At 35.9% G+C, this 278,699-nt stretch overlaps 2 long non-coding RNA genes and 1 pseudogene across 3 annotated transcripts; 2 read left to right on the forward strand and 1 right to left on the reverse strand.

Moving 5' to 3' along the window:
• Window positions 1-36,455: 36,455 nt before the first annotated feature.
• On the reverse strand, window positions 36,456-194,858 carry LOC141498795 (uncharacterized). 2 transcript variants are annotated; one of them, XR_012471702.1, is made up of 5 exons: window positions 194,688-194,858; window positions 106,858-106,955; window positions 39,470-39,559; window positions 39,027-39,089; window positions 36,456-38,659 (listed from the first exon to the last, which is right to left on the reverse strand). It is a non-coding gene; the product is annotated as an uncharacterized LOC141498795 (long non-coding RNA). The 2 variants fall into 2 exon arrangements; XR_012471703.1 differs by lacking the exon at window positions 106,858-106,955.
• LOC141503304 (intraflagellar transport-associated protein-like) lies at window positions 125,427-169,827 on the forward strand (annotated as a pseudogene).
• Window positions 194,859-209,991: 15,133 nt separating the features above from the next.
• Window positions 209,992-221,157, forward strand: LOC141500574 (uncharacterized). Its single transcript, XR_012471975.1, has 3 exons — window positions 209,992-210,346; window positions 215,916-216,071; window positions 219,738-221,157. It is a non-coding gene; the product is annotated as an uncharacterized LOC141500574 (long non-coding RNA).
• Window positions 221,158-278,699: the final 57,542 nt, after the last annotated feature.

Below are 278,699 nucleotides of genomic sequence, written 5' to 3' on the forward strand. Positions count from 1 at the left end.
CATGACCCTTGGAAAAGATAATTGCCAAAGTAATAGCCATTTCTTTCTCCAGTTCATTTTATAGCCAAGGAAACTGAGGTTTAAATGACTTGCCCAAGGTCACATAGCTAGTAAATGTCTGAAGTCAGATTTAGATTCAGGAAGTTGAGTCTTCCTTATTCCAGGCCAGATACTCAATCTACTGGACCACTTAGCTGCCTCAGGTTCTATATTATAATATGGTTTCTAGAATAATAAATTTAGAGCTGAAGGAGACTTCAGAGGCCATTGTGTCCTATCCTCTCATAGGACACCAAATCTCAAATGACTTACCCAAAACCATCTAACTAGTACATTAGTGTATATATACAAATTACTTGAGGTAAATAACAAGTTTTACTTTACAAGGTTTACTTTACAAATTTTACAAAGTTTCATTTTGTTACAACAATGTTTATGAATGAGTGTAACTTAAGGACTGGCTCACAGCCACATGATTTGAATCACATAAGATGATATTGAATTAGTTTCTCCATCTGCAGTTAGTTCTCAGTTGATCAAATCATAAATTCTATGGCTAGATTTTATCCCATAAATACATTTTACATCCCTCTCTCTTGTTGTGTTTTTATTCCTGTTTTTAATAGCTATTATTTCAAGAAAAGGTATGAAAATTTGTAGCTCTTGAGGAACACACTTCAATAACTATTAGAAATATTTTATAAGCTTTTGGTGTGGGGAAGTCAAACATTTCTAACATTATTTAAGCCCACAATGAAATAATCAATACACAAAATACAAAAGAATTGTGTTTATTGATTGATTAAAAAACAAAAAGAAAACTGAGGACTAGCAAAATAATATTGCAGGACAACCTAATTAATACTCAGAAAACCAGCAAAAATCATTAGAAGGACCTGACAGCATTTGGTATTCTTACTGATTTTTCTACAATTCAACATAGGCTTCTTGAAGTTGGAAGAATAGTTTAAAAAAATATAATCAGATGGTAAACATTGTTATGAAGGGAGGAAAAAACCTATTTAACATGGGCAAGACAATACAAAGACTGGAATATCAAAGATTAGATAAAATAATTTTTATGGATCGAACTCACTTTTTTCATCCACAGCTATATTAAAACACATTGTTAGTGTAAAAAGGCATATCTGAGTATCTTCACACCTAAAATTATTTGTTTCTTTTATAAATACAACTGAGCCTGGAAGTCATGTCCCCATTTAGGTAATGATGATCTTTGAAAACTATACTGATATACTATGAGGTAGCCTTGTTCCAAACATAGAAATTTCCAAATGGGGATGGAATTCTGTAACATTACCTTGTATTATGCTACATTTTCATTATGAAAAGATATACAATATATGGATATAAAAGTGCTTCTGAGGTCTAGGAACTGACAATATCAAATCCATCGAAAGTCTTTGGATAATAGTCAAAACTAGTTAAAGATAAGTTTAATAACCAATATGAAAAAAAATTTGGTTTCAGAATGAAACTGCATATAAAACTGCATATCAAAATCTGTGGAATTAAATGAAAAAATCATATAAAAGAAGTAATTATAGCAAAAACACATTTAAAGTCATAAAAACTATAAGGTTTATTATATGTTAATAAATAAATAATTTTACCTTCTAGTTAGAGTGGACAATACTATACTTGAAGTAAGATTCATATTCAGATATTTTGATTCCAGGTCTGTCATTTTATCTACTACATCAATTGGCCAATGAGTTATTTACTATATATTTTGTATTCATCACTAGATTATAGAGAAGGAAGAAGTAACTCCTCATAATTATGTCTTTTTTAATTCCCTGATCATACCTTACACATAGTAGGATAATTTGAAAATGTCTTGTTCATGAAATGAACAGATAAATGTACTAATTTCTTCCCACAAATGGTACCCTGCCCTGATGACTAAAGGGGTACCCTTAGAGTGTGAGATTAATATTAATACTCCTACTTAATTTGATCAATATTTACTCAATTCATTGTGTTTTACTAAGTATTGAAACAAAAGCTGCCTAGTGGTTGGCTTTAATAAAAAACAAACAGTTAGTGCAATATTCACATATTTATTATTCACTAAGCCTGCAATCAATCATGCATGAATGGGAGTTCAGTATAACTGAGCTCAAAGAAGGCTTTTTGGGAGAGCAAATTTATACATCCACACAGTCAGCAGGTGGGGTCTTCAGGAATTGTGATTTTCAGTGCTTGCCCATCAAGAGTTTCCAGATGTGTTTTGAGTCACATCCAGAAAGGATGGAAGGATCATTATCAATCATTTCTTTAACTTCAGAAAAGCCCCCTCTTTCCTCCTGACCTTGGGGTTGATCAATTATGCTAAAAGATCTTCAGAAAACTTGGTTTTATCTTAATGAGGTTTAGGGATACAGGTTGGTTGGTTCCCTTCTTCAATTGCTAAATTGATGTGTTTATCAGGGGACCTTCTTTATGTAAAAAATGACCTTTTATCCACCTTGTTCTTAGAGACAAATAAATATGTATATTTTTAAAGGACAAAATTCATTGATTTACACTGTAAACTTTGCAATATCATTGATTATTTTAGTTAATTAAATAGGATAGAGTTGAGTTTGAGTTAACATTTTTAGGACAGGAGTTTTAACTCACAATGTATTGATGATTATATTGTTTTTAAATGATTTATTAGATAGATTGACACTATAGAAGTTGGTCCTGTTATAAAGATTTATATTAATCTGTATATTAATCTTGCCCTATTCCATTCCTGTTCTGAGAACTGTGTTTTAAAAAACAGTTTCCCCATTTACTCTCTTCTTTCACATCATAGTATTCATGCCTGCCTATAGAAAGTCCCAGAACTTTGGTGACCAAACACTGGTGATTGATGGATTTTTTTCCCTTGGTCAATTATAATGGTTCCCTCTCCTCTGGAATTGACCAATGATGAATTTGTGATGTCCGTTTGAGCAGAGGGGTCATTGAATGAAGAGGATAATCTTGGTTCCTAATTGTTTAGGGACTACTAGTCTACCTATTAAAATTGAACACATGCTTAGAGGCTTGCCTCAGTTGCCTTTTGTTGCAGATTGGAATTCTATGGTCCCATAAGTCTATAAATCCACATTTCAATTCCTGACTCTGACAGGAGGCATGAACAAATGAATTGATTTCTGAATTCCTCAGGGCTCAGGTAATTCTCCAAGACATTAACTTAGAAATATGCTGCCTATCTGTTTCCATAGAGGGAATTTCCACCCTAAGAACTTCCTAAATCAAATTACAAACCTAGATCAAAAAAGCCCCAACACAACTGTAAGTCATACTGTATGTAAATTTACTTTTTTTCCTTATGCATTCTGTCATTTATTTATCTAGATGGGTGTTTTTCAGTCTTGTCTTTCCCTCCTCCCCTCTCTACCCTGCCATAAACACTTTTGAAAAATTCCTTGAAGACTGAGAGCACAGTGAATCAAATGTATCTTTTAGCTAGCATCGCCTTTGGGTATTTAACAAATGCATGATAATAAAGATAATGATACTGATGATCATTTTAAGGACATCTCCTTGGGATTCAGTCATCTTTTTAATTATTCCTTATCCCCCCCTCCTTCAGGAGACCCTAAACTTGTGTTTATGTTAATCGTGATATATTCTGATTCCAAAGGAAAAGATTGTTAATGCCTAGCCTTTTGCCTAGAGCTCTAGATTTTTCAACAAAAAGTCTTTGAAGTACTTAGAGCAAGTATTAAATTTATATGAGAGGCTTCATTTTTTCACTTGCTGGATTCTCAAACTATTTACTGGGGGAAAGAAACACTTTGTGCACTGAACCATTCAATCCATTTTAGTCAGATGTATGATATTTTCATTTCTATCAAAAATGTCTGTAAATCCCTCTGGAGAGTCTCTGCTTTATCTTTAATGCAAATTACCCCCCATGGGTGGACTGCTAGTTAAAAGTTCAGCCAATTGGGAGATTTTATATTATCCTTCCAGTCTCTCAGAGGATGGTTATTCCAACCCAGTGAAAGAAAGAGAAGCAGCTAACTGTAAATCAGATTTCTATGGTTTAAAAAAACGGAGCTGATTCACAATGAAAACCGTGAAACTCCACGGGGATTATAGGCAGCCCTGCTGTTGGTTGTGGGAAGGGTTGGTGTTGGTGCATAGTTGCCACCAGCTTGGTGAGCAAGGGCCCTGGGTTTCCTGCTGGTACAGGCAATCCATGAACAACAGGGTGAAAAAAGGCTGAAGAAAACTTTAGGTTCCAAATCACTCCATCCTGAAGATTAGAAAGGGAAGGAAGAAGAAAAGCCCTCTCTATCTGCCTGGAGTTTTAAAATGTAACAATGGTTCATTTGGTGACTGATAAAGCAAGATACTAGATTTAAAAAAAAGAAGGCAAGATTATAAGGTTTATATAAGCTTGTTGGGAAACTAATCCAATATAGAGATCATTTGAGCACTCAAAATGTGCTCTAGAGACTCAGCTAGAGACACAGTAAACGTTTGTACAGGCTCATAGAAGTGTTTAGAAATTTATGTTGGTCTGAACACTGATAATACTAATTTCTCTTTCAAAAGATATGCTTGATCTCTAATACTGGCTATACAATTATGGAAGAGTCACATCAGTTTTGAATGCCCTAGGCAACTCTCTAAAACTCTAAGTTACCAAGGTGTTGCTGGCCCTGGTAATAGCAAAAGTGGATTTTTCTTTATGAGTTCCCCAAATCAATGAAATTACAAGTCTGGGCCAAGACAACAACAAAAAATTCCCCAAATAAATGTATATAACACTGAATGAAAATTCACTTGTTAATGTATTCTGTGTCAATTTGTTCAAATTATTTTTTTAGATCAGTATTTGTCAATCTAATCCCTCCCCCCACTAAATGACAAACTGCTTGAAGACTCAGAGTGCATTTCTAAAACTCTCATCTCTCTGGAAAAATTGACTTTAAAAGATATCCTTTTGTCAAAGCTAATGAAAGCAGTGGAGACACTGGAGAGTCTTGTGAACTGAACTGTAGTGTTTATGAGAAATATTGGAGGGAGAGGAGAGGGGAGGGGGGAGACAGGAAAGGGAAAGAGATGCCTATAGGTAAGGTCAGGGTGAGGGAAGAATTCACAGAATTTCAGAGTCAGAAGGGACCTCTCTGGCCCAGTTAGTTCATCCTATCTTTGACAAATAATTCACCTTATAACATAAATGACAAGTGGTCATTCAGACTTTGCTTAAAGGCATCTAATAAAGAGGACCCTTTAACCTATAGTCAGCTCATTCCAATTTTGAAAGATTCTAATTTTTGGTAGAAATTTTTCCCTCTTGACATCTAAGTTTCCTGCTCTATAACTTCTACCTGTGCCCCTAAGTTCTGCCTTCTTGAGTCAGAAGAAAGATGTCTAATTTCTCAATGGTACAGCTCCTGAAATACTTTGAAAAGCTGCCAAGTCCTCCACCCCCATCTCCCAAATCTTTTCTTTTAAGAGAGGCATCAGAAGAATCTATCTGAAAAGGAGGTGAGATGACTGAGAGGAAGAAAAGGAAAGTGAACAAAAATATCAATTGTTTCTCCCAAACACAACTAAGGAACTATGCTATATTCTGCTTTCTTCCAAGTCTCAGGGTAAGCAGCTACCAAGGACTAATTTGGTAATCCAAAGGATCATAGCTGACCATGAAGATAATTATTAAATGAATGAAAACATTTCAGTAATTACTAGAGAATCTAATAAGATTTTCATCATACCATGAGCTCTAAAAGAACAAAATGCTATCTAAAGACTGAGTTATGGAACCCTTAGTTCTAAGGTGTCAACTTTATTTGTAAAGCAGAGGGATTTGCTAATTATTTTTTTTAAAAAAGGTTATTTATTTAGGTTGATTGACCATACAGGATGAAGAACTTGGAAGGAAAGGAAAGGAAGGAAAGAAAAAGGGAAGGAAGGAAGAAAGGAAGGAAGGAAGGGAGGGAGGGAGGAGGGAGGGAGGAAGGAAGGAAGGAAGGAAGGAAGGAAGGAAGGAAGGAAGGAAGGAAGGAAGGAAGGAAGGAAGGAAGGAAGGAAGGAAGGAAGGGAGGGAGGGAGGGAGGGAGGGATGGAGAATGAAGAAAGGATGGAAAAGGGGAAAGAGGGAAGGAGGGAGGAATGAAGGAAACAAACATTTATTAAGCAGTTACTATGTGTAGGGGGAAAAAAATTCAAGCAAAAGGAAAGAAGATCCTACCTTAAGGAGCTTACTTTCATTTTTAAAAATTTTGAGTTACAAATTCTCTGCCTTCTTCCCACTCCATTTCCTTTTATTGAGAAAGCAAATTATTTGATATAGGTTAAAGATTTATAGTCATGCAAAACACTTCCATGAAAATAAACATAGCCCCCCCACACACACACACACATACACCCAAAGAGAAACCTCAAGAAAAATAAAGGAAAAAAGTTTGCTTCAATCTGTATTCAGATACCATTAAACTCTGTCTTTGGGGATGGATAACTTTCTTTAATATAAGTACTTCAGAGTTGTCTTGGATCATAACACTACTGAGAAAAACTGTCATTCAAAGATGATGACCCTACAATATTACTATTGCTTTGTAAACAGTACATTTCCCATTGCATCTACCAGTGTAGGTCTATCCAGGTTTTACTGACCAGCTCAACTTTTTTTATAGCAGAATAGCATCCCATCACACTTACATACCACAACCTGTTCACCATTCTCCAACTGAAGGGCATCCCCTCAATTTCCAATTTCTTGCCACCAGAAAAGAGATGTCATAAATATCTTTATTCAAATAAGTCCTTTCCATCCCATTTTTCACCTTTTCTTGAATACAGACCTGGTAGTGGCATTGCTAGGTCAAAGAGTAGGTTTTATAGCCCTATGGGATTAGTTCTAACTTGCTCTACAGAATTGTTGAATCTTTCACAACTCCTCCAACAATGGATTAATGTTTTGTTTTCCCTAATTCCCTCCAACATTTGTCATTTTTTTCTTTCAGTCCTTTTAGTCAGTACAGTAGGTATAAGACAGTACCTAAGTTGCATTTCTCCAATTAATAGTATATGGACATTTTTTAAATAATATGGCCATAGATAAGATTGATAACCTCATCTGAATACTGTTCATATTGTTTTGACCATTTATCAATTGGACAATGGCTCTTTTTTCTATAAATTTGACACCGTTTTCTATGTTTAAGAAATGAGATCTTTATCAGAGAAACTTGTTTTAATATTTTTCCATAGTTATTAATGCTAGTTGTGTTTCTCTCCATCTTATTCCTCCCATCCCCATTTATTCTATTCTCCCTCTCTCTCCACCCTGTCCCTTCTCAAAAGGGTTTTGCAGCTGACTACCTTGTCCCACAATTTTCCCTCCCTTCTTTCACTCCCCCCCCACACTTTCTTCCATCCCTTTTCCTTCCCACTTTCTTCTAGGGTAAGAGAGATTTCTATACCCAATTGAGTATATATGTTATTTCTTCTCTGAACCAATTTCAATGAGAATAAATCTCACTCACTCACCTTCACCTCCCCCCTCTTCAACTCCACTGCAAAAACGTTTTCTTAACTTTTTTTATGTGAAAAAGCTTATCCCATTCTACCTCCCCCCTTTCCTTTTTTCCCCTGGTACATTCCTCTATCACCCTTTAACTCCATCTTTTTAATATATGATCCTTTCAAATTCAACATCTGCCTTTAACTTGTTTAAATATATTCCTTCTAACTGCCCTAATAAATAAGAGAGTTCATATGAGTTTATCAGCATCATCTTTCCATGCAGGAATATAAGCAGTTCAGCATCATTAAGTCCCTCATGATTTGCCTTTCTTATTTAACTTTTTATGCTCCACTTGAATCTCATATATAAAGATGAAATTTTTGATTCAGTTCTGGTCAGAAAAGTTTGAAAGTCCCCTATTTCATTGAATGCTTATCTTTTCCCCTGGGAGAGTATGTTCATTTTTGCTAGGTAGTTGATTCTTGCTTGTAAACCAAGATCTTTGTCTTTCAAAATATCATTTTCCCAAATCCTTCAATCCCTTAATGCAGAAGTTGCTAAATCTTGCGTTACCCTGACTGTGACTCCACATAATTCTGGATGTTTGCAATATTTTCTCCTCGACCTGGGAGCTCTGAATTTTTATGGTGATTCTTGACAGTTTTCATTTGGGGATCTCTTTCAGAAGGTGATCAATGAATTCTTTCAATTTCTACTTTTTAACCTTTGCTTTTAGAATAGTAGGTAAATTTTTTGAGAGATGTTGTTAGGTGTTTTTTAAGCTTGGCTTTCTGGCAGTCCAATACTTTTTTTTTTGCAAGGCAATGGGGTTAAGTGGTTTGCCCAAGGCCACTTAGGCATCTAAGGTCAAATTTGAACTCAAGTCCTCCTGACGCCAGGGCTGGTGCTCTATCCACTGTGCTACCTAGCTGCCCCCATCCAATAATTTTTAAATTATTTTTCCTGAATCTATATTCCAGATCAGTTATTTTTTCCAATGAGTTATTTCAAATTTTCTTCTATTTCTCATTTGTTTTATTATTTCTTGATTTCTCACAAATTCATCAGATTCTTTTTGCTCAATTCTATATTTTAAGAAATTATTTTCATCAGTGAGTTTTGAGTTTTTCTATCTCCATTTTCATTTGGCCAATTCTGCTTTTTTAAAGTATTCTTCTCCTGTCTGGGGACAGGGATTTATCAATTCTTGCCCAGATGAGGCAAAGTATTTCACTAAAAGTTTATTGACCTCATCTCATAACTTGGACAATGTGAGTGGGGTGGGGGTGGGGGGTAAGGGAGTCCAGTGTTAATGTAAAGTATATAGTTAGTACAGAAGGAGCAGATTAATTATAGAACATATTTTTTTTTCTGTCCAATGTTTCCCCTATTTCATTCTAAATGTGCATTTTGTTCTTCCTTCTCACCACAGAAACTGTCTATGGTCAGATTTTTTTTCTTCTGTTGTTTGCTCATTTGCTCCATGACTTGATTTTTGTTAAGGCAGGGCTCTGCTTCCAGGGTAGAGTGCTCACTGTACCAAGCTTTTGGAGTTTTTTGGCAGCTATTTTCAGTAGAGGGAAAATGGGGTATCATTCACTATATCACTAAGAGTCAGCATGGTGTCATCAAAGATGTGTCAAGTCAGACTAGCCTCATTTCCCTTTTTAATAATATTACTAAATTACTAGATCAAGTTTATACATAATATGCCTGAATTTAAGCCAAGTTCTTTGACTATAATAATATCTCATTTTAAGTTTGGAAAAATGCTTTTCTTCTTATCTCATTTGATCTTCACAATAATACTATTAATAATAAGATGCTATGCTCATTTTACAGATGAGGAAACGGGTTTAAAGAGAATAAGAGACTGACATATGATCACATAGAAACAGTAATAACAATAAGTAACTTTTTGTATTATTTTAAGTTTAAGATATTTATTATATCATTTGATCTTCACAACAACCCTGTGAAATAGGGATTATTGATGTTCTAATTTTTCAGATGAGGAAACTGGGGTTGACAGAAGTTAAGTGACTTGCTCCAGGTTATACAGCAAATAAGTTACAGAAGCCAAATTAGAATTTAAATCTTCTTAACTATATATACAACACTGTACCTTTCAGTTGCCCAAGTGTTGAAGGCATAATCCTAGTAGGTAGATAATAAGATACTATCATTCTCATTTTATAGATACATTTGACTGACTCAATTAGGTTCAGTATCAGAGAAGAGTTTAAAAGGTGGTGCATTGATTAGAGTGCTGGGCAGAAGTCTGGATTCAAATCCAGCCTCAGGTAATTGAAAGCTGTGTAATCCAGTGCAAATCACTTAACCTCTTTCTACCTGTTTTTTTTTTTTTGTGGCAGATAGATTGAGTTCGATACTGCCTGTGAGGAATCATGATTCAGACCTGGGAATGCAGGTGGGGAAAGAAAATTAAGTTTTATTAAAAGAAGTTACAACATATAAGAAAGTGATAGGTAAAAAGAGATAGAAATAAAAGAACAGTGAAGCAAAGTTGATTGGGCCAGAGAGTCAGAGCCAACTGTCCCCTAATAGAGGTCCAACCCAGCTTTTTATGGTCTTTCCCCTTATCCAGAAGGCAAAAGGTGAATTCCCTTCCTGACAGGAAAAGGATAAAATTTTACATTAAACAATGAAACAATGGTAGTCAATTTACATCTCAAGAGTGGAGACCTTCACCCAATTCAATAAGATTTAACAGCCTTTAAGATTACAGATTTTGTTTCTGCTGCTTTCAAAATTCTCTACTTCTAGTCAATTTACATCTCAAGAGTGGGGACCTTCACCCAATTCAATAAGATTTAACAGCCTTTAAGATTACAGATTTTGTGTCTGCTACTTTCAAAATTCTCTACTTCTAGTCAATTTACATCTCAAGAGCAGGAAACATCTACCTCATTTTTAATTTGTTTTTATTTATTTAAGGAAATGGAGTTAAGTGACTTGCTCAAGGTCACACAGCTAGGTAATTAAGTGTCTGAGGTCAAATTTGAACTCAATTCCTCCTGACTCCAGGGCTGGTGCTCTATCCACTGCACTACCTAGCTGTCCCTAACTCCACCCATTTTACAAGATTTAACAGATGGATTTTGTTTCTGCTACATTCATAATTCTCTACATCTTTTCCCTGTATCATTTCCTCATTTGTAAAAGGTGGATAATAATAGCATCTACTTCACAGACTTGTTGAGCGAATAAAATGAGGCAAAATTTGTTAAAAGTGCTTAACACAGTTCCTGATATAGAAAATAAATAAATTCACTTCCATTAAACCCAACTTTTCCTAACTACAAGTTCAACCCTATAACCAATATTCTATACCGCCTCTCTGATAAAGGTAATTAAACTTCTGTATAAGATGGAGAGATGTGAACTAGCCATCATACAGTTAGGTGGATTTGGAACCAGTTAAATGACTAGATCTATATGAAAATTTTTGTTAACTTTTTGTTGACTTGGAAGGAGATCTCTAGCTGTTTATACCACTAGAGTTTGTGTTTTTACAGGGTTGTGTCCAATATTTTAATAAGTGGATGGCATACTTGCCAGTCAAAGAGGACGTGAAACTGGGGAGTAAGAACTAGCCCTGTATATAGAAAACTCAGAATACAAAAAAGATAGACAAACCACAACAACGGGACCAGAATAATGTATATAATCCTGCACTTGGGGTCATAAACTCAACTTCATAAGAAAAATTGAGGGTAGGTATGACTAACCAGCAGTCTGTATGTGGGAGGGGGTGCAGAGATAGAAAATCTAAAACTTTTAGTATACTAATACTCCATATGAGTCAACAACATGGTGGTCAAAAAAAGCTAATATACTCTAAGGCTACATTCATTTAGAGAGACAAAATATCTAAGTGGAAAAATGACCTCTGTAATCTGTTCTGGTCAGACCACATCTGAATTGTGATATTCAATTCTGTGCAAATTAAGCTGTCCTAAGGTACCAACAAGACAGTGAAGGTTCTAGATATCAGGCCATGAAGAATCTAGAGATGTTTAACCTGGAAAAGAGAAGGAATATGAAACCCTGGAATGTAGGAGACCTTAAAGGCCATTTAGTCCACGGGTTCTTATAGATGCAATTTTTAAAATATTTTGATGACTTTATTTCATTTCTAATTTATATGTATTTTAAGGTTTTGTGAGACTACCAAAATGATCAAAACACATTTTAAAAAAGGCTTAAGACCTCCTGATCTAGTCCAACTCTATCACTTTAGTTATAAAGAAACTGAGGCCCAGAAATATTGAATGACTTGCCCAAAGTCCCACAAGTATTAACTTATAGAGCCATAATAGCTATCTTTAATGGTGAGAATAAAACTTGTTTTAATTAATTCCAAGGGACAGAGTAAAAATCAATGACCAGAAGTTTCAAAAAGATAGATTTAGATTTAATTATGAGGGAAAACTTCCTGGTGGTTAGAGCTATATAAAAGTGAAATGAACTGCCTCTAGAAAATAGTTGGTTTCTTCCACTAGAGGCTTTTCAGTGAAAGTTGAGTGACTACATCTTGGGGGTGAAATAGGGATAATTTCTTTTCAGATACAGATTGGATTTGTTGGCCTCTAAGGTGTCATCCAACTGAAATTCTGTTATTCATTAAAACTGATCAAATTTCTACCCTAAAGAACCTTATTTTGTCAAGGAAACAATCATGAAAATTCAGAATTCTATTACTTTTTCCACATTTTAAAAAAAGTGGGGGGAAAAAAAGGATCCATTGTTGTCCTAAAAGGTTCCGGGAGCAAAATGTGAAAATGAGGACAAATCCCCTTTCCCCTACATTTTTCCCTCTGTGGAGGCTTTCTATTGCCATTTGGGTAAAATTTGGCACTCAGTGTGTGGGGATGTGGCCTGAAGCCTGCCAACTCATTTCATTTAGGTCACTGAACACCTCTTAGGAGGTAATGTAACCTGACAAATTGATGGACTCTAATAAAGCCACACTCTTGGAGTAAAACTGATTTAATTACCAGCCAAATGTGCAAGATTAAAATGACCCATGTTCAGGTTTTGCTATAAGATTATATCACAACATTGGAATTCAAGCCTCTCACTGGGAAGTACTGCTGATTCATGTTATGTTCTCTTACCCAGATGTGCATATAATCTGTCTTTCCTGTCTCCCCCTCTCTGAAAGCTTCATAGGTATATTGTTTCAAGGGTCCAGGCTTCCCTCCTTGCTTTAGAAAAAGCTCTTTGCAACATTGGTGGATGGGCATCTGGAGTAAATGTTAATTGGTTAGTATGCACTCATAAGCTTAGAATTTCATTGTATACTTAATATATAACTATGCAGACTTTTCTGCTTTTTGTTTGTAAAAGACTACTCAAATTTGACTGGGTTTTTTTTTTCCTTCCCTGCTGCTTGGACTCAGAGTATTTGCATGGAGGTATTTTGACAGCAGACCCTCTGCAGACCAATGGTCTTTTGTTGCTCCTCCGGTTGAAGCCTTTTGGTGGGGTTTTTTTTTTTGGTCTGAGTTATCTTGAGGAGAGAGTTGGGGTCCTGCTGCATGGGTGAATAATGTGACTTGGAAATTCCAAGTTGAATTCCTGGTCTCAGGGTCAGACAGTAGAGAAAAGAAAAGAGTGAGATCACAGTCAAAACATGAGAGCCATGTTGGCAAAGATCATGGGGTTCCAAAATGATAGGATAGTTCTGTCCAGGTCAGGTATTTTTTTTTTAATTTTTTTATTTATTTAAGGCAATGGGGTTAAGTGACTTGCCCAAGGTCACACAGCTAGGCAATTATTAAGTGTCTGAGGTTGGATTTGAACTCAGGTACGCCTGACTCCAAGGCCAGTACTCTATTCACTGCACCACCTAGCTGCCACCTAGCTGCCCCCTAGGTCAGGTATTTAAAGCCGCTGCCTAGAACTGTGGGGAAGGCAAAAAGAATCCTGTATTCACACCCTCATTTTCTCACTAACCAGTCTTATGACCTTGGAGATCAGAGGGGAACAATCTGGGACCTTGGTTCCTCCAGCTACTAAATAGATGACTATCTTTAAGTACCTTTCAGACCTAACATGAGGATCTTTCTCTGGAATCCTTAATAGTAATTCTGGGAAGTCCATCAGTTTCTGGGCAGCATATGTGAATTGCAGGAGAACCAAGTCTGCCATCTCTTGAGACAGTCCCATTTACCTAAAACTAACTCTTTCGGGCTTACACAGCATTGACCCCTCTTTCCATACATATTTTCTCAAGCCAGGAAACATTTACTAAAGGAGAGCCTCCTCCCCTTCTTTTGGAGCTCAAAGATGGACTTTTCATTTCTGGCTCTCATCCCTAGATCTTTTTTAGCATCTGGCCTCCTTAGCATGTGGACATTTGCCATCTGCCACTGCACTGTTTCTCATTTTGTGCCTGAGTACAATACCTTGTGAATAAATTTTTTTTTAAATGGTGTGTAACCAATTTCTCTCTATATAAGTGCCACTGAAACAAGAAAACCCCAGGTGCGACTTTTTACTTTATGCAAAATCAAGTCACATTTTATGTATGTCATGAGTAAAATCTGGGCTCTTGGGTGCTGATTCCATCCCCCCACTCCCAATCCCTGTTCTGCACTTCAAGTCACTTTGGTTTATTCGGCATCATTACAATGTTCAATGTTTATCCTATACTGGTCAACTTTCCAATTGGCATGAAATTTGGATATACCATGTTCTTTGTCATTAAAGAAGTTCTCATTTGGTTTTCTAGAGACATATTATATTTTGTTTTCCAGATTTCTAAAACAGCTCAACTCCAACCAGAAGTTGAAAGGTGGGATTGCTGTTTATGGTACCAACTAGTAAGCTGTAACTCTATTTAAGTTCTTTCTATGAAGCAGAATAAGAAATATTTCTATATTTCATAACCCATATTTGACTTAAGGTTCACATTCCTAAACTTTCTAAAGCATGGCAGACATGGAGAGGTCCTCTTGTACTAGCATCTGTAGAAAACAAACCCCCAAATTCCTAGACATCCTACAAGCAAATCACTCCTCCTTTCATATCACCGCCTAATAACCAGATCCTGATCCTCCTTGTACTAGAAAACTCAGAATTAGTCATATGCAAAACTGTATCTTGTATAGAGTGAATATTTAGGCTGCTAATTCCTGGAGCTCTTTTCTAACTCTAATTTGGTGACTGTAAACTAGGAAATCTGGCCTGCTGGGAACATTCAATCACATTTTTTTCCTTTTGCAATCAACATCAAATATTAATTTATTAATTTTTAGTATTCTTAGTATTTTTATTTTTCCCCAGTTACATGTAAAAATAATTTTTAAAATTCGTTTCAAAACTTCAAGTTCCAAATTCTCTCCCTTCCTCCCTTTCCCCCTCCCACTGAGAAGTCAGGTAACAACTGGGTTATACATATATATCTTCAACCTCTTTCTTAGTATCTCTATCCCTCTTCTCACAAAAACTTAACTTGAGACAAGAGGAGAGTTCCTGGTATAACAAAAGTAACACTGATTATAATAAAACACTCACAGCAAGGGAAATGAGAAATATAATGAAGTGGAAGTCAGCAATGATCCAATAGTGTCCCCTTAAGTTACCCTCATTGCCACATTAACCTTCCTGAGATACTTCCTTCCTCAAAAGTTTTCAAAAGTGTCCCATTCCCACCAAATAAAATGCATACTCTTAACTTAGGATTTGAAGATTCCTCCAGTATTACTTTCCAGCTACACCCCACTCTACTCCTTTACAAATACCATGTACTTCATTCTAACTGTACTGCTTTCTGCTCCTCCAACATAGCCTGAAGCTTCCCACTTCTCGGTCCTTTACTTATGCTGGTCCCTCCACATGAAATACCTCCCCCTTTTTATCACCAATCAAAATCCTACCTATTCTTCAATAACAACTCAAATGCTACTTCTCCATAAAGACTTTTATGATCCTTTCCATTGAATTTCTTCCTCCTCTGAACTCCACATACTATTATGGCACTTATGTCATACTGCCTTGTACTATAGCTGTGTAGGTTCTAGTGTCTGAAAAATGAATTGGCAAACCACTCTAATATCTTTGCCAAGAAAACCTCAGATGCGATCACAAAGGGTTGGACACAACTGAAATGACTGAACAGCAACAACTGCTCTCTCAATTGCCACACACTATCTTTGAAGGGCCTTAAAGCCAGGAATGTCATATTTTCTCTCTTTATAGAACTTAATACAGTTCCTAGCACAGAGTAAATGCTTGGTAAATGGCTTTTGAGTCAATTAGCTTATAGGATAACAGATTTTGACCTGAAAAACTTTAGGGGCAATCTTCTTCAGTCCATTTATCTTGTAGATGAAGAAACTGAAGCCTGGAAGAGTAGCTTAGATAATAACCATCAGAGGTAGGAGTTCAGTAAGTCTTCTAATTCCATGGTCAATGGTATACCATGCTCACTGAATGATACTTTTCCAAAGGGTAGAATCTGCAAGTGCAAATTACTAAATATGGCCAAGCAATCCTATTTACATTGTTCTTGTTATTGTGTAACTTTCCTACCTCCCTTCATATTTTCAGGGATGTTGTTTATTCAGGACAGGATGGCAGGGCTAAAGAACAAGAGGGATACTATTAGTATCATAAAGGCAAAACTCTAATAGATCAGAGTTATTGACTTAACCAGTACTACATTATGTATGGGGCTGGAGAATGTATTTCATCTTTCTTTGTTTCCTGAACTTAGCATAGTGCCTGGAACATAATAGGCAGTTAATTGACACACTGATTAGAAGAGTGGGGACTAAGATATACTATATCATTCCAATCCCCTCTACCATACTGAAAGATAATATTATTAGTAAGGAATAGCAAGAGAAATTAAGTAAAACTGAACAGAGAGGGTGGCAGCAAATGTGATCTGTGAATTTCTGTGAGAGACACGAATAAGAGACCGTATGTATTTTATATACATACTTACATACCTATATACATACATATATAAACACACACATAATACATATATGTGTGTTCAGTAAATACTAGTACCTATGGTGTGAAAGCTTGCCAATCTCTTTTCAAGGTTGCTCATCAACCTTTGGTGTCCACCAGTAACCCAGCTCTCCTCTGTAACTCCAAAAAGCTGTAGCATGAGCAGCAGCTGCACCATAGTAAAACTACTTCAGCAAAACTGGTTGAGGGTAACTGAGGAGTCTCAAATCTTTCCATGAGTTTGGGAGTATGTCTATCACAAGTATGTGAAGATTTCCCCAGGCAAAATGAGTGGTTCCATTTTAATCTTAACAGCCATGAAGGTTGTATATAGCTCCATGCTTTAAGTGTACAAGTTTTGAGTGTACAAGCTTGGTTAGACATCAAGACACCAAGATCATTCACTATAATTCAGGCCATTTCCAATCATCTGAACTTTTGTCTTGCCACTGAATTATGATGACTTTGGAAGAGTGTATCTGATGACTATGTACAACTCTGCCTCACTTATATTCAATTCATGGGAAAACAAAGGACGAGCAATAATATGTGTATATTACATTGCATAAAATATGCAAATATATGTATTTTAACTTATTTTTGACTTAAGATACTTAAATTTTGCTGATGAAACTATTATCTTCTTAGATTTTCTGATTATTATTAAACCAAGATGATAATATACAATAGTCACTATATTTTGACCAGGAAACAACATGTAGTCAAATTTTATCTTAGTTATTTTTTTAAATTTGCCTATTTGAGTAGCCAAAGCATTAACTACTTCTTTATTTCAGACTCCAGTCTACTCTCCTGTGACTCTAGTAGCCAGTTTGTCATTTTTGCCTTTATGATACTAGTAGTATCTCTCTTGTCCTTTGTTCCTGCCATCCTTTCCTGCAACAAATAAAATCCCTGAAAATACAAAGCTAGTTAAGAAAACTATACAATGACAAGAACAATGTAGTATTTCCCCCTGTCCTTTCCTTGAAGAATGTCCTAGGACCTCATGACTGTTGACCACAGGGCTGTCAGAGGACCTGTTTACTTCTCATCTTTTCCAGGTAATCTCAGTTACTTATTTTCCACATGAGGCAATGAGGTATTTGCTTCCAAAAGCAATGAATAATACCTAAAGAACAATAATCTCCTTTGCTACCAAGTTTATAAAAAAAAATCACAAAATCTAGTGTATATTTCCTTCTCTGCCTTCCTGCAAATTTTCTTAATAACTGGAATATACTTCTTCTTCCCCACCTCAAAGATCCCCTAACATTCTATAAATTCTAACTTAACAAGACTTTTACCTGATTCACTAGGTAAAAGTTCCCTCTCTTTTGTTGAAACTACTTAACTGTGTTTATGTATATTCTCCATAGTAGGATGTAAGATCCTTGAAGTCAAGGACAGCTTTGTTTTTGTCTTTTTATCACTTGGGTGAATAACAGTGCCTTGTACCTAGAAACATACTGATGTTATGTTGAAGTGATCTGAATTGAGTTGAGTTAGAGTTTTATGTTAACACTTTATTTCAGGGGTCCATAATATAAATTAATTGTATTTACAATTGTTTCCATAAACTTGAATCGTAAAGGCATGCACTGTACTCTTCCAGAAACAAATGTTGCAATATCTTTCCTGCACGTGGAGAGATTGTGAAGCCAAATTGATTCTTTTCCCATATGACTTAGCAACAAACTGATAACACAGCACAGGGCTGAGCATACAAAAGCCAGATGTTGTCGGGGTTTTTATACATAGTTCTTCAACTGCATCTCAGTCCCCAAGGTCCCAAACCCTTACTATTGCCATACTTTGTCTTTATATTTGTTAGTGCTTCTAAAGAAAAAAATTCATGTAACACTGAAAGAAAGTTGGTAGAACCATGAATGCTTCAAATTGCTCTGGAAAAATCACAAAATACATTTTTAAATACATAAAGAAAAATGAAGCAAAATTACTATCTTCTATTAAGGATTCCACAGAAAATACTTCCTGTATCTCAACTCATAAGGAAGCCTGCAACAGGTAGCTTGTCTAGGGGTTCCTATTGCTTTCTTGCTGATTACTTGCAGAACACTGTCAGTTAACACAGATAAAACTAGCCTACATATCATCTTGTCACAATTGAACTATTTTTCTGGTATATTTTGTTTCTGACATTTCCACTTCTAAAATTAAATAGGTGATTAGAAATTAAGGATAGGAACAAATTGATGTGATTAAATGAGCCTCAATCAATAATTTGTATGGTACACTCATCCAAATATTTAAACAGTTTTTCTTGTATGTATGATTTGCAATTATGCAAGTATATAATGTGTACATATGTATGTATATATTTGCTTATTTGCATTTATTTTAATTAGATGGTCAGGTTTTGGTTTTTTTGTTTTTTTGAGGAGGGGCCTTCCTAGTCAATTCAATGTAAAGTGCAGTGGACATAAATAGCACCAATCCCAATATTGATCAGCATAGACACTTTCATCAATTCTACATTTCCAACTGGGGTCAATTCAACCCTCCTAAAGCAATCTAGGAGTCCTCTGCTCCTGGGTCTCAGCAGTTCAGACTTAGTGCAGATATCTATTCAGTTTTAACCTTACTACAATTCAGAATTCCCATATTCAAGCAATCCACCTGCTTAGACTACTTTGAGCAGAAGGGACTGCTATATAAGATTCTTTATTTTTCCCTCTAAAATAATTTTATCCTGTTTTTCCAAACTGTTTTTGAAATTTTTTTGCTTTTTTCTGAAAATATTTACATATATGTGCATGTACATATATAATATGCATGTGTGTATGATGAGAGTTATCCCCCACATGGGTATATGTATAGTGCAAAAAGGCATAATAGATATTTTTGATCTCTCCTCTATGTGCTAAGCATAATGCTTGAAACATGCACTTAATAAATGCTTATTGATTGACTGATTGATTCTCCCTTAGGGGGAGACTTTAAATCCTGCCAAGAGGGGAAGTAAGAGGTAGAAGTCAGACACTGGTCATTCTGCTTTCCTCATAGAGAGAGGTTACAAGGCTTAAGTTATGTCTCTTTGCTCTCTTAAATATTAATTCTGTAGGGGATTTGTTTTTCAGATTCAAATTAACTTTTTATCATTGTTTCATTAAGGGAAAAGCATAACCCCAAACCTTATCTTTAAGGTTTGATCTATTCTCACCAAATACTAATTCCACAATGAACAGATATAGAATATCAAGTCATCATCAAAGGAACCAATTTGCAGAAAGTTATTAAAGAAAGTTATGCATAGGGGCGGCTAGGTGGAGTAGTGGATAAAGCACCGGCCCTGGAGTCAGGAGTACCTGGGTTCAAATCCGGGCTCAGACACTTAATGATTACCTAGCTGTGTGGCCTTGGGCAAGCCACTTAACCCCATTTGCCTTGCAAAACCTAAAACAAAATGAAATTAAAAAAAAAGAAAGTTATGCATAGGAGAACATATACCAGACAATACAGTGAGAAGAAGCTCTTCTATTGGAAGGTAACAATTCAGTTAAAAAGAAGAGAAAAAGAGATAGAGAGACAGAGTCAGAGAGAGACTAAGAGGGACAGAGAGAGTCAGAGAGAGTAGACCTACGAATATATATATATATATATATATATATATATATATATATATATATATAATATATATATTATATATATGTATGTATAATGCATATATGCATACTCAAATACATATTATTTTAATTCTACAGATACTTCCCAATAATCAATAAGAATTTACTAAGGACTTGTCACAGTATGTGCTAGACACAGTTTCTGAATAAATAATAGAGAAGGAGCTATAATTTTTTTCAGTGGAAAAAAATCCTTCATTGACTTAATAAGTTTACTTTGAAAGTTGTTTGGGGTACATAAATAATTCACCAAATTATTCTGACAGTAATAGATGTAAGAGGTGGGATTTGACCCCTAGTCTTTCTGAATCAGAGTTTTGAGCTCTGTTTACTATACTACACTGTCTTTAGAATTTAGAAAAATAAAACATATTCCCCTCCCACAAAAGAAAAGAACAAGTTAGATCATAAATTATTAGTGGAAAAGAACAGTAGATTCTTTAATTTTGACAGAGTGATAATAGATTTGACCATTCTAATTGACCAGAGATTTATGACCTACCTATGCTTGTTTTATTTGCTGCTTTGTTTTAGTCATTTTTGTGGCTTGTTCTTTTCATTCTGCATTCTTTATTCTGCTCCACTTCATATAAATATTGCTATGGTTCTCTGAATTCTAATTCAGCACTCCTTATGACTTAATACTATTCCATTATGTGTGTATATATATATATATATATATATATATGTGTGTGTGTGTGTGTGTGTGTGTGTGTGTGTGTGTGTGTGTATGCCATCACTATTTCAGTCATTCTTAATTATTGGACACTTAGGTTCAAGCCATTTTGCATATTCTAGTCCTGATAATAATGAAATGCAAAAATAGCTATGGCAATTCTATTATGGGACAAGGAAAATACAGTGCTTGGGGGTTGCCATGCAGATTTGTTGCTCTGGAATGGAGAGATCTTGCTCTGTGTAACTTTGAGCATGCCATTGAGGCTTTTGGCCTCTGTTGCCAAGGCTAACTGCCTACTAGCAATATATTTTGAGCTCTTAGTCAAAAGGGTGGTGCAAAAAAATCCCAAAATATTCATTTTGGCACTGGGAGAATATAGACTTCAGTCCCTATCTTGCACTTTTAGTAGGGATATCTATGATTATGCTATGACATGGCATGTGAGAAACCAAAGGGTAACAAATACTGCCTGCTATATCAATGAGTATCATTTTATAAGGTGATCTAATGGAAAGAACACTAAATTCAGAGTCAGAAGACTTAGATTCCAAGACAGAATCTGCCATTAACTAGTAGTATGAGATTGGGTAAGTCACTTTTCTGAACCTCAGTTTCTTCATCTATACATAAAAAGCCACATGATGTTCTTTTTCCTTTTTCCCACAGTGGAGCAGAGCTCAGCACAAACTTGAGGCCTCAAATGAGAAATGAATGGGAGGTGCTTAGGGAAACAATAGGACAAATGTGCCAAATGAATTATACTGAATCACAGCAGCAAAGAGTGCAGGTGTGTCTGTGTGTGTGTGTGTGTGTGTGTGTGTGTGTGTGTCTGTGTCTGTGTATGTGTGTCTTCAGGGACACAGAGAAAGTGGAAAGATGATCAGCAGGAGCAATTATTGTGGGAGGGGAGGGGGATAGGTTTGGAGGGGTTTAGCAGCTTTCATAAAATAAAGTGATATGTCATAACTCCAAAAAAAATTGGACAATCATTAGACTGCTAGAATGTTATTTTAAAAGTAGCAATATGACCTTATCACAAAATAAGTTGGTATTTTTGATATGATATTTTAGTAAAGAACCAAGCGGAGACTGCCCTCCACAAGGCAAAGGAAGAAGAGGGGGCCTCTGTGATTTAAATAGGCTTCTGGTTATCCACTCCTTTACTGACTAGAATCTTAACCAAGAGAAGTTGAAGCCAGAAGTCTTGGGTGGAGCCACTCCAGGCGGGCGAAAATTCCAATTTGCATGGGCTAGGCTAACAGTGGTTGAAACTAGACTTCTGGTTTTGATTTGATCTCCAAATCCCAGCCAAGCTGTAAGACAATCACTGGAAAATGAAAACCTCAAGGAACTGTTTTATACTTAAAGAGCTTGGAGTCCAATGGGGGACACTCACTGCTTAAGGTCATATTTCCTCTCAGAAGAGGTAGGTCTGTTTCCCTGTAGATCCCAAATGGCCATACAGCACGCATTAGGGAATGGTCAGCCATTTTGATTCCCTTCAATAGCTTTTCGGACCTAGGCTTTAACTGTATCTTTACCAGAGCCTAGGATGAGGCCTCCTTATTTCCATTCCAGTTTTATAAAATTAGTTGAATTGTGCAGCTTCCAAGGATGAAGTCCTAATTCCTGGCTCCTGTGGTGTGTGGTGTTGACAGAATTACGGCCTCTTTGCTCATAGTTTCTGAAAATCTCTACTGGGAAGCAAACAGCTTAGACAGGCAAGACATACAGATGTGATATCTTATTAGTATCTGCTTCTCCTTGCACTGGCTCCAGAGTGCCTCCCTGAAATGTGAAATTCAGGCAGCAAATGTGTCCAATATGGATTTTCCAGTCTCACGAGGAAACATGTAAACTGTTACTGGAAAACAAACACATGTAGTACTAAGCTATAGGATGACCTGACTTGGCCAATAGCACTAACATTGTTGATGTCTTCTTATAATAAAGGATTTTAATGGATCCTTCAGCAAATACAGTTCATACTAAGGACTTCCTCATTCCCCAATAGTATCAACACCAGCATGCTTTCTGATTTTGTGTTTCAGTTTAGAAAATACATTTTTTCATATCAAACCAAGCATTTATTAACACTAATATGCAAAGTGCTGTACAAAGGACTCAGAAAAGCAAAACAGTCTCTAGTCTCAAGGAGCTCACATTTTAATTGGGGAGAAAACACACAATGAAAAAATTTAGCAGCAAAGCAAATGGGTTTTTTAGAGTTCAGTGGCAAAACCCATTACCTCTTTAACATCATGTCCACAGATGAAATCATATCAGATTCTGATACTGAATCATTTGACAGTGCCAAGGACTTTAGGGTGATAAAAAAATTTCTTTCTGAGATCTTCAATAGACATGGCTATGAATTTCCACCAGCAGGAGTGAATATAGAAATAAGTATATGAACTACAGTCTGCAACATTAATAGTGTAAAAGAGTCATTTAGTACTGACTCAATTCTACTAAGGCCAATTAATTGACAATTCATCTGTCTCAGCTTCCTTGCATCTCTCCCATGGCTTGCATTCGCTGAACACTCATATAACTACCAGGCCAAACATGCAGGTATCCAGGTAGTCATCCAGATCAATGTTGTCACAAAGAGAGAACCATCTAAATATTCAACCAAATGTCACTCTCTCTATCCAGATAACTTGCTTTAGGGTAGAATCTATTCATGAAGGAGGACTCTAGTTCATTGATTAAAGAAGTTTTGAATATTCAATTACTGATTATCTTTGCCTATTTCTAAAATTTAGATATTCAAGTCAAGGTTCCTAAAAAATCATCTTTGGTGTTTTCTCAGTCTGGGGAAGGATGGGAAGAAAACTGTGTTTCACTCTGCATCATATATAATTTCATTGATATTAAACTACTTTCATCATTTCATTGTTTTGAAACCTATTTACTTATAAATAATTTTTTCTTAATTGTTTATCAAACTTTCTTTAAATTTTATGTATAATGGTGCATAAATATTAATCATATCAATAGTGAAAATACAATTCCTGAGGTAACCTTTTATGTTGGGTCCCTAGAAAAACAAAGTGGCCCAACTTTGAGGTCCTCTAATGAGTCATTAAATGGTAAATGAAAAATTCCCCTGAACCCCCCCCCCCCAGCACATTGGTCATATTCTTTAATTGGTTATCATAAAATAGTTAGGAAAGGTTATATTTATATTTATATTTATATTTGTGTTTGTATTTATATTTATATTTATATATACATATATGAGAACACAGGGAGATTATAAATAGAACATGAATGGACAAGGAACATGTTTGAGTGACAGACATAAAGCAAATGCTTAATAAATGTGTACTGATTTGATTTTACTTAACACACATCTTTGTTCATGCACATATGTGTATATACTTATTTACCTACATACTGTATATGTATAATATTTATCTGATTATATATATATATATATATATATATATATATATATATATATATATATATATATATATACTCATATATGTGAGTCCATAAAACCTGTTCCAGGGTAAGTAGTGTGATGCAAAAGAAAGAGTACTGAATTTGTAGTCATGGAATCCAAGTTCAAACCCTTTATTGTGTCACTATCTGTGTGACCCCGGACAAGGCAGTTTCTGTTCCCTCAGTTTCTTCATCTATAAAATGATGCAGTGTGACATGGATCATCTCCAAGGTCCCTTCAGCTCTAGATCTATGATCCTTTGATCTTAAGGAGGAATTCCCATTTGCCAAAGCATTTTAGAATTCATTAGTAATGGATAATTTAGAGAGCACATTCTTCAGATGTGAAAGATGTATGTTCTTATAGCCCATCTTAGTGACTTGGGACTGGTGGAGGAATGTGGATCACTCTGTTACGTGGCTTAGTCTCTTAATCACCCAATCAGTTCCAAATTCTTCCTGCTTTGATCTTTTCCCCTATCCCCTCTCTTAGGAAAAAAAAAATATATGTATACATATATATATATATATATATATATATATACATATATATAGATACATACACATATGTGTGTGTGATTATTATGTGATTTAGGCACATAAGTCCTAAGAATCATTGTTGTCAAGATTCTGGGCTGTCCTATTTTTCTTGAACTTTTCCTCCATCCATCTTATTCCATGTTGAATAGTCCTATATCTTTATTCCCCTTCTTTCTTTTCTTTTCTTTTTTTTTCCTTTGGCTCTGTGCTCTCTGAAATGCCCCTAGGTGTCCTTCAAAAAATTATTTTTTCAATAATTTCCTATTGAAATTGGTTGGCTCATTAAATAGCTTATTGCATTTTCTCTCTGGGGGATGTTCAATTCAAGTTTTATGCCCTTTCACATCTTGTTTTCCATCTGGATATTATTTTTGGAATATCTCCACCCAAGTTCCCAATCTCATCTGCTTGCTAAATAGATCTATCCTTTCCATTTAGAGAGAAAGGCATACAAACTCTTCATTAGACAGGTCCCAGAGAACAAAAAAAAAAACCCAACTCATTAAGATACTCACACTTTGCTTCTTGGAAGATACCATTCTATCACTTTTTTTTCCTTCCTTAGTCTGACTATGATAGTCTATATTGGGAACACTTAATATACAAACTCCTTCTTACTAATTCATACAAACAACTTTTTTTGATAGAGAATTTGCTAGGAAACTAAGAGATAAATGACTTACCCATATATTTAAGCCAAGTCATATCAGAAAGTATTATTAAGTCCCTACCCATACACACAACAAGTATGGGTTCAAGCAGAACTTGAAGTCAAATCTTCCTGACTCCTAGACTGAAGAACACATCAAATATGCCAAGCTGATTCTCTGCCTGGGATTTTACCTAGTATAATTTAATATTCTCCTGGGAACTAAGAAATAACAATATAGAAGGAAAAAAAAATAACCCTGGGACATAAAATAACAATAAACCACCTTGCATTTCTAAAACAAAGTGAGGTTTATAATAATGTTCCTATATCCAGAGTTTAAACAAAGACCAAAGGTTATTATCTTCAATTTTTTTAAAAAAATTGTCTTAGGTACTACACAATTTTGCTATCTCTAACATTTTATTTCTTCCTCAAGGGTATTTTTTTTTCTCTCAACACATTCAGTTTTGATTAATGAATATCATGGAAGCAATGTAAAGATTATCAGATTGTCTTATGATGGGGAGAGGGGGGGAAATTGTAAAATTAAAAACCTTACAAAAATGATTGGTAGAAACTACTATTGTACATAATTGGAAAACAGATAAATATTTATATAATAAAAATAAATAAACAAAAAAACAAATAAATAAACAAATAAACAAATAAATAGTGCTCTTCACATTGACTTAAACAAGAGTCTGCAGCTAGATTGACTCTGGAGTCAATTGTTAAATTTTCAATATTCAGGATGTTCAATACATCCTAAAATCAGTAATCACTAGAAATCAAGGTTTGATGTATTTTTTTATTGATTGTCTTCTAGACTTAAGAATGTGATGGAGAAAATAAAGTAGATTAAACTTAAAACTATGTCCTACCTGCTTTTTTTCTCTTCTGGAGAGCTTAAACAGCTACTAATATACTCCTGAGCAAAAGTGAAGTAATTTATAATGCTACCAGTTGTCAGAGAAGGAAAATTAGGCACAAAGGTTAAAGGAGTTACCCATGGTTACTCAAGAGAGAAAATTACAAATTCATCTCAATGAAGCAGTTGGCAAACAAAGACTCTTTTCTCTGTGTTTAAAGTTTGGGAGGAAAAGACCCTTCAGGCATCAACATCTTGAAAATTTATTCTTCCTAGAAATACCCTAATGTCTAAGGATTATCTCAATTAAATATTGATTATTTGTTGACTTGCTAGTCAAAAGCATTTTTAAGCATCTGCCATATGCAGGACACTGGACTGAATGATTCTGAAGAAGAGAAATAGAAGGCAAATAAAAACCACCTGTGAGAAGCCTAAATAGCCAGTCAAAATTTCATGCCAATAGATTGTGAAGACAAAACATCAGGATAGAAAACTCAATGCTTTGATGCAATGCTGTCAGTCTTTTTAAAAGGTTTTATATTGTGAAAAAGATACAACCTCTCTCTTCAAGAAACATTATTCCTACTTTGTAATGAATACAGATTGGCCTGTGGTTGTATTGCTATAGGGAATGCCCAGATGAGAAAATGACTTCTATTCCTGAAGGTTGGTATCTTCTCAGACAGTGGAAGTTTTAGAGTTACCTAGAACACTGAGAGATTAAATCTCTTATGTCACACAGAAATAATGGGTTTGGGGAAGAACTTGAACTTAGGTCTTCCTAGCTCCAAAGATGGTTCTCTATCTACTAAATGATTGTCTTTCTTGCTATGTAAAGGGTAAAAAAAAAAAAACCAAATCAATTCAATGAATGGTTATTAAACCTTCTATTTTGTTCAAGGAATTCTGCTAGCACTGTGAATACAAAGACAACAATGAAAATGTCTCCAATAAGTATAATGCATGAGTATGATTAAACAAATGTAAGCTTCTTCTATACATACTTCTATATTGTTTACTATATACAATGTTCTCCTGATTCTACTCATTTTGTTCTTCATTATTTTTATGCAGGTTTTTTATGGGGGTTTTTCTAAAAACCATTGAGCAAACTACTGTGGTATAAGAAATGATTTTAGAAAAACAAAATAGATAAAATGCCCATATCTTAAAGAATATACTTTTTATCCATATATGTAGTCCACCTCTCTGCCAAGAAGAGGTATTCCTATTTCATGGCCATAAGCTTTTAAAAAAAACCCAACTCTAGTCTACATTATATACCACTACTTGGTCTATTTCCAAAAATCATTAGGGAAAAAGAAATATGACCTTTATGTTCTAAAATGTTTATAGGAAATCTCTTTGTGGTGGCAAAGAACTGGAAATTGTGGGGATGTCCATCAATTTGTACCAAATGGTGGGGCTAGGGTTAGGGAAAAAATAAAAAGAAATTTACATGACTATTTTGTTATATATTTGAAAGGCAGAGCAAATTGTACACAGTAGATTTGCAGTTTTATATGTAATTATCTTTTGTTATTATCCTATGTTATAGAAATGTTTGTCTTAGTCTATGGAAATGTCTTTTCTATTCTTATTCTATAAATTAAAAATAAAATAAAATTTAAAAAGTATAAAATAAGAGACTAAGATATTTCAGAATCAATCTTAGATTTTACTTCCTGGCTTGTATTCTTTCCCCTTGATTTCTTCTATTTCTAAGATATGTAGCCAAAACAGTAAGCTAGCTTCAACAAACTTGGTAACTTAGGTCTATTGGGGCACGGTCTGTTAGAATACAAATAAAATGGGCAGATGATACGAAGCAATCAAAGACAAGAATGGCAATGAACCAGGTTAATATCTCCCCAATGGGGAAAGAAAACTCCTATATGGGTCATTCGATTGCTTAATTTTCTGTAAACTTGAGTTGAACCTAGGAGGCTTTTTAATTCATCCCCATTCCTGCCCCAGGATCCCTAACTTCTCCTCTCAACGCACAAACACCCTTTACTCCTATTCTGGAAAATAGACATGACCACATTTATCTGACCCTTGGGCCTCAAACATTTTGTACAGATGCCTTTTGTGTTATGTTATTCAGTCGCCTGGTTTCAGGAGAGTGTGGTCATTCTGGGAGTGGCTGTATATGGGACTATTTCTGGTCTACAGGGTAAAGGACAAGCCCAAGGGTTTTCTCAGCTATACAAGAAAACAACAGGGTGAACTAGTGGTAATGCCAGGTGTTATGGAGAAACCTGCTCCCAAAGAAAGCATCAGCTCATTTCTGAAAGATTTTTCAAAAACAAAAATCATTTCACTCTAACCAAGGCATTAATTTTGAGATTGCTTGGAGCTAATGGTAACTTTGGGGAAAAGCTTTGGAAGATTATAGTGCCAAACAGCTGGAATAAATTACCTGTTTGATAGAAACAGGCTTTAGCATTGTTCAGGTTACAGACATCTTTAATCCCTGATTTTAAGAAGCAGTATCTATGGGAACTGTAATTAACACTCTTCCGGGTGGTCATCTGCCAATTCTTGTAACAGATGAGTCTGCATTATAATGCTTGCTCTCAAGACAAGCAACTCCATCAGACCAGTTGACATTCTCATAGGTGATCCAGAATGAACTTGATGGGAGGCCTCTGATTGCTTTAGAGAGGTCCCATCTTCCATCAAGTATATGCCCCAAATGCAAGAAGGGCAATGAGGTCAAATTAGCACCACCCATAGAGCTGTTGAGTTTGTAAAGACATTTTTCTTTCAGTTATAACATAGCCAAATTGTATTTGACTTTTCCTGTAGGGAACTACATCCAGAAATGGAATGAATAAATGAATAAGTCAGCAGACCTTATTCTGTGTCTTAGATTTTCCACTAACCAGCTGAGTGACCTTGGATATCCCAGGCATGAGCAAAAGTAGTGCAAGATTCATCTAGAAAATAGCATGTGTCTGGTTAACCTATGTTGAACTATGTATGGTGGAGAAGAAATGAGTGAAAGAAAGATAGATAAGAACTGTGAATGTCAGGATGAAATATTTGGACCTTATTGGATGCAATGGGAAGCTATTAAAGGTTTTTAGATGGAATGTTATGTATTGCAAAAGATTTACCAGATAAAACATAATCATGATGATGATGTTTGTCCCTTGTTGATGATGCCATGATAGGCATGTTAATTGGATTTGAGCGAGGGACTGCTGAACTATGTCAGCAGTCTTATTTTCTCCTCCAGAGCCATCTGGGTCCAGTTGGTAGATATGAATCAGGATGACTGGAGATGACCCTGAATGTGAGGCACTGAGGATCAAAGTCATACAGCTAGTAAATGTCTGATAAAACATAAGATGGTTTCAAAGGAGGATGATCAGAGCAGGGGAAGGTAATCAACATTTTGTATGAGAAAAATATACCTTCAATCCATCAACAAACATTAAGTACTTAATAAATATCAGGTAGCCGTGATAGAGCACCAGGGCTAGTATCAGGAAGACACATCTTCCTGAGTTCAAATCTATCCTCAAATATTTACTTGCTCTGTGACCCTGAGAAAATCATTTATCTCTGCCTCAGTTTCCTCATCTATAAAATGATCTGAAAAAGGAAATAGTGAACCATTCCAGTATCTTTGCTAAGAAAACCTCCAAAAAGGGATAACTGTATATGAAATTTTTTGTGAAGATAGGGTAGCAATGGGGAAGTAGAAGGAAAGAATATGAATTCTGTTTCTCCAAACTTTTCTTATACAGCCTAGTCTCCAGTTCCTTCATCATTCAATTTGTCAGTGGTTTTCCCACAATACTATTATTGTTATTATTATCCTGTGATCCTTTGAACAGGACACTATATTTTAAAATACCAAAACACTCCTAAATGTTCTTCATGTGACATAAAATCATGTCTAGAAGTTAAAATAATATTTTTAATGTACTCTGACCAAGATTTTATAGAATGGACCTATCACCACCCCTGTTTTGAACATTTTTGTTCCCTTGATGATTGAGTTGTTTTTGTTTGTTTTTTGACCTTTCTTTGATTGTTAACTCATTGAACTTAAAATTCATTAAAACCCCCATATCTTCATGTGAATTTATTCCTCTCCTGCCCTGTATTTGGGAACTTTATTATCTAAACCAAAACAAAGTATTTTACATCATACATTCTCTCTTATATACACACCCTCAACAAACACACACACACACATACACACACACACATACACACACACACACACAAAAACACTCTTGTAAACTGTGACTAACCAAGGACACAGCAATTGGTACACTTCATGCTCTAAATAACTGGCAAGCTTTATGCACCACTCACTGGACAACTTATAGTGGGACAGCATCAGTACACATCACAGACTCAGCTTGTCTCTGTTCCTCCTTGCAGGGACTTTGGTAATATTGAACAGCAGCTCTAGACATGTACAGATTCTCCCTTAGCATCTCTCCTTCCTCTCCCTCCCTCCTTTTTGGTAACAATTTTTGGAAGATTCACTTTCTACATAAGGTCAGTTCTTTGACAAAAAATATATTTTCTGCTACCCAGTGAAGTAGAGCTATAATTCTTAAGATGAAACTGCTCTATAATACCTTTTCCCTTTCCAGTTTTCTTTTATTTGTTGTCTTCCCCCATTAGATTGCAAACTCCTCGAGGGCAAAGATTGTCATTTTTTGTGTGTTTGTATCCCCAACATTTAGTGCAGTGTTTGACACATGGTTGACACTTAACAAATATTTTTTGCCTATTGACTACATAAACAAATAGCAAGACAAATGATATATATCCAGCTAATTTATCTCCTCTTGTTAGACCTATTAAAGACCCCTGAACTTCACTCTCCCCCAGTCTCTCAGGGTTCATGATCCTATTCTAATTTCTTTTTTTTATATTTGAATTATAAACATGAACATATATAAAGATTTACATATACAAAGAAAAGGGTAGAAAAGATGATATATATGAAATAATAAATCTTTTTAACATTGCTTTTTTTTCCTATTATAATTTTTTGTTGGGTTTTTTTTTTTTTGGCAAGGCAATGGGGTTAAGTGAATTGCCCAAAGTCACATAGCTAGGTAATTTTTAAGTGTCTGAAGCTGAATTTTAACTCAGGTCCTACTGACTCCAGAGCCAGTGCTCTATCCACTGCACCACCTAGCTGCCCCACTAATATAATTTCAAAAAAAATGTGCCTAAGTGGCTATAGGGTTATAGGACAAGGATTAAATCTTTTGTTTCACTGGTATTGGGAAAGTCCAGGCATTTTTCTTTACCAATTCAGACCAGTACCTTCTTAGCACTTTTCATGCTTAAAGAACTGCCTAGAAAACTGAATGGCTAAATGAGTATGAACACATAATCAGCCTCTATTAAAGGCAGAACTTGAACCCAGGTGTTGATCATTTCAAATCCTACCCTTTAAACTACTCTGTCATGTTGCTCCTTCATATTTCTCTCATAATTTTCTTGGATTTTGATTTGTATCATATTTATTTGGATATATGTTTTGTTATCCTTATTTGGAGAAGCTGAAAGAAAACTGAGAACTGAGATAGTCTTTTATATAATGAATCTATCATTACTATAAGTTCTTTGGGAGCAAAGTGTCAACCTTCATGAGTTTGGCCTTTAATAAAGAATTAAACTAACATGTGTTCACCTCCAGAGTTTGTCCTAATAAGGAACAAACAGAATTAGGCTAACTGTATTAGCCTCCAAAGTTTGGTCTTAAGAAAGAACAAACAGAATTAGATTAACATATGCATTTATTAGATCCTCTAAGCTTACAGGTTATGCATGCATGGAGCCTAGTTAGAAAACCAGTCCCCCAGAGCTATTTTTGGGAAGTATACAATTGTACTATCAGAAAGTATGACCTGGCAAAACTACTTCTGGGTTTATCTATCTAGTCATCAAGGCTTGTCCCCCAACTCAACTTCATGTTATGTTTGAGTTCACTATCAGAAATTCTGCTAGGTTAGAAGGAGTGCCCCCTCCCAACTCAGTACATTTTTGCCTTGTCAGTTATGGTAAAGATTCCCACCAAGCATGGAAATCTTCCTTCTCTAGGTTGTCAGCTCCATCTTATAACTATTGATACAATGGGAAGATTCATATTTATTATTAGCAAGAAAAAAAGCAGGCAAAATTTATGTTTTTAAATGGCATCATCAAGAATGATGATGTATTTCTCTACCAAATTAATAGGACATATTGATCATATTATTAAGTGATAAATGATGGAATGGATCATGAATGAATGAATAAAACAATACATGAATGATATGACTTCCAACAATAATTTAGCAGAAGTACAAATCATGTGAACTTCCTTTCGCTTCCCAAGGGAAACTCAGATACCATTAGAAATTTCACTTTTTTGTTTCAGCATACATTTCTCTTTACCAACAAATGTATCTTCAAACTGAGCAAGACTCTGCATTTCTTGTATTTTTAGACCTTATTAATCCTAAGCAAGTCAAATATTTGATTAAGTTAAACTTTATCTAGATTTCTTAATTAAGTTGAGAGCTAGACAAATTTTAATGTACCACAACATAATGTCCAAAGAGAATATTTTTGGGGAAAAAAAAATCCCTCCCCTGAAGCTAATAATAAAACTCTAGAATATGGCAGATTTCCAAAAGAAATGAACTATAGAACATTAGAAGTTTAGAGCTGAAGAGCCCCTTAAAGGTCATTATTGACAGGGTTTGGGGATTTTTGTTATTGTTGTTTTTCCAAATAATATTTTTCATTATCAGTGCAAATCTGAGAAAAACCATCTTTCTATTTTTCCTTCCTGAGTTGACCCACCTGCTTTTCCTGAGCATATATTGACAGAATGATATCTTTTAAACCACTTCTAACCCATAAATCAAAATTTGGCAATATGTTTCAACTTAATTATGCCCACAGTCATTTTGTGATTTTGTGATTTTTGACTTATGGAATCACAAAACCTAAGAGTTGGAAGGCTTCTCATTGGTGATCTAGTCCAATCTATATTGTTTGTAGTTTGAAGTGTTCCATAATTCCCAAGTGTGTCTCAGTTGGACCCAAGTTATTTCTTACTTTTACTTCTCAGTTTTCTACTTACTTGAAACCGTCTTTTCACCGATCACTTTTCCACCTTGGATGTACCTGCCCACAACTCCTTTTCCTTTCTTTGTCCACTTAAACAATCCCCAATTTTTCAGTTCAATGTTCATAATTAGAAATAGAATCAATACCACCATTGTAACCACTCCATTTATCTCTTTAAATTTATCGATCAAAAGATCCCTGCTTTAACATCATTCCTTTATGAGTTGTCTCCCCATTGTAATGTAAATTCTATTAGTTAAAGTAATTGTCTTCACTCTTTTATCTCCCTAGGATTTAACATAGTATTTGAAACAGTGCTTCAAAGTTTTTTCTTCATTAATTCATTTAGATAGATGAGAGATTCTCAACTCTGGGTTTTAAAACTCTGGATCTGAAAATTTGCTTGTTTTAATTTTTTGATAACTATATAAATATAAGTAGTTTCCTTCATAATCCAATGTAATTTATTTTGTGCACCTGAAAGCAAGTTCTTAAGCTTTCAAACTTTCCTATTGAAACAATCAGAGCTGAACAGAAAGTTTGATCTCTAAATACAGACCTTGCAGGAACCATAGAGGGAGTGGACGAGAAGGACTAATTATGAGGAACTGAATGATGTTGAACTGCTTGTATTCCTGCATAGGAAGAAGATACTGATAACTTCTGAACTTTCTCATATATATGATCAGTTAGAAGGAGCATATATAGACAAGACATAGGAAGGAGCTGAATATAATGGTATAATATAATTAAAAAAGATGGAGTCAATGGATGATAAAGGAAAGTACTGGAAGGAAGAAAACGGAGAGGAAGAAGGAGTTAAGATATTTCACATAAGAATCAAGAAAAAGCTTTTTCAATGGAGTGGAACAGGGGAAAGTGAGGGGGAATGAGTGAGCCTTCATTCTCATCAGGAATGGCTCAGAGAGGAAATAACATATACCCTTAATAGGGTATAGAAATCTATCTTACCCTAGAGAAAAATGAGAAGAAAGGGATGTGATAAGGGGGAATGGGGGGGGAGGGGAGGGAAGGGGGAAATAGGTGATAGAAGAGAGGGAAGATCATGGGAGAGGGTACTCAGATACAACATACTTTTGAGCAGGGACAGGGTGAAAGGAGAGAGAATAGAATAAATGAGAGAAGCAAGGAATAGAGTGGTGGGAAATACAGCTAGTAATAGCAACTGTGGGAAAAAATTTGAAGCAACTTCTCTGGTGGCTATGATGGGGAAGACAACTCATCCCAGAGACAAAGTCATTGGAATATGAACACAGACTGAAGTACACTTTTTATTTCTCTCACTATTCTTGAGGTTTCTCATTTTTCTGAGGGGTGGGAGGTTTATGATTACTCTCACAACAAGATTATTTAATAACATAAAATAGACAAAAAAGTCCACCATAAAAATAATTATAGTTTATGTACCAAGGTGCATTGCAAGAAATGATAATGTGGAAAAATTCTAGGAAGGTCTCTTAATAAAAGCTTCCAAATTAAATCAATGAACACTAAGATACTCTATGATTTGATTGTAGAGGTGGGAATAGGTGAAAATAATGAAAAACATTATTGGAAAATATGGGTCATAAGAAAGGAATGAGAGATGATAAAAACTTGTAGAATATATTGAAACTATGTGTATGCATATATATAATATATGTATACATATTTGTATAAAATGTTTTTCTCTACAGAGATAAATGTTTAAATAAAAATATATATAGTGTATACACATTCTAGATAGATAGATAGATAGATAGATAGATAGATAGATAGATAGATAGATAGATGGAGAATATCTTCTTCAAGAAAAGAATCAGAAGATACTGGGTATGGTAAAGTCTAAATAACAATGCACAGACACAAATAAAATTACCAATAAGTAAATGACTCTTCACTAAAATTGGAACCATTCCTGAGGCATCTTTCTGTATATTATCAACTGATTTCTTAGAGAAAGATTTAAATTTGTATGAAGTCAGAAGAAAGAAGTGAGGAAAAATATATCATGCAGCCTATTCATCACTAATTTCAACAAGTTATTAGTAATAGATGGGAAAAAAGAACAAAGACACAGACTACAATTCTCATCAAAAGATTAACCAATGTAGATCAACTACCATAGCAATAAAAACCAAAAGAGAATATAAAAAGCAACTTGGTCAGCAATGATTTCACTAACTTGCCAAAAGAAGAGAGATAGCAACCAAAGGCAACAATGTTTTAGATAAAACCATTTGTAAAATATTATGGAGAAGAATGATAGAAGATTATGGATAATATTGCCTCATAAAACAGAGAGAAGCAATGGAGGGTAAAATCAGTTTAAAGAAAATTTGGCAAGAGACCTAAGTAAGCAAAGGCATCCCCAGGGCATTTAAGGATGAAAAATGGGAAGAGGGCAAGCAAAAGAAGAAAACTGGAAATACTGTAAAGAGTTTTCTAACAATATTTTTACACCATCAAGAATTATAGAGTCACCATTCTGGAATGCTAATTTCACATTCCTAAATGTGCTTATAGAGAAATTAGACAGGATGCAAAAAAGAAAAACATAAAGAAATGAGTCAGATTAGGACAAGTATAGGTAGAAGAAATTTATGCTGGAGGTGATAATTTTGAGGGCATTGTAGGCCTGGTTCACAGGGTATCTGTAGGAGAGAAAGACACTTTGGAATCAAAATGCTTTGTACTGGATTGTTAGATATTCTGGAATTACTCATCTGAGTAATTTTGCAAATACAAAATAACCTCCTAGCCCAAATCTCTTTCCATTTAAACAGTGATAGCAGCTCAGTGGTAGAATGAAAATCATCTACATGTGCAATAATCTTTAATTAGAATATTAGTAGGAAACAGGCATGTTTTTAATATAAATACTCTTCAAAAGACTACAGCTTTAATTAATCACAATTGATTGAATGATATAGAAAATATAAGGTCATCATATCATTATTGATTTTTTATTTTTTTAAAGAACATTTGATTTTATAGAGCAAAATGGTGCCTTAGAAATTTCCTTCCAGATAAATGTGTACCATCATACATTAAATTTAGTCAAGATTTCTTGAAAAAAAAATGTAACAATAGATATAATCTTGTTAAATGAGCCTATACTTATAAACATGAAGGATTATATGAAGTAGGGAAATGTTCACTGTCACCAAAGGTGTTCAACATTAAGGATGAGAACTATTGATTGTCAATTAAAGGGGGCATCCCTCTGAATGCTAAAATTCACGATATCATGTTAGCTAACATAAGCCCAAGAGTCTTGCAAAGCCTCCTAAAGGTCTCAATAACCACTTAAAGGAATTTGGTCTAAGACTAACCAGAATTAAGCAGAGAGAATGAAGTGAATTGTCTTTGAACAATTGCAATGTTGCTTTATCTCAAACTTCTGGAAAAAAAATGACCATCTCTAACAATACTCTATCAGTCTTATTGAATTGTATGTATCAGAATCTATAGTCTCTGAGTAGTTAAAAATGAGTTTCACCCAGCAGTTATGCATGTGATAAGTGTGAACAGGGTATAACAATAAATTAAGAATGTTAAAGGAGAAATAGAGTAAAAGAATGGTATTCATACAATACATGATTGGAAAAGAAGGTAAGCTAGACATTAGATAAGATCAAAGAATAAGAGGTGAACAGCCTGAATAAAATCTTTGCAATGTGAGGAAAAATCAAAGAGGGCTCCCAGAATCTTGAGTTTACATCCTATGGCAAACCCATATGAAGGAACAACTAACAAGATGGGCTAGCTGAAGTAGGTCACAATCTGAATCACTGGAGAGGACAAATGATGTTTGCTTCTCTAAGACTGGAGGGAACATTCGAACAGATGAAGCCACTCATCCATTTTAGGGTTTGTGTATTTCCCAAAAGCATCTCAAAGTCAGAGATTGTTTTCATTTTTTGCCTTCTATCACAATATCTATCTAGCATATCATTAGTTTTTTTGTCTACATTACTGCAGTGGCACATGTATTAGGGAGAAGAGAAGTCAACAACATTGTGAAGAATATGCTAATCTTGGAATTAGTAAGACCTGAGTTCAAATCAGACACTTACTAGCTGTGTGACCCTGAGCAAATCACTTAATCTCTGTTTCAATTCTTTCAGCTGTAAAAATGAGGATCATAATAGGACCTTCTTTGCAGAGCTGTTGTGAGATTCAAATAAGCAAATATTTGTAAAACCATTAGGACAATGTCTAAAGCACAGTAGGCACTTAGGAAATGCTTGCTGACTCCTCCCTAATAAATAATGTTGAACTGAATTGATTTGTAAGCAAAATTATAAAAGAGAAAAATGCAGATGCATTAGCAATTTGCAGGATTTCCTCCCATTTAATGTCAGAGAAATGTTCATACCCTATAAAATCGGGTAGTATAGAATGTAATAGATATACCCATTACAGCAACTATAATAAGCTTTTACTTTTATACCTTAACTACCATTAACTGTGGTATAAATCTACACAAAGTCTGAACTATAAGGGTCGCAGAACACCAGAACAGTTTTGTCTTTGATCATAAGAACATACTGGAAGGCATGAAAGGGATAATATTTGTTGCACTAATTTTTACTCATGGTAATAATAATAATAATGTCCAATTTATTCCCCAATGTCCCCCAATCTGGCCTCAGAAAATGTTGTATGACCTTGGACAAATCATATAATATAATTTGCCTCTGTTTCCTCATCTTTAAAATGAAATGGGAAAGGAAATGGTAAACCATGCTAGTACCTTTGCCAATAGAACCCAAAATAGGTCAAAAAGAGTTAGACATAATTGAAATAATTGAACAACAATAGAAGCAACAGAATTTCATGCTAACATTTTGTTATGTAATGTGGATACCTAACAGCATTCCCTTCTCACCTCTGGCCTGAAATCCAGTCATCTCTTTCAAAAGGGGTGCCTTGGTTTGAGAAATATCTGTTTATGATTCATGCTAAGGAGCAAGAATGGTCTGATACAGAAACAAGCTGTTTTGCCTCACTGACTATGCTCAGAAGGAGAACATTTCCCATTCAGTTTTATCTTGGATCATTAGAGGCCAACCAGAATGGGCAGGCTGTTGGACCATGGAATTGGTGTATCACTCCTCCTTGGGGATCTCTAAGTAGTTTACACATGTTAATGGAGCTTCAACACATTCTCAGGAGATGTAGCATAGTCCCCATTTCACAGGTGAAGGAGCTGAAACAAAGAGATATGAAGTGATTAATTTGTCTGAATTCAGTGGTGAAATTGTAATTCAATATGGAAGAGAGTAAAGTTTTAGGCATCCAAGGTTTTTGTGGTTTTAAAAAAAGAGAGAAATAATACTTTCCCTCCCCCTTTGGAGCTACTAAGACTATATTTCCTATTCTTGGACCTTTCAGAGTCAATCCTTAGAAAAACTTGTTGACATTTTGCAAATTAGCTGTGTCCAACCCTTCATGATCCCATTTAAGATTCTATTGGAAAAAATACTGAAGTGATTTGCCATTTCCTTCTCTAGTTTATTTTACAGATGAGGAAATTGAGACAAATAGAGTTAAGTGACTTGTCCAAGGTTACATACCTAGTAAGTGTCTAAGATCAGATGGAAAGTGAGATCCTGCTGACTCTGTGGCACCAAACTACCCTTAGGAAAAAAATAGGAAGTTAGTAAGATTTGATTCTGATGGTTCTCTATAACATAACATTCTTTTATAATCTCTCTTTTATCTAATTCAGTTCTTCTCTTTAGACAGCATTCCCAGTGTTTGTCCTATGCCTAAAGAGTTTTGCTCATTTTTTGTTAGAAAACAATTTTATTCGATTATCATTCAATAGACATTTACTCTGTGCCTATTATGAGAAACAGCTAATTATAATAGAGAGAGAGTTGATTTCAAAGCCAGGAAAACCTGGATTCAAATATTGTCTCTGCCACATAATGGCAGTGTAACCCTTAAGCAAATTACCTCCCCTCAGTTCACTGGACTATTTTCCAAGACTATGAATTGCAGGGAAGTTACCTACCTGCATTGAAAGAGGGAGATTTCTCAGCTAGGTCTTCCCTATAACAAGGATATCACATAGGCCCAGGCCCGATCTCCTCTATGTCAAACACTATAAATACAAAAACAAGATGGTCCTTACCTTCAAGGACTTTACATTCCATGGAAAGGATATAATAAGTAAATAAATTAAATGTATTCAATGGAATTGAGGCAAGAGTACTGTAAACTATCTACAATCATACAAAATAATTGCTCCCAGTCATTAAGAATATAAGAGCAAATCAAAACAAAATTGGGATTTCATTTCATGCCCAGAAAATAGGCAAAAATAACAATAATGTAGGAATAATCAGTGTCGGAAGGATCTTGGAAATGCATTGTTGGTAGATCTGTGAATTGGTACAACAAATTGCTATAAAGCAATTGGGAATTATACATATAAAATGACCAACATGTTTAAATACTTTGAGTCAATTATTCCACTTCTAGGCTTATACCATAGGGAGATTAGTGATAAAAGAAAAAATTCAAATATATCAAAATATTGCAGCACTCTTTGTAGTGGCAAAGAACTAGAAATAACTGTCCAAAGAATGGAAAATGACAAAACAAATTGAGGTGGGTGAGTGCAATGGAATATGATTATGGTATAAGAAATGATGAACAAATACAGAGACATGGGAAAACTGATATGAATTCATGCAAAGTGAAGTAAGTAGATCTAGTAAAACAATATTCCCAACTGCAATATATTTGAAAAGAACAACAGCAAAACAATCCAATTGAATGTTTCCAAATTATAATGAAAAAGCTTAGCCCCAAAGAAGACATGTGAAAAGACACTTTACCTGTTCCTTTTCAGAAATGGGGATCCAGAGGTGTGGAATATTGCTTATGATGTCATAAGCAATATTGTTTTTAAGTCTATTGGTTTTGCTGAATATTTTTTCTCCTCTTTTTTTTCTTTGGGAACTCTTTTTTCATTTTTTTCATTTTTAAAAAAATTTTCTTTAATTTATTTACACATTATTAAAATATTCTTGTTGTAAAAGTAAACATAATCCCCCTTCCACACACAAAAATATAAAACTTCATGAGAAATAAATAGAAAGAAAGAGGAAAAAAGGTGTTTCAGTCTGTTTTCTGATACCATCAGTTCTGTCTCAGGTGGATCACATTCCTTATTATATAAGCCCATCACAGAAATTACTTCCAGATTTTTCCACAGTTACTGTTGCTGATTGTAACTCCCTCCATCCATTCCTCCCCACTATCATCTTTTATATTTTCTCTCTCTCCTTTCACTGTGTCCCTCTTCAAAAATGTGCTGTGGGGCAGCAGAGTGGGGCAGTGGCCCTGAGGCCAAGAGGCCCAAAGCCTACATCCCACCCCAGAGACCCAGTAAACACCAGACCCCATGGTCCCACCCAATCCCACCACTGTGCAAAAAGTGAAAAAGAAAATGTGTTATCTATCTTCTCCTATGACCTACCCTCTCTTTTATAACCCACATTCCCCCTCCCCTCCCTCTGTCCCCCTTCTCTCCTTTTTCTTCTGGATTTCTATACCCCATGTATGCTGTTTCCTCTCTGAGCCATTTCCAATGAGAATGAAGGAAGGCTCCCTCATTTCCCCTAAAAGATATTTCTTGACTCTTTTACATCAAATATCTTAGCCTAATCTACATCTCCATTCTCTTTCTCCCAATACATTTCCTTTTCACCCATTGACTCCATTTTTACAATATATTATACCTTCAAATTTGGCTCTCTCCTGTGCTTCATCTATAAAGACTCTTTCTACCTGCTCTATTAAATTAGAAGGTTCATATGAGTTTTATCTGTATCATCTTCCCATGCAGGAATTCATGCAGTTCATCATCATCATTAAGTCCCTCATAATTTACCCTTTTTGTCCACCCTCTCTATGCTTTACCTGAGTCCTGTCCTTGAAAATCAAATTTTCTGTTCGGCTCAGGTCATTTCAACAGTAACATTTGAAATTCCCATCTTTCACTGAAAGTTCATCTTGTACACCCTAACAGCAACATGGGGGTGATGTTCAACTTTGAAGGACTTGCTCATTCCATCACTGCAACAATTGTGGACAACTTTGAGCTGTCTGCAATGGAGAGTGCCATCTGTATCCAAATAAAGAGCCATGGAGTTTGAACAAAGTTCAAGGACTATTCCCTTTAATTTAGAAAAAAACAGATATCTTATTGTCTGATCTTGTTATCTCAGACTTTTTGTCTCTTCCTTAAAGATATGATTTCTCTCTCATCACACTCAATTTGGATCAATGTACAACATGGAAACAAAGTAAAGACTGACCGATTGCTTTCCATAGGGTGGGGAGAGAAGTAAGATTGGGGAAAATATTGTAAAACTCAAATAATATCTTTAATAAAAAATAAATAAGAAAGAAAGAAAGAAAGTTCATCTTTTCCCTTGAAAGAGGATGTTCAGTTTTTCTGTAGTTGATTCTCGGTTGCATTCTAAGTTCTTGCCTTCTGGAATATTATATTCCAAGCGCTACAATCCTGTAATGTAGTAGCTGCTAAGTCCTGTGTCATCCTGACTGTAACTCCTCAATATTCGAATTGTGTCCTTCTGGTTACTTGTAATATTTTCTCTCTGACTTAAGAGTTCTACAGCTTGGCTATAATATTCCTGGGGGTTAGTTTTGGGTTTTTTTTTTAATATCTTTCCAGGGGAGATCAAATCTTCAGGGGAGATTTTGGATTCTCTCAAATTCTATTTTTACCCTCTGTTTCTTGAATATCGGGGCAATTTTCCTGTAGAAATTCTTTAAAAATGATCATTTCCTGATCATGACTTTCAGGTAGCCCAATAATTTTTAAATTGTCTCTTTTGGATCTGTTTTCCAGATCAGTTTTTTTTTTCAATAAGATAGTTCGCATTTTATTTAATTTTTCATTCTTTTGGTATTGAATTATTGTGTCTTGAATCCTCACAAAGTTATCAGCTTCCTTTAGCTCCACTCTACATTTGAAGGATTTGTTTTCCTCAGAGAGCTTTCTTATCTCCTTTTCCATCTAGACAATTCTGCTTTTTAAAGCATTTTTCTTCTCCTCATTAACTTTTTAACTGTTTTATCCATTTGACCTAAACTGGTTTGTAGTGTGATATTTTTTTCAGCTTTTTTTTTTGGATCTCCTTGACTAAGCTGCTGTCTTGGTTTTTATGTTTATCCTGCAACTCTCTCATTTCTCTTCCCAATTTTTCTTCTACCTCCCTTAATTGATTTTCAAGATCTTTTGGATCTTTGCCATAGCCTGAGCCCAACTTCTAAATTTCTTTGAGTCTTTAGATGCAGAAGCTTGGACTTTCTCATCTTCAGATTGAGTGTTTTGGTCCTCCATGGGACCAAAGAATTGTCTAGTGTCAGGGTCCTTTTTTTTCCTTTTTACTCATTTCCCCAGCCTGTGCCTGGTTTGGGGGTGCTTCCTGAGCTTTTGAGTATTATTGGGTCACCCCCACAAGGACCTCAATACCTTCAAGGTCTTATGAGAGGCTCTGCCTGCTCTCCTGGTCTGTTAAATGACCACAAGTTCACTCCTCTGTCCTGGGGCTGTGAGGAAGGTCCCTGTTCTATGGAGGCCCAGACTGTGACCAGGATCTGAATATGGCCCCAGAGTCTTGTCCTAGAGACAGAGGACAGACCTCAGCAGTCTCCCTCCACCCCCTTACTTTCTATGGGCTGAGTACTCAGGGAGCAGCTGCCAGGTGGCTCCCTGCTAGGCAGCTCCACAGGCCTACTTCCATTTGCTGGGATTTGGGCTGCACTGAGGGCCAAGATTGTGCTGAGGAGGGTCTGAGCCTTGTGCTTGCTCTGGCAGAGATCTTCCTGCTAATCTTCCAAGTTGTGCTTGATGCTCCCTGGGGTGCAGGTCAGGAAACTGCTTCTGCTGCTAGGAACTGAAACTCCCAGGGACCCAGACGCTCTGCAGGCTGTTCTCAGAAGGCTGAAGCTCCTTCATTCCACCCCCTCCAACCCATGGAACAGATCCTTCCCACTATTTTCCAGGTTACGTTGGGCTGGAGAATTGCCTCACTGAATCTTTCTGTGGGTTCTATCTCTCAAAAATTTAGTTAGACTCATAATGTTAAGGTTTTTGAAATATTTTGGAGAGAGATCCTAAGAAAGGTTGTTCTCCTCCCACTATCTTGGCTCCACCTCCTCTCCTCTTTTTAAAAAAAATCTTAATTTTAAAAAAGTTCTCTGGGAAAAGGCAGTGAGAAGGAAGAAATGTAAGTGAACACAACAAAAGACAAAAAAAAGATCTATTTTTAAAGTGATTGAGTAGAAACAGACACAGGAATGGCTTCTTAAAGGAAGTAGTACTCAAGTTAAGCTTTGATTCCCAATGGCAGAGATGAGGAAGACTTCTATTCCAAGTGTGAAGGACAACATTTCTAAAGACACGGAGGGACTCCTAAATTTATAATACCTGATCATTAGATGCCTGAAGTAGTTGTGTTTAAAAGTGTGAGGAATTATACAGAAATGAGAAAAAATTTGCTTACCACTTTTCCAAGGCCTTCCCTGATCTCACACTATTCATAATGCCAGACTTTTGGTAACTCAACACATTAGCATGGTGATAGATACTGAACCTAGAGATCAAGATGATTGGGATTCAAATCCTATCTCTGACAATTTTTAGTTATTCTCCAAACTATGGTTTCTTCATTTGGGAGATATTAATCCCTCGTAATTATCTGCCTTGAGATAGTGTGGTATAAGGGATAGAGAACTAGTTTTGAAGCTTAGAATTTTAAACTCCAGCAACTCTGGAAGAGAGAGAGATGTTGATGACTTTGCATCACTCCTTACTTTAATCTAATTCACATGCAAGTCAAGAAATCACTTTGTGATTTTATTGGTCCTCTTCAAAAATAAACAATAACCAGGGATCAAGTCCTGGTTCTGACACATCAGCTGAATTACCCCTGGGTAACTACCTTAGTCTTTCAGTGCTCTAGACAACTCTCTAAGATTCCAGGTATACTTTATGTTAGAGTTCTCTATTCCAATGGAATAAAAGCTACAGTCCCTATGCCCATCTTATCTACATCCTGAGACTGTTTTGAAGCTTTACTAGGATAATTTTTGCAAGGTGCTTTGCAAACCTCAATACTATATAAATGTTAATGTTATTATCAACTATGAGATCATAAGAGATTTTAAGATCCATCTAAATTTTGCCCTCCTGGGCTTCTTACTCTCTTACTTTCTAAGCAACAATTGAGGCTATTTATGAGAAGTCCCAAAAGAAGGAGAAAGAAGAAGAGGAGAATAACAGCAAATAACAACAATAATAACTAAACCCAATGACAACTGATTCACTCAATTTGAAGTGTAACATAAGAAGAAACTCCAAGAATCTAGTCTTCACTTGCCTTACTAAGAAAATGAATTAGATTAGATTATCTCTGAAGTTCCTATTAGTTCTAAATACAATGATTTCAAATTCTTGAAATTTAAATTAATTTGAATTTTTGTAAAATCAAAATGAATACTGGATGCTAACAAGTTAATTAAACTAGTCAACAGGATTGTTTTTACTCTTCAGATCTGATGCTGAATGATTGCCTGAATATTGATTACCAAGACAGTATTAAATCAGTCTATTAGATCTGTAAAGACCTAAACTCTGTAAAGAAAAAAAAGCTCTCAGCTAGATAATGCTTTAAGGTTTGCAGACTCTCTATATGCATTATCTCATTTGAGTTCTAATATAGGGGAAAGGATACTGGATTTGGAGTTCAAATGCCTGGTTCAAATTCTAGCTCTATTATTTACTATCTCTTGTCTTGGGCAAAACCCTTGATCTTTTCAATCCTCTGTTTCTTCATCTGTAAAATGAAAAGGTTGGATTAGATGACATCTAAGATGCCTATCAATGTTAAATATAAGTTACTATGATTCTATTAATTATAAGATACTACACCCTAATAAAAGCATGGGGGTGATGATCAACCTTGATGGACTCACTCATTCCATCAGTGTGACAATCAGGGACAATTTGGGGTTGTCTGCAATGGAGAATACCATTTAATTTAGAAAAAAACAGATACCTTATTGTCTGATCTTGCTATCTCTTATATTTTATGTTTCTTCCTTGGATCAATGTATACCATGGAAACAATGTAAAGACTGGCAAATTGCCTCCTGTGGGGGGTGGGGGGAGGGAAGTAAGATTATGGGAAAAATTGTAAAACTCAAAATAAATTAAATCTTTATAATTCAAAATAATTATAAGATACTATCATTAAAATACTTACTTTACAGATGGGGAAAGGAGGATCAGAGAGATTAAGTGATTTTCCCAGGGTGACACAACAGTATTACAACACAAATGGCACTTAGGTTGTTTTCAGTATTCTGCAATCATTTCAATAGTTAGATCAGAAGACAAGAGCTTGGTGAGGTGGAAAACAATACTGAATTTCATGTCAGGGAACAAGGATTCAAATCCTTCTTGTCACTACACTTCAGTTATTTCTATGCCATCATATCTGACTCTTTGTGAACCCATTCAGTGCAGAATGATTTGCCATTTCCTTCTTCAGCTCACTTTACAGATGAGGAAACTGAGGCAAACAGGGTTAAGTGAATTGCCCAGGGTATCACAGCTAGTGAGTGTCTGAAGGCAGATTTGAACTCAAGAAGATTAGTCTTACAGATTCTAGGAGTTCTATCCACTATGGTCCCATCACTACATTAGTCATGGGCAAATCATTTAACTTCCTTGGTCTTCACTTTTATTTGTAAAATGAGATATTTGAATTAGATAATCTTTAAAGATTTCTTATCCTGGCTTCTACAGGAAGCCTTTGACAACTTCCCTTACTTCTAATATCTTTTCTCTGAGCTATCTCCAATTTATCATCCTGTGTCTTGTTTATCCAGCTGTTTGTAGGTTGTCTCCTTCATCATGACCTCCTTGAGGGCAGGAATTATTCTTGCCTTCCTTTATATCCTCCATTCTTAGCACAGTGCCTGTATTATAATAGGTATTTAATAAATTCTCATTGAACTCTGGCTTTCAATTTGATCTTGTTTTTTTTATTTGTAAAATTAGTGTGACACAAAGAGGTTTAGGAAAGAATCACTCTCAACTTCAAATAATGAAAATTCCAATCCACAAGAAAATTCCTTTCTATTCAGGGGAAGGCCAGACAATTGAAACTTTGGGTTCTGGTTTGATCTAGTTGCCTAGTGTAGACATTTAGTGTAGACACCTACTAAGGAAACCCAGAAACTTTCTTCTGATGAATGTGCTGAAATACCTCCAACAGAAATGCATTCCTACAAGAAACTTAAAAAAATAAAGGTACACTGCTTTTAAAAAGAAAGACAGAGCTTGCTAAATTTGGTTTTGCTTAGCTCTACTATTTCCTGATTGGGTCTGGCTATGCAGAAACATTCTGATTTACATGGTTGACTTCAATCCATCTTCAGAGTTAAATAACATGTCCTGAGCCCACTATCACATTTTCCTTCCAAAATCAACACAATAAGCCTCCTCATTCCTTGTTGCTTTATTTACTTTTTTAAAAACAGCTCCTGCATGGAAGGAAGTGATTGGCAGGTGGTTTTCTTTGGTGTTTTCTTTTTATAAAAGGGTAGAAAGCAGCAAGAATAGTTGATTTGGCTGTGAATTGAAGCCAAGTAATGTCTGAGGATAAATACACAAGTGTACATTTTTTTTACAAAGAAAAAAGCCTGTTTGATTCTGCCAATGAGCATAAAAATGGAACTTTTTTTTAGCTTCCAGATAGCACCAGATATAAAATAAGTGGGAGAGAGATTGCAAGTTATGAGTTTTTTAATATAAGAAGTTTAGGAACTGTCAAGGAGGGGAGGGAATGGCTTGGATCTCAAGGACTTGTATTGGAGCATTGATTCATTTTGCTCTTAGGATGCCTTTCATCTCAGTGCCAATCCAAGCAGTGTGACTGAAAGTGCCCATTTAGGTGGTGGCAGGTAGAACTTCAAATTCTGAAGCTGCCAAATTCAACAGAATAAGTTTGAAACTAAAACTGGGTCTATATAACCATGGAGAGACAGACTAGGTTCAATTGGTCCATCCTGTCATGCCCTGTCTGCAGTCATATAAAACAAAGACTAGTCCTGGAAAGACTAGGACATCTTAAACTTTCATAAATATTTTTGAACTGAATGAATGAACCAACCAAATATACAAATCTAGTTGAAAAGAAAATAGGCATAATTTGGAGACATGACAAGAAGGGAGAATCATTACCCTCCCCAACTCCTACCATGGTCCATTGTGGGAACTTGATATAACCTGTTTGCTCTAATGTGAGGAATTGCCTGAAATTGTTTTAAAAGATAATTATTTTTGGGTGGCTAGGTGGCGCAGTGGATAGAGCACCGGCCCTGGAGTCAGGAGTACCTGAGTTCAAATCTGTCCTCAAACACTTAATAAATTACCTAGCTCTGTGTGGCCTTTGGGAAGCCACTTAACCCCATTGCCTTGCAAAAACTAAAAAAAAAAAAAAAAAAAAAAAAAAAAAAAAAAAAAAAAAAAAAAGCTAATTATTTCTTAAGAAGACTGCTTTTCTTGAAGAAAAGGGTCAATATGATTTTCTTACACTTTCAGTATATACAACTTGCCAAAGAACAAAATCTATTTTCAAATAGGCACACTCTCAAGTTCAAGATGCTACTAAGTAATTTATAATAACAGCTAGTATTTATAAAGCAGTTTACAAACATTTGAAAAGTAATTTGCAAAGCACTTTACACATGATAATTTGTTGTTTTTTGATGGAGTCCAATTTTTTATGAACGCATTTGGAGCTTTCTTGGCAGATACTGGAGTGATTTGACTTCTACAATTCATTTTACAGATGAGGAAAATGAGGCAAATGGGTGAAATGACTTGCCATGGGTCACATAACTAGTATGTGACTGAAGCCAGATTTAGACAAATCTCCATTATTGACAGTTGAGCATTCTATTTAAAGGCTTAGTTTGAGTTGGATAACTTGGGTTCAAATTCTCAACTCACAATCTGAGTGATCCTGGCATTAATTTTTCTATACCTTAGTCTTCTCATTTGCAAAATGAGTTGATTGCACTATCGATGGCACAATAAACATTTATTAAGCACTTCTAGTTGCCAGAGACTGTCCTAGGTCTCAGAGGATAGACAGACAAAAAGGAAATAGTCCTTGCTTTCAGGGAGTTTTAGGTATGAGATGACCTTGAAGGTTCCTTCCATCTCTAAATTGTCAAGCTTATTAAAATTCAAAATCAGTCAAAAGTCAGACTCCTAAAGACAACACATAGTTCATGTCAAAGTGACTTTCAATAATGTTGCTTCTTAGTACCAGGAGTTCCTCTCTTGCTGAAGATCAGAAAAAAGAATTAAGTCAAAAAATGGAATTTTTCAAAAAGAAATACCAGAACAGTTTAGATTTACTAACTACATCCTTTTTACTTTATTTTTAATTTTACTATATTTTTTCATGGATTTTTTTCTTTTGGTCTGTTTCTTCTTTTGAAACATGACTAATATGAAAATATGTTTTACATGATTGCACATAATAAACCTATATCAAGTTACTTACTGAGGGAGGAGAAGGGAGAAAATTTAGAAGCCAAATTTTTTTTAAATGAATGTTAAAATTTGTCTTTGCATATAATTAGAAAAAATACTATTTTTAAAAATGCACATCTTTTTAGCTCTCTTATTCCTACTAATCATATAGAGGTCATACCACAAGGGGCAATTGAGGACATTGCTGTAATTCAAGTTTCCTTAGTCCAGATAGAAGTTCTCCTTCTAACCAAACTCATCACTTTCATATGTATGTGCCTCATACCTATTTCTAGAATTCCTTAGTAAAAAGTCCCTGCAGAAATCTCTAAATCAGACCCTTCATGAATTGACCATGCTTTTTTTTTTAATTTTGAGCATCATTCATGGTTTTTATAGTGGGTACTAATAGAGCTACATCCCAAGAATGAGGCTGACCTTGTCTACAATCAGCAGGGGCACAACACCCAGAAGAATTATTCAAGTTACCAGTTCAATGTTGTTTGAGCTTCAAGGTCACATCATCCGCACTAATGAAAGTCCCACTGAAAATTCAGCTATTGCATCACTTCAAGAAATAGGAGGAATAACTGAGAAAAATGAGCGAGATTTAGCTACAGTCTGCTGTATGTGAGGGGGATTTTATTTCCTTTCTACTACTAAAATTAAACATGAAAGGAAAATATGTTTTTTGAGCTTTTTATAACTTTTTTCCCTCTTTACTCTGTCATTTTTAAGGTTCAGTAGATAAAATATTGGACTAGAAATCACGAAGACCTGAGTTCAAATTTAACCTTAGGTACTTAATAGATGTGTGATCCTGGGCAAGTCACTTAACCTCTGTCTCAGTTTCCTTATCTACAAAAGAGGGTTTGCAAAGGCTCCAGGATTCTTATGAGAGACAAATGAGGTTTGTAAATGCTTTATAGCCTTAAACCACCATATAAATGCTAGTTATTATTAATATTACATTATATTCTCTGTATTTTGCATTAGAAATGTCTCATGTGTGTACAAAAGCATAGGTATAGGCGAATTAGCAAATATAAGAGATTGAAAAAGAATATCTGCAAATACAAAGCTGATCATTTTTCCTAACAGCTGGCACATTTATGTGAGACTATCATTTTCTACTGTTTTTCATGACTACATTATTCCAGTTCCAAAGATACTGCTACTTCTTTATATAAGCCTTTAGTTTCTATCTCTCTAAAAATCTTTTGATTTGTTGTCATTCAGCATCCAAATAAAAAGTCAGCCCCCACAGGAGTGCTAATTGAACATATGAGACCCAATACTAAAAGATTTTAATAAATGTACTTAGTCTTCTATTCATGAACTCTAGAAGTTTGGCCCAAGGACCTTGGTACAATAAATGAAACTGAATTTTGCTTTGAAATGGTAACTCAAGGCAACAGGTGAGGTTGTCTTTCTTTCACTTCAAAATATTCCTAGTCCTTATTGCTGTCACTGTGTAAGGGATGAGATGCTAGGGAGGAGAGAATACAGAGGTTTGTGGTTTGCAAAATAATAATAGGCAACAAATTGAAGTCTAGCTCCAGGAAGAAGGTTTCTCATCAAGACCTGGCTGAAGCTTCTGTGAAGAATCCAATGCCAAAGGCAGCTTGCCTAGCATAATAGCTTTGCTTCTTTTCTCTAAAGCTAGAGTTATTCAGGAGGGATAGAGGTTGAGGGAGAGAGTGGTATATTTACATAAGGTTTCAGTTTGGAATTGCTTTGAGCTGATGAGAAAATCTAATTGGGATATAGGTAAAGGCAAAAGAACATGATTCTGGTCCTCTAAGAGTTTATAGTCTAATGTGAGATGATGATGTTTTGTCCATTTCATCAGGGAGATGATGCCATGATAAGCACCTGAATTGGATTTGAGTGAGGAGGTGCTATGTTAAGTCATTGGTCTCACTTTTTTTCCCCAGAGCCATCAGGGTTCAGTGAACAGATATGAATCAAGATGACTGGAGATGATTTTGGATGTGAAACAATCTGGATTAAGCAATTTACCCAAGGTCACACAGCTAGTAGTTTCAAATTCCTGAGGTCAGATTTGAACTTAGGCCTTCCTATCTCCAAGGCTGGTTCTCTATATTCTGCACCACATAACTGTCCTCTCTAAGGTGAGAGAGATAACATTTAAATAATTATGTTGATACAGGATATAAATGGTGGAAATATTAGGCAAGTTCTGAGGGAAAGCACTAGATGGAGGAATAAATTTCTCTTCCAGAAGATGGGATTTGAGCTGAGTCTTGAAAGAGTCAAAGGAAGTCAGAAGGGAGGGAGAACATTTCAGGTATGGAGAACATATAGTAATACTCAAAACTCAAATAAAGTGAATACAAATAATTTTGAGGGTTGTTTCCTTTTGGAAAATTCTTCACTAAATAAAATTGACTTTTCCATACACATTGTAGATGAACAGAGGATTATATATGAAGCTGCACATCTCTGTTATGGAAATCTTGCTTTTCTTTTTAAGGTATATAATAAAATCTAGCTAAGTAGTACAGTGGATAAAGTACTGAACCTAAAAATGGAAAGATATCTTCAAATATGGTCAAAGACTAAGTCCTTTAACCTTCTTTTCTTCTGTTTCCTTATCTTAAAATGTGCTGGAGAAAGAAATGGCAAACCATTCCAGTATTTCTGTCAAATTTCAAATGGTGTCACAGAGAGACAGACTTAACTGAAAAATGATTTAACAATAAATAAAAATCAACATACATTTTCTTTTCCCCTTTTAAAAAAATATTTACTGTTATTTTTAACATTCACTTTTTTATTTTGAGTTCTAAATTTTCTCCTTCCCTTTATGCCCATCTCTACCCATTGAGAAGACAAAGAATATAATAACTGTTATACATGTAAAATAGTACAAAACATATTTCTATATTAGCCAAAACATGTAACTTTCCAAATTGTTATACATGTTTATCATTCTTCCTGGCCTTTTCTTGTTCTCTTCCCATTTGGGGGAAAAATCTAATTTCAATGCCTCTCTCTCTCTCTCTTTCAACTCCCCCCTCTTCATTAAAATAAAATGAAATTAAAAACTCTTACAAGATAACTTTAAAGGGGAAGAGACTAACAGCTGGAGGACTTATGCAGAAAGAGTGTTAAATTGAGTAGAATTTCAAAAGATGGAAGTGAGGATGGAGAATGAGCTAGCACAGTAAGCATCCAGGGCAACCTCATAGTGAGAAAATATCAAACATGTTACATGTTAGAAATAGCAAATGGTTTAGAATGACTGGTCTATAGTGTGAGTGGAAGGGTGCAAGGTGTAAGAAGACCAGAAAGATTATATTCAGTCATATTCTGAAGAATTTGAAATGTCAAACAAAGGAGTTTCTAACTAATCCCAGAGGTAATACTGAAGTGCATTTAGGTGTGTGTTGAAGGGAATAAAGGAAGAGTGATATAGAGAAACTCTAAGAAAATCACTTTGGCAGTTTGGTAGCAGATGGATTATAAAAAGAGAAATTTAAGGTAGAAAGTCCAATTAGGAGACCATTGGAATAGTCCAGGAGAAAGTTGATGATAAAACATAAAAAGTTGATGAGGGTCTGAAGCAGTAGCTATGTGTATGTGGAGATAAGGAGGTAGAAGCACATCATGCTGTGGAGGTAGAAATCAAATCTTATAAAAGTGTAAATATTCTTCACTGGATCAGGCTTATCAGGTGATGTCTCTGCCTGTCCAGGATTTGGATTAAAATAATCCATTTGCCATCTGCTATTAGATTAAGGATGGATGGAGCTAGATAATGGTTTGGATGATCTGTGTTCATCCTTCTCTTTTCTGCAGAAACAATAATGAGTCTTCACATGATCTTCATAAAATCACAGAATTGGAGTTAAATGGAATCTCAGTGGTCATTTATTCTAACTCATATCTGAAAACAAATAAATAAATAAATCTCTCTGATACATTCCCCATGACATTCTAAGTCATTGCGTGCTGACCTCCAGTGAGAGGAAACCACCCTGAGCTGGAAAGGAATGTCACTTTGGGACAGTTCTAGTTGTTAGGACAATTCCAAATCTCATTTGCTATCTTTTTAACTGCTAATAATTGTCCTTATTTCTCTCTTTTGGAAATTAGCAGAACATATCCAATGCTACAATGTGACAATTGTTCAAATGCTCAAAGAGAGTTGCCATTCTGTCTCCTTATCTTCTCTTGCCAATCAAATAATTGCAGTTTCTTCTACCATTTGCCATTTAGATGAATATAAGCCGTTTAGATGAATATAAGCCTCTTTATCGTTATCTTTGAAGCTTCTCTAGGCACTCTCTAGGGCCTATTAATGTCTTTCCTAAAACTTGATACACCAAATAGAACAAAATATCCTAGATGTGATCTGATCAGGGTAAAATACAGCAGGACTCTTACCTTCTTTGTTTATCCTGGATTCAGTTCATCCTGATAATCACTTAGATCAAAAGGAAAATTTTTTTAATATCTATAAATTAAAAGAAAAGAAAAGAAAAGAAGGAAAGAGTCTAAAAAAGAATATAAAGCAAGAAGTTTCAAGGGGTTGGAAGATTCAAATCAGTAAAAATGTATTTAATGCTACCTAACCTCTAGTACTAGGATAAACAAACAGCAACAACAATGGTTCATTTGTTAAACAACTTCTTTATACCACATACTCTGTAGGAATACAAATAAAGATAAAAGGTAGTTCATTTTCACAAGAAATTAGAGAAGCAATACATACAAATAATGCATAGGCAGTACAAATTGAAGATAATCTCAGAGGGAAGGTACTAAAATTAAGAAAGATAAGAATAGGGAAGCTAGGTAGGGTAGTGGATAGACACTGGCCCTATAGTTAGGAGTACCTCAGTTCATATCTGGCCTCAGACAGTTAATAATTATACAACTGTGTGGCCTTGGTCAAGTCACTTAACCCCACTGTCTTGAAAAAGAAAGAAAGATAGAAAGAAAGAAAGAAAGAAAGAAAGAAAGAAAGAAAGAAAGAAAGAAAGAAAGAAAGAAAGAAAGAAAGAAAGAAAGAAAGAAAGAAAAGGGCTTCTTGTAGATGCTGGGACTTGAACTGAGACTTTGAAGGAATTCAAGAAATCCAGGAGGTGAGGATAAAGGACAAGAGAACTTCAAGCATAGGACACAACCAATAAAAATACCTGTGGTAGAAATAGTAACAAAAAAATAACAAGGTTACTGGACTGGGGAGAGTATGTGGAGGGGAGTAAATAGTGAGACTGGAAAGGTAGAAAGAGATTAGGCTATGAAGATCTCTAAAAGCCAAATAGTGGATTTTATATTTGATTGTGTATATAATATGGAGTCACTGGAGTATACTGAATAAGGGCTAACAATGGAAGTTGAAGTTCTATTTCAATCATTTTCCTCCTTCAATGTGCCTACTACTTTTGCTTTGAAGTGCTTATTCTACTTTTGAATTTTTCATCAAGATCTTTAATTTCATTCTTGAGCTCTTCTTTCAGTTGTTATAGTGGATAGAGAACTGGCCATGGAGTCAGGAGAACCAGAGTTCAAATCTCACCTCAGACAACTGACAGTAACTAGCTGTGTGACCCTGGGCAAGTCATTTAATCCTGATTGCCTCACATCTCAGTTATCATGATTAATATTAGGCCACTGAATCTAGACTCTGGAGGAGAAACCGAGGCACTCAAATCCAATTCATGTGCTTGTCTTGGCATCATCTCCCTGATGTCATGATCTTCTTCGAGAAGGAAGGATAATCATTACTATTAAGGATCTTCAACCACTCTCAATGTTCTCATGTTCTATCCATTTGCTATTCTCTTCTGGAATTCTCCATTATGCTTCAATAAGGTTTTCATTCCTGAAACCATACTTCATCAATATCCTTTGTCCTGGGCTTCTTCCTTCCTCTGATTACAGAGAAGAAAGTGCCTCTCAGAACCTCCCTTTATGGATACCTGCCATCTCTTCACTTCCAACCTAGTTGCTCTTCTTTTTTTCTGAAAAGGAATCAGTTAGTATTGATTACTTTGATTTATTTTGATTTAGTTTGTAAAATAAAGCACCCTTCTTGAGGAAAGGCTAATCCTAACAACTAAATCAAAGTAATATAGATATTCTCTTAAGTCTAGGTTACATGTAGATTTAATTAATAGATTGATAAAATTTGACAATTTAGTAGAATGTAATTTAGAGTAAGATATTTATCTTTGTAGAAATAAAATAATCATAGAATTATAAGACTCTCTTTAGAGGCTAAGTTCCTCCTTTCCAGGAGCTGGAGAAAAAGGGTTGCCTATTGGCTGTTTTCCTTTGGAGTCTTAGTGGATATGCTCCCTTTTTATCTTGAGTTAGAGGTTAAGTTACCAAGTTGCAATCTTGGAAACCGGAAGATGGAGATAAGGAGGGTTGATTGTAAGCTACAAGTTTGCCTTTAAAGAGAGCTTTCTGGTTACACAAAAAGCATCACCAGTAGGGGAAGGACTTCTGGGGAATCTCATTTTGACTGCTTCTTGTTGCCAACAATACAAATTTGGGTTAAAAAAGCTTGGGAGAGGAAACTAGTAAGATGACTTGTCTTGTCCGATTAAATTATGTTCAAAATAAATTTCTGATTTTTTAAAATTCTTCTTTTCTGTTATGAAAACAAAGTTCTATAAATTACTCATTTGTCAGTAATTACTGAGGAATTAGTTGATCTTACTTAACGATAACTGGTCAATCATTACTATTCTATCATTATTTATTTGCTTGGTAACTTTGTACCCCTGAATTATTTTCTATTTCAGGTAATTTTAACAGTATTTCTCCATCATGACCCTGTCTGCTGGTACCTTTCCACAACTCCCTTCTTTTCAGCACTCTTTTGAATCAACTACCATGAGATTATAAGCTTCTTGAGGGAGGAGCTGTCTTTTGCCTTTTTTTTTCCTTCCCTAGTGTTGAGCATAGAACCTGGAACATAAAAGGCACTTAATAGATGTTTATTGACTGACTAAGTAGTCTGGATTTCTCTTTGTGATTAATATGATATTTTTCTTTTTTCTGTTGTACTTGTTTTTATATAATCCTAGGATTCCTTTTGCCCCAAGTTTTTGTATATTCCATAAGAAGTTTTCCTTTACATATTCTTTTCCCCAGTCTCTACTATCCCTCTTGGTTGGTTGGGGGTTCTGAACATTTCATTATTGAAAATTTAATGACTCTGATGAATCAATAATCATTTAAACCTACATGATTTTTAATTCCAAATATTTCTCATTTATGAAATTTTTGAAGCCTTTAGTGAGGAAATTCAGGGTCAGAGTGGCAATTAAGGTGTAATCATAAGCTTCCCAGATCCTGATAAAAAAAAAACCCAAACCTTACAGTTCAGAACTTGGACATTAGAATAGGGACTATAAAAGGTATAATGAGCCCAGATTTATTTGCAGATCCTCAGAACCCTTTACCTTCATCTTGGAACCACAGCACAGAGCCTACAACACTTGATATGAGACCAAGAAAACAAAATGTCAAGCAGAAAAGCAATAACATTCAATCAAATGGAGACTTGAAACTTCAGACTATGGTACATAGCAAGGAGCCCTCAGCCCTGAGAACTAGGCCTATAATGTGTATTCCAATTGTAGAGCTAATAGCTTTCATTCCTTGTGCTCAACTTTCTCTTAGCTTTTATCTTAATTATCTTGCAGGAATCTCTTTTCATTATCCTCTTCAATTTATCTTTTGCTTCATTTGTGGCAATTCCATGTTTGCTGCAACAAGTTTTGAGGTAATAGTAAAGGAGGATGTTTGTTCAGATATAAATATTCATTTTGCCATCTGACCAGAAGTCTTATAAACCTACCTCCTTTTGCATTGATCTGTGCCCTTAGGGGTGTCTTTTTCAATTTTTAGATTAAAACAATATGTTGAATTTTTGATGCGCCTTTATAGCTAAGAACTCAAACCATTTTACACACAAGATCAAGACACATACATTTGCTGTATGCTTGTACATGCATGTATAAATGCATATATATACATGTGCATGTGTATATATACATGTATATATACATATATGCATGTGTGTATATATGCAAATTGTATATATGTAATACTGTAAATATAACCATATTAATATATGTAATAGTTTCCAATAAGTAGTAGGAAGGAGCACTGTGGAATGAACCCTTGGGCTCTATGCCTTAATCTCAAGAGGAAACTGATAAACTCATCAGACAGTGAGGAAATAGGTTTCACATCCTACCTTTATCCCATAGACAACATCAGGTATGTCCACCATCATTCTTCATTGGTCCCCTATTGTACCCTTTCACAAAGGCTTTCTTTGACTGTAGTGATATAGACCCCTTAAAGTATTTGTATTCTAACTTGACTGGGGAACCTGAAATAGGTACAAAGGCAAATTCCCACCCCCAGGCTCCAACATTCCCATACCCTGTTCCTTAGATTGTTTCAATATCAGGTTCTTGGCAGTGTCCAGTAAGTAAAATTCCTCTTCTCTCTCATTCCCAACTCCCACTCACATACACTTTTGGGCAGAATAGTATGATCAGACACATCTGGATTGCAATTATATTACCTTCTCCCTAAGACCTATCTCTTTTCTGAAACTATTTATACAGAGGAAACCACAATCCTTCCAGTCTCTCCTGTTCTTATACGGTTCATTATTTTTGATTCCTCTCTCAGTTGAAAATGTTGTCTTCAAAGTATCAGTGACCTCCAAATTGCCAAATCTCATAGGTTTTTTTTCCCAATCTTCATCCTTCGTGACTTCTCTGAAACTATTGACCACTCCCCACCTTCCTAAATCATTTTTTCTCTCTTGTCTCTGGATTGTCAAGACATTCCTCTGTCTGTCTGTCTCTGTCCCTCTCTGTCTCTCTCTATCTGTCTCTGTCTCTATCTCTCTCTCTTCCTCTCTGTCTTTGTGTCTGTCTGTCTTTGTGTCTGTCTGTCTTTCTCTTTCCTCCTAGCTTAGAAATTTATCACTTGACTTTTTTCAATAGCCTTCTAATTGGTATCCCTTCCTCACATCTCTCTTCTTTCCAATTCATCCTCCAGAGAGCTGTCAAAGTGATTTTCCTAAAGTGTAGTTATGATCATGTCATAGCTCAAACTCAACAAAATCCAATGGCTCTTTATTAACTCTAAAATCAAACATCATCTCTTAGATTTATCTCATCCTTTTAAAATCCTATTGTGGCATAAGTTTTATAATGAATACAATTATATACATATATATATATATATATACTATAGGTCATGAATATAACTTGTAAACAAGTAAATATATATATATATATTGGGGAATATCCATTTTGGTTTCTTTTACTTATGGGGTACATGATCAAAATTTGGAGGTTGCTGCCTTAGAGTATGCAGATTTCTTTATATCCATGGAATGAAGATCTCTTTGCCCATCAGAGAAAATAAGCAAGCCCAAAAGACTAATGAAAGGGTCTAAGAATAACCAAAGGAGACCTTCACTCCAATCTTATAGCATAATGCCAAACTAAGATTTGTGCATTTAGCGCCAGCAAGTCTAAGTGCTGATTTCTAAGTGTATAGTAATACATAGGAAAGCACTAAGGGTTAAGGTGATTATTCAAAATCTATAACTATTGTTCTGTTCTACTCTGGTGCTGGCCCATGATTTTTAGGCACTGACAATGGCTAGCCTATTAAGATGTTGTCATGTGCAGATAACTCATCCTTTTCTGCCTCAGGTTACTGAATGGCAATGAACAAGGTGTTTTTCAGTTTTCTGACTTTATGATTTGTTAGGTCATAGGAAATGGTAATGACTTCCTTGCTTGTAATTGGAGCCCTGAATCACTTAAGTTGCTATCTATTAAATCTATCATCAGACATCATTCATGCTCAAATCAGAGGGAAATATATTATTTCCTTCTATCCCAGGTAACTACACCCCTATCAGATACAAAAATGTGCACAATGAAATAGATAAAAAATGTGTTTTAATCCTATTTAATGTTGTTGTTCAGTCATTTTTCAGTTTTATCACACTATTCATGATTCTGTTTATATTTTCTTGGCAGCAATCCTGGCTTAGCTTTCCATTTCCTTCTCCAGTTCATTTTACAGATGAGGAAACTGAGACAAATAGGATTAAGTGACTTGCCCTGGTTCACCCAGTTAATAAGTGTCTGAGGTCAGATTTGAACTCAGTAAGATGAGTCATCCTGACTCCAGGACTGGCATTCTAGCCACTAAACTATTTAGCTCTCTTATAGTAAACTTTGAATCATTTAAAGAAATGAAAGTGGCAGGGGGGAAGGAAACAGGAGTACTATAAATTAAGTAATCCAAAATAATTTTCTTTAGACATTGTCATGGGAATCAAGTTTACTTTCTATGTCTGAAATACTCCATTTTTTAATATACATACAAATACATACATTTAATATCTCTAGCACTACCCAACTATTTATAATTAAAACTAGAAAGGACCTTAGAAGGTCATTGAGTCCAGCCTCCTAATTCTACAGATATAAAACTGCAATTCAGAGGGACCAGGGTAACTTGTCCAATGTCATATAGATCATTAATGACAAAACCAGGATTCAGTTTCAGGGTCTCTGACCTCAAATTCTGCATACTTCCTACTTTACTACATTGCTTCCTGAGGTCACTGATGTCAAAAACAATAATGATAGAGCCCAATGAAGCCTTCCCCAAAACAAACTTAGAAATAGCCGCAAACTCCAAAATGGATATTAAAAACTTGGTCATTATCAACTGGTATCCTAACAATTTGGTGTTAAGCTCCCATGAGGACCAGCCAGACCATTTCTATTACCTCAATTTTATACTTCCTTTGAAGAGAAACATAATGAACCATTTTCCAAGTGGAAAGATATATCAACCTTTATTAAAGAAAAGAAAAGGGACTTTCTATGGCAATTTTATAGTTACAATAACATGCTTCAATATTTTCATTACTTTGAGATTACAGTGGAAAGGAAAAGGGCAAGTGAATTCTTGGGTCATTAAAGGCATCCGAGAGTTTAATGAATGCCCCCGAGATGTGTGTAATTGTCTCTGGTAATGTGCACCTTGTCATGTTTTGTTGCCAGGGCTATTAGGGATTCTCCACCGTAGCTTATCAGCCTATGACTTGCTGAGAAAAAGTTAAGCCTGTTTTCTGCATTGACATTTGCTACAAAATCATTAGCTGCCAAAGATCTGACAATGGAGAGGTCTTGAGCTTTTAGGCAAACTACATTAGAGGGTAAATCCAAGGAAAGTTGATAAATTGTTCATGGTGAGTAGGCCAAAAGTAGACAAGACAGTCCCGGGGGGGGGGGGGGGCACAAAATTAACCAGGGACAAAAGGTCCAAAGAAAAAGAAAGCTCATGAGGGGAAGTACATATAAGGGAAATCTATTTACCACAAAGGCTTACAGAGATTGTGCTATAGTCTTGAAAAAGATAAAGCAATGGGGGGTGACCTTGGAGAAGAAGATAAAATAACCTCCTGAGATAAAATAGTGTCCCTCCCTTCCTTCCTTATGGTGGTACCTGGAACAAAACTCCATTTGCCCAGTTTAATGGAAAACACATTTTCTGAAGGTGTCCCCAACCCACTCACTACAGTGGGGTAAGAAATGTCTAAAAGGGCCTACAGTCTTTTGATCTAGGCTATTTGTCCCTCTGACAAACAAATGTCCCATGATGATCCATTGCTAGAAGTAAAACACATTAGAACAGCTCAGTATATTTATTATGCCTTGAGTATGCATCCAACATATTTTGTGTTAAACCTAGGTACCAAACCAGATGCAGACCTGGCTTGAGTGCTGTAAGACTTTCTGCAGGAAGGCCATCCTTAAACCACTCCATGGCCATACTCCTTAGTGTGAATGAAATGTATAGTGTTCCCTGGAAATCATCAGTGTTGCTAGGAAGTTTGGTTTGTTTCCACATCCTCAGGCTGGGAATCTAGCTCACCAGATTGGGAAGACTTAAGAACTTATTTTCTTGTTCCTTCCCTAGCCCATAAGTCACACATTACTAAACCTTAGTTCTTCCATCCCAAAGATAACTTTCTTCACTCCTCCTTCTTATGTGGTAATAGTACTCAGGGAAATGGGAATACAAGATAAGAAACATTATTGCTATCATTTATTTATATAAAACTCTTCACAGATACTCTCACTTGGGCTTTTTATCAACCCTGAGAAAAAGGTGCTATAATTATTTTGATTTTACAAGAGAATGAAGAAACCAAGGAAGGATTTGAGTTCTAATACCAATACTCTATCCACTACTACACCACAATCAGGAAGACCTGGGAGAAAATCCTGCCTAGGTCATCTCCCATCTTTATCACTAAGTACCAATCCCTTATTCTTTCTGACCCTCAGATACCCCAATAAATTTTCTGAATTTCTGTAAAATAGGAATAATAATACCTGTCCCACCTGTCTTGGGGGACTGCTATGGGACTTAAATAAGATAATGTATGTGAGGTGTTTTGCAAACCTTTTAAGCATATTATATAAGTGCCAGTTATTATGTTCTTAAGATGTAAAAAACAATTCTTGTATTAAAATTTGCTGGAAATCCAAAGTACTTGTTATATTTTTTTCAAGAGAGGAAAAATATTCAACATGGTTAGAATCTTATACAGTTAAAGCATAAGAATTCAGAATAAATGTATGAAGTAAATGTAATGAATGAGTGAAAAATAATTAGTGTGCTATAGTAAATAGCACAAAGGCAGGAAGACAAGGAGATAAATTCCACCTAGGTTGTGTGTCCCTTAACAAGTCACTATTCTCTCAGTAATGTTAGAAACTCTTTAAGTTGTAGAGACTGATGATATTTGTCCTTCATCCTCAAACAAGATCACATAGATCTTCTAATGAGTTCTGTTAGTATGAGTTTCTTCATTAGTAGGGAATTTCCCTACTATTTAAAATCATAGGTACAATCTCTATCTTTGTCCTCATTTAAATATAGTTGGTCAAAAGGAAATGAAATGAAAAGAACCAAGAGAACACAGGCCACAACAACATTGTCTGATGATCAACTATGAAAGACTTAGTGATTATCAGCAAAACAATGATCTAAGACGATTCCAAAGGTTTCATAATGACAAATGTTATCTGTCCCCAGAGAAAGAACTGATAGAGTCTGAATGGCAGAATGAAGCATACATTTTTTACTTTATTTTCCTTGGGGCTTTTTGGTTGGTGTTTTCTTTTCTTTTCTTTTCTTTTAGATTTTTGCAAGGCAAACGGGGTTAAGTGGCTTGCCCAAAGCCACACACCTAGGTAATTACTAAGTGTCTGATACTGCATTTGAACCCAGGTACTCCTGACTCCATAGCGGGTGCTTTATCCACTACACCACCTAGCCGCCCCAGTTGGTGTTTTCTTTTGCAACATGGTAAATATGGAAATGATTTACATGACCACACAAGTATAATCTATATCAAATTGCTTGCTTTCTCAAAACAGGAAGCAAATATGGAACTCAAAATTTTTAAATGTTAAAAAGTTTTGATTTTATATGTAAAATTAAGAAAAAATAAATTAAAAAACTAAATGTCAAAAATGAAGCATGAAAAGACTTTACATTAAGTGAAAGAAAAGAATTTGCAGTTATATAAATGTATTTATATATGTACACATACATACTTGCAACTTCCTTAAATGACCTGAGATTAATGGTGCCTATGTAAGAGGGTAAAGTTATCAGTTGGTTCTTGTTTTCTGATAACCTCAATGAATAGAACTTACCTATTACTGAAACTAGGTTTCTTTCTATCAGTGAGATTCAATCTTTGGTCAGTTCTTTTTCTATGTCTGAAGTTTAGGGTCTTGTTTTCATGCCAGAATAAATTCTTACATGACCATCACTTCCAACAATGAAGGTCAGAGTTCATTCCTCTAACCAACCTTCCAAAATCCTTCTCTTCCTTCAAAAGCTCAGCAAAGATGCTCTCCTCTGTGATGGTTTTCCTTGCTGAAAGAATTGTCTATTCTATCAAATATACAAAGACTACTTTATTGGGAACATTCTTTGGCCACCACTACTCCCTACCTTGCTTTATATTTATTAAGTATATGGAATCTATCTCTGTGCTTCAACAGAATGTGAGCTCTTTGAGACTGGAATCTGTTTTAGCACTGCCTTTAACATTTTTAGCACAGTGAGAGCTTAATTTAAAATCCTTTGACATTTAAAAATCTTCAACACTGGGACAGCTAGGTGTGCAGTGGATAGAGCACCAGCCCTAGAGTAAGGAGGACCTGAGTTGAAATGTGACCTCAGACATTTGATAATCACCTAACTGCGTGACCTTGGGCAAGTAAGTTAAACCTCTTGCCTTGCCAAAAAAAAATTGTACTTTCTCTACTTGCTATTGCTTGCTCACAATGATTCATTTCCCATCAATGTGCCTTTGTATTTCCTGTTCCCCCATGTCTGAAATGCTCTCTCTCTCTTCTCAACTCCACCCTTTAGAATTCCTGTTTTCCTTCAAACTCAGTTCAAATGCGGCCACCCAACTGTAAACCTTTCCAGGTTCCCAGACACGTCACTGACTTCCCTTCCAATGTTGTTGCTATTCATTCATTTTGGTTGTATCTAATTCTTCATGACCCCAGTTGAATTTTATTGGCGGAGATACTGGAGTGGTTTGGCATTTCCTTCTCCAGCTCATTTTACAGATGAAGAAACTAAAGCAAATAGGGTTAAATGACTTACCCAAAGTCACACAGCTAATAAGAATCCTGAGACCATGTTTGAATTTGTCTTCCTGACTCCAAGTCCAGCACTATATATCCACTTCACTGCCTCCCTTCACCCAAATACCACCTTCTATCTACTTTGTTTGAATCTAGTCTATAGGAGTTATTTATAAACATGTCACCCCCCTCATGAGACTGTGAGTTTCTTGAAGGTCAGGACAATTTTTGCTTGTATTGCCAATACTTAACAAAATGCCTTGTACTTATTAAATGCTTTTTGACTAATTGATTACGATAACAATAATGATAGAAATATTAGCTAGCATTTATGTAGAACATTGAAGCTTGCAAAATGCTTGCAAAATGCTGCAAAAATTGAAGCTTGCAAAATGCTGCAATATCCTTGCAGCAAGTCTGAGAGATCAATGATATTATTTTCCATCTTATACAAATGAAGAAAACACTCAGAGAGGTTATATAATATTCTAAGGGTTACAAAGATAGTAAGCATCTGAGGAAGAATTTGAACTCAGGGCTACCTGATGCCATGACCAGCTTGCCTATTTACTGACTATTTACTATTATATTTTTGGAAGAGAATAATGAAGATTCTCCCAATGGTGCCTGCATAGAGACCACAGGGAACACATTCCACAGTTGACCCTTCTCTCACCTCAAAGTAGACAAAAAAGCACAGTGAGCCCCACAGACCACACAACAAATTCCTGCCTGCCTTCTGAGGTAAACCAATGCTGCCTGGGTTTTCCCTCATTTCCAATTCACAAACTCCTTTCCTTCCAGACTCTTCCACAGCAAGGCTTGTTTTTCTTTCTTACCATATTTATCTTATTTTACTTTGGCATTAGATGCTATACGGGGATCTCAGGTGTCTTATTTGGATGAAAAAGCAGCTAAAGTCTGAGTTGCCTTTTTCAGACAACATACTAAGTGTTTGTTTTTAAGAGTAGGGTTCTTTATGGAAAGCTAGGATTTCCAGACACTGAAAAGAAACCAAAATCTTAACATGACCTAAGAAATGAAAAACAACTAGGCAGTTCTATCTAAAGTTTAGTTGTTCAGGGACTCAGAGGGTTCCTTGCTGATTCTATTACCTTGGATAAGTCACTAACTAATTACTTAATTAGGAGTTGACCTGTTTATTGCACAGTACCCTATGCTAAGAGGTTCTAATTGCTTCTAGAGACTGGAACAGGGTAAGAAGAGGTACTAGACAAAGAATTATTTGGCCTGGAGAGTCTCAGGTTATTTACATATCCTCTGTCCTTATTCTTGGACTAACTAGGTAGTCCAATGAATAGAGTATCAGGTCTGGAGTCAGGAAGATTCATGTTCATAAGTTCAATTCAAGACTCAGATATTTTCTAGCTATGTGACCCTAGGCCAGTCCCTTAACCTTGCTAGCTTCAGTTTCCTCATCTGCAAAATGACCTGGAAGAGAAAATAGCTACCAACTCCAGTATCTCTGTTAAGAAATCCCCACGGGGTACAACCAAGATGGCAGCATGAAGGCAGGAATTCCCAGAAACTTGTTCCTCAAAAAACTCCAAAAGCCACCAAATTAGGACTTTAGCCATAATTTAGAGGGGCAGAACTCATAGAAAGACTAAGTGATACAATTTCCTAGTCCAAGACAACTTAGAAGTTCTACAGGAAAGGTCTATTTCACTGGGACCAGGGTTTGGAAAAAGCTGTTGCAAGTCAGCTTGGGTGCCTAGAACCCTGGGGGGTACCTGGGTCTGTGTCAGAGGGGGCAATTTCCAGACCTCCTGGTCCAGGGATCACCAGGAACAGCTTGAAGGTGTGGCGAGAGAACTCTGTCACACCAGAGTGAATGCAGAGCTAGCATCAGTGTTAGAGCAGCCCTGTGGTGAGAGCCTACAGCGAGGATCAGGAAAACCAGCCTGCACCTCCAGAGCACAGACCACAGCACAGGAATGGGGTTGGGGGGTAGAGACTGCAAAGGTCTCTCTGTTCTCCCTGGGACAGGACTCAGCTGTTTGTCCACACTCAGAGCCAGGTTACAGGCTGGGCCCCCATAGCTGAGAAGGGATCCTCCTCACAGCTCCAGGGCAGAGGGGAGGGCCTGTGGTCATCCACATACCAAAGCATAGGCAAGAGAGCAGTCAGAGCCTTGCATAAGATCTTGGATGAATTAAGGTACCTGTGGGTGTCTCAAAACCCCCCAAAACCTTGGAAGTGTAGTAAATTAGTCATAGGCTGAGTAAGTGAGCAAACAAAAGAAAAAGAAAAATCTGACCATAGAAAATTACTTTGGTCCCATGGAAGATTCAGAACATGACAAAATCAAAGCTTCTGTATTGAAATCCTCCAAGAGAAATAGAAAATGGACTCAGGCTATGGATGAGCTCAAAATAGACTTTGAAAAGCAATTAAGGGAGGCAGAGGAGAAATAAGAGCAATGCAGATAAATCATGAAAACCAAATCAGCAGCTTGATGAAATAAATACAAAAAAATACTGAAAAAATAATATATTAAAAAACAGGTTAGGCTAAATGGAAAAAGCAACACAAAAAGGCAAATGAGGAGAATACCTTAACAAGCAGAATTGGCCAGCTAGAAAAGGAGATAGAAATGCTCTCTGAAGAAAACAACTCTGCAGAATAGAACCAAAGGAAGCCTATGACTTTAGGAGAAATCAGGAAGAAATAAAACTATTTCAAAAAAACAACAAAAATTAGAAGAAAATGTGAAATATCTCATTGAAAAAACAAGCAACTTCAAAAACAGATCCAGAAAAGATAATTTAAAAATTATTTGGCTACTTGAAATTCACAACCAGGAAAAGATCCTAGACTTCATTTTTCAAGAAATAATACAGCAAAATTGCCCTGCGATCCTAGAAACAGAGGATAAAATAGACATTGAGGGAATTCACCAATCACCTCCTAAAAGAGATCCCAATAGAAAAACTTCCAGAATATTATGGCCAAATTCCAAAATTCCCAAGTCAAAGAGAAAATACTAAAAGCTGCCAGAAACAAACAATTCAACTACTGTGGCTCTATAGTCAGGATTACACAGGATCTAGCAGCATCTACATTAAGGGCTCGTAGGGCTTGGAATATGATATTCAAGAAGGCAAAAGATCTTGGTTCACAACTGAGAATCAACTGCCCAGAAAAACTGAACATCCTCTTTCAGGGAAAAGATGGACTTTCAATGAAACAGGGAACTTTCAAACTTCCCTATTGAAACAACCAGAGCTGAACAGAAAGTTTGATCTCCAAATACAGGACTCAAGTGAACCAAAGAGAGGGCTGTCAAGAAGGACTAACTATGAGGAACTTAATGATGTTGAAGTGCTTGTATTCCTGCAGGGGAAGAAGATTCTGATAATTCATATGAACTTTCTCATTCATAAGAGCAGTTCGAAGGAACATATATAGACAAGGCATAAGAAGGAGCTGAATATAATGGTATAATATAATAAAATGATGGAGTCAATGGGTGATAAAACAAAGTACTTGGAGGAAGAGAAAGGAGAGGAAGAAAGGGCTAAGATAGTTCACATAAGAGTCAAGCAAAAGCTTTTTCAATGGAGTGGAACAGGGGAAGGTGAGGGGGAATGAGTGAGCCTTCATTCTCATCAGAAATGGACAGAGAGGAAAGAACATATACCTTTAATAGGGCATAGAAATCTATCTTACCCTAGAGAAAAATGAGAAGAAAGGGATGTGATAAGGGGGGGGATGAGGAGGGAAGGGGGAAATAGGTGATAGAAGAGATAGAACATCATGGGAGAGGGAACTCAGATACAACACATTTTTGAGCAGGGACAGGGTGAAAGGAGAGAGAGAATAGAATAAATGAGAGTATCAAGGAATAAAGTGGTGTGAAATACAGCTAGTAATAGCAACTGTGGGGAAAATATTAAAGCAACTTCTTTTATGGACTTATGATAAAGAAGGCAATTCATCCCAGAGCCAAAGCCATTGGAATCTGAACACAGACTGAATTACATTTTTTCTTTCTCACTGTTCTTGAGGTTTCTCATCTTTTGGGGGAGGGGTGTTTACTCTCACAATAAGATTATTGTAATAATATAAAATAAACCAAAATAAGAGAAAAAATCTGAAAAAAAAAAAGAAATCCCCAAGTATGGTCACAAAAAGTCAAACCCAACTGGAAAATTACTGTACAACAACAACATCCATCTTCATGGTGTGTGTGTGGGGGGAGGGGTCATCCCAGGACTTTCAAAGACTGAACCTTTGTTTGGAGGCCATAATCTCATTCTTTCCCTTCCCACTGTCCCCAAGGACATGAATGATCTGAAGCACATTAATCTTAGCATCTGAACTTAATATTATACATTTAGAACTGGAAGGGACCTCAGAGGCCATCTATTATCAACCATCTTATTTTTCAGATATGTACCCTGAGACCTGGAAAGATTATGTGTCTTCTCCAAGATTATATAAGTATAAAATTTCACTTCTTTATTCTTTCTCAGATTCCCCCTTGAGACTCTCAACAAATTAGAGTTTTGTTCTCCGGGGTCTCTTCCTTTAAAAGATGTTCTCAGAATCCATATGCAGAGAAAAAGTATGGAGTATGAATATAGAACAAAACATATTATGTTCACTTTTTAAAGTTTTTTTTAGTATTTTTTCTTTCTTTCTCATGTTTTTTCCCCTTAGTTCTAATTATGCTTTCACAACATGACTAAAACAGAAATATGCTAAACCTGGACAAATTTTTACCAGATTGTTCACTACCATGGGGAAGAGAGAGGGAAGGGTGGTTGATTAATTAAAAATGTGGAACTCCTAAACTTGCAAGTGGATGAATGGATACTACCTTTACATGTAACTGAAAAACAAAATTAAATGAGAATTGTAGAAAAAAAGTTACTCTCAGGCTTAGCTCTGGAGGGGTCATTTTATGGTTAAATTTAAGTCAGTAATTGCTTCTCCACATGTTAATTTGCATTATGAACTTTATGAAATGAAAGCTGTTTCCTCTTCCTCTTTCCTCTTCCATCCTTTGATCCCTGGATGTAGAGAAAGCATAGTCTGAGGGGGTTGACATAACCTCTTTCAAAATATCATAGAATCTGAAGACAGATCTGAAAGGGCCCAAGGATCTGTAGGTAACACAGCAAAAAAGGAAAGAATCCTGAATCTGGACTCAAGAAAAGCTGCATTTGAATTCCACTTCAGACACTTAATAGCTTAAACAAGTCTCAATTCCCTTATCTGAAAAATGGAGATAATATAACACCCACCCTAGAGGCATAGATTAAGGATCAAATAAAACAATATCTTTGAAGTATTAATTGGCTATCATTATTATTATTATTATTATTATTATTGAAAGACAGATTCAAGAAGTTCCTAGAGCCTTCAAGCACTGTAGGTCTACTATGGGATTTTGTAGGGGATGTATTACCAGTGAGAGAAGTCTTTGCTTTGTTTAGGGTATATTCCTAGTCAGATTCCAGTCAGATTCCAGAAGCTCAGAGCATTTCTCAACTAGTCAGCTTCCTGGGACTCTGAGGGACAAGCCAATCACTTGGATAGAAGGTCACACTTGAAATAAGGATAGTCCCTTTTGAAATTCCTTTACAGATGAAATAATTAGTTTACTGACTGAGGTACTGAATGTGCTTTGGGGAAGAAGGAGAGTAGAGAAGAAGGATCAGGAGAAGAAGAAATCAGTTCTACCTACAGAATGGGTCTAAAGACCTCTGCCTGTAAAAGGGATCAACTCAAGTCAACAGATATTTCTATTAAGTACCTACTGTGAACCAGGAACTATCCCAAGCTCTAGGAACACAAGAAATATACTAAAAAGAAAGTCTATGTTCCTATGTCATCTGTAGTCTAATGGGGAGACAATGTACAAAAATCTATTTACAAACATGATATATTTAGGGTAAATTGGAAATAAGAAATGAACACTCAAAGAGATTGGAAAAGTTTCTTACAGAAGATGGGCTATTATCTGGGAGCTGAAGAAAATTAGAGATGCCAGGAGAGAGATGAGGAGGGAAAGAATTTCAGGTATGGGTGGTGGAGGGGAAGGAACACTAGTGAAAATGTCTGGAGAGTAGAGATTCAGTGTCATATGTGAGGCACAACCCAGAGACCAGTGTTGTTGTATCACAGAATATATGTAGGGTTATAAGAAAAATAGATGAGAAGTTATAAGAATGCAAGAATAGAAAGGGGACAGGTTACAAAGGGCTTTAGAAATCAAATAGGATTTTACAATGGATCCTAGACATGATTGGGAGTCACTGAGATTATTAAATAAGGTAGTGACTTAAAGGTCTTTCCCCTACCCACCTTTTCCACATACCGAAACAGGTCAGGAGGGCTTTGCTTGTAGCTAAAATATTGTATTTAGAAATTTTGTAAAATGTGAAGCTAGAGGGCAAAGAACTGGAAAGAGCATTCTAATGCTATAGGTCTATTTTCCAACCATATAATCAAAAACCTCAGGTCTCTTGGCCCAAGGTGTCATTATACCATCCTTTTCTCTGACTTCAAGACTCCTATTTCCTAATGAGCCATTCTAATCCAAACACCAGAGTAGGAAATTATTGCTATAGTGTCAAATAGAGCAGGGGTCTTTTGCAGACAGGCTGTCAATAAGTCACCCAATAACACCAATCAGCAGGGCCCTCGGGGCCCTATTTAAGTACACCATATTGTACTGTACAGCCAAGAAGCAGAAATGAAATACTTTCATTGTAAAGCAATGGAATGTGAAGCAGCTAAACCAACAATTTTACTAAGTTTTTTTTCTCTCCCTCAGTGCGATCTCAAGATGGAATGCAATCCAACAAGTTAAAAATGGAACAATTTGAGGACGCTTCGTTCTAAAACCTGAAACATGTAAAATTATAGTCTTTGGAATGTCGAGTCAGCCTGGTAATGTGATTCACTAGCCATTCTTGAGTACTTTATAATGGGCCACTATTACAGGAACTCAGTTTGGCTGTACAAAGTCCTATTAAAATGAACAGAATATTTGCTTTGTTACCTTTCCTAGCAAGGCAATGGTCCCAAAATAGTACAGAACTATATTACACAATGTTATGTCTAAATAAACAGTTTATTGAAAAAGAAACAGTTGTTGATGTGCGTCTGGGAGTGATAAAAAGCTTCGTTCCATAAGTAACTGGGGCCAGAGGAAAATGAGACATTATTTTTAGTGCTACATAAAGTTAAAATAAATTGTGTGTCTCTGCTTCTGGTTATGATAATATTTTTTATAGTAAAATTGTCACACAGGAAGAAAGCATATTCTGAATTCTGGAAGGACCTTAATCCTCTTCCCCAAATGCAAAGACATCTTTTAGTAATATTTTTCTAATTGGATAAAGCCACATCACCAAAGGGGGAAAGGATACAACTAGGTCTCAGTCATTAAGTGCCAAGTGTGATAGTATTTAAATGAAGCAGATGAAAGAAAGGGGTCAATCATTGTCTTCAGAAAGGCAAGCTTCTGGATTTGGTATATTGACCTTCTACTAGGCTTTTATCATTCCCTCAATGATCTGAGATGCCAACTGAATCCTCTGTCACCTCCTTCACATGAGAGTAGATTGATGAAGAGTATGAGTTTTATAAGAATAGGCGAATAAGATGGGTCTGATTTGTTATCCATCTCTGATGGACAGGAAGATGTGGGGGACATGCTAGTGAACCCCATTGAATCTCACTTCACTCCTATAAGCATGAGTCATAGAAAGTTCTGACATAGAATATTCCAGCAAAGGACAGAGAGGTTGAGAGGGAATATTATAAGAAAGTCCCATAAATCCCAAAGAGTATTCCTTTCCCACCCCCCCAAAAAGAGGTTGGTTATTTGTTTAGTCTACCATAGACATTTACTTCAGTTTTCAAGGATCTGTTATTTGATAAGTGAGTACTACTTCTACAAATTGCCTCACTATCTACCTACCCTTTAGAAGATGCTGGTGAAGCCAAAAGAAAAAATATTGTCATTTAGTGATAGACTTTCTGGTAATGAACCTTTCTGATCTTAGGTAGATAAGTCCTCTGATGACAGATGTGAAGCTCACAAGTATACAATGTATAGTTAGTCATTTGACAAGCATTTATTAAGTAAATACTGTGTATCTAGCACAGTGCTAATGGCTGGGGATTCCAAAAAAAAGGCAAAAGCAGTTCTCACCTTCAAAGCGCTAACATTCTAACATGGGAGAAACATATAAATAACTAGGTACAGATAAGGTATAGCCATAGTAGATGGAAGGTAATCCCAGTGGTAAAAGGAAGAAAGGAGAAAGGAAGGAAGGAAAGAAAGAAAGAGAAAGAAGGAAAGAGGGAAGGAAGGGAAGAAAGAGGGAAGGAGGGAAGGAAGGAAGAAGGAAGGAAGAAGGAAGGAAGGAAGGAAGGAAGGAAGGAAGGAAGGAAGGAAGGAAGGAAGGAAGGAAGGAAGGAAGCATTGTATGTGCCAGGCATTGTGCTTAGATCTTTTCAAATATTACAAATATTGTAGCATGTAGAGATATATGTACTTTGATCTTGATTCTTATCTTCCTAAATTTTAGCTGTCTTTGCTAACTTTCTGTTATTTGATAAGCACATCATTCTAGGTTCTTATCCAAATCATTGATTTAAAAATGTGAAAAAGTCCAAGACCATCTACAAATTCCTTTGATACTCAAGTCAAGTCAAGGCAATAAATATTTTTAAGCATCTTATATGAGCCAAGCATTGTATCCTAATGTACTGGAATTCAAAGGTAGGCAGGAAAAACAAAACAAGACCTAATATTAAGAAGTTCACTGGGGCAGCTAGGTGGTGTAATGGATAAAGCACCGGCCCTGGAGTCAGGAGTACCTGGGTTCAAATCTAGTCTCAGACACTTAATAATTACCTAGCTGTGTGGCCTTGGACAAGCCACTTAACCCCATCTGCCTTGCAAAAACCTAAAAAAAAAGTTCACAATCTAGTGTGAGATCATATGCAAACAAGGGAAGATAGATACAGGAAATGTTGGAAATAATCTCAAGGCAAAGCAGTAAGATTAAAAAAGATGGGAAAAATTCTCACAGGACATAGAACTTTAGCTGAATCTAGAGGAAGTCAGAGCATCTTAGAAGTAGGGATTAGATAGGAAAGTATTCCAAGCATGGAGGAGAGCCAGTGAAAATGTCCAAAGTCAAGCATCGAATATCTTGGGATAAACTGCAAGAAAACTAAAAAGGTAGGAAGGTGACAGGTTACAAAGAAATTTAAAAGCCAAACAAAGGATTTTAAATCTGGTCCTGAAGATGATAGGATGTCACTACAGTTTATTGAATGGGAAAAGATGAGTTGATCTGGTAAGTCATGAACTCTTAGAAGATTAATTTGATAGCACTGAAGTGTAGAGAGACTATTGGGGTAGGGAGACCAAACAAATAGTTGAGATTTGAAGTGATGTAGATCTTTTCCAGGTTGGTAGAAGTTGGTAACAATGTGATAGAAAAGTAAGAAGCTTATAAGAAATGTTATGGAGATAGAAATGTAGAAATGACAGGACTTAGCAACTAATTAGATCTAGGGGCAGAGGGAGTTGAAATAGAGTAATGAGTCTATAGCTAACTTGTGAGCCTGGATAACTAGGAGATTGATGGTGAACTCAATAGTAATGGGAAGTTAAGAAAAAGGAGGAGTTTGGGAGTAAAGATAATTTGTTTTTTATATGTTGAATTCAATGTTTATAATAAACAGTTGAGAATGCAAGACTGGAAGACAGGAGAAAGGTTAAGGTTGGTCAAATATATCTGAGAATCACTTACCTAGAGATGATAATTGAATCCATAGTTACCAATGAAAACACCAAACGTAAAAGTATAAAGGGAGAAGAGATGAAGTTCTAGGAAAGAGCTTTCAGGGGCGGCTAGGTGGCGCAGTAGATAAAGCACCAGCCCTGGAATCAGGAGTACCTGGGTTCAAATCCAGTTTCAGACACTTAATAATTACCTAGCTGTGTGGCCTTGGGCAAGCCACTTAACCCCATTGCCTTACCCAAAAAAAAGAGCTTTCATGAATATTGATGGTTAACAAGTATCACTTGAGTGAAGGTCCACTAAAGAAGGAGGCACAAAGAGGTAAGAGGAGAACTAGGAGAAGAGGCAGCTTGAAACTCTAGAGAGGAGAGGATGAACAAAAGACAAAGAACAAAGAACAAAAGATCAACAGTATCTGAGACAATAAATAGAGAGGTCAAGAAGAATGAGGATTGAGAAAAGATCTTTAGACATGCTAGCTAAAAGATCATTGGTAATTTTGATGGGGACAATTTCTGGCACATGATGAGGTTGGAAACCATCCTGAAGAGAGTTAAGAAGGGAATGGTCTCCACAACTTTTCAATTTTTTATTGAAATCTTTCTTGATGTCCTATCATTTAGAACATCCTTCCAATAATCCAGCATTGACTTACATCTCCCATCCTTGTCTAAAAGAATAGAATGGGAGACTTTATAAAAGGTTTGCCTAAAAATAGAAGTAAATTATATTCATATTATTCTGATCTATCAATTTAACAACTTGTCAAAAAAGAAATTTGAATGATGTGACCAGTTCTTGATGGAGTCATTTGGTTCTTTGTAATCACCATTCCATTTTCTATATTCACTAACTGTCTCTAATAATTTATTCCAAGATTTTGCCAGTAATCAAAGTCAAACTTAGCAGCAAATAATAGATGAAAAATGAGAGATGAGTCTTGTCTAGTCTCCATCATCTGTTATCATCATCCGCCATCCATCCCTTCTTGTTGCTGATGAATTGTTTCAGTCTTATCTGATTCTTTGTGAACCCATTTTTGGAGTTTTCATGATAAAGATATTGTAGTGATTTGCCATTTCCTTCTCCAACTCACTTTATAGATAAGTAACTGAGGCAAACAGGGTCAAGTTACTTGCCCAGAGTCACACAACTGGTAAGTCTCTAAGAATACATTTGAACTCATGAAGATAAGTCTTCAAAAAGTTCAGTGCTCTGTCTTTTGTACCACCTCACTGTCTTCTTTGGAATCTTCTTTTCCCTAAACAACACAAAAAGGAATTAGAAAATTGTTTGTAGCCTTAGTTTTTCTAACCAACTTCCCTTCTCTCATTCAAATGTTATTCTTATAAGATCATGTTTAAATGCATATTCAATTACCTCCCTATACTTCTATCTTCCATATATGACTAATGACTCAGTGGTTTAACAAGTTCCCTATGTAGTTTCCTTGGCCTCTTTAAATAACTTTCCATTTTTTCATCATGGAAGCAACTTAGAAAGTGTCCTAGATTTGCAATCAGAATACTTGGTTTCAAATCTTGCCTTCTGCTCTTACTATCTGACTTTAAATAGTCAACTTGTCTCTTCTAAAATTAGTTCTATTTTCTATAAAATTACCTATTCTTTCTCTAAACCTTTTCAAATACATTATTCTAAAGACCAAATTATATTCCTAGTCAGGTCCATTTTTTTCTTTTCTTTTTCTATGTCAAAATGTAAGATGGAATAGCCACTCCCATAAAATTTTCCATCTTCTCTACTTCAAGAATCTAGTTGATATGAATCAGGTCCAGAATAGTATTTCTTCTCATTGCTTCCTCTACCATTTGAAGGATGAATTTATCATTAAAGAAGGAGAAATTACTAGCTTTCTTTATATGAAGGGAGGGAGGAACAGAGAGAGAAAGAGAGAGAGAGAGAGAGAGAGAGAGAGAGAGAGAGAGAGAGAGAATTCTCCATCAGATTTCAGATAATTGAAAGCTGTTCTGTCTTGTGCTGTTTCTTAAATTCCTCATCTATTTCCTTCTTTTTAGGTGGACAATTAAATGACACAGTAAAGAAAGTACTGAGACTGTTACTGAGTTCAAATCAAGCCTCAGATACTAACCAGCTGTGTGACTCTGGGTAAATCATGACCCTGTTTGCTTCAGTTCCTCATCTGCAAAATGAGTTGGGGGAAAAAAATGACAAACTGCAAGAAAACCCAAATGGGGTCACAAAGAGTCACATATAACCAAAACAACTAAATAATAGCAATGAAAAGCAAGCTTCAATGACAATATCACTTGTATTTCTACCACATTAATGGCTTATTCCATCCATCAACAAAGGAGGCTTGAAGGTTATTGAAACTCAAAAAAAATTTTAAAGAATTAAAAACCTGGCAGATTTTCCTTCCCTTCAGCATGTGTCTTTTGTAATTCAAGTCATTAAGTACATAAAATTCAGGCACTTAATAAATTCAGCCCTGAAGAGGACCTTCCATTGTACATTGGTAACAGTGGCAATAGTGATTGAACCAAGAAGCTTCTGCTCTAAAATGTGAATCAGGGTTAGGAACCCCTCCTAGAATTGTCCAAGCCTTCATCACCTGTGGTCACAGGTTTCATTCTACTAAGTTTCAAAGATAACTCTATGAGTTCAAATTTGCCTTCTTTCATGAAGATATCTAGTGCATCTTGAATATACTTATCTTTGTACATTTGTTTTAAGACTTCTGAAGCCATGGATTTTTTTATTGGATCCTTTCTTGGATTTTCTTGGCTGTGAATTTGTGGGCATCTTTATTGCTGTTATAACATTATAGCTACTCTCTATGCTATATCTAGCTTGCTGATTTACAGAAGCAAATTTTCTCCCTCCTTCCTTTTCATTTTAAAGGCCTTTGATTAGGTTTGCAATACCCCCCCAAAATAAATTTCACCAGCCCTTATTAGGTACATTCCATCCCTACCCTGTTATTTTTAGATTTAAAGACATGATGCAGAAACATAAATCCTTTTTTCAGACACCATCTTCTCAACCAACTATTCACATCCTGAGTCTTCACTTTTACTTTTACCAAATTAATTCTCTATTTTACTCCCCACAGTGGTTATTCCAAATTCTCCTTTTTCTCAAAGCTTCCACATCACTATTTCCCTCCACCCTCTCAACTAAGAACCTATCCTTATATATTATTGAGAAAATAGAGTTCTGCTTTCATAAACTTCCTCTTTTCCCTTTCTTTACATTTCAAAACTCCTTGACATCATTCTCCATTCTTTCCAACTTTATTCCAATCTCTGATAAAAAGTAATATTATTTCTTGCCAAGATCAAGCTAGCATCCCCTTAAACTGTCATCATAAAACTCTAACCCCTCTCCCAAAGAATGAGGATTGTCTATACTCCTTGCTGTCACTTCATTTCATTTTAGCAATCTGCTCTCTTTAAAGTTGACAGTGATCTCCCATTTGTCAATTATGATGGCTTTGGGTATCCCTCCCCCTCTTGATATCTTTGTATCATCTGACATTTCTAACCACTCTCTCCTGCTAGATACTCTCTTCTTGATGGGTGTGTGTGTGTGTGTGTGTGTGTGTGTGTGTGTGTGTGTGTGTGTGTGTGTGTGTGTGTGTAACTCCTTTTACTGATTTAACCATTCCCTCCCAGTCTTCCTTGCTGGTTCATTATACATACCATAGCACCTCTGCTCCTATTTCTATGGGATTATTATTCTATGGGCTCATAGCTTCAATGGATTTAATTATTTTCAATATGCAAATGACTCCCAGATAACTAAGTTTAACCTTAAGCCTTTCTCCTGGACTTTAGTTCCATATCACCACATACTGAATATTTCAAAGTGAGAAATACCATCTCAACCTTAATGTGACAAAAATTTCAATAAAAGCAAATAAATTTGAAGTTTTTAAAGTTTTAAAAAATTTTTGTTAAAGTCTCAGGAGGAATTTAGTGAAGCTCTCATGGGCTCTCTTCAGTTCTTAGTGATAGAAGAGAAAAACAGTTAGGTAGCACAATAGAGTTCAAACTAATGTACCTGAGTTTAAATCTGACCTCAAATACTGTGTGACCTTGGGCAAGTCAATTAAACTTGGGCAAGTAAGTCTCCTCATTTGTAAAATGAACTGAAGAAGACAATAGCAGACTACTCCAGCATCTCAGTCAAGAAAATCCAATGAGCGATATTGGCATGTTATGGTCCATGAGTACATGAAGAGTTGAACACAACTGAATGACCAAACAACAAACTAGATGTATGAACTTCCCTCAGTCCTTTAAGTTTCAGTACAACCTGTTCAGAACACCTGTACTCCTTTCATTATGATGAATAAGGTTTTCATCCATCTGGTTCCAATTGACCTTCAAGTGTTATCTTATTTCCATCCATATACTCTACATTCCAGTTACATTGTATTAAATTAGTGGTCAACAAACTATGGCTAGTGAGCTAAATCCAGCTCTTAGCCTAGTTTTATACAGCCAAGAATGACTTTATATTTTTAAATAAAATATGACTTTACTCAAAACTATAAAATCTTTCCTAAGTCATGAAGCTGAACAAAACCATACAGTAGTATTTGGTCCTCAGGTCAAAGCTTACTAACTCCTACTTATGAAATGCTCCCCTGACTTCATAATTCAGTCCTTCCCTCTGCATTTATAATGGCTTCTCCATATGTACAATACAATCATTCCTTAATTATGTCTCTCAGAATCCTCATAGTTTTTCAAAATTGTGTGTCCTCCATGAAACCTTTTCTAATTCCCTCAATTTTTTCCTCTTTAAACTATCATATTTATTTTTATGTACAATGTTGTATTTCCCCAGTATACAGACTTCTTAATGTTTTTTGTGTCATAGTCTCATTCAGTAGTCTGGTGAAGCCTATGAATCTCCTTCCAGAATAATGTATATGAATTCATAATATAAAATATATAAAATTTCAATGAAACCTGGACAAAATACTAAAATGAAGTTATTAAAAAAAATTAAGCTGTGGGCTTCCAGTTGAGAATGCCTGTCCCAGTAGATTAAAAGTGCCTTGAATGGGGCGGCTAGGTGGCGTGGATAAAGCACTGGCCCTGGAGTCAGGAATACCTGGGTTCAAATCCGGTCTCAGACACTTAATAAATGCCATTTGCCTTGCAAAAAAAGTGCCTTGAGGGCAGAAACTGTTTCTCTCTTTTTATCACTAACATCAAGTGCAGTGGAGTGAACATAGTATGCATTTATCAAATATATTTTAACTGAATTGAGTTGATTAGAATCTAAATTGGCATAAATTGAATCCTCTTTAAAAGAAGCAAAATTATATTTTAGAGGGGGAAAAAAAACATGAAAATGTCTAATTTCTTTAAAAATCCAAAGGAATTGCAATCATATTACTAACTGCTTTTCTCTAAAGTATTACTTCTGAAAGAGTAATATATTTTTCTCAGTTTCCTTTTTTCTCTGGGGTGTGTTATTACATTTTTAGCTAGTGTTTGTAGGTGTTTAATTCTTTTAAATTTTATAAAATGACACTATATTCATAGTGTACTTCTCACCTAATGACAGAGGGCAGATACTCTGAGCAGTACATAGTGTTCCAGACTGAATCCCTAAGGTCCTTCCAGGTCAGTATTTCTTATACAGACTTTTCTCTGCTCCTCCATCTTTCCTTCTACTCACCCCCCAGCAATAGTTACCAATAGACTATCAAACTAGTGTGTTTATTGCCCACATAATGAGTCCCCCAAAAATATGCAATAAAATCTTATAACAGGAACATATTCCAGAAAGAAAATATAAGTGTGTGTATTTCATCTCACCCAAGAACATGGAGTGACTCATAAAAATATAGTCATTAAAAGGCAAGGATAGAAAACAGCATCTCTTGACCTCTGTTCTCCAAGTACTAGAGGGCATTTCATAACTTATTGGATGGTAATAATCTCAAGAAAATAAATGTAGTTCAGATGGTGAAACCATCCTTCTGGATATGGGTCTACTAATAGATTAGGGTATGGTGCTGGCTCATCCCTATATTATTCTTTTTTATTCCTTCTCTGGAAAAGAAGAGTCTCTTATATCATCTCAGTAAAAGAGAAGGCAAATGACTCCTCCTTTTCAGAAAGATAAGAATTCTTAGAGATGAGGCAAGGAACAGAGTTTTCAAAAGCCTCAAGGAACCTGATTGAAGATTATAATAATCCACCTTTTTTTCCACACCTCTTTTACTTCCCCACCACCACATCTAAGGACTAAGAGGATGTGAGTTAGAGGAAAGGGAAAATATGGGAACAGGCAGGTTATTAAGAAGATAGAAAAATGAATTCCATATGAGAAGATATTAAATGACTTGTCCAAAGGAAGACTCATCTTCCTGCATTCAAATCTGACCTCAGACACTTATTAGCTATGTGACCCTGAGCAAGTGACTTAATCCTGTTGACCTCATTTTCTTCATCTGTAAAATGAGCTGGAGAAATAAATGGCAAACCACCAGGGCACCTTGGTCAAGAAAACCCCAAATAGGACCATAAAGAGTCACACTGAAAAACAACCCAGCAACGACAACAAAAGTCATACAAGCAGTGAATGGCAGTCAGTATCTGGACTGATATTTTTTTTTTACTTCAAATTCAGTGTTTTTTCTTCTTCATCACGCAAAGTAATTTCTTTAGAGATGGAAAGGACTTTAGAAGTCAATGAGTAGACTCCTTCATTTGACAGATAAAAAATAGATTAAGGGACTTATCCATAAAGCTTGTAGATGCCTAAGGCAGGATTTTAAATCAGGTATTCTTGTCTCTAAATTTAGTACTCTACCTACTGTTCCATCTACACAGTAGACTTTTTTAATTAAGATCTAGTAAGTTCAAGATGAAATGCTGTCTGCTCTAGGATTGAATACAATCCAAAGTAAGAGAAACACTCCTCTTTTCCCTCTTAATCACCCCCTCCCTTGCCCCAGGTTTCTCCTACTGGAAAGAAGACATAGAGATTCCAACTCAATTCATCTCAACATCTGTCTACCATTATGGACAAGTGCTATAACATGAGTATAAGGAACTAAAGTGAATTCCTTGAAAGTCAAATAAGATATCAAAAATCATTAAGAATGGCACAGTGTCCAAAATGACAAAGGTTCAGTTATACATTTGTCCTGGATAGATATCATCTGGAGTATTATATCCTATGTGAATAGGATATAATAGAGCACATTGACAAACTGGTGTCAGGTTCCTGTTGAATAGAATTGCCTCTGTGGTCCCTTCTGGATCTAAAGTTCTAAGATTCTATAACTTAAATTCACTTTTTCATTAAAAGCAATTAGCTTGATTCTTTCTTTGGAGTATCTCTTGCATCTATCCGATCTCACACTACTACCACCCTAATGCAGATTCTCATTGCTTCTCACTTAGATTATTGAAATAGCCTTCTAATTGATTTCCTTGCATCTGCCATCTCACTTTATCAAGTCCTTCACTCTGGTACTAAATTGATAGGCCTAAAATGCAGATCTCATCATGTCAACCCCTGTTTCAGTGGCTCTATAGTGCCTCTAAGATAAAATATATTTATATCCTAAATGACTCTAGCAGACACTTAAAAATCTGACTCATCTTTTTAGGCTGGTTACAATTAATTATTCCACTTCACAGATTTTATATGGATAAAAGTCCCTATTTGCTGATTCCTGTGTGTGAAGTTCCATTTTATGTCTTTCTGCTTTTTCTCAATATATACTACTCAATGTCCAGAATGCTCTTCATCTTTATTTCTATATCTTGGAGCTACACATTCCTTTTAAAGCACAATTCAAGAGATTTCAACTATAAAAGACCTTTCCTGTTTTCCCCAGGTGTTCCTATCCCTCAAATTATATTTATCTTGTACATATTAAATATTTACCACTTTGTAAAAAAAATAGTTTCATAATCAATTGTGATTTTCTCTTTTTCATCCTTCATTCCTTGATAGTGGATCACTCAACAGTTACCTGGTAGCTAAGTGGCACAGTGGATAAAAAATGGGACTTGGAATCAAGAAGACCTGAGTAGGAATCCTGTCTTAGGATTCTCCCTAGTTGTATGATGTCAGGCAAATCATTTAACCTCCTTATGCCTTACTTTATTCATTCAGTAAAATAGTCACAGCACTTACATCAAGGTTATTGTAAGGATCAAATATGATAATATTTGCAATATGCTTTGCAAACCTTAAAGCACCATATTAAACTAGCTATTACTAGAACAGAGGTTTTCCAATTCCATGGAACTCTTGTCCCTACTTAATAAAACTAAAACCACATTCATGTAGACCACAATACATTTCAATTGTCATTTGGAGAACATAATCTTGATCTCTTCTTGCACACACTCTACATACATCTCCACATAAATATGCATACTTTCTCAGGTGGGAGGAAGCAGATGAAAAGTAATTTTTTAAATGTGCTAAGTCAGAGTTTGCAGTTTTTCAAAATAGTTCCTTGAATGAATTGTAATATAGTGGGGAAAGCACTGGATTTAGAGATGGAAAAGACCAGAGTTCAAATACCATTTTCTATACTTACAAACTAGATGATTATGAATAAATCACTCACTCCTATGACTCATCTGCAAAACTGAGATAATATTGCTTACACTGAGAAGCACTGTAGTACAAGAGATAAAGGATCCATCTTTCACTCATTTGTTCATTCTTTTAACAAACATCTAATTGCCTACTATGTGCAGTGTAGATACAATGATCAAAATAAAAATGTCTGCCCTCAAGGAACTCATATTTTTGAGAAAGGTGTATATTGTTTTTGCTTTTGTGGGTTTTTTAAGGGGGGGATGTAGATGAGAGGAAGTAATATCTATATTGTAAGTAAAAAAAATAAGTACAAAGTAATATGGAAGGGGGGGTGTTTGTATGAAAAGGACCTATCAACTGGAGGCTAAGGATGGGCTTTATATGAGGGTTAGCACTTAAGCTGAGCCTTGAAAGAAGCAAGGTAGTCTAACTAATGAAGGTGAGATGGAAGGATGGTTTATATAAAGACCCAAAGAAAGGAAGTATCATATATATGTGTGTGTGTGTGTGTGTGTGTGTGTGTGTGTGTATTTATATATATATATATATATATGTATATATATATATATTATATATTCACATTTATATGTGCAAATAGATCAATTGAATTGCAATACAGTGTACCTGGAGCTTAGTAAATAGACTGGAAGCAAACTATGAAGAACTTTTCATCCCAGACAGAAGAATGTGTATTTTATGCTAGAAGCAATAAGAAACTTCTGAAACTTTATATAATATTCTCCTGTACAGGGCAGCTAGGTGGCATAGTGGATAAAGCACCATCCCTGGAGTCAGGAGTACCTGGGTTCAAATCTGGTCTCAGACACTTAATAGTTGCCTAGCTGTGTGGTCTTGGGCAAGCCACTTTACCCCGTTTGCCTTACAAAAGCCTAAAAGAAAAAAATATATATTCTCCTGCACAATGCAAAACCAATCAGCAGCTGCAAGCTGGTATTCCTCCTCACACTGGGACTAACTGTGACCCAGTTCCAAGAACAGGTTATGCCACAGAACCTTTGGTTCTGAATCCTTGGTGCCTGAAAATCTCCTTCTAACCAATCTCCTTCTTACTTTGTTATCTCTGACCTGAGCAATCTGGAAACCTGCTCTGCCACTGATTCAGTCATTCCAAGTTTGGTTCCTAGTGGCTAGAGTCTGGTTTGTGCTGGCACAGTCTGACTTCCCTCCTCAACAGATCTTTCCTGCCTACCTTCTAAGTTGTCTTGAGCTGGAAAATTGTTTCACTTCATCTTTTTCTCTTCTCTAGAATTTGTTTAGAGACATTATTCAAGTGTATTTAGAGAGGTTTGAAGAAGAGCCCAAGCAGGTCCTTGCCTTTAACTCCATCATATTGGTTCTACTTCTTCCAAACTATTAGAATTTATTGATGGATGAAGTACCATAATTATTCCTATGTTTAAGGAACATTTATCATGTAAAGCAGAAGTATCACACACATATAGCCATAACTATATCATGTGTAACCCAAACTAAATTTTAATATAATTGAGAAATATTTAACATAATAAAGAAAAATACACTAAAACAGATAATGTTATCTAAGCCAACATATGAATCTTAGACAGCCTTATGAATGATTCAGTAGCCCTACTTTATGAATTTGACATCACTTCAAGAATGGATTGAAGAGGAAAGAGAGCAAAAGTACATAAAGATTTGCAGCAGCTCTTTTGTGGTATTAAGGAATTCAAAGTTAAGGGGATATCCATCAATTGGGGAATGAATAAGTTGTTACATATTATTGTGATTAAATACTATTGTACTTTAAGACATGATGGGGGGGGCAGCTAGGTGGCACAGTGGATAGGGCACCGGCCCTGGAGTCAGGAGTATCTGAGTTCAAATCCAGCCTCAGACACTTAATAATTAACTAGCTGTGTGGCCTTGAGCAAGCCACTTAACCCTATTGCCTTGAAAAAAAAAAGAAACGATGAGCAAGAGTGGAGTAGAACCAAGAGAACACTGAACACATTAACTACAACATTGCGAGATGATTAAGTGTGATGGATGCATCCCCTCTCAGCAGGTCAGTGATCAATGATACTTCTGAGAAACTTATTATGGAAATGCCATCCACATCTAAAGAAAGCACTGTGGAGTCATTGCAGAGCAAAGCATACTATGTTCAATTTTTTTTAACTTTTTTATGTGTTTTTTCTTTCTTTCTCATGGTCCTCCTCACCTTTCACAATATGCCCAATATGAAAATAAGTTAAGAATGATTGGACATGTATAACTTTTATCAGATTGTTCAATGATATAAGGGGAGGGGAGCAGAAAAATTGTAAAACTCATAAAATTGCAAATGGATGAAAACTACCTTCATGTAATTAGAAAAATAAAATGAAACAAAAAGAAATGATGAGAGAGATGCTCTCAAAAAAACATGGAAAGACTTACAAGAACCAATGTAAAGTAAAATAAGCAGAACCAGAATACCATCGAGAGATAAAACAAAGAGATAAAGGAAAAAGAAGTCAGAAATGACTGCGGGGTGGGAGATCAAGAAATCATTTAAGGGAGAGAAAAAGTATTGCCTTGCAGTAGTGAGTGCCTTTGTGATAACAAAAATTTGTGACAAATCCAATCAACATGGTTATGTGGCTTCTAATCACTGCAACAAAAAGTTGTATGAAAAAGGAAATAGAGAGCCAGTCTCAAAATCAGAAAAAATCTGGGTTTCAAATTCTACCTCCAACATAAATTAATCTTATGACCTCTCAGCACCTCCCAAGATCATTACAGATGAGTTGGCAAATTGCTTTACTGGAAAGAATTTTCACACCAGGAGTTTTCTGCACATTGATGACATCACAGGCTGTGGCACCCATCACCCCAAAAAAGAAATTTCTAGAATATCTACTTCTCAGGCTTGCTGTGAAGCTTAAATAAAAATAACATATAGTTCAATGTGCTACAAATATCAACTCTTTGTTTTCCTCCCTAGAATGCTATACTTTTCCTTTACCTCTTAGAATCCTTAACACCCTTTAAACATCTGCTCATGTTTTCTCCTTTAAGTCTTCTCCTAATCCCCTACTCTATATATCCCAGATTTTTTGTTTTCTTTTGTTTGTCCCAGGAGATTATAAACTTCTTGAAGGCAAAGAATCTTCTTTTTTTTTAGGTTTTTGCAAGGCAATGGGGTTAAGTAATTTGCCCAAGGTCACACAGCTAGGTAATTAGTAAGTGTCTGAGGTCGGATTTGAATTTAGCTCCTCCTGACTTTAGGGCGGGTGCTTTATTCACTGTGCCACCTAGCTGCCCCAAAGGTAAAGATTCTCTCCCTTTTCTGCTATTCTTCTCAGTGCTTGGCTAGTTACCATATAGAAGTTTAATAAAGCTTGGTGAATTGAATTAATAAAATCCTTCTTCTCCTGCCCTAAATGCACCCTTGTAGTTAGGCAGTTAGGTGACACAGGTAATCCCATAATAATGGTATTATGGGATCAAAGGTATGCAATTTTATTGTCTTTTGGTCATCGTTACAAATTGCACTCCAGAATGATTAGAACAATTCACAACTTCACCACAATGTATTAATGTCTCAAGACATTAGAGTCCAAGGACCTGGAGTCATGAAGATTTTTTTTTTTAGTTCAAATATGGCCTTAGACACCTACTAGCTGAGCAAGTAACTTATCCCTGGACAAGTCACTTATCCCTGTTTACCTTAGCTCCTTATGTGAAAAATAAGTTAAAGAAGGAAAGGGCAAATCATTTCAGTATCTTTTGCCATGAAAATATCTAATGAGGTCAAGATGAGTTGGTTATAACTGAAATGATTTAATGATTCCCCAAACTTGCTAAAATCTGTTTCTTAAAACTTCTTCAAATACAATTGTGAGAGAAGTAGGGCTTCCAACATATCAAGAACTGATTTCCCCCAATCTTCTAATATCACCTGATGAGACACTCTGACTGTCTATGGCTAATTCTCCAGGACTCTCTAATTCCTCCTCTAAGCTGTTCTGAGAGTCCTGGGTTGCTTGATCTCACTAAAAAAAGACAGACTTTCGAAAGCCTAATCCAAGCTGCTATAGCCTTTTCTGGGAATTGAAGCAGTATTTTAGGATGCCCAAAGCTCCTCTGACCATTCTGCTTTTGTTCTTCTCAGTCTAGTAAGTATTTCTGATTATTAAAGATGCAGTGCTTCAGACTGAAGGAGTTTTGACTTCAAAGCCTACATGGGACTTGGAGTTTTTCCCTACCCGTTTGTTTCCATAGGCAATTTAAAATAGGTAAATACACAGACTGTGTATAATAGAAAAATACATAGACTCCTGATATTTTTGAATCTTGGAAGACTTGAAGGAGGGGTGGATAAAGTAGAGAGGATTGAAAAGAGAGATTCATTTTTTTCTGCATGGCTTCACTGCAATGGTGTAGAATCAGCATGGATTCAATTGGTATTCTTATTCACAATCCCTAATGTTTAAACTCAGATTGTTAAGAGAAATCCCTTTCATTCATACAGTTCGATAAAACTCTAGTGTAATGATTGATAAACCTGAGACAGGATTCAGAAATTATTTCAGCCTCCTTTATATCCTGAAAGAATCATATTTTCTTTCCAGGTTTTTCTGAAATTTGCCTGTTCATCATTTTTTTTAGGTTTTTGCAAGGCAAATGGGGTTAAGTGGCTTGTCCAAGACCACACAGTTAGGTAATTATTAAGTGTCTGAGGCCAGATTTGAACTCAGGTACTCTTGACTGCAGGGCCAGTGCTCTACCCACTGCCACCTAGCTGCCCCCTGCTCATCATTTCTTACAAAGCAATAGTGTTCCATTATATTCATATACCACAACTCATTTAGTCATTCCCCCTTTGATGGGCATCTCTTTAATTCAAAAAGAGCTGCTATGAATATTCTTGTGCATTTGGTTCTTTCCCCCTTTTTTGTGATCTCTTTAGGATACAAACCTAATAATGGAATTACAGGATCAAAGGGTATGCACAGTTTTATTGTCTTTTGGTCATGGTTCCAAATTGCTCTCCAGAATGATTGGATTGATTTACAACTGCATCACAATGTATTAATGTCTCAAGTTTTCACATATTCCCCCCAATATTTACCATTTACCATTTCTGTCATATTAACCAATCTGATAGATGAGACATTCAGAGTTGTTTTAATTTATATTACTCTAATTAATATTGACAGAGTATTTTAATATGACTATAGATAGTTTTAATTTCTTCATCTGAAAACTGCCTGTTCATATTCATTCTTTGATCATTTATCAATTGAGAATGATTTTTTCTTATAAATTTGACTCATTTCTCCATATATTTTAGAAATGAAGGCTTTATCAGAAAGCTGATTTTATAAAACTGTTTCCCAGCCTTCTGCTTTCCTTCTATTTTTTTGATAATTTATTTTTATTTATTTATTGACACATTACTAAAATAGACTTTTTTGTAAGAGTAAACATAATCCCCCTTTCCCCCACAAAAAAAAAGGAAACCTGATGAAAAAGAAAATGAGAGAAAAAGAAAAATAAATGTATCTCAATCTGTGTTTGGAATTCTATCAGCTCTATCTCTGAGATGGATTGCATTCTTTATCACAAGTCCATCAAGGAAGTTGCTTCCAAATCTTTACCCACAGCTGCTATTGCTAATTGTATTTCCCTTCATCCACTCCTCCCCGTTCCCATTTAAATTATTCTCTCTCCTTTTCACTTTGTCTCTCCTCAAAAAGTGTATTATAGGGCAGACAAGTGCACTGACCCTGAGGCCAGGAATTCCTGCCCCAGACACCCACCAACACCCAGTTGCATGGCCTAGGGAAAGACACCCAACCCCACCAGCTTACAAAAAAATGTGTGTTGTATCTGACTACTCTCTCCCAAGATCTTCCCTTTCCTCTTTCACCTATATTCCTCCTCCCCTCCTGACTGCAGCACCATGATATTTGAATTGTTTCTTTCTGGCTGTTTGTAATTTTTTCTCTTTGACTTGGGAGTTCTGGAATTTGGCTACAATATTCTTGGAAGTTATTTTTTTTTGGAATCTCTTTCAGGATGGATTCCCTCAACTTCTAGGATATCACGGAAATTTTCCTGTAGAAACCTCTTTAAAAATCAAGGCTCTTTTCCCAGTCATGGCTTTCAGGTACCTAATAATTTTTAAATTGAATTTCCTGGATCTGTTTTCCAGGCCAGTTGTTTTTCCAATGTGATATTTTACATTTTCTTCTATCTTTTTTATTCTTTTGGTTGTGTTTTATTTTTCTTGACTCCTCACAAAGTCATCAACTTCCCTTAGCTCCATTCTACATTTGAAGGCATTGTTTCTTCAAAAAGCTTTCTTATCTCTTTTTGCATCTTGTCAATTCTGCTTTTGAAAGTATTCTTCTCCTCCTAAACTTTTTTGGACTACTTTTTCCATTTTACCTGAACTGGTTTTTAATATGGTATTTTCTTTGGTAATTTTTTTGTATCTCCTTGACCAAGCTGATGACATGATTTTCCTGCATTACTCTCATTTCTCTTCCCAATTTTTCCTCTATCTCCCTTACTTGATTTTGCAAATCTTTTTTGAATTCTTCCATAGCCTGAGACCAATTCTTATTTTTCTTGGAAGCTTTAGATACAGAAGCTTGGACTTTGTCATCTTCTGAGTATGTGTTTTGATCATCCATGGGACCAAAGTAATTATCTATGGTTAGATTCATTTTTTCTGTTTACTCATTTCCCCAACCTGAGACCTGGTTTTAATGTACTTCTCAAGCTTTTGAGTGTTTGGGGGCTACCCCCTACCCCACCAGGGACTTCAATTCCTTCAGGGTCTTATGAGAGGCTCTGACTGCTCTCCTGGTCTGTGCTGTAGTCTGTGGATGGGCACAAGCACTGCCCTCTGCCCTGGAATTATGAGGAGAGTCCTTACTCTATAGCAACAGGGGGTCCCAGCCTGGGACCAAGGTCTGAATGTGGACAAACCACCAGAGTCCTGTCCCAGGGATAGCGGAGAGCTCGACAGTCTCCCCCAGGCTCCTTACCCTCCTTGGGCTGAGTGCTTTGGAAGCAGCTGCCAGGTGGCTCCCTGCTAGATGACTTCACAGACCTGCTGCACTGAACTGGGTTCTACGCTCACTCTGGCAGAGTCTTCCCACTGATCTTCCAAGTTGTGCTTGGTGATCCCTGGGTTGGGAGGTCTAGATACCACATCTGCTGCCACAAGCTCTGGCACTCCACATGCTGTTCCTGGAACACTGGAGCTTGTTAGCTACTGGCATAGCATTATCCTGGCTTCACTGCCACCCCCTCCAACCCTGGTGGAACAGAGTCTTCCCATGGATCTTCCAAGTTACCTTAGACTGGAGAATTGCCTCACTGGGTCTTTCTGTAGGTTCTGCCTCCCCCAAAGTTAGTATCATAATTTTAAGGTCCTTGGCATTTCTTGGAAGTGAACTTCTGGGAAATCCTGTCTTCACTCTGCCATCTTTGTATTGTTTTTGCTTGTGCAAAAACCTTTCAATTTAATATAATGAAAATTATCCATTTTGCATTTCATAATGTTCTCTATGTCTTGTTTATAAAGGGAATCATTTTTCTTGGAGCCTTTAATGACAGTGTAGGCTCAGTTGCCATTTTGTAGCTTGGGGATTTTTATTTGAATGGAACCATGGAGATGGAGACATTTATTGGTATAAAAATAAGTGCAGATGTCTCAAAAATATGGAAAAGATGTGAAAGGGTCTTAATAAGACACAGTGAGACAATGTGCCTATCCTTCATAAAAGGGTTTCAGGACAGACTCCTGCTTTTTTGGTCACTTCTCTGAAGTTTTTAAATGGGCAAGTCTAGTTCTATAGTTAGTTCCAGTCCCAAAGCAGGATCGTGGTATTAGCCTGATGACAACCAAAAATGATGTGTTTTCTGCATGCTTTTTATTGTGGGAATAGACATAAAGCTATCATGAATTCAGTAATACTTTTAAATTAATTTATATTGTGTAAATCATAGTAGAAGAGAGACAGTGTGGTGACATCAGAATCATTGTTGGATTAATACAAATCTGTTTCCACTTCTCATAACTACAATGGTTTCCTGAACATGCATGTCCTAAGAAATAATATTTTAGATTATAAACTACAATGAAATGAGCTTATTCACTACAATTTTCACTAGCAAGCATTCTATATACATATAATTACCACTTAGGGATGAATATGAGTAAATAAATTTGTATTATTTCCAGAAACAATAGCTGTGTCTAGTCCTCTCTCATTTAACATGCAGTGAAAATGAGTATTATGACCTCTAAAGTCCCCTCTAAAATACATTCCTTTCACTGTTTACTCCATACTATTTCCTGGTTAAAAGTGGTCATGCTGTTAGTGCTGTCTATCCAAATACTGAGACTGAAACAGGAAACTTCATGCCTTCTTAAAGTGACTGTAATATCTACCTAAACTTTGGTACGTACCTGAGCAAATATGCTACCATGTTGTAGAATGATGTGACTAACAACAACAACAGCAATTGTTCAATTTTGAAGAGGGCCACACAAATAAATTAATGGTGATATGACTTAAGCATTATGTTTATTATAGTGAAGGGTCTGTTGTGCAAAGATGTTCTTCTCATTTGTCTTTTCCAAAATTATTTCACCCTAATGGGAATAGTGTAGCTTGGATGCATTGGGATCCAGTGGATCCTAATGTGTGGGTCTTGGATTCTTGGAGAGCTGAAATATTTTTACAAGGGACCTACAAATTCACACAGGCATTAAGTATTGCTATTTGAATCTATATTTAACACCGAAAAAATATGCAGCATGAGTCACTATAATAAATAAACTTATTGTCTGTAGGCTGAATAAATAGCACTAACTATTTGGCAAATAGTTGTAAAGGAGATGTATCCTTGGTTTTGGCATCTAAAGCAATGATTACGTCAGTTTAGAAAATACAGGCTAAAGGAGCAACTTGTTTTAGAAAGTTGCCTAGAGCCACAGAGAAATTAACTGACTTGTCCATGCTCACACAGCTAACCTATATCAGAGATTGAACTTGAACTCAAGTTTCCTATTTCCAATGTTATAATTAACCTGCACCACACTGATTCTGTTTTTGTGATTTATTTTAAAATATTATTGAATTTATGATAACTTCATATTCAACAACAAAATGTAGAAACCACTGTATATGAAGAACACTAGGAATAAAAAGAAAAACAAAAATTAACTATTTTTTACAGAATTTAAAACATACTAAGAGAGGAAAAGAGGTCTACAGAGAAGAAAATGAGCAATAATTTGAGAAATTAACCATTAGGAAAGGTTTCCCAAAAGAGGATGTATATGAGCAGGATCTTGATGAAAGCTAAAGATTCTAAAGTAGAGTGAAGAGGAAGACAGTTCTTAGACAGGGAAGTGGAAGACCGTGCCAAATTTGAGGGATAGCACTTCAACTGAAATATTAACTATATAAAGAGGAAGTAATACTTAAATAGTCTAGAAAGGTAGGCTGGAGTCAAATTGTGAAGGATGTTTAAATATAAATCTGAATTTCTTTAGCAGAAGAATGACCGGGTCAAATTTGTACTTTAGAATTGTTATTTTGCCACCTTTTCAAATGATAAATTGGATAGAAGGTAGACTAGAAACTGAGACTTCATAAAATACTAGTACAATAGCCCCAGTAAATGGAAATAGGGGTTGATAAAGATAGTAGCTATGTGAAAGGAGAGGAGGGGATTGATGTGAGGGAGGGGGAGGAGAATCAGCAAAACTTGACATATCATTGGATATAAAGGATAATAAATAACAAAGAGTAGAAGATGTCTTTAATATCATGTCTAGAAAGACAACCAATAGTCCTACTTCTAAAAACCAACTCAGTTGATCAGCATATAGGAATCCCATCACTATGACCAAAAATACTGAGTTCAGAGGATTCCTGTGGCCTGACAAATGGGGCAAATGAGTTGCTATTTTGCCTGTATGATCATGTTTTATTTAAGGATATGTATGAATTTCTGTCACCTGTGCCTTTGGAATTCATTCCCCATTTCTGGAATATATTCTTTCCTCTTCTCTGTACATAGAAAAATCTATTTTCTTGTGTAAACTCAAGAATCACCTGCCCTAAAATTTTTGGGACATTTTATATTCAATGTTTTGTGGACACTTTATATTCAATGTTCAGCTCAATTTTGAAGGTAGTTAAAATGACTACTTCTTATACTGGAATGAGGGCATTGCCATCAAAGATGATGATGATAATGATGATGACAGTGATGATTTTATCAATAGAATTCAAATGCCTAGAGAAGTAAAGAAATGAAGAAATCTGGGTTGATAACTTATTTGAGTTTCCCCATAAAGAAGACAAGGCATAGGGAGAGGAAAAAAGATTGACTATTGACAAAAATTAGCACTAAATGTGTATAGATAGCATTTGGAAGTTTACAAAGCAAATTCCTTATAACAATCAGCTAGAGTCATGAAAAACAGATGGACAAGTCAAGCACTAAAATGGGACTCATGGAACAATTTTTAAAAATACTCAAAGTAAAAAAAGAAAAGAAAAATACTCTTGGGTGGATCCTCTATAGAGCAAGAGTAACAGAGGATGAGAGACTTTGAATAGGTCACAATTCCCACTGCTTGTGGAAGCAATTATTTTTGATGAGATCACAGATTGACTGAAACATTGAAGCATTATTTACCACAACCCTGTAAGGTGAGGAAATTTAGAGACAAGAAAAATGAGTTCAGAATAGTTAAATTGTTCAAAGTCATACAATTAGGAAATGGAAGAACCAAGGCTTAGAACTTGGGTCTCCAGACTCTCAGTCTAGCATTCTTTCCACTATACAACATTGTCTCTAAGAGGCAATTTGAACATTCAGAGTTAATAAGCTGATCTGAGAACATCAAAATCTTCAGTAAAACTACAACCCCTTGGTGAACAAATCCCCATTTCCTCTAACCTGCAAGCTATCTAACCCCCTTTGCCTATCTCCTGTCTGATTTGCATGAGTATCCTTTATAAAATTTAATGACAACAAATCCTTTTGTGTTGATGTGAAATTGAATGTATTTGGCCTTTTATTATTTGTGAGGGTTTTTCAGCTGCAGGATCTTTTAATATGATACAACTCATTTAAAATAGATGGGAATGTTCTATCACCCACTAGAAATGCCTTTGGGAAAGAAGAGTAATGGTTTTGTAATTGCAAAGTGCACAGTGAATAACAAAGAACTCCATAGAGAATTTGCAGGATGAGCGCTCCTCTGGATGCATTTTTTTGCTAGTTAAGGAACATATGTGTCCAAACATGTCATTTCCCTGGTCAGCAAGCTTCAATGGCTCCCTATCACTATTAATGATAAAAGAGAAACTTCTCCTTTGAACAGTTAAAGCTCTTCACAACCTATCTTTCTAAATGATCTTTTCTCCCACACTCAACATTCAGTCAAAATGGCCAATTTGAAACAGCTAGGCGATGAAATATTCACTGGACTTGGAGTCAAGAAAGACCTGATTTCAAATTCTACCTCAGTCATCTCTAAGTTGAGTGACCATGGACACCCTTTTAGCCTGTTTCTTCATCTCTGTAATGGAAACGATAAGAGCACTTCCCTCCCAGGACTGTTATAAGGATCAGATGAGATAATATAGAGCTCTGTGTAACTTTTAAAGGGCTTTATATTGTTAGTTACTAAAATTAATGCTATTGTAACTTGCTGTTCCCCTAAATGTGGCATTTAAGCTCATATTTCTATGTCTTTGAACTGGCTATTTTCTATTTCTGATATGCTTTTCCTCCTCATTTCTACCTCTTAGCATTCCTAATTCCCTTCAAGGTTCAGCTCAAATGCAACCTCCTACAAGAGTCATTTTCTGATTCCTCCATTGTTAGCGATACTCCTTCCCCAATTTATACATGCACATATGTATATATATATATATATATATATATATATATATATATATATATACACATGTATCTATATACACATGTATCTATATACACATATATAGATATAAACATATATGTGTGTATGTGTGTGTGTGACTAGGTGGTACAGTGAATAGAGTTCCTTCCCTGGAATCAGAAAGACCTGAGTTCAAATTTAGACTCAGACACTCATTTGCTGTAAAACCTTGGGCAAGTCACAACCCTGTTTGCCTCAGTTTTCTCATGTGTAAAAGGGACTAGAAAAGTAAATGGCAAACTATTCCAGTATATAGGTCAAGAAAATCCCCAAATGGAGTCACAAAAAATCAGACACAAATAATTAACCAACAATATCAATATAGATAAGCTTTTATTTACTTTTCTGCTTTTCCCTAGTAGGATATAAACTCTTTGAGGGGGAAGATTGTTACAGGTTTTGTGCTATGTTGAGACTGAGTTGAACAGAACTGAACTGAGATGAATGGAAAGGAAAGGAACTGAATCACAGGTAATCAAATCCCAGTAGGTTTTTATAATCCAGGGTGTTACAAATGCAACCAGGGCCTCCCTGGTATGGTGAGCCTTATAGTCATTTTATTTCAGGACCTCCTTGCTGCATCAAGCTACTGTAATGAAATCTATTCTCTGGGATTAGTTGTTGCTGTAGCAAGAATCATGTTAAAAAAAAAAAAAAACAACTGCATCAAGGTTCACTAGATGCTGAGAGTCTGCATCTGTTACCTAGAATAACAAGCAGAATTCCAAGGACTTATACTACTTTCCAGTTCCTACAGATTTGTATCCATCAGGATTTGTGACCTTACTGGTCCCTAACTGTGTCTGATTTTCAACTAGCTGCCCTACTCTGAACTACAGTAGATGCTTTTATGCATCTCAGCTCCAAAATGCTCATCTTTCAGTCTCTGAGTCTGCCTTTATCACTGACTCTAATACCTACACCCTATTCTACATTCCCAAACATAGTTTACCTCTAGACTTCTAGCATCTACCTTTTACATTATTCCTAAAGAAAATATGGAGAAATATGACCCACCCATATGATATACAATTAGGATTCAGAACAAGTTGAATAGCCAAGATGCAGGAGTAGTTATTATTGGTTCCACTTCAATATAGATTGAAGTTTTAAGATGCCTGTCATTCTGTTTGACTTTGTGGGGGGGGCGGTTATTTTAATCAATAGTTTAGATTAAAAAAATTGAAATCCTAAACAAATATTCAGATGACACAAATCAAAGGGGGAGAGACAATCAAAACACTAGATGACAGTAGTCAAGATTCATAAAAAGTTATTGAGAAGCTAAAACATTAGATTAGATCTTAGATCTTATCTAAGAAGATGAAATTCAATGGAAATGGTTTAAAAGTCTTACACTAGGTTTCAAAGTATCATCTTCACAAGACTAAGATGAAGAAGAAAGTAGATTAGCCTATCTGAACTGCAACCTTAATGTGAGTCAACAGTGAGGTCCAAAAGACTAGAAAGCATATAATCTTTGACTGCATTGAGAGACATATATTTAGGAATAACAAGTGATTCTCACTGTATTCTGCCCTGATCTGACCGCATGTGATGATGATGATGATGATGATAAATTATATAATACTTACTTTACTCCAGAAATGGTACTAATCAGCTTTACAATCATAATCCCATTTGATGCTCACTATATCCTGGGATCACTGATCCTGGGAAGTACTTTATTATTATTATTATTATTATTATTATTATTATTATTATTATCATTATTATTATTATTCCCATTTTACAGATGAAGAAACTGAAGCATCTGGGGAAATGATATTCCATTCTGAGCATCATATTTAGAAAAGACATAAGACAGAAAATGTGCAGAGAGAGGCAACTAGGTTAGTGGTGGGTCTTGAATTTATGAGATACAATTTATTAGATATAATACAAATTGCAGGGATTGGGAGTGTGTAGCCTGGGAAAGAGAAGACATGATAGGGAGTTGACTTGGTAGTTGAAGGGCTATCATAAGGTAAAGAAATTAAATTTGTTCTTTCTGGTTCCAGAGGGCATAAATAGATAGAAACTGCAGAAGCAAATTTAGTTTTGATATAAGGAAAAACTCCCTAACAATTATAGTATTTAAAAGCAGAATGGCCTGCCTTGGGAGACAATGGATTTCCTCTCATTGGTGGTTTTTAATCAAAGACTAGAGGATCCCTTGGTATATTGTAGAGGGGAGCACTTTACAGATATGGATTTGAACAGATGTTCACAGAGATCTCTTTGTTGAATCTTAGGATCCTGAATTTACACTAGAAAGGACTTCAAAGACCAGTGAGTCAAATCCCCACTTTATGTAGATGAGAAAACAGAAGCCAAGAGAGAGGAAGTGATTTCACCAGGGTCAAACAAATACTTTTTTTTAGATTTTTGCAAGTCAGTGGGGTTAAGTGTCTTGCCCAAGGCCACACAGCTAGGCAATTAAGTGTCTGAGGTCAGATTTGAATTCAGGTCCTCCTGACTCCAGGGCCAGTGCTCTATCCACTGCACCACCTAGCTGCCCCCTCAAACAAATATTTAATGGTATAATTTGAGTTGAGGTTCATCATACTTCCTTTTGTACCACATTACCTTCCATCTCTGGAAAAAGCAATCATAAAATTGACCCTTGGAAAAAGTCAGAAAGAATGTGGTAAGGGGAACAAACTTTAATAAAAGTTAAAGTCTAAGTCATCTTACAAGTTCAGTCTTGACCTTGTGGCTATTTTTTAGTGTTTTTTGATGTAGCAAATTTTAACAGCAACCAGTGGATAGTGGGAAAAATCAGAGGACCTCAATTTGAATCCTTGTTCTGGCCTAAAGTTTATATATTTTTTTAAATTCTGGTCCTGGTTCTATATTATCCAAAGACTAGGTGACATTTCTCCTCTTCTGCCCAACCTTCGACTTCCTTCTTTCTCCCTTTCCCTCTTCCCTCTGTTCCCTTCTTTCTTCCCCTTCTCTCCCATCTCCTCTCCTCTTCTCTCCCTTCCTTTTGTCCACATAAGATATCATACCCTTACCTGTGTGTTCCCTACCCAAAGTAATGTAAATTTTGACATTGAAACATGGCAAGATAATTTGGAATTTACAAACCTCACATCACTCTGGTTCTCAGAGACTGTCCAACAATCGTTACCAGACCAAGCCTCACTTGGTCATTGTTTGGGCTCTGATTGACTCAGAGAATTTAAATAGCAATTTTTTTTTGCTTTGGTCAGAAATCCTGATAATCTTCACCTCTCAGATTGATTTTTTAAACAGATTAAAGAGACCATTTTTTGCTTCATTTCTTTCTTAACTAAACTTAGCCTTAAACACTGAATGAGCATTGTCTCAGTCAAACTGATACCTAATAAAGACCCTAACCTAAAAAGACCATCCAGGGTCATCTCTAGTTGTCCTGAACAATATCTGGCCACTGGACCCAAAAGGCTCCTGATGAAAAAGTGAGACTGGTGGCTTTGCATAGCCCTCCTTCACTTAGATACAAATCATTTGCATGCCATGGCATCATATCTCTGATATCCCCTTTGAGAACAAAAGAAAAACAGCAACATTATTCCATTGTATGACCAGTACTCTCTATTTCCTTTCTGACTCTAAATCTACTTGGCTAGGATTCATGACTTAGCCTACCAACTTTAAGAATGCATCAGGGGGCGGCTAGGTGGCGTAGGGGCGGCTAGGTGGCACAGTGGATAAAGCACCAGCCCTGGAGTCAGGAGTACCTGGGTTCAAATCCGGTCTCAGACACTTAAGAATTACCTAGCTGTGTGGCCTTCAGCAAGCCACTTAACCCCATTGCCTAGCAAAAACCTAAAAAAAAAAAAAAAAGATTAAAAGAAAAAAAGAAAGGGAAAAAGAATGCATCAGAAAAGTCAGAAATGTACTGGTCTGATAGGCCAGAGTTATTGCTTAAAGAAAGATGGGATTAATCCAAGTATGAGCCTTCATGAAGTTATTACTGAATTTCCTTGAAGTCAAGTATGGAGGAGGAAAATCTGGCTCATTCCAAACTCCATTTTTATACAGAGAGAGAAAAAATGAGTTAAGAAGCTTTCTTTTCTTCTGGCCATGATGTAGAATAATGGATGGCTAGGGTTAGAACAGAAAGAGAATCAAATTCAGACCAGAACAATTTTACATGAAGTCTATTTGCCCAATAAATAATTGTGAGAGATGAGCAGGAAATATTTCTGATTTTTCTATACTGTATAGAGCTATCGCTCTCTCACTCTCACTCTTTTTTCATGTGCATGTATGTATATATAACATATAGAGTATATAAATATAACATAAACATTAAATCATTAAAGATGTAATATGTAATATATAAATACATATACATGCTTTACAAGAGACATGTGAATGGATGAAATGAATATGTCTATGTATATATATGTATATATATGTTTGGATGAATGTGCATTTATATAGATAAATATATATGCAATATTTAGGCAACACATTTGGGGGAAAGATAGATAAGGGTAAATTTATTAAAACATTTTTGTGACTTGCACATTTTTTGGAACTTATGTAAAAGAGCATAAAAGCAAAAGAAAAGCAGTTTCTAGAGAATAACATAATGTTCTGAAAAATTACATATACTAACCTTGGAAGCTATCAGTCATCCATTTGTCTGTACCAGGAAGATAGTAAAGAATACCTAATTTGCCTTACTACCTAGGTAGTCAAGCAGGTTATTGAGCTGATAAAACTTATAGTGAGGCAATAATAAGAGAAATGAAAATCAAAACAACCCTGAAGTTTCACCTCATATCCAGTAAATTGGCCAGGATGACAAAAAATAGGAGTAGTTTAATGACATCAGGGACTAAGGGAAGATAGGCACATAAATAGTCTGTTGGTGGAACTGTGAAGTGGTCTAACCATTCTGGAAAGTAATTTGGAATTAAGATGGTGATTAAAATATCCTTCTTTGACCTCATGCCCAGGACCCACTCCTAGGAAACTATCCTAACAGAAGTCAAAGGTAGAAAAGTTCCTACAGGCACCAAAATATTTATAGCAGTATTTTTTTTAGCGGTAGCAAAGGGCTGGAAATAAAGACGATGCACATCATTTGGAGAATGGCTAAACAAATCACAGACTATGAATATAATGGAATATTACCATGCCCTAAGAAATGATGAACATGAAGAATACAAAGAAGCATGGGAATACTTATACTAGCTATGCCAAAGTGAAGTAAGCAGAAACAGCAAAACAATAAACAAAATGATTATAACAATACAAAGGGAAGGAACTACAAAAAGCAAAACTGAATACTGTGTAATTGTAATGACCAAATTTGGCCGCAGAGAAAAATTGAAAAAATGCATTACCCTTCTTCTTTTGCGGAGGTGAGGAGCTATGGGTATATAACATTGCATATGGTTATGCTGTCAGAGTATTGATTAGTTTTACTAAACTGCTTCTTTTATCTCTTTTTTTATTCTTCTCTGCAAATAATAATTCTCTAAGTAAGGAGAGGAGAGAAATGTGGTGGTTGGAAATAAAGAAAATGGGAAAAAAACAAGAGATTAGTAAAATGTATATACTCTGTATGCATTATGTGGAGCAGCTAGGTGGCTCAGTGGATAGACCGCTGGACCTAGAGTCAGGAAGATATGAATTCAAATCTAGCCTCAACTACTTAGTCTGTAGCATTGGATTGGGCACTTGACTCAGTTTGTCTCAGTTTCCTCATCTATAAAATGAGCTGAAGAAGAAATTGGCAAACCCTTGTATTACCTTTGCCAACAAAATCCCAAATGGGGTTATGAAGAGTCAGATACAACTGAACAACAATAATAAATGGATTTATTATGCATATATTTGTGTTTGTCCCTGGTTGCAAATGTATAGAGTGAGGCAAATTTCCTATAATTACAATAAGTCTTCATTTTATCTTTTATCAGTAAGCAGATCATTATTGGGAAGGCTTAGTTATTCCAGTCAAACTTTATGACTCATGGAAGAACTTTGGAAAGGAAATGTTTTATTTTGTATTCTTCACCCCTTCTATTTATTTAACTCTTTTGTTGATATAACATCATTGATTTACCCTGAATCTCAATATTTATAGTCAAGCAAGAAGCTGGAAGGAAGACAGTTTGAGGTATAATGCTTCTGATTATTCCACATTTAGTTGGTAGAAAAGGATCATTAAGCCAAAATATTTAATTACTACCCTACAGCCAACCAGTAGAAGCAGAGAGAGTTGGTGGACTGATAGGGGAAAGAAGAAAGATAGCTCAACTCAGGCTTATCCTTTGTTTTATCATGAAGGGTGATGTCATTAATCCTGGGGTAGTAATTTACCATAGTGGTAAAGACTTCCTGGATTGAAGAATTAAGCTTCTAGATTCTAGTCCTTGCTGATTCTTCTACTTCAGTTCCAGAGAGACCTTTGACAAATCCATCCTCAGTTGTAAAATAAGGGAGCTGAATAGGTTATCTGATGTACCTTTACATAGCTAAATTTTTTTGTTCCTTTTTTATTTGGAGGGTTAAGTGACTTACCCAGGAATACACACACAGCTAGTAAGTGTCTGGGGTCAAATTTGAATACAGGTCTTCCTGACCTGAGGGTCAGTGCTCTATTCATTGTGCTCTTATTCATCGAACAACCCACCGCTATTGCTAAAATTTTATGATCTAAAAATCATGTAATGAAGAGATCCAGATCTAAGGATCTGGAAAGACCTGATCTCAAAAAAAAAAATTTAGGAGTGCCATGGAAAGGCTAAATTGTTAGAAATCTACCTTTGCTACTTGGATGAATCTCATTTACCTAATAGATAAAATAAGGGGTCAGATTAGATGATTTTGAGGCACCTTCTCAATGTATGATCATATATAACCTTGATTGTTCAATTCTTTCCAAGGGATTTGATATATCAGAAGTCACATTTAATAGGCAAACACCCCTAAGGAAAAATAAACCCAGAAAATAGATCCTATTTGAATAAATGTTTCCATTTGTGATCATTTGTTTCTAAACACAAAATATATTAAAGGAATTGGTGTGTAAAAATACATCAAAAATATAGAAAAGATAGGATTTGAACTTTTCTTCCTGATGACTATCCACTAGTCCACATTGCTTTTCTAACTTTCTAACATTAACTTGTCCCTTTTTAGAGAGTTCCTGTGTTCTAATATCTTTCCATTTTAGCACTATCTCTGGACTCATTCTCTCCAATTACCATTACCATTAGTGGGCTAGGGAAGTAGATTTCTCCTTAGCTAACTACTCATTGAAGAGAATAAGCTTTTATAAAGTTCTGCTGTGCTAAGTGCTTTATAAATATTATCTCATTTTATCCTCACAACAACACTCCAGTAAGAGATACAAAATTTTCTATCTGGTATTCAAAGTCCTTCATAACTTATTCCCAGGGGTAGCTAGGTGACCCAGTAGACAGAGCACTGGCCTTGGAGTCAGGAGGACAGGAGTTTGAATCCAGCCTCAGACACTTGCCACTTACCAGTTGTGTGACCTTGGGCAATTCACTTAAACCTGATTGCCTCACATCCAGGGCCATCTCTAGTTGTCCTGATTCATATCTGACTACTGGACCCAGATGGTTCTAGAGGAGAAAGTGAGGTTGGTGACTTAGCACATCTCCCCCTCACTCAAATTCAGTTCACATGCTTGTTATGGCATCACCTCTCTGATGTCATGGTCTTCTTCAAATATGAAGGACAAGAATTAACCTCTCCTATCTTTCTAGTCTTCTTACATTTACTTCCCAAGATGTGATCTTTGATCCAGTGACATTGATCTCATGATGGTTCCAAGAACAAGACCCTCCATCTCTCAGTTCTAGCATTCTCTCTGGTTGTTCCTCATGCCTGGAAGGTTACCCCTTCTCCGTTCCAACTACTAACCTCCTTGGCTTCTTTTAAGGCTTAATTAAAAACCCTACCTTCTGTAGAAAACCTTCCAAATTCTAGTGCTTTCCCTCTTTTAATTATTTTCTAATTATCCTGCGTATAGTTTGCTTTGTATATATTTGTTTGTATGTATTCTCACCATTAGATCATAAGCTTGTATCCTCAGTTCTAAACACTGCACCTGAGCATAGTTAAATGCTTAATAAACATTTAATGATTCATTTTATTATCTCTGTTTTACAGATGAGCAAACTGAGGCAAACAGAGGTTAAATGATTTGTCCAAGTCATACAACTAGAAATATATGAAGTCATATTTGAACTCTGGTCTTTCTGACTCCAAGGCAGCTTAATATCTACCACACCTTGAAGGAATCAAAGTCCCTTCCTTCTTCTTCCTCCTTTGCCACTACTCACTGAAATCCTAGATTTGAATGGTAGCATAGAAACATCTTGCAAGTCAAGGCATCACTCTTCTGATGTCATTGATTCACTTTAGAATGAAGGGTGAACAAAACCCATATCAGGAATCATATCCCTTACATGTGGGTGCTCTGTCCAAAACCATATAAATTTTGATTGTTTAAACCTCACAAGATAATTTGAGGTTTGAGGACTAGATTTTTTTCTCTCTTCCCTATTAATTTATTTTGTCCTTTAAAAAAAACCGGGACAATTAAATCTTCTGTTCCATATAGCTTCATTTATGGTTTCTTGAAACAGAACACCAGAAAGTGAGGCATGAATAAAGTCCATTGGGATTCAAAAGGAGTTACTTCACTGTGACTTAAACCCAAATCACTCTGGCTCTCACTAATTCGCCAATAATAGGTCCCAGTACAACCTTCACTTGGTCATAACTTAGGTTTTGATAGTTCACAATGGGTAAAAAATTAGCATTGTCTCTGTTCTAGTTAGAAATCATGAGGGTTTTCCCCTTACATATTTTTTGAATAGGCAAAATAGTCTATATTTTGCCTCATTTCTTACCTAGCCTTAAATCACTGATTGGGCATTACTCAGACAAACTGAGACCTAGGAAAGGCCAAAGTCTCACACTTTATCTGGAGCTACCTCCAGCTGTCCTGACCTATGTCTTGACACTAGAATCTGTCGACTTTGAAGGAGACAGTGGCCTTGCTTCACTTAAATTCAATTCACTTGGCAGTCAGGATATCACCCTCTTGATGTCATTGATCCTCTTCAAGAATAAAGGACATAAATAAAAGCATAGCAGCATCCATATCAATACTCATTTTTTACAGCAAACATGTAAAAGTATTCTACCAAGAAAAATATATAAGGATACAACTTATCTCCAGCTATCTGCTTTTTGAGATCATCTGAATCATTCCTTTGCCAAAGGGTAATTATCACCTTAATTGTAAGTACATATGCAAACTTTCAACAAAATCAAACATTTGATATAGATATAGAAAGATCAAATCATGCAAATATGTAAAGATGCCAATGAAACATAATTTTAAGAGAATATAAGTTTTTATGCTCTGAACTTTCCTTTTTCTGTAAATCTATTGAAGAAAGACTAAAATTTGTATAAATAGCTAATTATTCCTTGTTAAACTTCACTCTTACATTAACAAATGAATTTGAATTCTTTAAAGAGCAGAGGAAAATGAAGTCTCTGCCATGATCTTAACAGCAATATTTCCTTTATGTATGAACTCAAGTTCAGAAAATCCAAGGTCACAGTATCAAAAGCAAAATTGGAATCCATACCCTTCCCCTCCAGATTAAATACTTTTTCCAAAATTCCAGAATTTCTCTGACATCCCATTTTCAGGATTAAAGACTAAAGAGATACTCTATTTCTTAGGAAGAGCTGAGGTTTCTTCCCTTTAGAAGATTATTTAAATAAATATCATTATTTATATAATATAATATATTGAGAATACTGTTGATTGATATTGAATATGTATTCATCAAAATACTGAAACTATTGATAATAAAATAATATATATAATATATAATTGTCATTATTTAAGAGCTGTCAGAAGTTCTTAATGCCTGAAGCAATGGGTTGTTCCCAAATCAGTGGTCATAGGTTCAAATTCCTACTCTGACATTATTTGATCTAACTTAAGTGAACTTTTGTTTCCCCATTTAAAAGATGAAGAGGATAGACTAGAAACTAGATGACCTCTGAATGGTTTTTGACTCTAGACCTCTGACTCTACAATTAATAATTATTTAAAGAGAGTATAAACATGTGATTGGGGTGGTGGTGGAAATGGAATTCTAAATAAACAATTTTTAAAATAGAGTATTGGAGAAAATAAGGGAGTTATATTGAATTTCGAACTCAATAGGAGATAATATGACTGCACAAATACCAAAAGAAGCTAATTTGTTCTTTTAGCTCTGTTCATTTGTTTCTCAGTTATGTCTGACTCTTCGTGACCCTATTTGGGGCTTTTTTGGCAAAGACACTGGAGTGGCTTTCCATTTTCTTCTCCGGCTCATTTTATAGATGAGGGAACTGACATAAACAAAGTTAGTTGACCTACCCAGGGTCACACTGCTAATAAGAGCCTGAGATCAGATTTGAACTAAGAAAGATAAGTATTCCTGATTCCAAACCCAGTTCTCTTTCCATTGCACCATTTAGTTGATTTATCATTTGTTCTTAAGGATATTTAATTTCATCAATATTGGCTTATCCTCTACTGATATAGATTGGGACCCTCTACTGATATAGATTGCAACCCTCTGTAATTTAGCAAGCGGTCCTTGAAAATTGCTGTAAACAAAATATTCGTTACCCTGTGGCCTCCCAGGTGATGAATGAGCATCTCTGACCTTAATGAAACTTATCAGTGGACAGTAGATTTAGACAATCCATCAATGGATGTGATCTTGAAGTCTTTCCAATTTAGTAATACCTTACCTTGTTTACCTTCCACCGATAACCTTCAAGAACCCAGGATCACCTTCATCACAGTGAGGCATTCAAATAAAACTTTTTTGGAGGACTACATTAGTAGAAATCTGCTGCCTAGAATAAATGAAATGATAGCATCCTTGTATTCTTCTATGGTTGATAGGATTTTATGTAGGCTCTCTCTTCTATCATAGCTTAGTTGATTCTACTTAGGGTGGGTCTCCTCTCAGCCCATAAGATTGTTGATGCAATGAAAACAATGATTCAGACTTGAAAGGAACCTGATGCTGTCCTTTACTATCTGTAATTTAGGGTCAGACTTTTCATTCCCCTGGGCCTCGGTTTCTTCATTTGTAAAATGAAATTAATTAGAACAGAATTCCTCCTTCCAGTTTTACATCTACAATCCTGACCTCTAAGCAGGTATGTGACCCTAGGACACCAAAATTATAATTTTTGGTCCTGTCAAAAGTTTGTCCCACATAATTAAATTCTTTCCTAGTCCTCATCTGACACGGTTTTTTATTCCCAGGTTTATACCAAACCTAATAAACAGTTATCCCTATTGGGATAGAGGCCAGAAGATATGAGATGAATGCCAGTAGTCTTTATACATTATCTTTAATACCATTTTTCAATTTTCTAACTGTCAACAGGATTTCTTAATTTCATTTTATCTTCTTTGAAATGAAAGGGGGTATATGTGAACAGCAATTTTTAATATTTTCTTTATTTTTTCCAATTACATGCAAAGATAGTTTTCTACATTCATCCTTTCACAAGCTTTTTTTCCCCCACATTTTTCTGCCTTCCTCCCTCACCCTTCCCTATGGCAGCAAACAATCCTATATAAGTTGTACATAAAAATCATGTGTAGCATCTTTCCATATTAGTCATGTGGTAAAAAGGAATTAGAACTAAGGGGGGAAAGAAACAATGACAAAGAAAAGAAAAAAAATAAAAGAAATTTTAAAAAAGTGAACATAATATGCTTTGCTCTGCATTCAGACACCATAGTATTTTTCCTGGATGTGGACAGCATTTTCCTTAACAGATCTCTCAGGATTGTCCTTGATCACTGAACCGATGAGAGAAACTACGACCATCATAGTTGATCATCTTACAATGTGGTTGTGAACAGCACTTTTTGTAGTAGCAAAGAACTAGAAACAAAGCAGATGTCCATTGATTGAAGGAATGGTTAAATCAGTTATAGCCAATGAATTTTATAGGTTATTACTGCTCCAGAAGAAATGATTTTGAAGAATACAGAGAAGCATGAGAAGAAATATGAATTAAAACAAAATAGGCAGGGTCAAATATACTCCCACATATAAATAAAATGAACACTCTATGTTAATGGAAAGGAAGCAACAATAAAATCACCAGATACTGCATAATTATAACACCCACACAGAGATAAAAGAATGTTGAGAAGGTGGAAGAATGTGCTTTCAGAATATTACATATACTTTCATATTCAGTTGATGTGTTGTTTAGTTTTCCTGAACTATTAATTCTTATTCTCTCTCCCTCTTCCTCTCCCTCTTTCTCCTTCTCCCTCCCTTTCTCTCTCTCTCTTCTTTCTCCCTCCCTCCCTTTCTTTCCTTCTCTCTCCCTCCCTCCTCCCTCTCTCTCTACATCTTTGTCTTTCTCTCTCCCTCCTTCTCTGTCTCTGACTCTGTCACTCTGCCAGAGAGAAAGAGAGAGAGAAAGAGAGAGAGGATGGCTCTCTTAAAAGGAAAAAAGAAAGGAGACTCGCATTGTTAAGTGTGTACTCTATCAGTAATTGTGTACCTACTATTGTTCCAGTCACACTTTGTAAATTATTATAAATATTAACTTATTTTATCCTCACAATGACACTGTAATTATTATTCCAATTTTACAGCTGAGGAAACTGATGCAGACAGAGGTTAAATGACTTACCTAGGGTCTCACAGCTAGTAAATGTCTGAGGATGAATTTGAGCTCAGGTCTTCCTGACTCCAGGTTCTGGGCTCTGTCCATTAGTCCACTTACTGCCTCTAGGTAGGTAGAGTTATATGGAAATAAAAGTCATGTAAAAACAAAAGATCTCCAAAATTTTAAAGTAAAAAAGAAATAGAAGTAGAGAGAGAATCCTTGTACCTATCAACCTTTAAGAAACATTATAAAAGAGTTCTTGTTTATGAACAGGAAAAGCAGCAAGAACCCTGAAAAATTTTCAATTTTTAAAACATCACAGTATGGCCGATTAAACAGATCAAAACTCCCTGTAAGTCAAAACAAAATAAGAATGACCAAACAGTTGTTATGTATTTGCACAATGTTCCTTCATCACCTAGAGTTCGATATAAATAGGGAATGTGATGCTCAAGCTCTAATTTGAGTTCCATTTGCTGACTGGATTAAATATATTAATTATTCTAGATCACCCAGTTTTCCCTCCTTTTATCAAAGGAGTGGGAGTTAGGCTAATAAAGCAACAGAATAGAGGTCCCTCCTTCCTCTCCACCATAGTAGGTCTGAATGTGTTTACTAATTACTTAACATCATTCTCTTTGAAAACCGTATGACAATTGAGATCCTGGATATATTGCCGTCAACAAAATGGTAAAGGAGGAAATAGATAAGTTTAAATTAAGACATTTCTGAGATTTCATCTCACACTCAGAATATTGGTCAAAATGATAAAAGATAAGAATAGTTAACTTTGCAGCAGTGATGGAAAAGTCACAATAATACATTATTGGTGGAATTGTAAATTTCATCCTACTTCAGAAAACAATATAAATTATGTAAGAAAAGTTGCTTAGACTAGGCATATTCTTGATCCATCCATCCTATGCCTGGGCACATATTCTAAGAAAGTCATTGAGAGAGAGAAAAAATCCCTACATGACAAAATATGTATACAATCACTTTTTTTATAAATTCTAAACCTGGAAAAAAAGGGAATGCCCATCAATTGACATGTGACTATAATGGAATATTATTGTACCATAAGAAATTTAAAATATAAGGTATTCAGAGAAACCAAGGGAAATTTGTAGAATGTATATTATGAAATAAGCAGAATTTAGAGAACATACACAAAACCTTCAACAATAATATAAAGGAAAAGAATACTAAAATACATCAGACTCCAAATGCATGGACTCCAGAGGACTGACTTACCTCACTCCTCTTGGGAGAGAAGTGGTAGAATACAGATGCAGATCAAGACATACTCTGTCAAACATTATCAGTCTATTAGTTTGTTTTGCTTTGTTGCAAGGAAAAAGAGTATTATTGGGAAGTTAGCAGTTGAGTTCAAATCTGGCCTCAGACACTTAATAATTGCCTAGCTGTGTGACCTTGGGCAAGTCACTAAATCCCATTGCCTTAAATAAATAAAGTAAAAAACAGCAATGCAAAAATAATGATAGCAATAATAATGATAATAATAAGTTTTTAATTGTAATGGAGTTAAATTTGTCTTCTCTCCCAGCTCCCTTTTTTCTACTTTTCCCCTTCCACACTTGTCTTAGTCCACCCAAATATCTAGTGTTTTAAGGTTTCTGCTTGCTTCTTCATATTAAGCTAGTAGGAGTTTCCTAGATACTCCCTAAGCAAATTTACTCTCAGTCAGCTAAGAAATTGGAGACAACTTTATAAACTAATTTATACTTGTATATTCTTGACTAACAAGGAAGAATGCTTTCTCATCAGGAAGTAGTAATGCCATAACCACCTTACTTAACAGAAATGAACAAAGCCATTGGTGTAAATTCAAGCATCAAACCTAGGGAAAGGGAGGGATATTTTTCACCACTGGTTGTCCCCTACTTAGGACTAGCTCTTACTGGGTATGTTTTGATTTAAGATATAATGTTTACAGAAAGGACCTAAGGCAAAAAGGAAAAGTTTTCTGAGCTGCAAAGGTCTTAGGCCAGATAGAGAGAGACCATATATTCAAGGCATCAGTCATAATTTTAGAAATTTTCTTGACAAAAGAGAAAATTTCTAGAAATCAGTCTAACCCTGTCCTTTAGAAATATCCCCCCAGGAAAACCAGAGATTCAGAATAAAGAAAGATCTACTATACATTCCACCTCTGATAATGATTAGTTTCATGACTGTGACAAGTCATATTAACCTATCTGAGCAGCTGGGTCCTTATTTATAAAATAACTATAATATTACCAATAGTAGTCTTTTTAAAGTATTGTTGTGAAGATCAAAAAATGCAAAGTATGTAAATCACTTTGTAATTTTAGAACACTAAATAAATATCACCATAGTTAATAGCATTACTTTAAAGATCAAATTGTATAATAGAGAATTGGCTTCTGAGTTAGGTAGAACTGGGTTCAAGTCCCATCTCTGACATATATTGTCTGTGTGACCACTTATTTTCTCAGTAGTCCCAGGTAATTTTCTACAACTACAAACTACAGTATCCTATCTACAAATGAAATAACAGATTCAGACTACATGTGTATATATACAAATACACACACATCCACACACGCCTCATTACTGACAGCTCAGTTCTGTGATTATGGACTCACACATTAAATAGAAGGAATTAGAAAGGAGATTAGAAAGAAAAATCAAAAACCATGGTTTATAAGAAACTTACTTAAAACACAAGATAAACATGAAGTCAAACTAGAGAAAAGGCAACAAAAACAAATAGACTTTATTAAAAGAGATAAGGGGCGGCTAGGTGGCGCAGTGGATAAAGCACCGGCACTGGAGTCAGGAGTACCTGGGTTCAAATCCGGTCTCAGACACTTAAAAAATACCTAGCTGTGTGGCCTTGGGTAAGCCACTTAACCCCACTGCCTTGCAAAAAACAAAAAAAAAAAAAAAACAACTAAGAATTGGAGGATCATACAATAAACCATAGAAATAATAAATTACAACATGGATATGATGAAATACTACTGTGTTATAAGAATTGATAAAGAATGCTCAGTGACACAGTGGATAGAACACTATCCCTGGAGTCAGGATGGATCTGAGTTTAAATCCACCCTTGGACACCTAATAATTGCCTAACTACATGACCTTGGGCAAGTCACTTAACCCCATTGCCTTAAACAAATATTTTTTTTTAATTTTTAAAAAAGAATTGATAAAGAAGCTGGTTTCAGAAAAATCTGTGAAGATTTTTATGAAGTGATGCAAAATGAAGTAAGCAAAGTCAGGAGAATAATTTATATAATAGCAATATTATGCCACCATACTATCTTAGACAAGTTTCTTAGGCTCTTTGAGGCTCTGCATCAGGGAAATAAGAACGGTTTTCATTTCTCATAAAAAATCCAGGTTTCTTATTTCCCTGTTGCAGAATCTCAATAAGCCTAAGAAACTTGTCTAAAATGGTATGGTGGCAGAGTCAGAATCCTAATCAAAGTTCCATTATTCCAAATTGGGATCTGTTTCAATTTTATCCTGCTGCTATCTATTTCTCTGACTTAGAGGCCCCATTGGTATCTGATGCAATTGCCAATACTCCATTATGCATGACTCTTGGATAGTAAGTGATTGATTAAGGCTGGAGGCTTCATCTATTTTATTCAACCTCATATCCCGGCCCATTTCTCCCTTCCTCTCGCCCCACCCCCACCCCTAATACAAAAAGTATGTGAATCCAAGCAACTAGACTGGTACAGTTCATCCAATCCAATAAAAAAAAAATCCAATGTCCTTCTTTTAAAAGTTAAGTTCAAGCAATTCATACTTGGAAAATATGATTATTTTTAGAAAATTTTACTGTGTTCATAAAATCAGAGTCATGTGGGAAGTCTCATATGAACTGCCAAAGAGTGAAATAAGGAGAACCAGGAGAATAATACACACCATGACCAAAGTAATGTAGGCAAAAACAGCACTGTAAGGCAACTAGACTCAGATTGATTGCAGTGACTAATTTCAATCCTGGATGAAACAAACCTCTCTAAAAAGTGGAGGACAGTTACAGGTAGGAAATAATGCATAAGTGATCAGATTCTGTTACTGTACCAGTTTTGTTAACCATTTTTCTTTGTTTAATAGAGGTGAGGACATATAAATAATGACAATGAATAAAAACAAAACTCATCAAAAATCTCTTTTTTAAGAAAAAATCTGAATGATTTGAAAATGCTTAAATATAAAAAAGAATAAAACCTGAAGCCATTCATTCTATTTTCCACTTACTCCCATCATATCGCAAATCCCCTCCTTTGCCACAAAGTTGATTGATTTTTTATTTGTGAGCAGGCAAACTTCTCATTTCTAGCAACCATTATTATTTATAGTATAATGATTATTCATAAAAATCACAGCTTATTTGTGTAGCAGGATTTTTTCTCCCAATTACTGTACAATGCATTTAATGAGGGCATAGCAAATAAATTCAGCGCGACAGTGTAATTTTCAGTCTAATAGAATAAAGTATATTAAAAACACAATGGCATTTTCATGCAAGAAACACAAGAAAGAACTTCAGGAGAAATCAATAAGGCAAGGGTGCAAAGCTCCTGTCTTGTTCTACAGATATTTTTCCCAACAGAATCCAGGGAGAATACACTATAACTTAAAGACAAGCAGTGAGTGACAACAGAAGCATGCACTTCCTGCCCTCTTCTCTTGCTCTGACAGATAGACCATTCAGTAATTTCTCCTTGTTACAAAAGAAACATATTCCAACAACAAAAAAACAAATTAAAGTTTAGAGCCAAAAAATATCAAATAAGTAAGTAAGTGATGATGCAAAAGACAATAACCATCTTTCTTCCCCATCAGACAAAATGATCTGTTGTGATGTTTTCACTCTGCACCTGATACTCTTGCCAGATTTCCACTCCAAGGAACTAATGCTCCTCCCAGGGTAAGATCATCACCTATAATCTCATCTTTTTTCTTCATTTCTATCTGTCTCTTAGATCCTTCATTATTTCTCCATAAAGGTATTGAAATGGCTTGTTTTTTTCAGATTTGGAAACTGAGGCAAACAGAAGTAAATGACTTTTTCAGGGTCATACTACTAATAGTGTCTGAAGCCAGATCTGAACTCATGAAGATGAGTTTTCTTGATTAGATACTGCACTCTATCCACTGCAACACCTGGCTGTTTACTATACTGCTAACTCAAACTCTGATTCACACCACGTCAGTCAGTCTCCTCTCCCCTTTGATTGGAGAACTATGAACCTCTCCCTATGCCTTCCTTTATAGAGGCAGAAACTCTTTGGAACACTCCACTCTGCACCTGCTGCTCTTTCTAGTTTCAACAGAACTGTGCTCCCAAACTGACAGCCCCCTGGTCTTCCCCATCCCACTTTCTTGCCTCCTTTTGTGCACTCTTTCCCTTCCCCTCCCCCCATTACATTGTGAGGTCCTTGGAAGGTCCTCGCCTTTCCTTTTAGTTAACAATAAATGATTAGCACTTAATGAATATTTATTGAATTGGAATCATCCCTCTACATATAGTTATGTCAGGAAAGAGCATTGATTCTAGAATCCAAGAACCTCTGCTCAAACCTTTCCTCTGACAGTGCCTATCTGTGGCAATTTGGGTAAGTAACCTTATTCCCTGGATTTCAGTTTCTCCTACAATAGGAGTCTCTTTTAGTTTCCCAACTACAACTCTATAATCTTATATTTAGGGAACATTGTTGTGAAACAGCTATAATTTTTTTAATTGTTTATTTTTAACTTTTTTAAATTTCAATTCAGATTGTCCCCCCTTTCCAGTTTCTCCTTCATTCATAAAGGAGTCATGCAAGATATGTTTCCATATGAATAGTCAAGATTTATTAAGTGCCTACTGTGTACCAAGCATTTTGCTAGGCACTATGGACACATACAAAAAATAAAATAATTTCCCCTTTCAAAGAGCTTATAACCTAAAAAGAAGACAAAAAGTACAAGAGTATATAGAATAAATACAAAAATAATGGACAAGGTGATTAAATATGATCTAGGGAAGGAAGGCACTAGAGGTTGAGGTTATCAAGAAAGGTTTTGTGGGAGCAGTTGGGTGGAACAATGGATAGAGCACCAGCCCTGGAGTCAGGAGGACTTGAGTTCAAATTCAGATGCAGACACTTAATAATTGCCTAGCTGTGTGACCTTGGGCAAGTTACTAACCCCATTGCCTTAAATAAATAAATCTTTTTTTTAAAAAAAAAGAAAGGTTGGAGAACATCATTAAAAACAAACTAGATAATTTTGATTACATTAAATTAAAAAGCTTTTGCACAAACAAAACTACTGTAATCAAGATCAAAAGAAATGTAGCAAATTGGAAACAATTTTACCACTAGTATTTATGACAAAAGACTCATTTCTAAAATATATAGAGATATGAGTCAAATATGAGTCAAAAAAAAAAACCAAGCCATTCCCCAATTGACAAATGATAAAAGGATATGTGGAGGCAATTTACTGATGAGGAAGTCAAAGCGATCCATATTCATTATGCTCTAAATCATTATTGATTAGAGAAATGTAAATTAAAACAACTCTGTGGTACCACCTCACAGCTCTCAGACTGGTCAATATGACCAGAAAAAAACAAAGATCAGTGCTGGAAGGGGTGTGGGAAATCTGGGACACTAATGCATTGCTTGTGGAGCTATGAATTCATCCAACCTTTCTGGAGAACAATCTGGAATTACACCCAAAGGGCAATAAAAATACACATACACTTTGATCCAGCAGTACCACTATTGGGTCTATACCCTGAAGAGATCATGAAAAACAGTAAAAACATCACTTGTACAAAAATATTCATAGCAGCCCTGTTTATGGTGGCAAAGAATTAGCAATTGAGTGAATGTCCATCAGTTGGGAAATAGTTCAACAAACTGATATGTATATTATAGAACACGATTGTTCTATAGAAACCAGGAGGAATGGGAAATCAGAGAAGCCTGGAAGAGTTTGCTTGAACTGATGCTGAGTGAGATGAGCAGAACCAGAAGAATGTTGTACATCCTAACAGCAACATAAAGTTGATGATCAACCTTAATGGACTTGCTCATTTCATCAGGGACAATTTTGGGGTATCTGCAATGGAGAATACCATCTGTATCCAAAGAGGGAATTGTGGAATTTGAACAAAGACTATTAACTTTATTTTTTTAAAAAGGTATCATATTATGTAATCTTTCTATCTCTTATATTTCATTTTTTTCCTTGAGGATATGATTTCTTTCTCAATACATTCAATTTTGATCAATGTATAAGCATGGAAACAATGTAAAGACTAACAGAGTGCCTTCTCTGGGGGGTGAGGGGAGGGAAGCAAGATGTAAAAATCAAAGGACAATAAAAAAAGAATAAAACAAAAAAAAGAGAAAGATTCTGTGTAGAAGGTGTTGCTTGAGCTGCATCTTAAAGGAAAAGAGAGATTCCTGGGACAGAAGTGAAGAGGGACCACATTCTAGTGATGGGAATTGTCTAGTGCAAGAGTACAGAGATGGAAGATTGAGGGTTGGTATGTGAGGAACAGAAAGCTGTGGTTGGATAAAAAGGTCCAGAGAAAGGGAATAAAGTCAAAGTCAGGGGCTAGGTTGTATAGAACTTTAAAGGCTAAAACAGGGGGTTTAAATTACTTGGGATCAATAATCTTTTTTTCCAGTTTTATGAAAAGGAGAAAGAAAATAAAAGGCAGAAGGAGAAAATGTGTGTGTGTGTGTGTGTGTGTGTGTGTGCAGATTTTTGCTGAGTATGTTATACATGGCTCTTTTATATTATATGAACTGATGAAAAATGAAGTGAGAAGAACCAGGAGAAAAAAGTATACATTAATGACCAATTATAGGCCTTCTGAGTTATATGATCAACAGCAAGGAGTTTTAAACATTCTCTGATTCCCCAAGACTTCTCAACTTTCTCCAAAACAGAAATTATGTGCCAAAGATAAAATAACATCATATGCCTCCATAGTGTAGGACACACAGAATTCCCCCAGAATTTTATTTAAGAAAACTATCCATGAACTGATGACTACTCTGAGCTCCCAATGCACCCTGTGTAAGAATGGCATGCAAATTTATGAAGTGTTTCACATTTTTGAATGTCACCCATGTCTTGACAGAGATAACAGACTAATATGCAAAATTAGACAGATATTTGGAGGCATGGACCATATGGGACTTTTGTTTGACAATTGTTACCAACAATTTTATTTCCCCAATTTTACTAGAGGCAGGGAGGATATGTAAGAAAAGATCAAGGATTATGGCATCCTAAATCTCAGCATCCTATTAAGACCATGATGATAAATATAGCAGAAGCTAAAGCTGTCATTATCCTGTAGAGAATTTCTTCAGGAAAAACTTTTAAATTTCTAACTCTTCAGACTATTAGTACAAAATTACCATGCCCCCTCTTTATCCTAGGGAATTAAAGAGATTAAAGCAGAATTATAATTAACCTGGAGATTTTCATCTCTTTGTGTATAGATTCAGAGCATGTTTCATTCCTTGATTTACTTCCTCTCTTGTTTCATGTCCTAATTAAATTATTTTACTATTAAATTTATATGTCTCTTATATATAATGATGATGACACTTCTTGTGAGGACTTGAGTCATAGTGTGAATCATTATCATTCCTAAAGCAATTATCCTAAACCTGGGAGAAGCTGAACACAGGGCTCAGGAAGCTGTTGCATCCTGAGGATAAAAAAAAAAGGGATTTAAAAAACCTGGGCACAGTTTTTCAGATTTTCTCTTGTAGAATGCTACAAATACTCAATAAAGCTCAGAAAGTTAGAAAGTCTAAATAAACACTAAGCCTATCCTACAATATGATAAGTAAGTGTGTAGTCAAAATGGAACAGAATTTGACTTATCAACTTAGAAAATTTTAAAAGAAGATCAAAAGGACTTACAGTATAAAAATATTTATAGCAGCTCTTTATGTAATGGCTGGAAATTTCTGGCATACCCATCAATTGTGTTGAATAAGTTGTGGTATATGATTGTGATGGCATGCAGATTGCTCTCAGAAACACCTGGAAAGACTTAACATGAACTGATGCAAAGTGGGTAAAACCGGCAGATCATCATACAATATTGTGTAATGATCAACTGTGAATGACATGTCAGCAGACAATTCCAAAAGATTTATAATATAAAATATTATTTTTCAGGGAATGAATTGGTAGAGTCTGAATACAGATCAAAACATACTTTTTAAAGTTTTCTACATTTTTCTTGTTTGTTTGTTTTTTGGTTTGTGTTTTCTTTCATAACATAACTAATATGCATGACAGCACACACACACACACATACACACACACACACACACACACACACACACACACACACACATATATATATATGTGTGTGTGTGTGTGTGTGGATTATATCAGATTACCTGCCTTAACAGGAAACAAGAAGACTCAGGAGAGAAGGGGAAAATTTGAAACTAAAAATTTTTTTAATTAATATTAAAAGTTGTTTTTACATGTACCTGGGGGGAAAACAGATAAAAGACCACCTATGGGAAAAAACATTCCCTAACCTAAAGAATTGGGATCAGTTTTCTAGATAAATACAAAGGTGCTTGAGAATAGGAAAGGAAAAATATCTCATATCAGGGCTACAAGAAGTAGGTTAGTGTGAGAGAAAGAGAGGGAAAAAAATCTCAAAGCCTAAAGAAGGCAAACTTTATTTTTAGTAACTATCTTTCCCTTTATGGTTCTTTCTGAATTTTCTTCTTTCTCTAGTTTTTATTTTAAGCTAAGTTGTGATAAGAGGGACTGATATACAATCATGTTAAAGCAATGTGATTCTCTGAATATTGGCTGAATAAAATTTCAGTTATTTGAGATAAATTAACATTTTATTTCCCACACCAACTTTGAGTGCTGTCTCTTTAATACAATGTGTAAATTTAAGCATCTTCAAAATCACTGGAGGAAAAAAAATGGTTGCCTTGAAATGAAGAGAATTGAGCTGGGAGAGGAGGTCTTTATAGGTAAGGCAAATAACTTACATATATTTCTCATGCTGTCAGAAAGTAGACTTAGCTGTGTGATTTCTTTTCTCCAAGAAGTTTGGGGGCAGTTTTATGTAGTTTGAATTGCATTCAAAAATTGTCATTTGGAAAAGATATTAAAATGCTGATTCTCTTCATCCCTGGGGATTGAACCTGCCTGGGTAACTGAAGTGAGACACTGAAAGCCAGAATTTCACTTACTTTCATATTTCAAGACCAATGAATCTGTGAACTCTTGGATGTATGTACTATATTCTCTTCAACAAGAAAGAGTGAGACCCTTCCAATTCCTTCCCAGTCATTCATGATCACCCATCTTATTTAAAATTTTCATTCATTCTGTAAATTCTCTACATTCAATGTCTAAGGGCCTTCCTTTAGTTCTACTGATATTATATGGATCCTAATGAAGTAGTTATACCTCACTCTCAGTATGCAAAAAGTTTCTCTCTCTCTCTCTCTCTCTCTCTCTCTCTCTCTCTCTCTCTCTCTCTCTCTCTCTCTCTGTTTTTCTTGTTCATTTCTTCTTTAAGAGAAAAATTAGTATAGAAATTAATTTCTAAGGAACTATTCCATTAAAAAGAGAAATTATCCTATAGTATAAGAGGAAGGTGAATCTTGGAGTCAGGAGACTTTCCTGAGTTCAAAATCCAACTAAAATTATTGTGCAAGAATGACATGCAAACTCACGAAGCAGTCCATATTTGTTAATGCTATCCATCTCCTAAAAGATAGGTGATGGACTAATAGGTAGAATTAAACAGACATTTGGAGACATGGAAAGATGAGAATTTGTTTTGTTTGGCCATGTTTTTTATGAAAAGCTTTGCTCCCCATTCTCTGAATAGGGAGGAGAAGATAAAAAGGAAAAAAAAAAAAATATATATATATATATATATATATTTGATCATTGAAAAAATAAAACAATTTTGAAAAACTTTGTGCTATAAAAATTTGAGCTACTGTTGTTTTTAATTAATAATGGAGAGACTTAAAAGAAAACAAAATAAATTGTCCTGTGCTAATAAAGTCAAAGACTTTTGTCAGACCTGGGAGGTATTAAGTTAGATACACATATAAGTATATGATTTGCTTGAGTTACTCTGCAGTTGCACCAATTAGGTGCCCCCAAGAGCCACCAGCTGTGATTTCCCTGTCTTCCTGAACTCCTAGCCTCCCACCACTTCTATTATTACTACTAACCCCCACCCCCATCCAGGTACAGAAAGATGGATGAGGTCTATAGCATGGAGATCCCAAAGTCGCAGAAGGTATGGTACCATCAAAGAGCACTCTAGCAACATATAGAACTTTGTATTTTTCAAAGCAGTTTCATATCCTTTTAATTCATCATATTCTCACAATAGCCCTGAGAGGGAAGGTCAGGTATTATGGTCTTCTTGTTGTTTGATTATTTTTCAGTCATGTCCAACTCTTCATGACCTTATTTGGGGTTTTCTTAGCAAAGATACTGGAATGATTTAACATTTCCTTCTCTAGATCATTTTACAGATTAGGAACTGAGGTATAAGGACTTGCCCAAGGGTCTCACATCTAGTAAGTGTTTGAGGCCAGATTGGAACCCAAGAAATTAAGTCCTCTCGATTACAAGCCCTCTATCCTTATACCACCTTGACACCTATTCTCACCTTACAGAAAAGGAATTTGAAACATTGAGATATATAGTGACTTGTCCTCCATCACCTAGGTGAAACTTTAATTTATTTCTCCTAATTCTCAACCTTAGCAGACTTGTTCTCTATTTCTCCAAAACAAATTCATTAAAATCAGGACAGAAACAAGTTTTCTCCATCATCTTATAAATAATAATTGATAAGAATAGAAAGTAAAAGAGATTCAGGCATTCAGTCTGGATGTTGGTACTGATGCTGGTATTTACAAGTTCAGCACCTGCTAAAATGTTGCTATGTCATCCTGTAGAATCAAAATTGGGCAAGGTGGAGAACTGATCCCAACAAATAATACACAAATGAGGTTTTAATGGTAAACTTAAAAATTAGAGTTGTACATATTTCACTCTAGCCAAGTACCTTTCATATATCATTTTATCTAAGCCCACCTAAATAAATAGAAACTTGTCATGTATATTTATAAATGGAAATACAGGCAAATTCTTAACATTTTAATACCATTTTATTTTATTTATCCTAACTATATATGTAACTTAGATAAATAAGCAAATGAATGAATATACCCAAGTTGAGATTCTCTGGGCTCCTTCACCCCAATTTAAACTATATAAACATTGGTAATGATTTCAGACACCTTGGGTTTTCTATAGGTCCTCTCTTCCCAGGTGGTCAAAACATTTCACCTATGCTACTATTTATCCCTGTTGGGTAGATAAGACAAAAAATATGATCTGGTGGCTTGCTGACTCGCCCCCTCTTACTAGACACTCACTGACTTGGATTTCTCTTCTCCTGACATCACATGCAATCTTTCCATCTGCTGTGATCCTCATTTAAATGTAAGTTAAAATGAAGACACTTCTGAATTGGAAATAGTCGGCTTTTTGTATGACTTTGCTCCAACTGTGGTGATGTTTAAGCCATTCTCTACAATTCAGTGGGCTCAAAAACAGTCATACGTGTATATATATAAATGGAAATACTGGCAAGTCATTAACATTTTAATACCATTTTATTTTATTTTTATTAGTTGCTGTGGTGCTTCAGACTCAAGAGTTTATGACATACAGGAACATTGTGAAAAATTCTCTATGCCTTGCCCTGAAAATTTAACTGCATTTATTTAACTGTTAAGATTTTGAAAAGCTCTAGCAAGACTTGATGTTCTCCCCCTTACTTGAATGGATGACCCAAGAGCTTCTCATTTTAAAGTCCTGTGAAAAGACATAGAAATGGATTTCTTTTCCTTTTTTAAGTGAGTTTTCAAGATTATTAACTTTGCCTAGTAAATGTTTATACTGCCAGGGTTTCTTAACCAAACAGTGGCAGAGAGACAAGTTCTCCAGTCCCTTGCAGTAGATGAAGATTTACCATTCCCTAGTTAAACAAAAAGATAATGTGACTTACTGGGTATCTATATTTTAAAAAGAAACATATTTAAGCCCTGTTGACATAAGGAAGCTTGCTTCCTTTTTGATGGCTAGGTTTGAGAATGCTTTTAGTGTACATTAGGAATTAATGATTCCAATTATCCTGAAAGGGGGAATGAAGGATAACAGAGGCAGAGAAAAGGCTTCTAAGAGCATATGTGCTATCCTTGCATGACCTTGTGCAAACACCTCTGTCCACCATAGTCTGCCTGGGCAGGGGCAGAGACACTATTAGCCGAGATACAAGTCTAAAACAAGAATACATCAGGCACCTGTAAGGTCAGAGGGGGCAGTTGTCTTATATTTGAGTTGCTATCCAGTGCTCCTCCTGTCATTGTCTCCTTTGTTTTTCAAGCTATAAGAAATTGAGTTTTGTCAAGAGCATAAAAATATAAAGTTCTTTGAGAAGTCAAAGCTGATTGCAGAAAGTGTTTAAGAGCAAGGGTTAGTTAGGAGCTTCAGATGAGCTACAGATGAGTTCTAGCTGGGAGAGCTAGGTCAGTAACCTCCAAATTTTTTCAATTATGAACTATAAGTAAAAAATAAATTTCACATTTTCCCCCTGAGATCTTCAGACCTCACTTTTGAAACTCAAAAAGAGCAATCCTCTTTATCCAGCTCTCCATTGGATCTTTATCTTCTTAAATTGGCTATACCAAAGATGCAAATCATATCACAATCATGCCTACCACATACTGTACAATTCCTTTCCTCAACTCTCCAGGACCACTTCTAAAGAGAGCCTATCCAAATTCTAAGGTTCTCCTGATATTATGTGGATACTAGTAGAGTTTGTGGGTATGCCTCAGTTATCCCTCACTCAGTATTCGACCTCTTCATTCCCAACTCCCCCTGCCAACAACACACATTTCTCTGATGATATTCTTTGTACTGTTTCATCAATGGATCTATCTCTATGAAATCTATAGAGAATATATTGCCACTGCTGTTATAGTGGGGCCACCATCTACTTTGGTGAGCCTCAGAATACCCTTGGGAAACATGATTGGACTTCTTTTTATTCCCAGAAGAGCATGTTACTATTAGTCTGCCAAGCTTTAAAGCAGAGAATTGGCTTGAAAAATCTTCTAGGGGAGTCCCAATGTTGTAGGGATTGCAACCAAATGAACTATGAAATCTTAGCCTTAGATTTAGAAGGAAACACAGAAATTACCTGGTCCCCAAATAAGGAAACCACCATCTAGGAAGGTTAAATATCTTGTCCAAGTTAATATACATATTAAAAGATAAAACTGGAATTTAAATAAAGGTCATATAACACCAAATTTTCTGATCTTTTCCCTGAATCATTCCTTGATGTTTGTGAGTAACAAATTTCATCCAAAAAAGTGTTATATGTTCTCTTTGTTTTTAAAATAAATTGAAATAAAATTTTGTTTTTAATAATAGGTTTTATTTGCACAATTTAAATTCACTAATTTAGAACACTTTATATGTCGTATCTCAAGGGTATCCAACAAGGGAATATGAGAAGCTTGTCAAGGGAAAATTTTTGGCAAAGTATTATAGTACCCAATTGACATTAATTAATCTCTTTTATTTCTTACATACTTATGTGTTATAAATTCTAGAATTTATTTCCTTTCAGACTGAATAGAAATTAATGGGAAAGTTTCATGAAAACCAGGGTAAAAAGGTTGGAAACTCATGTTTTATTGAATCTTCAAAATAATATTATTAAGGAGATAATTTACAGATGAAGAAACTGAGGCTTAAGTAGATTCAATGACACAGCTAATATGTAGAAGAGTCAAGATTTAAGCCTTGGTCTTCAGATTTCAAACCCAGAGTTAGAAAAGGTACTAAATTTGGAGAAATTTTGGGTTTGACACCCAACTGAGCTATTAATTAGCTATATGACTTTAGAAAAATCATTTCTCTTCTTTAATCTGTAGTTTAAATGGGAGGAATATTGATGGGACTAGATGATTTCTTTCCCCTCTAAATCCAGTCTCTGAATCACTAACAACATGTTGGTGACATCACTATAAATGATTAGGGATTAGAGCCATTAGTAAGGCAGAGTAACCTAGGCTTTGAAGAGATACCACTTCTTTAAGGGATGGGAATAAGGTGTTGCTTTTTTTCCTCTGTAGGTCTCTGTTCCTGCAGGGAAGGTAAAGACAAGTCTAGTAAAGAATACTGAACTGTGGGTGCTAGGGGAGAGGGGGAAGGAATATTTCTATAATTGTTATTATTTGAATATTGAGGTAAAAAAATTGACAGCCTCTTGTGAGGATAGGTTCCACCCAAATCAATGCCAGTATCCAAGATTATCTCAGTTACTCTCTCACATCAAGATGGGCTACCACAGCTCAGAGTCCAGCTACCATGATGTCCCTCTGTTGTGGCTTTCTTACCCTCTAGATGTGACTCCTACTGAGTTTACACCACTATAGAGTATTTTGGGGGATTTTCCAAAGCAATGGAGTTAAATGTCTTGCCCAAGATCACACAGCTGAGTAAGTATTAAGTGTCTGAGACCAGATTTGAGTCCTCCTGACTCCAGGCCATACCCTATCCACTGTGCCACTTAGCTGCTCCCACTATTGAATATTTAACCCCAACCTCCCTCAGTTTCTCTGCTCTTCTTTGCCTTACATTTTCATAGCTCTTTCTAAAATATTTTGTTATGCTACAGTGGATAGATTTAAAGTTAGAAGACTCTAGTTCAAATTCTAGCTCTGCCACTATTTGTGTGTGACCTTTATCTCTCTGGATCTGTTTCTAAAACTGTAAAATGAAGAGATTCAATTCAAAGGTATTTCCAAGCACTAAATCTATTATCTAGAGCTTTTCTGCTCACATTTTCTACCTATTCTGGTGCTCACCAAAACCTAGCTTTATCCTGAAAGCACATCTCTTTACAGCCTCTCCAAGGCTGACAAGTTCTGCCTCTTCCACCCCATAAAACACAGGGAGAAATTGAGATTCATTGCTCCTCTCTGCCACTAACAGATAACTTTGCCATTAATATTCAACAACTCCCCTCCTCTATTAAAATTGATTCTATTTTGTCCAGTTCCTTGTTCGTGTTCTCTATGGACCTCCAAGTCACTCTGTCCCTTCTCCAGCCCCCAATAAGATCAGTGCCTGATCCATAATATTTTTTTCTCCATCCTCAATCAGTCTGGCCTCCCAGCTCATTTCCTCATTTTCCATGTCTCTAATTCCATATGAATGGTCACATTTAAATGCTCATTCACCAACCAAATTTACCCAAAATGGGGGACTTCTTAATTACTGATCTGGTCAAATATAATATTAAAGTAAAGAATAAATAAAAATATTTGTTAGAATCTTCAAAACAATCTGGTACTGACTGCTGCCATGGAGAGGAGAAAGGAAAGGAGGGTGAGGAAAAATAGGAATTCACAAATTTGAAAATGGATGAATTTGAAAACTATGTAATTCAAAAAATAAAATTAAAGTTAAAAAAGAAAAAAATATCTGGTACTAACTAAGAAATAGAATGATGGATCCATGGAATAGATTAGGTATACAATACACAGTAATAAATGACTAAAGTAATTTAAGTTTTAATAAATCCAAAGATCCAAGTTTTTAAGATAAGAACTCACTATTTGACAAAGACTGGTGGGAAAACTGGAAAACAATAAGGCAGAAATTAAAATTTAGACTAGTATCTCACGTGATATACTAAGATACGGCCAAAATAAGATACATGATTTAGACATGAACAGTGACACCATAAGGAAATAGGGAAGCATGAGATAGTTGGTATGTTAGATTTGAGAATAAGGGGCGAAGTCAGGATCATGCAAGAGATGGAAAGAATTTGAGATGTAAAAATGATAATTTTGATTTTATTAATTTTAAACAAATTTCTGTAAACAAAACAATAAAACGAAGATAAGGAAAAAAGCAGAAAGCTAAGAAACAATCTTTTATAGCAAGTGTCTCTGATAAAGGCATCATCTTCAAATATATCAAGAAATGAGTCAAATTTATGACTACATTCCCTAATTGATAAATGGTCAAAGGATATGAACAGGCAGTTTTCAGAAGAAGATATCAAAGCTATTTCTAGTTATATTTTAAAAATTCTTCAAATCACTATATTTAGAGAACTGAAAATTAAAATAAAACCAAAGAACCATCTCATACCTATCAAATTGACTATTATAACAGAAAAGGAAAATGACAAAAGTTGGCAAAGTGGGAAAATTGAGACATTAATACACTGTTGGTGAGGGTATGAACAACTATGCCCAAAGGGTTATAAAACTGCATAGTCTTTGATGCAGCAAGACTACTACTAGGTCTGTATCACAAAGATCTCTCCCCCAAAAGGAAAAGGACCTATTTCTATAAAAAAAATAGCTTTTTGTGATGGTTAAGAATTAGAAATTGAGAGTATGTCCATCAATTGGGGAACAGCTATACAAGTTGTGGTATATGAATATAATGGAATATTACTATGCTATAGGAAATGATAAGTAAGATGGCTTCAGGAAAACATGGAATGATTTACATGAATTGATACAAAATGAAGTGAAAAGAACCAGGAGTGTTCTCCTGCCTTCAAGTACAATCAGCGGAATCATGATCATACTTAACATTTATTTAACGCCCATAGTTTTCAAAAGTACTTTCACGTAATTATTTCATTCAGTTCCCACCAATGCCTTAGGATGCAGAGAGACATATTGAGCCTCAGGTTATACATGAAGAAGTATACATGACTTACCCATGGTAACAAAGCTGTGTCTCTTAATAGTTTGCTCCTTCTCTTGCTGGGCACTGTACTCTCTAGTACACACTCTGTTGTCACTTCCTCTTTTTATGTCCCAGACCTTAGCATAGTATCTAGCATATAGTATGGACTTAATAAAAGTTTATTGATTGATTGACTTCCCTATTTTAACTTGAAATATAAAATGCCTAATAATATATGCAATAAGCTACATATTTTCCTGTTACCATATTCAGAAGACAGAACCACCAAACTAAATCTGGAGAAAGGACTTTGAGTAAGATTCCTTACTCTACTATTCATAGATTACTTGCCCTCTCTGGGCATCAATTTCTTCATCTGAAATATTAAGAGGTTGGAAAAACAAACTTGAAGTTTCCTCCTCTTTGATGCTATGAGCCAAAGCAACATTCATACAGTATAGACACATAGTATAAATATGTACCTTAACTAGCTTTTACCCTCTAAGAATATTTATTTCCTATTTCTTCCAATAGAAACCTGGTTGTGTTTTTGGCAGAATTGACTAGCCTTCTATCTCTAATAATGGTCCAGTTCTATTTGGAATAAAATAAGCATTTCTTAAAAACCCTAAACTTTGAAGTTTGAGTTTTAAGCAACTTCTTATGGAAAAATAATAAGGTGGTGCTTGGGTACGTAAAGGAGTAGAAACCATGGTTCACCATCCCAAGAGCAAATGAAGCTGGACATGTGCTTCACACCACCTGGACCACCTGTTTACTGTGAAACAGGGCACTTTTCTGCCAATCATGAGAGCCAAGGGCAGCCCATCTCGGTGAGTCCATTAAGAGCCAAATCAAAAAAATAAAAGCAACTTCTGGACAATGCTGCCTTCTGCAGAAACACATTTCAGCAACTTGGATACAGAAGATAAATCTAACTCCTCCATATTTCAATGGCTCTTTTCACAAAAAAAAAAAAAATGACACTTTAATACTTGGAAAGAAAGAGTCATAAAATAGATAGTCCCTGGGCAGGGCTGTTCACTGTTTTATCTGCCGCTCATTCCACAGCCCATTGTCCAAAAAATACTGACAGTCATTTATTTTTCATCCTCTTGCTAGATGAAGCACAGAGAAAGTAATTAAAAATAATAGAGAAAGACCCAGGAAACTAAACTTTTAATGAACATGTATTTGCATGCTATAAACCTGCAATAGAGTGTGTAAGCTCCTTGAGGGTAGGAATTATTTTGGGGTTTTTTTTTCCTATTTCTCTTTAAATCTGTCCCCAGAAGCTAGAAGAGTGCCTTCTTGTACATTTAATAAATGTTTTTGTAATAGATTGCTCTGGATTAGATTGGAAGGGAATATTTTATAATAATTTTGTTATTTCATTATTTTCCATTGTATTTGACTCTTTGTGACCCCCATTTGGGGTTTTCTTGACAAAAATACTGAAATGGTTTTCCATTTCCTTCTCCAACTCATTTTATTTATGAGGAAAACAGGACATACAAGATTAAATGACTTGACCAGGGTCACACAGCTAGTAAGCATCTGAATTTGATACTTTGAATTCATGAAATTTGGACTTATTAAAATGAGTCTTCCTGATTCCAATCCCAATGATCTATCCACTGTGCCATCTAGCTGTCTTGTAAATTAATAATTTATATTTATGTAGTGTTTTGGAACTTATAAAATACTTTCTTTATAACAATACTGTAATGTGAATTGTCTAAATATTATCGTACTCATTTGATATGTGATTAATTGGTGGTCACAGTCTTACAAAGTATTGGAAGAATATGGAATAAACCACATTTCTCTGGCCCTTAGCCTCAAGGAACAAACCCTATGACTTTAATGGTTCTGTATCACTGGAAGGCCTTCAGAAGAGATGATATCTGTACAAAATGGCTCAGAAATATATAAATTAATTTTTGGTACTGAATTTCCAAGTAGATTCTGTAAGCCAGCCACTGTTAAAATTTGTACAGAGGGAATTCTCTTCCAGACTGGAAATAAGAACAAGGAAGAAGATATCCTGACATTTATCTCCCACTGGACGTTTGTCAAAATAACAAAATAAAAGTTAGAGCACTGATCTCACTGCATTCTAGTCCCATCCCATATTTGTATTGAACCCCTCCTATGACTTATATGGGTCAGTGAAAGTAAATTTGGACCTAGAGATGGAGTGTCTAGATTCAAATCTTAGTTTTTCATTTATTACTTTCATGACTTTGGACAAATCATTTAACTGGGGGTGTACTGCAGCCAGCTAGAACTGACTCAGAGCCAGTTGTTAAATTTTTCAGTGTAAGCATTTGCATATTATAAATCAGTAAACATTACATATCAAGGTTTGATTTGTTTTTTTAATTTCCTAGACTTAGAAAAATGACAAAGAAAAATAAAATGTCAATAACTCATATTAAACTTAAAAGTGTAACCAGTATACATTTTTTGAGAAATGCATTTTTTCTGTTATTGCATATTTACTAACACACCCCTATGCTTAATCTACTTCTCTAATCCTCATCTATAAAATAAGAGAGTTCAAATATATAACTTCTATACCCCTTCCAACTCTATGATTCTATAATATGTGGGGGGGGGGTGAGGAAGGTTGGAGTAAAATCAAATAAAAAAATGTATCACTCACATGGCAAGAGGGATAGCTGATAGACATTCTAATGGAAACCTCTAGGTGGCACAGTGGAGAAAGAAATATTAGTTCTGGAGTCAGGAAGACCTGAGTTCAAATCTAACCACAGACATTTACTAGGCAAGTCACTTGAACTCAATCTACCTCAATTTCCTCAAACTTTAAAATATAGATAATTATAGTATCTACTTCACAGCATTATTGTGAGGATCAAATGAGATCATATTTCTAAGCATTTAGTGCAAGGTTCTTCATCTCATCTCTGAATCCTTAAGACTTTTGGACCTTTTCCATCCATCCTGAAGGTGAATTTTCATCTATCTATGGTCTGTCCCAATTATATTGTGAACTCCTTGAAATCAGAGATTGCCTGGCTTTTTCTGTTTGTATTCCTGATGCTGACACCTAGTGAGCACTTAAGAAATGGTTTGCCATCTGTTAGGCATCGTGGATAATATTTATTACAAATATACAAATATAAACTAAACACAAAAGAGAAGAAATTCTATGATTCAGTGGCATTGTTTCTCTGTCCTATTGTCATAATTCCTTAGGTAAGGTATTTGAGGTAATAATAATAATGAATGAAGAGAAGGAAGAAAATCTAGAAAGGTGAAGTTACTACCTTGATGAGATGAAATACTATGACAAAATATATGCTGAGAGGCAGTGACATCGAGTATGGTGTTGCTTTTTAAGTGACAACTTGGGTTCAAATCTTTACCTCTTGATAAACCACCTTATCACCATCTTGATTGGAAGATGGACCCTCAACCAAAACTTCCATCAAAAGAAACAATTCAGCTCAAAATAACTCCTCATTTCCCACCTGGTTGTACTACTTCGCGACTTCTCTGATTTTTCCACCATTCCCCCTTCCCTCCTCATTTGGAATCTTCTCCCCCAAACTAACTCTTCCTCCTTTCCCCTTCCTTTTCTGTATTCACTTTCCCTATACCAATGAAATCACAAAGCCTGATTTCTCATTATAATTTGCATGTAAATTGTGTGAAAAAGCACTCCTTACTATCCTACTTTTTAATTTTACTTTTAACATCTTTAAATATGGGTCTCGGGAAAATCCTATAAGAGAACATTGCTCTTACCAGAACACCCTTCTGCCCTCTCCCTGATTGCCTTTCTAAAGGACTCCAAAGGAACTTCTACATTCAAATTACTTTTTGTCTTACTGCCAAAGAATGAAGCCTGGAAATTAATATCATAGCCTACTTCCAATCTCTGGGCCTGCGCATATATATCCCTAGTCCAGAAAAACAGGGTCTGGCTATAGAGAGACTATGTGACTTGGAAGATCCCAACTTGATTAGGAAGAACTATGCTATTTTGAGAAGGAGCCGTTTATATTTCAGACCCCAGGAAAGCTGAAAATGCCAAATGCAATTTCTAACATTCCAGAAGATGAAAAAATTGAAAAGTAAATATTTGGTGCTAATACAAGCATGTAACAAATGTTTAACTCAAATCCAGAACTTGGACATTAGAGCCTGCACATATCTCTCCAAGGTCAATGGGTTTGCCACCCCCTTTCCATTTGCCAGAAAAACAAATGTCACATAACTCAATGACAAAACACACAGTTTACTAAATTCCCTCACTAAAATTCCCTCATCTCCCAGACTGAAGGGCCACCATGGCCTTAGGCATTGGGAAACCAACATCTCTATCTCTATATCCACCAATATCCACAGACCAGAAGAGTAACCTGCACATTATGTACACATTTACCTCTTCATCTCTGCAAACAATAAAATAATTCACTCCATATAGTTAATTCAACATATAGCCAAATTTTCATATATGTTGGTCTCTGTGCTTTAAAAGAGCATAAAAGTAGACTTTTTTGTTGCTTGTTAAGTCTAAAATGCACTACTTATTTAACTTTAACCTTCAGAATTCCTAACTTCCTTAAATTCACAGCTCAGGTGCTACCACTTCCCCACCTTTCCTGATTGCTAATATTCTCTGCCTCTTAAAATTACTTTATATTGCTCTTTATTTATTTTTCCATGTCCTCAGTGGATGACAATCCAATGTGTAATTTAATACAGCTGTCTCAGTTTTCTGTTTAAGCAAAAGGTACAGTTAATTTGAACATCAAGATTGTTCTCTGCAATACAAAATGCAGTATTTTTTAAAAGTCTGCATATTTGTACCATAACATGCAATCCTGGGTGGGGTGGGGAATATTCCCAGTTTTTTACTTGAATATATCCTAGCCTTGTGTAACTAGCTCACTTTTATTTCACATGAGTGAAAAATCCCCCTCCCACCTCAAAAAGCTACCACAAATTTAAGGTACTCTGTACGCATCTACTCAATACCAGAACACACTAGCCCCCATTGATGAGCTTATATTTTCTCTAATCAACTGGAGGGCACAATTCGTTTACAGAAAAAGAAAATAGGCAATAGATGATTTCCCTATGAACTCTCCCATAAATACACACTCCATTTTAGGACCATCTTGAAGATTCATAGGAATTACAAATAAAAAGTATACATGAAAGAAATACCAAAGGTTAGTTTATCTTAATCAATCAACATTTATTAAGCACTGTCTTCACTGAGCTTACATTCTAAAGGGTGAAAAGACATGCAAATAAATATAATGAAAGCAGCTAAGTATAGATAAATAGGAAGTAATTAAAGAGGGAAAGCACTAAAATTAAAAGGGTTTAAAGAAGCCTTCCAGGAAAACAAAGTTTAGACTGGGACTTAAAGGAAGCAGGGGAGAAATGTGGAGAACAGTCAGAGAATATGCCTGAAAAAAAAGATATAGAGGCGGCTAGGTGGCACAGTGGATAGAGCACTGGCCCTGGAGTCAGGAGTACCTGACTTCAAATCTGGCCTCAGACACTTAATAATTACCTAGCTGTGTGGCCTTGGGCAAGCCACTTAACCCCATTGCCTTGCAAAAAAAAATATAAAATCTAAAAAAAAAAAATTAAAAAAAATACCCATTTAAAAAAAAAAGATATAGTCTTGCTCATTGAATGGTCAGGAGACCAGCATCACTGGTTTTAAGAATGATGATCAGGAAGTAAGATATAAGAAGACTGAAAATCTAGGAGGGAATAAAGTTATTAAAGGCTATGAATGCCAAACAGAATATTTTTCATTTACTCTTGGATGCAATAGGAAGACAACGAAGTCTGTTGAGTAGGGGAGTGACACAGACCTGTGTCTTAGAAAAATCAATTTAGTGGCTTCCATGAAGGATAGATTGGATTGGGGAGACACATGAAGCTGACAGACCCACAAGCAGGCTATATAAGTCAAAGGGGGAGGTGTTTAGGGTTGCACCAGAGTGGTAGCAGTATCATAGGAGAAAAAGGGATATATTCAAAAGATGCTTCAAAGATGAAATTGGCAACCCTAAGCACCAGATAGGATGTGGAGATAGAGATAGAGATAGTAAAGAGTTCAGGATAATCAGAATCCCTGAGGAATTAGGAGAATGGTATTATTCTCTACACTAATGAGGAAGGTAGGAGGGAAAGAAAAAAAAGGTAGAAGAAAAGATAATGAGTTCCATTTTGGACATGTTGATTTTAAGATATCCACTGGAGAAAGATTTTGAAATGTCTGAAAGGCAGTTGGAGATGTGAAATTGAAGGTCAGAGCTTGGGACAGGAAGCATAGACTTGGAAATCATCATCATAGAGATGATAATTAAATCCATGAGAATGGATAAAGAAGTGAAAAGAAGAGGGTCCAGGACAGAACCCTGAAGGATACCTAACATTAGAGGGCATGATCTGGAGGAAGATAAAGTAAAAGGAGTCAGAGAAGGAATGATCAGAGAGGTAGGAGGAGAACAAGAAGAGTGCTGGAATGAGAGAGTTGAGGAACTTCAACGACACAGAAGATAATTCAGATGTAGGTTCAGTTATGCCAGAGAAGGGGGCAGGCCTTCCCCCCACCCCAGAGTTCCTGGATCTTTCTCTTGTGGGGATGCAGTGGGGAAAAATAGGCCCTGGGAGAAGTGATCCACAGGAATAGGAATCTTGGAGATAACAACTTAGGGCTGTTTGCTATTCTCCCTTTGGGGCACATGTCTGCCAGGCTCATTGTTCCTCTTTGCTTCCAATGATTTGCAAAATCATGGTGACCTGGATATCAACAATGGGTATAACATCTCTTGTGATCCCTTTTAGTCTGGTAGGGAATGCTGAGTACATAATCTCTAGTACTATTTCCTAGAGTCATTTCTTCAGGGTTATCCAAGCCTTCCTCACTTCATTCTGCTAGTGCAAAATGGCTAAGACCTTTCCTTAATCAGGATAAGTTGATGGTTCTTTTGTCAAAACCACCAAGCCCAGATCACAAAAATCAGGGTGAGAACTTCAGGTTAAGAATAAGTCCTTTTATTTCTTTCTTTTTTTTAATTATGTCTATACCTAAATGAAGATCAAAGACTTTAGATAGAGGTAACTATCTTTTAGGAAGATATTCCCAAGATCTAGCTTGCAAGTGAATTTGAATGGAAAATAAGATAAGTACTAAGGACACAATGATATTGCTTCCTCCTCACCTAGCCTGCCTTCTTATCTTTATTATCCATATCTGTCAGTAACAAAGTCTGACAACTCTGGTATCATCATTTGGCCAATGAAAAAACCTTACAGATTCAAAGAATTTTAAGACTCAAAATATTTTTCATCAAATATCCTAATTTTGTCATTGGGAGTATACTTCATCCCAGATATGTGAAATTATTTGTTCAATATCATATGGTAAATTATTATATTACCAAGGAGTCCAGTTCTCCTTGCTTCCAGATAAGATCTCTTTGTTCTGTAAAAAAAAAATTCTTTTTTCAACTCCTTTCTTCACCCTTTTCCTTTCTCTACTGTTGACTATTTTTGTTCTTGATATCTATCCCTTGTTCTAGCTTTACATTTCTCAATTTTCCCCTCCCACTTCCTTCTCTTCATTATATTTACTCTGTTTAATTCAAGAAATTGTTCTTACAAGTCATTTCCTACTTCATTCCTTAACTAGTTCAACTCTCTTTAAAATGTCTACTAGTTTGCATTTCCCTTTCCCAATTCTTTCAGGAATAAGAACAGCTAAGGGGAGCCAGATAAATCTGATGACTGGAGTCAAGAATACCTACATTCCAATTCTACTTCAGATCCTAACTAACTATATAACCCTAAATAAGTCACTTAACCCCTTTCTGCCTCAGTTTCCTCATCTGTGAAAGAGGGATAATAAGAGCAATTATCTTTCAAGGTAATTATGAAGATCAAATAAGATTATATATGTAAAGTGTTTTGCAAATCTGAAAGCATTATATAAATGACTATTTTTATTATAGATTTTCTCTAAAGGCAAAATAAATGCTCTCTCAAACTGAACTGAGCATCATCATGGTGGTTGGAGATTCTGTGACCCACCTCTGGGGAAATCTAAACAGGAGCTATAAATTAGCTGTATTTCAGTTTTAACTAGAGTAGCATTCCATAATAGAGGTAATGTTCCTTTTAGGAACAGAATCCAAAGATAGGCAGAGTTTTTGAATACAGAATTCTTAAGGGGTCCTTACTCCACAGATTACAGAAAAAAAAAGATAGTCAAGATTGATAAAGCACCCAATCCATCCTCCACATTCAAGAAGGAGTACAATTAATGCTACACAAAATCAAGAATTTTTTTTATTTTGTTTGTTTTTTTTAAAGTGCTTATAAAACTCTTAAAAAATCACCACTATCCACTCAGTTCTTCTTTTAGGGACTCAAAATATTATTCAACTCATTCATTTATCTCAAGTCTCTTATAGAAATTTCCTTGGCAGCTGATCAAGAAATGAAGGTGAAGGCTCCAATTAAAATAACTTACATGTTCTTCTTCCTCTAAGAGTCACCCTGCCTTGTTAACCTGCTTGGCCCTGCATTAAGAGGTGGGAGTCTTGCTACTGAGAATTTCATATACCCCCCATTAAAGGTAATTATCTGAGTCTCTAGTGATGCCTCAAATGATCCAAGAGTAATGGCATGTGTTTTTCTTCACTTGAAAAGAAAATCTAAGGGCCTATAGAACATAGATTAAGTCTCAGTTCATAAACACAGCAAATTAATAAGCCTCTTTAAAACACAAATTTGGATTTCTCAGCAGACTGAACTTTTTTCTACCTTGACTTTGCCCTTTAAATCTTAGTGACAGATTCAAGCACCTTTTTTTTAATGCACAGGAAAAAAAACTAGAAAGAAGGCCAGAAAAAATCATGGAAAAGCAGGACAGCTTTGAAAGTCACACATGAATTTCATTCTATATTTAAAAGAAAATCCAGATAAATAAAATGGAGATTTGCTGTTTCATGTACAATCTTCTGTTTCTCTCCATTTTATTTATTGTTTTAGTTAATAATGAAAAAAGTAACTTAATTTGTAATTCTCTTTAACAATCTTGATGACAAGTAGGAGGCAGTCCAGACAAAAGAAATCTAAAACCAGATTTTGGGATAATAAGATAAAGGCTTTTTTAGAATAGACAGTTATCTAAACAGGCATAATATTCAATGATCAAACAGTATTTATTAAGTGTCTATTACTATGTACTGGGCACTGGGGACAGGAGTACCAAGAGTGAAACAATCTTTACTCTCAAGATCTTGTATTCTCATAAGGGGAGACAAGTCAACATAAATAAACATAAAATGATTAAATATAAAAATATAGAAAGTAGTTAAATCAAAGGTAGCTTAGGAGAGAGGGTGCTAGTAATCTGGGAAATAGGCAAGGTTTCAGGTAGAAAATGGTTTGTAAACAAAGTCTTAAAGGAAGAGAGATACTCTAAAGAGAATGGTAAGGAAGGTCTACATTCCAAATGTGTGGGCTGTGTAAAGACTTGGAGGTAGGAAATTGATTCTATATAAGAAGATGAAGAGGATGTAATTTATCCTATGAATAATAGGAAACTATTGATGATGGTGGACTACAGGAATCATATGGTTAACCATTTAAGGAAGAATTTTCCATTTAGAGTAAATTATAATGTTAAAAGTTATTATATGACATTTGATATATCAGAACAATCATAATGACAAGACAGCAATGTCAAATCTTTCCTGCACTGAGATGTCAAGGGTTTTGTGTTTTTCTGCTTGCATTGAAATGGAATCTCCTTGATTTACCTGTTCCCAGACCTATCTCTCATGTTTGATAAGTAAGGGTAATGGGTCATGGGTCCTGTACAAGTCCTGACTCTTCAAAGGCCAGGCAGATAACAAGTGTTTCATAGGAATGATTAGGTTGTTAGAATGGAGGGGAATATAGGGGAATGGGGAAGATGACTCTACCAAGTGGAACAAAACAGAAAGACCTAAGATTCATACACAGGCCAATAGAGGCATTTTCCCTTCCAGTCTCACTGAATATCAGCTGTATGTTGTCCTTTTGCAATTTCTTTTCCCCTTAAAGTATGCTTGGATGTTTATTTTACCCAAATTTCAACTGAATAAAACATTAGATAATTAATGTTATGTAATACTGTTGTTCCATAAGAAATACTGAAGACAAAGAATTCAGAGAAGTAAGGAAAACTGCACATGAACTATTTGTTGCAGAGTGGAACAAGCAGAACCAGAAATATGTGTGTGTGTATACATACATATATGTGTATTTATACTTATGCAATGACTTTAATACTATAGTTGGAAAGGAGAGAAAAAACACTCAATTCTTTATAATGAGAATGGCCAAGATTATCTCTAAAGGAAACTTGAAAAGATGGAAGTTTATGAGTTTGGAATATATTGTCAGACTCAGTTATATATTGGTTAATTTTAATGAAATACTTTTTCCCTCTCTTTCTATATATTTTAATTATTGTTTCAAGGATTCACCATCTAAGTCTGAGAGAAAGGAGTAATACTAAGAAAGATAGGGTGATAGGAAAAACGTGAGATTTTGACTTATTAGGCATGGAAGCTGGCTTCCACCCTATTTTTTATTATCTCTCTATTATGCTGCCTCCACTCTGGCCACCTTGCTCTTATTCCTCCTGCTACTCAACTTCACCATAATCTTGAACTCCTCCCCATTCTCCTCTAGCTCGGATAGATAATTTTTCTCTTCATCTTGTTCAGAATCAGACCTCTCTTCCACTTCCAAGCCATCTCCACAACATGTTGCTACAAAGAATTGCCCTACTGCCTTTTTTCCACATCTCCCCTTTATGTATTGACTGCTCCTGTTAAAATATAATTTTCTTATTGGGATGGCTAGGTGGAGCAGTGGATAGGGCACTGGCCCTGGAGTCAGGAGTACTGAGTTCAAATCCGACCTCAGACACTTAATACTTAGCTAGCTGTGTGGCCTTGGGCAAGCCACTTAACCCCATTTGCCTTGCAAAAACCTAATACATACATACATACATATATACATATATATATATATATATATATATATAATTTTCTTGAGGTCATAGATTATCCTGCTTGCTTTTATTATATGACCTCTAGTTTTTAGCACAGTAGTTGGCACAGAAAACATTCATGATTGCATTAGTGAGAGGTGCTTTTACCAAGGTGGATTAGAACCCCTTCATCCCTTTGTAACCTATCTTTAAAAACCTCTTTCCTTTATCCTGGAGGCAGTTAAGTGGTATATAATGGATAGAATGCTGGACCTAGAGTCAAGAAGATCCCCCCCCCCAATACTTATTAGCTGAGTGCCCCTTGGCAATTTACTTAATCTGTGTTTGCCTCAGTTTTCTCATCTGTAAAATGAGAATAATAACAGCACTTCCCTCCTATCATGTTGTGAAGATTGAATTAATATTTGTAAAGTTCTTAGTACAGTTTATGGTACATAGTAAGAACTATATATATGCCAGTTATCATTGTTATTATCATCATCACCATCACCATCATTTTCACTATCTTCATCATCATCATCATCATCATCATCATCACTCAGATCTCCGCTTTTGGACCTTAGGTAGCATTTTGTCTTATACTTCTCCAGTATGCTTATCACGTAATGCTATATAAAGTTATTTGGGTTATTTAATGATTTTTCCACTATTAGAACATAAGCAAGGCAGGCAAGGAGGACTATATTCTCTCCAAACTGTCTCCCCTCTCAGACCTATATAGTCCACTTACTGTTTAATGGCTATTTTTTTCTTAGATAATTGAATTAGTGAACCAATGACCAAAGAAATTATTGAATGATCAGCATTTTGGTGACAAGTCCAAACCTAACTGTCCTGATCTTTGAACAAAACATAAATTCTATGATTGGGCTCCTACTCTCCATACCTTTCTACCTTCGTTGGATGCATCAGAGTTTAATTTTATTGGTATAGGCTCCAGGGTCACCTCCATGTCATGAAAAAGGGACGTGAGCAGAGGCATATATTATTGTACTGTACTTTGAAAGTTTGTTGTCATTGTTGTGGTTGTTACTATTGTTTTAAATTTCTCCCTTTCTCTTACCAATATGAAACAATTTGTGATCATCTGTATTGCAATAGTTTCATTTTCCTCATATGTAAAACATGCCAGAGAGGGAAATGGCAAACCACTCCGATATCTTTGCCAAGAAATCCCAAAATGGGGTCACAAAGAGTCAGACATGACTGAAACAAATAAATAATAAAAAGTGAAAGTATTAGTATTCTCCTTACTCTCTCATCATTTTCTCCATAAACAACTTGCTGATAACCTCAGCACCCACACTTGGAATTTGTCCTAGAGGAATTTCTGCTCTGAGACAACCTTATCACTTTTTCTCTTTCCTCTTCATTTCTTAAATCATCAACAAAATTGTTGTCATTATTCCTTAATGAACTGTTCAATCTATTTCCTTATGCCCACCCTCAGACATCTCCATTATTTCCTGGACCAAAGTATCCCTCTCCCACTACCATTTCTCTTTGCATATTGCCCCTTGAAGTGTAAGGTATGTTCAGGGAAGACTAGTACCTCTGGCATGAGAGCTGCCAAGTCGTTTTCAGGGATGCTTTCCACCTCTGTTACCTACCTGATTCATCCAGCTCTCATTTGTGGCTTCATAGAACTGTGGGATGTACAGCAGGCATACTCCAATATTGTTAAATGGGTCAAACCATGTTGAGGGTAACCAAGAAGTCTCAAATTCTTTGATGAGTTAGAAGGATATTTACCCCAAGCCTGAGAAAACTTCTCCTGGTGAAATGGGCAGATGAGAGCAATTTCTTCCAAATAGGCACTGTGGAGTGCTTACAGTAGGTAGACAACAAAGATACCAAGTGTCATCCACTATACTCTGAGCCATCATCAATCATCTCAACTTTGTCTTGCCAATGAACTTCAATAACTCTGGAAGAGTGAGATCTCCCAAGGAATGTCACATCTGATCCTCTATTCTCACTCTGACATTAAAGTTACTCAGAATTATAAGCTTGTCCTCAGTGCATTCATGATAAGGGTCTCCAAGTCTTCATAAATTTTTTCTTTGACCTCATCAGGGTTAGCACTGTGGGAACATAGGCATAATGATGGCCTGGCACTTTTCCGTAAGTGGCCATTGCATTGTCCTGAGCCTGTTATTCACTCCTTCCGGTAGTCATATAAGCTTATTGACTAGATTAGTTTTATTACAAAAACTGCACCATCTTTACAATACTCCCTTCACTGCAGCAACTTCAAGCAACTCTGCCTCACTTACATTCAATTTTTTACCCACCTCAAAGACCTTTATTGACAAACAAGTGATGAAGCAGTGGGTGCAAATGCACTGGGAGCTGTAGTCACAACCCTGCATATGAGCAGGATCATAAGATTATCTTCCCACTGGAATGAAGAAGCAGCAGTGGGATTTAGATTAGTATCAGAGCAGCCTTCTTTTAAGGACTACACTGCTTACCTCCCTGTGTGAGGAAGGGGCTCTCAGGAAGATATATAATAACAATAATAATAATTAGTAGTAGTAGTGTTATTATTATTAATAGTAGTAGTATATGATGATAACAGCTCACATTTATAATTATATTTTACAGTTTGCAAAAAAAAAAAACCTTTCCTCAAAACAGCATATAATATTGACTTGGCTTTGGTTTAGAAAGGTCTAGAAGAGACCTTAGCAGTCATCTAGTTGAACCTTTTCAATTTTTCTGATGAGGAAATAATCCCAAAAAGGTTAAGTTACTTGCCCAAATGTACATGGAAAAGTTTGAAAGAATTGGAATTTGCCCAAAGTCAAACAGCTCCTATGTAGCAAAACTTGGACTTGAGTCTATTTTGTGATTCTTAGAATTCCTATAACTTTAATAATCTGTGTTGTCATCTAATACTTAAACACTATCTTATTTTCCTATCTACATTGAAAATAGTTTTAAAATAGGTGATTTTCTAAACTCCTATGACCAATGCTTTATAGAAGAGTCAAAGATAATAATCAACATTGAAAAAGGTGTGAAAAAGAGATGTAAATCATAGCATCATGGAACTGGAGTTGGAAGGGACCTCAAAGATCATCTAGACTGGTGGGGTCAAATGCAAATAGAAATGTTGTTCCATCTTGTCCAATTCATTAAGACCTCATTTGAGGTTTTCTTGACAAAAATAATGCCATTTCCTTCTCTAGCTCATTCTAGAGTTGAGAAACTGAGGCAAACAGAATTAAGTGATTACTTCCCCAAGGTCACAGAGCTAGTAAGCATCTGAGGAAGGATTTGACTTATGGTCTTCCTGATTTCAGGACCTGTCCTCCATTCACTGCATCATGTAGTTGCCGAATTTGAAGAAAAAAGAGACAAAAACAATACTAACAACTGGAACTTCCTTCTTGAATATTTGATCTCTATGAGTCAGGAAAAAAAGATAAAGGCAGAAACAAGAGATAAGAACACCCTGCCTTCTCCCCTTCCCCAAAGAGACAGAAAGATCTATCTTTCTACTGGAGAGAAATCGATTGTGAGGAAAATAATGACAGTGTGAATGAGATTCCACAAATGTCACAAACTGAAGAACAAATGAGAGAAATGTAGATGAAGTGACAATACTTCATGACTCTAGATAGGGGAGGGAAACAGGATTATTGGTACACAATGTGTGACATATGCTGGCAGATATAGTTAGTTATGCTTAACTATTTTTTTCCTAGTTGTCAGGAAGGGCTTGTTGGGGAGAGTATCAGAAAATGAATGCAATGTAAAAAACAAAATGCATGAATAAAATTTAATAATACAAGATGATATGAGAGGCAAGGGAGTAAAGTTACCTGTGAAATGCTATGGCATTAACAAGAAAATGAGGATTTAGAGGCCAAAGTCAAAGCCAGAGAGGTGGAAAATACAATAAAACCCCTCAGGAAAGAGCAGCTTGCTGAAACAAAGGAATTTTATTCATTGTAGGCTTTAACTAAGCTTCTGGCAGAGGTTCTGGCTACAGTTGAGAAAAACAGAGAAGTGGTTTGGTTATCTGTTCCCTTGCTTAAGGTGAAAGGAAAGATATCAGGAATTTTTGGATGCCTTTAGCATAATTTATGGGAATTTGATTGCACAGTCTGTGCTAAAGGTATGACTGGCAGAATGAATCACAGGCATCCAAATTGAGCAATAAAAGGCAAGAAGATTTCAGAATGCTGGGAAAAAGAATAATAGAATAATCACATCTGGGGAAATGGTTAAGATGCCTTCTAAGCCTGGATCAAGAGAAAGGATTTGACAAGACAAGACATGCTGTTTATAGGTTAAATCAGTACAAGTACAGGAATTGCTTTCCAATTTTGTGAGATGTTGGCAATGATGATGCCCACTTCCAACAAGGAGTGACTGGATTGCAAATGGGGCAGCTAAGTGGCACAGTAGATAGAGTTCCAAGCCTAGAGTCAAAAGGACTCATCTCCATGGGTTCAAATCTGACCTCAGACTAGGTATGTGACACTGGGCAAGAAATTTAACCTTGTTTGCCCCAGTTTCCTCACTTGTAAAATGAGCTGGGGAAGGAAATGGCAAATAGCTCCAGTATCTTTGCCAGAAAATTCCAAATGAGGTCATGAAGAGAGGATACAACTGAAATGACTGAACAACAACAACTTATTGCAAAAGAGAGGAAAAACCACAAAAATGGAAGGGAAGAAGCAGCATCTATGCCATCTGACATCATTCACAGGGGCAATAGGCTCTCTGACCTTGATTCTGTTCCAATATGAAATGATTTAGCAAACACAAGGCCAACTTAATGAATAAAGGACCTGTGATTACACAGGTATAAGTGCTTCCACTAATGGAGATAACATCTATATTTTAATAGAAAATGTTTTGAGTTTTTAATGGGGAAAACAAATCATCCCTCTTAACCATGGCTCTCTATTCTTAGTAAGTGTTAAAAGCACTGTCTTAAGCATCAGAGGACCTAGATTTGAATTCTATCTTAGCTACATATTACCTTGTATTCTTGAGGAAAATTACTTAAACCCTGGATACCAGTAATTCCCTCATCTGTAAAATGAGAGGTTTAGTTATATGATTCTGAAGGTCCTTGTTAGGCCTAAATCTTCAATCAGATTAATGTAGAGATTCTCATACCTGGAACTCTTGCTAACTTGATAGGACCTGCTACATTTCTCATTCCTCTGGCAAAGCCTTTGATAACCCAAAGTTAATCACCTCTGCCCCATGATTCAGTATTAGAGCAGGACTTTAGCTTGCACATTTTTCATCTGTGGTTCAGACTTGTTCATTTTATCAATTTAGGAACTCCCTTCACTGATGCAGATTGACTATTCACTTTTACTTAACGTCTTAGAGTATTGTCTGGGGACACTGAAAAGTTATATTTATGTGCATACATATATATATGTGTGTGTGTGTCTGTGTGTGTGTGTGTACAAGAGGATTTACATATGCCTATGATGCACACACATACATATACATACATACACACAGACATATATATATACATATGTATATATGATTCAATTGCAGACATTATAATGGCAATAGAAAGAATCAGATCTGCTAGTTTCAAATATTCATTTGGAGAGCCAGACCACATGGGATTCAAAGTAAATGAAAATAAATTTAGAGTGATAGGAGCAGGAAAGGAAAAGGGAAGAGAATATGATGAAAATGCAAATGCATTAGTATTTGTGTGGTGCCTATCATATGCTAAGCACTGTTCGAAGCACTTTAGAAATATTATCTCATTTATTCTTCATAACAACCCTGCCAGGGTAGTGCTTTCATTAGACCCATTTTATAGTTGAGGAACAGGTAAAAAGAGGTTGAGTAAGTTGCCCAGGATTCCACAGTTAGCACCTGGAGCTGGATTTGAACTGAGATCTTCTCCATTTCTCTAGTTACTAAACCACTGTGTTTCCTCCAAAGACTTCTCAATAAAGAAACTTCCTCTATTGATGCCAATTAGCCCTTGTTCTATTATTTTCTTTCTTAGAGTTTCCTGGGACTCTGAGATGCTGTGACTTGTCCAGTCACCCAGATAATATGCATCAATAGGCTCACTCTCCACATGCCAAACCAAGTTACCTCCTATTTGACACTATTTCTCAAAATATGATCACCTATAATGGAATTTAAATTGGGGTAAATTATATTGTAGTTTGAGAAGCACCATGACAAAGCTGCTGATCTCAGAGCCAAGGAAACATACAAAACCTACCCTTAGGGTTCTAAGGAACTTTCTAAGTCTATAAGTTATAGGAATGACTCCCCATGTTGGTAACTGGTTGTTCCTCCTCCAAGAATTCCCTTTATCAATAGAAGCACCCTAGCCCTAGTTCTATCTCTATATTGAATTCTACTCCCATACTTCACCTCTATGCTTACTATCCCCTATTCCCTTATGCCTCTCTTAGATTGAAATCCCCTAAATTCCAATCCTGCCTCCATTTTCAGAGTTCCTACCATGTCTCACAGCCTTAGAGGGATTTTAAAAAGAATGCTGTCAAAAAATAACATGCAAAAAAGAGAGTGCAGGAAAATTGAAGCTGGAGTCACCCAGGACCTGTGCTTAGATGTGATAAGGTCTACTTCATCATATCTTGGGACTCATTGGATCATAACTGGTCTCAGCAGTAATCAATCTCAAACTCTATGGAATTGAGATTGGCTTTTAAAGTAGCAGTCTCATCCCTGATCATGGAACTAACAAATCCCAGGACTCTGTATAAAACTGCTGAGGCACACAAGAATTATGCAGGGTGCCCCAAAAGTCTTAGTGAAATTTTAAGTTCTAATAACTTAAAACTGCACTATTTTGAAACCCTGTATATCCCCTTTGGTGTCAACCTATGGTTGAAAAGAGCTCTAAGGGCAATTCTGAATGAAAGTGGATAGAATCATATATATTGGGATATTAAAGATAGTGAAAGAACAATGTTTGCAATATATTCTACCCCAGTCATTCCAACTGAAACCCTAAGGTTGGCACACTGTGGGTGGTGATGAAGAATGGATGACCTCCAAGAAATTCTAGCAGGATAGAGCCAGATATCTTGCGTTAATGGAATGAAAGGAATCCTCCTCTACCTATTTATGAAAATACAAAACAGCTGTTGTGGATTTTTCATCACAGTACAGATGTGAGTTGGAATATTATGTGTGGGGAATAGCAAGAAAGCCAGTTTGGCTGAACCCTACAGTACCTAAAGGGGAGTAGCAAATAATAATTCTGGAAAAATAGGTTGGAGCTCATTTGAGAAGAACTTTAAATGTCAAAAGGAGGAATTTGTATTTGTATACACATCTATAAGCATTGCATATAGTAAGGGATTAGTAAATGCTTTTTTGACAGATTGATCTTACAAGTAATAAGGATGACTAGGGTTTACTAAGCAGAGTGGTGACATGGTCAAACCTGTGTTGCTAAAAAAAATTATTTTGGCTATATGGAGAATGGATCAGAGAAGAGGAAGATGTGAGACAGGAGGCTCAATTAGGAGACTTCTGCAATAGTTCAGGTGAGAGGTGACAAGAGTAATGGCTACATGACCAGAGGGAGAGGGACAAATATGAGAGAGGTTATGGAGATAAAAGTGGTCTGATTTGGCAACTGATTTGAAAGTGAGAGGTGAGAGGGAGGAGGGAACTGAAGGTGACTGAGGTTGCAGACCTGGGACTGGAAAGTTGGTGATGCCCCCAGCAGCAATTGAAATCCATAAAGTGATGTGTTCTGGTATATATTCTTTTTCCCATTCAGCTTAGTTTCTCTCTCTTCTTGGAGATGAATTTTCTGATGTTAGCATGTAGAGTGTAAAGTGAAACCTCAGCATTAGCACTGTTTTTACATCAATCATTCAAATAAAATCTCATGAAGTGACCAGTGAAATAGTGAAAAGAGGGCTGGACTTGGAGTCAGGAAGACCTGAGTTTGAATGTGACTTCAGACACTTACTAACTTTGTGAATCTGGGCAAGGCACTTGATCTCTGTCTGCCTCAATTTCTTCAGATGTAAAATTTAGAGATAAAAATTACATCTCATGAGCTTCAATGAATATTATGAGGATCAAATGAGAAAAATATTTATAAATAGGTTATGATGATGATTGTTCTTTGTTCTTAAAAAGACCATGACAAGCAAGTAAATTGTATTTGTGTGAGGGGGTGCTGTGCAAAGTCATCAGCCTTACTTTCTTCTCTGGAGCCTGAATCTGGATGACTGGAGATGACACTAAATGTGAGGTAATCAGGGTTAAATGACTTGCCCAAGGTCATACAACTAGAAAGTGCCTGAGGCCAGATTTGAATTCAGGTTCTCCTGACTTCAGGGCTGGTGCTCTATCCACTGTACCACCTACATTAGCAAAAGTCCTGGCATATAATAGGTGCCATTGTTTATTCCCTTTTCTTCATGTGTGTATGATTATTTTGGCATCTTAAATCCTATTTGCCTTGTCAGAGGTGTGAATTTTTATGAATAAGAAGGGAGTTCATAACTCTACAAACAACTTTGCTCTTGAGGACTCAGTTCTTAACCTTACATTCAATTCGATATCTGCAGGTTTAAACTAACTTTGAGGTCAGTATTTTATATTTTCTAACCAGGATTTCCAAAACCTTAAATGAACAAGTCAATGAATAAAATAATAATTGTTAAGTAATTACTTAATGCAAAGCATTGTACTAAGGTTGAGAGAGTCCTTACTCCCCAAGAAGTTTAACTCCAATAAAGGTAGAGAACATATTGAGAAGAGTTATAGCCAGAGAATGGTATTCTCATCTGGGCACACACAATGATGCTAAGTGAAGAATGACATGTCCTTTCCAGAAACAATGGTAGAGTTGACCTAATTATAGTTCTCAAGAATCATCATTGGTTTCCTATGGCCTCTGGGACAAAATACAAATGTGTCTATTTGAATTTAAGTCCTTTACAATTTGACTGAACAACTATTTCCAAGTTCATTATACATTTTTCACTCATAGACTCTCTATCTTCCAGCCAAATTGGCCTCCATGCTGTTCTTTGCATAAAACATTCCATTTCCTGTCTCTGTCCCTTCATGGAGACTTTCCTCTCTGTGTGAACTGCTCCCCCCCCCTTACTTCTGCCTCTTGGAAATCTAATTCCCTTTTAGGTCTAACTCCAATGCCACCAGTTACAACAGGCCTTTTGGGGGGCAGCTAATGGCTAGGTTGACGCAGTGGATAGAGCACCTGTCCTGGAGTCGGAAGGACCTAATTTCAAATCCTGACTAACACACTTAATAATTATTTAGCTGTGTGACTTTAGGCAAGTCCTTTAATCCCATTGCCTTTCAAAAAAACAAAATAGGCCTTTTTTGATTCTCTCACTCCATATTTATTTGTTATATAACATGAATTTGCTTATCTGTGCACATTTTGTTTCTACTGACTTTATGTTCCTTGAGAGAAAAGATAATGTTTATTTATATCTTTGTATTTTTGCTAGCTAACATGGTGCCCAGTATATAGCATTTATTCATTGAATGGAATGGAATGGAATAAGAGGTGGGGGGAAAGGGAAAGAAAACATATTAACTAGTTGTGTATCCTTGGTTACATCATGTCTCTGGACTTCAGTTTCCATATAGAAAATAAGATGACTGGACTAGATGATAACTAAAGGCCCTTTCCCATTCTGATTTACTTTGAAGATATGGAGGTTTTGAAAGGTTAATACATGGCTTATGATCTGCATTATTCAAAGAAGGACCTACATCTCTGAGATAAACGATCCACCAATGTATTTTAAAATGAAAGCACTGCCTTAATATGTCAAGAATTAAGATTTTATCCATGTGGATATTCCTTCGCTCATTCAGATCATGACCTTTTCACCAAGTTTCCATGAGTTGTCATGTCCTAGAAAATTTTATCTTAAAATTATCAATCACTAGATACTGTACTGTGGAGTTATAGAATCTAGATCCTAATCCCAACTTTAAAACTTGCTACCTCTGTGACCCTGGGCAAGTCATATAACCTCCCTGATCACCAGTTTCTTCATTGGTGAAAGAAGAAATTTTAGAACACAGAGCATCCGAGGTCCCTTTCAATTCTATCTCTGTGATGGTTTGATGGAATGGAAGAGAGAACTGCTATTTCATTGGTACAGAGATCTCCTGTTATGGAAATTTCCTCTACCAATCCAGATCCACATCTGCTCTGTAATTTAGAAAATTCCAGAGGACTCAGAGAAGCTGTGACTTTGCCATGTATATCAGAGGCAGAGCTGGAATCCAAATTTTTCAGGCTCTGTTCAACAATGTTTCATCTACTACACCCAGTAAAGACACTATGAATTAAGACAGTGAAATGGAAGGAAAATTTTTCCCTGCTTCCTCTTTTACCTCAGTGCTAAGAAATAGGGCTGGTGATGTTTGCTTCTGTTCTATGATATTTGTTTTCCTCAGTTTCAAGTGCCCAGGTAGATCCCCCCAAAATCCCATGAGACACAGAGTTTGTGCTATAGTAACTTTGAAGTCAAGATTGTAATGGGGCAGTGCAAGCAAACAACCTGGCATGGAAACCTTAAAAAGCTTGTTATCTGGACCTCCAGTCCAAGAGGAGGTTTTAGATTTGAAACAAGGACTATGTTCTATAGGAACTAAACAGAACTTTGAGCCTAATTCCCTTCCTTCCCCCAAAACTGAGGTGGAGCAGGTAGAAAGGAGATTATACCTCTCATGTCACATGTTGAGTGGGAGTAATTATGTAAATTTGTAACTACACCTTTTAAAGGAAATATTCCTTACCTACTTTTACATTTTATTCATGGTCTGCCTAATCACAATACATTTTAGAAATGAGAGTAAAAGCAATATAGATATGTTTTTTAAAAATGTAAGAAAATCTTGCCATCTCACTCATTTTGTTATAATATGGGCATGCTCACACCCTGTAATTCTGTCTCTCTGTCTCCATCTCTCTCCTTCCTCCCTCCTATTTCTCTTTCTTTGTCTCTGTGTCTCTATGTGTCATCGTCATCATCAACATCATCATTCTCTCTCTCTCTCACACACACATACACACACACACACACACACACACACACACACACACACGCACACACAAACTTAAAACTATGTTTTTTATCCCCATCCAATGTCAGGGGATAATACAACTATAATTAAATGGAACTATTTTTATTTGGCTTTGAAGGAAAGAACATGAGGCAAGTCCTCAAAGACAAAGAAGGCAAAGAGAAAACTTGAAATTTATAGATTTAGGGAAAAAAGATGTTTAACTCCCTAGTATCTCCCTGGTGCTTTGGAAACCTGAAGTGGGTTGGTCACTTTCTGACTATTTCAAAAAGAACAGCTGATTGCAAAACAATTTGGGTAAAAGCTGTGCCCAATCATTCTTGGAGTCTGTTCCAGTTCACTTTGACATTCTATAATCCACATGCTCATGTAGCCTCCAAGAACATTGTGGTTTGGGTTTTTTGCAAGGGCCTCCTATTTCCCTTCTCCATGTGCTGGACTTGGTATCACCCTTAAATCCAGTCACCAAAAGAAATTGTGTGGTCTACTGTCTTTCTTACACTTCAGATGTCACTTGATTTCCCCTGTCTCAAGGCTTCTTTCTGATGGGTTAATACCATTGATTATCATAGTCAGGACAGCCTCCCGTGTTATGGGGTACATTGGGGCCATAATGATCTATTTGGTCCTCCCCAACATGACCCCTTCCTATTTTTTTAGTTTCCTCATCCTTTCCTCCCTCCAAATTCTCTATGATGCAGTACCACTCACTTCCTTGCTGCTCTTGCCTTTTTCTTTATTTTGCCCAGACCTAGAATGTTCTCCCAGACACTTCACAACATAGCTCAAATCTCCCCTTTAGCAGGTTTTCCCCATCTCTCCACCAATTCCTTCCTCTATGATAAACTTCCATTTACAAAAGCACATGGCTTTTGTACCTAATTATCTGCAGGTCTGCATCATTACAATGTGAACTCCTTGATGACAGAGGTTCTTTTTGTCTTTGCTTGCATAACCAGTACCTAACACAATGCCTACAAGATTGTAAAGCACTTAATACTGTGCTTGTTGAGTGACTGACAGCTGACCTGTGGTTTCAAAAGGTCAATGAATCATTGCCTTGACAAATGATTAAAAGAGATAGTCAGCATAATCCACTGTTGGTTTAAAAATTTTGCTTCCTGCTTTAACCCCAAATCTCCCTTAAGCTGCTACCTCCAGTGTACTAAAAGGCAAATGACAAACCAGTCACCCTTCCTCTATTCAGAGTGCCCCAGAACAACATGATAAAGAAGAGGAGTAACTGCCTCTTCAGTGAGTTTTCCTTCCCAAAAAGCCAAACTGAAGTCAGTCCAATAAATTTGATTCTAGAAACATTAAGTATCTGGTATTTAATTCAGAGAGCATTTATGGAGCACCTATGCTCCAGGCAGCTTGGAGAAATGGAGAGAACCAGCCTTGGAGTTAGAAAGGAAATTGTGTAACCAGATACTGACCCTGGAGGAGAAAAACAATCATTGGACTAATTATTGTCCATCCCAGCCAAACTCAGCTACACTGTTCTACTCTTACAATCTCCCACCTTCATGTTTTTGCTCCTGCTTCTCGCCAGGCTTAGAATGTACTCCTTCTACTCCTAATTTCCATCTCTTAGAGATGCTTCCTTCCTCCACTGCCCAATTCAGGTGCTCCCTCTTTTCCGAAACTTTCCTTTCAAATCTTCCATAGAATTTCATCTTCATTGCATTTATCTAATTTTCCCATTTTTGTTGTTGTTGTTGAATCCCTTTAGTCATATCTGACTCTTCATTACCCCATTTAGGGTTTTCTTTGCAAACACTTGGCTGTTGCAGTTGTCCATTTCCTTCTCCAGCTCCTTCTCCAGCTCAGATGAACAAACTGAGGCAAACCAGGTAAAGTGACTTATCCAGAATCACACTGTTAGTAAGTTGAACTCAGGTCCACCTTGACTGCACTGCCTAATTGCCCATTTTTACTCTTTTTTTTTCTAGGTTTTTGCAAGGCAAACAGGGTTAAGTGGCTTGCCCAAGGCCACATAGCTAGGTAATTATTAAGTGTCCGAGACCGGATTTGAACCCAAGTACTCCTGACTCTAAGGCCGGTGCTTTATCCATTACACCACCTAGCCGCCCCTTATTTTTACTTTTCTTAAAAATATTTATACACCATTTCTTCCTCTCTCTCATTCCTGAGGGATTTTAAGCTTCTTGTAAGAAGAGCAAAATGTGTCCATCTTTGCATCCTCAGCCCAGTATAGGACTTAGTATGAATTGAATGCTAAATGAATGTCTGCTGATTTGAAGGGCTCTAAACATAGATACAGCAAAAGGCCTGCTGGTTCTGGAATCCAGGGACCTGGGTTCAGCTCCTCCCACTAACACTATCTGAGTAACCTTAACCAAGTGACCTTGTGCAGAGCAGAGTTGTACTGAAGCCAGTTGGGTAGGATTATGAAATTTTCAGTTTATTTATACAACAGATATCAGGTTTTGATTTAGTGCTTTATTGACTGGCTAGAAGTAAGAAAATGATAAAAAAAAATGTTGGCACAGATTCAACTTAAAAAGTAACTTACCCTGGGTCATACATCTAATAAGTCTGAGGTTGGATTTAAATTTAGGACTTTCTGCCTTCATGCCTAATATTCTATTCACTGTGCCACCTCCCTGCCAACCAGTGGTTTACCCAGTTTCTGACTGAATATTATCAATGATGAGAAACTAGTTACTTCTCTCTCTCTCTCTCTCTCTCTCTCTCTATATATATATATATATATATATATATATATATATATATATATATATATATATATATATCCCATACCATTGCTAGATAGTTCTGATAGCAAGTCCTTCTCCCCATAACCAATTGTTCCCAGTTCTATGTAGGCAGAAGTACAGAACTTAATTTCACTTAAGAAACATTTATTAAAAACAAGTCTTCTCCCCTTTTGAGACAACTCCTTTTTTCTTCTTGAAATTACACCTCTATTTTCTCTTATTCACCCTAAACATCCTCATCTGTTTCATGTGTTCTTCATATGACATGGTATCCAGACCCTTCACCATCCTGGTTGAACTTCTTTAGAAGCACACTAGCTTGCCAATAATATAAAATGTGGTTCCCATCAGCAAACATAATAATACTCCAGATGTGACCTGACCAGAGTAAAGCACAGCGGAGCTATTACTTCCCTTAATCTGGATGCTATATTTCTATGAATATAGTCTATGACCCTCTTAGCAGTTTTAACTTTGAGCTAACATCTGCTACTCTGGCTTTTGGAAATGAGTTAGCCCCATACTGTAGACAGCCCCAAGTTCCCCATTCTTGGAGGCTCAGGAAAAAATAACAAATCATTCCCATGCAGTAAGTCACCCTCTCAAAGAATGGCAAGGTAAGACATAGTTTTTCCCCCAAGATAAACCTGTGGCAAAATTACAGATTGCTTTGAAGAAACATTCATTGTTGTTACAGTCAGTTAACACTTCTTTGAAAATGGCTAACTTGGCAATGTAGAAGCTAATTTTCATTCATCCAGACATGGGAAAGATTTGAGCCACAGGACAAAATACCACCCAAGCAGCTCATAGAGTTTGTGAGTTGAGGAAATGGGACTGGGAAGATTAAAAAAGAAATCCATCTTTCATGAGATTTAGAAATGGAAAGAACCTTAGAAAAGTTATCTCAAATTCAAATTGAAATTTGGACCTCTTGGCTATACCTAAGCATTCTTGGGGGCAGCATATTGATTAACTTTTAAAATGTAATATTATCTATGTTTCATTGTATCTTTATTTTGTAAAATATTTCTCAATACATTTTCATCTGGTTTGGGCAGCATTTGGGACTTTTTGACACCTCTCTGTCTTAGAGGAGGCCATTTGGCCCGGAAGTTCTTAACATTCTGTGTGTGTGTGTGTGTGTGTGTGTGTGTGTGTGTGTGTGTGTGTGTGGGTGTGTGTGTGTCTGGTCAAGGATCATTTTCACAATCTCAGACTAACAGTTTAAGAGCTTAAAATAAAATATATAAACTTGCAAAGGAAATCAAAAGTTAGTAAAAGATAAATATGTGACTATCGTTTCCTACACAAATTTAAATTTAGAGATTACATGAAATCTTTTCATGGATGCCAGGTCTAGAACTCCTGATTTTTTCAGATGAGAAAAGAAAGGCCTATTGTTATTCAGTCATGTCTGACTCTTGATGACTCTATTTGGGTTTTCTTGGCAAAGGCACTGGAGTGGTTTTCCATTTCCTTATACAGGTCATGTTATATATGAACAAACTGAGGCAAACAAGGTGCCTAGGGTCACCCAGCTAGTCAGTATCTGGGAATGGATTTGAACTCAGGTCTTTCTGACTCCAGGCTTAGTACTCTAACCACCTAACTGCCCATTGAGGAAAGGCCTACTTTTCCAAGGTCCCACAGGTAGCAAATGTAGTCAGAGCCAGGTCCTCTAGCCAGGCTAGACAGCCAATCTAGATCGTATTACACTATTCCATATTACCTATTTCCTAGTAATCTGGGGTTTTGTGGGAAGTCTTATAATAGCAAATAAGAAATAGGGAGACCCTTTCTGAAATTTTTTTTGCTAGTTCAGGGGAGAATTTCTTGTTTTAAGTAACCAAAATATCAACAATATTCAAAATTAACCATTAATGTAGATTCATATATTCTAATAGAACACCAATGACCCACTGACAGTAACTGATGCCTTTGAATTATTCTTTCAAAAGAGATCATAACATTATATAAAGTTTCTTTCCCAGAACCTCTGGCAACTAAGAGTATGAACTTGTTAAAAAAATTTATCTGACCTTACATATACATATATCTGTGGCAATGGAATGAGTTTAGGGTGTTTTTATTTTCTTCCTGAAGCAGTGGTCTTGTGATATAGGAATTAAAACTAGAAAATCATTCTCGATAGTGATGTGCCCTATCTGTCTAAGCTAGCAAGGAAGCATAATATAGAATTGAATGAGCAGTCAGTCAACAAGCATTTATTAGGCATTTACTATATGCTGGAATACTATAGTATATATTATAAATTAAAAGTAAAAAAATCCATACCCTTAAGGAAGTCATTCTTGAGATACAATATGGGGGGGGGGGTTGTCCATACACGATAAATATTATATAAATAGAAGATAGTCTCAGAGGGAACATTCTATCAGTGAAAGGAACTGGGAAAAGATCCAGGGAGGTAGAATTATTTTTTAATTTATTTATTTAATTTGAATTTTACAGTTTTTCCCCTAATCTCACTTCCCTCCCCCCCCACAAAAGTCAGTCTATTAGTCTTTACTTTGTTTCAGGGAGGTAGAGTTTGAGAAGGTAGAATTTAAACTGAGTCCTAAAGGAAGACATAAAAGGTAAAAGGTAAAGTTGAGAAGAGAAAGCATTCCAGACATGGGGAACAGTCAATGAAAAGGAATGGTAAAGGAGCATCTAGTATGGGGAACATCAGTGTCATTGAGTTGCAGACATAGAAAGAATATGTAAAAAGTCCGAAAAGTTAGGAAAGGGCCAGGTTATGAAAGACCTAGACAACTTTTAAATTTAATCCTAGAGGGAATAGGAATCTACTAGAATTTGTTGAGAAGGAAAGTGACATGGTTAGACCTGTGCTTAAGAAAAATAAATGCTGCCTGTGGAGTCAAAAGACTGGTTCTGATTCTACTACTACTACTTACTATACTTGTAGGATTTTGGCAAGTCTCAACTTCTCTGGGCCTCAATCTCCTCATCTATTATATGAAGGAGTTGGATCAAATTGACTAACAATTTCCTTTCAGTCTTAGATCCATGATACTTATGCACATAACAATATAGTTGCATGAGATCTCATTGTTTGTGCTAAGAGGTCAATAGATTTTTTTGTAGGGCTTTTTTTTGTTTTTGAAGTTTTTTTATGAGAAATCTTACTAGGTTCTGTACCTCACTATAAGATAGCAGTACATACAATTGAGTCTCCAACAGTGATGGAAAGGAGAGGGGAGGTAAGGAAGGGGAGGGGCAACAAAGAAGAAAGGAAGGGAGGAGAGGAGAGGGGAGCAGCTCCTCCTACTCACATTGAATTTCTGTTTAAGGTTTGGGTGAAAATAACTTTATTTGTATTAATATTTGCTAAAATACTTTCTATAATGTATTGGTTAACTTTACTGATATAGTAAAAAAAATGTTCTGAAAATTATTTTCATTTCTACCATCACTGCACTAATTCAGGTGCTTTTCAACTTTGTCTCATATGTACTGTTGCAATAACCTCCTAACTTGTGTTCATGACTGAAGGAGATGACATTTTATCTTGTTCTCTGAGCATAGTTATCAGAGATAGATATGATAATATTACAGGCAAAGAGAATTATATAAGCAAATGCAGAGAGGGAAATAAATTCAACATTTAATTCATAGTCTAGCTTGACTGAAACACAGGGAACTTGAATAAATATAGAGATACAGTATCTAAAAAAAATAGGTTGTGGACAGAGCATGTGAGACCTTGAACTTGACAGGTGAATTTTAGTCCATAAGCAGCGGGTATAATTGCTTCAAGGATTTTAAGTAGAGTGGTATGATCAATTCTGTACCATAAGGAAATTAATCTTTTTTTTTTCAGTTTTTGCAAGGCAATGGGGTTAAGTGGCTTGCCCAAGGCCACACAGCTAGGTAATTATTAAGTGTCTGAGGTCAGATTTGAACTCAGGTACTCCTGACTCCAGGGCCAGTGCTCTATCCACTGCACCACCTAGCTGCCCCATAAGGCTGTCTGTTAGTCTTTTCTTTTTTTTTTTTGGCAAGGCAATGGGGCTAAGTGGCTTGCCCAAGGCCACACAGCTAGGTAATTATTAAGTGTCTGAGGTCAAATTTGAACTCAGGTACTCCTGACTCCAGGGCCAGTGATCTATTCACTGAGCCACCTAGCTGCCTGGAAATTAATCTTGCAGCTGTGTTAGATGGTTTAAAAGAGGGAGAGACTTAAGGCAGGAAGATAAATTAATACGTTATTATAGTGGTCCAGGTGACAGGTGATAAGAGCTTGAGAACTTGGATTGTGGCAATAGGAATGAAAAGAAGGAGGTGAATTTGCAAGATTTTTCAGAGATAGAATTAATGTCATTTTGTGACAAAGTGGATATGGAGAGTGAGGAAGATGGAAAGAAATCAAAGATAATTCTGAGACTGGAACATGAGAGGATAGTGGGGTAATTAAAAGAATCAGGGGAAACAAAAGAAAGAGGAGCTAGTTTTGGAGAGTGAGGAAGATGTGTTACAATGGAATGAGTGTCAGTTTTAGGGTTTGAGGATCTAGATTCAAAGCCTGCAGCTTCTGCCACTGCCTATGTGACCTCTACCAAGTCATTTAAACTTAACTAGATCTGTTTCCTCATCTGCAAAACAAGAGAGTTTGACTAAATGGCTACCAAGATCCCTTCTAGCTATGTATCTATGATCATTTAAGAAGTCTAGTTGGGATATGTTGAGTCTGAGATATTGGTAGGATATCAAGCCCATCAGCTGAAAATAATTGAATGCAAGACCCAAAGAAGTCATTCTTCCTAATGCCTCCCTCAAAAACTCTTCTTTCTATATTTCATTTCTTGGGAATAACTGAAGAAGTTTTCTATTATTACAGGTTTATCTACTTAAGGAAGATAAAGAAGTTACCTGTAATTCACATGTTATGTTCATTTTGAAATTGATACAACTGAAGCTTTTTAAGATCTTTCTCCATACAGTGAATCTTGAATAATTCTTCAGGTTTCTCTCCTTTGTTGGTCTCTTATCTTTGACCCTTTAAGAAAATTCAGTGAACTGAGCCTGGAATTCCTCTGATTTCTAGTTTTGCAATTTTTATCCTTCAAAAATGTAAAACAGGGGCAGCTAGGTGGCACAGTGGATAGAGCATTAGCCCTGGAGTCAGGAGTACCTGAGTTCAAATTTGACCTCAGACACTTAATAATTACCTAGCTGTGTGGCCTTGGGCAAGCCACTTAACCCCATTTGCCTTTCCAAAACCTAAAAACAAGCAAAAAAAATGTAAAACAATTGGTCCTAATAATAGTAATGGTGGGTCAGAATAAATCATTGACTGGAGAGATTGACAGATAAATGTTGGTATTAAGAGAATAGAGACTTTTAAAGGACAGGACATGGAGGTTAAAGGAAAATTTGAGGCTGCAACAATTCTCCAATTCCTGCTCCAGCTAGTTGCTTTCCTGTGTAAGTTCAAAGCTCAAGTACCTGATTTTATGGTCAAAACAACTAACCTGATATTTCTACTTCTTTTAAACTGCCCTAAGGGGAAAAAAAGGGGAGGGGAAATTCTATGGAGGTGTGATTATAAGGTTGTAATCATGTATCATGTTCTTCTGTAAAATATATGAGAAAATCTAGAGATTTTATATTTCATAATCAAAGACAAGGAAATCTAGAAGCCTAATACTTAGAATAGTTCTCAATAGAGACAGTGTTACTTTGCAAGTAGAATGTCAACTTTGGAATCAGGAAGACGAGTTAAGGTCTTCTGACACAGCTAGCTATGTGACCATCATCAAGTAACTTAACTTTTCAATCAGTGCCCTTCGGTACTTGGAACTCTTAAATTTCTGATAGTGACTAATCTGCATGCAGGAGGAAATTTCCACACCAGGAGCTCCCTTTAGGAAATGAAACACACACACACACACACACACACACACACACACACACGAGAGAGAGAGAGAGAGAGAGAGAGAGAGAGAGAGATTTTAGAAAGGTGAGTAATGAACATTGACAAAAAATGCCTATAATTTTTCTAAAGGGAGGAGGACTGAATTAATTGCTGCTGAATCCACTGTATGTCCTTTTTAGTTATGTGTCCCAGTCTGACATAACCTCAAACTGTATCTCCACATCCTCCTATCCAGTCAGGGCATCAAGAAATCTGGAATCTCAATTCACAGAAAACCATGTCTGGCAAATTTATTCACTCTTTCCTAGGCTATGGAATGGAGAAGAGGGAAAACTAGAAAGAATGAGGAGAAAATGGAAGTATCTTTACTTCCTGAGGAAGAAAAAAAGGGATTTTCTTATATTTTGAATGACTTAGATATAGTCATATAAATTTAATATGCAGAGAGCTATCTAATCTCAATTGGAGCATTCCAGACATCATTACAAGGTTCAAAAACCTATTTAATGTCTCATCCAAGGGATTTCAAGTAAACCTCTTTTCCAAGATGGCCTTAGGTAAAGGGGAGCTGGTGACCACCTACCTACATGGGATGATAAAAGAAATCAGAAGACCCACTGCTACCACCACCATTATTAGCTTAAGACCTTTAAATTTTTTTCTTAATAAAATGAAATCACAAAATTTGTCCAACTAAAACAGTGTAATTAGAAGGTATAAAACAAAAAAAAGGAAACTATAATTACAAAGTTTGGTCCTGGAGAAGATAAATAAATGAATGAAAAATATTTACTGTTGTAAGAACTTAATATGATACAGGCACTCTTCTAAGTGTTAGAGATGCAAAACAAACAAGTAAAATAATACTTGCCTTCAAGGAGCTTACATTCGAACATGGGAAGACAGCACATATTACTTGAATTTCTAGTAGAAGAAAAAGGGGAAGCTGGAGCTTCAGGCAGCATAGTATAGAGATGTGGATCCATGATTAGGACTAGACTAGACAAGGTGAAAACTCACAAATCAAAATTCAGAGTCATAAGACTAGGAGCTAAGAAGAGCTGAAAAAATACCCTTCCTTTTCTTTGCAGAAAAGACTGAATCTGATTTAGTAAGTTTATTGATTAGTTTTATTTAAACTGATATTTGTCTATTTTTTTGTATTCTTTGTTACCAAAAATGGCTTACTGCTTAAGGTAAAGAATATGTTCAGAAATAAAAATAAAATAAATGCAGGAGATATATATACATATATATATATATATTTCATGCAAGAATAAACCTTGAGAGAAGTAATATTTTTCTATATTGCTGGTATAAGTGATTTTGTCAGACCCTGGTTCTATGAGAGAAGATGGAAAGCACAGCTTGTGAGAGGAAGATGGAGAGCACACAGGTGTACTGGATGCTTGATAAATGAAAGGATGATCCCTACATGAGGAGAGGACACATAATTATGGGGGACATAAGCTTTGCAAGGTCTCTTGGGATTTCTTCCTGATTACTTCTGCCATGTGAAATGTTCTCACCAAACATGTAGAAAAAAAGGCCTATAGCGTGATAAGGGCACCAAAGCACAATTTTACCACAATTGAGTCAATCCACCTGGACTGGTTTTGAAATTCCCTGATCCATTATCTCCCTAGGCTATTGCATATTCCTAATTCAGGGATCATTTCTGGCTAGATTTCCCTATTAGACTCAGCTCCTACTACATTCTGTGAATCATTTTGTTAACAAGTAGAACAAGATTAAAAACTACAGAGGGAATTTAAACCTGTCTGTGCTCCAAGAAAATGTTCTGAGGCATATGTGGAGGGTCAGTAACATTAGCTCTGTATATGAAGATGGTCAGCATGAATATCATCACTGCATTGTCAGTACCTATTCTAGTGGAAATGATTCAAACTTTATGCCCAATTAATCTCATTGTAAATGAAATTGTAAATGCCCATAGTAAATCTCATTGATCTGGGTGGCATTAACCAGAGATATCTGATTTTAGGAATCAGTTTCCTAAAATGAAGGTCTAAGGCAAGTTTGTGCAGGCTTTAGAAATTTTGAGACAACTTTTTTAAACTTTAAGAAAAGTAGAAAATGGTAATATAATATTGTGGAAAGAGCACTGGACTACAAATCAAGAAAAATGGAAGAAATGATTATTTTTCTCTTATATAAATAACCAATTAGGAATTGAAATGAAAATTTGTCCTTTCTATTTCCCCAGTCAAAGACTAGTCTCTCAAGCAAATTTCTGATTCTTGGCCAAAATTTTATCCTACCTAAACCATTTGATATCTAGATGGAATTCTTGCCCCATTCAATTAGAAAACTTAACAAAGAAAATCTAATCTAGGTGAATTCTGATCCATTGTGTTCTACTCAGTGGGCTTAGGGTAAAATGGTGGGGGGGAGGTCAAAGGAGGAGGGAGGAAGGGAGAGGAATAAAATCCTGCTGATTAAATTGCCTGAGGTTGAAGTGGTCTGGCTAAAGAGGTATAAATCTGATATAATCAAATTGACCCTCCTTAAAATAGGTTCACCTCTTATTAAAATATTCATTCTCTCATTGTTAATTAATTCTCTAATTAATTGTTAATTGTTGATTTCTGCCTGTCAAGAATACCATTTCTTCCTAGGGTATGTAAGCATGAACAACTCCATAATTCATCTCTGGTTTATTGGAAAGTCAAAGAGGCAGCTAGGTGGTGCAGTGGATAGAGCACCAGCCCTAGAGTCAGGAAGGACCTGAGTTCAAATCCAGCCTCAGACACATAATAATTAGATAACTGCATGACCTTGGGCAAGTCACTTAACCCCACTGCCTTGTAAAAACTAAAAAAAAGTCAAATGACCATTTAATTAATTATCTGCCATAACTTATAAAATAATCAATTACCCAGAAACTATGTCTCTCAAACTTTTCTTATGCCCCATGAGGAAGTGTGCGACCTTGGACAGATCCAAAGACATTGTCACTCTCTGGACCCCAGTGCTTTTATCTGGAAAAATTAAGGGATTGGGAGCAACTAGGTAGTGCACTGGATAGAGCACTGGCCCAGGAGTCAGGAGGACCTTGATTTCAAATCCAACCTAGGACACAATAATTACCTACCTGTATGACCTTGGGCAAGTCACTTAACCCCATTGCTTTGCAATAAATAAATAAATAAACAAATAAATAAATAAATAGCCAAGTTCTTTAAAAAAAATTAAGGGATTAGGTGTAATAGATGAGAAAAACGAATGATCATAAAGGCATATTAAATGCTAACTATTAGCACTGAGAACCACTTTTAGGTTTTTGCAAGGCAAATGGGGTTAAGTGGCTTGCCCAAGGCCACACAGCTAGGTTATTATTAAATTTCTGAGACAGGATTTGAACCCAGATACTCCTGACTCCAGGGCTAGTGCTTTATCCACTGTGCCACTTTAGTAGCCCCTGAGAATCATTTTTTTAAAAATATGGTTTCTACTCTCAAGGAGCTCACAGTCAAATATGGGGAGAATATATCATTTCCAATTTCCCTTCTGGTTCCAACATTTAATGATCACACTATGAGCAAAGCTCAATATGATTTGATCTGAAAGAGTGATTTTTTAAAAAGGATTAATTGATTCTGGAACCAGTTATTCATCTCTACTTCCAAGGCCCATAAAAATGGAAATATTTTGAGTTGTCTTAAGTCTAGGCTCATCTAAACTTCACTCTGGAATGCAAACATTTTTTAAACTTTTATTTGCCACACTTTACAATGCATTACCTCACTTTACTGCAATTTACATCACAATGTAAACAAGCACCTTCTGACACAATACAGAGAATGTGCTATAAAGAAGAAGAAAAAAATAAAAACAGAACATTATTTGTGTTTCTGAACTCTTGGTCTCTCTTGATGACATAAAGCAGGCGACCAGCCTGAAAGAATTCAACACAATTCTTTGCCAAAGACTTCAATACCCCCAACGTTGACTAAAATGCAGACTTCCAAATCCCAATCAAAACAGCTTTTTTCCAGTGGCTTATAGATAATGCTTTAGTTTAATGTTTCTGGGAAATACAAAGGTTGAAGGGTGAAGGGTGAGTCTTTCTTTACTTGCACTGGGATGAGGGTGTTTCAAGATGCCCTTTTAAAGATTTTGAGATCTTGAGGCTTAGCTTAGCTTATCCTAAAGGTCTCTGTCAGGATAGCTCAGCCTATTAGTCTATAAATGTGCCTTTGAGATCTTTGCACAGGGAGATTGGGCAACATCAAAAACATTATTGAGAGACTTTTTTTCCCCAAGTGCTGAATTTAAGGAGACAGAATTATATAGACTTTTGTCAGAACAAATAAAAATAAAATCTCAGAGGCCTGATCAATCTGATGGAAATTTTTGAACAATATATCATTCACCTTCAATTTAGCATTGACTATGAAAAGTTTTATTGGTGAGTAAATCAAGTAGGTTATTTCAAAGTAACAAAGGTAAACATATATCTGCATCCTACTCATTGGAAAATATTTTTCTCATGTAAATATCATTGTAAAAAAAAAAGAAAAATATAAAAACAACCAAGCAAGAGCTCTCTTGCTTGTATAAACATACCAAAAAAAATCTAAAATAAAGTGAGAAATACTTTGGCTTTACTAGGCAATCTATACAAGATATTACTTCAAGTTAATTTTGATTTTTTTATTAATTTTTTCAGTCAGTAAACATATTTTCGCCTTCCTACCCTCCACTTCCCCCTCCCCAAACTGAGAAACTAAGAAAAACAAAGCCCTGTTATAAACTTTTGCACTAGAGTAAAACAAATTTTCACATTGGTCATATCTTCTTTTCCCCAGAGTTAGGTATATTTTCTTCTAATTTTAAAGTCTTTTGACTTTGTTCTAATATTTCCTATTGACTCATGGAGTCATCTAGATCTCATCCTTCCATTCCAATTTTCATGTTGCTTGGGCAAGATTTTTGTACTCTTCTTGACAGCCTGCTAATTCCTGCTAAATCTGCTAAAAGAATTTCTGATTTTTTTTCCATCATTCATTTAGGAAACAATTTTTGCTTTAAATTTACTTTTTAAAATTCTTGTTTCATCTCTTCTAGGAATTGTAGTTGAATTTGCACCCAAATTTTAACTATTTGGGGTTTCCTCTTATGACTTTTTGTCTCTGTCACCATCATAGCCTTCTGTTATGACATTCTTTTTCTATTTTCTCATTTTTTCCAGAATACTTTCTGAACTTGAACTTGTTAAGGCAGAACCTGTACACTTCTGGAGGGTCTGGTTGGGCTATTCCTATTGCAGCTTTCTATGTGTTATTGGTTGTTGTATAATTCCACAATCTCAGGAATAGTTCATGTGAGGGATCTGCAAGCTTTTAGTGTTCCCAATGTAAACTGATCCTATGAAAAGTCTAATTGTTGCACAGCATGGTCTGAGTTCTGCAAGTTCTTTACTTAGGTTAGTAACTGAGCAACATACCCATGGACTTGTCCCATTTAAGGTTCTGAGATACAGTTTCTGAACTCAGTCAATATCAGTCAGAGGAAAAGTTCTGTTATTTCAGAGTGAAACAACTTTTGTCTGAGATTCCTGTCCTGATTATTCCTCTATAGAGTTCAGACTCTCCTGGAAACTAGAACTAAGATCCCACTTTGTTTCTAGGGTCAGAGTCATATATATCTGTTGCTTTCCTTTGAATTTGTTTTTTTGCATAGCACCTAACATAAGACTTGCCACCACTCCTGCTAAGATCCCCTTATTAGTCTACCCTGGATCTGTGAACTAGAGCTAGGTACTAAGTGACAGAACTGCCAACTGATGCCTATTACTGCTTCCTATAATTGAATCTCCCTGTTCTGGCTGTGGGAATTTTCTTGTCCCAAGTGCCAGAAGAAGAAGTCAGAGTCTCTCACACACATGTCTACATACCCATAAACATACACACACACACATGCACACACACACACACACACACACACACACGTGCACACTCAATAAATTTCAGTGGTTCCCTATCATTTTTGGAATAAAATGTAAAATCCTCAAAGGTTCAGTATTCAAAATCCTTCATAATTTACCCCTACTTTCCAGTCTTCTTACATCATATACTCATACATATTTTTCAATCCAGTCTTCAAAATCTGACCTCCTTGCTCTGCCCTGAGCAAAATACTACCCCCTCCCGACTCTGTCCTCCAGGTCTGGTATGCCCCTTCTCCTCTTTTCCAACTTCTGTTTCCCTGGGTCCCAGTTAAAATCTCCCCATCTATAGAAAGCTTTTCCTTACCCATCTTAATTCTAGATTATTCTCCATTAATCATAGCCAATTTATCCGATAGATAGATAGATAGATAGATAGATAGATAGATAGATAGATGATAGGTATAGAATTGTTTGCTCATTCTCTCCCCATTAGCTTTTTGAGAGCAGGGATTGTCTTTTACCTCCTTTCTTTGTATTCTTAGCATAATATTTCATGTACAGTAAGAAGGTGTTCAACAAATATTAAGTGACTGACTGATTATTTGGTACTTAGCCCTTTCCTGTGCTGGAATATTCCATGCAGCATTCTCCTCTCCTCTTTGTCTCACTATGCCAACCTACTCTGGAAAAATTATTAATTGTGATATTTTTCCTTGGATTTCATAATCAGGATTTGGTCTAGTACATTTTCTTGACCTGTTTGGCATAGTTAGAAGTAGAGGGAAGTTTATAGTACTTCCTGTCACCATCCCGACACTGCCCCACTCTCAAGTTCATTTCCAACCAGTTGTTTTGATGACTGTGAAATGTTCATTAGGCTCAATAAGTAATTTTTTAAATCACGTTGACATGTCCAATTTGCATGGTGTTCATGCTCAAAAATAGTTAGGAGTCTTTTAGATATATTTAGCTCTATCTAAGCATTGTTATTACACCTATTTCCCAGTGTACCAACACCCTCAAGCAAAAATATTATTGCTTAGACATAATCCAGATGTACAGGAAAACCCCAACCCAGGCATGGAATAACTATGCTTCACATAAGAACACTAATACTACTGTAAGCCAAGACCAAAGCTGTCCCTGAGCCAAAAGTGAAGTTATGCTATAAGCATAACTATGGACAAATGTTTGGGACAAGCCACTAACATGGCAGTAAAGAACATGGAGATCATATGCTGTCACCTCATTAAACTACTGTTCTGTGATCAGCTCCATCTGCCTGTCACCATGGTGTTTCCTATCTAGGACACTTCATTTATAAATTATTGGCGTGTTTTCCCCCTTGAAATGCCTACGCAGATTACACTTCACCTAGTGAATCTAAGAATCAGATCCAAAGACAATCCATGTGCAAATCTTTTCCAAATCATTTATTGAATGTCATTTTAGACTGGCAATTATACATACAGCACTGGACCACTAATGATGAAGAGGAGTATTCATATCAATATTAAACCATTTCTGTGATAGTTTGTTTTTCTTTAAATAAGTATTATTCTACTAAAGGAAGAGGGACAATATAATCATCAGCTTATAGAAATAAAGCTAGAAGTAGGACTTCCAAGGTCATCTAACCCAAGACCTTTATTTTACAGTAAGGTCCCATATCTGCTCAATTCTCACTGCTTCTTATAACCAGAAGACATTTTACTTTTTTTTAAGAAACTAGATCTTTGCCAAAACCTGTGTCTTTTTACCAGAGACTGACTTAAAATTCAGTGAAAAACCTTTTATGTGGGTAATTCTGAAGGATTAGTTAGCATCATTCAACCAATCTTCCCCATTTATCTAGAGTTGAAAAAGCAGAAACAGATCTTAAATCAATTTTGCTGAGTTTTGTACCCTCTTATTCGTCTTTCTAGGCACCATATTTTTAGAAAATACCCAAATTAACTATAAAAGACATATGAAGAAATATGTGACCTGTTTCCATAGAAAGACTTTTTAAATAAAAATTTGTATAAAATTTTACATTTATCTGTCTATATCTATATCTATTTATATATGTGTGTGTGTGTGTATATGTGTGTGTGTGAGAGAAGGAATAAAAGGGAAATAATTTACAGTATAACTTTTGTTATAAGTTATTATAACTTTTTCTGTGGCCAGATATCACAAGTTGATGTTTGCCCATAGTTGGTAGTTACTGGAAAGGGCATACTGATGAGTAGTTGTCCTTATACCATTTATTCAACATAAATCATTGAAGAAAATGTACTATAGCCTATTTATGCCCACCATGGCAAAGAAACCTCAACAACCTCAATATCAATAATAATAATAATAATAATAATAATAATAATAATACACAGGAAACTTTAAATTAGGCATATTATCTCATTTGAGCCTCACCTCATCCTATGAAACAGGTTCCATAATTCTCATTTCATGAGGAAACTGAATCACAGAAAGGTCAAATGACTTGCTCATGGCCATACAACTATTAAATATCAAAGGCAGAACTAAAACCCAGATTTTCCTTCAGGATAGTTCCCCATTGAACTTCAACTTTGATTCTTTAAAGATTGTGGTATAATATATTTTGCATCCAGATGGAATCTATCGCAATATTAATGGTAAAAAAGATAGGGGTTAGGGTTTTGTGTTGTTGCTTCAGGAGCGAGATCATCGATGAAAATAGTAATAATCATAGTAGCTAGTATTGATATAATACTGTCAGGCACCATGCTAAGCACATTACAAATATTATCTTATTCTCACAATAATCTTGGGAGATAGGTGTTATTGTTATCTCCATTTTACAGTTGGAGAAGTTCAAGCAAACAGGCTAAGTGCTTTGCCCGAGATCACACAGCTAATAAGTGCCTGTGGCTGGATATGAAATCTGGATTTTCTGATTCCTTGCCCAACACTCTATTTACTGCAACATCTAACTGCCTATCATTATCATGACTACCATTAAAATAATTATTATTACTATTATTACAGCTCTGTAACCTCCATCCCATGCTACCCCTCAGGATCTCAGGACCTGCCCAAATTTATATTTCAGTGAACTACTCCTTGAATAATTATCCTGGGCAATTCCCCAAATACAATCTGGTCCACTCTTTTTCAAATATGGGGCTAGCTCATTGTTCATCTGCCATGTCTATTCAAGACAAACTATAATGATGGATTAACTCAGTTTTCTTTCTATTCAGTTACATAACTTAGTCTGTACAATAGTCATTCTTCATCCATTTGGATATTTTCTGCACATGAATTATTAGGTTAAATCCATGTGCATCAATGAAAATCTCATTTAACTTTTTAAATATAATCAACCCTGGAAGCTCTTACCAGTAAGACCAGTGAAAGTTCTTAAACTGGAGTCCATAAATTTGATTTTTTAGAGATGTTTTGCTAACTATATTTTAATATAACTCATTTTCTTTCTAATCATATGCATTTATTTTATGCATCTAAAAAAATCAAAGAAGGTAACAGTAGGTTTCACAAGACAATCAGAGGCATGAAACATCCACACACAAAATCCCAAAATGTTAAGAACCCCTCCTCTATAAGGAATCACCTTCTGCTTGGATATTATCCATAGAAATGATCAGCATATATTTATCCATACTTGAAATTAATAATCATGATTAAACAAAAGTTTTTCTGTTGTTAGAAATATTGAGGAACCTTTTATAATTTTAACACATTCGTGAAAGATATCTCATTGGAGTAGAGCCTATACATATAAGTTTTCTTCCTTACTAAATCAAATGCTTTTTTATAGTCAATAAACAATAAGCACATTTTGAATTCACTCCAACTTTCAGTCAGTTAGACCACTATGAAGAAGTCCTCTATTAGATAATATTTTTGCCAAAGACTGTTCCTTTATCATATTTATAAAATGTAACTTAGATATTTGTGTGGATCATTCTCAAAATCTCAAAGATTTTGTAGAGAGGAAAAAAATAGGTACGTGGGTCAATATTTATTGATGTCCTCTCAACTGCCTTTTTTCAGTTGTAATAGCACCCATAATTTTTCCAACACTTTTATATCATCCTCTCCCTTCAAATATCTCAAACTTAGGCTCTTCAATTCTTTTAAATTATATAGTTTACAGCAAGGATGTACACTTTGTATAATTGGTGTTGTCCAGATAATCCTCTGATGTCTTTGTTTTCATTAATGCCACTTCCTTTTCATCAAGCAGTAGGTTCAGTGGATTAAGTGATGACTCCAATAGCACTATGTGTGGGGGGGGGCGGGGGGGGGGAACCACAGGATAGGAAAAGAGTTCATTATAAAAGTGCTAATAGATTTTGAATTTGTTTTTTCTTTTTTGATCTACTTGCTGTCTTCAGCAAAATTTCATTCACAAACACTTTTGGAAATATCTGCATATGTGTGTATCACACAAAGCTTTTTGCAAACTTATTGTTCCCTCTAAGTTTCTAATTGTTTTATGAGGTGCTCATAATATTCCACTATCCATTTCAGAAGAATTTTACAAAAGAATTTATTATTTAATACCATTTTGTCTTTGATATTTAGATATCTTGGAAAATCTAATCTAATTTTTCTGACTGGAGTTGTCTTGAGGTTCTTTTGGCTTTGTCATTAAGGCAATTGCCTCAATTCATTAAATTTCTAAAAACTCCTGATAGTCTATATTTATATCAGTTCTTTTATCCATTCTCTATTTTCCAGTGTCAATAGTTTGCTTTAATACATCAGATTTAAATTTTGATTGGATAGAATACTTATTTATATTTTTGCTACTTCTGTACTTATTTTAGATTTTGGATTGATTTTTCATTTTTGCTCTAACAAGTAGATGGCCTGACTATACAGAAACAATTGAGTAAATAATGACTCACATTTGAAAAATCAAGCATTTTCTTTCTGTAATGACTTAATCAATTTCCTTCTGTTTGTGTGACATCATTTAATGTTTCTGGTGCCCTAGAATTTATATCACTCTTTTTTATGGGGTTCTTTTTTGCAAGGTAAATGGGGTTAAGTGGCTTGCCCAAGGCCACACAGCTAGGTAATTATTAAGTGGCTGAGGCCAGATTTGAACTCAAGTATTCCTGACTCCAGGGTCAGTGCTCCATCCACTGTACCACCTAGACACCCCTTTATATCACTCTTATTGAAGAATATATTCACATTGTGAATGTGTAAGTCTTTTGCCTACAAATTTGGAGTTTCTTTATATTCTTGAACCACTGGCATATTTTCTTTTTTCAAATTCATATTTTATTTTTCCAATTACACATTATGAAAGTTTTTCAACATTCACTCACTTGAATGTTTATAAGTTACACATTTTTCTACCACATGCCCTTCCTACTTTTGTCCCCTCAGCTTTGAACAATATGATAAAAGTTGTATATGTATGCTTGTGTTTAATATTTTTCATATTGGTCATTTTAATTATGAGTAATTAGAACTAAAGGAAAAGAAAACCATGGGATAGGAAGGAAAAAATATAAGAGAAATTGTTTAAAAATAAGCCTAGTATTCTGATTTGTGCTTTGTTTTGTTTTTCCCCCTCTGAATGAGGATGGAGTTATCTTTAACAGGTGTCCCAGGGTTGTCCTAGATCCCTGAACTGCTGAGAGGAGCTGCAACCATCATAGCTAATCAACTATCAGTGTTGCTGTTAATGTGTACAATATTCTCTTGGTTCTGCTCCCTTCATTCAGAATCAGTTTGTGAAATTCTTTCCATGCTTTTCTAAAGTCCAACCACTCATGTTTCTTATAGAACAATAGTACTCTATAATATTCATATAGATATGTAACTTGTTCAGTCATTCCCCAATTGATAAGCCTTCTTCAATTTCCAATTCTTTGACCACTGTCTTATTTTCAAGTTTTTTTTTCCTATCCTCTCATTGCCTATCTTTCCAATAAAGATATTGAAAAATAAATGATATGCTGATTTTGCTTGGAAGGTCTACTCCAGTTCTTCATAGAATTCCTCTTCTTCCTCCTCTTCCGCTATAGATATTAACCATATCATAATTATTTTCATGGAAGTAATTTTGCAAGTAGTCATCATGATTCTGCAATATGAGATGACCTGGTATACCACAAAATTGTTTCTTCTTGCTTTTGAACACATGATAAAACCAATTCTTTTATTTGTCTCTCCAAGGCATGTGCAACATATATAATATAGTGGGCAGACCTCTGAATTTGTAGTCCAGCGCTTAATGGTTTATATGGCCCTGAACTTCTCTACTTCCAATTTCTGCACTTATGAGATTTGCCCCCTTCATCCATTGGTGGGTTTCTTCTGGATAGCCTTGTTTGTGACTTCTGGACTTTTAAGTCTTGCCATTGTCATCTTGAAACTTCCTTCGGCACCTGGAATCTCCAAACACTGGAACATTCGACTACCTTTGTAGCATCCTCAACATGAAATATCCATCTGAAAGATCTGTCCCTTTCTCATTGGTGGATTTTTCAAGGAGCTTTCACCTTGTGAAAGATCCCAGGCTAACCTTTATTCCCCTCCTGGTGCCTTGGCTTATAATAAGCACCTAATAAATGATTTTTAGTAATAGCACCTAATCCTTACAGCTGTTGCAAAGTTGAGATGAATTAATAAATATAATACTTTTTGTGAATCCTAAAGTGCTATATAAATGTTGGCTATTATTATTGTCCAAGGGGAATCTGTGAACCTCCCTTCCAGTTAGGTTCAATGTCTTTACATCTTGTGGTTTCATTTATAATAAGAAAATCAACATTAATATTATTTACTTTATTCAATAGTAAGTCTGCCCTTAATGACTAGAAAAAAATTGTATTTAGAGTTGCAAAAGTTATGAGGTCAAAATTCTAGAAGTGACTGGGACATCAGAAGTCATTTAGTCCAGGGTTCTTAATCTTTTTGTGTCATGGACCCCTTGGAAGACTGAAAATTCAATAGATTCCAAGAAAAAATATATTAAAATACCTGAAATAAAATGCAAAGGATTATGAAAGAAACCAATTATATTGAAATGCAAAATAATTATCAAAATAATTTTAAAACAAAATTCATAGACTGCAGGTTTAGAATCCCTGATCTAGACCAAATATCTTATTTTACAGTGAAGAAGACTAGCAAATGTCACAATTATAGGAAGCATCAAAGTCAATATTTAAACTCTGGCTCCAATAATGCTTATAATAATGTCCATAGATGAACCAAAACTGTGATTCTTAGCAACACTTGCAACTTTTCTACCATTCTTTCTATGACAGTGGAAGGTAACCACAAAGGACTGAGGGTCATTTTGTATTTCCTTCCATTTCATGGCTTGCCATGGGCAAAGAACCATACTCAGGGACTTAAGACATCAGACTTGAGTCTGTCTCTAGACACAGCCTTTTCAACATGCCAAACCAAATAAAGCTCGCCCTATTCTGGCATAGCCTTTATGAACTAGAGTCACTGCCATGACACAATGAGAAGAACTTTTAGTCTTTAAAATTCTCATAACTGCTTATTAAAATCAAAAGCTTATGGCAACATCTTTCCTTTAAGAAATGACTTGAAGGTTCAGGGATATACTACTAATTGGCAGCTTCTGTTCTTGAAGGGAAGGAAGCATGGTTCCTCTGTTGATCAAGAGGAAAGGGGTGTGGGGAAGCTCAGAACAGTGGTTGAAATTACAAAAAAAAATAAAAATAAAATAAGAGACTGCCCAAATAGATATTCTCATTCAGTTATTGAGACTGGGGATCATGAATAAAGACCAGTTAATTAAACAAGCCCTGGATCAGTTACTAATAGTCATGAGCAGACATAAGAAGAATTTTTGAACATTTTTACTCATCTTTCAAAAAACCATGAAGTGATTAAGTCAAATGCCTGGACCAGACTCCAGGAAGCTTCTTGGTCACTGTAGTATTTCCTTGTGGTCAGCAAATCAGGAATGAGTACCTTTTTTTTGGTCCTTTACCACAACCTCAAGAGGAATAGCTGATTATCATTCATGAAAATCAGAAAGTTGACATAAACTGGTCAAGAAAGGTGAAGGTAGACAATTTCCTAGATTTGGAAGATTTTGACATGAATGAAGAAACTGACCACAACTTGAGCTTGGAGTTGCTGCTGCTGCTTCCAGGAGAGATAGAAAAGAATACATATACATTTCTCAATATCAGGATATATTCCTTCTTTTGAGCATCATGCTTTTTCTGTACTGAAGACTGGCCAAAATAACAACCCACATTTAAGTTGAAAGAGGTACCTGGAGATGAGGTTCAGCCATTTTTAGTTGATGAAGAATTTGACTATGACAGTATGTTGCCAAAATTCTAAGTTCTTTAATACAAAGATGAAAATAATTTTAGAAATACCTAACCAGAGTATACTAAACCTTGACATGGAAGCCAAAGAACCAAATACTTGAATTGTAACAATTTTTTCTTGTTTTTTTCCTCTTGCTCTTATTAAATAATATTAGAACCAAAGGCAAACCAACTGTTCTACCTGTAAAAAAGAAAGAAAGGATGACTGGGGTTGTTTTTAAAAATGGTGGAGTTTCATATATATGTAATATATATATATATATATACATATATATATATATGCTTCACATATATAAGATTTGTATTTGAAAGTTGTGACTTAAAAACATGCATTCAGCACATTGACAAATTGATGCAAAATGAAAAAACATTCTTCTCAAAAAGTTTTGCACTTGAGTGTATAAGGAAACAAATAGCATTTTCTTAATGTGTTTTTTTATAGATTTTCAGCTCTCAATAAGGAAATTCAGAAGAAGAAAAAATCTACTGGACTTGAAATTGTATTTAGTGCCCTCAAAGTCATCTTAAGACCAAACTACTCAATTTGTTGCCTTTAGCAGCCATCAAACAGTTTCTTGATCTCATATAGTATCTTTAAATATAATTAAGATATTTACCTCCCATTCCTCTGTCTAATATTATCTTTTAAAGTCCTCCATTTTCCCTTAAAATTAAGCAGAACCTGTTCCCCTTAGGGGGTAATCACTGACTTCCTCACATCAGATCAAACCAAGTTGACAATTCATCTTTTTAACAAGCATAAAATTATTTTTATAATATAAAGAGAAGCTAGACCATAGCATTTTAATTTAATATCTGCCATGTGAGAGGCAACTTGGCATAGAAAGCCAGTCTTGGAGTATAGAAGACCTGAGTTCAAGATATGATTCTGATACATATTCCCTGACTGTGGGAAGGGAATCCCATGACAATGGACCAGGTTATCTAACTTCTCAATGTCCCAGACAACTCTCTAAGACAATAAGTTACAGACAATTACCAATCTGCACTGGTAAGGAATATCCACACTGAGAATTCCTTACACAAATAAATTATTTTGGTTTTTAGTAATTTTCAGTTGTGTCTGACTCTTCATGATCCCATTTGGGTTTCTTGGCAAAGATACTGGAATGGTTTGTCATTTACCTCTCCAGCTCATTTTACATATGAGGAAACTGAGACAAATAGGGTTAACTGACTTATCCAGAATCACAGGCCTGTCACAAAATAAGTCATCTTATCTGAGGTCAGATGTGAACACAGGAACTTGAATCTTTCTGACTCTGACACATGTATTTTACCTACCTCATCACCTGGCTGCTCTATTGAAATCCTAGATATGGGAAGAAAAAATTCCTGACATAGAATCTTTTTGACATCTTGAATCATCACCTCTTCTTTCTTCAAGGGGATATTCATTGAGTCAAATTGAATCTGGTTTCCTAATATTTCTCTTAATATTCAACAAAAATCCATGGTAAGAGTAATTAGATTTGGAATGAGAGGATATAAATCCAAATTCTATTTCTGGCCCTAATGACCCTGAGCAAGTCACCTCACTTTTACAGGCTTTTGTTTCCTCATTTGTAAAATGAAGGTATTTGATCAAATGACTTCTAAGACTGTTCTTTTTTTCTCGCTTTGGGTCTATGACCCTCTAACCCACCTTTAGGCACAAACCTGAAGGAGAACAATCTACCTATACTATTTGGCACTTTATAACTTTGGGCAAGTCACTCATCATCCCTGATTCTCAGTTTCCTCATCTTAAAAATAAACAGGGGGCGGCTAGGTGGTGTAATGGATAGAGCACTGGCCTTGGAGTCAGGAGTACCTGAGTTCAAATCCGGCCTCAGACACTTAATAATTACCTAGCCATGTGGCCTTGGGCAAGCCACTTAACCCCATTGCCTTGCAAAAACTTAAAAAAAAAAATGAACAGATTGGACGCTTTTGTTTCTAAGGTCTCATCCAAGTCTCAATCTATGATCCTATATTTATCACCATCACCCACTGAATAAGCATTTCCCCACCCAAGAAGCAAGACTGCATAATGAAAAGAGAATAGGATTTGGAGTCCAAAGATCAGTGATTGAAAGTCAACTTCTACTCATTAGATGATAATAAGTAATACTGACCAATGCTCTTAAACTCTCTAGGCCTATTCCCTATCTGTAAAATACAGTTACTGGGCTGGATGATCTTTAAAGTCTCATCTAGACCGAAATCATATGATACTAATAATTCTACTTAACATCCTGGAGTGGGTGGAGTAGACAGACGAGGCTGGTTATATTCACAGATGATGAAATTACGAGGTCAATTCTTTGTCCCTGGACTCCCATCTAGAAATGAAAGCTAGAAATGTTTCTTGCAAAACAAAACAAAACAAAACAAAACAAAAAAAGATAAATTTTGTCCAAAAGGTCAACATGTTTGTCACCTCCTGTCTAGACTATTGCATTACTTATGGCCTGGATCGCACACAGAGAGCCATCAATGGGCTACAGATGGTCCAGACATGACAGCATGCCTGCTAGTTGGAATTGGCTGTAATACTAATGATATACTCCCTGGTTTAGTTGTTGCTTTCTTTCAAATATAATATAAGCCATAGGTTTCCATTTTAAACCATTGGATATTAATGAGTTGAGCTATATGGAAGACTTTTCCATTACCCATTGTCCTTCTGATTATTTGTTGAAAATGATGAATGAAAACAAATTATGTTTTCAAGTAAGAATGAGCTTACATTCCTGTGACCCTTTTTAAGGCACTTTCCTTACAATAACTTTGGTAGGTAGTGAAAGCATTATTTTATCAATTAGGAAACTGAGGCTCAGAGAGTTGAAGTAATTTGCCCAAGTTTACATGACTAGTAAATAGTTGGAGCAGGAATTTGGATGCAGGTTTTTCTGACTAAAAGTTCAGTGCTCACTTTGTGACCCTACATTCCTGTCTTTAATTAAAAAAGTTAGTCCCTCTTAAAAGATGAATGCAGTAAGCTCTTAATTATGTACATGCAGAATAGTTAGGGACCAAGAGTATCTGTGTATCCATGCATACAAGCCCATCTCCTACCATTTATTCCAATAAAAGTAGGACAATCAAGCCTGTTCCATCTAAAATTGTAGAGGAAGCTAATAGAAATAAGGAGGTAAAATGACTGGTAATAGTACCAAGGCCTAGGGAAACTGCTCTCACTCTCAGGAGATCATACTTCTCTATTGCCTAGAATATATCGTGTATTCTTTCCTATATTTCAGTAAGGAACCTATATGGAATTTTTTTTAAATAGCAACTGACAAATTTGTTATCATTCACACTGTCACACTACTCTTCATGATCAACAAGAATTTATCTACTAGACAAATATTTACAAAGTGCCTACTATAATATAATCTGCTGTTATTGTTTAGTCATTTTTCAGTTGTGTCTGACTCTTCATTATCCCATTTGGAATTTTCTCAGCAAAAATACTTCTCCAGCTCATTTTATAGATAAGGGAACCAAGGCAAATAAGACTAACTTACCCAGGTCACACAGTGTTTGAAGCCAGATTTGAACTCATGGAGATGATTACTCTAGGCCCAGCACATCATTCATTGTGTCACCTAGAATTCATTTTTATTCAAGGTTTAAACTTTAAACCTTAAAATATTACACTGGACTTTCTCTATCACATCCCTAGTTTAACATGTAGGTATCATCATCACCATTTTATAAATATATCTGAAGGCAGATAGGCACCACAATGGCCTGCAGTCAGGAAGAGTCACCTTCTTGCAGTCAAAACTGACTTCACAAAGTTACTGGCTATATATGACATTGAGCCAGTTACTTCACCCTATTTGCCTCAGTTTACTCATCTATAAAGTGAGAGAGAGAAGGAAATAGCAAACCACTTCAAGATCTTTGCCAGGAAAACTCCAAATGGGGTCAAGAAGAATCAGACATGACTGAAAATGACCAAAGAGCAACAAGGGACAATTATTCTAATATTTTATAAATGAAGAAACTGACTCATGGGATAAAAATGCCTTGCCTATATTTTAATGTTATGAACAGAATTTGAAACTGAAGTATTTGAAACCTGATTCTAAATCATATATTCCTTCTACTTAAACAGGTATCCTTGAATAAACATCAACTTTACTATGAAATTCAACCCAAATTATCTTGAGAGCATTTCTAAAGGAAATTGGAAAGAGTATAATAGAGTGGTGCAAAATGGAATAGATTTGGCATTTTTATAGTTCTCTATTTTCTTCAACAGAGATTGTGGAACCAGCTAAATCATTATGCAAAGGTATAAGAGTTAGTATGAGTTCTTTTATGCTTTAATTGATCTTTCATTAATTGTTTAAGCTACTGGAGCTTATTACACTCAATTTCTTTTCCTATCACCTATACTCAGTTTATTAATACTTTATTTAATTATAATGATTGAATAATTCATTTGTAGGGCTAAGATTAGCTCAAAATGGTCAGTATTATCTGAAATCATTTATGTGTAAGCTAAATACTCTACATTAAACTTGGTCTCTTTTGACCTGTAGTGCTTCAGTACACAATATTCTAATTTAAAAAGAAAAAAAAAAGAAAAAAAGCCACAAAATATAAGAATACAGAAGAGCAGAAACAAAGGCTAAATAAGCATTTATTAGAATTTAATATTCTATTTCTTTTACTAATAACAACTGACATTTATATAGTGCCTCAGGATTTGCAAACTGCTTTATAAATTTTATCTGAGAAGCAGGCACTATTATTATCCCCATTTTGTAGACAGATAAACTGAGGTAGGCAGAAGTTAAGTGACTTGGCCAGGGCTGCATAGCTAATATGATTCTGAGGTCACACTTGAAGTCAGATCTTCCTTACTCCAGGTCTGAGTCACTAATCAGTGCACACACACACACACACACACACACACACACACACAGACTCACAAAGGAGTATGTATGTTTATGTTTCTCCAGAGGAATAAGTGAGGTGACTTTGCATGGTACCCTCTCACTCAGATTCAGTTCACTTGCTTGTCATGGCATCACCTCCCTGATGTCATGGTCTTTATCAAGAACAAAGAAGATAAACATCATCATCAACACCATGATGTCACGAGACATCCTGGAGAACAAAGGACAAAACATTTACTCAGATGATAGAGCTCTCATTTCTTTTCCAACTCCACAACTTTCTGATTTGTGATGGACTAAATAATCTTATTTTGGAAGGTTTAAATGCAATTACAATGACTATTCTCAAACTAGTTATATAACCAAATCTTATTTTGCTCCTTATGATCCAAAAAACTTCCAGCATTTTCCCAAGATTTTTTTTCCATAGGACTTCTTTCCATGCATTTTTTCTCTATTGCCTAATAGGGATTTTTTCAGTATCTTACATCACAGCCAACATCTTACAGTCTCTGCATTATTTTTCTTCCCTAGTTTCTCAGTTTGGTACAAGGAGTGACTTCCTGCCTCTAAACCACAGATGGAAACTAAGATTGCATCTTGTAGCATAGTCCCGTAGGGATCCATCAAATTTACTTTCAAGCACTCCATAGATATGATTCTTCTCACATCTGGATATGTGAAACCCACAGATTAATGCCTGGGTTTTCCTGACCTCTTATTCTGTCTTAGAGAGAATTCACAGAAAAGGGTTAGGAGGTTTTTACATAACTCTTTCCGAGCAGTCTGTCATTTTTCATGTGTCATTCTCACTTTCCGAAAATGGCACATAATCTAGCCAGCCCCTTCCAAGAAGGAGATTATGTCACACTTTGATCCACTGCTGCTTCTCTAAGAACCCAAACAAGTTGTATTCCCCAGTAGAAGATTCCACATCTCTTGATGTATTCTTTCTATTCATTGGTCTGGCAGTTGAGGCTTCCTGGGGCTATTGTCTATCTCCTGGCAGCCAAAACAAGTAGCACCTCTAATTTTTCACTTCTAATGAGCAGTTCTTGCAGGGTGGTATCCCCTCAGTGGAATTGCAGACCACAATCTATATCACAGATTGAGAGCTAGAGGGGATTTCTGAGTCTATTTAGTCCAATCCCTTCATTTGACAGATAGAGAAACTGAGGTCCAAGGAAGTCATGTCTTTCTCAAGGTAGTAAGCATAAGAAGCAGGCTTCAAATCCATGTCATATGAATCTCACTGAATCCAAGATCAATGGTTTCCCCCCTCCCCCACCAAACCCCTCGATTCTACCCTTCCCATCTCTGTCTCTTCTTTCCTGAATTCTATGAGTCTCCTCCTTCTCCATTGGATATTTCTGATGTGGGGCACATGGAATAATGATGGTGAGGAAGTGTAAAGGAAATGAGAGACACAAAGTCAAGAAGAAATAAGGAACAGTAATTATTTCCACTTGAAAATTGCCTGAGAATAAAACAGAGATGTTTGGACCCATGTAAATTATGTACAAATCATTTGCAAGGACCCTTGAAGTGCTCTTGGATACAGCTCACAGGAAAATCCTAGTGTGGATGGGTCACTTCTTTCCATAATTGAATCCAAATTGCAATCAAACTTTTTTTTTCCACTTAGGCCTTATTTAGAATTATAGAATTTATGAGTTGGAACAGATCAGATCATCTAGTCTAGCCCCTTTATTCTATGGATGAGGAAGCAGAAGCAAGATTACACAGCCAGTTAGTGGCAGAAACACTATTGCGATAAGCTCCCAGTTCCTGAATGAGTCTCTATTTCTCTGTACCAATTGCCACTACTGGAGATAAATAGAATCATGAAATCTAGATCTCCAAAGTTCTTCTCTATTGGAGCAATGAATTGCAAACAGTCTAGAATTTTGCATGTTTTTAAAATAATTTTAAATCTACCACCTTGATTTATAGTATAGGTTATATATTTTCATAAATTACCAGCAGAGGGTACAAGAAATATTTAATGAATTTATCCAGGTTTAAAAGGCTGAGTTAGCAGTAAGATTAATAGCTGGAGGGAAAAATTTATGTGAACAAAGGCAACTAGACATGGAAAGTAGCTCAGTTTGGCCAAAGAACAGAGTTTGTGAAAAAATAGTGGAAGATGCCTAAAAGGTAGATTGAAGATAAATCATCATGTAGAGACTTAAATGGCAAGTCAAGGAGTGTGTGTTTTAAAAAAAAAAAATTCATGAATGAGTGCTTACTTACCATGCAATCTAAGTGCTGTGTATACAAAAAATAAAATAAAAGCAAAAAATAGTCCCTGTACTCAAAGATCAAGCATTCAACTGAGTGGAATGATATATAAATAGATATAGATAAGACACATCCAAATAGATGGAAAAATAACCTTAGAGGGAAAGCTGTAGTAATGTAGGGAGGGAGGGGGTGGAAGGGAGAAGGATTGGAAAAGAGCTTCTAGGTGAAATTTGATCTGAGCCTTAAAAGAAGTCAAAGAACTAGGTGTTGATTTTATGGAAGCTAAATACATAAATAAATAAATAAGTGGAACATGAACTACTGGTTAATTTGATTTAAAAGAAAGAAAAAAAAAGAAAACCCAATTACCAGTATCAAAAAATGAAAGATTGAATTCACCATCAATGAAAAAAGAAATTGAAGCAATCATTATGAACTATCTTGCCAACAAATAAGACAGTATAAAAGAAAAGGATGAATATTTACAAAAATACAAATTGCCTAGATTAACAGAAGAGAAAATAAAATACTCAAGAAAGAAACCAAAGACTTCAAGAAGCTAAGTTGAGGAAGGAAAGCAATCTAGGAAAGAAGAGTAGCAATGCCAGAGCAAAGTTTTGTGAAAGTATTATGAACAAGGAATAGCAGTGAGTGCAGAATGTATGCAGGGGAGGATATAGAATAATATAAAAAAGTAGGAAAGAACCATGCTGTGAAGAGTTTTAAATGCCAGAAAAAGATCTTTCTATTTGATTCTATAGGTGCTAGGGAGCCAATGAAGTTTATTGCATAGTGGGGTAACATGGTCAGACTTCCATTTGGGGAAAATCACTTTCATAACTCTCTAACTGATTGATTGGAGTGGACAGAGGCTTAATACAGGAAGAGTAGTGAGGTTATTTCAATACTCCAAGAGAGATGATGAAACAGTGGCTGTTTGACTTAAGACAACATTTTTATTTTCAGTTGTAAATTCTTTCCTTCCTTCCACCCCTTTCTCACATATTGAGAAGGCAAAAATTATGAAGTCATGGCATTAAAAGTTTTTGACAGGGGCAGCTAGGTGGCACAGTGGATAGAGCACCAGTCCTGGAGTCAGGTGTACCTGAATTCAAATCCAGCCTCAAACACTTAATAATTACCTAGTTGTATGGCCTTGGACAAGCCACATTGCCTTGCAAAAATCTAAAAAAAAAGTTTTTGACAGGGATAATATGATCTATTCTATATTTTAAGATCAATATGCTTAGTGTGTAATAGGAAGCTTGGAGAGGGAGAGAATCTAGAAAAAAGAAGATTGGTTAAGAAACTACTGCAATCTATATAATGATGGTCTGAATCACTGTGGTAGTAAAGGGTAGCATTTTTAGAATTGATTCCCATGCAATTTTTTCCATTGCCTTTTAAACAAGTTCTAGTATGCTTAAAGAATAAGTAATGATTGTGAGGAGAAGAAGAAAGATACAAGAGGTAGAAAGGCAATTATCTTGAAATTACTTTGAGATGACTCCTCACCAAATGAGAGAAGATAGAAAGAGCAAGACAAAGACAAAATCCCAGTGAATCTCCTCAGTGGGGAAAAGGAGCCATCAATGGAGGAAAAAAGGTATAATAAAGGGCAGAACCAGAAGAAGACATAAGTTTTTTGGGAAGGAACACAAAACCAAGAACATCCAATGTCTCAGAAAGATGAAGTAGGATGAACATGGATAGATGAAGCAAGAAAGCTAGGTACTTAGTGCATAAAGCACTGGTTCATGAGTCAGGAGGATCTGAGTTCAAATTTGGATTCAGACATTTACTAGCTGTGTGATGACAGACAAATCATTTGATTCCTAATGACACCAAAAAAAAAAGATATATAGGAAAGCATTATTAGGTGTCTTTTCTGTGTTTGGTGAGAGACAGAGAGACAGAGAGACAGAGAGAGAATCTTACATTCCTACATTCCAATGAAAGAGCATATAATAAGTATAGGTGTGTATATACATATATATATATAGATATAGATATATAGATATAGATATAGATATAGATATAGATATAGATATAGATATAGATATAGATATAGATATAGATATAGATATAGATATAGATATAGATATAGATATATTTGCAGCACAAATATGAAGTGAATCAATAAAGGTAGTTCAAGTGCAAAGGTACCAGCAAGTAACATAGAAGAGTTTCATATAGAAACTAATGTTTGAGCTGAATCTTGAAGGAAAAGTAGGTGTCATAAAGCAAAAGTAAAAAGGAAGTATAATATAGCCATTAGGAGGCAGTCTGTAGACAGGAGTAATTCATGTTGGAGGAATAGAGAGATCAGTTTGGAGGGCTTATAGACTGCAAAAAAGGGAAGTTATGTCTAATAGAGTTGGAAAGATAGTTTGGAACCAGGTTTTACAAGGATTTTAAAAGTTAAACAGAGGAGTTTATATTTTATCCTATAGGGATTAGGGAACCACTGGAGTTTATTGAGTAGGAAAGTGACATGGTAAAATCTATGCTCAAGGAAAATCACTTTGAAAACTACGTGGAGGATAAATTCAAGTAGGGAGAGAGTTTATGCAAGGAGCTCTATTAGGTGAACACCAGTCTAGGTGAGATTATCTAGTACAAAATCCTTAGAATGGTGGACAAATGAGTAGAAAGAATGGATTGAATAGGAGAAATGTTGAAGAGGTAAAAACAAAAGATCTTACTATTGATTGGATGTGTGGGATAGGAGAGAGAATAATATCTAAGATATTATATTAACATGCATAACTGAAAGAATGGTAGGAAGTAGAAATAGTTTTGTAAGAGGGGCAGATTTGGGAGAAAAGATAATGAATTCTGCTTTTGGACTTGAGTTTGAGATATACACAGTTGAAGGAAATTTCTGAATAATCTATAAGAAGCCACTGGGTTCTCAATAACTATTCTCAATCCTGATACTATGCCTTATATAATGTGAAATGAAATGATGTAGGTTCATGTCTATATCTAGAAAAATAATCTGAAATTATTTGTAAACATTGGCCATTATCAACTAAATGTCAATATTGCCACTCAGGCATCCATAAAACTATCAAATTTGTTACTAAAATCACAAATAAAAATTAAGAAAATTTAACAGACATAAAACTAAATCTGACCCATGTGTACAGGATTCCAATGGATCTAAAGAAGGCTGTGTGAGTACACCCATTTTCCATCTCCAGAGAGTCCTCTATTCATTAGTCTCTTATTCTTAGCTCTTTTGGGGGGGTAGGGGAAGTGTTGTTCTTTTATCTGATTTGTCTGTTTTCTTTTATAGCCTGGAGGCCAAAGATGAAGCTCACAGCTTCTAGCTCTAATTCCTGATTTAGTTAATTATTCTCTTGTCAATCAAGGACAATGACAAGGAGGAGTCAATTCCTCAATCCCAAGGAAATGTCAATTGATCAACCATCTTTCAGACCAAATGGTCAACCCCTGCAACTATCAAAGAGATCTTATCAACTTCTCAAGGAGATGTCAAGGGAAGTCCATCCCTTCCAAAATTGCTAAGTACATAAAAGCTTCAAGCAAAGTTGATCAGGTTTAGCCCTACCTCTACACTTAGAAAACTCAAACTAAACTACTTAATGATAGGGGATTATTTTTCAGAAGTGATAGGAGGGGGTAGGCAGCTGTGTGTGTCTCCTATAATTCCTTTAACTATAAACCTTAATAAATGTTTGTTGAATTAAATTGAAGAGAATTCTTTTTTCCTTTTCTCATAGATCTAACATAATTCAGAAAACATGGAAAGAATCATTAGATTTTTAGGGTCATACTTTTTAGAGCTCAGCCAAGTCCATTTTTGAATACAACATAGGAATTTATTTTTCTGGGTTATATAAATGTGAATATATACACATATGTGTATGCATGTATACATAAGCATAATATACATGTATATAAGACATGTGAGTGCATTTATGTATATATATACACACATATGCATACACTTTTTTGGCAAGGACTTAATTTTTCTTTTTTTTTAGTTGCCAAGTGGTAGAAGTCAGTGGGAAAGAAAATTAATACTTGTAAAAATAAACAAACATACCAAAAAAATCTCAGCTAGTAGAATAATTGAATTTTTAATACTAGAAAGGACTTTAGAGGTTATTTTAGCTAATTCTGTTTTTTAACAGAGAAAAACTGAGATCTGCTTAGAGAGAATGTGTAAATCCAAGGTCACTCAGAGAGCTCAGTGAGAGGGATTGGTCTAGATCCTACAGATCTTCACTCTCAGGTCAATGTTCTTTCCACTAGAAAACACTGCCTCTCACAAACCTGTTCATCAGCTAATGCAGATGGATCCTAAAGCTAAATGACTTCTGATTTTGATTTTAATTTAGCACATCATTTAAGAAAAAACAGGTCTCATAGTCCAACAATATACCTGCCTCAGACCTTCCTACCCCACCCCTCCAAAAGTGCTAAATGTAAATTCATTTGTTGACAAAGAAGAAAGCTTACAGGGTTTGCTTTGATTATCCAGTTGTTAAGACAACAGACTCATGCCATGAGTCTCCACCATGGAGTTAAGCTATCCTGATTCCTGGATAAATTAGCAAAAAATTGCATTAACTAATAATAATAATAATAATGTGTCCATACTCAAAGAAGACCATGGCATCAGAGAAGTGGCACCATGACAAGCACATGAACTGGATTTAATTGGAGGGGGGGGGGGGCTGTGCTAAGTCACCAGTCTCACTTTCTTGTCCAGAGCCATCTGGGTCTAGTGACCAGATATATTGGAGATGACCCTGGGTGTGAGGCAATTAAGATTAAATGACTTGTCCATGATCACACAGTAAGTGTCTGAGGCTGGATTCGAGCTCCTGTCCTGACTCCAAGGCCAGTGCTCTATCCACTGAGTCTGCATTCCCAATGCTTCACATCCTATCTAGTCATCCACCAAAACACCAAGACCTATCCAAGCAAAGTCATCTTGCTGTCAGTACTACTTTTCTCAGTGCTACTACTCTTCCAATTTTCTTACCATCTCTTGCTCTGGGAATGACAATCATATCAGTACTATCATTACCTCTGTGGCAGCTAGGTAGTGCACCTAGATGCAGCACCAGTTCTGGAATCAGGAGGACCTGAGTGCAAATTTGATCTCAGACACTTGACATTGGGCAAGTCACTTAACCCTGATTTCTCACATCCAGGGTCATCTTCATCCATAACTGATCAGATGGTTACAGAGGACAAAGTAAGGATAGTGACTTTGCATAGCATCCCCTCATGTGACTTTCATTGCATCACCTCCTCGATGTCATGGCCTTCTTCAAGAATGAAGGTCAAACATTCTCCTAGGAAGGATGTAAAAATCTTTTTTCCTTATAGCTCCATTCACAATTCCTGCAAATGCTCAGCCCCAAATAACTTTGACTTAAATGTTATTATCTTATATAATTATCTCCACCTTAGTTATATTAAGATCATGAAGAGCAGATTACTAGCTAGGGGGGAACATCATGTATGGTGGCAAGCACATTAGACTTCCAACCAAAAGCCCTGGGTTCAAGTCCCAACTCTGCCAGTCACTATAATAGTAGAGTGGTTTTGTAACCATATTCAGTTCAACATTTAGTAATGCTTGAGATTCACAGAATGAAAAAGCAAATAGTCCCTGCTGTAAAAGAATTTGAAATCTTATGTGGGTATACATACATACATTACATATATATTTATACATATACATATATGCATGCAAGGTATTACAATTAATAGTTTGATTTTATTATTATTCAGTTCTGCCTTGGGGCTTTCTTGGCAAAGATACTGGAGATCTTTGTCTTTTCCTTCTCCAATTCATTTTACAGATAAGGAAACTGAGACAGTTAAGTCAATTACCCAGGGTCAGTTAACCAGCAAATGTCTGAGGTTTGAATTCAGGTCTTCTTGACTCCAGGTCTAGCATTCTTTATATTGTACACCTAACTGCCTAGCTTTTATTTACATAAATAAGTTTTGCATTTTATCCTATTTGATACAATTCTCTTATGAGGCAGATGCTATTGTAATCTTTGTTTTACAGAAGAGGAAAGAAAGTAAGGCACAGTACAATAAGTTGACTTGTCCAATATTATATCACTGGCAAGTGATTGAGATGGAATTTGGCCCCATTTCTTCATGGTGCTAAACCCAGTGTTCCATCCACATTGCCTCAATTATGTAAAAGGCAGGAAACAGACAATCTATTCTTTCTGTCAAAATCAAAATGAAAAATCACTTAATTGTGCCTTTTTAAATTCATTAATTTTAAATAATTGTATCAATCTGTGAAGAATCTTTGATTCTGTCAGTCTATGGATTCATTTCAGATCCTGATTTGTCTTTAAATTAGTAGCTAAGGTTTAGACTGTAGAGATTCTCAATTTTCCTGTGTCATGACCTTAGGTGGTCTGGTAAATAAAACAGATGGCATTACCATAGAAATCAATTTTATTGGCATGCAAGAATGAAAAAAATGTAAATATGCTTATGGATTCCAGATTAAGAACTCCTGTGAGAGTTATCTGAAGATAGAAAAGTTATTTGCTCAGTTGTCCATTTAATGAATGACAAAGGCAAAAATTTGAACCCAGGTCTTACTGAATTCATGGGTAGCAGACTATCCATCAGGGCATCCATAGTAAATAAGTCACTAGACTTCTAAAAGACACAAGTTAAAATGCATACATTACACACACACACACACACACACACATAGCATTTCTATAGTACCATGTGTCACTACCATTGTGCTAACTTCTTTACAAATATTATCTCACTTCTTGTTCACAGCAATTTTGTAAGTTGAGTACTGTCATTATCCCCATTTTACGGTTGAAGAAACAAGCAAAGATTAAGTGACTTTCCAGCATCACACAGATAGTAAGGGTCTGAAGATGGATCTGAACTTACCTTCTTCATTACAGGGTCATGACTCTACCTACTGTGCCACCTAGCTTCTTACTAGCTGTAGCACCCTGGACAAATTATTTAATTTCTCTATGCCTCACCAGGGGGTGGTCTCAGTAGCCTCTCAGGTCCATTCTGGATCTAAATCTATGATCTCAAATCAGATCATCTCTCACCAATTAATTATACGTGTGATATAGAAAGACAAATTGAGTTCCCCATTCCTGTACTGACCCTGAGGTTGAAGTGACACTGACCTACCCCTCCTTCTGTTCTTCATTACAATCCAAACCTCAGACTAAGATGTTACTCAGTGCAGAAACAGCATCTTCAAAATTGTTACCCCTCCAGTTATAAAGGGCCTGCTATAGCATTCTTGAGTCTCTAGGGAAGGGTTTTGTTTTTTCTCTGAAGCCTTAGAATTTCCCATCCCAGACCTAATAATAATCATAAAAATAATTGCTATAATTGCATTAGTATTAAACCCTTACCATGTCACAAAATCTTAATTGTGGTTAGTGGTGTGGTCCTGTCTACAAAAAGCCTGGGAGGTTAGAAACTTTAATAATAATAATAATATTATTATTATTATTACTATTCAAATAATTATACAAACAATACAAGTTATTATCATAATTATTATTTTATATAAATTAAATTTTCTAATTATATGTGCTTCTTTCTATAAGCAAGTTCACACTACTGTGCACATTTAAGATTTTTGTGGCATGGTAAAGCTGATCCTGCTTCTTTGATAAGGGATCTTAGTTTAATTTTCCAACATGTGGCTTTGATATGCCTGGGTCAATCACTCTAGACTTGAAATAATGTGTGTGGGCCAGATGCAGAACTTGGCTGAGCTTCCTGTTGAAGTCCCCACCCATCTCTAAAAATTCTTTAAATACTGAGAAAGGGCTTTTTTGTTGTTTTTCTTTTAAAAAAAAAAAAAAGAACTTTTGTTACAAGATAATAGATGAGCTTAAGGAAATCTAGCAATACTAAATCTGCTGGGGTAGGTAGGAAATTTCCAAGAATGGATTTTAAACCACACACATACCCCTTTCCTTTACATTAGTAACACCCCCCTGTGTGAAATGCCAATGTTTTCATCATCCATTTATATGCGTTTGGTAGAGAAAACAACTTTGTGATCCAAGAGACATTCACTGGAACTCTACAATTCCTCTCCTGAACCTCAAGTTATCTCATCAAGAGGTCCCTCAGTGGGGCAATGGGTGGAGGGCTGGAACTGCAGTCAAGAAAATTTGAATTGAAATCCAGTCTCAGACACTATTTGTTGTTTGACCTTGGGCAAATCATTTAAACTGTGTTTGCCTCAGTTTGCTCAGTAGTTAAAATGGGAATAATAAGAGCACCAACTCAAAGTCTGTTTGCAAAAATCAAATGATATAACATTTATAAAGGATCAGGCACATAGTAGAGGCTATATAAATGCTTATTCCTTTCTTTTGTAAAATGAAAAAAGGAGTGTATTGGTATAGATGATTTTTGAGAGGTCTTCTAAAAATCTATAATTTTATGAATCATATATCCTGTTGCTTTTATTTTTTGATATTATTTTTATTAATTTCTTTTGCATGTCACCTTTTCTTCCCAATGTCTCCCCAAAACCCACCCTATCCATAGAACTCTTGCTCATAACAAATAAGTATAGTGTGGCAAAACAGGTAGACACATTGGCCTTATTAGAAAATATGCCCCTCATTCTACTCCCAGACCCCCTCCAAAACAGAATTGAGAGATTTGCTTCACCATGCATCCTTTGAAATCAAGATTAGTCACTCCCTTAACCAAGGTTCTGGGTTTTTCTAAAGTCTGTTTTCCTTTATAGTTACTGCAGTCATTTATAAAGTATTCCTATGAATCATACAGTCTATGGATTTTATTTTATTTTATTTCTTTTCCTATTGCAGAGCTCGTTTTGTTCTCCATTGTCCTTACAAGTTTTCCAATTTAGTAAATCAATCAAAAAGTATTAGCTAAATCATGACTATAAGCTAGGGACTGTGCCAATAAGTTCTTGGGTATTCAAAGATAAGGTAAAAAAAAAATCTTTGCCCTCAAGGAACTTATATAATAATAGGGAAAAATAGTCTCAATCAGTGAATCAGTAACCATTTTTATGTGACTACTATGTGCCCAAGGATGTAAAGACAAAAAAAAAGGAATAACCTCTACTCACTCAGAGCTTGCATTCTAACAGAAGAGACAAGTATACAGTATAACTATGATCACCTGTTGATCATAGCTCAAGACATAACTCACACATCTGTGAATTGCCAGTCTCAGTCACAACTTACTGCAAATAATAGTTTTTTTTTCCCTGTTAGCACTGATCTCATCCTTTGCCTATGTTCCAGCTAGCACTTGGAGCTTATAGCTGACCTTTCCTGAAATGTTGATTCCAGAGACTTTTCAAGCAAGAGTAAAAAAAGCAATGCTTAGTGTTATTGTCATAGAATATTACCAGTTTCTGATCCTAAACATTATGAGTGGTATACCATACGTCAGTATCATGTATTTTTGACAGAGTCAAAGGAAGAAGGCCCATTTGGAAACCAGTCCCATTCCCTATCTTGTTGAGCTGATTTTTTTCACCTAGAAAATAAAAAAAAATAAAATAAAACTCCAGTTTACATAATACCCTTCTAATGAGACCTTTTTATTCAAGAAAAATGATATGAGAAAAAATGCTGTGAAGTCTTTATTATTTTTGTTTCTTAAAGTTTTGATTCATTAATAAAAGGAGAAAGGCAAATTAATGGTTTTTCTACTATAATTATCCAAAATGCAATGATTGAAAAAATAAAATCCTTAGGATAATTGACCAATTTTTCCTTTTGTATAAATATTTGAATTATTTTGTTTTTTTTTCAGAAGAAAAACTTCAATACTTACTCCTTCCTATAAAAGGAGGGTTTTTACAGGATTTGAATTTAGTTCTGCATTATACCAAAAGAGCAATTTATTCTATTGCTACCTAGTGGTAAAAGGCAATTAATGCAGCTCTCTCTTTTTGGCTAACATATCCAGAGTCTACAAAAAAAAAAAAAAAAGAATCTGGCTCCTCCCTGGAGTTTTGATTTTCCTTTACCAGTGTATTGTGCGTACCACCAAGTACCTAAGTCTGGAATTTAATCATTTGGACATCGATTGTCTGAGTAGGCCAGAAATCATGCTAGACTTTGTTTTTCTTTTACAGTTTTGGCTTCCTTTAACCTTAGTTGCAGAAAGCATTTTGGCATAAAGGTTTCCAAGTCATTTACATTTTTTAAAAGCCAGCTCCTGCTTTTAAGAAGGATGCTTTGTTATTTATGGCATCTCCTTTCCCACTCCTCTTCCTCCATTTTTCATGGAAATAAGAATATTCTGAAGATTTGAATTCATCTTCATAACACTGAATTTGGAGTTGAATTTGGGTTCTAATTCCAGTTCTGTCATTAACTACTTGTGTGATGGAGCAATCAATCCCAAGCACTCATTAAGGACCTACCATATACCCATCATTTTACTGAGTGTTTTGGAAATAACCACATAACCTCGCAATGCCTTAGTTCTTCATCTAAAAAAAATGCAGAGGTTGGATTTAATGACCTCTAATTTCCACCCAATTCTAAATTCATCTTTATTTCTTTTTTATTGTTATTTTATTTTATTTTTTCCAATTATATGCTATAAAGGTCTTTCAACATTCATCCACATGCATATGCATATTCTTAAGTTACATAATTTCTTTCCACCCTCTCTTCCCACATCCCATCCCTCAGTCTATCAATATTTCTATGAAGGAGGTAAGAGGATGAGGAAGAATATATTATTAGCAAATTAAGAAATAGATGGTTTTAATACTTATGTCAGAAAATATCTTAGGGGAAATAAAAGGTCCACTAGACTATAATCTCCATGAAGGCAGAGTCTTTTTTTGCTTTGTTTCCATTTGTTTCTGTTTTGTTTTTGCAGACCCTGTCCCTTACGTATTGTTGTTCTTAATAAATGTTGTTCGGTGACTATCCAGGCAGGCACACAAAATTCTTGACTAGGCCCCACAACCTCTAAAAACCACATTCCCAAAAATATTTGACATCTTTTTCCAATATTCTAAGTAAAATACATTCTTCTGGGTTAAGTGTAAACCAGAGGACTATGACCATAAACATAGTGTTTCCTCTTATTGCTGCCACCCTCCTGTTCTTGTGTGGTTCTCTGAATTCTAACTTTTTTTCCTCTCCTTCTATCCCTTTGTAGTCATTTTCTTTTTATTCTGATGCTTCCTCCTCATTTTCCATTTTATTTAACTATTTTCATCATCACTAGTTTGGGACATTTATTTTAGAAATCACCAGTTTGTGTGGATTTAATGGTATGGGAATTAACTATGCCCACAAGGCTACAGAATTAATGGTATATCTCACCAGCATTTGAAAAAAAGTGTAAGACTAATAATGATCAAGGTAAGATGGAATTCCATATAGTTAATTAATTGAGATAGCCCTTGGGTGTTTGTGTGAAAAAGTCTAGATAAGCATAATCACTTCATATGCCAAATCTCTTTCAGCAGGTACTTTTTTAAGGAAAATGGGGTAAAATTCCTACATGAGAAGAAATAACATTGACCATATATACTACAAAGAAAAACAATTACCTAATGAATTCCTGGATAACTTTCAGTCTGCTCTAAATTTATGAGTTTTTGCCACTAAAAACAGTCAGAAAAAAAAATGAGACATACAATATGTGATACAAAGCCACAACAATCCCATTGTGTACCAATTTTGACTGTAGCCAAATAATTATAATATCTTGCCAAAAACTTATTAAAATCATTGTTTTCCACAAGGGTTCTATCTTTCCTAACCCTCCAAAGAAACTTTAATATGTGTGATTTCTAACTCCAGTGACTGGCGTATTTTCATTATTTAAAATTTTTTTTTCCTACTCTGAACTATGCATGTGTGATCTGAAAGTTTAACCAATTAGTCAACCATCTTGAATACTCTCTGAGGGAAAGTATGAGAGAAATACAATTAAAAGCTACAGAGAAAAATTAGAAAGTATAAGACTTCACTAATTATATTCTCATCACTTAACTCCTCCCCAGCATCAAATGAGTAGAATCAAAATAGACCAATTCATTTATTGCAATTGATACAACAAAAATAGGAAAAAAGTGGTCTAGACATGTTCTCACTGGTTTAAGGAAATGTCCACAAGGAATATCCCTCTGAATACAGTCAGACTGGCAACTGTTTTGCAATTTTGCAAACCTGGTAGGTTACCTGGGACAATGGAAATATAGGTGACATGGCCAGGGTCCTTCAGTTAGCACATGTCAGAAGCAGACTTATTCTCAAACCGTCTGAGTCCGAGACTGACTTCTTTCTCCACTACAATAAGCTACCTCTTTTACAGAATTAGAAGTGTATAAACCAGCCTACTTCAATCATCGTATTTGCTGCAGGTCCTGAACCCCAGATCAAAGTGCATCTTCACACAACATGCAGTCATCCACCTTAGCCATTTTGCTATCATTCTTGTCTCACAGGTACCTGCCTCATCCCCACTTTTAAACCCCCCTGAACAAAATTCTCTTCTCTTATTACCACCCTCTATGGATTTTATCTTCTCCTACTGGATTGGAATGAGGGTAGGAACTGTCTCTTTTTTAAATGTGCATATTCCCACTTCTTAACACAGTTCCTATTCATTGGTAGACATGAATTTTTTTTTCAATCATTCAAGAGCCATAAAAGTAATACCCATGAGCTCTTAAAGTTCACAATCTTTTTTCCAGAGGGTGTCATCCCTGGGCTCACATGAACTGGATTGACATCAAGATGTTCTTATCCTCTCTGATTATATCTCCATTTAGAACCTCAAGAAAAAAAGTAGATGTTTAGCTTTGGCTTATGTTTCATATAATCAGAATTAACAATCTCTTCTAAGAAGATAGTTGATGTACAAAGTAGGTCAAGTATATAGGACAGCTATATCATTCTTCCACCAAAAAAGAAATGCTTAAAACATAAAAAGTCATAAGCATGTGTGGGCAAACACTTAAAATATGAAACAATAATCCATAACTCCCATTATACTCTCCTAGGAGGTTAGAACATTAAAGCAAAATTTATGTCTGGGGACTGCTGAGTAGGCATTTCCCTTTCACTTCAGATCTATAGCAACTCATTCAAAGTCCATATGTATGACTCATTACTCTTGTGATGGGCATTGTTAAAAGTTAAGTTGACTTGGAAATCCCCTTGTTCCCAGACTTGCTTATCAATCAGGGTTGGGGGAGGCTCTGACAGGAAAGGAGACATCAAGTCTAGTTTTTTGTATTACCTGCTCTACTACCTGCAAATTATCATAGTCTTGCTACCTTGGAGAGGAACTGAGATGTAAGGACCCAACCTCTTCAGATAGAGCTATCTGAATTGTCTTAAGCTTATCTATAAAAATTGTTGCCTCCTTGAAGCCTATCATTGATCTCCAGTGATAAGCCTATCATTGTTTTGTTCTTAACATTTTTATATAAACTCATTTTAATTCGTTTTGTCTTGAATTTTGACTCATTCATCAAGGTAAAAAACTCAAATGAAGAATTTTCCCTTCAACAGTCATTTACTCCAAAACTCAAAATTACCACTAAGATTAAGGACATTCATCTCAGCATTATTTTTCAATCACATGCTCAGGTAAAGAAATACAAAGCAGAAAAGATAGCCAACTCCTTGACCATGTCTTATGAAAAGTTTTACCACCTAATATGCCAGAAGTCTTCCTTATTTTACCTAACATTGCAAAGATACTAGTGAAGCACTCTGGTCAACTAATTATTTCTCACTCTCTCTTACCACATTAACCCATTCCATCTTTTATTTTGGTCATACAATTCCTTGATGACAATCTTAACTCTTCTTCTTTGAAGTCTTTCATTGGTTATATATTATAACCTACTCAGACCTACTTTGAGCCTTTCTTATACCTTTACTTTCCTTTAAGTTCATAATGCAGCAACAATGGTAAAATGTTTACATTAAAAAGATGAGCATTATTAGTGCCTAAGTTAAGTTTAGGATAAATAAAAAGATTTTTCAACTTCCAAAAAGAAATCTCATTAACTCTCCTTTTCAAATCTGGGTCTACCTCACTGTCTGTCTGGACTGGTATGTCCCACTATTGGATAAGTTTTATAAAATATCTATTCACATTCATGTTGAAATCTTTGCAATAGATATTCTTCATCTGTTTGGTTTTGCCTTTGTGGATGGACAGGTCAAACGTTTTGAAGTAATGAAAATCCTTTGAGAACACTCTGCAATCTAGGGCCAGATGCAATCAACAATGCTCCTAGCATCTAGATGACCTCATCATTCCTAGAGAATACCTTCTAAGAGGGCAGCTAAGTGGCTCAGTGGATAACACACTGACCCTGGATTCAGGTGGACTTCAAATCCAGCTTAGATATTTGATACTTACTAGCTAACTGTGTGACCTTGGGTAAGTCACTTAACCCCATTACCTTGCTAGAAAGAAAAGAAAAGAAAAAGAAATTATCTTCTCAATCCAGACTCTGTGCTAGATGTCTTCTATCACATTGGTGACTACTTTTGGCAAATATATATTTCCTTGTCCCATATGCCACCTGTTATTTATTATCAAAGCATTATTGAATAAGGTAATTTCTAAGATACAGGGTTATCTTCCATAGAATCTTGGGGACAACATATTGATATATCAATGGGAGATAACTTGTTGTAAAAGTCTACATTAGAAAAATGTTGATATTAATTCAGATCCATAGGTAATAATTAATAGCTTCTAAGTAAAGACACTGGATCATAAATATGTTATTAAATTTTAACAAATCAAGGATAATATTGAGGTATGTCCTGGAAATCTCATATTCCTTTATTTGGCATCACCTGTGTTTTGTAAAATCAATATTTTTAACTACAGCTGTGATTTTATTGGTAAAGAGAAGGTCCAGTGAGTCTACTCCCTCTATCAATGCAAGTCTGCAACTTATAGTCTAAGGGAATTGCCCAGGGACTTGCCCAGGATCAAATAACTAATATGTGAAAGAAGCATAACTGGAACCCAATTCTTTTTGATCCTAAGATCAGGTCTCTATTCCATTATACCATATTGTTTCTCAATAACTGTATTAATAATTCATGTCTCTACACCACTTTCTTCACAATACCTCTACAAGGTAAATAAAATTACTATCATTTCCAATTTTCAAATGATGAAGCCAAGACTCAGAGAAGCAAAGTGACCAATATATAGTCCAAATAAGAGGTATCAAAAACTTTGGCCAGCTGATCCCATAAGCCCATAAGAAACATTAATAGATTAAAGAAAATGAAATTGGGAAACGTTTAAAAAAATAAAAATACAATGAAACATAGAAGTTGTTAAGTTGTAGTATGTATATATGTATACATATATATATATATACAAATGCAAAACAATATGCAGCCCACAATGATCCCTTTGAGTTTGACACCACTGATAGATAAACTTGGAACCAAGATTAAATATAAATATAAATTAAATATAAATTTCCCTTGAGTGAGGAAATCTAGAATTATGAATGCAAAGAAAGTACTAGGATTCATTTCACCAAGATTTGATTTCCTTCAAAGTTCAAATGGAATAAGGATAACCTATATGTCATAAGGGCCTGTTCTTGCTTGAAGTTGGTATTTGGCTGTTTACAGCAAACTTTACAATTCTCCAGATCTTCACCAAGAAAAAAAAATCATAGCCAGAACTGTAAAACCACACAGGAAAAACCAAGTGGATGAAGAATATATATACTATCCAGGATGCAACATGTTCACTGGATTGGCAGCTCTTTTAATTATTTTGTCAGTTCTTATATCTTGGACAAAATGGGTGTATAATTTGGTAAGGGGAAGGAACTGGATCATATTTGGATGATTTCACAGAACTTTGAATTACCTCAAACTACTTCCTGTTGCACAAGTTTAATATTGTTAACACCAAAATTCTTCTGGCAACACATACACACAAGAATCGAATTTCAGGGAATTCAAAGAGAAATAGAGAGTTGCACACTGGATTGTAGTAATGCTATATTACCAGAAATAACAAAGACAGGAAATGGTATAAAATATGTCTTCAAGGAAATGTATGACTAGAAAAGGATGTGGGTTGGTCATAGAACGAGAGCAAAGTATAACTAGTCTAAGCATTGCACTCTTATCCACAACAGACTCACACAAAGGCCTTTCATAAGATTTCTGCTTCCCCATATCTAGACTCTACGTAAGGGACCAGATCAGAATCATTCACAGGCAGTTGAGCTGGGGTGGTTATGACTGAACTTGCAGAGAAAGTAGAAACATAAAAATGAAATCGCAGATTCATTGAAAGAACAGAAAAAGCTAAACCCACACACCTCCCCCCCAAAAAATAACAGCAAAATTTTTCTTTTGGGGAGAAGCAATTCAAATTAATTGATTTACCCAAGATCACACTGCTATTAATATCTTAGGCTGGAATTGAACTCAGATCTTCCTCACTCTAGAGCCACTGTACCATCAAACTGCTCCACAACAATAAAAGGTATGCTAATAAATCAAAATAACACATTCTCACTCATTTCACCTAGAAAATATAATTTGGGAAAATTAGCTAACAGCAATCTGACTCCCAAAACCCTCAATTTTCTCCTATAATATAAGGTGCACATCAATGTTATATCATCATTTTCAGGGAAATCATGTGGCAACAAAAATTGGTGACCAAGGAGGTCAAATGATGAAAGCACTTTTGAAAAGTTTGATGATGAAAAATATAGATTACAAAGAATGATTTGAAGAGTCTCAATGTAACTTACTGGTGTTCTGTCTACAATTGGAAACTTTATCATTGTTTCAATTTACAAGTTTTTGAGAGTGAATGCTTTTTTTTAACTCAGTTACATTATTTCTTTCACAGTTTCAGAGTTTGCACTCATCTCTCACCTTTTATTAAAAAGATCATTAGGTCATTTGTGAACTGTATGCAGAGATTCTGTTCTTGAATTTCTACCCTGGACATGTTCCTTCCAACTGGGCAAACTCAGAAGAAATAAGAAATTCTAGACAAAAATGATTCCTTACCATGGCCATGGTGAGAAGATAACTATTAATATGTTTTTAAAATGATAGAATAGAATACAACAGAATATAATAGAAATTTCATTATTGATGGGGAGCTCTAAGTTCATCCAGTCTAACTCAATATGCCCTACAACTCTGCCCAATCTCCTCTTGAAAAACCTATGTTTTCATCTTTTTAAAAAAGCATGCAGCAAAGAAAATATGAGTTCTCCAGTCAGCCTACTCTTTTGGAGAGCTCCAATTGTCAAAAAGTTTTTCATTCTATTAAACCAAAATTTTAGTTTCCTGCAATTTCCACACTGCCTTGAAATTTCTACTTTCTGGATCCAATCAAAATAAATCTAATGTCTCTTCTGTATAACAGCCCTCCAAAAACACAAAGACAACTCTTTTGTACCCTTTAATTTTCCTCTTCAACAGGCTAAAAATCCTCAGTTACTGCAAATGATTCTTAAATAGTGTGAGAGATTATCTCACTTTTGTTTTTGTTTTATCCACAACATGAAGTATAGTGCCTGGCAAACAGTAGATTCTAAATAAATACTTATTAATTGACTGAAGGATTGATAGACACATAATTTTAATTCCCTTAACCATTATTTACTCTTCTTAGGGTGCATTTCAGGTTGTCAAAGATCTTCCATGCCACTGAGAATTGAACACAGTATTTTAGACATGGTCTGAACAGGGAAGAGAGGACAAAAGAATTGCTACCTTGTGAGGGTCCAGCCTCCGCAGGGTCCTTGGAATTTGACAGGAGGGATAGAGTCGGCGAAATGAGTTGAGTCAACAAGTGGGTAAAGGCAGGAGCAGGTTGACTGACTGTCAGCTGCTTAGATTTATTTTTATAGTCTCAGAATCATATGAAACAAGCAAACTAAAATCATTTCCTTGGTTACAAAGGTATACAATTTTCATCATTAATCACATAGTTCATATGGTTACAAGTTTGATCATGTAGTGGTTACAAGTGTGATTATCAATCATGTAATTAATTTTTCTTGTCCCTGCTCAGACGATGATGACCTCAACCTGCCTGTTGCCTAGTTTGTTGCTGCATAGTAAAGTTATTGATTAAACACAACTTTCCTTAGAATAATCTTTGATATAATTTGTTTAATGGAATGCTTCTATGTTTTTGTTACCGCATATGTAATGTTTTCGATATGCTCCCTTGACAACCTATAGTGAGGGTAGCTGTGCTTGTCCACCTGTCTGTTGACTCCTTCAATAACTAATTTTCCTTTCAGCCCTTGTTGGCAGACGCTACGGTTTCTATGACTTTTTATTCTTTGCCAATAAACTAAGGCTGTTAGAGTTCACATATTGGTTACCTATACTAACTATTCTCTCACCATCTTTATCATATATTCCTGTGTATGATAAGGGGGGCAAAACTGTTAATTTCCCTGGAATTCTATCTGACCCATCTTGTATCTGGTTTCCCCATATATATTCTGACATCTCCCTGGAACTCCCAGTGCTGTGTCTTCCAAAGATTTCATAATGCTGAAGCCTTTTGTATGTCTCAGGGAGAGGCAGTCCTGTTAAATTTGGACAGAGTTCACAATCTGTTTTATTCAAGGAATTTCTCTGAAATCCTTCCTTTATAGTCATTCCACTATTAGGATGAGTAAGTTTTGCAATCAATAATAGACCTATAAATATGGGTATACATGGAATCCCTATATATATTGAAGAAGGAAATGTTGTTCCATCAGGCAGTGTGACTGCCCTGAGTCTTCTTACCATAACTGTGTCAAACAGCTTAGAGACCCTGGCTCCCAACACCTTATTCTATAGAAGAGAAAACCAAAGTACAAAATAGTGAAATTTCTTGCCCAAGTTATGTGACTGATCAAGTCACTCAACTTCTTGCTGCCTCAAGAAACTCTCTATGATTTTAATTTGCAAAAGATATATTTACTAATTTGCATGAATAGAAAAAGGCTCTCAATGGGTTCTGACTGTATTAATGAGATAAGAGCAAGCATGAATCTGGTCCCCCTCTCCCCCCTCTCTTTTTTATTTTTAGGGTTTTTTGCAAGGCAATGGGGTTAAGTGGTTTGCCCAAAGCCACACAGCTAGGCAATTATTAAATGTCTGAGACCAGATTTGAACTCAGGTACTCCTGACTCCAGGGCCAGTCCTCTATCCACTGTGCCACCTAGCTGCCCCCCTTTTATATTTAATTCTACTAGTGATCTAATAAGATTTCCTGAGAATCTGCAAGGTTATATCTTGAGTTTACAAAGAAGAATAACATGGGATACCTATCTTCAAAGAACATACCAATTTGGTATGATGAAAAAAATAAATAAGAATGAGGAAAATGAGCATCAATAAAGGTTGTCTCACTAATAAGCCTTGTACCCTTAGATAGATCATAACCACTTTGGTCCTCAGTTTCCTCCTTGATAAAATTATCATGCTTGCTGAGAGCATGATAAATTTCAAGGAGTTTATGAATATGTGTATGTTTTAAATATTCTTTATTGCTCAGTTCTTTCAGTCATGTCTGACTCTTTGTGACCCCATTGGGGATTTTTCTTAGCAAAGATACTGGAATGGTTTGCCATTTTCTTCTGCAACTCATACAGATGAGGAAACTGAGGTAAATTAGATTAAATGACTTGTCCAGGGTCACACAACTAGTGTCTGAGGCCAGATTTGCACTTAGGAAGACTCCTGTCCAGGCATTCAATCCATTGTGCCACCAAGCTACACCCCTCCCCCACAACTGTATTTCAATATAATTGATTTTTGTAAGTCTGTATATTTTACTTAATTTAAATACATTATTCAGAGAAGGAAGACTAGACAATCAAAAAAGGCCAACACAAACACACACACACACACACTCACGAACACACATGGTCAAAACCTCGAATTAGAAGATCTTTAAGGTTCCATTTCTCTAGTTTAAATCTAGTTAAGAAATGAAAAGGAAACTTTCTATTATGAATTTTGAAATGTTGTTTTGAAACTAATTTTTTTGTTTGTTTGTTTTAGAACACCATTTCCTACTCTGGTTTGAAAATTTTTGTTCATTACATATCAGGAAATACTTCAGATGGGTCCCTAAATGTATCTTTAGTTCAAGCCCTTCTATATGTTGGCCTGATATTTTAACTTCGCTATTATTTCCCTTTCATTTTTGGCATTCCTAAGAAAGGCAGAGTGACATAGTGAGTGAATTGTCATGAGAAATACTTGGGATTGAATCTTAGTACTTATTAGCAAATGATTTCACTTTTATTAGTCAAATGACATCAATTTTTAGAACCAGTATATTCATTTGTAAAATAGGGGTAATAATAACATCTATTGTACCTACTTACAGTGTTGTTGAATGATAATGTATTTAAACTACTTTAAAAACTTTAAAGATCTATACAATTTTTATATATGATAATATACTGAATTCTCCTGTGGGCCCAATCAAGAGTAGATGATGAGGTATTGTTGTTGAGATGTTTCTGTTATGTTTGACTCTTTGTGACCCCATTTGAAAATTTCTTTGCAAAGATACTGTAATAATTTGTTGTTTTTTTCCTCAAACTCATTTTATAGATGAGAAACTGAAGCAAACAAGGTAAAATGACTGACTTGCTCAGGGAAACAACTAGTACATGTCTGAGGTCAGATTTGAATTCAGAAAGATGAGTCTTCCTGACTCCAGGCTCAGCACTTCATCCACTGCATCACCTAGTTGTCCCCAATGAGGAGGACTTTTTTTTTTAATATCAGTCACAATACATTATCAGTTCTTCCTTTGAAAAAAATAGCTTCTCCCCTTCGATTCCAAATTCATCAGCTTTCTAGATTACCAGAAACTTGCCTTCCAATTCCTATCTGCTACATTATAGTCTACATACTATTGCCAGGCTAATTTACAAACAACACTTTTATCATTCACTTGATGGAACACCTACAATGACTTCTGTAGTCCAGATGGTTGGACTTTAATCAGGATTCTGGAATGGTAAATGGAGGGAAGAATAGTATAAAGAAGGAAGAAAATTCAGTATCATACATGTACATCAAATGATTAATCTGATGCTTTGGTATGATTTGCTCCCTCTTTTCCCCACCTTTTTGTCTTACAAATCTTAGTTCTATTTAGGAATGATACTAATGGATTTAAGTTTTGGTAGGACTGATTCAGGCTGAAAATTGGTCCCTGGAAGATATCATATTTTATAACAGTTGTTCTTTACATTATTATGTTAGAGGCATGTTTTAAGTAGAAAATAACTTTCCAACTATTTAAAACACCAGGTCTGGAGTCAGGAAAACCTGAGGTCAAATTAAGCCTTAGATACATACTAGCTGTATGATCTTGGGCAAGTCACTTAAAATTTTGTTTACCTTAGTTTCTTCAACTGTAAACTGAGGATAATAATAGCAACTACTTCCCAGGGTTTATGTGAAAAATCAAATGAGATATATTTATAAGAAGTGCTTAACACAGTATTTAACATTATTAAACAGGTGTTTAATAAATACCTTTATTCCTTTCTCTTCCCTTGCCCATGTGACATCAACCCTATATTCATTAATTCATTCAATAAATATTTATTAAGCACCTACTATGTGTCAAAAATTGTGTTGTGTTGGGGATACATAAAGAGGCAAAAGTCAGTCCCTGAGCTCATACATCCTAATGTTCTTGATTTTATTTTGTATATCTTCAATATAGCTAAGCCATGAGTACAGAACTGAATTAAAAGGTACAATACCAGTAAAGACACAGAGATAAATTATACAGTTGACCAAAAACCCCAACTCTATTCAATGAGACTTTGCAAAAAAGAGGGGGAAAGACTTGTAGTTAAGAGAATGCTGAGGTTTTTAGTCAACTGTGCTCTGCCATTTAAATATTGGACAGTTAATGTTATGTAACTTTGCAGTCATTGAATGTGCTCTAGGGATTTTCTGATATATGCTTCTTTGTTTTTTTTTCTCTCTCTTTCTCCATATATATAATTATATTCTATTTATCTATCTATCATCTATCTGTCTGTCTCTCTGTTTTTCTATCTATCTATCTATCTATCTATCTATCTATCTATCTATGACTATAGAGGAAGATCCAAAAATTATGTGTGTGTATAGACCAAAAATGTGCACATACATACATGTTTATGTGTATATATATGCATGTGTATCCATGCAAATAAATATACATATACATATAGATATATGCTACATTACACATACATATGCATAATATATGTATATAAATTTTGTATGATAGCAATAGAAGCTATTAATCTTCTTTAGAATACCTCAGCACACAAAATTGACTTCTATATGGAAGGGTGATTGATATTCTTATCTTTTGATAATAAATATATGATACTTTCTGAGAAGGAAGATATTATTAGGCTTTCATCAAACAGGAAGTTAATAAAAATCCTTTTGCTAGTAATATAAAGCCCACTGTGAAGAACTTGAGTCAATAATTAAGGTTCTTATCTGAACCCAATTGGTTTTGCTGGGAAGCTAAAGGTCATCTCATTCATAACTCTTCTGTTGTTCCTTTTATTAATACTATTCACTCTTTCTCTTTCTCAGTTCATCTAACTTGTGCTTTCTTCATGTTAGGCTTCTTTCACAATATAAACAATCAGAAATTTTTCACATTCTCTATCTTTGGGATATTATTACAGAGTTGGACATAGATTCATAAAAATATTAGACACTGTCTAAGGATGACCTTGAGCGAATCACTTGGCTGCTATTTGCTTCAGGATCCCCAATTGTAAAATGGAGATTACTATAGTACCTCCCCCTTTCAGCATTGTTGGGAAGATTAAATTGAGTTATTATTTGTAAAGTGCTTAGTTCATTGTCTTGCTCCTAGTAGGAAATTGATAAATACTTGTTCCCTTTTCCCCTCTCCATTCAATAATCTCTTATTTCTCAAATCTCTGGGATACTTGGGCCAAGTGCATAGCTACTTTATTTATCATAGATAGGTAAGGAATGGTGTTTTATTCATTAGTGATAAGACTGAAAGAATTTTCCAGTTGATGTAGTCCATAGAACCATTTTTGATTTCTATTGAATTGTTTATTTTATTTCTTGTGTCATTTGGATTACCTCTATTGTCTTAAGTTTTTTGGCTTTTAATTTTTATTTAGAATACTAAGAATTTCTGAAATACAGTTGTTTTCTCAGTTCTGTTCTCTTTCTTTTTAATTGCCTTTAATAGAGTGAAATTATGTGATTGTTATTAATATGAGATTTAAAAATAGGTAGCATACTCTTATCATGATACTTCTAATTAGTGCCAAAGGCCAAATGTACATGGGAATTGTCAAAGCAAAGAATAGTTCCATTGGGGACTTAAATTTTAGCATTAACCAATTGAAATTCACATTTCTGAGTAATGCCCCTGAATAGACATTTACAATATGGGATGTCTGGGTCATATTGAAAATTTAGAAACTATTTATAACTTGACTGTAAAAAAAAAGAAAATAATTTTAAAGAGAAAGACACTAGAATTGACAAACACTACTATGAGCATCTTCTGTGGGATGATAGGGAAATATTCAAAGGATAAATTACTGTTTTTAAGACACCATCTGAAACAATCTCAGGGAAAAATTATCTTATGAATTACTTCTGTCTCAGTGTTTATGGCAAGAAAATATCTATTTAATTTTAAGATAAGCAGAAGTAGTATTTCATTCAGTGGTGGCAAAATTGGCCAATAATAAATAATTTCCTAGGCTATTAACAAAGAAGAAAAAGAATATTAACTTTTAAAGATGCTCTCAGTCATGGCATCCTGTCAAGCAGGCTTTAATATGATATATTTTAAGCAACATATGAAATCAGATAAAACACATAGTACTCATGATTATCTAGAGTAGCTTCTATGGGGAAAACTATGAATTGTAAATTAGAATCCTGGTCAGAGGAAACTTTATTTAGAATAATAGTTTTGGGAAGATTCTTATAGAAAAATTCCTTTGAATAAAACAGGAAATAGGTCTTTGTTTCATTCCCTTTTTATTTAAGTTCTCTTCCAATTCCAAACCCATTTTTGGCAGAGTGGGGAAAATATATAGATCTATATAGTTAGAGGTCCTAATTTCTTTGTTTTGGGCTAAATTTAGTTCAAATCTATTTCTACCTGTGTAACCCTGGGTAAATCATTTCACTTTTGGGTACCTCAGTCTATTCATTTATATAAATTGGAATCTATTGTCTCTAATGTCTCATCTAGTTCCAAATTTTGATATTATGATATCTAGTCTGTTTAGGGACTATTGTGTGTTGGAGCATTGTAAATTTTCTTCACCTGGTGTCCTTGAGCATCAGGGCCTTGTTTTATTAAGTGCCACAGGAGTGGCAGTGGATTAGAGACTGGGAGGGATATTTAAGTAGTTGTGTTTTGGTGAATAAATGGAGACCTTGGTGTATAGGGAGAAACTTGTCTTCCTTGTCTCTCCTTGTCTCCCACCCCTCCAGTGCTCACCTGGGGAAAGATTGAGGGGGTCCAGAAAGGGACTCAACATATTGGCATTCAAACTGGGACTAAACATATGGCACCTGTACAGGGACAGGAAGGTGGAGTTATTTGAGAGAAGTCTGGGGTAAGGAACAGCAGATACAAGCAAGGAAAAATTCCAGGTGACATCAGAAAGACTTTGGAGAAGGTAGCAAGTTTACCATGGGGCTGATGTTAAGGAAGTTAGTACAAGGAGGTGTGGAGGAGGGGCGGCTAGGCGGCGAAGTGGATAAAGCACCGGCCCTGGAGTCAGGAGTACCTGGGTTCAAATCTGGTCTCAGACACTTAATAATTACCTAGCTGTGTGGCCTTGGGCAAGCCACTTAACCCCATTTGCCTTGCAATAACCTAAAAAAAAAAAGATTCTTAGGAGGTGTGGAGGAAATGGAAGGTAAAGAGAAAGTGTATTCAAATCCATGGCCTGAGGCAGGAGAAATAAAGGAATATTATCAAGAACCCCCTAGGATCAACCCTACAGCACCTAGGGAAGGTGTACAGCAGTACAAAAGGTCATTGAAAAAAGCAAAAGATCAGGGAGACAGTTTAATGGATCTAGGAGTTGAGTTTCAGTCATATTCTATTATTGAGAAGCCAGATACTTTAAATCCAGGAAACCTTAGGCGAAGAAGACAAAAGCCACTAGATATAAAAGCAGCCAGAGATTTAAAGAAGTCAGTGGGGAATATGGGCCAAGATCACCTTTTGTTTGGGTACAATTGGATACTCTTGCACATTCCATATTAACACCTAATCATTAGAAGCAGATAGAGCATGTTTATCACCTGGACAATCTGTTTTTTGGATGATGGATTTATAGAACAGTGTAGACAGATGGCTTTGAGGCATGCACAAGATCCCAATGCCACCACAAATTATGAATAATTAAGTGGTACAGGTCAATTTTTCAACAATGCAGACCAACTATATTATGGGTTAGAGACATATGAAAGAATTGCTACCTGTGTAAAGAATGCTTGGGTACGTATTCTAATACAAAATGATAAGAAAGAACCATTTGCACCTATTACACAAAGAAATAATGAGGCTTTTGTAGATTTCTTTGCCCAGTTACAGGAGGCAGTAGGAAGAATTTTAGGAGATATAGCAGAAATAGATGTATTAATAAAATAATCAGCACGGGATAATGCAAATGCTGATTTTCAGAAAGCAATGATTGACTTAAGAAGGGATGCTACCACTGAGGAAATGTGACAGTGTAGGATCTCAAGTTTATCATACAATTAATGACAGAGTCATTTGCTAATATGCACATGAGAAATAAAGAGAAATGGACTTGCTTTGTTTGTGGAAAACCTGGACATTTAAAGAAAGATTGTTGGAGTGCCCAAGGAACTAAACCCAGAATAGTCAGGGCATATCATCCTAAAACTCCATGCCCAAAGTATGAAAAGGCAGGACACTGGGCATCAGAATGTAGACAAGAAAATTTAAATGGGGAAAGGAACCCTCTCCCCCCCCCCCCGGCCCCCCTCAAAAACAATCATGGGGTATGACAATTCAGGACCAGCAGGAGATGGAATGGAAAAACCAGTATGCAGCTTTGGCAGCAAGCCAACCCATATCGAACTATTGACAGTCAAAAGTGCTGGGAAATTTAGGGTGCTTTCATATGATTCTACTAAAGTACCTATTCACTCTTTATGATTAATGAATGAGAAGTTTGCAATCATTTTGGCTCCACCTATTTCAGAATATACTCACATATTAGTAAAGCGTGTGAGTGGGGAAATTTTTTCCATTGCAATAATGAATGCTAATGATGATGGTAGCTACATAAATCAGAACCAATGCATAGCCCAGTTGAGTATTTTTTCAAGATCTGGTATAAATAGGAAGGAAAGGGAGTTGAAAAAGGGGCTAAAACAGAGAAACCACAATGAAATTATGTTTACAATTATGATTTCTTCTGAAAAACTTCTTTGTGTTATCCAAGTGGAAGGAATTGCTTTCCTAGGCTTGATTGATACTGGGGCAGATTGGAGTGTGTTCTCCATTAAGAACTGGCCACAAGCTTGGCCTAAACAGGCTGCTTATACTAACCTAGTAGGCATTGGAGGTAGACAGAAAACAGAAATTTCTTCTCAAGCCTTGAAATGGAGAAAAGAAGATAAAGCAGGGACTGTCACTCCTTTTATAGTTGAAGGACTCCCCACAATATTATGGGGAAGAGATATCTTATGTCAATTAGGAGCTAGAATTAGCACAGATTAGATTGGGGCTGCTGTTGAGTTGGGAAATGGAATCTCTGAGGCAGCACCTCAGGGGGACCTAGCTTCCTCAAGCAGCAGTCCTCTGCAGAGTGCCAGCACCTTCAACAGGATGCAGAGAACCTGCTTGCCATTCTTTTTGGCCACTGCTGCCTGCCTGACTGCACTATGCCCATCATGCATGACCATGATGCAGACCCTGATGCTGACTTTGACACAGACTCTGATGCAGACCCTGACACCTAGGGATGAATTTCCAGAAGCCACACTGAGTTTCACTTTCCAGCATACAGTCAGGCATGCATGCCTCAGTCATTGCTCCGGCACCAGAGGACTGTGAATTGAACAATCTGTTGAAAGCAAAAATGTCACATGCTATTGGACAGTTTGTAATGGTGTTGACTACTGTTTAGAAAATGCAACAACTCCATATTGTACTGTTGTCAACAATTCAAGTAATTGTAAATGCTTTCTCTCATTCTCTGCTGCTCCCACCCTCTGCAGAGGGAGGGGGGAGGGAGAAGGGAAATCTTCCTTTTTAGAACTTTGAAACTCAAGCTTATGTCTCAGATGGAATGCAGGCTTTGCTACAAGGACAATACCCCTCCAAAATCTTATTCTAGAATAAAGGGACCCCCATGCCTTCTTCCTGGTTTGGGAGGAAGGGGAGGGGTTGAGCAATGACTATGTTTTTCAATAGGTTATTGATTGGGAAACTTTGTGGCTCAGTTATGAGAAAAGGGGAAGAAGATTTTTTTCCTGGGACTAGGGAATTCAGATTTTTCTCTTTCGAATGAAGCCTGTGCCTATGGCTAATATTTTAGTGTGGTATATGTATATGTGTATTTAAACATCTATAGGACATTTTACATCTCTCTACTGGCCTGGAGAGGAGGGAAAATGTTTCTATATTCTGAGATATGGGTATTAGCCAGGATATCAATCTCAGCTTGGGAAAGAGAGTTGTTTATGTGTTTGTGTTAGTATCTAAACTGTGTGTGTGTGTGTGTGTGTGTGTGTGTGTGTGTGTGTAATTAAAATCTGAAATAGTTAAATGTTACCTGAGTTAAAAGTTACTCCTTTTAGTTTGGATTTTGAATTTGATTTCTTTGAAAGTTTTTTTGGCAAAAGAAAAATCTTTGTAATCTTTGTCTGTAAGTTGGGGATAAAATGTTTTTCAAGGAATTTAGGAATATTAGTTTTTACTATTGTTTAATTGACATTTGTTTATACTATTTTTGAACTTTTGTTTACAATTTATGTGGCATTCATTATATAATAACTGCTTCAAAAAAAAGACAAGAAGAGGGATATGTTAGGGACTGTTATGTGTGGGAGCACTGCAAATTATCTTCACCTGGCATCCTTGATCATCAGAGCCTTGTTTTACTAAGTGCCACAGGAGTGGAAGTGGATTAGAGACTGGGAGGGATATTTAAGCACTTGTGTGCTTAAATGGAGATCTTGGAGACCTTGGTGTATAGGGAGAAACTTGTCTTTCTTGTCTCTCCTTGTCTCCCACCCCTCCAAGGCTCACCTGGGGAAAGATTGAGGGAGTCCACAAAGGGACTCAACATAAGAGTCTGGAATGGGACTTAACACTAGTCATAATCAGAACTATCCATATCAAGAAGAATGAGGTACATAAGTTGGTATCCTTAAACAGACCAATGGAAGAAGCTTCACTTGCCTCCTGCAAAGCACCAGTATCAGCATATGAGAAGCCCAGATCTATTTTGAAGTTCTAAGCACTTTCTTATACTGGACACTGGAAGGAAAATTTATGAATCAGAAGTTCAATGGAAAAAAAAATCCACCACCATCATCACAACAAAAAAGACAATGAGTTGCTCAATCTCCAAGAAACCTGAAATTCTTATTTCATCCAATCTTGGTAGTGGTATATCTTTTCTACCTCTCCCATTTACTTTCTTTACTTAAGAAAAGTTGCATATTGAAAACCCAATGTGTACAAATTTCAACTTTATTTTATCCATTTTTCTTAAGACAGACCTTGAGAATGAGAGGGTAAAGATAAAAATGTTATAAGAATCTCCAAAGGGGTAACAAACAATTCATTTGAACTACCCCTTTAAAACAAAAAGAAAAAAGGAATCAAGCTGAAGAGATTGCACAGACCCTTAAGTCGCTAGAGGATTCCAGAAAACAGGAAACATTGGGTAAAAATATGGGAAAGAACTGCAGGTGGAAATGTTTGTGGTTTAATTGAAGCCATGCCTCTGAATCCCTGGGACTCTGGCTCCTGTCATGTGATTCTGAAGAACTGGGAAGCAAAAGAGTAATCTGACCATTTCTCACCTTTCAATGACTTGCAAGTTAACACCCTAGTGCTCTCTGTGTGTGTGTGTGTGTGTGTGTGTGTGTGTGTGTGTGTGTGTGTGTGTGTTCTGGAGATACAAAAATTCTGGAACTTTTTTCTTTTTTGTAGTGATGTCTCAAAATCATCAAATTTCTGCACCACAGCCTAGGAGACAGTTGTTCACAAAATAAGAAAGCTGTTCCTTTAGATAACCTATCAGTTATTTGGGTGGGGGGGCTTGATCCTTTTTCTGGTTACATACTGTTTTTTTTTGTTTGTTTGTTTAGGTTTTTGCAAGGCAAACAGGGTTAAGTGGCTTGCCCAAGGCCACACAGCTAGGTAATTATTAAGTGTCTGAGACCAGATTTGAACCCAGGTACTCCTGACTCCAAGGCCAGTGCTTTATCCACTACGACACCTAGCCACCCCTTACATACTATTTTATTAATTACTGTTAACCTCTGGTATTGCAAACTTAATCCTTGAGAGACATATCTGTCTACTTGGAACATGTCTGTTTGGCAAAAAACATGTTTTGAGGAAACAACAGTGTCATTGTCCAACTTTTCAAGTCTCTAATTCTGATCAATTAAAAACACTTTTTTAGAGGATTAAGTATGAAGTTGAGCTGATCAAATTTCAGCCCTGGAAGATTTTTAATAAGGTCAGGTTATAAATTTTTTAAAACTAAAGGTGAGGGATGTGTGGTGATAATGGCAATGACAATTTGGGCCAGATTAATGGTGGGGGAATCCATATTGTGACCTCTAGCCTCCAACTAACTGAGCTCTTTCATAGACTAAATTATAATATATAAAACTGAGACTTGATTGCTGTGGCTTTGCTATTAATCCAGTTGGCATCAATGGCCAAGATCTCAGAACATAAGTACTGTAATTCTAAGTGGAATACAATTACAGTCTACATTAATAGAATCACCATCCAAAAGATGTGAGATCTGGCCACATCTGGGGTGCCATGTTCAATTCTGGATACCACATTTCATTAAGGACATTGACAAAGGTGTGCATTCAGATGAGAATAAACAGGATGTCAGGGGACTCAAAACTGTCAAGTGAGGAATTGTTGAAGGATTTGTTTATGTTCAGCCAATGTTCATTTTCAAGTATTGATTAGGATCTTACTATCTTTCAGACAGCTAGGTGACCCCAGTGGAGTAAGGAAGGCTCATCTTCCAGAATTCAAATCCAGCCTCAGACACTTAGCAATTATATAATCCTTGGCAAGTCACTCAAACCCATTTGCCTCAGTTTCCTCATCTGTAAAATGAGCTGCAAGAGGAAATGCCAAACTACTCCAGTATCTCTGCCAAGAAAATCCAAATGGGGCCACGAAGAATCAGATATGATTGAAAAACAACCGAAGAATGACAAATTTCCAGGCACTATCCTAAACACTGGGAGGTTCTAACCAATGGGGTAGACAACATGGAAATAACTAAGTTTGTGTGTTCTTTGTCCTTTATCCTTAAAGAAGACCATGACATCAGGGAGGTGATGCCATGACATGCACATAGATTAGATTCAAATGAAGGGGTATTGTGCTAGGTTACCGGTCTTTCTTCTCTGAAGCCATCTGGATCCAGTGACCAGAGACAGATCAGGATGCTTGGAGATGGCTCTGGACATGAGATCATTACCAAGACCACACAGATAGTAAAGTGTCAAGGGACTGAGGCCAGATTTGAACTCAGCTTTTCCTGATCCAGGGCTGGCACTCTATCCACCACCTAGCTTGTCTCCAAGATGATCTGCAGCCGAAATGACTTCAAGAGAACAGGATAGCTGTCTTCACTTACTTGAATTGCTATCATGTGGAAGAACGTGGGACTTGTCTTCCTCAGAGGGCCGAACTAGGGCCAATGAATAGAATTTGTAGAAGAATAGTTCAATATAAGGAAAACACTTCCTAATAAATAGAGTTGTACCAAAATGGAATGCTCTTTCCCCATCAGTAATTATCTTCTAGCAGAGACTAAGTAAATGTTCATTTGTTGGAGATGTTTGTAAGATACAAGTTTGTCTAGAAAACATTTGAGTTCCTATTCAACATTGAAATTTTATGAAATAGGGAATTAAGACTGCCTCACTCCCCTCTGGATACTCCATGGGGTTTTGTGGAATCCTAAGCAGGTCAGCTTCTCATCTTTAGACTTTTGCTTCTTTTTTATGGTATTCCCCTTTATTCTCTCTTTTGGTTTTTATTTTTCAAGGAATTGTGGTTAAGTGATTTGCCCAGGGTCACATAGTTAATATGTGTTAAGCATTTGAGGATGGATTTCAACTCAGATCCTACTGACTCCAGGGCTGGTGCTTTATCCTCTTCATAACCTAACTGCCATCACTTTATTTTTATTGGGCTCAATATATTAAATTGATATTATTTTCTTTTTTGACATTGTTATTAGATTTGTACATTTAATGGAATGCCAGAGAAGTTTCTGTTTTCCTGGCTGACTATTCCTTTTCTGGGACCACTGAGAGACTCCATCAAGCTTATTTAACTTTCAGTTGACCTTACTTTCTGGACTTCAACTCCTTGCGAGTAGCCATCTCCTCATGAGATGCTTCTGCCTGGACTCTTCTGCTCCTAACCCTCCTCTTCTCACTTTCTAGATCTCCTTTATCTAGCACTTGAATGTAAGCTCCTTAAACATAGAATTTATCTTGTTTGCATGTATTTGTGTCTCTAGTACTTAACACTGTCTCTGATCCACATTAAGTGTTTAATAAATGCTCTATTTATCTATGACATAGCATGGGTTAGGGTCTTTGACTCTTATAATGTACTTGTCAACAAGACACATTAAGTGATTAACAAATGCTCTATCTATGATATTGCATATCTGTATTACAGTAGGGGCTTTGACAAAATCTCTTTGATATACTTGTTGACAAGATGGAGAGAAGTGGACAAAATGAATGTAGGTGGATTTAGAATTGATTGAATGGTCAGGAAACAGACTGCAGATCAATGGGACACCTTTAGTGGGGTACCAAAAACCATAAAGAGGTAACTAAATGGGGAGAAATGGAAAGTTTTACGTTTTATTCTTTTTTTAAAAAAAAGTAATCCAGGCCCAAAATGGAGGAGATATGATTATTCTATAAACTATATGAAAGTCTTAGTGGAAACAATGATTAAGAGTAGCCAAAAAAGATAAATTAACTTAGAGATGTACTACACCACCATAGGATTCAGAATTAGGTAGTATTGGGAGCCAGGGTCTCTAAGCTGTTTGACACAGATGGAACAACATTTCCTTCTTCAATATATATAGGGATTCCATGTATACCCATATTTATAGGTCTATTATTGATTGCAAAACTTACTCATCCTAATAGTGGAATGACTATAAAGGAAGGATTTCAGAGAAATTCCTTGAATAAAACAGATTGTGAACTCTGTCCAAATTTAACAGGACTGCCTCTCCCTGAGACATACAAAAGGCTTCAGCATTATGAAATCTTTGGAAGACACAGCACTGGGAGTTCCAGGGAGATGTCAGAATATATATGGGGAAACCAGATACAAGATGGGTCAGATAGAATTCCAGGGAAATTAACAGTTTTGCCCCCCTTATCATACACAGGAATATATGATAAAGATGGTGAGAGAATAGTTAGTATAGGTAACCAATATGTGAACTCTAACAGCCTTAGTTTATTGGCAAAGAATAAAAAGTCATAGAAACCGTAGCATCTGCCAACAAGGGCTGAAAGGAAAATTAGTTATTGAAGGAGTCAACAGACAGGTGGACAAGCACAGCTACCCTCACTATAGGTTGTCAAGGGAGCATATCGAAAACATTACATATGCGGTACAAAAACATAGAAGCATTCCATTAAACAAATTATATCAAAGATTATTCTAAGGAAAGTTGTGTTTAATCAATAACTTTACTATGCAGCAACAAACTAGGCAACAGGCAGGTTGAGGTCATCATCGTCTGAGCAGGGACAAGAAAATTAATTACATGATTGATAATCACACTTGTAACCACTACATGATCAAACTTGTAACCATATGAACTATGTGATTAATGATGAAAATTGTATACTTTTGTAACCAAGGAAATGATTTTAGTTTGCTTGTTTCATATGATTCTGAGACTATAAAAATAAATCTAAGCAGCTGACAGTCAGTCAACCTGCTCCTGCCTTTACCCACTTGTTGACTCAACTCATTTCGCCGACTCTATCCCTCCTGTCAAGTTCCAAGGACCCCACGGAGGCTGGACCCCCACAGACTGGCGCCACGAACAGGGACTTGACAGGTAATATACCCTCCCTTTTTTATTTTCCTAGCGGGATAGATAGGTTTCTGCTCGGGGAATCTGCAGGCCCCCTGATGAGAGTTATATCAGGCAAGAAAGGGCAGTAATCTTAAGAACATCATGGGTAATAATAAAAGTAGGCAGAGAGTTCTTTTTATTGAAATTCTGACTCATTTAATACATAAAAGAGGAATCAAGGTTTCTAAGGTCCGAGTCACTTGATTCATCTCATTTGTGCATAATTGCTGTCCTTGGTTTCCTGAAAGTGGGTCTATAGATCTTGAAATTTGGCAAAAAGTAGAAGACATCAGAAAATATTATATAGAACAAGGACCAGAGAAAGTTCCTACAGATGTATTCAGTTTATGGAGCCTGGTCAAGGACACTCTTGATCCTGACCATGAAATTACAAAAATAAATACTAAGTTATCATCTGCAGTTTATGCTGCAACTGAGGAAACTCCTTTATTAATAAAATCTAGAAATAACTTAAGGGCATCTCTTAGAGATGAGCCTGAGGAAGATCCTCCTCCTGATGAATTAACTCCTGAGGAAGAGGAGGATCTGGAAGAAGAAGCAGCTAGATATAATAATGATTGGGGTACATTTACTGTAGAAAAGAAGAAAGAAGGAAAGAAAAACAAGAAAATAGTGACCCCACCTCCATTATCAGGTGTGGGATTTTATGGGGCTATTAAAGAAGCTCTAAAAAATGGAGATACCACCTTTGGGTTTATCCTGTCATTTTTGAAGAAGGAAATGTTGTTCCATCAGGCAGTGTGACTGCCCTGAGTCTTCTTGCCGCAACTGTGTCAAACAGCTTAGAGACCCTGGCTCCCAACAATAAGGGTCATGGAAACATTTCTCTAGTGCTCTCACAACATCCAGGTACATAGTAGTTGCCTAAATTTGTTCTTCCATCTTTCTTATTTACAACCCTATAATTTCAAAATTTCGACTACATCCTTCCCCTTATAACTTTATGCTTATCCACCCCAATCCCCATAATATCAACCCATTACACAGATCAGTTCACTCAGTCTTACTTCCTCTTACCACTGACTCTCAGCTTTGCCTTGGTCATATAGACCTTCAACCAACATACTTGCTAGAGTCTACCATAATTGCTTGATCCTTCAACCCAGAAGATGGCCATCTACTCAAGAAACACTGTGACTTCAAAAAGGGTCAAGGATGGGGCAGCTAGGTGGCACAGTGGATAAAGCACCGGCCCTGGAGTCAGGAGTACCTGGGTTCAAATCCGGTCTCAGACACTTAATAATTACCTAGCTGTGTGGCCTTGGGCAAACCACTTAACCCCGTTTGCCTTGCAAAAAACCTAAAAAGCAAAATAAAACAAAACAAAAAAAAAAAAGGGTCAAGGAACAGAATGGACAACATAGTGTTTGCTGCCCCAAAGATCCACATAGGACAGAACCATTTGTGCTAAGTATAGGTTCACGAGGCTCCTCTCTTTTTTTCTCTCTCTGTGCTAATATTAGAGTTTATCTCTTCATTACTTCTTTTCTAATTATTATAATACCTTTTTAACTAGTCACCTGCCTACATTACAGTGTAAACAGTGTCAAAAGGCCTGGATTTATAGTCATAGATCTCGAACTTAAATCATCTCTTTGACATTAGACAAGTCATGTCACCATTATGGGACTCCATTGCCCCTCTGTAAAATGAAGAAGTTAAACTAGACAGTGGTGTCAAATTCATATAGGAACAGATCTCTATCAGTGCACCTTTTGAATGAAAAAAACAAATCAACATTATCTATGTTTATTGCATATTATTTATTTTGTTGATATTTCCCAATACATTTTAATCTGGTACAGTACACTAGTGAATTTTGTGACATGTGGGCAGCTCTGGAATAAATGACCTGTGAGATCCTTTCCAGCTCTGAGTCTATGCTCCCTTATACCATAGCTAAAATCATCTTCCTAATTCATAAGTATGATTATATAACTCCTCTACTCTAAGACTTTCAGAGTTTCCTACTAGAACTTTTATCTTATTCTTCATAGTGCAATAATGTAATAAGCTTCAAATTCAGTCTGACATTTAAATTCCTCTTCAATCTGGATTGTAGAGATGCAACTAGGTGTAAAGTGGATAAAGAACCAAGCCAGGAATCAGGAAGACTCATCTTCTGAGTTCAAATCTGATTTCAGATTAACTAGCTGTGTGACCCTGGATAATTCATTTAACTCTGTTTGCCTCAGTTTATCATCCATAAAATGACCTGGAAAAGAAAATGCTAAACCTATTCCAATATCCTTGCCAAGAAAATCCCCAAATGAGGCCACAAAGAATTGGACATGACTTAAAAAACCACAACAGCAAAATGATTCTAAACTATCTTTGCAGTCTTGTTTTATAAGAGTTTCTTTGACATACTTCATGTTCTAAGAAAACTGAACTACTACTCCCTAATCGTACTCTTCCATTTTTGCTCTCTAACTATATATATTCTCCTTGTCTTAAACAAATTCTTCCTCAAGTCCAAATCTTTTGAAATTAGCATCTTTCTTTAAGGTACAGTTCAAGTGCCATCTCCTAAATGACATCAACCTCAATCATCTCAGATCCAAATCCTTCTCTCCAAATTCCTTCAGTATTGTCTTTTGAACCTCTTGTCTTCCCTTATCACATTCTAACTTAGAGTTGTCAGTATACATCATACCTAACAGACTATGTTACAGGCATCTGGGTGGTGCAGCAGTTAGTTTGACTGCTATGCTTAGAGTCAGGAAGACTTGAATTAAAATTCAGCCTCCAACATTTACTACTTATGTGACCCTTGAAAGACACTTAACCTCTAAATGTTTCAGTTTCCTCAACTGGAAAAATAAAGATAGTAATAGCGCTTGCCTCGCCAGATTGTTGTGAGGATCAATTAAGATATTATTTGTAAAGGTCCTAGCATAGCACCTAGAAAATAATAGGTGGTTAAAAAATACTATTCCTTCTTTCCCAAAAGGCAAAGATCACATCATTTATTTTTAATTTCTGTTACCCTCAACACCTAGCACAGCCATCCTATCCCTAGCATTCATTTAGTAATCACCTTTTAAATTTAATTGAATGAGCAGGTACTACCCATGTAATTTGAACAAAATGCAAAAAGTTGCCTTGGAGGATGCCACTAATTGTTGAATGAATGATGAATAAAAATTAGTTCCCATTACTGAGAATGATGATAAAAATTGACCATGGAACAGGGATTGATAGGAAAAGGGAAGAAACATAAAAATGGCATGTGGGAAAGATGTTAGGAAGACCCAATCAAGATACCATAGGTGGATTGCCTAAGAAGTAAGAAGGCAAAATAAGAACATTAAGTGTGCATATGCATTCATGTGTATGAGCAAGCATTTGTTCAGAAAGAGATAATAAAAAGTTATGGGACCAAAAGAGAGAATGGAAGAACACCAAAGACAAGCAAGCCACATCACAATTTTACCTTGGACAAGATACTAATTAGAATGGGAACCAAAGGAGGGAGAAAAGATCAGGTTCACAAAGGCATATCAATGATTAGCTCAGGACTAAAAATCTCTTCCTGGAAAGTGTCCCTAGCCAATCACTGCAATATTTTGCAGATGGACTCGTGATCATATTAGCATGCAAGGAGACTGTAATATAGATTTCTTCATTATGTCTAATGAAAGTCATACTTCAAATTGCCCATACAGTGAGCTGGAAATATATCCTGTATTTAGTCTCATTTATCAAATTAAAATGAGAAGAGCAGAAATTTAATTTCATAAAATAATGTATTAAAATATTCGTTACAACTATAATTTCTTACCTTTTAATATGCATGCTGCTCAAAAATACAGTTAAGTGTCTATGTTTTAAGAAGAAAATTGCTTTCCCCCCCCTTTTTAAATTTCAGGAGGAATATAAATGATCCCTGAATCAGAATGAGAATTCTCTGAATTCTGGAAACCTTTTTTCAGTTTGCTAGCTGTTATTATCTGTTAAAAGTCTTCCTACAAAGATGACCCTGGGTGAAAAAGGCCCAATTCAAACTCACATCCTAAGACAATGAAGTGAATCTTCAGTGAAGCTATATTTTTTTTAGGTTTTTGCAAGACAAATGGGGTTAAGTGGTTTACCCAAGGCCACACAGCTAGGTAATTATTAAATGTTTGAGACCAGATTTGAACCCAGGTACTCCTGACTCCAAGGCCGGTGCTTTATCCACCTAGCCACCCCTAGTGAAGCTATATTTTAATATTCTCATTAACTTTAACTGGAATTAGCAATCAGTAACCTGACATAGAACTTTGGATAAGTAACTCCATCTGATTTAAATGTGTTTTCCAATGGCCAAGATGCAGCTAAGATACATTTCATTTTTATTCTCAAGAAAAATTGTATAGGGAGAAACTCCATTATTAACTCTTCTTGCTGAAACAAAATCAACCTTTCCTACTTGGATGGGTGAAGGAAGACAGAAATCAAATCAGTTTAACTCCCCAAGAATAAGATGCATTGTTATTTTGTTGTAACTGGATCCTATCATAAATTATTAAAGTTCTTCTTTATTTTTTCCTCCATTGAGACTGTTCAGCAGCTAAGGCATATATGTTCCAATTCCCTTTTCTGCCCTTCCCTCTTCCCTTCTATTCCCTCTAACATCACATATAGAGGTTAACTCTGCCCTGCATCCTTCCAAATAGAGGAAATTGTAGTTTTGGGACTTGTGAGTATTGTTTTGGAAGATGAAAGAATAGGGTTACTTGATAAAAAGAAAGGTTGCTTTTCAAATAGACTTTTTTTTGAGTCTGTCTTCCTATTTCAATTAGACTGAAAGCATAGTAGCTATTGACCAATCTGATCCCACTACTAATAGTTGGACAAATAATTGGTACAGTCAGGACCCATTGAGAGCCTTTTTTATCCATGCAAATTAGTAAATATATCTTTTGCAAATTACAATCATAGAGAGTTTCCTGAGGCAGCAAGAAGTTAAGTGACTTGGTCAGTCACATAACTTAGGCAAGAAATTTCACTATTTTGTGCTTTGGTTTTCTCTTCTATAAAATGAGAGTAATGGTAACATTTCTCTTGTGTTCTCACAATATCTGAGTATATAGTAGTTGCCTAAATCTGTTCCACCATCTTTCTTATTTACATCCCTAATAGTTCAAAATCTCAACCTACATTCTTCCCCTTATAACTATATGCTTGTCCACTCAATCCCCATGATGGGAATTCTTGATCTACTCCATTTCTGACCATGGCCAATTACCTCTTCCTTAGGTATTTTGGCGCCTTCCCCTTCCCCTCCCCAGGAATTCTCCAGAGTGGTGCTGAATATCCCATCAAATTTAATCCTAATGCAGCCCAGAACTCCTAAATTCAAGCTATGACCCAACCTTAGCCTGTCCAGGAGCAGCTATTACAGTTCTGTTTCACCACACCTAGATCCAACAGAGTTTTATAAGCTAAGGCTTTTTAGGAAGTATTTAGTAAAAAATTTTTTGCTTTTGTTTGTTTTACTTCACCTTCATTTTCAAATACATCCTTCCCTTTGTCCCTCCACCAGAGCTATACCTGCTATGAAGAATAAAAATTAAAAAGGATTTGGAAAAAGCAGTTTATCAAAACTAACCAGCACTCCATGTTTATCTGATAAGAAATGAAATAATATTCAAATCCATATTTGAAACTCTGCAAAGACATGGAGGAACTTTACTCTGAGGTAAACCTTGGTTACTATGTTTATACAGTGTTCAGTTTGGGTTTTATGTTTTTTTCCCACTTAATTGTTGTAGCAATTGTGCATTTATTCTCTGAGTTCAGTTTACTTCCCACTATATCAATTTATATGTCTCTACATACTTATTTTTTTTTAGTTTGTTTGGGTTTGGGGGGAGAAAGCAATGGGGTTAAGCAACTTGTTGCAGGTCACACAGTTAGGCAATTATTAAGTGTCTGTAGTTGGATTTGAACTCAGGTCCTCCTGATTCCAGGACCAGTGTTGTATCCACTGTGCCACCTAGCTGCCCCCACATACTTCTTAAAGTCCCTCATCTTAATCATTTTTCATTAATCAATAAACATTGATAAAGCATCTATTATGGACAGGCCTTGTGTGAAATGCTGGGGATACAAATACAAAAATTAGGTAGTCCCTGCTCTCAAGGAGTTTATATTCTTTTTTTTTTTTTTTTTTTTAGTTTTTTGCAAGGCAATAGGGTTAAGTGGCTTGCCCAAGGCCACACGGCTAGGTAATTACTAAGTGTCTGAGACCAGATTTGAACCCAGGTACTCCAGACTCCAGGGCCGGTGCTCTATCCACTGTGCCACCTAGCCGCCCCCAGGAGTTTATATTCTTATGGAGTATGTACTATAAATTGTTACTATTTTTCAATCAACAGACTTCAAATTTAGATTATGTGCTATTACAAAAAGTGCTTCTAAGAATATTTTATTGTATCTGGAAACTCTCTTTAAATCTCCTGGAAACAGATCCTTAGCAATGGGATCACAAGACAGAGATGGACATTTTGTTCAGTTTTGTTTAGCATAATTTGAAATTACTTTCCAGTATGGCTGTAATATTTTATAACTCTTTAAACAATGCAATAGTGAAACAGTCTTTCCACAGTCCCTTGTCCACAATTTCCATTTTTTTAATCTTTGTCAGTTTTCTGAATGGAGGAGAAAACTAAGAGATGCTTTAAGTTTTGTTTTACATTTCTCTACTTGTTAGTCATTTGAAATCAATTTTGACTTCTTATTCATTGAAAAATAAATCAGGACTTCTTCATACGGATGGAAAAAGTCTTTTTGCATATATATGTTTATACGAATATAGTTCTACCCACTACAACCCCACAAATACTATCCTATCATTGTTATTTTTCTCTACCTGTCTCAATGTCTACCTTTGAAAAAAAAAACTATCTGTAAATGTGATTTCATATCAATAATAAATGCTATCATTGATTTATACAAAATATTACTGGTGACACCATCCTATTCATGAGCTATCAGGAAAAGTAGCAGAACTGTGTTTTCTTGGCTAGCTGAAATTAACTTTCTTTTTTTTTGTAAGGCAAATGGGGTTAAGTGTCTTGCCCAAGGCCACACGGCTAGGTAATTATTAAGTGTCTGAGGCTGGATTTGAACCCAGGTACTCCTGACTCCAAGGCCGGTGCTTTATCCACTACGCCACCTAGCCATCCCAAAATTAACTTTCAAATACACTCTCCCGCGAATATTATCAGAACTAAGCATCCTATGAAAATGTGAATTTCACATATATTTGTTTGACTATGTAACACATAATTCTGATTCTTCTTTAAAAAGACTATTCTTGGGGCAGCTAGGTGGCACAGTGGATAGAGCACCGGCCTTGGAGTCAGGAGTACCTGAGTTCAAATCCAGCCTCAGACACTTAATAATTACCTAGCCGTGTGGTCTTGGGCAAGCCACTTAACCCCATTGCCTTGCAAAAACTAACTAAAAAAATTATCCTTAGTACTAAGTTAAAGCAGGAGAGGCCAACCTTATGAATAAGAAGGAAGACATTTTACAAGTTTATGGTTCACAAGGCAGTTCAACTGCAAAACAAAGTTACCATAGACATTGGAATCCTCTCTGTGGAATCTATAAACACATCTTATGAATCAGAGATGTATTGGTGAATTATTAATTATCCATTCATAATTTAATGCATAGAGCACTGGCCTTGGAGTCAGGAGGACAAGAGTTCGAATCCAGCCTCAGACACTTGCCCCTTACTAGTTGTGTGACGTTGGACAGGTCACTTAATCCTGATTACCCCACCCCCCAAGTCATCTCCAGTCATCCTGGTTCATATCTGGCCACCGGACCCAGATGACTCTAAAAGAAAAAATGAGACTGGTGACTTAGCACAGGTCCCCCTCACTCAAATGTAATTCATTTGCTTGTCATGGCATCACCTACTTGATATCATGGTCTTCTTCAAGAAAGAAGGACAAACATTTTACATATCCATTTCCAAAAAAAAATGTAGACATGTGTTATCTTTCATTATGATAGCTAAGTTTAAGTAGTATGACTTGCAAAAGACTATATATTCTTTATCCTATTTGATCCTTACAACAACAAATATTATCATTTCAATTTATAGATGATGAAAATAAAATTCAAAGGACTTGCTTTTGACTACATATGTAATAAGTATTTGAACTGGGGTGAGAGCCATAACAAAAGAGGAACAATTGGGTTTTCCCCGGGATACAAAAAATTCAAGTGTTAACAAAAGCTACACTTGTTTGGCAATATAGAACCAAACTTGGTGAAGGTTGGGGAAAGGGAGCACTGTCGAGAGGGGAAAGGTGGCAGATGGGTATCAGTGTTTTGGGAACTATTCAATTTAGAGAGTTAGGGATTTTTCAGAAACAGAGATCAAGTACTGGCTCAAACTCTCATGACTGGCATCTTCTAGGAGAGAGACCTAAACCCAAGCCTTCCGGACTCTGAAGTTATCTTTTTATTCACTAAATTAAAACTTCTTCCCTTGGTACTCAGCAAGAATAACTATTTGAGGGGTGGTTAGGTGGCATAATGGATAAAGCACTGGCCTTGGAGTCAGGAGGACCTGGGTTCAAATCTGGTCTCAGACACTTAATAATTACCTAGCTGTGTGGCCCTTGGGCAAGCCACTTAACCCAATTTGCCTTGCAAAGAAAAAAAAACCTAAAAAAAAAAAAGAACTATTTGAAATAAGAAGCTATCAAATGCATATTCATTCCCATCTCCAGCAACTGCATTCCTGGTGAGCTTCAACCTGATGTGGTCCCACATTATTTCCCATTACCACTATTCATCCAACTGCCTCTCAGTGTCCTAGTCTCTCTGTGTGTAGGGATTAGAGGACTCAAACTCTTTCCCTGCCCTCCCTCAATTAATAAGACTAAGGACTAAGTTTGTGATTTAACTAATAGAGGGAAGTTCTAGATGAGGAAAGATCTACCAGTGTATTCTCTGTAACTTAAAGTCTTACAGAACTTCCTAGATGCCTGAGAGTACTATGTCCAAGATCGGCCAGCCTGTGGCATGATTTGATCCAGGATCTTCCTGTCTTTGAGACCAGTTCTTAATTCACTAAGCTATGCTGCCTCTCTCCCATTTTATAAATTTGAATTTAATTTTCACAGGGCAATTAACAACACAAGTTGAATATCTCATCATAGGAAAGGCATTAATTGTACCTAGACCATATGAATAGTCTGAGAGGCTAAGCAGTTTACCCAAGGTCTCACAGCCAGTTTGTGTTTAAATACAGTATCTTCCTGGCTGTGAAACTAGCTCTTGATTCATCATGCCATACTGCCTCTCTCTCATTTTACATATTTGAATTTAATTTTCACAGGAAAATCAATAACACAGGTTGAATATCCCATCATGTAGAAGAAACATTGTGTCTGGACCAAATATTTGGAATTTGCAGAGAAGACTGAGAAACGTTATATAATCCTAGCAAGGTTACCCTGCTGCTAAGTAGAATTATTTTTCTTCTTCATAGAGCCTCAGTGCTTTCTATACCTCTTTGACTGCTTGGGGCCAGAGTTTCAAAAGATTGTCTTTCTAATTTATGCCTCATCCACTTTCTATCATTTCAACTATCGATCATACCTTTTGCCATCAGTTCAAGCAACGTAGCAACAGCCTCATTCAAGACCATGACAGTAGGTGACCAGCCTCTAAAGCACCGAAGAAATGGAGGGGGGGGTGAAAAAAATGATTTGCCCTGCTTTTGTTGGCTTTTTATTACAGAAACAGATGTTGTGAGTTTTCTTGGCTGAAGCAGTCAGCAGTAGAGCAGGGCAGATAAAGCCATGAAGCTTTCTCCATTGAGCATCAGAAGACTAAAGCTATGCCCATCCCAGTCATTTCATCAGATGGACCCAAAGAGCTAGAAGCAATGAAGAGATGAACAGGAGCAATTTCCAAAAATATAATGGCTTGAAATTTCAAGGGGTTTCTTCTTAGTTGTGGACCCAGATTTGAAAAAAATAAAAAAGGAAGGATTGTTAGATTATGTTATTGATATTATTGTTTCTATGCCTGATTGATAATAATTGGCTTGGTATAGGCAATATATCACTCTTTTTCATTTCTTTGAACAGTTGAATAGACAATTCAATGATTTTATTGAACAGCATAGTCTATCCATTACAAAGTATAGTGCTAACTCTCTTACTGGTGTATAGGAGTATAGCTGCTAGATTGTAAGCCTCTTGAGGGTAATAAACATGACTTATGCTACATTTCTTCCTTAGAGCCTAGCCCAGTTGGAGCTCAATAAATGCTTATTGCGTTGAATCTTCTTTCCTAATGTTTAAAAGCCTAGGGTGAAGTTTGATCAAGAAGAAGAAACAAAAAAAGGAAGAAATGGAAGATAATTGGTGTAGAACTGGGTAGATTTTGGCAGATTCTACTAGTATACCGGGTAATTTTACTAAGTTGTTATTTTTATTCTTTCTTTGGTATTCTTCATTACAATGGAAAGTTTACTGGAACTTTCACTGGAAGTGGAGAAGAATATATTTAGAAATAAATATATATGTAACAAAAAATACCAATAATTTTTAAGAAAATAAGAGAATAAACTGAAAATGAATATGTAAGTGGGAATGGGAGTAAGTCTGTGATTTCATTGGTATAGAAATTTTTTCTAAAGGAAGAGTGATATCTTCTCTGTAACTTAATTGTCCTAAAAGAATTTGCTAATTACTTAGAGAGATTTGTCCAGAGTCACATAGTCATTATATGTCAGACACAGGACTTGAATAGAGGTCTTTCTAAAGTTGCCTCTGTCTACCTACTATCCTGCCTCTGAAATAAATAAATAAAAACCAGATATAACATCACAAAAGATATTGATTCAAGACAGTTCAAAAGCAGTACATGCATTATAAGAGCTGTTCAAATTCTTTTATGAGAAGGATGGGGGAGAAATTATGTATTAGGCATCTACTATATACCAAAAGGAGCAGATAGGTGGCACAGTAGATAGAGCACTGGGTCTGGAGCCAGTATCACTCATCGTCATTATTTCAAATCCTGCCTCAGACACAAAAAAGCTGTGTGACCTGGGGTAAGTCACTTAACTATTTTTGCCTCAGTTTTTTCATCTTGTAAAATGGACTAAGAAGGAAATTACAAACCACTTTAGTATCTTTGCCAAGAAAACCCCAAATGAGGTCAGAAAAAGTCAGATACAACTGAACAACAACAACAATGTATCAAAATGCACAGACATCATTCTATTTGATCCTGAAAACAAGGGGGGAGGATATTATTATTAGCCTTATTTTGCAGTTAAGGAAACTGAGACAGATAGTGGTTAAGTGTCTTTTCTCGGTTCACAAAGCTAATGAGTATCTGAGGTCCAATTTGAACTTAAGTCTTCTTGAATCAAGGCACAGAACTCTTGAGGAAGTAGAAAGCAATAATTAGGAAGGAATTAGGAAGAATCAGGAAAGACTTCCCAAATGAGGCAACAGTAATAGCTGACATTGATATGGCACTGCAATGCTTCTACATTCATTTTCTGACTGGTAATTGGGTTATATCAAATAGCACTGCTTGTGGTGTATCGGAACTTTGGTACTATGATCACTATGGAGATCTTTTTGTTGTAGTGAAATATTTATACTAAAAAAGATTGGATGATAAGTTTCACAATGATGTGAAATGACAGAAAGGACACTAAATACCTGGGCATTTTGTCCCTCACCCTACAGAAGGAAGGGAAAGTTGAGACTGCTTAATAAATATGATAAGAAGGAAAGGAAGTACAGGAAATATATTGGTAATGAATAAATGAGTAAAGAGAATATGTAGCCATAAATGCCCAGCTCCAAATTACCCCATAAATATAAAAGGAATGTAGAAAAGGGAAAATCATAGTGAGGACTAGAAAGAAATATGCAAAGTCCAAACCCCTTGCTGCACAATCTGGACCTAACCTATTTCTATAATCCATCTCTCATCAACCACAGAAGGCAGTGTGGTAAAGTGGATAGTGATAGCTTTGGAGTCAACAAGATCTGGATTTGGATGCTAATATTGATGCTAAGTAGCTATGTGATCTTGGAAAAAATATTTAACCTCCCTGATCCTCAGTTTATTCATCTATAAAATGGAGATCAGAATACCAGTACCTATTTCACAAGATTCTCATGAAACTCAAATAATGTGTGGCAGGAAAAAGCATCATAGGACTACATCAATATAAGTTATTACTATTGCCTCCAGTTTCCCCTAATTGATAATTGTCTCTGCTTCCTCAAATTATCTCATATTCACTTATCTGTATACATGTTAGGTCCCCCTAAAAGTAAAGTAAAATGTAAACTGCTTGAAAAACAAACACTATTTTTCACCTTTGTTTTTGTATATAGTACAGTACCTAGAATATTTTTTGTTCTTCAGTCATTTAGTCATGTCTCTGTATGGGATTCTCTTCACAAAGATACTGGAGTGGTTTGCCATTTCCTCCTTCAGTGGAGTAAGGAAGATAGAGGTTAACTGAGTTGCCCAGGGTCACACAGTTAGTGAGTGTCAGAGATCCAATTTGAACTCAGGTCTTTCTGTCTCCAGACCCAGAACACTATTCATTGAGTGACCTAGCTGCCTCACAACACAAAGTAGACATTTAATAAATGTATATTAACTGGGGAATAAATATAAAAGTCTTCACTCCTCTTTTCACTTCTGCACTTTGATTCTTGCTGTTCTTCCAAACTGGAATGCACTCCCTATTTCCTCTGACTTCCCAAAATGCTATTCATTCTTAAGGATTTAGTTTAATTCTCACATCTTTCATGGAACTTTCCCAGGTTATGTTGATTTTTCCTTCCAATAAATTCTCACAGTATTTATGTTGATTCCTCTTTCCAATAATTCCCAAGCCACTTACCCTAATATTGATATTTTTCTATATTCTTCAAATACTTCCCTATGTATGTATTTTATCCTTAAGATTAAAATATCTTTGAAGGCAATGATTATGTCCTATTTTTCTCATGTATCAGAAAAGAAAGAAAACAATCACTGTAATCAGAGATCTGGATTCAAATCCTGCCCTTGAAACTTACTTACTAACTCAATGACATTAGATCATTTAATTTTTCTGAATCTTCATTTCCTCATTTAAAAACTTAGGTGTTAGGGGCAGCTAGGTGGCACAGTAGATAGAGCACAGGCCCTGGAGTCAGGAGTACCTAAATTCAAATCCGACTTCAGACACTTAATAATTACCTAGCTGTGTGGCCTTGGGCAAGCCACTTAACCCCATTTGCCTTGCAAAAACCTAAAAAAATAAAAATTTAAAAAAAATTAAGGGGTCAGTTTGAAAGATGTATGAACTCTAATCAATGAAATAAGCAATCATGATTCCAGAGAACCATTGATGAAGCATGCCACCTAGCTCCTGGCAGAAAGAAAGAATTCAAGATGAAAAATGAGACAAAACAAAAATGAAATGACAAATGTATGAATTAATTTTTCTCAAACATGCAAATGGGATAGTTAGGTGCTACATAGTTAGTGCCAGACCTGGAATAGGAAGATCTAGGTTAAAAATATGGCCTTAGACATTTACTAAGCTGTGTGACACTAGGCAAATATTTAATCTTGTTTGTAACCTTGTTTAACCTGTAAATTGAGTTGGAGAAAGAAATGGCAAACTATTCAAGTGTCTTTGCCAAGAAAACCCCAAAGGAGGTGAGTGAATTTTTAAAAAACTATTCATGTAACTATTAGAAAGATTATTTTTTCTTTATTATGGGATAGGGGAGGAAAAATTTGGAGCACAGAAAATGTTTAAGAATTGTTTTTGTAAGATGGAGTTGTATTGGATGGCCTCTTCAGTCCCTTGCAGCCCATGATCCCTTTCCTGCATCTAATATAATGCAAGCACACATTTGATAATGGATTTTAAACTGAACTACATTTTATAAAGATTTTATTCCCCAATTCATGGCAGCAAATCTGATTTCTTGAAGGAGCTCCCTCAATGTGACATAACACACCTCAGTCCCATACTCAAACAAGATGCAGAATTCATCTGGAAACTACAAGATTAACCTATAGTTATTATTTAACCAGCTTTGGTGAATGACTACATTTCTTCTGATTCTTGAGTCAGACACCAAAGCACCCTAGGTTCTCTATGGATTAACTAATCAGATTATAAGTAGAATTTGCTTGGTCCAATGTCAACGAAGACACATCTTCCCCCTAAACCACAGAAACTTCAATTGCCTTGTTCAAGGGAAAATATGGTTTCCTGGTCCTAAAATCTTAGAGTTAGAATCATAATAGTTATCAAGTTGCACACTTTCATTTTAGAAATAAAATAAAGAAAATGTTTGCCCAGGATTTGGGGGTTAATCAGTTCCAGGATTTCAAGGAATAAGATAGGCTTAAACTTCATCTATTTAACTATGAGGTTGAATGATAGTATTGATTTTGTAAACATGCTCATACAAGCCATGTTCACTCCAGATCATTGACATTCTGGGTTACAGCTTTGATCTGCTTAAGCAAAATGAAGAAATATATGAAACTATAACATAGGCTATTGTCCAACAGAATTCTGCTAACTGCTTAACAACCAATCTTTAAAAAAAATTCACATACAACATACTCAAGTTAAATCTGCATCATTAACATTTTTCCATCATTTGGGGGGTTTTTTGGCAAGGCAATGGGGTTAAGTGACTTGCGCAAGGTCACACAGCTAGTTAATTATTAAGTGTCTAAGGCTGAATTTGAACTCAGGTCCTCCTGACTCCAGGGCCAGTGCTCTATCCACTGCGCCACCTGGCTGCCCCATCCATCATTTCTTAATCCAGATATCCAGCAAAACAATAAACCAAGATTTGATTCATAGCATTTGCTAATTTCTAAAGTGTAAATGTTCACCCTGAAAATTAAAACATCAGGTTTCAAGAATTAATTCTAGGTAGTTCCAAGACACTTCTGCTATTGTACAGAATTATATTCTATGGAATTGTTTGTATCCAGACAAGTAACTGATTCTGGATGGCCTAGGGGATATATAATTTCCTACTGAGTTAGACAAAGGTAACTGAAGCCTTTTGCCAATAGAGCAATCTAAGGGAAACAAAATTTAGATAACTTTGAATATCCCAAAAGATAAATTGATAGAATTATTTTGGAAGTGCAAGTATATTTACCAGTCATATTGTTTCTCTCTGTTGGTATGTGATCCTCATCCTACCCTTTTCTTAGGAAATAGACATGATACAAATAAGCTATATCATTCACACAGCTAATTATTAACAGAAATTCTAGGATCCAAATTTCCTCATTCCTAGTCCAGGATTCTTTCATTTTTTCCCATTCATTATATCTTTAATTTCCCTTTCTAAATTTTCTTAACTTTCTTTGAGACCTAATATTCTGTTCTTTCCATCATCTCATTTACTCCCTAAAAATAATAAGATAGATAACTCAAATAGTCAGCAGAACTGGTCCTGATCAGGTCTTGATAACTTCAGTCCAGGTTCAGAAGTTTAATTTAGATGCCTTTGATGAATGATTATTCCCTGAGACCAAAGTCATTTTCTAAAAGAAAACAGTACAAATATTTATGGAGTCACACTATCACTTTGGGGCCTTTGGCTGACCTTTGAATTCATATATAAAAGCAATTTATAACAATGGATTATACTTTATAGATGAAAATGGCATCTATTAATTAACCCCTTTAAGATGTTTTCTTTCAGCAGAAGTGAGAATTTATTAAATCTTTCTGTCTACATTCATAGCTATTACTATACTTGGCCCACTGAAATAACCTAGTAGAATATCACTATTTGATCCCCATCTTTCCATTAACTCTCCTAGATAAATAGGTGTGTGTGTGTTTGTGTGTGTATGTGTGTATGTGTGTCTGTGTGTGTGTGTCTCTGTGTGTATTTCACAGCACAGGCATATAAAAAGCAGCATCACAAAAAACACAAAAATAAAAATAAATAGAAAGGCCATTGGCCTGGGGATGGGAAGTGGGGGGAGCAGATAATATCAGCAGATTCTTAGTGAAGCATATTTGGAGATTAAGGAGTAATTTATATCTAATGTAAGACTATGGATAATAATTTTAAATGCTTTCCTTTCAAGTATCTCAGAGAATCTAATTAATGTTTTTTCATTTATTATCATAATAGATATTTTAATGAAAAAAAAATACAATGTAACTATTGATTAGAAAGAAGTTATGGGATAGGGCAGCTAGGTGGCGCAGTAGAGAGAGCACTGGTCCTGGAGTCAGGAGGACCTGAGTTCAAAACTGACCTCAGACACTTAATAATTACCTAGTTATATGATTTTGAGCAAGTCACTTAACCCTATTGCCTTGCAAAAAAAAGTAACTGGGAAAATTCCCCAACAGATAACGGTCAAATATTCTGAAAAGAAGAGCTATGAAGTATTCACAATCACATAAAAATGTTCCAAATCATTAATAATAAGAGAAAGAAATATTTTAAATACCCGAAGGTTCACCTCATACTCTCCAAACTGGAAAAAATGATTAACAATGGCAAAAGTCAATATTACAAGGGTTGTGGAAAGATAGACATAATTATACATTCTGGTGTAGTTATGAGGTCACACAATATCTTGGAAAGCAATTTGGAATTATGAGAATAAAGTGACTAAAATATTCATACCTTTCATTACTAGACTTATACTCCAAGAAAGACATAATAGGCAAAAAAGTCCCCATATACTCCAAAATATTTATCACAACACTTTATGATAATCAAGAATTGAAAAGAAAGTAGATACCCATCAATAGAGGAATGGCTAAATAATTTGTGATACATGAACACCATGGAATTCTACTATGCTATAAAAAATTATATGTGTGATACATATAAAGATACATCAAAAGATCTATATGGACTAATACAGAGTGAAATAAACAGAGCCAAGAAAATAACATACACAGCAGCTCCAAAAACACAAATGGAAAGAGCAATGACAATTGAAAATCAAAAGTGAATGACAGGGGTGGCTAAGTGGCGTAGTGGATAAAGCACTGGCCCTGGAGTCAGGAGTACCTGGGTTCAAATCCGGTCTCAGACATTTAATAATTACCTAGCTGTGTGGCCTTGGGCAAGCCACTTAACCCCGTTTGCCTTGCAAAAACCTAAAAAAAAGTGAATGAAACACAACTATAAAGATCAAGTGGAATTTGAATCAAGAGATGAGTAGACGCTCCCAACCTACCCCTTCACTGATGAAAGGTCCACAGGTGTTTTTGGACTTTTTCAAAATTGATCAATTGTGCTGACATTTTTTCCTTTCTTAAAAAAACTGCTTTTCTATCATATAGAATGGCTCTCAGGGTGAGGGGGGATGAAAGAGAAGAGATACTAAAGATACTAGAACAATATAAAAAACAGAAAATATCAATAAAACTTATTTTTTAAATTAAATTTATTGTTATTAAAGATATTATTTGAGTTTTACATTTTCCCCCAATCTTGCTTCCCTCCCCCCTCCCCCCCCCCCCACAGAGAGCACTCTCTCCATCTTTACTTTGTTTCCATGTTGTACCTTGATCCAAACTGGGTGTGATAAGAGAGAAATCATATCCTTAAAGAGAAGAGAAGTCTAAGAGGTAACAAGATCACACAATAAGCTATCCGTTTTTTTCTAAATTAAAGGGAATAGTCCTTGCACTTTGTTCAAACCCCACAGCTCCTTATCTGGATACAGATGGTACTCTCTTTTGTAAACAGCCCAAAATTGTTCCAGATTGTTGCCCTAATGGAATGAGCAAGTCCTTCAAGGTTGAACATCACTCCCATGTTGCTGTTAGGGTGTACGGTGTTTTTCTGGTTCTGCTCATCTCACTCAGCATCAGTTCATACAAATACCTCCAGGTTTCCCTGAAATCCCATCCCTCCTGGTTTCTAAATAAAACAATAGTGTTCCATGACATACACAAACCACAGTTTGCTAAAGCATTCCCCAACTGAAGGACATTTACTGGATTTCCAATTCTTTGCCACCACAAACAGGGCCACTATAAATATTTTTGTACAAGTAATGTTTTTACCATTTTTCCTCATCTCTTCAGGGTATAGACCTAGTAGTGGTATTGCTGGGTCAAAGGGTATGCACATTTTTGTTGCCCTTTGGGCATAGTTCCAAATAGCTCTCCAGAAAGGTTGGATGAGTATACAGCTCCACCAACAGTGTAATAGTGTCCCAGATTTCCCACATCCCTTCCAACAATAATCATTATCCTTCCTGGTCACACTGGCCAATCTGAGAGGTGTGAGGTGGTACCTCAGAAAAGCTTTAATTTGAATTTCTCTAATAATTAATGATTTAGAGCATTTTTTCATATGGCTATAGATTACTTTGATCTCCTCATCTGTAAATTGCCTTTGCATATCCTTTGACCATTTGTCAATTGGGGAGTGGCTTTTTGTTTTAAAAATATGACTCAGTTCTCTGTATATTTTAGAAATGAGTCCTTTGTCAGAATCATTAGTTGTAAAGATTGTTTCCCAATTTACTACATTTCTTTTGATCTTGATTACATTGGTTTTATCTGTGCAAAAACATTTTAATGTAATCGAAATCATCTAATTGGATTTTGGTGATGTTCTCCAACTCTTCCTTAGTCATAAACTGTTCTCCTTTCCATAGATCTGACAGGTACACTAGTCCTTGATCTTCTAATTTGCTTATAGTATTGTTTTTTATGTCTATGTCCTGTAACCATTTGGATCTTATCTTGGTAAAGAGTGTGAGGTGTTGGTCTAATCTAAGTTTCTTCCATATTATCTTCCAATTTTCCCAGCAATTTTTATCAAAGAGGGAGTTTTTAATCCCAATGGCCAGACTCTTTGGGTTTATCAAACAGCAGCTTACTATAATCATCTCCTGCTTTTACACCTAGTCTATTCCACTGGTCCACCACTCTATTTCTTAGCCAATACCAAACAGTTTTGATGACTGATGCTTTATAATATAATTTTAGATCGGGTAGGGCTAAGCCACCTTCTTTTGTACTTTTTTTCATTAAGCTCCTGGCAATTCTTGACTTTTTATTTCTCCATATGAATTTACTTACAATTTTTTCTAACTCGTTAAAGTAATTTTTTTGGAATTTTAATTGGTAGGGCACTAAACAGATAGCTTAGTTTTGGTAGGATTGTCATTTTTATTATATTAACTCTACCTATCCATGAGCAGTCGATATTTGCCCAGTTATTTAAATCTAATTTAAATTGTGTGATTGGTGTTTTATAATTGTTTTCAAAAAGATTGTGAGTCTGTCTTGGCAAATAGACTCCCAAGTATTTTATATTGTCTGAGGTTACTTTGAATGGGATTTCACTTTCTAGCCCTTCCTGCTGTTTCTTGCTAGACATATATAGAAAAATTGAGGATTTATGAGGGTTTATTTTATAACCTGCAAATTTGCTAAAATTGCTAATTGTTTCAAGTAGTTTTTTAGATGATTTCTTGGGATTCTCTAGGTAGACCATCATGTCATCTGCAAAGAGTTAGAGTTTTGTCTCTTCCTTCCCAGTTCTAATTCCTTTAATTTCTTTTTCTTCTCTAATTGCTGCTGCTAACATTTCTAATACAATATTAAATAGTAGTGGTGATAATGGGCATCCTTGTTTCACCCCTGATCTTATTGGGAATGCCTCTAGCCTCTCCCCATTGAATATAATGCTTGTTGATGGTTTCAGATAGATACTGCTAATTATTTTAAGGAACAGTCCATTTATTCCTAAACTCTCTAGTGTTTTTAGTAGGAATGGATGCTGTATTTTGTCAAAAGCTTTTTCAGCATCTATTGATATGATCATATGATTCCTGATAGGTTTGTTGTTGATATAATTGAGTATACTAACAGTTTTCCTAATATTGAACCAACCCTGCATTCCTGGAATAAATCTTACTTGATCATAATGTATTATCCTAGTGATGACTTGTTGTAATAGTTTTGCTAAGATTTTATTTAGGATTTTTGCACCTATATTCATCAAGGAGATAGGTCTATAATTTTCTTTCTCTGTTTTAACTCTTCCTGGTTTAGGTAACAGTACCATATTAGTTTTGTAGAAAGAGTTAGGCAGAGTTCCATCTTTCCCTATTTTGCCAAAGAGTTTATATAGGATTGGAACCAATTGTTCCTTAAATGTTTGGTAGAATTCACTTGTGAATCCATCAGGCCCTGGAGATTTTTTTTTAGGGAGTTCAGTAATGGCTTGCTGAATTTCTTTTTCTGAGATAGGGTTGTTTAGGTATTTAATCTCTTTTTCATTTAACCTGGGCAACTTATATTTTTGTAAATATTCATCCATTTCACTTATATTATCAAATTTATTGGCATAGAGTTGGGCAAAATAGTTTTGAATTATTACTTTAATTTATTTAATTACTTTTATTTAATTTAATTAATTTAATTTAATTTAATTACTTTAATTTCCTCCTCATTGGTGGTGAGTTCACCTTTTTCATTTATGATACTAGCAACTTGGTTTTCTTTCTTTTTTTAATCAAATTGGCCAGAGGTTTATCAATTTTATTGGTTTTTTCATAATACCAACTTTTGGTTTTATTTATTAATTCAATAGGTTTTTTTTGCTTTCAATTTTATTAATTTCTCCTTTAATTTTTAGAATTTCTAATTTGGTACTTAATTGGGGATTTTTGATTTGTTCTTTCTCTAATTTTTTTAGATGCATGTTTAGTTCATTGATTTCCTCTTTCTCCAATTTATTCATATAAGCATTTAGAGCTATAATATATCCCCTGAGAGTTGCTTTGAATGAATCCCATAGGTTTTGGTATGTTGTTTCATTATTATCATTATCTAGGCTAAAATGGTTAATTCTTTCTATAATTTGTTTTTTTGGTCCACTCATTTTTTAAAATAAGGTTATTCAGTTTCCAATTTGTTCTGGGTCTATATCTCCTTGGTCCTGTATTGCATATAACTTTTATTGCATTGTGATCTGAGAAAGATGTATTCACTATTTCTGCCTTTCTGCAGTTGATCATTAGGTTTTTATGTCCTAGTACATGGTCAATTTTTGTATAAGTTCCCTGTACTGCAGAGAAAAAGGTATATTCTTTCCTGTCCCCATTCAGTTTCCTCCATAAGTCTACCATATCTAATTTTTCTAACAATCTATTTACCTCCCTAATTTCTTTCTTGTTTGTTTTATGATTCGATTTATCTAGATGTGATAACAGGAGGTTGAGGTCTCCCACTAGTAGAGTTTTGCTGTCTATGTCTTCCTGTAATTCTTTCAGCTTCTCCTCTAAGAATTTGGGTGCTGTCCCACTGGGTGCATATATATTCAATATTGAAATGACTTTATTGTCTATGGTACCTTTTAGGAGGATAAAGTTTCCTTCCTTATCTCTTTTAACGCTATCTATTTTTGCTGCTGCTTTGTCTGAGATGAGGATTGCTATTCCTGCTTTTTTTACTTCAGCTGAAGCAAAATATATTTTGCTCCAACCTTTTACCTTTATATGTATCTTGCTGCTTCAAATGAGTTTCTTGTAAGCAGCATATTGTAGGATTCTGGCTTTTAATCCCCTCTGCTATTTGCTTACGTTTTAAGGGAGAGTTCATCCCATTCACATTCAAGGTCATGATTACTAATTCTTTATTGTCCTCTGTGCTATCTTCCCTCTGTTTATATTTTTCCCCCTTTCCCCCCTTTTATCCATATTCCCCAGTCTTTTGTTTCTGAAAAACACCCCCTTCAGTGTTTTTGCCCTCCTATATCGCACCCTCCCCTTTCTTTCCCCTTTCCCTTTTTCCCTTTTCCCTTCCCTTCCTTTTGTTATTTCCCCTGACTTCCCCCACTCCCCTTCCCTTTCTCCATTCCCCCTCCCCTTTTCCCCTTTTAATACTTGAAAGGTTAGATGTTTTATAAGTTAACTGAGTATGTATAGGTTGACTTTAAGCCAAATCTGATGAGAAGAAGATTCAGGTGTTTCTCCTCTGCTCCCTTCTTCCCCACTATTACCATAGGGGTTTTGTACCTCTTAGTGTAATGATATTTACCCCATTCAATCCCCTCCCTCCTCCCATCTCTTTCCTGTCCCCCTTTTTAGAGCAGTAGTGGCTTTTTTTTAGATCCTTCTGTCTAAGTCATAGAAAATTCTGAGTGTCTGTCCCTTCTAGTTCTGTACATTCTGTCAAATAGAGTCAAAATTCCTGAGAGTTATTAGAGTCTTTCTCCCAAGTGGGGTTAAAGCCAGTTACATCCCATTGGATAGTAGTCTCATGGATAGGTCATGAATGTCCATCATTTCTGGCTAGGTGTATTCTCTCTGTTAGAGTTACATTTCTCAAGCTTTATGAGAATCTTTTTTTTACCCCCATGCTGGGGTTTAGCCAATTTCAATTTACTGGATTAAATTTTTTTTTCTTTTACCACCACCCCCTTTTTTTTTTACCTTTTCATGTGTCTCTTGAACCTCCTGTTTGATGTCCAAATTTTCTGTTTAGCTCTGGTCTTTTCATCAGATTTTTGGAATTCTTCCATTTCGTTAAATGTCCATCTTTTTCCCTGGAAGAGAAGGCTCAGCTTTGCAGGAAAGTAGATTCTTGGCTGCATTCCAAGCTCCCGTGCTCTTCGAAATATCTCGTTCCAGGCCCTTCGATCCCTTAAAGTTGATGCAGCCAGGTCCTGCATGATCCTTACTGTGGCTCCTTGATATTTAAATTGTTTCTTTCTGGCTGCTTGCAGGATTTTCTCTTTTATCTGATAGTTCTGCAGTTTGGCCACAACATTCCTTGGTGTTTTCATTTTAGGATCTTTTTCTGGTGGGGATCGATGTACTCTTTCAATAACTATTTTGCCCTCTGATTCCATGATATCAGGGCAGTTTTCCATCACTAGATCCTGTAATATTAAGTCCAGGCTTTTTTTTCTCTTCAATGTTTTCAGGAAGTCCTATAATTTTCAGGTTGCCCCTTCTTGATCTATTCTCAAGGTCAGTGGTTTTTGTTTATGAGGTATTTTACATTTGCTTCTATTTTTTCTATTTTTTTTTATTTTGTTTAACTGACTCTTGCTGTCTCATGGAGTCATTAGTTTCTGTAGACTCCATTATTTTTTGGGGGGAGGAGTTTTCTTCATTAACCTTTTGCAACTCCTTTTCCAATTGGTCAATTCTACTTTTTAAAGAGCTTTCCATTTGACCAGTTGAGTTTTGGAGAGAATTAATTTCTTTTTGCATTTGCTCGTTTTAGGATCTGAGAGAATTATTCTCATTTTGTACTTGTCCAATTGACAATCTGAGAGATTTATTCTCCTTTTGTGTTTGTCCAATTGTACTTTCTAAGGTATTAATTGTCTCCCCCAAATTTTTAAGCTCCTTCCTTATTTCTTCAAGGAAGTCTTTCTGTGCTGGAGACCAGATTGTATTCTCCTCAGAGGTTCCAGGCTGAGTTGGGGTCTTTCCCTTCCAGGAATTTTTCTATGGATCCACCTTTCTGCTGACCCTTCTTCATTATGCTAAGACCTTGAGTTGGGAGGGGGGGGGGCTGGTTCACCTGAGCTTGAGATCGCTGAAGGCTTTACTGAGTGCAGTTTCTCCAGCTGGCCAGTAGGAAGTGCTGGTTGTCCTCTCTGGAGTGTCTGTGACCTTGGTGGGGAGGCCTTCTCCCTTTGCCCGAAGGCAGGAATTGGAACTATTGAATTCTTTTGCCTTCAATCAATGGTGGGCTTTATCCTGGCCTGAGGTCATTCCTCAGCTGGGCTGGTTCTTTTGCTCACATACCTGGGCCTGAGGCAGAAGTAATTTGCCTTTATTTGAGGAGAAGCCTCTGTGCAATGGAGATGTGCCCTCAGAGTTTCTCAGACCCAAGAAGCCTAGGGATGGTGTCTGCCATTCCCCTGCACCAGAATACTTCCCCCAGCCTGGTCCCGGAGCTCCAAGGGGATAGCACCAACACCAGCACCTCTGCTTCCCTGCGGACCCAAGCCCCTTTCGTCCAGCCCCACCGCTGATCCAGCAGGTCCACTCTCAGGGCCCTCAGACTCCCAGTTCCAATTCAGCTGTTAATCTGGCTGATCCGGGGCAGATCCTCCCTTGGAGCCCAGACTCACCCACCCAGATTCGTCCAAGGCTGCTGCGGGAGACAAATCCTAAGGTAGCTGTTCTTCTGGCTTTTCTTTCTGGGTTTTCTGGATCAGATTTTTTTTTAAGAGGTTTGTTTCATGTGATAGATGGGGAAGAGATCAGGAGACTTTAGAACTGTGCCTGTCTTCTCTCCGCCATCTTGTCCGGAAGTCCTCCATACTCAATATAACTTATCTTTAAAAATAACAGAATACCCTGAGTATTCTATGGTAACAAAGAATAGGAAACTATGTAAATGATGGCAAATGAATATAATGGATTAAAATAATTCTATAAAATCACTAGGTTAGTGAAAAAGAGCTTACTATGTGCTAAGTGTTAGAAATACAAAGACAAAGGACCTCAAGTAGTTCAGATTTTCCTGGAGATGTAACCTGTAAACAGCTCTATACAAACAAGATATACACTCTTATAGATGGTAAAGGCAAGAACATCAGAGGGAAAGCACCAACAAATGAGAAAGATGAACAAAAGGAATTCAAAGGAACATGGGAAGATTTGCACAAACTGAAGGGGGAACTAGTGGAGCCAAGATAACTATATGTGTGACTACAACAAAGTGAATGTCAAAATCTCTGAAAGGAAGTTGAACCCTGAGTGAATGAAAAAAATGAAGAAGAACCTGGAAAATAGTTGATAATGAAACATACTTCCCCCATTGTGGCAAAGCAGGGAAAAATAACAGGACAAAATAATATCTACACTGTCAAGATGAGATCACTGAGTCAAATGTTTTTCCTAACTTGCTTTTCATTGTCACAATGAAGGGTTCAGTCTGAAGGAGGGCTTAAAAGAACTGTGATGTAAAATATAAAAATCACCAATAAAGCACACATATATGTGTGTATGTGTACACACATACATATATCATCCTGATTCATATCTCACCCCTGGACCCAGACTGAAGGAGAAAGTGAAGTACAGCATACCCCTCACTCAAATCCATTTCACTTGCTTGTCATGGAATCACCTCCCTGATGTCAAGATCTTCTTTGATAATGAAGGACAGGTGCAGCTAGGGGGCACAGTACACACAGCACTGGCCCTGGAGTCAGGAGTACCTGAGTTCAAAGCCTCAAAGCCAGCCTCAGACACTTAATAATTACCTAGCTGTGTGGCCTTGGGCAAGCCACTTAACACCATTGCCTTGCAAAAAACTAAAAAAAAAGAGAGGGAGAGACAATGAAGGACAGGTACTTAATAATTGCCTAGTTGTGTGAGCTTGGGCAAGTCCCTTAACTCCATTGCCTTAAATAAATAAAAAATTTTTAAAAAAGAGAAGGAAGGACAAACATCATCAACATATTTAAATAAGAAAAAGATACAAGAATCAATAGGAGTCAACTGGTCATTTGTTGTATAGGAACAAAGGGTTTAATGACCCAAATCTAAGACAAAGTCACAAAAGTCAGGTCAAGTCAACAATAACCACTGATAGATAATAAAAACAGCTGACATTTCATAGAAATTTAAGGTTTGCAAAGTAATGTGCTTATGCATGATCGTATTTGAACCACACAACTACCCTATAAAATAGTGTTCTCAAGCTTGTTATCTCATTTTGCAGTTGTGGAAACAGAAGCTTGGAAAGAGCAAGAGATTTATTCTTGGTCACACAGCCAGGGTCAGAGATGGGGTTTGATCACAGATCATCCTGGCTCCAAATTCAACATCCAGTCCAATGTATTAGACTGACAGAATATAGGATTATAAAATTTAAGATTTCACACAGGATGATCAACTATGATGGACTTAGCTTCTCTCAACAGTTCAGTAATCAAATAGAGTTCTAAAAGACTTGTGATGGAAAATGTCATCCACATACAGAGAAAAAGTTATGGAATCTGAATGTAGACCAAAGCATGCTGTTTTCACTTTTTAAAACTTGTTTTGTGCCTTTTTTCTTTTTCTTGTGGGTTTTCCCCCTTTAGTTCTAATTCTATTAAAATATGATTAATATGGAAATGTACTCAACATGATTGTACATGTATAATCTATATCAGATTATGCACTGTCATGGGGAGGAGGGAAGGAAGTAGAGGTAGAGAAATGTGGACCTCAGAAAGATGAATGTGGAAAACTATTTTTGCATGTAATTGAAAGAATAAAATAACTTTCAAAAAAAGATTTTGCTCAAGGGAAAAAGATTGAACTAAAATACAACAAAACTTTAGACTGACATATCAAAGAAGAGGAAGCATTCTCTCTTTTTTTCTAGCTTTAAAGTATCGTCTCAGATTGATCTTTTCAGTCTCTTTTACCCAGGCAGGCAGTAACACCAAAAAATTGTATATTATTATTGAAAGAGACCTTAGAGAGCATCTAGTTTAAGTTCCCTCATTTCACAGTAGAAGAAACTGAGACCTAGAGAGAAGATACTTGTCCAAGGTCAAAGAGTCAGATGGGACAGAGTTAGAATCAGCAACCAAATCTCATTGAGACATTTTTCCATTATACTCTATCCTTATGACAAAGAAACTATTGTTCTGGTGTGAGAAACTGGATTTTTTTGTGAATTACATCAAGTTGATCTTCAAATCAAAAAAGAACCACAAAAAAGGGAGAAAGAAAGAAAAAGGAAGAAAGAAAAAGAGGAAGAAAAATAGGGTGAGTTTTTCTCTCAGGAAGCATTCTTAACATGTGCTTAATGAGTTAAGTTTTGCCTGTCATTTTATTTGGTTTTTTTGTTTGTTTTTTAGATTTCTCAAGGCAATGGGGTTAAGTGGCTTGCCCCAGGCCACACAGCTAGGTTAATTATCAAGTGTCTGAGGTCGGATTTGAACTAGGTACTCCTGACTCCAAGGCCGGTGCTCTATTCACTGCACCACCTAGCCGCCCCAGCCTGTCACTTTAGAATAGGAAATTTGGGCTGTATATACATTTCAGAGTCAGATCAACAATTATTAAACCAACACTATATGACTATTGTTCACTTAGGATTCACAAAACAAGAAGATATTTAGTTTTTGGGGGTTTCTCTCATTAGAGTCAAAGTTAAAAATCAAACAAAAGAAATTATAGCTATTTAAATAAACCTGATTTGTGCCTAGGAACAAAGAGTTGAATGACCTAGATCTAAGAAATGTTAATTCCTAGAACTCAGGGTCATAAAAGTTTGTTGCTGTTGTTCAGTCATTTTCCAATTGCATTTGACTCTTCATAACTCCATTTGGAGTTTTCTTAGCAAAGATACTGGCATTGATAACCTGACAGATTTGAGGGGGAAGGGAATTTGAGAGGAAGAAATTACAGTTTTATTTTTATTGATCTCTATAATTGTGTATTTTCTTTAATTATCAACGTAGGATTCAGGAATGCCAAAGGAATCCACACACACAAAAATAAAGATTCCCTGGTCTAAGGAACTCTCAGTATATAAAAAAAAAATCTACCCATATAGAGACAACTCATTTCTAATTTTATGTAACTCTTTTGTAAAATTTTGGAGAACTAAGAATTTAAGGGATTTACCCACAGTCATACAACTAGTAGGTATCAGATGCAACATTTGAAATTAGGATATGCTGACCTCAAGGATAGCTCTCTGTCTCTATATACACATTGCTCCTTTATATATCCTATTAATAATACATATGTTTAGGGGTGTCTAGGTGGCATAGTGTATAAAGCACCGGCCCTGGAGTCAGGAGTACCTGGGTTCAAATCTGGTCTCAGACACTTAATAATTACCTAGCTGTATGGCCTTGGGCAAGCCACTTAACCCCATTTGCCTTGCAAAAACCTAAAATAATAATAATAATAACAATAATAATAATAATAAATAATACATATGTTTGTACATAATCAGTACAGTTTTATAGTTAATGCTTGCCCATTGAAAAGGTTGAAAAGATCTACAAGGATTCCCACAGCAAATCAGTGTGGGGTCCTCTTCATAAAAAAATCTTGATGTATGATGGGAGAATGTTCAGTGGTACTATTTGATGAATAACTCACTGGGTGGGCTCAGACTGGAAATGAATACAAGTCATCAAGGCTGGATGAACTAATGTAACAATTATCCATAAAAGAGCACCAGTATTTGAAAAGTTAAATAGGCAGTAATAAGCCATCCCAATAAAACTGTTCTGACAAAGACTAATGAATCTCTCAGACTTAATAGCATCTCTGTTCTGGTATGAAGGCACTAGAAATTAACCAGTTCATTAGTTCATGGGACTTCACTGGCTTAGCCCAAGCCTATGATGTGGTGATACCCTTCACCCATGTGCATCTCAGCATCCCATGTATTACTGAATATCTTTGAGACTTGCCTGGGGGCCCTGAAAGCTTAACTGTTTTGTCTATAATCAATCAAATAGCCAGAATTGTGTCAGATCTGGGATCTGAACTTGGATCTTCCTGAATCCAAAACCAGTTCATGATTCCCTAGGTCATGCTGCCATTGGCCTAATGTCATAGCCTAGAATTGGGGCACAGTCAAAATGATCCTCTTTTTATAAAAATCACCACCTAGACCAACTTTGTCATTTTACAGATAAGGAGCCAGACGTACAAAGAAATGATTTGTTCAAGTAACAAGTCAATTGCTTCTAAGTAAGCAAGTGAACTCCAAGTTCACATAGGTAATGAGGATTCTGAACCCAGCTACCCTGACTCCAAATTCATCCATCTTTCCACTCTCTCACCTTTCTTTAAGGCAAAACAGGTGGGGTGAGGCTACCTTTCCTGCAGCAAGGGGAATTTGAAAGGGGCAGCTAGCCCCTTTCCAATTACTCAACTGGCAAGAGAGAGGAGAATCTGGATAAAAGAATTAAAAATTAATTCCTCCTACCCCCTGCATCTCTCTCACTCTCCTCAGCTTTTTTCCCTATGTAAGACCACAAACCACCAATGGGATCTAGTGATCAACTTCCAATCCCATCATTTTACAAAAAGTCCAGAGGTTGGAGCTCACAGATTGTAAATACCTGAGATGGGATTCAAGCCTAGGTCTCTTTGATTCAAGATTCAAGATTCTCTTCATTAAACAAGATGCTGTTTGCAGAAACTTGAGTCACATCTACCACTATCCATAAAACTCTTTTTTAAGCCCAGAAAAGAGGAAGAAGAAAAGGCAGCAGCAGAAATTGTAATTTTCTCTTGGTTTCTGAAACATTATTTAAACGACTCATAGACTCACCCAGTCTACTCCTTTAATTTTCCAGGTGAGGAAACTGAAAAATGAAGTGACATCCAAGGTCACTCAGATATCAATGGTGGAACTGAAATTAAAATTCAGGTCCTTTAACTACAAATCCAAGTCTTTTGCCACTGTACTAAGGTCTTAGGTGTTCTAAGTGGACTAGGCATCATAATTTGCTCCCAAACCTGTCTGATAAGATTTCTAAGCCCTACAAGTTCAGTCTATCTTTCCTTTACCTCTAGGTAGATACATACTGACCCAGAGGGCCTGGGTATCTGAGTGCTTGAAGTCAAAATCCTAACAAGTTAAGACTATCTGTCATATCTGAGGTGTACGCATATTTCTACATAGAATAGCAGTTCTAAATACATGGAGTTTTCTTCCTCACAGAAGCCTAGCTTCATTTTTATTTCTTGCTTTGATACAGCATGATAGTTTTTAATCAAACACAACTATGTGTTATGGCATGACTGTCAAAGGACAGTAAGGCACCATGGGGAAGAGAGATTGAACATTCTTTGCTGTGTTCATATGGTAGCTAGTTTCCAAAGGTTCCAGGGTAGGAGGCTGCCTTCTACTAAATGGGAGTTTTTATCCCTGTCCTCATTTGATTCCTGAAAAGAGTAAAGAAATAATTCATCTGTTTTCAAGTTTAATTGAAGGAACCCAAGAGGAAAGGGTGCTATGACCATGTAGCCACCTATGGCTGGAAAATTAAATAGCTTAATGACAGCCATCTTCCTCAACCCAAAATTTCAAAGCTTGCTGGGGAGAGCCTTTTGCCCCTGCAACTGGATTCAGGGTAGGGATCCTCTAACCACCCAATGCTCTAAGTTGTTATTTGAAGGAGACCAGTCAGACCAGAATAACAACAAAAGAATCAAAATTAAAAGCTGTGTAATTAATAACCGACTTGGCCCCAGAGAAGAGGTATGAGAATGACCTTTTCTTTCTTCATTGCAGAAATGGAGGACAATGGGTATGGAACACTCCATTGATATCTTTTTATTATATCATTTCTAATTCTATTTTTATCCTTTGTTATAAAGGATGTTTGTGGGGGGGAGAGGAGGGATGTATTGAGAAATGTAGATAATACAAAGACAAAATTGATCAATATAAAATTTTAAGGAAAATAAATATCATGGAAACTTTCAGACTTCAAGTACACCTTTTTACCTACTCTGTCATACAGAATCCTTTTCTCTCAGTTCTTCAGTCTCTTCTGCTTCTCTTCTCCACTTTTCTCCCCTTCCCCTCTTCCTCTTCCTTCTACTATTCCTACTCTTCCTCTTCCCCTCCTCTTCCTCCTCCATCATCAGCAGCAGCACCACCACCTTCTTTCCTTCTTCTTCTTCTTCATCTTCTTTTTTAATCCTCCTCCTTTCTTTTTGTTCCTTTCTTCCTCTTTCTTAGACTCTTTGGAAGACAAACCCTTCATTATTTCTAATTAATTTAAAAGTTCCAATACCGTATTCCAACACACATTCTCCCCATGCTTTCTTACAATGCTTGCAAGTCTACAAATATTTTCTAAGCATTCACTAATATTCAGAGCATTTTGTTAGACACTGGGGTATCTAAAAACAAACTATAAATATAAACTGCTTCTTTTTGGGGGGCAAGGCAGTGGGGTTAAGTGACTTGCCCAAGGTCACACAACTAGGTAATTATTAAGTGTCTAAGGTCAGATTTGAACTCAGGTCCTCCTGACTCCAGGACCAGTGCTCCATCCACTGGACCACCTAGCTGCCCCTAAACTGTTTCTTTTTGAAGAATTTCTTTTCTAGTGAGGGAAAACATCATCATCATCATCATCATCATCATCATAACTACTATTTTATTAAGTGATTTTCAAAGCACTTTAAATGAATTTCATTTGCTCTTCACAACTCCATGAAGGGTTAATAAGTAAATTGGCCAGGGTTATACTAGTAATAGGTGTCTGAGACATTTTAACTCTTGCATTCAGGGAGACTTGAGTTCAAATCCTGTCTATGATATACTCTGGCTGTTTGATCATAGAAAAGTTATTTAACTTCTCTGTCCCAGGAAAGGGTCAAAGACTATTAATTATATAGATGGGTTATAGAGCTGCTGAGTAGAGGGATTTACTTTATCCTGTGAACTCAAATCTTTTTGCCTTCATGTCCAGCATTAGCCCAATTAGACTACATAAGAAGAAAACTATATACATTAAATTGTGAGAAGCATGGAGTGAGCAAACACCAACAAATGGAGGAATTTAAAAAGACTTCCAATGGGAGTTGGTACTTGAGCTTAGGCTGAAAGAAAGTCAGAGACTCTAAGAAGCAGAAGAGAAGAAATTTTAAAGTAGATGGGTAGATGGGCAGAATATGATGAATACAGCAAACCATGGGATGATGCAAAGTGAAGTGAGTAGATCCAGAAAAACAAAATACATAATTGACTACAATGATATAAATGAAAGAGCAGTAAAAAACATTGAAGCTGAATGTTGTGAAATCATAATGACCAAACTTGGTCCCCAAAGAAGAGCTGGAAGGGAACTCATTCTGCTTCTTTGTAAAGATGGGGGTCTATGAGTGCATATAATGTTAAACTTTTTTGATATGTGGCTTAGTTTTGCTGAACTTTTTTTTCTTCCTTCCTTTTTATTCATTGTTAATAAGAAATAGTTCTCTGGGAAGGGGAGGAGGAATAGGAGAAAGGAAGGCTACATTAGGAAATGTAAAAAACAGAAGATACCAGCAAAATTATTTTAAAACTTTTTAAATAAAATTAAAGTGATTCTGCAGTCTCTTTTGTCTGGTTAATAGGAAGGAAATGTCCCAAAGAACAATCTTGTATTTTCTCTCTATAGAATGACTGCTTTTCTTTCCTCTTATTTGCTCAGCCTCCTAACAGATTTCCTACCTCCAAGAAAAAATTCAGTATCTATACAAAAAGAGTTTCAGAGCTGGAAGGGCCCCTTTTCAGAATCCCTTTTTCAGTACACCCAAGTATGCATCCAGTCTTTACCTAGAGAGCTCATCTAAATGGAAATACACTGTCTTCTCCTCCTCTGGGTCACATTTCTTTGAGTCTCAACGAAAATTACATCTTTTTACATGAAGTATTTTTCTGGTACCCCTTAATTCTTATGCCAGAGAGAATTCTTCAATATATCCTGTAGGTAAAGATAGAGGTAAAGATAGAGGTAGATAATAGATTGATACAGATACAAAGACAGAGATAAAAACATAGCTCTATATATCCATATAGATATATCTTGCCTGTACATAACTGTTTTAATGTTATACTCATCTCTTACCCCCCATTAGACTGTAAGTTCCTGGAGATCAAAAACTGTCTTTTGCCTTTCTTTTTTGTTTCTCCAGTGTTTAGCACAATACTTGGGAATACTCTTTGATGTGATGACTCCTGAGGAAGCCCATTCCAATTAAGAATAATTCTTTTTAGTCAGTGAGCCAAAAAGTGTATCTTTGTAAATTTTGCCATCATGCTGTTCCTAGTTCTTCCTTGTGGGAACAAACTGAACAATGTCAACCCATTCCATATGGGAGCCCTTCCACATGATGGTAGCCCTCCTTAAGTCTTTTCTTCCCCAAATAAAATATCCCTAGTTCCTTCATATACATAGCAGCAGAGCTTATCACAACATTCTGGATGACTAGTTGATACAGCTATACACCCCTAATAGATCTACAATGATTCTGCTAATATATGTAAAATTATCTGAGCTTTGAATTAACTTTTCCACCTATGCCAAATTGATCAAGCATAAACAGAAGGCTATGTTTCCCTTTTCTACTTAACATAACAACTCACTAAATGTCAAGGGATAAGATTATTTATTGTGACTCTTCTCCTGTCTTTCCTACTCACACACATACATACACATTATAAAAACTTTATATGAAAGCTGCACTCCATCTACATGCATGTATACATATATATTTATGTCACAAAAACCTTTGTATACATTCCTCTTTTAATCACACAAATATATACCATACAAACTCTTTATACACATGTTCCACACATACTATTTACATACACACATATATATAAGTGACAAAAAATCCTTTCTCTGTTACACATACTCTTTATACAAATACATATGTCATTTATAATATATCACACAAACTATATATATATATATATCTCCCACACTCATTATACATACATGTATGCACATAAACACTCTTATTTACTTGCTATATTCTCCCTTTACACACATAGACAAACATGCATATAATCTCTTTTCCTACATATACCACAAAAACCTCTCTTCCACAACCTATGCAAGTCCTTTCCACACATACGAGAGATGTACATACCACACACTACATACATGCATGCATCCTATTGAGCCCAATGAAAGGTGGCATGGAGGATGGAGAATTGGACGTAGAGTCAGGAAATCTGAATTCGTCTTTTTTTTTTATTTTTGCAAGGCTATGGGGTTAAGTGGCTTGCCCAAGGCCACACAGCTAGGTAATTATTAAGTGTCTGAGCCCTTATTTGAACTCAGGTACTCCTGACACTAGGGCCAGTTCTCTATCCACTGCATCACCTAGTCACCCCTGAATTCAAGTCTTACTACAGACACTTAACTAGCAATGTAAACCTCTCACAGCCTCCTTAACTAGGGATCACAATACCAGAGTTATTGCTTAGCACAGTGACTGCCACATAGTAGTTACTATAGAAAGAACTTATTCCATGCCTCCAATCGCATTATAAAAAAATAATATTGCCAAGGTCACTAACATTTCTTTTTCCTTTTCAATGAAAGTAAAAAATTCTCCTTCAATGTATGTATGTGTGTATGTATGTATGCTTTTCATCAGGTTTCCTATTCTAAGAATCCCATAAAAATTCATTTTTTGAGTTATAAAATCTTCCCTACTTTGATATAGTTCTACTAAAGAAAGATATCCCAGACACCAAAGTTGATGGAATCTAACGCATAGTAAGGGAGATATTGCCAATTAACACAGGATTTTTAGGACTAGACATTAATGCAATTAATTGGAAGGAAAACTATCTTTTTTCATTTCCAATTCTGCCTGAGTGTTAGATTTTATCACAAAAGAAAGTGAAGTCATGCAACCAGGCAGAATTTAAAGATTAAGCAGAAAATAGCAACAGTGAGAATTATAGGAAAGAAGTGAGAATACACTACAAGAGAAAAACAGCCAAAAGGGCTATGAGAATGGTGGTCAATGACAAGGCAGTAAAATAAGAACAAGCATGATTCCCATTAAAAGGACAAGGATACCACATGATTATTCTCATCAGGAGCATTTTCCAGCTGTGTAAGTGTTCCCTGGTATTCAGTAAACCCTGGGATTATGAGCTATTGGATTTCAAAGACAATGTCTTCGACAATATTGCCGTAGGTGCTAATTTGTACTATTGAATGATGAGCAAACAACTCATGGCTCCTTTGACACATTCTATATTAAGGACTGAACTTGTGGTTTCATTTGAATAAACAGTTCTTTACACAAGTTGACTTTGCATGCAATTTATAGTTGCCTGAGAGTTGCCTAGAGCATTGAGAGATTAGCACACTTGTGCAGGGTTACACAGGCAGTATTTAGCAAAGGAAAGACTTGGGCACAAGTCCTCCTTGTTTTGAGGCGGGTTCTCTACCCACTGCATTGTGCTGGCCCTCCTACTGGACCCCACTCCTTAACCCAGGAATCTGGGAAGAGTTCTCTGATGGATGCCTACCCTCCACTTTCACCAACCACAGAGAGGGAGGGGTCTCAGGGCCAAGGAGTACAGGGGAAGAGTGAGTAACAGTTAATTCAGTCTGCTGAAAGGTGGATTACTAGAGATAATCTTGGAGTATTCATGCTGATACATATATATGTTCCAATTATTCATGAGTTCACTGATATGGCTGCTCCTTACACTGATACTAAATTCCTTTCATTTTTCACAGGGTAGAGTCCAAAGGTGTCAAACTCATGGACCAGTGCAACTTGAATCAGATTTAAAAGTAATTTGGAAATGTTTAATGAAATAAACAAAAATACACTATAACAAAAATTCCTAAGTCAAGATGCTGCCACACAGATCCATTTCTATTTGAGTTTGACACCACTGGAAGTAATTCATCTTTAAGACATTTTGGTGCCCATCTTCTGGGGAATGGCTGAAAAAGCTGTGATATATTAAAATATAATGGAATACTTTGAGCAAGTGAATTTCAGAAAAACATGGAAAGATTTGTATGAATTGATGACAAAATGAAATGAGAAGACCAAGAAAACATTATACAGAGTAACAGCAATACTGAGGGATGAATAACTATGAATGATTTAGCTCTACTCAGAAATACAATGATCCAAGACAATTACAAAGGACACGTGATAGAAAATGCTGTCCACATCTAGAGAAAGAACTGATGGACTCTGAATGCATCTAAATATACTATTTTCACATCTTTTTTATGGTTTTTTCTTTTGGCCTATTTCTTCTTTCACAACTGTGAGTAATATGGAAATATATTTTACATCATATCACACATATAACCTATAACAAATTACTTTCTATTTTAGGAAGAGGGAAAGAGAGGGAGGAAAAATTTGGAACTCAAAATTTTGTAAAATTAAAATTTTAAATGTATATATAATTGAGTGAAAATACCATTAAAAATTAAAATTAAAAAAGTTTTGATCTCCCAGGCCTCATCCTTGTCTCCAATAATTCATCTTCATTAATATTGAAACAACTCTGATACTCCTCCTCAGAGCCCTCTGGCCCTAGGACCTCTCCTTCCCTCCCTCTGATTGGAGAAAGTAGAAAATGGACATTCTTTAGAAAACCTCCCAGATATTCCATTTAATGAGAAAGCCTAGTGCAGCTACCTCATCATATCCCATATGGCTGCAAGTCTTTATTGATGGACAACCTTCTGGTATTAAGCCTTATCAAACTTAAGTGTGTAGATATTTGGACAACATAGACCTGTTAAGAAAGGATATTATGAGGAAAGCACTTTTGTCAGAACTCTAACATCAGCATACCCTTAGTTCAAATTCAATGTTAAAACAAAATGAACCAAAAATAAAACAAAATTAAATGTTAAAACAAAATTCATCTAATGTTTAACAAAAGAATGTTTCTGGGGCATTTAGATGGCAAAGTGGATAGAACACCAGCCCTGGATTCAGGAGGACCTGAGTTCAAATCCTGCTTCAGACACTTTATAATTACCTAGCTGTGTGACCTTAGGTAAGTCACTTAACCCCACTGCCTTGCAAAAGCCCCCCCCCCCAAAAAAAAAGAAGAAGAAGAATGTTTCCTTTGCCCTAATATAGCAAGGATATGTAACAAGGGAAGAGTGGAACTTAATTACTCTAGACTTGTCCACTTCCTGAATCCATATGGAATAGCATCTGATCAGCAGAACAGATTATTATGACTCCCAGATTCTTCAGAAATCGATCAAATCTGAGAACCCCAGACTGCTGATGGCTGAGATTTTTTTTTATTCCCTTAAGTCACTGAGAAACTCTGAGGGAAATTGGGATCATTCAGGTCCTAGGGACAGTTTTGTCTCCTTTTAAGTAAACTTAATCTCTAAAAATTAGGTAAATTGGAGGGACCTGAGGTTCCTCATGTGATGGGTGGGAATAAAAAAACTTCATCAAGGAAAGCCGACAAATATTAGTAAAAGCACATTTTATAGAACCTAAATAGGGATAGGGTCTAAATTTGTGATTTCATTGGCATAGGGAACTCTCAGATGAGGAAACTCTTTCTACCAGTTTAAGTTGTCTCCTCTTAATCTTATAGTCTTAAAGAGTCCCAGAGAGCAGAGGCATCAAACCCATGGTCAGTGAAACTTCTAAGCCCAACCAGATGAAAATTTAATTAGGAAATGTTTAACAAATTAAATAAAAATACAATGCTAATATTAATTTAGATTCAATCAATCAATATGCACTCACAGAGATGCTTATTATTTGAATTTGACCTCACCTGTCTAGATCAATGTGCAATTAAGGGTTTAAGCTAGGTTCACCAAACCACTAAATTTCAGAGTCAAGATTCCAAGCTCTAAGGCTAGTTAATTCTCTATCCATTATACCATACTACCCCTCATAGTTCTTTTGTTTTTGTGAATTAAATAGGACCCTCCAGAATATATACTCTCCTAGATTGGTCTTTAAGAACTTATTATCATACCCATAACATGAGGAAACACTAGAATAGAATTTTAGAGTTTCCCCCAAACATTTATGCAAAATATAAACAAAATCTGAACAAGAAAAAAGAGACTGAGAAATAGCTTTCATAATAAATTGTGAATTTTATACATTGAGCCTTTATTTAGAAATTTTTATTATTTTATACATATTTGTTAACAAATCTGGTTGTCTAATTTCCCACCTCATAGTAATTTAAAAGTAGCAAATTTTAGTAGCTGTTTGCCCATGGACCAGTCACTTAACTGCAATGCCTCACCCCCTCCTCCCCACCCCAAAAAAAGAAGCAAACAGATATAAGTTAACTAGAAGAAAGCACAACAGGAAAGTTATGTCCAACAGCCTGACATCAAAAGAGACAAAAAAAAATTTAAGTGAAAATTCTTTGTTTTAGAAGAATATCATAACAGATGTTCTGAATAATAAACCCAGATCATCACCCAAAAAAAGTTTATATTCATTCAATATTTTCTATTTAAGAAAGCAGGGGAGTTTAATGGGAATTTTTTTAAATTTCCTATTATTAATTTTTAATTATTTGGGACTCAGGACTATTCCTTCAGCAACTTCTGGTAGACTGAAAGTTTGTCTTCTATTAATATTAACAACACCTGACCAAAACCTGACTCATGAAATAATAGTGGTAAGGTAAGGTTTGACATTCCTGAGATAAGAAACCAAATGAGAAGATGAGAGCAAAGCATCTTTAAAAGCCTCCCCAAAATATATTATTTGTCAAGGAATTCCCCTGACACTAACTGGCCTATTGTGACTACTTAAAAATGAAGGCTTATAGTTTTGTAAATGTAGCATTTTTCAAACTCTGTTTAATCTTCAATCTGACTTTATTTATCTTATATCCCTTTAATTAGGTTTGTTCTCTCAAGGGATGAATGAATTTATAACTCTAAATTGTTCAACTTTTATGACATTGAAGGAAGCATGGAATTATAAATGTCTCTTTCCTTTAACTTATAGTCCATGAGGAATGTACAAGATTGCAATATATAAAAATTCTCTGTCACTTTGATGTAATTTTGTCTATAAAATGCCTTTTTTGAATTTTTTTAGAAATAAAAAGGTTTATTTAAATATTGTGATTAGCAGAAGCTAAGGGAGAGAGGGATCCATGAGATGATAAGCAGTAAGGAAAGGTAGAGGAGTTATATGAAAGATTTTTTGGGAGAATGACACTCCTCCAGAGTGGGCTAGCTTCCCAAAGGAAAATAAACCTTTTTTTAAGTAGGTTAATCTTGTTTTGGGTTCATTTTTTTGTCTGAGATCTGAAACTAAGCTTAAGTATAAACTTGCTGCTGCTGCTGCTATTGTTGCTGTTGTTGCACTTCTATAATTTCTCCATTGTAGATTTATTTCAACCATAGTTACCTACAACTTGAATTCAAAGAGAATATTTCTCCAATTACAAAAGTATAGTGTTTTAATCTAAAGTTTTTAAAGTTCAGATCTCAAGTTTTAAAATAATAAAAGAGGCATTAAAAAAAACTCAACAGGTTTTGGTATTCAAAGGATAAATTTTCAATTACCTAGAAAATTCACACATGTAGAATTGCTTAATTCTATCAATAGTACCAAATCAACAAGGATTGCTATAGGAGTTTTCAATAAATTGATAGATAGATAGATAGATAGATAGATAGATAGATAGATAGATAGATAGATAGATAGATAGATAGATGACAGATGGAGAAATAGATAGACAAGCACAGATAAAAAAAGAGACAGAGAATGGGTTAGAGAGAGAGAAATAATTAAATGTTAACTATGTACCAGATACTATGCCATACACTAGGATAGCTGGCTATCTCCCTTACTCAGTATTACAGCACTAAAATGTTCTTCTCTGGATCCATGTCATAAGATTGCTTTACAGATAAGAAAAGAAATTAAAACCCTTTGGATAGAGTCCAAGATAGGTGTGACTCATGTCACACTTTGCTTTGTATTAAATAGTAAGAGATTAACATTCATCTAACAAGTTATCATGAACTAATTTTTCATTTTTGTACAAACCTATTTCTCTTATTCCTAAAAATAGATATTACCCTTATATCTTTCTATACTTATTCTTCCTTGAGAATGTTAAGGAGGAAAAGTGAGGAGTAATAGCTTAATGCAAGAGAGAGAGAGAGAGACAGAGACAGAGACAGAGACAGAGACAGAGACAAAGACAGAAACAGAGACAGAGACTGGAAACTACTGGAAAAATCAGGAAAATTCTCATATAGGAAGTGGCACCTGAGCTGAGTTTCAAAGGGGAGCAGGACTTCAAAAGGTTGAAGTGATGAGGAGTCTGAGAGACACAGAGATGTGCAAAGGAATATCAGGTGTGAGAAACAGCAGGAAGGCCACTTTGTCTGCTCAGAGGGGAGAGAAGTTAAAAATAGGCTAAGTTATTTGCCCTGAATTTCTGAAGGCAGATTTGAACTCTCAGGTCTTTCTGCAAGCTCAGCATTCTTTCCACTGAGTCACCAAATGTTTTTATAATTGTGGAAGTCTGTTTTATTGTGTTGCAGTGAAAGACTTGAGTTTGAAAACAGACTTCTATTTATTAGAAATATGACTTTAGATAAGTTGTTTTATCTTTAGGGCTCAAATTTCCTTTTAGATGATCTCTCAATAATAATAATTAACATTTATGTGTTGCTTTACATATGTTTGCTCATTTGATCTTCACAATCTGTGATTGTGAAGTATATGATTAGCTGTTATTATTCCCCATTTTACAGTTTAAGAGACTGGGGCTCAAAAAGATAATGTCTTCACTAGGATTGCATTGTTAGTAAGAGGCTAATGTAAGATTTGAACTCAGATTCAAGATCTATGATCTTAGATCATTGCCTCACATATTCCTTTGGTATTGACTAAGACCTAAATTTCCCTTTTTTCCTCCTTAACATTCTCAAGGAAAAATAAGTTTAAAAGATATTAGATGTGGTCTCAGACACTTAATAATTACCTAGCCGTGTGGCCTTGGGCAAGCCACTTATTAACCCCGTTGCCTTGCCAAAAAAAAGATATTAGGGTAATAACTATTTTTAGAAATAAGAGAAATGGATTTATACAAAAATGAAAATGAATTCATGACAACTTATTAGATGAATGATAATCTATTACTATTTATTACAAAGCAAAATATGACATGAGTCTTACCTATCTTGGACTCCATCCAAAAAGTTTCAATTTCTTTTCAGTCCTTACCTGTAAATACTCCATATTTTTCCAAAATTTCCGAAGTTCAGTGCTTCTTCTCTTATACAACCTTGATACAAAAGTCAGGAAGCTGTGTTGACAGTCTTCTTGTTTGCTGCTATTACTCAGATATTACTGACACCAATATTTGGCAGCTAAATCTGTTCCTTTAAAATGTGTGACCTTGAGCAAGTCACTTAATCCCATTTCCCCAAGGAGAAAAAATAAGACATATTTAAATTAAATAGGAAATAACTGAAAGGGGGAGGCACTAAAATTAAGAGGGTTTAGGAAAGTCTCCCTGTAGAAGACTGGAATTTGAAGGAGTCCAGACAAGCCAGGAGACAGAGATGAAAAAGGAGATCATTCCAGGTATGATGAACAGAATAACTTGCTTTATATGTATTATTTGCATTTGTCTCTCCCATTAGACTGTAAGCCCTTTCAGGAACTATCTATTGCCTCTTTTGGTATTCCCCCCTCCCCGCCCAGTGCTGAATATAGTGCCTGGCACACAGCAGACACTTAATAAATGTTTGTTATTTGCCAATAGAATCTTTCTTATGCTTCGATTTGGATGTGTCACTCTTCTACTCAGAAATTTCAGTAACCTGCTGGAGTCAAACATAAAGTCCTATGCCTACTCTTCAAATTTCCCCACATTCTAGTGCCACCCTACTTTTTTCATCTGTTTCCCACAGCACCCCACACAGGTGAACTCCTGGTTAGCTGCCTCAGGTTTATTTATTATTTTGTGACTAAATATCCATTCAAAACCATAGCCAACCGAAGTATATATTAATTTAAAGCAAAAGAACTTAATCAAAAATGTGGCAAATTAGATACCTGATCAAACATTATAGGACTCACACACTTGACAAAAACTGTAGACCTGAACTTGTCCGCTGATAATTTGAAAACAGTATCTTTCAGTCTAGTCCAATATTTCATTATCCTTTGATCATACTTTTCCAATGTATTTCCAAAGATAAAGCGATCATCTAGATATGTCAATAATTCTAGCTAATTCATGTCTTGAAGCACATTTATCATAAACCATTGCACAGCAAAAGGTGACCCCCAAAGTTTATTGGGGCATTTGCCCAATCTGTTAAAAGATTATGTAACAAGACTTGCTGAAGCAGAAACAGCATCTTTCCTCATACTTAAAGGATGCTAACACTAGACTCGTAAGGATCAGCTTCAGATCTAAGGTAGCCCAGCTTCTAAAGTATAGGATTAGGGTTCTTAAATTGCTTTTGAATCATTATTGCCCAACTTCAGAAAAGAATTCTGAGGGGCAATTACTTAAACAGAGCTGAGACTTGGCCCATAACTAGGTCTTCTCCAAAAGAGAGTACAAAGTTTCTGTGTTCAATGTAGATCACATATAGGACAACTATTTATTTCCTCCACCAAAAAGTCAATAATATTTAAGAGATTCATAAGTGTAACAGTAATCCATAATTACTCTCATATACTCTACTTATATATGACATATGTAATATATACATAATTAAAATAGTTATCATTTACATAACACTGATTTACAAAGCATGTTAAATGTTATCTCATTTGATTCTCATAACAACTTTATGAGTCAGATGCTATTATTCTCAAATTTTTTTCCAGATGAGCCAGCTAAGGCTCAGAGAGTTTACCTGATCTGTCCAGGGTCACAGCAAATTAAGTGACTGAAGCAGGATTAAAATTCAGGTTTTCTACTGTGCCACCACTGCTGTGTTTCATATATAATTATGGCCAGTTCAGCGAATCTTCACTTCATTACATCTTTACAGTTTGCTACACCATCCTTAGACAAGGAAGAAAGTATATGCAAAACTGAGAAATAAGATGTTGGGTCTTTGCAGACCAAGGTCAAGGGAATAAATGGTTATTTTGCCTGAAATAGAGTTGGGTATGAGGGGTAAAGGGGGATGACCAGCACACAGACCCACATAAGCATGGCCCCATAGCAAGACCAAAGCAAGACAGAATATCTCATTGATATCTCCAATTTTTCCTATCCTGGCTTATTTATCTTTAAGATTTCTTTGTTCCATATATACTGCTGACCCAACCTTCTGCTTTATCCTAAACAGAGATGAGGACCCATTTACTTTCCTATGTTTTGTTTTCTCCTATATTCCTGATATTTTCTTCCCTGACTTGGAACTTTGTATATAAAGCTTCCCAGCTGGTAGGTTTCCCTCAAACCTAATCTTCCCATGTCTTCCTTTAATTCCCATTCCCCAAGGACATTAAACAGAAATGGAGACTCACCTCAGTGCTTACAGGCACATAGAATTATCTAACAATCAACTAACATGCAAAGATGATGGGCAAATGAATAAGATGTGATCGGGTTGACATTTCAAATTGAATGATTTTTATTGTTTAACTAATTTTAATATATGATTTGTGATTTGTGATATTATTTTTATCTAATTGATGAGGCTATGTTAGCACATTCCCTTCCTCCCCCCAAAATTTCTGAATTTCAATCTGGTCATACTTGAACATTAGTCCATTGTATGTTAACTTTAGTTTAACCATACAACATAGATAGAAAAGGATTTGCCACATATGCTAGTTGATAACAAATAGGATATTGCCTTTAGGAGAGAGACCCTGATAATTCTCCAGATTTAGCAGGCACTTTTCTCAGAATGCATTTTAAACATCATGAATGTGTATTAAAAGAAAGATAGCAAAAATAGCTGAATTTGAGGTCTAAGATTATCTCTGAATTTCATTTATCCAATTTACAGGAGTCTCCCATGTGCAGAGATAATTCAGAATGATACTGCTTCTCCTTAGGGAGAGGAAAGCTCATTTGGAGGATATAAGAGCTGATGAAAGAAGGAATTGGGGAGGGTGAAGAAGGTGATCTATGGAGAGTTTTGTGGACCCATCTTTCCCCAGTACTTCCTTTTGTAATCAGGATGGAAAAAAAAGTAATAGGAAATAGAAGACTGTAAGTTTCTTCTTGCTTTAAAAGTGCAAAAGATTCTCTGTTGTAGGTTTTGAACTCTTGACTTCTGATCATTATCAGTTAAAAACCATATCCATTACTGCAACTGTAATTGCATTGCTTTCAATATTATCTAGGAAATCAGGTAGTTAAGAGTTGGGCTTTTTATCTCTATTGAAGAACAATTGCTCCTAAAAAGTTATTATCCTGAGTGAGGAAATGATTTTGCTTCATTTTGTTCAAGAGGCAAGCATTGAAGTTAACATTTTAAAACTATTTGGGGGAAAAATACATTTAGTTACTTTAACAACAAAATGTCTCATCATAAACGTAATTTTACATGATAGAAATGCAAATTTTCCTTCCTCAAAGATTAATTCACTTATTTTTCAACAGATGATCAGTATTTTACCTAGCAGGGGGGGATGATAAGCCCAATTTGACTGCATGCATGTTTTGTCTCACAAATCTTTGCAATTTCTATACTTTTCCTCTCTGCCTATGAGATTTCCTCTTTTGCCTACACATTTCCTTCTATCCCCCCCCCCCTTCGGATGGATCAGAACTATCAAAAAAGGTAAATCCTATTACTTAACATTACATCTTCACTTAAAAGAAGTGACAATGACAGAAAAGATCTAAATTTATAAACTGGTCCCATTATCATATATAGACCCTGGGCTCAGAAGATGACTATAAATTGACTTAATGTCAATCAATAATTTGCAAATTAGTCAACAGTCATTTTTACACAGAGGTTGTGTTGTACTTATTCATCTAACTTATGGTTAGATGATGGTTAAGTTACTCTTATTAATATGGCTGCTAAAATAAAAAAGTGCAGTAGGTCTGATAAGGTGATTGATTTTGTTTGTTAACTCTTTAGTTTTCAAGGATAATTATTGACTACAGCATTTTAGAAGTCAGAAGACTGAAAGCAGAATCCTTAATAATGATAGATTTTTAAAATTAAAATGAATGCTTTTCTTTTCATATTTTTGTCTAAATTTGCATACACTTATTACTATTATTATTATTAATCTCTGAATATACATTGAGGTGGTGGTAAAGGGGTAAAGAATGGTTCAATACTGTTTTGGACTAATATTGAAAATATTAGTCATAGTTATAGTAATAGTTTGAAAAACAAAAATATACCCACACTCACTCACTTCAAATGAAATATCTGGAGGGAAAATAATCTTTATGAATCAACTTTGAGCAAATATTCATCTTGGTAGCTTTGGTTTCAAATTAGGCTATAGCTACCTGTTTCATGAACACCTACATTATCTAAATTCAACTGCAGTTAAGTTTAAAAGGAAATTGGAGAAGGGAATGGAAGAAAGGTTGACTTTATGCAATTAAATGTGAATATTTTCTACTTTGGTAAAACTAAAGCTGCTTTCATGATCAGGAAGGCATAGGAAACTGATCTTTGGGTCAAGAAAACAGTAACTGCTACAAACCCCCCAAAGGTCACCACTTTTGTCTCACATTTTGAAGCTATCTGCTGGGAGCAAATCATAGAAAAGAGACCGACTCATTTCCCTTTGGGAGACTAGCCAGCTCTTGGAGAGCATGATTCCCCAAATAAACTCTCATGCCCCTAATTCTTTCCTTACTGCTTATCCCCTCATGGTTGCTTCTGTTGCTGCTAATCTCTGATTCCCTTAGCTTCTGCTAACTACAGCAATATGTAAATAAATGATTTTAGTCCCTTAAAAAAACAAAAGAGACTCAGAATCTCTAGGTTGAATGTTGTATTAATTCATTATACTGTGATTATTGAACTAAATATTTTGAAAAGAGAGAAAGCACGAGACCAAGGGAACAAGTTTTACCTCTCTAACTAGAGAGTCTGTTTATGTGGATGACTTTCCCTGTGTAACTGTGCTGTACTTTCCTGTATTGAATATTTCCATTCATAAAATTTTGTACATTAGACTATGCTGTAAATTGCTTCAGGTCTTAGGTACAGCACACATCAAAGGGCTAATTCATAACCCCAGCACATTGTCAGCAAGAACTGGTCCTTGACAAAACCCTTTGAATGCTTCTCTATTCTCCTGGGTGTGCTATTTCAGAGATTGTTAAAGATATTGATAAATGGTTCTTGCTCAGGTACATTCTAGACTATAGACTATATGGTTGTTTTCAGCTACTTTAAGATTCTAAGATTCTAGTATGATCAAGAAAACAGAATTTATGGTCAAAATTAGATTATAGGATTGTAAATATAGAACTGGAAGGGAACTCAGGGTCCGTTTATTCCATTTCTTTCATTTTACAGATGATAAAATTGAGATCCATGGAGGTTAAATGACTTACCCAGAGTTACACAAGGAGTAAGTTAAAGATAAAAAAAGGCTAAATTTGTCCTTCAGTATGACTCTGAAATATTATCATAGATATTAAATAAGTCATACTGGAAGAAGTTGTGGCATTTTCTTTCAGCTTTCTTCTATATTTCTCTCTGCTCTATTAACACAGATCCCAAGGGCTTCCCACCAGTAAGAGCATGGTGAAGTAAGGAAATAGACACAGAAAATGCAGTTAGTATCATTTGGACATTAGGAATCATATCAAAGAGAGCTGTCAGTTTTATTTGGGTTGATTTTCACTTAAAAATATAAGAAATACTTTTTTAAGTTAAGTAATGAAGTCAGGTATCAGATAGAGTTCATCTAAAAGGAGATTTCCTGGTTGAGTTGATAGCTTTTACTGAAGAGTTAAGTCTTAAAGGAGGTGATAGACAAGAACTGGAAGAGAGGAAATGAGTAGAGAGAGTACATGCTGTGTAGTTAATGGAATGAACTAAAGCAAACTATATAGTAGGCTGCTTTTGGGGAACAAGGATAAAAGATCAGACAACTGTAATGGAGGGTACTGTTGGATAGTAATTATAATAAAATAAATTACTTTAAGGTTTACAAAATGTTTTCTTCACAACACTCCTTTGACATAAGGAGTACAAGTTTAACGATAGCCCATTTTTCAGATGAGTAAACTGAATGGGAGAAAATAACTTACCCTTGGTTGCAGGTCCCCTAACCCAATTCCAGTATAATTTCAAATACACCAAACTGCCAAGAACAATTACTGACCTAGTTACATAGGATATAGTCCCTGACTTCATTGAGATTAGTCTAACGTCCTTGCAAAAATCTTTAATAAATAATGTTACTGGGTTTCTACTGTTTACAGAGCACTATTCTAAATACTAAAGAAGATACAGTTTAGCTATTATATAGTCCTTGACTGCATTGAGATTACAGTCAAGTTGTGAGTTAAGGCAACCTTATAAATATCTATCATAAATAATGCATAAGTAATTAGAGAGTTGAAAAGCAGCCCTAGTATAGTAGAGTATAGCCCTGGAATAGTAGGTAGGAAACTTGTCTCTGAGACAAAAAGATCTGAGTTATCCAACCTTTCTAATATATATGGGCTGTGGGAACATAGACAAATCACCAAAACTTCCATGATCCCAAGAAATTCTAAGATTATCAGTTGCAAAGCAAGTTTCAGACTTTATCAGTGAAGGGAGAAACTTTGTTCACTTGGAGTTTTACACACAAATTAAATCACAGACCTGGTATAAAAAAAATTAGAGTTAAAAAACCAGGCATTTTTACATGAGGGCAAATGGCAATACCATCTGAGAAGGGAAATGGGGAGACAGGAAAGGCTATTTGGAGATGGAATTTTGAATAGGAATGCCACAATTAAAGGGAGAGAGAGGGAGTATTCTAAAAGAGTGTTGCATATGCAAAGGATAGCTATATGTTAAAAGGATAGATAGAAGTACAGTTGAACTGGAGTACAGAATGGACAGAATGGCATGCTATAAAATAATATTGAAAAGGTAGATGTGTAAGGTCTTAAATGACAAGCAATCTAAAATTTCTTGCATTGACAAGATGATTTTGGAAAGGTGTTATATAGCCAGATCTTCATGTAAGATTATTTGGGCAGTAGTAAGAAAAATGAATTGGAAAGGAGAGAAATTAGAGACAATTTAGAGACAATAAAGAGGCTATTACAAAAGACCAACTGAGTGGCAATGAGCAATGAGGTGGCAGCAGTGGAAAAAGAGATGAGAGGATGGATAGGATCGATACCATCAAGGTAAAATTGACAGGGGTTTGATAATTGACTGATTTCTCCCTCAATTCTTATGTTCAAAGATAACACTAAGGTTACAAATAGGGGGGAGAAAGTGAAGGTAACAATGCCATCAGCAGAAATAATTGAATTGGAAGGAAGAACAGGTTTTGGGGAAAAATAATGAACTAATCTGGGGGTCATGTTAAACTTGAAGTGTCACTGGGATATCTCAATGAAGCTTATCTTAAATGTGAGTGAAAATGTAGACCCAAGGGGGCAGCTAGGTGGAGCAGTGGATAGAGCATCAGTCCTAAAGTCAGGAGGACTTGAATTCAAATCCTGACCAAGACATTTAATATTTACCTAGCTGTGTGACCTTGGGCAAATCACTTAACCTCTTTGCCTTGCCAAAAAAAAAAAAGAAAATGTGGATCTGGAACTCAGAGAAAAGATTAGGATTGCTAATAACATTTGCAGGTAATCTGAATAGAACTTGGATTCCTAATTTAGCTGTCTATGAATTTATTGGGTTTTTAAAAAATATTTTGGTAACTGTAGCTCAGTATAATTGAATTCTTTGTAATCATATGCATTTTATTTTATGTATGCAAAATGTTATTCTGTGAAAGGATCCATAGATTGCCACCAGACTCCCAAAAAAGTTTCATGCCCCTCCCCTCCAAAAAACTAAGAATCTCAGATCTAGAGGAAGCAACTGAAGCCATAGGAATGAATGAAATTGCCAAGGCACAAAAATGAAGAAAACCAAGGTTAAACCTTGGGAGAACCTACTTTCTGAGACAAGTTGGAGAATGAACAGTTAGCAAAAGAGAGAAAGAAGGAACAATTAGAGAGGTAGGAGAAAAGCAAAGGAATAAAAGTTTACCCGAGTAGGCAAGTGTTGGAAGCTACAAAGAGATCAAAAAGAGTAAGTATAGGAGAGTAGTTATTGGATTAGGATTTTAATGATGAACTTTGAAAATGTTGTTTCAGCAGTGGAATAGGCAAAAATCTAAATGTGAATAGCTAATGAGAAAGTGGAGACATCCAGTGCAAACTTTTTCAAGAAATTAAGTAGTGAAAGGAAGGAAAGATATGAAGGAATATCTGGATGAGTTAGATGTTTCAACAGTTTTTTATTAATAGGGAGACTAATCAGAATTTTAGGCAACTGAAAAAGAACGAATAGAAAGAAAATTGAAGACATATATGAGCAAAATGAACACAGAAGCAAGGTCTTACTGAACTAAGGAGAGAGATAGAAATAAGATTATGAATACAAGTACCAATGTTGGCCTCAGATCAAGTGAGATAGTATTTATTAAGTGCTTGCCATAGTTCCTGACACATTGTAGGCACTATATAAACATTTATTCCTTTCAATGAGTATTAGGGATGTTCTTTTATTCTCTCTCTCACAAGCAAAGAAGGTGAGACAGATGTAATGATATTAAAAATATTTGATATATGGAAAAGAACTGAGAAAGGTCTCCTGGGATGGTCTTAATATCCTCAGAAGTCATCTGCTTCAAATGGGGTTGTAAGGGGGTAGAACCAAGAGTGAGAAGAAAGAAGAAAATTTTGGAAGTCACTGTGAAAATGAAAGGGAATAATTATGGGTTGAATAGAAGCAGTATCTAGCAGCAACTGAGATTCTGTAGCATATACCTTTATTAGGAAAATCAATTTAATTTTGTGATTTTTTTTCAATGACATCCAGCAGTCCATAAGCATAGTTTTTTTATGCATTTAATAACAACATGGTGACTTTGTAACTTAAGTAAAAGAGAAAAATATAGATGATGAGTGATTGGGCAATCCAGAGATGAGGAGACACAAGTTGATAATTTCAGGATACCTTGACAATAAAAGCAAGGGATTCTAGAATAGAAACCAATAAGCTTTACAATGATAGTGTGGTGTGAAGGATTTAGAAGTCAAAATAATTGGGAAGATTAGATTTAGAGTGAGTAAAGGAATAAGAGAATTGGAAGAATAGAAGTTTGTGGTGGGAGAAGAGAATTTCAAAGTTCTAGAATCTTAGAGGTATGGAATGGAAAAATATTTTATTAAGTGCTATGTTCCCAACTCTGTCCTTAGCATGGGATTAAACATTTTAAAAATTCTCAAGGAGCTCACATTCAAGAAAATATCTTTTGAAGGGTTTAGCATCAGAGCAGATGGAAAAACCAGATGGCCCTTAGGCTACAATGGTAGATCAAAGAACAATGTCAAGAGTCCAGAGGGCAATCTGGTGGGGTAGATGTTAATGCAATTCCAAGAAATGATGAGGTCTAGAGTATGATAATGACAACATATTGTGACTTGGTAAATAGAATGCTAGATCTGGAGACAGTGGACCTGGATTCAAATCTTAGCTCTATCATTTACTATTTTGTGACCCTGGGGAAGTTACTTAACTTTTTCAGTCCTCAAGTTTCTTTACCTATAAAATGAGAGATTTGATTGAATGACCTCTAATATCCCTTCTTGTCCTAAAACTTTGATATTTCTGAAATGAAGCTATTGTAGTTGAAGAAGTTTGAGCATTGTATGATAAGGTTAATAGGTAGTCACAGGAATGTTGAAGTCTCCAAAGACAATGGTAGAAGAAGTATAGAGGAAACAAATAGACAAGAGACTAAAGTCATTGAAAAAGTTGGAAGAATGACCAAAAGAAATCAACAAGAATTGGAAGAAACCAGTAAAGAGACATTACATGGACTTTAAAGGAGATCAGACTATTCAGGTAGTGAATAAAAGAATTAATCTTGAAATTGGAGAAGGCTATGAGAAAGTAAACTAATTCCTCCTCCTAGTTTTATGAGTCAGGAGAATAGAGCAGAATATAGTTTCCAATAGAGAGAGTTGCAAGATATAAAGAAGTTGGTAGTGAGAAGTCCAAATAGACTGGTTAATTAAATAAATCTTCACTGAGCATTTACTTTAGCATGCTATAGCATCACTTCTCTGAGAACAAATAACAATCTATGTGAGTCAGAGTTGCAGTTGGACAATGTGGTTTTCTTTCTTTTTTACTTTCCTTTTTTTTCATTCTTTCTTCCTTCCTCCCTTCTTTTCTTTCTTTCCTTTCTTTATTCTCCTATGTAAAAAAAGGCCATTCTTCACCGCTTTTCTTTCTTAATTGCCTTAATCATTGAATAGGCATTCCCTCAGTCAAACTGAGACCTGATAAAGACTTTAGTTTAAAAAGACCTGTCTCTCACTGCATCCAGGGCTATCTATCTCCAGTCATCCTGATCCATAGCTGGCCACTGAACTCAAATGACTCCTAAGAAAAAAGTGAGTTTGTACATCTCTCCCTCACTTAATCAACTCACTTGAGTGTCTTGGCATCACCTCCCTGATATGGTTCTCTTTAAGAACAAAGATATGGTTCTCTTCAAAAACAAAGAACAACAACAATAACAACAACTGGTAATAAAGAACCACTAAATGTTCTTAAGCAGAAGGATAAGATGAGAAAATGATGTTTGAAAAAAGAGTCTAACTACCTGAGCATTTTTCAGATCAGAGAAGGTAGTGGAAAAATGCTTGTCAGGGAGGTTTTCCTAACATTCCAGGTCATTTTCCACACTGCCCTGGAAATTTGGAAGGAGCTGCACAGCAGTTAATATGGGACAAGAACTGAGATCTACTGACACTAAAGTAAGAGCAGTTCTTCGTGATACCAACAGATGAATGACTCACAATTAAATTAAACCTTATGAATTGCATACTTGGTTAGGTATCTGTGAGGCAAATTCGAAGCTGGAACTAAAGAATTTACCCAGAAATGAGGAATGAAGAAAAAAATCATTACTTTTGATGTGATGATGACAGGAAAAACTAAAGCAAAATATAGGGGGGAAAACTCAAAGAGGAGCCAATTAGTCTATAACCTAGAGATCATAAACTTATTATGATTAATATATAACACTTCTCTTTGAGCTTTTTAATGACTGTCATTTTTTAATTCAGGCCAGAAGCAAAATTCAATGGAGTTAACATATTTAAATTGCAGAGTATAGAATAATAGAATATCATACCTAGAAAAAAGTTAGAAGTTACATTCTAGACTCCTCATTTTAAAACTTAAGAAACTGAGGCTCAGAAAGATTAAGTTATTATAATTAAGATCATAATAAAGTGAGCTTTAGTCAAGTTATTGTATTCCCTTAAGGCCAAGGGGAACATTTTGAATGAACAAATTGTTTATATTAGAAAAAACCTTGTAGCATTTGATGGTAGGAATAGCATCTGGAAGGCACCACTTGGATGACCCTTGCTCCAAAAGGGGAAGAGAGCACAAAACCAAGCTGAGTGGAATTGTCTACAGAGCTATTATTAAGATGTTCTTCAACATAAAACATTTAAAGTCTTTTTTGTGACTTAGGGAAAGGGAAAGGGAAAGGTATAGAGATATTCCTACCTTCTTTAGTATCAGAATGCCTTTGAGGAAATGGCAGTGATACCATCCAACATGCTAATACCTACTTTATTCATGGCATTAGCCCAAGCTCTGGGGAAGATTCAAAATTTAAATAAGAAATCTACATTGGTAGATAGTTCTTTTTTTTTTAAGTTTTGCAAGGCAATGGAGTTAAGTGACTTGCCCAAGGCCATGCTAGGTAATTATTAAGTGTCTGAGGTCAGAATTGAACTCAGGTACTCTTGACTCCAGGGCCAGTGCTCTATCCACTGCGCCACCTACCTGCCTCAGATAGTTCTTCTTAATGAAATCACAGGTCCATGTATACATATAAATATATGTATATGTTGCTGTTATTGAGTTCAGTTTCAATATGACTCTTTGTGATAGGATGTGGCATTTTCTCAACAAATATACTGAAGTGGTTTGCAATTTCCTTCTCCAGTTTATTTTACAGATGAGAAATATGATGCAAACAGGATTAAGTAACTTGCCCAGGATCACACAGGTAGTAAGGGACCTGAGGCTAGATTTGGATTTATGTCCTCCTGACTCCAGAGCAACAATATATGCCTGTGTATGTGTATACATGTATGCATTCCCTATACATATACATATTATATTACATATATTGCATATATAAGCATATGCAAATGTATATATACATATTTCATAAATATGCAAATATGTGTACACATATATTTGGTCCAAACCTACTTATTTCCTATATATAAATGTACATATATATATATATATGCATGAAAATTTATGTATATATGTTCTTCAATAATTGCATTTTACAATGCACTTTATAATGTGCTTTCACACATTTTCTCATTTAATTCTCACCACAAATCTGTGAAGTTAGCAGAATAGGTAATATCATCTCTATTTTACAAGAGAGGAAATAGAGGTACACAAAGTGATTATTTTTAACTTAATTAGGAATGATAATAAAACTTGACATTTCCATAGTACTTTATGGCTTTAAAGGTGTTTTACAGATATGTTCCCATTTGATCTTCATTTAAAAAAAACTAAGAGGTTATCATCATCATATTTTTTATGGTTTTTCATAGTTTACAGTACCCTTTATTGATATTTCTTTAATTGTTCCTTATAATGGCAGATGAAAACAATTATTTTCAACTGTCATGAAGGCAAGTGAAGCAGGTGCCGTGGAGTCCTTAGAGCTTGGTTAGACATCAAAGGTGCATCACTTATCTTGACTCTGTCTTGGCCACTGGATCATGATGACTTTGGAAGAGAGAGTAAGGCCAGTGACTTCATGCAACTCTGCCTCACTTAGATCCAATTTATACACTTTACCTTTCCTATCTCAAAGACCTAAAGCAACAGGCAAGTGATAATTGCAGTGAGGATAGAAATGTAATAAGATCTGCACAAGGTTAAGCAACTAATAAATGAAAGAACCACAACTTTTCTTGTGCATACCATAGAGCCTGGTATATCATAAGCCCTTAAGTACTTGTTCACTGATTGAATGACCACAAACTGACTGATCTCTTGTCAGTCACTCTTTCCACTCAACATAGGCTGTCTCTCTACCATCTGGTGAGAGATTGGTGAACCATATCTGTCCACATCATGTGGTAACACTCAGTATAAAAAATTAAGGGAAGGAGCTGAACCACAGCCTTCACAACAGGTAGAGATTATGGGTACTATCAAATCTGAGAAAATTCAGCAAGACAAGACAGCAGGTTAATGACAGAGTCTGTGACTAAATAACTATCACTCCATTCCAAAACACTTCTTCTCATAATGGGGAAGGAACCCTATAGCTAAAGTAGAATCAGAAAAGTAATCCCCTTCTCCTACATCTTCTAGCCCCCTCTCCCCTGGCTCAGACTTCTGATTTCATGCCCTTCCTGCTCACCCTTGAATGTATGCTAAGCCATTGCCTGAGTATGTACAAGCAATCCAGAGTTATCAGACACATGTGATTGGCAAGCCTGAAATATGCTGCTGGTTTTCATTTATTTTCGTTTACCTTGTTAAAATTCCACTTCAGAGGGTGGCTATGATCTTTACTCTGGTTATCATCTTTCCAATGAGAGCTTTTAAAGTAAGCTAATGGTTTTGATGTGCATCCAAGTCATACTGCATAATATAGTATTATAGGTGCTTTTCCATCTGGGAAACATTTAGTGATAAAGAAAATAATCTGATTATTTGCCTCCTACAAATTACTGCTCTGAAAATTAGTTTTTAATGTAGAAAATGGGATTATATTTAATGTTTCTTATCTGGCTTGAGCCTTCTTCAGCTTTTTTTCAAACTCCAACCTAATATTTACAAACAGTATAACACTGGAGTATCTGTAATATAAGAATATAAAACTTCTTATATAGAATAGCAGAGCAAGTCATGTTTATTCCCAAAATCTACCTTTGGGAAGAAGGAGGAGTAGCAAGGAAGCAGGGAGGAAGGGGGCACCATTATACTATTTCTTGCATTTTGAAAGTACAGGAGCAAAAAAAAAAGCTAAACTTCAGGTTAGATACCTAGTCCTGAGAGATGCAACATTTCTTTTGAATTTTACATGATCTATAAGTAACCTAAGTATGAGGTCAATGCTATATGCTGAATAAGTATAAATTGTGGTAAAGGCAAACCTCTTGAGCTGAGGTAGGGGAAGAAGACAGATGTAATTAATTTTCCAATCAGAGGCATTTCAAAAAGCACATGATATAATATACTGATCTTTCAAAGATAGATGCTCCAATTGGCATGACTACTATCATTGAAAAGTAGCCACCTTGTTTTCAATTGAAGGCATCATATATTGCTGCTTGCAGCAGAGCATCATGGCCACTGTGCCCAGATTAATAATGGACACACTCCCCAATCTCTTATAAAGGCAAAAACATGATTATTCAGTTTATCAATTTTTTTATTTATTCTGTATTTTTTCTAAAAATAATTTCTTTCCTTCATTTTCTTCATCATTTATTTTTCCCTTTGCCTCTTCTAGACTTTTTATTCTTTGACTTATGCTTATTTATCCTTCTTTATTCTTTAAATTCCTCATGGAATTAAAGTTTTTAAGATAGCTATTTTGAGTTATTTCTTCTAAACAATTTCTATGTTATTGCCAGGGGATAGGCTGTGTTCAAAGAAGACCAGTCCTGGGGCAGAGCCAAGATGGCAACAGGAGAAGAGCCTCTCCTAGGTGTTCTCTCCATAATATTTCAAAAAATCATAAAATTATGACTCTAACTAAATTTTCAAGAGAAAGAACCCACAGAGGGTTCCAGTGAGGCAATTCTCCAGACCAAAATAACCTGGAAAATAGTGGAAAGGCTCCGCTCCAAGGGGTTAGAGGGGCAGCCCACCAGAGTGAAAGACCTTCGGCCTCCTGGAGGCAGTCCCAGGGTGTCTGGGAGCTAAGGCTCACCACAGCAGGAGCAGTTTCCTGACCTACACCCCGGGAGATAGGGAGATGGTGGGGGGGGGACCTCTGCCAGAGTTAGTGCATGAAGCCCAGCTCTCAGGGCACGCAGTGAGCAGTGGTGGTAGCAGTAGCCCAGATCCAGGCAGAGCCGGTAAGCAGGAGCCCCCAGGCAACTGAGCCTTGAGCGCTCAGCATACCCAAGGTAGGGGAGGAGAAAGAGAGACTTCTGAGGTCTGTCCTCTGTACCTGGAACAAGACTCTGGGGCTCTGACCACATTCAGATCCTGATCACAGTCTAGGCCCCCCTGTAGAACAGCAGGACCCCCCTCACCTCAGCCCCATGGCAGAGGGATGCACTTGTGGTCATTCACAGACCAGGAGTGAAGAAAGAGCTTCATACAATGATATCCTTGGGGGGGGGGTTGTCCCAATAATACTCAAAAGCTCAGGAAGCACCCCAAAACCAGACAGTCTGGGGAAATGAGAAAACAGAGAACAAAGATGAACATCATTGAGAAATGCATTGTCTATGACCCCAAGAAGGATCAAAATACTCAATGTGAAGATGAGGAAGTACAAGCTTCTGCATCTAAAGACTTGAAGGAAACAGAAATTGGGCTCAGGCTATGATGGAGCTCATAAAAGATTTTGAAAATCAAGTAAGGGAGATAGAAGAAAAATTGGGAAAATAAATGAGAGAGATGCAGGAAAAACATGAAAAAGAAGTCAGCAGCTTACTCAAGGAGATCCAAAAAAATTCTGAAGAAAATAACATGTTAAAAAGACTAGTCCCTCCAATGTGAGGGATGCTGAGTCCTTTTCAGGACTGCTTTCCAATTTTGATGTCAATCTGAGCTACCTGTGGCTCCAAGAGGCTGCACGTAGGCTACAACCCAGTAAACCTTTTTTGGCAGATAGTCTAAACCAGGTTGAGGATAACTAAGGGATCTCAAATCTTTTGGTGAGTTAGAGAGTGTGTCTACACCAAGCATGTGAAGTCTTCACTGGTGGAATGGGTGGATGAAAATAATTAGTTTCAACTGTCATGAAGACAACTAAAGCAGGTGCTGTGGAGTGCTTAGAGCTTGGTTAATTATCAAAGGTGCATTTAGATACATCACAAATTGTCTTGACTCTGTCTTACCACTGGATCATGATGACTTTGGAAGAGAAAGTGAGGCATTGCAACTCTGCCTCACTTGAATACAGTTTACAGACTTTACCATTCCCATCTCAAAGACCTGTGGCAACAGGCAAATGATGAAGTAGCAGGTGTGAGAACTGTGATCACAATCCTGCACACTGGCAGCCCAGGTCAAGGGTCATTTCCCCACTGGAAAGATCAGTAGAATTTGGCAGTCTACTGGGTGTCTGAGCAGCCTTTTAAGGATCACACTGCTCACCTTCTGGTGTGAAGAAAGAAATACAAAAGGTGCCCTAAAAATTATCTCTTTACCTAATCCTGGCTTGATTACCACCCTAGATGGGGAGCCCACCCTGTGGTTGAAATACAAAAAAAAAAAATACAAAAACTTCTTCAAAGAATATTCCACTCACCATCATTTCACAGAATGTGCACATATTCGTAGGCAACACAGATCCAAAAACCTAAAAGATTAACAACTCTTGTTGCAAGAACTCAGCTGGTATTAAATCCAAATGGCAACCCTGAGTGAAACAAGGCTGACAAATGAAGGTCATCTTCATTGCAGTCAGAGCTGGATTCATATTTTTCTGTAGTGATCATAGTGAAGGGAAGCACCTTGAAGCTGGAGTAGGTTTTGCAATCACAACTAATCTAGTCCACAAGCTTGAATGCTTACCAAAAACTGTGAACAAGGAGCTCATGACAATGGGCTTGCCACTTGCAGCAAAACTCAGACCACTATCATTAGTACCTATGTTCCCACCATGACAAACCCTGATGAAGTCAAAGAAAAATTTAATGAAAATCTGTAGATCCTTATCATCAATGAATCAAAAGAAGACAAGCTTATAATTCTGGGAGATTTTATTGCTACAGTAGACTCAAACTTCCAGATATGGCAGGAAGTCCTGGGGAGGAATGAAGTTGGAAACAACAACAGCAATGGTCACCTACTTGTATATCTCATGACTTCATCGCAAACACTGTCATATGTTTATATAAATGCAATAAAATTTCCTGGATAAAACCTCACAATAACATTGGTATTTATTTAATAGACTATGTGACTATAAGGAGAAGAGACAAACAGAAAATGAAAGAGATTGACAATCTATGGCACAGAGTACTGGACCAATCACAGACTCAACCTCTTCAAGCTAAATATTCACATTAAGTGAAAATGGCAGCCTCAAGGCAAAATGACTATCATAAAAATTAAGGTCAAAGGGGTGGCTAGGTGGCACAGTGGATAAAGCACCGGCCTTGGAGTCAGGAGTACCTGGGTTCAAATCTGGTCTCAGACACTTAATAATTACCTAGCTCTGTGGCCTTGGGCAAGACATTTAACCCCATTTGCCTTGCAAAACCCTAAAAAAAATTAAGGTCAAGAGATTAGAGTACTTCTCTGAGCAGGAACAGTTTGTTGCTAATTTGGAGGGAAAGTTGAACCAAACACAGCTGACAACAGTGTAGTAGAAAAAGAGTGGGCAGCTTTCATAGATCTGGGCATTGCATTTGCTCATTCTGGATCAGAACACTCACAAATATCAAGACTGCTTTGATAAAAATGATGAAGAAATGCAGACATTGATAAGTGAAAAACAAGAACTCCACAGAGTTTACCAGAAGGATGGTTCATCCATTTCTAAGAAGGCAGCATTTAATTCCATCAAATGCAAAGTGCAAGAGAAGTTTAGAGGGATTCAGGATCCTTAGCTCAGTAAGAAGACAAGTGAAATTCAATTTTTCATGGATAGTAACAATCCAAGGTGCTTTTATGATGTTATTTAGGGGCTAAAGACATATGGTGCATCCCAGTTACTCAATCCTGATGGAGCCACATTGATAAGTGATAGGGACAAGATACTGGAGAGAAAGACTGAACATTTCCATAATATTCTTAACAGACCATCAACAATCAGTTCAGAAGTCATTGACCATTACCTCATGTTGAAATCAATCTGTCCCTAACTGAAACTCCAAATGAAAAAGAGGTTTTGATTTCCATTAGCCTCCATTCATATGGAAAAGCACTTGGTGCTGATTTTATTCCAACTGAGATTTACAAGATGGTGGGTCCAATGCTCACACAAAAGCTGAGTGAAATTTTCCAAGTTATATGGCATGAAAAGGTTATACACCAGGAATTCAAGAATACTTCTCTATAAAGGTAAAGGGAATAGTTTGTCCTATAACAATCACAGGGAAGTTTCTCTTTCAGTCACTACTAATAAGGTTCTTGCCAGAATCCTCCTCAATAGACTGATCCTTCACCTGGAAAATGGTCATCTCCTTGAGAGCCAGTGTGGCTTCAGATGAGGTTGAGAAATAATCATTTATGGTATTTGCTGCCCAATAACTCCAGGAAAAATTCCAGAAGCAGAACAGATTGTTTGTAGATTTGTAGATATGCCCAAGGTCCTTGATACACTTCATTGTGAGGGCTTATGGGAAATTATATCAAAATTTGGTTTCCCAGAGAAGATCATCAATATTGTAGATCAATTTCATGGCAGTGTGATTACCCAGGTTCTGGATAGTGGACAATGCTCTTGTTATTTCCCAGTCACCAAAGGAGTGAAATAAGAATGTGTCCTTGCTCCCATGCCTGTTAGAATGATGTTTTCAGCCAAGTTATCAAATACCTTCAGTGAAGATAAATATAGCATCAAGGTCAGCTATTGTACTGCCCATAAATTCTTTCACTTATAAAGGCTACAAGTCAGGACCAAAGTGGAAGGAGTGTTGGTGCATGATTTTCTGTTTACAGATGATTTTGCATTCATTACAGCCTCTGAAACTAAGATGCAACAAAATATCGATTGATTCTCTGCTGCTTGTGCTTACTTTGACCCAATAATTAACACCAAGAAAACATAGGTGCTCTATTAGCCAACACCACACCATCTATATATCAAACTATCAATTACAGTTGATGATGATGATGTTTGTCCTTCATTCTCAAAGAGGACCATGACATCAGGGGAGATGATGCCATGACATACACATGAATTGGATTTGAATAAGGGAGTGCTATACAAAGTTACCAGCTTCAATTTCTCCTCCAGAGCCATCTGGTCCCAGTGGCCAGATATGAATCAGGATAACTGGAAATGGTCCTAGTTAAGTGACTTGCCCAAGGTCACACAACTAGTGAGTATCAAATGTCTGAGACTGGATTCAAACTCCTGTCCTCCTGATTCCAAAGTCAATGCTCTATCCACTGTGCCACTGAGCTGCTGTAATAGCCAATGGAGTTTTGAATACTGTGGAAAAGTTCATTTACCTTGGCAGTGTACTTTCCATGGAGGTACCCATTGATAATAAGGTTAATATACACATTGCCAGAGAAGCTCTTAAAGAAAGTATGGGAGAAAACTTATTAGATTGAAGGTCTACAGAGCCATTGTGCTGAGCTCATTGCTGTACATCTGTGAAACCTTTACAGTCTACCAGTACCATTCCAGGAAACCAAATCACTTCCTTTTAAATTGCCTTAGGAAAATTCTGAAGATCACCTGGCAGGGTAAGATACCAGACACCGCCGTCCTTTCTCAAACTAAACTGCCAAGCATTCAAACGTTACCACAGAGAGAACAACTAGGATGTACTGGCTATGTGTTCAAATGCCAAGCATATGCTTACCAAAAAGTATTTTATGGACAGCTCACACAGGGCAAGTGCTCACATGGAGGTCAGAAGAAACAATATTGACACACCCTGAAGGTCTCATTTAAGAACTTTGGCATTAATTGTACAGCATAGGAGACACTGGCATAGGACCACCACGCATCAGAGAGAGTATTTTTCTCTATGAGCACAGCGGAATTCAAGCAGCTCAAAGGAAACATGGGATACATAAATTTAAAGTAACCACCCCAAGTGTACACATGAATTATTTGTTCTTGACCTGTTATAGAGCATTCTGAGCTTATATTGGTCTGATTAGTCACAGTCAAACATGCTGTAACTCATCTCTAGCACAGTGATGTCATTTTGATCTTCTTCTATTAAAGCAAGACAAGAACCAACCAACCAATCAGCCATATTATTGCCTTGTATATATTGTCTCCAGCTCCTACTTTCTGTTGTATGTCACTCTTAGAAATAACCAATACCTATAACTGATAGAAAGGATATTGCCCTGGGGTAAGCATTTTACTGTGTCTCTGATTGTACAGCTCATTATTAACTTTTGCCTTCCTCGTGGTCATTTTTTCCCCATTTGTCTTGAAATCTCCTCCTTGGATCTATGTCATTCCACTTTTGTTCAGGAGCACTAATTCCTCTTCTCCCAGGCAGGATGAGAAGTTGCACTAAACACCAAATCTCTGCAGATTATATCAATTATAACCACCACCCCCAATCTGTTTATAACAATCTCTCAGCATTGTATACATTAACAGCAAGATTATGTGATAATCAACTATGGTGGAATTAGCTCCCCTCAGTAGTTCAGTGATTAAGGAAAATTCTAAAAAATTTGTGATGAAAAATGCCTTTCACATCCAGAGGAAAAAGTGTGGAGTCTGAATGCAAACCAAAACATACCATTTTTACTTTTTGAAACTTGTTTATCTTTTTTTCTTTCTCATGTTTTTCCCCTTTAGTTCTGATTCTTCTTTCACAACATGAGTTATGTGAAAATATATTAAACATGATTGTACATGATTACATTATATTAATATATTAAATATATGTATATGATTGTACATAATCTGTATCAGATTAATCACTGTTGTGGGGAGGAGAGAGGGAAAGGAAGGAGTTAGAAAAATGTGGAACTGAAAATCTTTCAAAAAGTTGAATGTTGAAAACTATCTTTGCATGTAATTGAAAAAATAAAATAAAATAACATTAGAAAGAAAAAATAAAAAATTTTTTCACTCATGGGTACTCCCCTCCCACTACAAGATCTCCCCATTTCTTTTCCTCTTTTTTTAATACTTCCCTTTTCCTCTTGATTCATTCTACAGTAGGTTCTTTTCTTCCTGAAAATAACAAGAATTATTTTCTTTACATTGTTAGACATTTATTTGATTAGCATACATCCCATATCTCTCCTCTATTTTATTTTTCTCCTCCTCATTTTATATACCTTTTTTCTGCAATTTAGTCATACAAAATATTTTATATAAGCTCTTTTTGGGATACTAAAGAATGTGAAATTGAGGAGATGACCATCTATTAAGGAATGGCTGAATAAATTGTGATATATAAATATAAAGTAATGCTATAAGAAATGATAAGCAGGGAGCAGCTAGATGGCACAGTAGATGGAGCATCAGCCCTGGAGTCAGGAGCACCTGAGTTCAACTTCAACCTCAGACAGTTACTAACTACTTAACTGTGTGACCTTGAGCAAGATACTTAACCCCATTGCCTTGCAAAAAAAAAAAGAAATGGATCATATGCTTTTCACTTCTGGACAATATGGCAGAGAGAAGACAGGCACAGTTCTAAAGTCTCCTGATCTTTCCCCATCTATCATATGAAACAAACCTCTTAAAAGAAATCCAACCCACAAAACCCAGAAAGAAAAGCCAGGAGAAAGAACATCTGCCTCAGGATTTGTCTTCCTCAGCAGCACTGGATGAATTCAGTGGGTGAGTCCAGGTACAGAGGGCGGATCAGCCCCAGATCAGCCAGATTAGTGGCTGAATTGGAGCCTGGGAGTCTGAGAGCCCAAGAGCCAGACTTGCTCGATCAGAGGTGGGGCTAGACGGCAGGGGCTTGAGTCAACTAGGAAGCACGGGCACGCTGACCCTCTGGAGCTTGCCAACAGGGCTGGGAGGAGAGCTCCGGTGCAGGAGAGCTGCAGATACACCACCCCTGGGCTCCTCTGTCTGAGGAACTCTGAGTCCACGCCTCCATTACAGCTGAGGCCTCTTCCCAGAACAAACAATCACACACTACCTCTGCCTCAGGCACAGGTGTGTGAGCAGTAGAAACAGCCCAGCTACCAATAGGGAGAAGGGTGACCCCAGGCCAGGGCAAAGCCCACCATTGATTGAAGGCAAAAGGACTCATTAACTCCAACTCCTCCCTTCAAGCTAAGGAAGAAGGTCTCAATCAAGGTCACAGACACTCCAGAGAAAGCAACTAGCACCTCCTACTGGCCAGCCAGAGAAATTGCATTCAGTGAGTTAAAGCCTTTAGCGATCCCAAGCCCCTGTGAACCAGCCCCTCCCCAACTCAAGGTCTTAGCAAAATGAGGAAGGGTCAGTGGAAAGGTGGATCCATAGAAAAATTCTTGGAAGGGAATGAACCTAACTCAGAGAGACCTAAAACCTCCAAGGAGAGTATGACCTGGTCTTCAACACAGAAAGGCTTCCTTGAAGAAATTAGGAAGGAGTTTAAAAATCAACTGGTAAATTTGGGAGAGACAATTAATACTTTGCAACAAGAAAACAAATCCTTAAAAATATAATTGGACAAATACAAAATGAGAATAAATCTCTCAGATCATCAATTGGACAAATACAAAATGAGAATAATTCTCTCAGATCCTCAATTGGGCAAATGCAAAAACAAAGTAATTCTCTCAAAACCTCAATTGGTGGGCAGCTAGGTGGCATGGGCAGCTAGGTGGCATAATGGATAAAGCACTGGCCTTGGAGTCAGGAGTACCTGGGTTCAAATCCGGTCTCAGACACTTAATAATTACCTAGCTGTGTGGCCTTGGGCAAGTCACTTGACCCCATTTGCCTTGCAAAAAAAAAACCTAAAAAAAAACCTCAATTGGTCAAATGGAAAGCTCTTTCAAAAGTAGAATAGACAAATTGGAAAAGGAGTTGCATAAGGTTAATGAAGCAAACTCCTCTCTAAAAAAAAAAAAGAATGGGGGCAGCTAGGTGGCACAGTGGATAAAGCACAGGCCCTGGAGTCAGGAGTACTTGGGTTCAAATCTGGTCTCAGACACTTAATAATTACCTAGCTGTGTGGCCTTGGGCAAGCCACTTAACCCCATTTGCCTTGCAAAACCTAAAAAATAAAAAATAAAAGAATGGAGTCTGCAGAAACTAATGACTCCATGAGACAGCAAGAGCCAGTTAAGCAAAACCAAAAAATAGAAAAAAAATAGAAGAAAATGTAAAATACCTCATCAGCAAAACCACTGACCTTGAGAATAGGCCAAGGAGGGGCAACCTGAAAATTATTGGACTTCCTGAGAACATTGAAGAGAAAAATAAAGCCTGGACTTAATATTACAGGATCTAGTGATGGAAAACTACCCTGATATCATGGAACCAGAGGGCAAAGTAGATATTGAAAGAATACATCGTTCCCCTCCAGCAAAAGGTCCTAAAATGTAAAAACCAAGGAATGTTGTGGCCAAATTCCAGAACTATCAGATAAAAGAGAAAATCCTGCAAGCAGCCATAAAGAAACAATTTAAATATCAAGGAGCCACAGTAAGCATTACACAGGACCTGGATGCATCAACATTAAGGGATCTAAGGGCCTGGAAGGAGATATTTTGAAGAGCAAGGGAGCTTGGAATGCAGCCAAGAATCCACTATCCCACAAAGCTAAGCCTTCTCTTCCAGGGAAGAAGATGGACATTTAACAAAATGGAAGAATTCCAAAAATTCCTGATGAAAAGACCAGAGCTAAATAGAAAATTTGATCATCAAACAGGAGGTTCAAGAGACACATGAAAAGGTAAAAAAAATGGGGGGTGGTTAAAAAAAATTGTTATGCAATAAGTTGAAACTGGCTATATTCCAGCATGGGGGAAAAGATCCTCATAAATCTTGAGAATTGTAACTCTAGCAGAGAGAATATACCTAGGCAGAAGTGATGGCCATTCATGACCTATGCATGAGACTGCTATCCAATGGGATGTAACTGGCTTTAACCCTACTTGGGAGAAAGACTCTAATAACTCTCAAGAATTTTAACTCTATTAGACAGAATGTATATTAGCTAGAAGTGACAGATACTCAGAATTTTCTATGACTCAGATAGAATGATCTAAAAAACACTACCTCCTTAAAAAGGGGGACAGAAAGGAGACAGGAAGAGGGAGGGGATTGAATGGGGTAAATCTCATTACACTAAGAGGTACAAAAATACCCATGGTAATAGAGGGGAATAAGGGAGGAGATGAGAAATACCTGAATTGTCTTCTCATCAGACTTGGCTTAAAGTGAATTTACACATACTTAGTTAATTTAAAAAACATCTAACCTTTCAAGGATTATAAAGGGAAAAGGGGAAGGGGGAATGGAGAAAGGGAGGGGGAGTGGGGAAAAAGGGGGAACTAACAAAAGGAAGGGTAGGGAAAAGGGAAAAAGAGAAAGGGGAAAGAAAGGGGAGGGGGTGATATAGGAGGGCAAACACACTGAAAGGGGTGGTGTTCAGAAACAAAATACTGGGGAATACGGATTAAGGGAGGGGGAAGGGGAAGGGGGGAAAAATACAAACAGAGGGAAGAAAGTATGAAGGGCAATAAAGAATTAGTAATCATAACTTTGAATGTGAATGGGATGAACTCCTTCAAACATAAGAGAATAGCAGAGTGGATTAAAAACCAGAGTCCTAGGGGTGGCTAGGTGGCACAGTAGATAAAGCTCCAGCCCTGGAGTCATGAGTACCTGGGTTCAAATCCAGTCTCAGACAGTTAATAATTACCTAGCTGTGTGGCCTTTGGCAAGCCACTTAGCCCCCATCTGCCTTGCAAAAACCTTAAAAAAACCCAGAATCCTACCTAGAGAATCCCAAGAAATCATGCAAAAAAACTACTGGAAACAATAAGCAATTTTAGCAAAGTTTCAGGTTATAAAATAAACCCTCATAAATCCTCAACTTTTCTATACATATCTAGCAAGATACAGCAGGAAGAGCTAGAAGGAGAAATTCCATTCAAAGTAACCTCAGACAATATAAAATACCTGGGAGTCTATTTGCCAAGACAGACTCAGAAACTTTTTGAAAACAATTATAAAACCCTTTTCACGCAAATTAACTCAGATTTAAATAACTGGGCAAATATCAACTGCTCATGGATAGGTAGAGCTAATATAATAAAAATGACAATCCTACCAAAACTAAACTACCCATTTAGTGCCCTACCAATCAAAATTCCAAAAAATTACTTTAATGAGTTAGGAAAAAATTGTAAGTAAATTAATATGAAGAAATAAAAAGTCAAGAATCTCCAGGAGCTTAATGAAAAAAGTGCAAAATAAGGTGGCTTAGCACTACCTGATCTAAAATTATATTATAAAGCATCAGTCATCAAAACTGTTTGGTACTGGCTAAGAAATAGAGTGGTGGACCAGTGGAATAGACTAGGTACAAAAGCAGGAGACGATTATAGTAATCTGCTGTTTGATGAACCCAAAGAGTCAGGCCACCGGGATAAAAACTCCCTCTTTGATAAAAACTGCTGGGATAATTGGAAGTTAGTATGGAAGAAAGTTAGATTAGACCAACACCTAACACTCTTTACCAAGATAAGATCCAAATGGTTGCAGGACTTAGACATAAAAAACAATACTATAAGCAAACTGGAAGATCAAGGACTAGTTTACCTGTCAGATCTTTGGAGAAGGGAGCAGTTTATGACTAAGGAAGAGTTGTAGAACATCACCAAAAAACAACTAGATGATTTCGATTACATTAAATTAAAAAAGCTTTTGCACAGATAAAACCACTGTAACCAAGATCAAAAGAAATGTAGTAAATTGGGAAGCAATCTTTACAACTAATGATTCTGACAAAGGACCCATTTCTAAAATATACAGAGAACTGAGTCATATTTTTAAAACAAAAAGCCATTCCCCAATTGACAAATGGTCAAAGGATATGCAAAGGCAATTTACAGATGAGGAGATCAAAGTAATCCATAGCCATATGAAAAAATGCTCTAAATCATTAATTATTAGAAAAATGCAAATTAAAGTTTCTCTGAGGTAACATCTCACACCTCTCAGATTGGCCAATATGACCAGAAAGGATAATGAACATGGTTGGAAGGGTTGTGGGAAATCTGGGACACTATTACACTGTTGGTGGAGCTGTGAACTCATCCAACCTTTCTGGAGAGCTATTTGAAACTATGCCCAAAAGGCAACAAAAATGTGCATACCCTTTGACCCAGCAATACCACTACTGGGTCTATACCCTGAAGAGATGATGAAAAAGGGTAAAAACATCATTTGTACAAAAATATTTATAGCAGCCCTGTTTATGGTGGCAAAGAATTGGAAATCAAGTAAATATCCTTCAATTGGGGGATGGCTTAGCAAACTGTGATATATGTATGTCATGGAACACTATTGTTCTATTAGAAAGCAGGAGGGACGTGATTTCAGGGAAGCCTGGAGGGATCTGCATGAATTGATGCTGAGTGAGATGAGCAGAACCAGAAAAACACTGTACACCCTAACAGCCACATGGGAGTGATGTTCAACCCTGAAGGACTTGCTCATTCCATCAGTGCAACAATGGGGAACAATTTTGGGCTGTCTGCAAAGGAGAGTGCCATCTGTATCTAGATAAAGAGCTGTGGAGTCTGAACAAAGTTCAAGGACTATTCCCTTTAATTTTGAAAAAAAAACAGATATCTTATTATCTGATCTTGTTACCTTTTAGACTTCTCGTCTCTTCCTTAAGTATATGATTTCTCTCTTATCACACTCAATTTGGATCAATGTACAACATAGAAACAAAGTAAAGACTGACAGATTTCTTTCGGGGAGAAGTAAGATTGGGGGGGAAATTGTAAAACTCAAATAATATCTTTAATAAAAAAAATTTTTAAATAATAAAATAAACAAAAAAGGAAATGATAAGCAGGTAGATTTCAGAAAAAATCTGGCAGCCATGTTGTGTGATGATCAACCATGATAGACTTCTCAGCAACACAATGATCAAAAACAATTCTAAAAGATTTGTGATGGAAAATGCCATCCATTTCCAGAAAGAAAACCTATGGAGACTGAATGCAGATCAAAGCACACTATTTTAATTTTTTTATTATGTTTTTTCTTTCTTGTGGTATTCCTTTGTTCTGAGTTTTCTTTCTCAACATGACTAATATGGAAATGTGTTTAGTATGATTGCCTAATATAACTTATATCAGATTGTTTCTGTCTTGGAGAGGGAAGAGGGAAGGGAGAAAGGGAGAAAAATTTTACATACAAATTTTTACAAAATTTTACAATGTTGAAAACTATATATATAATTGGAAAAAATAAAGTTCTATCAAGATTTTTAAAAATCACAAGTTGTGGTAACCTTACTTAATCTTATTTCAGACTTGTTTCTCCACCATAACTTCTATTTGGCTCGGCTCCTGTTTTCACTCTTGTCTCTTTTGTATGCATTTAAAAAGAAATCTTTTTAATGGTATTTCAATTGTTGTGTTAAAGCTGCTGTCCTTGGTTGTTGTATTTGTTTATTTTTCCTATATTTCTGCTTATTCCTCTTCTTATATTTATATTTCTGTTATTTGGGGCTGTTGAGGGAGGACTACCATCTCTGGCATGG

This window comes from Macrotis lagotis, chromosome X, assembly GCF_037893015.1.
Source record: "Macrotis lagotis isolate mMagLag1 chromosome X, bilby.v1.9.chrom.fasta, whole genome shotgun sequence".
NCBI lineage: Eukaryota > Metazoa > Chordata > Mammalia > Peramelemorphia > Peramelidae > Macrotis > Macrotis lagotis.